We start from the raw sequence: 285,904 nt of genomic DNA, 5'->3' as shown, positions 1-285,904 counted from the left end.
TCAACCCCCTTTGGACCTGCAGCGGTGGCCGAGTGGTTGAAGTAACGCACCAAAAGCGACGTTTCAGACGGACTCACGTTGTGTGTTTAATTCTGCTTCATTTCATTTTGTTTTATTTTACATAACTTTCCCTTTTTTCTCCCATTTTCTCACTGCATTGTATTGACTTGTATTTTTCTTTTATTGTTAGCCAGCTGGTTTTGTTTGTTGCTTGAAATTAATAATTTAACAAAAAAAACCACTTTTTTTTTTAAATGCCTTGTTAAGTAAATAAAAACCTGTTCATCTTTCTGAGAAATAAAGACAATTTTGATATAACTTTGGTTCTTGTTGATGGCCACACATTACTTCAGTGCCTCCTACATCTTAATTGGGGTTCTTAATTACACCACCACATTGACAGAAGGGCGGATGTGATGATAGGTGTTCCTGTAAGATGAGAAGATGGGGGAGCCGCAGAAGTGTGCGCGCAGTCTCCCCGGGTGTTGGCCCCTGTGTCTCAGACGGACTGATTTCTATCTCACTTGTTCATTAGCAGGACCTTTGGATGGTTTAAATCCTCAGAGGCCCCCTCACTTATCAGTTAGTGACGAGTTTCGCCCGGCAGCGCCTTCGGGATCAGCTCCAGCACACCAGTGAGTAAAAAAGAAATAAAAAATTTAAAAAATAAAGTTTCAAACGCCCGCAGCAAATGATGAGGATGCATCCCAGTTCCACGACCTCCACCCCGTTCTCTGTTAAGGACATTTTGAAGTTGGACTACCACCAGAACGAGTATGAAAATGATCTTCCGATGATGGACCAAGTTGTTCCGATGCGTCAACATCAGCTGATGCGCGCTGCCTCCAAAAGCGACGGGTTTTATGACGCTCAGTCTGAGCGGTGCGTTTATGGGATGCAGGAGAAGATCGCCGTTCACAGATCAGCAGCAGAGGAGGAGATGAATGAAAAAGGTGAAATCAACAGAACTGTTACTAATAATAATGATTTAAAAAAAAAATGCACTTATGGTTTGTTTGGTTCCATATACCAGCATACCCACACTGTTTCACATTTTCGTTATTTTAGTGTATTATTTTATTTTTGTAAAATGCATTTTCATTTTGTAAACAATAATATGTAGACAATGCCTTTTACAATTTTATCCAAAAGTCTAAAGTAGGTTAGTCACCTATTTATCAGCCTGAACAACAAATTGTGGCCAAAAACAGGAATAAACAGATGTGTTAATGTTTCTTTTTATACAAAAGTAACAATTGAGGAACTAATTTAACTTAGGCTTTAAATTCCGACCACCACTGTAGTTTTGAAATGTAATTTATTCTTTTCTCTTTTTGCGTGTACAAGTCCAGTTTTAAACATGTGACAGTGTGTGAACCTATTTAACAAACTATTCAAATGTAATCATTGAATCTTAAAATAAAGTTTTCTGTTGTATTTTAGCAAACTGAGATGAGTATGAATGACCCAATTTTAACTTCTTATTGACTTAGCCACAACGAGCAATAAAAGTCCACTTAAATTGTATTAATCTAAACAAATCAGAAACAATGAAAACAAACAAAAAAAACCATGCACAATCAACATATCAATACAAACAAGACAATGGCTGGATTTAAAATGTTTGAATTAAGAATCATTTTTCTTTCTACATATTTAATACCACCAATCTCAGAACGATTAATACAGAATACACGTATTCATCAAGAATACTGTTTCACAACTGTATTCATTAGTGGCCACACAGTTCATGGATGCAGACTATCAACTTTATTGGCTGGGCTCCTTCTTAGCACGACAGTCCACCCTAATGACACCTTCGGTATTTGTTTCATGAAATTATCTATCCTAATCTCCAATGTTAAAAAGGAAAAAAATGGTTTGTGGTTGACCAAACCGCAAACCATTCAAGTTACCATACTGCAATAATTCAAGTTACTATATCAAGTTTGCTGGTAAAGCTGTTTCCATACAGCTAAAACATGCATACACACAGACAACTAAGCTCCAGGTTATTTAAAGGTTTTACTACAGCATCTTATGGTATTGGTTTTGAGCCCTAGTCCTCAGGACCCACACTATTCTGCAGGTTTTATGTGATTAAAATTAGAAAGGATTCCTTAGATATGGGACACTCGCTCAGATTGTATTGAAAGTGATGATGATGATGATGTTCCTAACAAGAAAATTCTGCTTGAGGTCCCATTCAAACTTTGTCTGTTTTATGTCTAAGGCATAAAATGCAATTGAAACAATAACAAATTTAACTCGGTGGCCGGTAAATTTTGATTTCTGACCACTAAAGAAATAACGTAGTTCATCATCAACTACTGCCTCAAACATGAAACTTTGCACATAAATATATATACATGCATAGCCGGAATTAAAGTTTGTGTCCAACTTTAATTGAATTACCTTTTTTTCCTCGCTGCAGACAAGTGCGGCCCCGGCTCTTCGCCTGTCTGTGACAGTGACGCTAAAAGCAGAAGCAGGCTGCGCCGGAAGCCCCGGGTCCTCTTCTCTCAGTCCCAGGTGTCCCAGCTGGAGAGGCGCTTCAGGCAGCAGCGCTACCTGTCCGCCCCGGAGAGAGAGCACCTGGCCGAGACTCTCAAACTCACCTCCACCCAGGTCAAAATCTGGTTTCAGAACCGGCGGTACAAGTGCAAGCGTCAGACGCAGGACAGGTCCCTAGAGCTGGCCGGGTTCCCACCCGCACCGAGGCGGATAGCGGTGCCAGTGCTGGTGCGGGACGGGCAGCTGTGTGGCGCAGGTCCCTGCCATTCTGGGCCTTACAGCGTAACTCTGGGACACTACAGCCCCGTGTTTGACAGCGGAAACAGCGACCTGTACGGCTGCAGGTACCACTGCGTGTCCAGCTGCAGCGGCCAGCTGTCGGATTCAGCTGACTCTGCTCCGCCAGCTTCAGGCTTCTTTACTGGGTGTTAGAGGCTGGTGATTTACACTTCTTCACTACTTTCACTGTTTCCCGCAATTGTAGCTACCTCAAGTTCATATATAATTATTTTATTTCTATTTTGTTGTTTATACTATCATTTAAATTGCATTTTTAATAAATAAAAAATAAAAATAGATTACGTTTGTTTATTTTGTTATTCCCTCCACCTCTAGTCGTACTCCCGGGCTGTGACCCTGCATGGATAAGCGGGTATAGAGAGCCCGTGGATTTAATGTTTATTCAAGCCGGTGAATGTTTATTCACTCTTTACGCATGCGTGAATCAAATTTTACGGCTTGGGGTATCAGAAGGCGTTTGACGAGCTTCACAGTTTTATCAAAGGCAACCATCGAAGAGCTAATGGACGAAGACGAAGCGACATCCGACCTGGCAGAGCTGCTTTATCAAACCGAGCTCATTATTGTCCCATTCACAAACCCACAGAGTGCAGAGTCGCTGATAAGGCCAGAGAGCCTGTCTTGTCTCGCGGCTCCTGCTTGGTAAACAATGCCTCAGACTGAGTGGCTCTTAAACTTTTTCAAACTTTCAAGAAGAGAAGTTGAGAATTGGATCTGTCACTCAATCATGAGCTGTAGATTCGTGGGGAGATGTTCCACAGTCGTTACAGCCTGCTTGTTTCTTTTCAGATTATTTGAACGGGTGGAAATAGTTTCAGTTTCTCGGTTTCTCAGTAAAAGAAAGAAAAAAAGTGTGTTTTGATGTAACTTTGAATGGCTGAGATTTAAAGAAAGGAAGCACTTCCGCACAAGCTGAAGCTGCATCTCAGCTGCCGAGATAAGAATGAAGCTGTAGACAGAGAGGAGACGGACTGATCATCAGATAATAATGTCTGTGGTGGGGTGTGTGGGTGCTGGTTGGATGGATAGATTTGGGGTGTGTGTGATAGTTCTCCTTTTGGCAAATGAGAGAAACTCTTAAAACAAATGTTGAAACAGTTATTTCCTGCAATTAGGTCAGAATAAAAGGCAAAACAAATGAATGAACAACAAATAAAACACTGAACTGAAACACATAAATAAAAGGGTTTTGTAGAATAGAATAGAATAGAATAGAATAGAATAGAATAGAATAGAATAGAAATAATCTTTATAGTCTTTCAGTGAGGAAATTCAGGCGTATCCGCAGCAAATTGGCAGACATTAAGGGATGGAGAATCATGCAAAAATAAAAATAAACAGAAGTGATAACATTGTGTGCAGAAAGTGCAAATTTAAAAAATACTGTACAGTTATAAAATAGCACTGGCTACTCTATGCAAGCTAAATGTCAGTACCTTTGAGGACAGTTATGGCAGTAACATCAGAAAACTTCTGAAGGTGGAAGCCTGGAGGGTTAATGGAGAGAGTGGCTTGTAAAAAGTATAGTCCTGTGTACTCACTTACTGTGAGCAACCAGTGAGGTAGTCCAGAGTGTACTGTGGTGGACATGTGGTGGTCCACTGGTGACTGTACCAGTGGACACTGAGATATCCTGGCTAGACACTGTTAGAGACACTGGAGGACTGAAAGAACAAGGTCTTCCGTTGATGTTCACTTTAATATAAAAGATTACCTTTAAAAAAACATTTAGCTTAGACTGACATATGTTGTGTTCAAGTCTAAGGTAATATTTTTGTTTTTGTCATTTGGGCACTGAACAAGTCTTACACAATATGTATGCAGTCAACTGGACATGGACACATAGCATTAGTGTGCAATGTGGTGGCAGCCATTAACAATGAATAGCAAACGCTGATTAAAGCAAGGCATCATACTCATTGGAGTTGTAACTGTTTCATCAATTGACATGCTGCATTTCAAAGGTTGACATTTCAGTCAAGTAGGAGTTTTATGTCTTTAATTGTCATTGATATGACCCACATAAAAACAGATGGCATAATAATATAATAAAATCACTCAATAAATAAATCAGCATTATTAAAAAGTCTAACACCATAAAGCTAATGTGTGATCATATAAACTGAGAACAACTGAGACCAGCTCCTCTTCTACTTTGAAAGTCTGACTGCAGTGGGTATTAATAATTTTTAGCAGCTGGGCAGTCTTTCTTTTGATACTTCATGTATTCCACATGATTACATTGTGAAAGGACCTGTGATTGTCCCTGTTGCTAAGAGCATATTTTGAATAACTTAATAAAAAAATACACTCACAAACTGATCAGATTACAATTTGTCACAGCCGACGAACAGAACGGCTGTAACAGCCGGAAACTTTCCAACTTTTCAACTTTCCAAAGTTTGCAAATTTTGGAAACTTTGCAAACTTTCCAAAGTCGGTATCTGGAACAACAACAACAAAAAAAGCGTCATCTTTTATTGTAGTTAGAAAGCTTGACATGTAAACACGGCCGAACGGCTTTTTAAGACAAAAATGGACGGGGCTTGATTACGTTGTGGACATGAGGGTCCATTTAAACGAGGGATGACGCGAGTTTAGACGCGTCATCCCTCGCGTGAAAGACCTATTATGATTTAGTGAACTAGAATTGTCATGCCGTTCCATCAGCTTCATGCTGTATTGCTCTGTTTTTATAACAGTATTCAAGCTGGTCAGATAAGCTGTTGTCTATGATTGCATCTGAGATGATTTACAAATCAAATAACTGTGCTGTATCTACATGTAGATCATTTAACCAAAGAAATGCTATATTTCTTAGCAGAAATGCTAGATGCATGCTAGATGAATGAGAAGTAACTAGCAGTTAATTGTCTCTAACGTGTCCATTTGAAAACAACATGTTGATCTATTGTGGCGCTTTAGACTACAGTACTGCTGGAGATTTGAGGCTCCCTCTAGTGGGAGAGTACCTTCTCTTCCATCCCTTCATTCTAGTGGAACTTTTAAGTCCATGCAGACTTCAGTGTGGAGCTGGCATTTATCCATATCTGGCTTAATGTTAAACCTTCAAATGAAAAAAAAATAATAATGAAGAAAAACATATTTTAAACATTCCAGAAATTATTAAGATTGAGCTTGGGCTCAATTCTGTCCCTAATTTATAACCTGAGGGTGTTAAATAGCCTGTAAATGTCATGGCTTTATTCTTTTCCAACAAATGCAAATGTATGTAGCTGTCGGAATGAAAGATTTTGTCAAACAACAGTACATTTATTAAATATGCATCGCATCATCTCTAAATAGCTGAAGATGAATAAAGAATGGCATCTATGAAGAAAAAATTGCCCGAAACACCTTGTTCAGAATATATGACAGATTGAATAAAAAGGCTTACCACTGTGTTCAAAATCAGTTCAGATAAACTGAACAAAATAATGTATACGATTTTAAATAAAATTTAAAAAAAAGCTTGAATCTTACCTACGTGGGTTTAAAAAAAATCATATTTATGACCTGGAAGACTCTGAAGCAGAAACATAAACCTTCCACAACCTGTACCTCTTTAAAAGTTCTTGTGCTGAAGTACAGAGCTTTAAATAGTCAGGTCTGATTATCTTTGTCAGGTTTTAACTAAATACTCTGCTGCTCGTGGCCTTCGTTCTCAAACACAGTCTCTTTGGTTGTTCCACGTACGTGGCTAAAAACCCAAGGGGCATTTTATTCAGTAGCCCCAAGGCTGTGGGACACTTTGCTGTTGCAGCTCTTTTTCACTGACTGTGGAGGTTTTTAAAATAGCAACTAAAAGTACTTTTATTTTCCCAGGCTTTTATGTCATGATTTTATTGTGTTTCTTGTGTTTGTTTCCTGCTTTGCATAGTTTAAGGTTACTTTTTATTGTACCGTGCTTTGTGATTTTATGTCTGATAAAAGCACCTTATGAATAAACTCTACTTACTTACTTAATGTTGATCATGTACCACATACTGGCCTATCATAAATCTGATGACACATCTGTTATGTCACAGAAATCGTTTAAAGAGACCATACTAGTTTTGCGTGAAGTTGTAACTCACATGACGAAAACTGTTGTCAACCCGACAACAGCACAGGAGTCTGACAAATGTACTGTTAAGTTACAACAATCTCTGCCTGTCATCACAGACAATGAAATAACAGGGGAAATGGCAGAAGACTGATGGCACAGCGACATGCAGCAGCTCAAAGAAAACATTGTCACCACAAAGTTTAAACTGTGGAAGACAAATGCCTTTCTGGGTTAAAAGGTCGGAAGCGCTGCGATGTCATGTCTGATGTGCAACTATGCAGTGACATATCTACGAGGTGAATGCTTAAAACACAATACCTGACAAGGAAAGGTTGCTAGCTTAAAAAGACGGCAATCATGGGGATTGTTAGAGAATCAGAGTAAGGATCGTCTTCCTCCCGTATTGTCGCAGAATAAGGGCAGATGACTGCATCGGTGTGCTCGCTCAAAAGAGCTGTTTCAAATGTAATCCCCCTCTAGAATAACACGTGCGCTGACTCTTACGGCTCGCTTTTGTTTATGCTTGTGTCATCACGCAGAGTGCATGAGGTTTCCTCTTCTGACACACGAAGAAGGTTCAGAGAAAAACCAACCAAGTTTGGGACGTCGTCCTGAAGTCACATCCTGTTTAAATACATTTAAGCAAAATTTGCGCTTCTGCCAAAGTGAAAAAGGTTTTTGTTTTACAGAAAATACCACCCCAAAAAAACTCCAAGGGATTGTAGAAAACAAAAGAGATATGGAGTCTAGACAATAAGATAAAGGATCTCTTTACCATTCAACATACCTGAGACAGCTGTAGACAAGGTCAGGGTAAAGAGTATCACATAGAGGATCTTAACACTGTGTTGACAAGACAATAGGTTAAAGAGGAAGCTGAGTAGATATGCTATTCCAGCGAATCACCATAAGCAGCATTTAAATATGTGTGATTGCCAGTGTAATTTACATGACTAACGATGTTTTCATTTTAATAAAGCAGGGATGATACAGGACCTCGTCAGTTTCAGACTACGGTTGATGCGTGAACAGAGTCAGCAGGACCAGAAGGCAGCAATGGGGTCATGTTTATCATACCCGAAATCATGGATCGACTAATGAAGCATTAAATCCCAGAGCAACACGGACACCTCCAGTAAACATCTCAGCCGCCACAGAGAGGTCACTCTGCACCGCAGAGAACAACAAATAAACATCTAGAAACAATGAGCGCATCCATTCAGGAGCCGGCCTCAATGTGTCCAACTCATTAGTGCTCATGGAGGCCTGACCACCCACTCTGACCCCCACCCTTCCCACTCTGCCCATATGCTGCAGACAGTGGTGTCTCCCTGAGGCCACTGGGCTCCTCGTGCTGAGCTGACGGGTTTGTGGGGATTAAGACGTAAATCCATTTAACTGCTGTGGCACCAAATACTTAGAGAGTATGTGTGTCTGGAGCAGAAGGTTTTATCTTTCATCCTTTCACCCCAGGAAAGCTACAAACTTGTCTCATTTTTTTTAAAGTATGTAACTGTACAGCACCTCTCAAAAATATTCATACTCCTTGAGATTTTTTTATTCATTCCCACAAAACAAGCAAAAACGTATCTATGTTTTATTTACAGACCAACACTAAAAAGCTCATGTTATGTAGTCCCTTGTAATTTAATCTCAATGTAAATTCAACTGTGGTCAGATGGTTGACAGGGAACATCAGAGAAGAAACAGCATCATGAAGACTGAGGAGCTTCTGGTTATTATGATAGAGATGCAGGAGGCAAGCAGTTCATGGTTTGTCACAAATGGCACAGAAAACAGGTAAGAGGAAGGAGCTCTGGCCGGATCAGAACAGAACTTTACTTTTTATCAAACATACAAAACGCCGTGAGTGGTGGAAAGCAAACACTTCACATCACTACACAATGTTCACTGTGAACATGCGGCTGGCAGCATCATGCTGAGGAAATGCTTTTCTTCAGCAGGAAGAGGGAGAACTGGGCAGAGTTTAATTACATCTGGGAAGACAGATGTAGTTAAATGCAGGAAAGTCCCTTGATAAAAATAAATTATGTTGCAGAAGACTTAAGACTGGTGCAGAGGTTCAGCTTCCTACAGCACAAAAGCCTAAACATGAGAATCAGGGGACCAGAAAACAATGTTCACAGACACTTTCCATGCAAATTGACTGAATGTGAGCGACATTGAAAAGAAGACTGGACAAAATTTGGGTTTCTAAAGCTGGTAGAGACAAGTACTACAGAGTGTTGAGTTAATGGGCATGCCACACCTTTCAGATTTTTACTTGTAAAATATTTTTGACAGGAATAGATCCTTCTGCCTTCCAATTATACACAGCATGGGTTAGTATATCACAGAAAATCTTAAAGTACATTAAATTTAGTGGTTAATATCAAACTGTTTCAGTAGATTTACACATGCAGGGAATACATACAATACATTTATACATTTATACAGGGCAAAACTATTTTGTTTAACCACAGATTGCAAATAAAAGCAGATTGAAACAGTTTTTCAAATTATGACATAACTATTAGTTATGCACTACGCCTCATCTTGTTAATAATGTTTCAGAAAACTAGAACCAAGTAATGGTCTTAGATTATTTCCTTGCAAGTTCCTTATAAGAAAAGCACAGAAAATCTTCAAAATACAGTATTTTTAGTGTTTTGCTTTCCATTTTTTAAATTTATTTTTAATTTTTAGATAGTTCAGAGTAAAGAATAGAAAGACATTATTTTAAAAGTGTGTGTGTGGGCGTGTCCGGGGGTGTACGTAGGGGTGTCCGCGTGTACATTCATGCATATATCCAATTTATCCAAGCTGATAGTTTCCAAAAAATAATATTTGTTTTGTTTATCTGATTTTGTCTCTTTAAAAATGTAAAGACACTGCAACAAGAAATTTACTTGACAATATTTTTGTTAATACATTTTCACCAAAATCCAGTGTGTGGTGTGTTCGTGTGCTGTTGGAGATCTGTTGCCTGATTGTTTTTTCGTCTGTCTTTATAAAGTCGTACCAAGTAAACGCTCCAAAAAGCCAACAAAATACAAAAAAAAAGTTTCTGCTTTCGGTGTTTCACACTAGAAATTAATACTAAAACATCAAAACATTAGAACTAAACAATTACAACACTGATTTTGAGGAATGATAATGATTTTAATCTCTGAAATTCCAGTAAGATTTCTCCACAGAAGTCGACAAAATGATTGTCAGCTTGACCCACCCCTCTTTCACTTCAGTCTGGCTGAACCCGCCTCTTCCCTACATATAAATTGAAACCTCCTGAGAGTGTGAGAACACACACGCTGCTTTAGCAAAGCCTCAGTCTTCTGGTACCGACAGGTCTCCGATTTCTGGGATCACTGGATGGAAATGTCTGGTACAATCAAACCTGTGACGTCTTTCCTCATTGAGGACATCCTGTCCAGTAAGAACTGCAAGAGAGTGGACGGCAAATGCAGCTCGCCAAGGAGGGAAAAATGTTCCGACTGGAGAGAGGAGTCTGAAAAGTTGTCAACACACCTTTATCCTGAGGAATCTGCCTTTGGAATGCACACAGGTGAGCACCGGCGTGCTTGAAATAACTGGAGGGTTAAGTATAGGGAATCTGTCAACGGTTTTGCATGCGATGTTGACGAGCTAATTCAACATCTCTTTGGGATTTAGGAAATGGTAGCAATATTGAGTTAAAAAATAGATCGCTTCAATTTGTCTATTCTGCGTAATTCATAGTGATCACAAACCTAACAAACTTACTAAAAAACTAAACAGCAGACCTATTTATATGTCTGCTCTGTCCTCCACAGAGTCTCCGGACACGTCCCATCCCGGCTCCTCAGAGTCGAGCTTTTCCTCCCCAGGAAAACAGAAGAGGTCCAGAGCGGCCTTCACGCATCTTCAAGTGCTTGAACTGGAGAAAAAATTCAGCCACCAGAAATACCTATCAGCCCCAGAGAGGGCCCATCTGGCCAGCACCTTAAGACTGACCGAGACCCAGGTCAAGATCTGGTTTCAGAACAGGCGGTACAAAACGAAACGAAAGCAGCAGACTGCAGAGCTCTGCAAGGATGCGTACAAAGCAGACGGACTGGGCTTGAGAGAGGATTTGGTCAGAGCATCACTATTAACCTCCTTCTGCAAAGCCTACCAGTACAGACCCTACCTGTGGGACTACAGTGGAGCCTGGGGGCCAATGTTGTGGTAGAAAAGTCACGACAGATGATAATTATCCAATGCTAAGGGACTTGAAGTTTCTTCTCTTTTAAGTAATACACTTTGAACTGCCTGGATGCTTCTCTTTTCATATAATAATGTTGTCCAAAGAAGCAAGCTGTGTGTTGCATGGATGGTGACCTGAATCAAACTGTTTGGCATTGGTGATTATTTCATTAATAAATTATTTTTTGCTGAAGCTCATTTTTCTTGAAAACTCTTTGCAAAAAAAATTATTCACAGCAAGAACTTTGTGTAATTCACAAAATTTTTAGATAACATCATATTCTATTCTGTTTTATAAAACACTTGTATTATCCATCCATCCATCCATCCATTTTCTTAACACCCCTGTCCCTAGTGGGGTCAGGAGGGCTGCTGGTGCCTATCTCCAGCTAACAATCCGGGCGAGAGGCGGGGTCAACCTGGACAGGCCGCCAGTCTGTTGCAGGGCAACACTTGTATTAGATACTTGATAATAATTAAGCTGCAAATTGTGAATTTCTCTCAAAGGAGCCGGTGAAAATACTACATTAGCTAAAAAAATAACTTTTGTGTGACAACTCTAGAGGTATTTTGTTGGAATCGTTTAAATCATCTGCATGAAGTTACACTTTGTGCAGTGTGAGATGTTATCTGTTGAAATTGAGGAATGAGAGCTGATTCTGTTGGAGAACCCTGATCAGATTACCTGAAGATAAACAGCATCTCAGTTTCCTGCAGATGACATCGTGGCAGTTGGGAAAAACCATTGGGAAAAAAAAGAAACGTACACAAGATTGCAGAGGCAGTCGGAAGAGACATCAACACGACCTCTGGAAAGTGCAACAAAAACATGAATTGACACAAAACACGCGGTGATCTGAAGTATGAAGATTAGACTCAGACTCTTGGATCCAGTTTAAACTGATGCCACGCCCTGTTGTCACACACACCCAGGTGATGATGTCGTACTGTGGCAGCTCGGCATGAAGCATGTCAGACGTTTTGTGTGTCAGTACTCTGATGGCCATGGTATTCTGCAAAAGATAGGAAAGTGCACAGATAAAATAGTAACAGTACCTGTTTTCTTTAGGATGGTACCTGCCTTTTGACATGAAGAGAGTGAAAGAAAGTTAATTGTTTGTTTTTGCCTTTTCTTAGATTGCACATCTACTGTTTGGTTTTGGGGGAAAAAAATGCTCTTCATGGTAATAATACAATTTCCTTGACTCCTGTTTTAATTTACTTTGAACATTTATAAATATATATATTTTTATGGAGGACCAAAACTGGCATAATTAAAGATAAAAGCAGAAATCTATATATTTTTTGTTTTTTCTTATCCTTACACATGCGTTTTAAGGAAAAACAAGCAATATAAATTTCTGATTTTATTTTAAAGTATGCCAGTTTTGGTCCTCCATATTCTTGCCACTCTTCCACAAACTCCAGAATGATGGAGTTTGCACCGTATTTTCAGTCTGTTCATAGATTGTCCCACCTATGAACTATAGGAATCTTTAGAACTCCTCCAGAGTTATCATGGGCCTCTAGATTTATATTAGGATAAAATTCTCCTGATATCCTGCATCTGAAGGGAGACTCTGCCTCGTTGAAATCTTTTAAACAACATATTATATATTTTTGAGGCACACAAAATCACAATAAGTTACTTGTTACTTTAAATTACACACTTTGGTTACCAATTAGATGACCTTTACACTTTGTTTTTTTATTAAAAAATGCCTGTGTAAATCTATCTGAAAAATTAAATACCATGTAATATTTTTTTTACTTAAAATTCATGCAATATGTTCAGTAGATGCCTTATGTAAAATTACCAGTGAAAAACAATGATTTCTGGTTGCAAAAAAATCAAGGGGTTTAAATACCTTTACTAAAGTAAAGTGTATGCCATGGCATAGTGTTTTTCAGAAGATGTGTGCAGCATGTACAGTATGTAGCATTAAATGTTTAGAAAATGGGAAAAGGTTCATTGTAGTCTCAGTTAATAACACCATCAAAACAAGCCATTTGGAAAGAGTTGTTTAAAAATGGAGTGAGTGATGTTTCAGCCACGCTGAGAAGTTGTGTTATTGTTGTTTGGGTAAAATGCTTTAAAGACAGACTGATGCTTTCTTGATTCAACAAAGAAAGCATCAAAGCATAACAAGAAACATAGAAAAGAAAAGAAATAACCATCAAAACTACACTGCAGACTGCAAGAGATTGGATCCAAACCTTTTACAACCTTTCACTTAACAACTATGCAAACACAGGATATCTCTAAAGTCTTTAAGATCACAATAACAACAGCAGTTTTATCAAATATGAGGGTGTGTATCATTTTTATTTTTTTATGCTATTTGCATCCTATTAAGAAATCCACTTGTTTACTTAAAACACTGATGAATTATTTGTGAAAAAAAAAGCTAAAAATCTGTAGCTTTTGGAAATGAATTTATAGTGGGATACAGTGGTGACTTAGTTCTGTCGTTAAAACTGGTGAAAAGATGGCATGCAAGATTATTAAGCTGTAAATATTTAGGAAGGGCAAGTTGGCAGTAGCATTAGTGTGAGCATAGGACAGACAGAACTGATAAAGAGAGAGCCCTCATTGTCACAAATCTGACTTTAGTGTCTAACTCAAAAGTATTTGCTTTAGAACTAAATGTATGAGGCTCATTTGTGATTTGGTTCAGTATGCAGGGTTAACATACAATAAAATAACATTTATATAGAGGAAGCATATCTATGAAGTTATGAAACCCACAGGACATTATGAAAACTGAGACATCCTGCTAAAAGTAACATGGCTTCTAAAACGTTTATTAATTTTCTCAAACTGAAGTGAACTGTAGCTGAGCTCTTCTCTAAGCCCCCAGAGTAAACAGGTAGTTTGACATGAAGAGGGCAGATTGCATCTGTTTTGACGACACTGAAAATCCGACTGCATCTCGGTGTCTATCAGGTTGTATAGGAGGCTCATCAGATAAAGGAGCTCATAGAAGGTTGAAGTTGGAGGTGAGCAGCACGGCTATTATCGCAGTCACTGTTTTGTAATACCTGCATTTCCGTGGACTCAAAGGGAGACGGTACATTGAATCCCAAACAGAGCATACTTGCAAAAACACCAGGTTGTCTTTATCGTTCATTTTCAATCTTCTCCGGGGAGTGACTCTGAAGCTCTCTGTGGGCCATCTGGATTTACAGGATTTGCAGAGCAAGCAAGTGAGGGTAAGTGGGTAAAAGTAGGTTAAAGTCAATTATATCAGCGTTTCACAGATCAAATTTAGAAGGTGTTTCCAGAAGAGAGCATCCAAATTGACAATGACAATAAAAATTGATTGAAGGATACAAGAAGACATATATTAATTATTTGTAAAAAGTAAAAAAAAAAAAAAAAACTATATATATATAGTATAATATAATTGTATAATTGTATATATATATATATATACAATTATTAGACCACAACTGTGCAACACGTTTCCGTTGTTATTACGTTGATTAAGAGTCTTGACTCATTTTAAAAGCAGCTGAAGATATTCTTCAAACATGCTTTTTTATGAATGTCTATTTAACAGTATGTATAAAAAACACATATATAGATATTTCATATATACATGTTATTTAAAAAGCATTGCGTATATAATTTGAGTAGAATTTGGTTTGGATACCAATAGGTTCTAGTTGTTGTATGAGGTTTCAATAATTCAGTAATATAACTTTAACCAGAAAGTTAAAGTTGGGGAATGTTTTGTGTTGATACACATAAAAAATGGGTCACAATAGTCTGGATGAAGTAAAAAAGTGAAATACTAGTACAAATAATCTTAAATTCCTGATTCAAAATCAGGAATTTGATTTTAAATCAGGAAAACTTTCTATCATTTTAGAAAGTTTGAAGATCTTTCTAAAATGACGTAGACAGTTTTGAACAAGTTATTTTAAGGGACTTTCATGTAATTGATAGTTGGAAGCAGCAGCAACATTCTTTGAATTTGGCTCCACACCACAATTTAATTCCAGGATTTTAGCCGTTCAGGTATTTCAGACAGTTGGGAGAACTCAGGAATCTTGAAGAACCAGTAAAGTCAAATGTTGTCTCCAGAAATGTGATTGGAGATCTTATTAAATAAATAAATACGGTAAATAAATAAATAAATTATATGTTCAATAATATAATTTATTTGCATGAACCAAAAAAATAAAGAGCCTAACGCATACCTTTGGGGTTCCTCTCTGGTTAGACCAGCAGAATATGAAACGACGACAGTTCTAGAAATCCCCACCAAATTATGAAGCATGTTCATGTAGATGTGACTCATGTCTGCTAAACATCCTAGCAGGACCAGAACAGTAAACTCCACCAGGTCCCCGATCCTCATGATGTCGTGATGTGAACTCTTTAAGCAAAGCAGTTTTTGTTAAATGCACTTTCTAAAAAAAAAAAATAATAATAATAATAAAAAAAGAGATGCATGCCTATCAAAAATGTAGAGAACTAATGCGGTACGAGAAAAGAAATCAGTAGCTGATATGAATATACAATTCTGTGGTTTGAAAGAATGATGTGATGTAACTTCTGAGAGTATTTCTGAAGAGGATTAATCTTAATCTTAAAAGTGAGTCATGCCTTGCTTACTGTGCTATTTTGGTGGTCTGATGTGCTCTGTGCACACTGCACTGAAGTTCACTTCAAGGTGGTCAATGATGCTTTAACAAACAAGCAGATCTTTCCTGCAGATGAGCAGAAAAGTAACCCTGACCACAAAGACAGTCTTTGTTTGTGCTCCAATATGCCGTGACTGTCTCACAAATTTGTTGGAGATGATAAGGAGGTTTAAAGCGGCCTCCATCTACCCATGGGAGCTCTCAACAAAACTTCCTCGGATATTGTAATTGGATCCCTCATGTTGCTCATCCAGCAGAGCAGCTGCCTTTCTTCTCCCATCAGCAGATACGCCACGGAGCATCTAACTCTCCTGATGGCTGATGCCAATTGCGCTGCTGCAGGCACTGGGAGAAACATGCTCTAAGACATGCAGGCCCCGAGATAAAAGTCATTTTCCTGTTATCTTTCAGATAATGTTATAAAGTGGTAAGAAAGTTTACTGCAGATTAAAAAGATTAGAAAAAAACATTGCAAGATGGAGGATGTGGATGAGAGGGGCATTTATTGTGCGCTTCAGATAAACAACCGACTCCTGGACGAGGGCGAAAGCTAAACACTTCAGGTTTATAGAATCGGTGTACGTGTCCATAGACATGTTGCCGGTATCAGCTTTCTTCTTTATCTACAATTAACATCTTTGTCATCAGAACATTTTAGGCAGAAGTAAAGCAGTTCTGTAACAAATGGTGAATGGAAGCAGCTGAAAGTCTAATAGTCCGCTATTTATATGTGAGGGCTTCAATGCACCATGGTGATGTAGATGTCAGACATTCTTGTGAGGACATACGACTCATGTTCTACGTTTGCATCCTGACGCTTTTCTCATAACACATTGTGTGGCCTTCCAAAGTTCTTTCAAGCTAATCATACACCTGTGGTGGATGGGAGAACTACTGACTATGATGTCACAGCAGCTAGTTAAACATGCAGTGTATATGTATATTTTTTTAATATGTGTTGAAACTGTCACCATGTCGTGACAGTGTGTTATAAGATAGATCATCTATGAAAAGATCGAAATCCTACACATGCAGACATGATTGGCAGCGCTAAAACCCTCCTCCTGGCTCTGACTGGTTGCTTTCACATAGTCATAGTGAAACTCATGACACTGTCACAACATAGTGGCAGTTTCAACAAACATGTAAAGAAATGGGTTTTTTAAAATAAAAGTCACATACTGCAGCTTTAAACTGGCTCATTCTCAAAATGCAGTCACTGGTAACAGCTGTGAGCAAAAGCAGTGCTGTGTCTGTTTTCCCACACGAGATTCTTGCTAAGTTGAGTCTGAAACAAAAAATGCTTTAAAATTACCTCACAAAACAGTCACAGATGGACTGGGACGTGGCACAAACAAATCATTTCATTGTGTGAAATGATGTCCTTACTGCTTTCCTTGTTGTAAAGGCTGCAACATGGTAAAATGAAACAATGTCATATTTCAAGGTAGAGCAGGAATCTTCATAGCAAACATAAAACGAGGGTCAAAAAAGGCATAATTCTATAAATCATTAGCGCATTATGTAAATATTTAAAAATGTGAGAAAAATAACATTGGAAATACATAGTTATTTATCACAATTTATCATCTTTTCAAAAGCATTAGGTGTTTTTGAGTGGTTGTTTTATTCCATTATTTTATGGTTCTGTGCTTCAGCATGTCTTGATAAATTATTGATACATTGAACTATTTATATAATAAATATATAATGATTTCATTTAATTTATCACACATACATTTTATTTCAACAAATCATTTCTTTATTGGATTGTAACTCTTTCACATTACTATTGTGTACAGAATGCAATAACACAGGCTGCAACAGTGCAATTCTAAGTCTAAAAGTGTGCAGACCTGGCTCTTTTTCTACTAGAACCATTCATATTTCTTATTCAATTCTCTTTGAGGAATATTTTAGAATAACAACTAAGCAGAATTCTAAGGTGCACTCAAATATTCTAAAATTCAAAATATTAAAATTAACTCTTTAGCCAGAAATGGCAATATATAAGAAAATAAAAAATGATGTTATGGTCAAAATGTTATGTGTCATAGTATTAAAGGGGAGTAAAACTGATTTTTTTGAACGTTGTATAATGTTTTGATGTTATTCCCTCATGAAAACCATTTGGAGTGCCGCTTTGGTTCTTTTATGCATGTGTGAGGAAACCTTGAATCTTCCATGGCAATAATTTAAGGGGTGCCTAAACACTTGCTCTCAAAAAGTGCTGCCAATCCACCCCCGACCTTTAAGATGATAATCCAAAAAGGGACAGGACACAGCAGGCAGGTATGCATTTCTTGCCTTTATGTGTTGCACAGGAAGCTTTGCATGGCGCTATACTGTCCTCTACTGGAGCTGTGCTGTTACTGCTTTACAGTTAAGGGTAACTGAAATTTCCTTTCTTCTCCTAATATTACTTATGTTTAGATATACAGCTATAATTGATAGTACAACAGTGCTCCAAATAACCAGATCAATCACCATTTTAGTGTGAATTATATATCTACATGGCAAATGATTTACATAGAAGTGCAGAAAAGTAACAACATACCCATCTAGACATCTATGTGAAATCAAGTTAAGTTACCGCAGCATAATTTGTTATGAAATGAGCAAAAGGAGTTGGAAGCTAATTAAATGGTGCAACAGACTGACAAAGGTAAGCAATCCTCAAACACTGAATTGAAACCAGAGTGCAATGTGAAGCACAAAGCTACACAAATATATATGCAAATGAAACCACTAATGACATGTTATACATGTTCCCCAACATCTTAAATTTAAAATAGTTTATCAAAACTAGATTGGAATGAAAACACAGACAGCCAGCATTCCTCATCTCTTGTTTATTTCAGCTCCAGTGTTACAAACTGTAGCAGCATTTTCACAATCATCTTTTGTTTGCATTGTCAAAATTCCAAGCCTTCCAGATCCGGAGATGGAACTCGGCAAAAGTCAGGCAAAAGTCTATAGAATACAAATGTTTCCTCTTAATTTAGCAGTGATCAAAGTCTCAAAACATTTCTCGTCACTCTGAATGATGAGTGCATGCATTTCAAATGCAAATGTATTTAGATATAAGAGAACTGTTTTGTCAGTGATCTGAGATATGGTCTGATTCTACTTCAATAAAACAGCAAAAACAAATATAATCATAAATATAAAGATGCATTTATGCTGTAGGTAACAAAATCTATTGGATTTCTGTGAAGTCATATTGCACTGAAAGCAACATGAGAAGGTTACATACGCTAAACCAGCTCAACCAGGTTAAGACAAGGAGCTAAAAACTTGGTTTGAAATCTGATCGTCTGAGGCAAACTAAAAACATAAAAAAACACTGAGAAAAGTGAAACTTGTAGAAAATCTCAATCTATAAAACCGAAGCTGTAAAAAAAAATTCAAGTTTTTCTTACTAACTTAACACTATATCGAGGTTAAACAGCAGAGATGGAATGAGTGTTCACAGCAGATTAAAAGCAGAAAGCAAAAAGAAAGCAACACACATCTTTGGTTATGTTTGCCCGAACACACAAGCCAGAGCAATTCATGGAGTTTGAGAGAATACTGGACTGGAATCTGACAAACGTCTTCAGAAAGAAAAAAAAAAACCCTCTCAGTAATCATAAACAAATAAATCAGAGTGCTCTGTGAATTGCATCAATCTGGCTAAATATCCTGAAAGCTGAAACAAAACATAGAAAATAGGCTAAAAAAAAAAAAATGCATAGAGCGCACAGGAAATGAGTAACTTCAACAGGATGGAAGAAAATAAAACGATTTCATTGGATCTGGGGGGGGGGGGGGTTGATGTTTTTTTTACTGACCCCACAAGGACAGCCAGTGCAGCACTATTGCTTAGTTTAAAAACTTCATTTACAAGCTTACATTTTAATCACATAATCTGCATAAGGAGAAAATAAGAAATATTTTGGATGATTCAGACAATCTAAGGCCTTTAAGGTTGCTATGACAAAACAAGTCTCACAAAAGCTAATCACTGCTGCCGTCTTCCAAGGCAACAGTCAGTTCTGATCCAAAGAGATTTCTCAGGAATAGACCATTTCAGTACATAAATATATCCTCTGAATTCATACAAACAAGCTGCCAATGTTCTGCAACGGCTAAGACTCTGTTGTGCGTGACTCAGGAGCATTGCGTCATTAAGCTTTTACCGGGCAAACACAGGTAGATCTCAGCTAATTTGATCATCAAAAATGAATTTTTTTTTTTCATTTTACACAAAGCAATTTTAAAAACCTAATTCGATTAATTTAAGTGATTTAGGCTTACAGCTAAGGAAAACCTAACATTCAGCAAAACAGAAAATTAGACTATTCCATAACAGTACAAAATAAAATGACTTTAATGCAAAACTGTTATAGTGTGACAAAGCCATGGCCCACAAAACCATGGAGAAAGACTGCCGAGTTCACAGTTGTCCTGAAACTGATACAAGGAGGGGAGTCCATTAAAAAAATTGACCAAGACATTGGCTATTCACAGAGTGCTTTATCCTAGCATATTAACGTAAAGATAAGTGGAAGGAAAAAATGTGGGCGTGCCCAAGCAGCAGGGATAGTGCAGTCATAAGAGGATTGTGAACCAAAATCCATTCATACATTTTAGAGGCGATTGACTAGTTGTAGACCTGGAGCCAATAAACCCAGATTACTTAATCCAGCAGGTGTTGGCATCTGCCTCACAGACCTAACGATGCAGATGAGCTGAAGGTAGTTATGTAACCAGGGCTACTTGAACACTTCAGCAGACCACCTTCATGCAACGCTGCACCGATGCAGTAAGAAGCTCCTACCGAGCGCTGTCTGCATGCACTGAACAGTACATGGATATACTTCTCTTAGACTGACATTGCTGTATTAATAATGCTTTTTATTGGTCTGATGTAAAATTTGAATTTCCTGCAAAATTTTGTTTTGGGTTTTCCATTAGCTGCATGCCATCAAGCATCAAAATGAGCAATTAAATCAGTCTGATATATCACGTTGCTTGTAAATAATCTATAAAACATGAGATTTAAATTTTGAATTGCATTCCTGAAATAGAATACATTTCTGTTACTATATTCGGATTCACTGAGATTCACCTGTAATTGGTTTACTATGGCCCACATACCTTGAAACAGAGGAAGAAGTGTGCGTGTTTAAATACATCTTGGGCCTAGAACCAATCAAGTATTCCTATATAAAAGTACAACAAAAATGGGTGGAGCAGTGCTTGATTTTAGTTAGGCACTTATATGACATCGCTGTCTCTCCCGCAGAGTGCTGGAATTAAAGAATGGCGAAAAAAAAGTTTTCATAAACACATAAAACAAACAGCGCTGTGCTTTCCTCCGCAGCTATAAACTCCAAGCTAGAGGAAGCTAACCAAATAAATAAAAAGTTCCAATATTTCAGACAAATAAACATAGTTTCAGACAACTTCATCATGTGCTCACCACATGGAGACAACAGGGAACTGAGCTGTGACTGACTTGGTAGTGGAGCGAAACAGTGCAGTTAAATAGGACACCTTGTCTATTTGAGATAAATCCTGTTTTTTGCATAGAGTGGTTGTGCAGCCATCGCTGTAGCTAAAAAAAGTAATAAAAAACCCCACAAACCCAGATAATGAGATGACAATGACGAGTGGAATTAAAACGCCACACTGCCACCTGGTGTCTTGGTGCCGTTTTCCTCCTCACCGACTCTCACATCCTTTGGGCTTGGAGTGTTTCATGAGTCAAGGAAAGGCGAACATCACAGCTGCCCGGATGCCGCCTCTTGTTCTAGCTTCTGCTTCGTCAGGAAGTACTTGAAGAACTCGTACACCGACCAGGCGATGGCAGTAGAGGGCATCTGGTATATAACCCGAGCTTGGACGCCTTTGAAGAATGCTGCCAGACCTCCCAGTCTGTACACCGTCCTGAAAGCATTGGCCATTCCCGACAGGTGGCCGCTGATGTTCACAGAGCTCAGCGCGACATTCTCCTGCGTGTTGAGCAGCGTTTTACAAACGTCCAGCGGAGTGGTCACCGCGGCCGAAACCGCCCCCGCCGCCGCTCCCGACACTATGTGGCTGCTCGGGTTGTAATGCCTGTGAGGGTTCAGCTGCTCCTGCATCAGTTCGTAGGTGATGAAGTGAACCGCCTGGAAGGGAATATTCATGGTCAGCTGAGTGCTGTAGCTGCGGTAGAAAGCTCCGATGCCTTCGGTGTGCGTCACTGTCCGAACACAGTCCCAAAGTCCTCGATAGGGAGAGTTGTACATCTGCATCCTCTGCTTTACCACTGCAAGGCATCAAAGTTATGTTAGTGTTACATTTTATATTAGGCAGTAAAGGGGAGAATAACCAATCGATGTAACCAATTTAATTGCTGTAAAGTCCAGCAGGAGTGAAAGCTGCAAGGAGCAAAAAATAGAAACAAAGCAATCTACTGGGTTTCCTTAGGTATAAACTTTTTATTCTACTTTGAATAATTAATTTAGCATACCGCACTGTTTGATGACTGGCATCAATTGGAACGTACGTGTGATTGAACTGAAATTATTTTTTTTTAAGTGCCTTAAGACTACACTTATTATGAATCGAAATGAATTTAAAGGACATTCCTTCCTTAATTTTTTTTTTTTTTACATAAATATTGTTAAATTTCACACATTTTTGCATATAACTGTTAAACTTTCCATACACAAGTCAAAAAGAAAAAAAAAAAATCCCAAGAGGTAATCCCAAGTCTGCTTCCCACTAAAATGCTGGACTCCTTTGAAAGCAAACAAATCTTTCTTCAAAAAGTGTACTCCTCATATTCATCATTATGTTTTCAATGTTATTTTTACTAAGTAAAATTTTAGGGGGAAGTAAAAAGTAGAATTATAAATGGTTTATGCCTTCCTCTAGGCTGCTCTTTCATACAGTCCACATTTGTGGAGTGATTGACTAATATATCCTGTTAACAGATTTCCCCACCTGAGCTGTTTAGTGTCTGCAGCTCTTCCAGAGTCACCATGCCCTTTACGGCAGGCATATAACTAATTAACTATTGCTCTGTGGTTGGAGCGTTATTGATCCACCTCGCGCTTCACTGAGTTTCTAAAATAAGTGTGTTCCTTCTTAACCGCCTGTTTATCGCCATCATCCTGTATTAAATGTGACATTGAAGCGTTTGCGTTTTCTTACCTTCAGCTGGATTCATGACGGCATCATGCAGAACAGTGGCCACACTCCCTGCCACGCCTGTTGAAACATTAGCAGACCTTGTTGACTCTGAAGCTGTGACACTGCTCAAGTTGTTTCAGTGACAAAAAAAAATGCATTCCTAAACACATGAGGCAGAAATTTACACAAGCTTCAGATAACATAACAGCCTGTTCCCCTCTGATCAACAAAACAGATTTTAAATGACAGATCCATCATGGGATTTCTCACGGCTGGGTCGCACATTTGACCCGGCTATTGTAAACTGTATATTGATGAGAAGAACTGCCCTCTTCCCGGATGGTTTGCTTTGTCTACGGCGTGCAGCAGCTGGTCTGACGTTGGGGAAAGAGTGTGTGGGGACACGGACGCTCGTACCGTTGGCTATGTGGCTGTTGCCTCCGCTCTGAATGATGTGACTCAGAGAGTGCTTGACGCGCTCGTAGCAGGCGAAGTAGAGTGCATGGGCGGGCCCCGCTCCCATCATGGTGATGTTGAGGCCCCTCAGCGGTCTGAAGACCCCCTCCGTCTTGATGATCCGTTTCAGGGCTTCATACACGCCCTTGTATTGTGCATTGGGGTCCGGCTGCAGACTCTGCATCCGTGTCTGTGAAATAAAATCATTTAATATAAATTCTTCTATGATTATAACATTTTCATTTCCTTAGATTAGATTTTGTTACAGTATTTAGTTGATTGCCTTGTTTTATTGCGTGACTGAATGTATGGTTTTTAAGATGTTAAAGAACCTGAATAATGACTTCTTTTTTTTTTTAAATCAAGTGTAGCGCGCTCTAGTTGCTCTGACTGAACGCGCTCTTGGCTTTAGCGAGGTTCTGGATCGGGAGGCTGTGGCAGCTCTTTGTTTAACTCCACCATGCCGAGTTATCCGGACAGCACAAAGCATGTTTTCATTTGCAGGGAGATTCGGGGCCAGCTCAGGAGATTGGTCAAGTTTGTCTTTGTCAGCATGTTCTACTGAGCTTCCTTCCTTTGGGTCGACAATAAAATATCAATTACATTTCCTCTGAATGAAGATTTTTGGAAACTTGGCAACACATCACCTGGCAATCTGAGTCAGTGGTTGAGGTTTGGGGACTGCAAATGAGGTTATGTCCCTAATAAGGCACATGCTTGTCTGGATTCGTATCTCCTAATGTGAGGAGAATTAAGGCCAGAGAAAGATAAGACTAGATGAAATAGCAATGCGTGTTTGATGTATATATTCTGTTTAGCATTCCATAATTTCAGCCATAAATGTACCGCAACAAAAGCGCAAAACTTAGAGACTAATTCCAAATGTATTTTATTTTAAAAAATTGGGTGCAAATTTTAATGTCAAGAAACACCCAAACAACAGAATTGTATGCTTTTCAAGCTTAAGTTTTTATTATAGTCTGTGCATTTAAGAACTTTTTTTTTTTTTAATGTTCCAAAATTCACCATAAAGCACAGCTGGTCCCTATTCATCAGTAAAGGGATGTTTCACTGTTTCTCTGTAGCATTGGACTCATGTATAATTAGCTATTTTAAAAACAATAACATTTATATTTTTCAAATCTGAACTTCATTATTCTGCATTAAATACACATAACTAAGGGCACAGCTTTTGATCTGTCATATCTTTATTTTGTTAGCCACAAAATAATAAGTTATAATATGTTTCATAAACTGGACAATAACTCAAGCTGTGATGTAGCATATAAATAAATCTCTCTGCATGATAACGTTTAGTAAAAATACAATAATCATGTGGTATTTATATATAAAAAAGGAAAAACATGATCTTATTTCTTTTATTTAAATACAATTATTCCAAGCACAGCTACAAGAATGTAACATATTGATTGTTAGAGTTATAACAATGTTATGTATAAGTTTTGTTAGTTTTGGTAAAGGTAGAACAGAAAATCTTACGCAGAAAAACAGAATGAAAGATCTGCCAAATGTAGTAGTTGTTTCAGTGCTTATACCTTTCTGCCATTGTGTTTTTTCCAGAGTAAAGAGTAAGAGTGTTGGCTGGGTAATTAGTTTGATCAGGTAGCCAGGCTGGGTCAGCTGACTGACAGAGATGTGGCTTGGATCTTGCCAACTGTAGTTTTAAATTAGCTTCACCTTAATAATAGTGATGGGAGGCAATCCTTTGGTTTCCACAGCTTGACTCTCCATGTTTTGCACGAACGTAAATATTCTTAAGCCTAAAATTGGTCTGTTCCGCAAGTATGAGGAAAAACTTTCAGTCAGCTTGCTGGCAGTGCTCAGCAGCCATTGTGTTACTCTATGCTCTGCAGAGCTCCATGTTTAAGGAATTCACAATTTCAAATGAAATTCAGATTTGATTTTTGGTTATTATGTTTGAAGAATAATAAAGTCTGAACCCCTGTAGTAAAGATTGACTAAGATCATTACAAGATCTGAATAATGCTTTAAGAATGCATCAGGAAGTAGTTTAAAAAGGACTGATTTAGGAATAAAACCTAATAGGGAGTAAACCTCAGGAGTAATTCTTAAAAAGAAAAAAGATCACTGTGTACTTTTTGGCAAATATTTGAAAACAAAACTAATTACTAATTCAACTTTTAGCTATTTTACTTTTAGGTGACATTCAACACTGTATACATTATTTCGACATCTCTGTCACAATTAGCTGAAGCAACTAAACAAGAAGCACCAGTGTTGACATTTAACCATAAAAGGGAAACGTCCCAACTAATTCGACTGATTGTGTGTTATCATTTTAGCTTGGTCAGTTCTGGTAATATGGCTGTTTACTAATCAATAGCACAAAGAAGCAAATAGAGACACCCACCCTTTCCTGCCTGAGGCTGATTCCTAACTTGTACGAGACTGATAAGATGCCCCTCCTAACATTAATACAGGCTACTCCCTAATTCCTCGAGCTGCTTGAGCTTCACTAGGAAACAAACTCAAAGAAAACAGTTAGGACTGAGAGGAGCTAACAAATAAAAGCACCAGAGAGGCATCATGCTAAACTTATTGACATAAAGTCAATACTTCCTCTAACAACCCTTCAAATGTAATTCTTTAAAAAAAATAAAAAAAGTACTTTGATTTCTTAGAAGTTGTTTAGTAATTTATCAAGACAGGATGCAAATGACTCGTCCTGTCACGAGTTTAGATCAGTTGAAGCTTGAAAACTTGGGTAACTCCAAAAACCTTCCAGATTTAACTGAATGAGCAGCTGAGTCTTTAAGGTGCTTGTGAAAACTTGGAAATCTCAAGAGGAAATGACACCAGAGCATTGGGTAATAAAGGCTTCTCATCAGACTATTTACATATATGCCAATGGGACGCAAGTTAAGTGGATGTGTTCCAGTTAAAGTAGACATAACCAAATTTTTCAGAAACAATGCCACATTGTTAGAGAACAATGGCTCAGCAGAAGGAAAGTGGGGATTCCAGGAGCAAAGTTCACAAAAACTGTTTGCAATTTAACTTTCTTTAGCCAATTTTTAACAAGCTTCAAACAACATAGTCATTTCATTCCACTTTAAATGTGCGCTTTAATTACCAAACATTCACTCACTAAATGGATTACTGGTTAAAAAGCGCCCACCCCAAAAAACAGATCTTCCCAAATTTGGCTTCGTTCAGTCACTTAATAAATACTTTTATACCACTCATGTACTACTGCTTATATATTTACCAGTTTGGATTTGCACAACTAGTAAGTTATACAACTGTTTCATAAAAAATAGAAAAAGTAATATTCCTCTACATGATTTAAATCATAATTATTTAAATAAACTATTTGTTCGTGAAGTTACAAAATACTATTTTAATCCTATTTTATGACATTTTACTGGTCTTAATACATTATTTAATAATTCTCTTAGTATTAACTAAGATGACTCAACCTTTTAGCCCTCTTTCTTTTTTTTATTTTGTCTAAAATAAAATATCACTTCTAATATGGTTAGAGGATTAAATAGTACTTGAATTTTTCTATAGCAAGTAAATGTTTGGAGCAAAGAGAACGATATTACCCGTAAAATATTTGGTAAACTCTATGAATATAGCTTTATCGAGAACAATTAAGTGATGCACCGACTGGCATTCTCATGGCCTATACTGTTTTCAATTTTTTTTTTTTTTTTTAGGCCTAACATCTTTGATAAGAGTTGCAATTTTGAAGCCAACAAAGAATGAAAGCTAATTTATGCATACAAGTTTTACTAAATACAAAAGCCAGCCTTAAAATACATATTGTTTACAGACCAAAAATTGTGGGAGAATTTAGTTTTGATTCATTTACATGAACGGTAAAGAAAAACAAAAAAAACCCAGATTTTTAATTTATTTAACCTGCTGATCACTAGTTTAGAGTCGATCAATGGAAAGCAGGCCAATTTCAGTCTGGGGCTGATTAATTGGTGCTTGGTTTCTTTGTCTTTTAAGCAATAAAAACAGAAGTGCTGATGTATTTAAAAGTCTTCTTGTGCTTGATTAACAATTATTTTTAAAAAATGTCTAAAGACTTACATTTATAGGAGAGTTAAATATGATTGAAATGACTGCAGATAATTTATACATTTCTAAGAAATTACCAGGAATATAAATATATATTTACCATATAAATATACCAAGTTTTAGTAAAAGAAAAAAAAATACTTGATAGGTTTTAAACAGCACAATCTTGTTTAAAGTCAACATCAAATAATACCTCATTACTGCTTACATTTAGTCATTATTGTTCACAGATTTTCTCCAGCTTTGCTCATGGTCTGAGAGTGTTTTAATACTCTGCTGAATCTGGTTTGTAGAGTTACTCACGGTGTCTGTGAGCTGCGATAATAAGGATGAACCTAATTCTCTAAGTGAAGTGATCACAAGAAGATTTAGATGGTTTGGTCCTCTAATCCTGCACTCTTTAAGTAAAGCTCACACCCTAATTGAGATAAGATTAAAGTTTGAATATCAGTCAATGAATCTAGTGGCTACAAGCGTGCAATTTATGAAAGTGCACAGTCAAAGATGCAAGGTAATAAAGTACTATTTACGCTTTAATACAGGGAGTAACAGAGTTGTGGTTGGAGCTTTTCATTCAAAGCTTGACATCTAACCTAACCGAACAAAACCTTGACCTTCACCTAGCCTGAATAATGTCAGAGAAAAACTTGGTTAACATTATTTATTTGAGTAGATTCACAATCGTATGGCTATTATTACATCTCATTTTAATACTATAGTTGAATTGCGATAGCTTAGATAGAAACTTGGTGAATGTCCTCTTTTTAATGTTAAAGTGGGCTTTGAGTAAGCTTGTTTGATTAGCAAAGTTATTAAGTAGCAAAGCAAAACAAAAAAAAAGAGCAAAACTTCTTCAGTTGAAGGGAAACATTTTGTTTCTACTCTGATTTACTTTGCTGACCAGTTTAACTTGTTCGGTCAGTCTATTTGAAGCGACAAGGCTGCAGTAATTGGATGAGCTAACACCGAGGCTAACTAAGGATGGGCAGCCCGAAGACTTCACGGCTAACGCCTGCTAGCACATCCTCCCCGCACTCGGCGTCTCCCTTTCCGGCTGGTTAGAGTTTGAGCCGCCGGGGAGAGAACAGAAACAGCCGAGCAGCCTCTGAAGACGGCGTTACCTTGACAGAGTCCACGGGGTACATCACCGTGTGCTCCAGTATGCCTGCCACGGCTCCGGCTGTCATGTGGGTCGTCACGGAGACATGAGGCGGCAAGCTCTCGTAGTCCCCGTCGCTGCTCTCATTAAAAGGCTCCCCGTCTTCGCTCTGGACCTGCGACATCTCCAGCCTTGCCACCGCACGGTCCGAGCTTAACTCCATGCGTGGGGAGCTCTCGCAACAGGTGGCCTTCCGTACAAGAGAATGATCGGAGAATGTGTCGGCGGCATGGATAACCACAACATCGCCCCTACTTACCGGAGTTCCAACAGCGCCCGTAGGACGTTGCCAGAGAGAGGCGTGGCTGACGGTAATGTAAACCAATCAAATCCCACGTAGTGAGATAATAGGCGAGCTCTTTTCTGAGCGACCAATGACAAGTTTCTGTGTTGAATTCCTGTTCCACTTCAAAGCTCAGCCGGTGAAACAATTTGAGCCTCCCAAGTTTTGAATGACTTTGACAGAACCGCGGGCCTTGCCCAGTCCTGGTTCAGTAGATAAGCAGGTGTGGTCTCACTGCCGGAGAACACTTGTTCAATAATATGGAGAAATCTTTTCTTCAAAATGCCCTATCTGAAAGGGGAGGTTACTTCTGACAAACCATTCTAACTTAAATCTACACATAGACTACTTAGGATGCTGTGGAAAACTGACAACAAAACTAAAAACTAAGAATAACAGTGGTATTAAGTCAAGACATATAGATCTTAAATTATCTACAAAATTATTGTCTCTTTACCTAAAAGTCATACGGTTACTCTGGGAAAATTAAGGAGGGTTTGTGTTTCTATAGACTACAGAGTCAGCAAGCTTTGAAAAAGTATTTACCTCCTTTAAGATATATATATTTTTTGCTTTTTCCAGATTATGGAACATTTTTTGTATCAAACAAAGATAATTAGATATATAGTGATTTAAATTATAAAGAGGAAAAAAGGCTCTTCAAGCCAACATAGACTTATATAAGTAGCAACCAAGTTTTTTTGGACAACTGACAATGTATCATTCAAGGATATGATAGATTCATACATTTTTGTCTGTTTCTTTTTTTTCCAGAAACAGGCAAAAAAGCAAAACAGAAGAAATCTGCAGAGCACAAATAGTTTCACACATGCAACACTCTGACTGGAAAGTGAGGAAAATTAAGAAGACTTTTGATGTTTGGGCTGCTAGGATGGTTTAAATGATGATTTTTAATATATTATATTATATTATATTGACAAGTTACTTCATCCAACTCTTTTTTCAAACCAAATCCTACATTAATTCCCAAAGTTCAAGCTTTTGGAAGGAAACGATGAAAATGAGTGAAGCTTTTCAAACTCCCCTCACCTGAAAGCCTCTTCAGTCCAAACAAACGGATCTGCAAACATCAGTCCTGCGGCAAATCATGTGGACAGTCACATGAAACAGACTGAAGTGGAAAACAAAGTCTTATCAAAAAGAAACGCCACATTTATGCTTTAGTTCCAGTTTTTGAATGAGAAGTATTACGCTTTTGTTCATATTTTGTTATATTTTAGCTGCATATGTTGTCTTGGGAAATAAAGCCTTCCTGTTTGTTTTGAGAAGACTGAAGATCCATTGGGCATTGGCACACATTTGCTTCTTCAAGTTTGTAAGTTGTCAATTGTCCAAAATTCTTGACTTGAGAATTTATTTGATCAGAAAGTCAGAAATACTTTATTAATCCCCACGGAGAAATTCTCAACATCACAAACCAAACATCTGAATAAAAGTTAGGAAATAAAAGCCAATAAGAAAATGACGAAAAGAACTTTAGTGTAAAAAGTTCTATTAAAGGTCACATTTATATAATTTACAGTGACAGGAAGGAAAGATTTTTCAATTCTATTGAAGCAATTAAGAAGTTTAAAACAACAATAACTCAAGCTCTTACCACAAAGCACGCTGCAGAGTCACAAGGGGTGTTATTGATAAAGCATATTTGCATGTTTATCTGCATGTCTGAAAGAGACGCTTCTGTGTAGTTTCACATAGAACATCTACGCTCACAAACTCTCAAATCACACATCTTATCCTGCTTGACACTCTTGAGTCAGTAAGTTTAGTTTTTCAGTTTTTTCCTGTAGACGTATTTAGTCTCGTATTTATTTATTTTTTAATGCCATCATTAAACCCCTCCTTCAAAACACAATGTCTGATATTCTGTAGAAAATACTTATCTTGTTGTTTTAGTCACTAGTCACATGAGCAGTAAGATACTCAGTATGACCTTAATAAAAAAAAACCCAACATTTTAACAAAAAATAATAAAAGAAACAAAATATAACTTTTAAAGAGAAAAGTGTAATTATTTAAACTGCTGATAAAATAACATGTTAATTTCGGTTGTAATGTGAAGAACGCAAGAGAAACAAGCAGTGAGCAGCAGTATGTGGGGGAGGGGCAGTGCAGTGCTTCTATACTTGAAACAGCCACTGGATACTTTAGTCATTCTTGGATTTTGTCTGGCATCTCAGTGAAAGAACTTTAAACTTTATGAACAGCATAAGAAAAAAAAAAACTAACAAATTGTTGCATTTCTAATACTATACCTGTTTAAAACTAAAGTATAGTCTATCTAACACAAATAAGTGCATGTGTCACTACACAGTTTCAAAGGAAATATGTAGACTTCAGAATGTGAAGAAAGTTTTTTGGGGGTTTTTTATTCTCAAAAAGTTAATTATTCCTGCTTTTAGTAAGAAAAAATAATTGTTATGATACTAACTGACCAGAAACCTTAAAGGACAGTAGTCTGCTTTAATGTCAGACAGTGAGACATAATGTTAGGAGTTAAAATAGTGCATGCAAATGTCTGGCTTCCACTGTACAGATATACACAAATTATTCTGTTTTCCTTCTCATGAAATCAGGAAGCAGCTATCTCATAAAACTTTTATTATTCCTGTATTGCAATGTCACAACAGTTATTTCACATTCGCCTGCGAAAACACTCGAGTAGACCATTTTTATTTAAATAACACACGCTCTGATTTACAATTTCCTCACAGTATTGATATAATGGCTTCTGAAAATGAAGCCCCAATTAAAGTAACAATACTCACCAGAGAGTCGAGCAATAGTTTCAGCAGGGGGACTGATTCTCTCGTTAGGATGGCAGACAGGTTTTCAAAGATTTCCTCAGCAGTGACAAGACATGTATTGCACTATTACAGCTGTGAAAGGCTTCATATCTTCCAACATAAATATGAAATAGAAAAGTTTAGGGACAAATACACCCAAAAAGTTGCTTCATCTAGGCCATGCAGATTAACTGCAGTGCAAAGTGCTTCCAATGCAATGGAGAAATCATATTGCATTTAAGGTTTCTGTAGAGAGTGCTTTTTCTATTTGACAACAATGAGAAATGGGGAAAAAAAAGTAAGCTAAAACAGAACGAAATTAAATAAAAATACAAAAAAATGCACATGAAAAAGGCAAAAAACTTAAAACATCTGATATATTCATCCAGTGTGGTGAAAGCCAAAGTACAGTCTAGTAGGGTGTGAGTCAACTACAAAGCAAAGTACCATTTTGTGTTTACCATTTAAAAAAACAAAAACACCTGAAGGCAGCTGCAGGCGAAACAATAATAAAAGCAATATAGTATCTCTCATCCAAAGATATATGAAAAATTTTCCCCTTTTATCCAAATATCTAATTCCAGCTCAACAGCTAGTAGGATATGTGAGCAGACCACCAAAAAAAAAATAAAAATCGGACAGTCTGACAGAAGTGGAGTTCAACTTGGGAAAGTTATAAACCTGTTCATGCTGCCCAAAGTTCAGAGGTTGATTGGGAGAGAGGGTGAGCCGAGGCCCTCTTCCAACCACGGCACAGAGGAGGGAGTGTAGGGCTGCGCCACACGGCGATGGATGCGGCGAAGCCTCAGCAAATACAGTATAATGGAGAGCAACACGATAAAAAAACAAGCCAGGAACAAGTAGTGGTTGTTGACAAAGGAGAAGCTGTGTCGCCAGTGAGAGTGTGCTCCTTTCAGACTCTCCTGTGGGATGTCCCTGAAGGAAAAGAAAACAGGAACGGCCCTACCAGGTGAGTTTGGAACGTGATAATAAAACAAGTCTTTACAGGCCGCTCATTCTGTCATATTAACTCTTTAATTCGTCAAATACCTGAAGTCATTATTCAAGCAACATATCGCACCTTTCTGAAAACTTGTCTCATTTCCGAGCTTTGAACAATCATTTTTCTTTATATCTTTTTAAATATATGAATGTTAGCAGCCAATTCCAATGAATAATGATTTCTCTTCTCACATGTGTAAAGTAGGAATCGTTCTTATGACAGTCTAGTTTCAATGAAAAACTGGCTCAACCAGACTGGACTTCAGAAGATAAAATTACATCAGAGCGATAAGAATCCAAACTAAGAGAAGAGCAATTGTAAAAGACATTCTATCTTACCTCAAAGGGAGAAACCGCGTTCTATAAAGAATAGCTCCAAGAGTCCACTGGACCTCCTTATCGTAGACCAGCAAGGCTGTCTTCAGGTTTTTGTAATTGGTTGGGAAGGAGAAACCCGTGTGCAAAACTTCATACATCCACGCTGATTTAAAACACTGGTACCTGCAGACATTTGAATAAAGCAAACAGTCATATGTTTTTATCATGTTTTTATTGCCTTGAGAAACCATCTGATAAATCTGTGTGTGACTTACTTGAGCCGGTGAAAATCTGCATGTGATGCATAAAGACCAGAATCAAAGCGTTCCTTCAGTGTCTTCCACTGGGTGGCACAGTAACCCTGTGAATGGAACGAACAAAAGCACAGTATAGAGGAAGAGCATTGCAACACAATTTAAATACACAAATTATTGATTAGTTTAATTATAAACTATTCTATAAAAGACGTGAAAACCTTATCCAACTTAAAATGTAGTTTTAATCTTTCTAGACCCATTTCTGTTTCAGGATTAAAGCTATACAATTTATATGCATGGGCAGCAAAAAAAAGATACAACCTTTTAGACACTATAAATAAGTTTTCCTACAGCGTTTACCTTGGCGGCTCGGGCATATTTAGAAGCATTATAATCCCCGCCCATACGCAGCACGTCCTCCATGCAGTAGAAAAACTCTGAAAAGCCATAAAACTGGCTGTTGCTGTAGTCGATCGCTGGCTGGTAGATGCCGCTCAGGGACGTTTGGGCGACATTGGTTCTGTTGAGGAACGGCTGCAGAATCCGTCTGCACTCGTCGAAGTCTCCGGTCCCCCGAAGGTGGAGCCTCTGTGTAGACGGTCCGATCTCATCCAGGAGGTCGGTGGGGAGACAAGGGTCCAGCAGGGGAGACTCTGCTGTTTCGCCAACATGCTCACCCAAGAGTCTAGAGAGGTCAATAAACCAAGAAGTTAACGTGTGTAGCTCTGAGCACCGAATACTCAAAAACAATTCAGTGAGGTTGAAAGCAGAACAGAGCGACAAACTGTGCGTCTCACTTGTTTCGAGCTGCAGTTTTTCTGATGAGATTCTCCTCATATCTTTGGCGTGCAGCGTTTCCTCCGAAACCCAGAAAGGTGGACACGTAAACACGATAAACGTGATCGGTGACGTGAGCGTCACATCCCAGGTTGAATTCTGCAAGTAAGTTTTTGGCCACTTCCTCCTGTGGAAGACGAACAAGTGAGAAAGAGATAAAACGTCTCTTTAATTTTTCTATATTCTGGAGTCTTGCAACCAAGAATTTCAAGATTTTATTGGGATCTTAAGTGATAGATTAACACAAAGTAGTGCATAATTATGAAGCGAAAGCAAAATAATACATGATTTTCAAAATATCTCACAAATAACATCTGAAACATGAGGTTGGCATTTGTATTCAACCCCCTCTACTCTGACACACATAAATAAAATCTAGGGAAACCAGTTGGCTTTAAAAGTTGATTACAAATCAATAAATACTCAACTTGTGTGTAAATGAATCTTCATTAGAAAAAGTACAGATGTTCTGGAAGGCCTCAGAGGTTTGTAAGAACATCAACAAAGAGTACACAATACCCAATAACAACAAACCAACTAATGATTTTAAACATAGATACATAAAAAAGTACTGCTCAAACCTTGTTTAATAATTTGTTCTAATGTCTATCTGTAAAGTCGTTTTATATGTGCTCTATTATAAAAAATCGTGTATCATTTTTCTTCCACTCCAGTAAAAAATATGAAAAAAATCCAAGTACAATGAATACTTTAAAGATAAAGCCACTATAAAGACAAAGTTCTACACAGTTGTAACATCTAGCACTTATAAATCTTATAAAAGAAATGTATACTGAGAAGTTAATGTTCTCAATATTACAGCCACATGGGGAGGGTCATGCAACAACCTTACAGTATGCTTTCAACAGTGATGGATGGAGAGCAGACCAGCTCCACAGGACAAAATGGTTCAGAGAGGTGTTAACCAAGGAGTAACAAAGATTGGAAAGGGAGAGGGGGAGAAAAACAAAGCATAAGCCACCAAAGACAGAACTGGTTGGAGATAATAACCTGTTGTGGAGAAGCAAAGCTTACAGTTTTGGGCACTTCATATGCAATCTGTGTGGAGACACCACCCATGTCCAGGACACCCGCGGTTCTTTTCCTCATCAGCGCTTCCTGATGATCGGTGCCGGGAACATTTACCTCCACCACAGCTTCCCCATCTTGACAGCAGAGAAAAAATTGACAGTAAAGAGAAGGGATGTCACACACTAAAGGTGTGTCATGCAATTAATAGGCTTAACCAAATTAGGTCACTCTGAAGTGGTACACTTGAGTAACTTCTCACCATTGTCCACATGGTTAAACCTCCCAAGGACAAAGTTTATTCCAATCCATGCATAGACACCTGAAACACAAACATATAAAATATTAAGTTATTGTGTAAATGTTCGAGTATATTTAAAGTTACAATGATGTTAAAATGAAATATTGCTCTATAGTTTCTAAATTTACCTTCTTGTTTTCCAGAAATCACCTCCACGTGGGAATCAGAGAAGAGGAAGTTGAAATGAACTGGGATATCTGTGCGTAGATCTTCCAGAATGGCTTCTTGTTGACTGAGAAAAAACAAACACATACACAAAAATTTTTTTTAAATGTAAACAATAATCTTTTTTTTCTGTCACATTAACATTGTTATTTTTTTTTTTACCTCTCTGGTAAGATTCTCATTCCCGCTGTGCACAGGATGTACAGAGGAGTTTCCTGGTGCTTATGCTTGGGGATGTGTTGAGCTGCAAAGCTTAGAAGTGGATCTATGTAGTCACTGGCCTTCTCAGGTGTTTTAGCCAATTCAGCTATACCTTTAGGAAAAGTACATGAAGAAGAAAAACATTTTTACTTTAGGCATACAAAAACATAATATTCAATTGTATTATGCAATAAAACCGCATTTTGTATGGTTTGTATTGCTTTACAATACATTAGTAAAGTGAGTTGCAAAATACGCTTGCATTTTCTTCCTTAAGTTGATCAGTAAGCTTCTTACCAGGCTTGATCTTCATGACTACTGGCTTGCGGTGTTGATCTCGCATTTGCCGTATGTCCAGCAGTTCACGGGGATTACCGTTGTGCCGGGGCCAGCAGTACACAAACACCCTGGAGCCACTGCTGCCACAGTCCACCACCAGGCCGTAGTTCAGGTTGGGATTGCTTGTATCCGTCGCATCCAAGTCAGTAACTCTCGCCAGGTGCCTTATGAGTGACAAATATCTAAGATTAACTCGATTACAGCTCTAGGGGATCCACACCAGAGTACCAGCTCCTAGTTTAGAGTACCGGTGGAAAGGGTTTTCTTCTCCGATCCAGCTGGTGTGTGTATTTACAGCAACGAGCAACAGGTAGAGCAGTCCTATGAGGCAGAGCACCAGGCCGATGAAGAGAAGTTGTCGGAGGGAAGGAGTCAGAAGCCGAGGAAGAACCTGGGATGACAGGCTGAAGTGCCATGACGCTGGGAAAAGGCATGAAAAGCCGATCCTGTTCAAAGATAAAAATATAAGAGCCTCAATGCTGCATGTCTGGATATTGCAGAGACTGTATTGAAAATGTAATCATGCTCATTTTCCCACTTGACAACCAGAGACCTCTGTGCATCTTATTGGGATTTTGAGCAGCTTATAATAGTGATGCACAGGGAAAATGGGAACATGGTTTTCAATATGTTTTACAAATAAAAATCTGAAAAACAAAGTCCATTTCTACTAAGGCCCTAGAAATCAATACTTTGTAGAACTACCTAGTGCTGCAACTACAGCTCAGTCTCTTTTGGGAACTCTCTGCACATCCAATCTCTGAACATTCATCCTCCCAAAAGAACTGCTCGCACAGATTGGACTATAATAAATGGATCTGTGACTCATTAAAAAAATTATTTACGGCCCTTTAAGATTTACATTTGAGCACCTTTGATCTAATCATTTTCATTATAGCTTTGACTGTATATATATATATTTATATATATATATACAGATTGTAAAACCTCTGAAAGCAAGTGGTTGTACTGGATTTTAACTTGGGGTATCACAGTAACACATGTATTTAATGTGATTGTAATATGACAAAATGTGAGAAAAATCAAGGAATATGAATAGTGTGTAGGCCTTTATTTCAAGATAAATACAGGCCAATCATTCAATTACCTTCCCATGGTGCAGACAGTCCTTTGGATTTATTATTCATCAGTCTTCTCTAGGAAGCAGATTTGTCCTACTCCACTGCTCCATAATCCTTGGTTCATCCATCATTATAGCCTTGAAGAAAGAGCAGAAATAAAAACTTTAAAGCCTTCACCAACAACTGTACAGGACTTCCACTTTTTGAAGGGCCCACAAACACATGAAATTGATCAGCAGTTTCTGGATTTAAAGAGATAAATAGGCGTAATTGTATAGTTTTCAGCTATTGAAGAAAAAATAAATAAAAGCTCGTAATGGAAAGGAGGAGAAAAGAAACACATTTAAATCTCAAGCAAGTAGTTGTTAATGTTAGATAACGCAGGCGGTTTTTTATATTCAGTCTCGTAGGTTACAGTATGATAGGAGGAAAGAGCAAGGAGAAGCGACGAAAATTAATAATTTAACTGACCTCAGCGTTAATGGCAATAATTTTATATGTCAATGAATTGTATTAGAGCCGTAGATACTCACAAAGACAACCGTATTTTCCAGGAAACATGATCCAGATGCTCCCCGCTGGCTAACTTACATTAAACGAGCAGCACCGCTTTGCTAAGTGACGTGTAACGTGTAAAAGGTGTGCTTGGTTTTAATGTCCGCGTAGACCGTCTTTCGATTGAGCTCAGTTTAGTTATAAGCTGTTTCTATATAAAACAGCAAATTGAGAATTTTTAGCTTACATCAAATGCTGTATATATTTTATTTCATAAGCCTGCAACCAGTATGTTTTCTTTCCTTTCACAGCCTCTAGTTGAGACGTGTTTTGCTACAAGGTCCGTCCAATTTGAGGAAAAAACAAGCGCACATTCCCGGCTGTGAACTGCGCTTGTGTCGAACAAAAAATACGGAAACCGTGCAGGTACAAACTGTTCCGAGTTTTATGATCACATCTTCAGAACTTAATCGTGAGAAAATTCCTACTGTTGTTCAATTGGATGTCTCTGGACATGTAAACCTACGTTTTTTCAATATATTTTATAATTAAAAGTATTTATTAAAATGTTGAAACTCTTTTGACTATCATGTTGGTTGTGTTGCATTGCATCTTTTTAAGTTTTTATTATTATTATTTTGTGTAAGACACGAATTGGCATATCTACTGATTTCAGATACGCGTGGGACAATGGATGGATGGATGGATGTCCAGCCCTTGTCAGTTTTTGCCATGTGAAATGCTTTGCATACTCAAGACAGATGTCAATGTAAGGGAACACTAGCAGTTGGAACACTAGTCATTACATTTCACGACGTTTAAAGTTAGCACTAAGTTTACAAAGCTGTGAATATTTTTTTCTGTATGCTTTGCAAGCACATAATTAACAAGACTTACATTCAAACATACTAGGAGTCTATTTACTAACAAGTCATATCAAAACAGAGAGTAAACATGCTGGTGTTAGCATTTCACTTCAACAAACTTTCTTACTTAAAATTTTTTTATCAGGCTATATGTATTGAATCATATACAGTACAGACCAAAAGTTTGGACACACCTTTCTAATTCAATGGGTTTTCTTTATTTTCATGACTATTTATAAGGCAAGAAATCCCACTTATTAACCTGACAGGGCACACCTATGAAGTGAAAACCATTTCAGGTGACGACCTCTTGAAGCTCATCAAGAAAATGCAGAGTGTGTGCAAAGCAGTAATCACAGCAAAAGGTTGCTACTTTGAAGAAACTAGAATATAAGGGGTATTTTCAGTTGTTTTACACTTTTTTGTTTAGTGCATATTTCCACATGTGTTATTCATAGTTTTGATGCCTTCAGTGTGAATCTACAATGTCAATAGTCATGAAAATAAAGGAAACTCATTGAATTAAAAGGTGTGTCCAAACTTTTGGTCTGTACTGTATATGTTTAGAAACAAGCCACTGGTCCATGCTGGAAGTCCTTCTGGGTGAAAATATTTTAGTCAAGAAGAAAGATACTGTAGCGCAGAGTTACGTGCATTTTAACTTGGAAATGTAAAGTGTTATTTTATTGTACTTTTGAAGCTATCGAGTTTTCATACATATACATGGCTTTAATTTGGATGCAGTATAAAACTCTAACCCCGTGTTACCAAATTCCAAACGATAAATATCAGTATCAGGGACCAAAAATTTGACTGGGAGACATTACTTGTCTTGTTAAAAGCAGATTTTAATTTGGACTGAGATTAGATCAAACCCTAATGAGCCAAAGATTAGGATAGATTTCCTTCCCCAAAAGTGATATTTAGACAGGAAAATTGGGTGGGGATAAAGTATTTTACACATCTCCAGTTTTCATTAAACCTGTATTTGTAACAGTGTCACAAAAATATGGAGTGCTGTACCTCATTAGGGTTTCAATTATACCCATTTCAGGTTCTGGGTTTCTGTCTCTAAATAAGTCATAGTGTCATAGTAGTTTGTTACTGCAATGTACTGCAACCAGTGACTCCTGGAATGTTGTTTTTATTGATAAAAACTAAAATAAAACTAAAAATATAAATGAAACAAAAAATAAGTTATTGTTGCTTTCAATCCAATGTGAATTTATTGTCAGTTTCATAAAAAGAAAAAAATATGGTGATTTCCACATGATTTCTCAAACACTTTACATGTTTGTTTTCAGTCGCATCACAAGTATATTCAGAGGGTAAAGTTAATATAAATTGGTTATTAAAATACAACTTTCCATAATAGTGAATTAAAAAGATCAGTCTGTTACAAAAAACAAACATAAATTATCCAAAGAGACTATGATAAATATACAATTTAACATGTAAAAGTGTATTTTGATTCCCTATAAGACGCCTTAGTGTTAAAATCCTCCCCTCTTTTTATTACACCCAGACAACTTCGACTTGTCTGAACTTCTTGCAGTTTAGCCACTCACGCTGACTGATCCGCCAGCAGTAACTTACATCCACGTACTTGAGCCTCTTGCTCAGTTGCATCACGCTCTTCACAGTGCTCATCTGCACATCTGTTCGCAGCAGATCAATATGCTCGATCCTTCCAAGTGGCGGTGGCGGTAAGCCAGAGGAATCTGCATTGGGATTCACATCCAGATTCACACTACGCAGGGTGTCCTGTATGACGCAGTTTAAAGGGCACGGCAAGGAGATCAAAGAGAGATTCTCGAGTAAAGGAGAGCCAATCAGGAGACACCTGATCACTTCTTTTAGGGACATCCAGTACATCAAGGGCTTCATTTGGTTGTGCTCATAGGAGAAACTTCAGAGATTCGAGAGACAAAAGCAGCAGAAGAAAATAATTAGTATTATTGGTTGCCTTGGTAGTTCTACTCACTTTTTTAATTCTTAGTATGAGCCTGAAATTGTACTGCTGCGTACAATCAAAATATCTGAACCAAAGTACTGCAGTGACTTCATCAACATTTCCTCAAGGGTGCTTTGTCATTGTTGTATGATTGCCACAAGAAGTCCTGTTAGCTACTATTGCCTGGACAATTTTTGAGAACAGCATTACACTTGGTAACAATTCCAAGAAAACAAAAAAACATAGCTAAGATATTTCTATCTTTCTATGTTTTCCATTATGTCATCAACACACTGTTTCTGTGTCTGGCTGTAAAGTGTATTGCAGCTTTGTCATGACATGATTTGATGTGGTTAGAAACAGGCACAAATTGAGAGCAGGGATTCAAAGTTGAAATTACCTGAGCTTGAGAGAGCGGAGATTTGGCAGCTTTGGGAGATCTTGATCATCCTGCTGATTGTCATTAGTTTCGTACTGTGGTGTAGCAGGAGGCTCAGCAGAGATAAGGAGGTCTCTGAGTCTGGGACAGACTCTGATGAGCTCCAGTAGTGGGGTGTCAGTGCTGGTTTTCACCCCCTCCAACGTCAGAGAGATCAGTGAGCAACCTGCGACTTGCAAGGCAGGAAGAAGATCTACCACTGGGCCAGAGTAAATAAATGAAAGATTGAGCAGCTGGCCTGACCACGTCTGGAGATCAGCAGTTAATAGTGGCCCCCGTTTGCCTATGTTCATGGATAAAGAGTTTAAACCTGGACACAAATTTCCTAAACTCCTCAGAGATTCAGAGGTTACACCTTTAACGTCTTTGAGCTGCAGGATCAGGCCTGACTGGGACAAATTCTGCATCCTATCCTCTGTTTGGATTTGTAAGCAAAAAGGCCACTCATCTTTGATTAAATCTTCTTCAGTGTCACAGCCGTCCTCCTCCAATAATGGGCTCTCCACCTCTCCATTATCAGTAGATTCTTCCCCTCTCATCGTCATCCAACTTTCCGAGCTCTGCCCGAGCAGCCTTTCCCTCCACACGAGGTGCAGGCTGGAAACACCTTCCCTGTCAGCAAATTCATCTGCCTGGCTGAACTCCCTCTGCTCGATGAGAAAGCAGGCTGGTCCAAGGCCCTCCAAGGCCACTCTTTTCAAGCAAGGCAGAGAGAGAAGGAGATAGGCTGCTGCCACGGTAGAGTCTTCTTTCTGTTCCCCAAACCCAATATCCAGAGCCAACAGGCTGCTGAGCGGGAGAGGAGATGAGGTTGAAGAAAAGGAGGACGAGGATGGCCTCAAAACCACACCGCCGAGAGGAAGCAGAGCAGCAGGGGAGAGGAGGTGACAGCGGGACACGTCGAGGTGCTGCAGCAAACGGCAGTGGCGTGCAACCGTTTGGATCACACTCCTGTCACAAGGCATGCCGGCCAAGGACAGCGACCGCACAGCAGGTAGACTGGACATGGTTTCACAGAGGGCCTTTGGAGGTAGCTGCTGTGCTCCAGACAGGTCCAGACTCCGCAGACCCTGAGAGAAAAACAAAACCCATTTCTTTTAAAGAAATATCTAAAAGAACAGTATGCATTCATACAATCCCATTTACTTTTCAAATTAATCCAGACAAAGGACACACCGAAGAATCTGATAATTAGAGTTTGATCAGAAAGTCATTATAGATGTTGATGGCTGTTGGCAGGACCTCCTATGTTACAGTGTTATTCTGGTGCTTATGCTCTATGGCATATCGTTCCTAGTGAAGCTTAATTACCTTAAATTTAAACCTAATTAAAACTTAATTATCTTTTCAAACAATATACAACTTACGAATATGAAAGATATACTTGATGTTTATCATTGAAATAAACCAAGTCCACATGTGTAGGTGTAAAGATTAGTATGTTATGTAAAAAGAAGAGGATAGAATTAGGATAAAATAAAATTATTGGATCTTACCTGGCAGCGGGCAGCAATGTGAGCACACAATGCCGGGGTCACCAAGCCAGGACACCTCTCTAGGGACAGACCCTGGAGGTGGGGGACCAGCAGGAGGTGGAGCGCTGCCCGAGACAGCTGCTTTCTATTGGACAGCAGCCACGTCAACTCCTCCACCAGTTCACCAGCTGTGATTACAGACACAGGTCCGTGATATTATAGTAAATTATTTTCAATCAGAGACATAGAAAATATCTGCCATTTTTTACAGTACTATTTTAGTGCCATTTCTCTGACTATTTGTTTACAATAGGAAAGACAAGAGAACATCCCAGTGAAATGAGACATGTTTGTTGATAAGTCAAGAAAAAAGCTACTAGGATAAACTAGTTTACATATAAGATTGTTAAGCTTATTAATACAATTGTGATAAGGCAAAGAATAATGTTTTTCTTCCTTAATACCTTATGTATTAAGGAAGGATGTAAAGAAGGTTAAGCAAACTTTCTGCAGCACATTTTTCAGTTTCTGATTCTGCTTTGCTTTGAAAAATGGATATTGGTGATAAGGTGATGCATTGCATAGCATTCCACCTTACTGTGCTATGCTGTGCTAGAACAAAAGAAGCATTACACATTTTTATTTTGTATTATTTGGTCTGTGACCAATTAACACTGACACACACACGCAAACTCACGTAGTAGGTTGAAAGGCCCCATGATGTATCTGAATGAATAATGATCAAGATAGTTGTCAGCATAGTCTTTCACCCACAGGTCCTTCATATTGTCAGCGAGGCTCAACAGGCAGAGGCGTGTCAGAGAAAGGACCCGGTCATCATCACGCATCCTCCAGCAGCTTCCAGTGGCCTTGGTGTTCCTCAGGCCCCTCCGCCTGGGCCGAGCCTTTGCCTCTGCCTGTTCATCCAAAGCCCGAAACAGAGGCATGATGGGCTTTCAGCTAGTGTCCGAGCTGCAGGAGACACTGAACGCTTCTGCACATGAACAAAGCTTTCTACATGAGAAAACACGATAAACATTAAATGGTGTTTAGTTTTTCTAAACAGATTTTTTTCATACAAATTGGTTCATTACTGTAACTAACTAGGTTTAAAGCCACCAGTAGGATTTCTCTCTAAATCAATCTGTTTCTTTTTTTTTTTAATATTTGGTCACCTACTAAATACAATGTCATACACAGTTTTTCTATTTGGTTTGTTGTTTTGCAGTAAGTAGTTATTCAATCAAGATAAAAATCTACATTTCCACTCACATCTGACATCACATAAGACAGCTGATCAGAGTTCTTTTGAGCATATGGATTTCCATTTTACCTATTTCGTCTTATGTTTGCAGGTTTCGAACCTCTGGAGATAATGACGCAAAGAAGTATTCTTCATAAAATCAAGAAAACTATGGACAACTCTGACCATCTTCTTCATGAGACTGACTTGGGAAAACAGAGTGCCTTCAGTCAGAGGCTTCTTCAAATTCACTGTAATACAGACTGCTACAAGAGACCTTTCCCATCACTATCTAGAATAACTTTTTGAAGGATTTGAATTAATGAGTTACAATATTTAATTTCCCTTTGGAATAGATAAGTTATTTGTGAATTCGATTTGATTCGATTTTATTCAAAGTCATCCTTCAAACGTGTTTACCATATTCGAACACCCATATGGAATAAGTTCATTTATTCCACATAAAGCAACAATTAACAAGAAAATGCTTTGTGAAGAGGCAGGCTGAAACGGACACATTTAAGTATCGGAGTTTCAGTAATCATTTTAAGTCATTAATCCATTGGCTGATGACTACGAACCACTAAGCCCCACCATGAATGGACCTCCCAAACAGCCAATATTGTCGCTATCATACCTGTCAACAACAGAGGGAAGAAGAGAGAAAACTTACCAAAGTAATATAAGTTCAGAGTGTATGGAGAGCTACAGTGCTTGGAAATTATGTATCAGTTTAAGGCAATGGTTCTCAATTCTGGGCCTCAGGGACCACTGCCCTCCATGTTTTAGGTGTTTCTCTTCTGCCACACCCCTGACCTGAATAAGTGGGTTATGAACAGGCTTCTGCAGCACTTGATGGCATGTAAGGTCATTGTAACAGCCAGACTTGATTTAGAGTCTTATATTTAAGAGTCAATCTTTGGGTTAAGCACATAAGACTGAACCTTAATTAATCATCGTCTGCCATTATAATTTCTAATCGGCAGCTGATCATTTTTGATTCTTTTGCCTCTTGTGATGTCACTAACCCAAATGCACACAAATCTGAGCAATTTCCATCTTCAGAGCGATTTTTAACAACTTTTGTGAAATCCTTATGCATAAAATCACACTTTACTTCCAATATGAGTTAGTATTTTCAGTGTGTTCAAAAATAATTTATGTAAAAAACACACCACGGATAACATGGAACTAAAACTAAAGTATGCAAAAGTATTATTCTGCCTTAAACACTAAATAAGGTTATCAAAACCATAACTAAATACAAACATAAATATTAATCATCAGTGATCGCCTTTAATAATATTTTAGCCCGGGTAATGAGGGGCGGGGAGAAAAAGGTCAAAAGATGTGTTGAGGTCAAAGGACACATACCTTCCAGATCTAACAGTGCTTGAAATCTGGAAAAGTGAAGAATGGAGGCGAGAACGAAGATCATACAAGCATTTTTAAAGTCACTTCCTGATTACATTTGAGCATTCAGGGCATTTGAGCAACATTTACCTGAGTTTAGTCTCGCGGGAGCTCTCCCTCCAGGTGGATGCAAATAAAACAATGCAGTCTCTCAAACAATGATTATGGTTTCAGTTCTACATTACACATAAACATTAAATCTGTTAAAACTTTCGCTGAGGATCAGCCAGTGGTTCACAGTAGCCCAATTTAAGCCTGTAAGACATTACGCAGGGCTTAAAGTCCCCACTGTAGTATCTGATACGTTCAAAGGTCGCAGGTATTTCCAACGACATTCAAAATAAGTCAGATTTATGACATGTTGGCACTTCGCCGTCTAAATTGTGAATAACACCGATTTAAACATCGTAGACATGTGAGAAAGCACACACAACCGAACTGTTCGAGAACTGCTGATTATAGAAGAACTGCGACCACTGAATATACATAAAGCAGGCGTTTACTTCTTGTGCCCATTTTACTGAGTGAAATAAAAAAAAGAAAAACACAGAAAGCATAAATAAAGATTTATCATAATATCATGTATCTAAAGGAAAACATTGTAGTTGCTGGAAATGAACACACAGAACTCACGAGTGAAAACTTGCTAGATCTGCTGTTCAGCGCATTGTGGAATAAAAAACGTTCTTCATCCACAGCATTTTTGTTTGACTTGGTGGTTGCTAACTGTTTTCACATCATAAATCTCATCTTTCAGTCAGGGCGAGCAATAGGACCCATGGATATGAAAATGATTTTTCTAGAGACCATTGACAAGCTAAAAAACCTTTGGTAACAGGTCTCAATCCTTCCCACATTATTAAGCAATCACACTTCCTGAAAAAGACCTCCTAAAACTTTCTGTTCCTTATTGAGGACATAAAAGTAAGTGCAAACAAGACTGTTCTTTCTTCAAGACATAAACGACTAAATAAATAATGATATATTTTTATGAGCGGCCCTCAACTATTACTGCTTTACTTACTGCGAAACACAGCTCATGAAGGCAGATAAAACTAGGTCTCATTTTCTTACTGACTTGCATCAGTAGTCTGTGTCTCATGATCAGCTATGTGTAAATGTCATTAAGTCATTGAGATAATGAAAAAAACAGATTGAAAAGAGAAACTGAGAGATGAGAATCTGCAACAAATAGGCAAAAAACCAGACTGCTTTATTTTTAGAAATAAGCCACAAAAGCCATTCATTCGCTTTTGTATGATTTTTTTTTTGTATCACAATTATATAAATAGAAACATAGGCCAATTTTATCTAGAGGACAGGAACAATCTCCACAATAGGCTATTCACATGGGAACAATTATATATTGACTTGGAAGGGACACACCTTTAACTAGACGCCAGAATGATTCATTGCTCATTTAGTCAAATATTTAATTCAGCCTAACTAAATATTTATAGTTTTTTGTTTTTCAAATGCATCAATCTCTCAAGGATTAGATGTCCCTCTACATCCAGGAAAATGAACTTCTTGTAAATTCTCTTATTTCCTCAGAAAAAAAAATAATGAGGAAGTCCAATCTATCCTTTAGAAGTAACAAAGGAATGGTTGAAGTTTAAGTCCAACCTCCTCCAAGCATTCTCATACTATTCAAGTGGAAAAGAAGATTGCCATTAGCTCACAAAGCACTGGCTCACATCGGCATGACATTTCTAAGTTTGACTGTGACTGAAAATTACTTTGTTTAGTGAAGCTAACCTTCCCCAAATAAGATAAATCTTCAGTTTTTTCTTTGATAAAACGTCTGTCTTCTGCAAGTAAGGTACTGACTACTGCTAACTATCTCACAGGACACCAATTCAAACAATCTGAACCATAGGTTTAAACCAGAGTGGGGCAGTATTGAACTGAACAACCTTTGTTGCCCTCTAGTAGCTGGGCTTGTATTACATCTTTCCCCCTTTTTTTTGTTTTTGCAGCTGTAAATAAGGCACTTGTAAGTATACTATTATTATTATTATAGAATACATTGTGGATAAAGGCTGCACAGTGGCGCAGTTGGTAGCACTGTTGCGTTGCAGCTTCAAGGGGTACAAGCCACAATCTGTTATACAACCTGGGTTCGATTCCCGGCCCGGGGTCTTTCTGCATGGAGTTTGCATGTTCTCCCTGTGCATGCGTGGGTTCTCTCCAGGTACTCCGGCTTCCTCCCACAGTCCAAAAACATGACTGTCAGGTTAATTGGTCTCTCTCTAAATTCTCTATAGGTGTGAGTGTGTGTGTGCATGGCTGTTTTTTCTGTCTGTCTCTGTGTTGCCCTGCGACAGACTAGCGACCTGTCCAGGGTGAACCCAGTCTTTCGCCCGGAACATTAGCTGGAGATAGGCACCAGCACCCATCCTGTCCCCACTAGGGACAAAGGTATACAGAAAATAAATGGATGGATGGACATTGTGAATAAGATTTGAATTATTAATAAAACCAATGATAGGTTCAATAGGTTCAGTACACAGATTCATTCATAACAGAGCCCTCTCCATGTGTATCAGACAACACAGTACACAAAGCTTCTGTTCTAATTGTAATAGACCACAGCAGCCAATCATCATAAAAAATACAATCAAAACAGCCTCTGTGACTTCCTTTATTTATATTTTATCCTGTGTAACAGATCAAAAACAGCACAAAGTGTGACCTTCTCACCTCAGACTGTCTTGCGTGAAGATTAAATTAGCAACTTCTTCAGTAAAAAGCAAACTTGACTTAAATACTGTTAAAAAGAAAAGTGCATATAGTCTAATTCCCTAATAATTAAAAATGCATGTAAAAATATTAGAAAATACAAAAAAAAGAATCCTTTATCAATACATTCCCTTGAATCAAACATCTTCACACCAAACATTTTTAACATTTTTGATTAGATTTAGGATAAAAATCACAAACAGTTGTGTGATAAGGCCATGAGGACGATTTGGATTCCTTGACATGTTAGAAAAGAGTGCTTGAAAACATTTCTATTTTCTCTTTAACACTACAAAATCAAAAGAGAAGTATCAAGGACACATTAAAATACAATCCCTGCACCTCTGCAGCTTTAAATGCTGGAATCATTGAATTAGTTGGAGTGTCCATTATAGCACAATTTAGCCTTCGCCTCACAAAGACTTTTTCTACAGGAAGTCTATGAAAATGGTATCATCAAACTACTGCAGTACTTGCACCATAAAAAGCACCAAGTCCTATGTTATCACTTCCTCTGATATGGTAAGGCAAAAATAAATTAAGCTGTAAGGCAATAAGGATGGATTTATTTTTTTTCAGTGAGAGTAATTTACTACATGGCGAAGGTGCAAAAGTACCAAACAAAGAAAATACACTGGCTAATTATTAGTAACAGTTATCTGTACAAACTTCCTCCTGTTTAATATATCCCTTGCTTCCCAATCAAAAGTCCAGCATCCAGGCTAAAGAATGATGAACTTAATCACATACTCTGTCCTAAAATATGCATATTAAAAATATCCCTGTTTCTACCATATTTTACTCCCATTAATCTACTTTTGTGCAAAAACATAGATGAAGCAGCCATAGTGTGTGTTTTTGTTTCTTTCACACCAATGTGAGGAAGGACAAAGTCCTGTCTGTTCATGGCTCACTGAAAGGCACCACCTTCTTCCCAGCTACAAACACCTGCACAATGTTTCGATCATCACCTGCCAAAGGACATGTTAGGGAAGAGAGAAGCATATGAGAATTGAGAGACTAAAATAAAGAGAAGTGACTAAATACATAAAGAAGCTGAAGCTCACCCAAATTCAAGAACTTCTCCAAAAGAATCTGAAAGCCAATGATTACAGATTGCTGTTATACTTAAGATAGAGTTTCTGCTTTTGAGCACTTCATATGTCAACATACGTGGACATCACTCCATTACCTGTGGTTTCTCATTTTGGATTAGGTCGATGGGTCCGCCTGGAGCAGCCACATTAACTCTCAAGGCATCAAAGTCCTTTCCCACCTTAAAGTTTCCTGTTCGCTCATCCAGGGACAACGCTGCAAACAGAAAAACCAACAGTATGCCACCATACAAGTTTTGTAAGTCAATGTAGAGGGTCTATATCTATAGATACAACTGTTGCCAAATAACTATTTGTGTGCTGGCCACCTTGACTCCCTCCCAGTGTGGCCAGTCTGAAGACCTCCTCAAAGCTGAGTGTTTTGTGTTCTGGGTCCTGGATGGTGAGGACTTTGGACGAGTCCAGGGATCTTCGCACAGCATCAAGGATGGAAGGTGAATAGCCTCCTGCCATATCTGATGGCAGACAAACAGAGAAGGATGCAAGCATTCACTGACATGTATCTTGGACAAGGCAACTTCATTTAACTTTTGACGGACATCAAAGAAACTCTGAAATGTTCCCTTTTTTAACACTGAGTTGACCTGCATACCTGCTCAGACTTTATATTGTTGTCGAGCATTTTCACTCACCTGTACCCAGCCCCAGCTTCACTTTGTGATTCAGGACATTGCGCACATTCAGCACTCCACTGCACAACCTGGTTAAACAGAGAGATCACCAACTGTAATAATAACTTATTTTTTGTGTGGACTGTCTCTTTGGCCTTTTTACAGCCATCTGTCTATTTCCTGGAATGCATTGGAATCAGTTTATTCAGTTTCAATGATTAAATAATAATATTGCATGTCTTACTGTCCTAATTTTAAGATAAAATCTGTGTTCTGAACATTTCTGACCTTATCTTGGTTCTGAGTAAAAACTTACGAGATGTTTGAATTGGGACAGTGGGCTAAAGCAGCTCCTGTTTTCCTGAACAGAACCAACTCTTCATCACTGAGGTGGCAGCCATGGGCCATAATAGTCTGCAAGGCATCAGGAACAGTTAATCTGATTTTGTGCAAGCATTCACATTTTACCAAGTGTTTGGTGAATGAGACTGCGCTCTTACCTTGTCTGTGAGAAGGTTGCATTTGTGATAGATGTCTGTGTAAGACTCCGAATTGGGGAACAGCTCCTTCACCAACTTCACTTCCTCAAGATTTTCACTGATGTGACTCTGAAATAAATAAATAAATAATCATTTTAGGTTCTGCAGTAGAAATCATCTGTGATCAGGTTGCCACTGTTAACTCACTTGAATATGCAGCTTGTTATTCTTGGCAATTTCTCCCAGCTTAGCAAGCAAGGCCTCTGTGCAGGACGGTGCAAAACGTGGAGTGACCACTGGCTTCACCAGGGGGTACTGTTAGGACCACCAACCAACCCGAGCCCAAAAACAGTAAAGTTAGACAACAGCGCTGACCAGTTTCTTAATAACTCTTTCACATGATCCTACCTTTTTGTTCAGTAGTTCTTTGATGAAACTTTCGAGAGAAAAGAAAAAAAAAACATGCATCATCAAATAAATAGGTGCAACACATATTGTTTACAGTTCATTGTGTAGCTACGTTGAGATAAGTGTGAGACAAACACTGTTTGGCTAACATAGCTGTTATGAAAAATACAATCTGCCTCTAAACCAGAATAGGATGCACTTTCTTTGTAAAATAAAGTGTTATTTGTAGTTGACATTAAACAATAAAAAAAAAAGTGTAGAAGTTAATGCCCACTTCTGTAGAAGTACCTCATTGTTACAAAGACATCAAGGCTTAAAATGTTCCACAATAGGAGAGGAGCAACTCATTAAAGACCATAAACTGCCTTGTTGAATTAATCTGCTATAACTAAAGTGGCTCCCTCAGGGAATTTCTCCACTTTAGAAATCTTGATTCTGTCTGCTTCCATCACAGGATAAGACAGAGACAAGACACAAAAACACACAATCAGTACTGAACAGAAAACCCATGCAGGCACCAGAGAACATAGAAACCATGAGCAATGATTTGAGGCCAGCATGCCAACATGGACATGCTGATTTGCAAATCAGCTTTTGCAAATCTATTGCAAAAGCTGATTTGCAATAGATAATTGTAATTTGGTTGCATTAATAAGTTCTAAGTCCTAATTCTAAATAAGTCTAAATAAAATAAAATAAAATTTCAAAAGTGTACTGGGTGTTTCCCAGGTCCAGTAAATGAACTGATAAGCACACTCACCGATAGGTCTCTTCTTGAGACTCTTCAGAGGTTTCTCTGTAACACTTCACAGCGTCGTTTCTGTCCATACACACTTTCCCTACTAAGGCACGCTGGCCAAAGTCATCTGCAAATGCAATGGGAACAATACATTACATTATAATAAACAGCAGTGATTGTAGTCCTTTGTGATCAAAATTATTCATACTCCTGCAAGATTTAGATGGTAAGTTCCTTTCATTTAACCAAGGTATTTATTTCTGATAGGAAAAGAGGATGGTAACTCTCAAAGATAGTAAAGTCATGTAAGTGATAATTAAAAATATATTTTTGATTTTGATCTTAAATGACTATGGCAGGTTAAAGATTATTTATATGAATATAAAAATCTTTTATGTCCTTGCAGCAGTTAAATTCTTTTTATATTCACATTTAGATTATATTTTGCATTTTGATGAGTTTCAAGTCTTTAAGACTAAAAGGCATCTTTGCCATAACCCTAATATTTAGATCCCTCCACAGGTTCTCTATCACACTCGGGTCAGAGCTCTAGCTGGGCCACACCAAGTAATATTACTACCAGTATTATTACAGTCAATGAATTAAAATATTGTTGAAAGTTCATGCATTTTAGCAACTCAGTTCACAAAGTGAAACACATTATAGTATATGGATTACTTATACATAGACTGATGTCTTAAAGCTGGTATTTCTGTTAATGATGATTCTTTTATGCGCCTACAACTAATGAAAACATGATAATCAAGAATACAATGTTATATAAGACCAATGCAGGACAAGTAGGCTTAGTGAAAGGGGCGTTTTTTTACCTACCAGTGTAATACTAGTTGGTATTTTCAAAAAGTACCTTTAATCTGAAAAAGTTCTCATCAGAATGCATATTCTAATTTACTGAATATGATTTTATATCACTATCAGTCAGATGAAACACGTCGGAAAAATTAAAAGTTTACTCCAATCTTCAGCTGTTCAAAGCTTTCCTAATTAGTGTCATCTGGTATGAGTGGAGAGACAATAATAGATTTATTTCTATAACAATTTGGCTATTATTATAGCCAAATAACTTGTATACTACACATTTGTATTATTATTATTATGCAGCAAGATTAGGCTTACAGTGGATATTTCGAATTTGTATTTCTCCAGTAATAAGAACTAGTTTATTCCCTGCTGGTCATTTTATTTATGAGATGTGGAGACATACACAAGTAAGCTAACTGCAGAACAAGATGAAGTGGGAAAGAGTCATTTTAAGTACTTTAATAACAGTGTTTACATGTTAAAAGCAAGTACTACTTAAGTACTGAAGACTGTTTCTTGGCAACCATGTTTCAATAGAAATAACAACAATCCTCTGATGATGATCCAACTGTCCAAACTTGTTCAATATGTTCATCCTTATGTCATCAAGGAAGGATCACAACAAATTAATTATAATCAAAACAAGCCACACCTCTCAAGATACTACTTACTACTACTATCCCAACCTGGCAACTGGTAAAAACACTCAGGTCTATCTGTAGCTGATAAGAAGTCACTGTTTTCTGGACTGCAGAAGAAAAAAATGTAAACAGAGGGAGGGCAATAATTGTTTGACCTTGTACCAAGGGTGAAAACAAAATCCTGGATCTGGGACCCAAAGTGGAACTTAATCGATTCTATGTATTACATCTGTGTGTCTCTTATTATGAAAAGGTGGGATAGACAAGATCCAATGATGAAAAAACATGGAATGGTTTATGTTTAAACATCTACGAACAGACAGATACAGTAAATATAGTATACTTTTAATAGTATAGATGGTATCTTCTTAATATAACACTGAATCAGCCTAATTAAAAGGAAACCAAATAAACTGAATTTAACTGATTGCTGTAAAATCCTGGAACATGGATATGTGCCCAGCCACAGATAAGTGCTGATGTCTGACAATTCTTCACATACAGTTTAGCCACAAAAGTACAAAGTCGAAGGTTCAATGACCCCGCTTACATAAAATGACGGCTTAAGGCTGCCTGACCCGTGCTTGATTCCGTACGTTTGCAGCATTGCACATGTGTTGCAGAATATGTCCACTATTGTGCAATACAGTGAGATGAGATGATAAGAACAAGGCATAAAGGTGAAAGACTATTCTGCTGTCAAAGACACCTGAGCTGGAGAATAAATGCAAAGTAAATGAAAGTAAAAATGTGATGTGTCCTTTACAACCAGAGAAACATGTGATGATCACATTTCTTTCATTTCATGTCATGTTATTTTTTATTTCATTCACTCAATAGTAAATATGAATAGTGCATGTAGCAGAAAGAAGTGGAAACTTGTAGTATCTGACCACACATTTTTTAAAGTTGCTCTGCATAAGACAGTGACACAAGTTAGCTGAGACGTATTACGTAGCGAGAGACGGATCTCTGAGACACATCAAATGTCTTACAAGACAGTTCAGAGGACAAATTATATTTTTGTGGCTTGCCCCTCCCTCACCATTTTATATCAAAATGTTATCAGACCTAAACAGCTTCAAGTTCAAGTTAAAACTGACGTCAAGTGTGTGCAGTTTAACAGATATATTTTATTCTTGTTTTCGTACTATCTGCTGCTCTTGTTCATGAGAACAACATACCACAGCTTAGATAAAAACAATACTAAAAAAGATGAGTTCTTTCTAAAACAATGCTTTTCATTAAAGTGTTTGTGTGTGTGTGTGTGTGTGTATGTGTGTTTTACCCCTTACTTGCAATCTGACCAAGCAGAAGAGACGCATCAGTGTGTATGGTGGCAAAGTAGCACGCAGTGGTTGTTCCATTTCTTAAAGTCCTTTTCTAAGAAGAAAGTCCAAGTATTACATAATAACGTTACTACTGTGCAACTTCAGTTTTTCTGTTATGAAAACCGCTTAGCTGTCTTCACCAACAAATACAAAATCAAAAAGAGTTTGCAACCTATGCAATTGACTCAGTGGTGGCAAGAACCAGGGTGAGCTCCTGTTTCGTTTTCATGCATAGAGTAAAGGTTTCACATTTGTAAACAATGAATATGAATATGTCAAATTACAACTAAGAATTTTTTATGTATTAATTATTACATATGGTTTCAGCTAAGGAGCTTCAAGTGCCAAAAAATAATTAGATTATTTTTTTTCTTTTTTGTTTAGTCATAGACAGAAGTGTTGGCAAAATTCTAATCTGCACCTAATCTCTGTTCAGTGTAGTATAATCCAGTTAATGTTGGTCCAGTCCAAACAGTTCAAATTTTGAACCAAATTCCTTTAAAACTCTGAATCAGCGCTTTAACAACGTGCTGTATAAGAATCAACAGATCAGCTGTGGCGCATGTTTAGGTGCGTAAACCAGATATAACTCTGGTTTTTGCCACCATCCAGCAGAATGATGCCCTGGGTGGTGAGTCATACCACCCACCTCATAAACCACCTCAAGTTTGGACATGTAAAAGATGTTGTTCAGTTGCCACGAAGGTCATTGCTTATCTTTTATTTACAAAGCAGGTTCTGACAAAAATGATTAAATATGCAGGCCAACTCACCACTACTTGAGTGTAGACCTTCTTCGCAAACTCTACGTCCTGAAAGCGTGACTCCACAGGAAAGGTGTACGTGTTGAGCCACTGCAGTAGAGGCATATCCAGGGCTGTGCCTGCATAGCTGTACTGGGATGCATGGATGTGCGTGTCTATCATTCCAGGCATAAAGAACTCACTGCAAGATATGCAAAATATGAGCAAGCTGTAAAAATGTGTCATTTATGCCAAAAAACATCTGGTGCCTATGCAAAATTAATAATTTTGCAAAATTAATAATTTTGCACATATACTTAAATTTTCATGTATTTTTTCATTTTCATTTTCAGCAAACTTTGTTAACTGCCCTGAATAGTTTTGCATCACGAGTTATTTACACTTTTACTCACTGTTGTTGCAGTTGCGTCACTGCAGATGGGCTAAATCCAAAGTTCTCGGACAGTTTCTGTAAGTCTTTACCTTCCCCAATGAACGCAATCTGATGGAAAAATATGAATCAGGCGAGAGTTAAGAGAATCACGATCATTTTAAAGTAGTTTATGCAGTTTCAGTAAAGCTAATGCAAATATATATAAATATATATTTCTAAACCTTAAACATGTTGATCAAGACACACAAAGAACTGAAAGTTACTAGGCAGAGTTGTCCATTTAAAGAGATTTATACCCATATATGGACATACATACACATTCAGGAAGAAGAACTGGTTGTGACGGAATATATGGATAAAACTACCCATTAGCAAACTGTTAAAATATTAAGAAATAGCTGTCCTTACATTCAATGAGTACTTCTAAAAATTTAATAAAATTGGACATCTTTTCATATTGATGTAATTTGGCAAGTTCATCTTGGTGATTTTTACATGACAAGATCGTTTCACCCCAGTTCTGAAGAGCAAAGCCATTTTTCTTTAACAGTGTGTATTTTACATTTTGTTCAAGCTTTAAATCAAATACATTTTTAACAGTAAACATAATAAATAAGATTTCAAGATGTATTAAAAGCTACGAAACCTTTCCCTCTGAGTCCACTCCAAGAAGCGCATCCTCCAGGATCTGCAGAGCCTCCTCAGCGGTCGAGTGGACAAATGTTCCCCTGCAAACGAACCGAATATCAGTGTCAAACTTCTCAGAAGTTTCCATGTTTCCACCAGAGCAGCTTAAATGTGCAAACAGAGCGGCGACGAAGGCCACCTGCCGCAAAAATCGAGTTTTATAGGCTGCCCCACACGTCAGCCCCGAGGAGGCGCTCCTTATTCACCTGACCGCAGAGACTATCCGCAGCCAATCAGAAGACAGCGTGGGTGTGGGTGCTTGCGTGTGTACGAGCATGAATTCGTTGTTCATCATAAGATACAGTGATCAGCGAGTGTCATAAGTGCGGATATGACAATGAAAACATATTTCCGTTTTTGCAAGTTGGGCAAGAAGTAACTTGCATAGTTCAGCCCAAAATTATTCATACCCATGAAAGATTTAGGTGTAAAGTAATGTTTTAGTTTTATCAACATGCAATGTTATGTCTGAGTGTTAGTAAAATTAACAATTTGGAGATTAGATAATTTTTTTTCCACAACAGCCACTGTGCCACATCGTTGCAGCAGTCCCTGCAGAATAAATAAATAAAAACATTCAAGCGAAATATTCAGTGGATATACTGCACACCACATACTTTTCAATACTCTCTACAAACAATCATTGTCTATTAGTATGGAATACTACTATTCGGAGAAACAGAATATCTGGGTTTCATGTACCTGTCAACCATATATATCAAAAATAACAAAACTAAATGCTTGAAATGTCACCAGTCAGGAATGAATCAATACAACAAATACATTTCATGTTTTAAACTGAAAAAATATAAATTATATAACTTTTCTGTGATGTCCTCGTTGACAGATACTCCTGTAAAGTTACCAACAAAAGTGACAATCGACAGTTCTCTAAAAACGAAGCAACAGGAAGATAAATCGGATGACACATTACTTTTTAACATTACTTTTTTTTAACCCAGAAAAGAATAATCTTAGTTTATTAGTAATATTAGAAACTGCGGAGTACGCACAGTGATATTACAAAAACTGGATGTTTTCTCCAAAATTAAAGAAAGGGCAAGCTTAAAAACTACTGAGGGAAATTAAAGTTTTGAAATGGCTTAAACCACAATCCAGACTCCAGAACTATATTCAGCATAAAATCTGTGGAGTCACCTGAAGATGGGCGATGTCTTCCTGGTCTGATTGATAACTCTTGTAATTCATAGATGTAATCCTTTTCTAGAAGACTGAATGCTGAAATTTAAACAAAGTCTGCTTTAACCAAGTGTTGGATTAAATAGTGTGCACGCTTACCCAGGTAGGTGATTGCTGCTTTTTTATCAAACTTTTCCTTCAAACATTTTTTTTTAGTTTATTCGTGCATGAATAATTTCAAATTACACAAAAGAGACTTGAAATTATTTATCATGCAATTTTTTTACATCACAAATCAAAAGTGATTTACACTATATGTTTAGCCTATCGCCAAAAGAGGACATTCATTACTATAATACTGCACTTGCAGATATTTTGGTGTATGTCATTAGTAGATTATATGTTCCTCTTTTTATCCTTTTTTTTGCAGTGCTACTTAACCATATTTGGTGCGGTTTCATGACAAAGAAGCTTAGACTGTTAAGCTGCACTAGATCGCAACGTTTTTGAGAATTGTATCTTAGCTTAACTCATAGACTAAAATGATCAATACTGGATCTTGCTCTCTTAACTTCAGGCTCAAGGTTGGTGTAGTATCTGTCACATGGAAGTTCCCCAGTAAACTTTTCTTTTTCAGTCGTCTTCAGTAAGATTAAGATTTCAGTCATGAGTGTGTCAGAGAACCATGTGAGGACATCAGGCTGTAAGTAAAAGTGCATCCCATGAGATCCATGACTAATGTCGATGTTCGTCTCAGTGATGTACCCTGATGAAGAAATCACTTTTTAATTTACCAAGCCCACATGATGAATGAGAACATGTGTTTATTTTTGGTAAGCATTCAGAAAAGATGTCTAAGAGCACTGAGTGTCAAAATATGGTAGACTGTAAGAACAATTACAATTAATGTTATTCAATGAATTCCAGTAACTGTGTTCAGTCTGTTACAATTATATGTTGTGTTCCTGGATGAGATCCAAAAAAACAAAAAACTATTTTTTGAATCGTACAACAAAAAATATATTTGAATTGAACTACCTTGAGTGTTAACACAAGCTACAGAGCCTTGCAAAAGTATTTGTATTAGTTTTTGTGTATTTTGTCACATTACAACCACAAACCTCAGTATAATCTAATGAGACCATATGTGTCTCACCGGCACAAAGTTGCACATAATTTGTGAGGTTGAAAAAAAAATTGACACATAAAAAAAAAGACTATTTTCCATTTATAATCAAATACTTTCAATGCTTTGCTGCAATTATAGACTCAGATCTTTCAGAGTATGTTTCCGCCAGAGTCTCACATCCAGACACTGACATTTTTGCCCATTTTTCTTTACAAAATAGCTCAAGCTCAGTCAGATTTAGAGCAATCCTGTTTGACATTTCGCCACAGATTCTCAATTGAATTTAGGTCTGGGCTTTGACTGGTCCCATTCTCACTCATGAATATTTATCAAAGCCGTTCCATTGTTAGGGTCTTGGAAGTTTTTTTTTTTGGAAAGTTAACCTTTTCCCAAATGTCAAGTCCTTTGCAGCCTATAACAGCCTTTATTTCAGCCATTTAACTCTGACCAGCTGTCCTGTCCCCATTTAAACTGCTATGCACACCATCATTAGGCAAGATGTACTTTTAAGGATTCATTTCATGACTGAACAAATGCAATGCTCCAACTCAGTTAATAAAATGTTAAGAGAGATGCAGACTTTTTCCAGTACACCTTACATTCCTGGGCTCTATGTACGGTTCCAGGTCTTAAATATGGTGGCATACGTATATTCCTTGTAGTTTTCGATTTGTTTCTTCTCAAAACTTTGGGAGTCAATCCTTGTTTCTCAACACATTTCTTGTGACCCTGTTGTTTATTTGCAACAAAATAGTTGATAGTATAGTGACCATACCTAAACATCTTGGTAATTTGCTCCATTAAAAACAGCTGGTTGAGCTTGATTTGATTTTGGGTGTCATTGTAAAGGGAAATGACAACACACCACACTTTTCACACTTTTTATTTCAAAAAGATGCTGGAGACCATGTATCACATTCTTTCAGTTTCACAATTTTGCATTAATTTTTATTGTCCTATAACATAAAATCACAGGAAAGTGATATGGCAATAAACAGGTTTTATGGAAAGAAGGTACTGTATGACAAATGTAGGCAAGAATTACTGAAAAAAAAGTTTTAGCTTTGTATTATAATGTTTTCATAGATGGTTGCTAAAAAAAATCCTGTGGCTAGAAAGTTGAAAAAGATCTAATTATAAACTGCGAAAAATCTTTATTTGGTTATTTTCAAACTACAAAATGAAACCGGGTCTTTCAATGTATAGGATTTTGCCATTTCGTTGGTATTTGAAAATGTAAGTTAAACTAAACAATGTTTTAATAAAAAAAAGGAAATACTGAAAAGATGAATGTAGATTTCAGGCTGTTTTCCTGCAACAACCAGCTTCTTTCTTTCATGTGTTGCTCAGCTTGTTAGAGGCCAAGACAAAAACCTCATTCAGTCTAAATATTGAAAAAAAAAAAAAAAACATTAATCTTTAACATTTAGCAAAGACACGTCTGGAAAATTTTCAGATTTTTTTGGTGAATTTTTCTGTTTCAAGTCTCTGTCCAAATCATCTTGTTCATCCTCAAGGTTGTCAAAATCATCATCATCATCATTATTATTGTCATCAGAGTCAAAATCCTCCTCTTCTTCTTCTTTCCCTCGCCTTAGTCCTTTGTTTTTCTCTTCGTCTTCTTGTTCCTTCTTGTCTAAGTGTGAGTTCACCCTAAACAGGGACAGAAACAGAAGTTAATCTCTTTGTTTTGCTCATTTGCAGCAGAAAATAAGGACTGGGCTTATTTTTTAATTTTTTTAAATCTGGAAAATACTGGGAAAAAAAAAACAATTTCTAAATTTTAGAACAAAAAATATTTTTGTAGGAACTGAAATTAAGATGCATATATACAATTACAAGCCACTTTGATTCAGTCATTTTCTCACAATCAGCTTTAATGTGTCTTATTGTCCAGAAGATGGCAGCCTTACGGTGAAACTGTTACCATGTTACCATGCATCTCTGTCATGAGGGCAAAGGGTAAAAAAAGAAGGACGTTTCTGTCTTCAGAGCAGACTGTCCTGTTTTTTTGTTTTTTTTCTAAAGAGAATTTAGGTCAGATCAAAACACAGAAAGACTTTATTGACTCACGGAATAATGATGTCTTCTTTCTTCCCACACTTGCAACAGATCTCAAGCTGAAGCGAACAGGGCTTACAGACAACGTGATATGCATCCCTTACTGTCTTTTCAGAGCACTTGATGCTGTAAAAGAAAAAAAAAACAGATTGTTATCAATTAATTTTGAAGTTAAAAAAGATTTTCTGCACATACATGACAATGAAATGTGTAAATGGTGTATTACATGTGCCTGTTGCATCCCTGAAGTCTTGTGTTGCTGTTTTTGTGACAGGCCAAATTTAGATGGCCACCTTTTGTTAACAATGTGGAATCAGCACGCTTTAAAAAAAGTCCCACTTTAGAAATTGAATTTACAAATAGAAAAGGTCAAAGGTTATTGATCATTAACACCCATGCTTATGGATCCTTCCAGCAGGTAATGGGCTTCAACACTTTTCTTCAGAAAAGGCAGATCAGCTCAACGTCTTCACCAGAAAACAGTCCGGACCGCTATCCAATCAAAATTTCACGTGAAATAATAATAATAACTTTTATCATAACTTTATTAATAGTGAGTGAGTCCAGATTTCTACTATTATAATTGTCACACAAAATAATCCTTTCAATTATTTATTTTTGAGAAATCAGTGAGGGGCCTAAAAATACATACTCACCACTTTTTGGGTTGTGTGAGTGGCTTGTATTTGTTGTACTTGACTTTCCACTCAAGAACACCCTTACAGTGTTGACACAGTCCATCGTGGATCTTTGAATTCGCCTTCTGTAGTTAAAAATCATCAACGAGACAATGTGGGGATATTGGAATGAGACATAGTAATGCATAGTGCTAATCTAAATAAATGCATTCTAACAACTCATTCTGTTTTGGGGTGAAATTACTGCACAATTACTGTGGTCCTTTGTTGGTTTCTGGATTATGTTAGTCCTGGACTTCTGTGTTTCTGTATCCCTTCCTAAACTAGGTGTGGTGTGTGTTTATTGTCCTGTTGGAACACCAGACTGTGTGCAAGTACCATCTAATCCAAACCGACACACTTAGAGGAAATAAAATTGGTTCAAATAATCAGGAGCCATAGAGGTCTATACCTACCATAAACCAGAAGCTAATGAAGTACGAGTGCTTGTTGGAGTTTTTAGACTTAAAACACTGGACCAACTGCGAAGCATGGTGATGGTAGCATAATGCTAAGGGTTAGTCTCTAGATAGAGGAGCTTACTTTACATTCAAATGGATCTTTACCAATTAAAGCCACTTTTTCACTCTTTCTTCAATCAAATAAATAAGGTCACTGAATTGCAATTTAGGAAGACATGATGTGGTTTCTTTATTTTCAAGATATCAGGCAATCAAAGTAATCAAATGTTAAAAGGCTACAGACGTACCTTCACCTGTGCAGTCGCTCCGTACTTGTCGTTTTTGAAGGCAGTGCTGTTTTGATGCTTCTGAGCTCGTGAGCGAGATACATTTCCTTTCTGAGAGCTCATTTTATTTTCTCGTTAGCTAAACTATGTTGTTTTTGGTTGAAAAATCCAACAAGCATGCCAGCGACTGAGAGGCTTAACCCGGAAGCAGTAAGAAGTACGTGACAAAACGTTTTGGGGTCAAAACGCTGACCATTTTTATTAAAGATATTAAGATAAACAATGTAGCCTGTGGTTTTGCTGCACTAGTAAATAATGTTACCTTTATTTATGATTTAAACTTTGGTGCAATAAGAAGCGTTTTCAATGACGTCACCTGTTAGGTTGCAACATAGTTGCATAGTGAACGCCCCGGCAGATGCAGATTGAGCTTTTTGTTTCAATAGTAATTTCTGATTGGCTGAACTAAACGTCAATAAAAATGTCACGCTGTCGCACATAGATGTAGAAGAGTAGACACGGGCATTAGTCCCACGGCCTGTAGAAATAAAAATACGTCAGTGCGGGCGCCATGTTGTGAGTGGCAAGATTGTTCTTTGGAATAGCTTTTTTTATTTCACTGGTCATAGTGACACATTTTTCCATACGCTAATATTATTTTAGAACTAATAATGGTGTCTATTGAAACAATGTGGAAAAAACAAACAAAAAAAGATAAATTAAGCAGTATAAAACAGTATACTTAATGTACTTAAGTTAACTAACTCGCCACTAAAAGCTTACGTTAATCTGAAAAAAAAAGTCTGATATGTTATTTTCAATAACTGTCAGTGGCTTCAAAGTGTCTAGATCATCTCTTGCGTTGCCAATTGTTTATAAGAACAGCTCCAGCAGGCTAGTACAGTTGAAAGCACCTGGGTGTAATTAAAACTGAACAAAGATCAACATCAAATGTGCTTCTTAAATAAACAATTTCAAATTTTCCCTTAGGGATAGTTTGTCATTCTTACTTTCTGGTTACATATTTTCACATTTGTATAAACTTACATGCATAATCTTTCCCATCATTTTGCTGCTCCCCGAATTTCCCCATTGGGGGATTATAAAGACCAACTGAGCATTGCAACAGTCTACCTGAATGTAGGGGTGCACCGATAAATCAGACCCAATTTTATTGATTTAGGAAGAACCATTAATATTATTAATCTATTTTAGCAAGATAGATTAATTTGGAAGATCGGTGATCGGTCAATACTCAAATGTTTTGAACATGACTGTTAACTATACTCCAGTGGCATCTCAGTCACCAGATCTCAATCCAATAGAGTAGCTTGGTCATGTGATTGGATTGAAGGGTTGTGACATGAATGCACATCAACTGCTTTACGTTGTCATATCAATATGGAGCAACAATCTCTGACGAATGTTTCTGAAACCTCTTTGATATAGATCAGGGGTCTCAAACTCCAGTCCTCGAGGGCCGCAGTCCTGCAGTTTTTAGATGTGCCACAGGTACAAAACACTGGAATGAAATGACTTACTGACCTCCTCCTTGTGTAGATCAGTTTTCCAGAGCCTTAATGACCTAATTATTCTGTTCAGGTGTGGTGCAGCAGAGGCACATCTAAAAGCTGCAGGACTGCAGCCTTTCCAGGACTGGAGTTTGAGACCCCTGATATAGATAGTTAAGGCTGTTCTGAGGTTTTAACCCACTTGGTGTGCCTAATAAATTGGCCAATGCAATTCATCATTGGCCAATTTGTACTGACATTTACCATCTTTTATTAATCATACAAGTCTTGTTATGTGCGTGTTTCACTCACATTATGTGTAACAATCTTTTGACGGTGCCACTCACAATATGGCGGCGGTGTGAACGCCAGCGTTCGTCTACCTCCTCTCCGTCTATGTTGCCACTCTGCGGCGTCGTGTAGGACCTGCCCAACATTTCCTCAAACAGTCCACAAATGGTGGCCTGGCTTCAGCAAACTCCTCGCCATTGGTCCTCGCAGCTGTCGCCCCGACGCCTCGCCCTCCTCACAAGCGAAGTGATAACCAGAACGAAAGCAGAGATGTTTCGGAGCCAAGTGTTACAGCTGTGAACTGTATCGTTTCTGATTTGTTTTCCGGATTTTCAGACCCTTTGTGTTTTGTTTTTTTTTTCCTTTTTTTTTTTACCAATGCCCTCGTTGAGGTTTGTCTACTTGGACAGCATGAATGAAGCAGCCTTGTTATAATTCTAGACCATATGCTGAGAGAAAAGCGAGGTGGAAGAAAGAAAGAAAGAAACAACAGGAGAAAAAAAGAAAAGGGCTGTTTGGACCCGGAGGACGAAGCGGCTTGCTTCCGGACTTGTGGGGGATATCTACACTCAACGTGACATTGATAACTGATAGGAGATAAAACCGAGGATAATCTGCGGCCGGGGATAGCCCCGACAATCTGCTGGCGTCGAAAAGAAGATAAATTAGTTTCCGTGGTGTGAATAAAACACTACACAGTGGCGACGCAGTCTCCTGGAAGAAAAAAGAAAGAAAAACAAAGAAAACCCCACGGTTCAGGTAACGTTGGCATAATCTCTTCGTTTTAAAGAAAAAAAAAAAAACACTCCTACTGTGGTTTAGCAAACAATATATTCCTACAAATCGGACCAGATGCAACCCGGATGGCGAAGGACTGTGGGAAGCGGACAGGCTTTTCCTGAGTTTGGGCTCCCTTGGGGAAGCCACTTAAGCAAGATGCTGAAGAACCATCGTGCAGTTTTAATAGGGGACATTTATAATCACAAGTGGCTTCAAAGAGTCTAAATCATCTCTTGTGCTGCCAGTTGTTTATAGGAACAGTTTCAGCAGACTAGCTATTAAGAAGAGTTGAAAGCACATGGGTGCAATTAAAACTGAATTAGCTTCAACATCAAATGTGCTTTTCAAAAAAGCAACGTTAACATTTAAACATCAAAGCAGACACGTGAAGGAATGAAAGAATCATAAATTCGGATTAAACCACCACATACATACTAATGTCTACATCTGGGCAGAAAATCTGAGCATTTCCTGTTCTTTTTTTTGTTTTTTTGTTAATGGTTTAGCTAAATGGATAACATCGCTGCCAGGCATTTTTAGAGTGCATTCATTTATTTTTTTTTATCAAAGTAAAAGTCACATGTCCTTCATTCTTTTCAGCAGGGCCACCAAAGCCTGTAAAATAAGCAGAAAGATCCATGGGGAACATGCCAGTAGATCATGGGCGTCAAACTCCAGTCCTCAAGGGCCGGTGTCCTGCAACATTTAGATGTGCCTCTGCTGCACCACACCTGAATAGAATAATTAGGTCATTAGCAAGGCTCTGGAGAACTGATCTACACAAGGAGGGGGTAATTAAGCCATTTCATTCCAGTGTTTTGAACCTGTGGCACATCTAAAAACTGCAGGACACCGGCCCTGGAGGACTGGAGTTTGACACCTTTGCAGTAGATCCTCCTTACTGAAAATAAACTGTATCACACTGATTTCTTTATTATTATTTTTGTTATTATTTTTTGTGTTTGGTTGAAATTGTTTGGGTTTTTTTCAACTCAGCGCTACTTCTTAACTTTATCTCACATTTTACTTTATTCCAACAAAGAATCTGCTGCAGTAGCAGCAAAAACTCAAATAGACCTACCTGTGGTCATGATGTTACCAAAAGTTAACAGTGCAAAATATCAGGGAAACATGTAATTGCAACGCTATTGCTAAATATATAAAATGTCCTTATTGATATCGATAATCCAGTCAAGATTTCCCCCAGAAAACCTGCTAAACCCGGTGGTTGGGCGCTAGGGCAGTCATTCATCCAGCGGCCCGTTGTGTTTTTTTTTCTTTTTAGTTGAAAAATGTTTAAAGTTGACAGGAGATTTGTAAATATCACTTTATAGTTATGTGTTATTAATAGACTGGAAGATTAATACCTGAGCACCAACTATAAAATCTTAAAAATACAAACAATTTAAAAAGACTTGGATAAATAAGCAATGTTTAGCCTGAAGGGGGCACAAGTAAAGCCTGGTGGTCTGCCAGGTTTATAATTCACTGGGGGAAACCCTGCCAGTTTTTCTGGACCTTTTTTTTTTTTTTTTACATCATTGTGATTTCCTTATAACTTGTTTGTACTGGTGTCCTTTTAGCCACTAAAAAATATACATCACGTGGGAAGAGCACGGGTAGTTAAAGACAACAAATGGTGAATATGTGTTATTAGGATGCAGAATCTGAAAGCGTAGCAATGTGATATTTTCAAAGATATTGCATCCACACTGTTATTTGTGGTTGGGACCTTGCAGACACTGATAATGCAATGATGATTGTGTCCCGAAAAGTTCATTGGCATATAATGACCGGCGCAGCATTTGCTATTTCAACAATTCAGATTTGTCAACGTTCATCTATTTCAGGACAAGGACTACAAAATCTATTGCATATTACTATTATTGCATGATTGAACTTTTGCATGTGAAGGGTAAGTACTTCTACTTACATTCAGCTTGAAACACCATTCAAACCTTAAATGAAACAAGACTTGGAGCTATTACCAAATGCTGCAGGCTTTTAATATCTTTAATTGTAATTTTGTTTAAATGTGACTTTCCTTGCTTTTCTGCATGTATGTGTTCCTGAACTATGCAGTGAATGTAAACAGTTGAATCTGTTGTAGTCATTGTTACTCTCGCTGTCCCATTTTTGAAGGATGAACCATCTAACCTTCAGTGAGCTATGTTGCCTGTTCTGCTGTCCGCCGTGCCCCAGCAAGATCGCCTCCAAGCTGGCCTTCCTCCCTCCAGAGCCCACCTACAGCCTCATGTGCGACGAAAGCGGCAGCAGATGGACGCTGCACCTCTCGGAGCGGGCCGACTGGCAGTACTCCGCACGAGAAAAGGACGCCATCGAGTGTTTTATGACGCGCACCTCCAGAGGGAACCGCATTGCCTGCATGTTTGTGCGCTGCTCACCCAACGCCCGCTACACTCTGTTGTTCTCCCACGGGAATGCGGTGGACCTGGGCCAAATGAGCAGTTTCTACATTGGTCTGGGCTCAAGGATCAACTGTAACGTCTTCTCCTACGACTACTCGGGTTACGGAGCCAGCTCTGGGAAACCTTCGGAGAAGAACCTGTATGCAGATGTGGATGCTGCATGGCATGCACTGCGGTCACGGTAAGGATGAGAATGAATGAAAGAGGGGGAAGAAATCCTAAAAGAGATATTTTTTTTTTTTAAGATATTAACATGCTGTTAATTTGTCGCTAAAGCAGAATACCCACAATCTATCTCCAGTTTTATAAATAGATGTACATATTAAGTGGTAACTTTTATCTTGCATAAATATGCATTGCAACTAAATTAACACTGAGTAGAAAGGGAAGTGGCAGATGCAGCTGAAACCAGATATTTGCCAACAGCGTAGAGACAAAGACTTTAACTTTTTTTCTAAATTCAACAACAATGAGGAACAGACTTCAAAGTCAGAGGTGTGCATGCATTATGTCCATATTTGATTAGATTTATCCTGTCTGACTTTTAATCAGACATTTTGTGTCTCTCAATATTTTTCTGCAATTCTGGCCCGATCATACTTAGATCAGTTTGTACCTAATTTGACAGTAAGATCTTTTTTTTTTTTTTGTTCAATTGGAAGGTCCATTTTTGCATTAGCTGAAACTTTCTGGTTGATGTCTACGGATATTGCTTCAGTATTTCCACATACGGTTCCGTCCTCATGATGCCGTTGCTTTTTTCTTTTTTTTTTTTAATTCACCAGTCTCTTGCAAAACAAAACCAACAAATAAATATCACAATGTTGGAATGGAATGATGCTTTGAAGCACCACTCCTTTTGTTCTTCTAAATGCAATCATGGTCATCAGGGCAAAAACACTTTGATATTAGGCTCATCAGACTACAGCACATGCTCCCCAAAGGCCTTAATTCATAAGTGCATTTGCCATCTTAAAATCTGAATTTTTTGTCGTCTTTGAGGAAATGGCTTCTTCCTTTCTGGGTGACCTTTCAGCCCATGTTAGTACAGAACTCGTTTCACTGTGAACAATGACCATTTTACCAGCTTTAGCACCCAAACACATTCATCTCTGCAACACAGAACCCATCTCCTTCCTGAACAGAATGATGGCTGTGCTTTTCCATGGCCTTTATGACTATATTTGTCTGAACACATAAACAAGGGACTTTCAGGCTTCTGGAAATTTTACATAAGAATGTATCAGACACTTGTACTGTTCCACAATTCTCTTCCTGATATTGTTGCTTATTATTATTTTATATATCTACATATATAATTGGCATGGTGCCACAAAATGAAGCAGTATATTTGAGCCTTATGAAAGCCTTTTGTCACTGACTAAGCTTTCAAGTATACATGCTTTATAAACAAATATATTAATTGGAGATGTTTGTCAATGTTGCCATTGACAGGTTTGCATTGGAAGGATGCAAATGCAAGGACATTTTGGATGGAGCTAAAAGGAAGTGATTAGGGGGGAAAAAAAAGGCTAACATGACACAAGCTATGTAGGAAGTTGTGGGAGACGTCTTCCTTGTGAAAAATATGTATTTAAAAAACAAACAGACGAGGAGCAGGATGTGTGCCGAAGGAGCTGAGTGGAGGAAGGATTACACAAATCATGCTGACGAATCCTGTTGTGGAAACTACAACAAACGGTTTGGTAGTGATGGCAAGATGTTCATGTGGGCGATTAATGAGGAGTGTGGTTTCTGTGATGATGCGTTGCTCCACTGCATGTAGGTGTAAGTGGGTGTTCTGCTGAGGCTTCATCTCTGTAGGCTTTGGGTGGACTTTTGATTTTAACAGCCTATGTTATTTTACCCCAAATGATTCAAAAATGTCTTTGCTCACTGTGAGCTTCCTAGTGATGATGATGATATATAATTTATCATTTACTTCTCATCTTTTGAAAAGAACCGAGACTTTGGTTCTCACCAGACCGCTTGTTTTTTCCTGATTCATAGAAAATACAACCGTAACCCTATTTAATGGATTTTAGATGTATAGCACACTACTTTACCTCCTCCTTTAGTATTGTTGGATATTCTTGCAGTTTAGAATTTAATCTGAGAGGAATTAGCCCGTCTTGGATGGAAATGCCAGATTTTGCATGTTTCCAAAGCTTTGTGATAAATGGGAAGTCGGATGTATATTAATAGTGAGAAAGGTCACAGTCTGCTATGCAGTGCTGTGAAAGTGTTCAAAACCGTCCCACATTTTGTCACAACTACAAACTTCAGTGTTTTATTAAACGATGTGATGAGTCAACACTTTGTAAAATCGCCTTTTGCTGCAGGTACAGCTTCAAAAGTGTTTTGAATTATGTCTGTAGCAGCTTCCATTGAACATTTTGCCTAAGTTCAATCCGGAAAATTTACTTGTCTGTACTGAAGAAAAGCATCCCCACAGAATGATGCTGGCGCCACCATGTATCATAGAGAGCAGGGGTGGGCAATCCTGGTCCTCGAGGGCTGGTGTCCTGCAACTCTTAGATATCTCCCTGGTCCAACACACTTGAATCCAATAGCTGAATCACCTCCTAAGTGCAGTCAAGTTCTCCAGAGTCCTGCTAATGACCTCATTATTTGACTCAGGTGTGTTGAAGTAGAGATACATCTAAAAGTTGCAGGAGTCCGGCCCTCGAGGCCTGGAGTTGCCCACCCCTGATAGAGAGAGTCATGTGCTCAGGGTGATGTGAAGTGCTCACTTGCTGCTGCACAGTGTTTCTTGAAGACACAAAAATACGACTGACACTGCAAATGTCTCTTCAGGTTCAGTAAGCCTCAAGTGGTTTATCACCAGTGAGGACAGATCTGGCTGCATCACTCAGTTGCAGTTCCTTCTCTCAGATAAGGCTTTGCTTCACGTAAGCTGTATTCATCTGTTTGTTTAACCTGAGGTCGCTCACTTCCTTCCAACCGTGTTTGAGGATGTCTGCTTTTTGTCTTAAATCCTCTCGTCATCTCCTGCTTTTGTGCTCTGTAAGAGCAATGTGATCATGGTTTATGTTTAAGGGACTGATTAATGATGAGGGTCTCTGTATTACAGTAACACAAGTATTACGTAGACAGGTTGGCTCTGACGGCTCATTGGATCCTAGTTGATATTGGAAGTCTGCTAACTTATTGTTCTAGTAAGTAAATTAGAAGGTTTAATGATTATTTTTTGGAAGGGTAACGATATTTGTGATGATTCCTAAGATCTGTGGCAGATAAATTTTTTATTGTTACTGGCATCAAGTTATAGAGGCAAGGGCAGAGACGCATTTACTAAATTGGAAAGTAAAACTTCCACTCACCTGACAGAACAGGATGCAGAGTAGAGGATACTGGGTGAGGGAGATTGTGTGTGTGTGTTCTTGTTTTTGTAGTCCCAAAGGGACCTTGTCTGACGTAATCATCAACCTTTTAAGTACTAACAGTCCTTCTGGGGAGCCCAACCCAATCCAGGGCATTATGGTTGGTGGTTGGGGGTTGGTGGGAATTAATGTAAGAGAGGGATTATTGTTGATCATCTAACTATTGAATACCAGACTTGGTTTAGCCTGGAGGTCAGTGCAGCGATGCGAAAAGATCAACTCTACAAGTTTGCATCAAAGTGTTATTTGTTTCTCTGTAGAACTCCTGCTTACATCGACTTCCTTTTGCAAGTTAAGAATAAGAGTTGATTCACTAAAACATTATCCACAGATGTTTCTCCTGGAGTATGTAAAGATATTGGCACCATAGAGATGCAAATGTCTCAACAGTAGTGGCTGAGCCTCGAGCAAAAAAAACTGCTGGTTGTTTTTTCTGGCTCCATGCCTTTTGCCTCAGGTTTCCCAAAGCGTTTTTCTCGGAATCAGATGACTATTCTTCTGCAAATAAAAAGCTGAACATAAAGAAGCAAGCAAGTTAAACCAGAAACATGATCACATATGGGCTGAAGAAGAACCGGCTTTTCTGGTGATCAAACCCTCTGTCTCCATGAATATTGAGTCATTTGGAATCTCGAGCTTAAAGGTCGACTCCCATTTGGAGTTATGGGAGTTTTAAAGCTTTGTTGTTATGAAAGCAACTGCCGTATTTTCCGCACTATAAGGCGCACCTAAAAACCTTCAATTTTCTCAAAAGCCGACAGTGCGCCTTATAATCCGGTGCGCCTTATATATGGACCAATATTGAGCCACAACAGGTCTCGCAACTACGGTAAGCAGCCGCCGACTTCATTTTCCCCCGTAGAAGAAGACGCGCGCGGTGCACGCTGGGTTTTGTGTAAAGACCCCAAAATGGCTCCTATTAAGAGACACGCTTACGACGCAGAGTTTAAGCTCAAGGCGATCAGTGACGCGGTAGAACACGGGAATAGAGCAGCAGCGAGAGAATTTAACATGAACGAATCAATGGTGCGGAAGTGGATATATATTGTGATTGCACTAACGTTTGATTTACCGTAACAGTATCAGACTGTTTTTTACGTGTTTATTGAATCGAGGACAAGTTCCCCTCTACTATATGTTATACCTTGCTGTTGTTAAAAGATAAACTGAGTCACGAAAATACCACGTCACTTACTTTACCTCGGGGAAAATAATAAAACAGCTGTTTATTCATTTTGGGAATGAACGGAGTTTTCAGAACGCTGGTTTGTAATCTATTAATAAAGTTTGACTGACCTATCTGACTGTTTTGTTGACATTCCCTTTAGCGCAGTTCCATCTAATGGATGCATAACGTAACCCCAGCCTCTACTGTGGCGTCTATTCTATGCGCCTTATAATGCGGTGCGCCTTATATATGAAAAAAGTTTTAAAATAGGCCATTCATTGAAGGTGCGCCTTATAATGTGGTGCGCCTTATAGTGCGGAAAATGCGGTACTTGAAAGAGAAGTGAAAGTTAGGTTTGGTTCTGTGGCCTTTTTCCCCTCAGCCCACCTTTTTGCTGATTCAAAAGATGAATCAGCAAAGACACATGCTCTCAAATGTGTCTTTTCACAAATGGGCCTTGAAAATCTGTCAGATCTGAGTAAATGGGGTCCAAACTTCGGTGATCCACACAAATGAATAAACCTACTACGCAAAAATCTTAATGTGAACCGTTCAGAGATTCAGTCAAGGTTGGATAGTTAATTAATTAAAACTCGCCAGATCTGATCCTCTAAATCTGCTATGTTGCTGTTATTACTGTCATCAAGCAACACTTCTTTTAATCAAATGTTGCTTATTCCAGAGAGAAATATCTTTAAGATCAGATAAGCCCCATGGAACAGGAATATAGGCTGTTACTCAAGAAGCTACAGCTGGAGTGTTTTGTGCATGTCCCATGCCTTGTAGTCCCATGGTTGGTTTTTGCAGTGGAATGTGATGCCCTGGGCTTTTTGTGGTAAGGGTGACCTAAATGGGGTTAGATGACAGACTGCATAGCTCTACTACAAAAGAGATAATTCAGATTTTGGTGTTCAGGAGTTGCTCCTCATCTTTGTGCTGAGCTGATGCAGAACCTTTTCATCTGCATCACTCTTTCAGAGCAACCTACTTTTTTTTTTTCCTCACTAGAACCAGATTATTTTTGTGTTTTTCTCTTTGTCACACTATCTTCAGCATTTACAGTTGTAGAGAAAAGGTTATCACGTTTCCAGTCTGACATTATGTAAATTATTTATACTTGGGCTGCTCATGTTCAGACCACCTCGCATTAACACTGCATCTTTTTCTTTTCCCCATAGGATCCAACAGAGCAGGTAACCAAATGATGTCTATGTAAACCTTGTGGCCAGTGGCCTCTGTCACTCAGCAACTATCTCTCTGTTTTACTGCCTTGTCTGTATCATTATTTCTCTCTTTGGTTGTTAGCGGTTGTCTCTCTCTATATTGAAATTTATATATCCCACAATTGTGCATACTCAGTTATACATTTAGGGTTTTTCCATTGCGGTGCTTCCAGAGCTTGACCTGGGCTGGTGGTAGCTGCCACCACATCACGATAAACAGCCTGTCCAGTAAATGGATCCATCCCGCCTTTGCTGTAAACGGATGTTTGTGAGAATTTTTCAATCCCAACTAGTTGATCTCTGGCCAGTAACAGCAGCGCTGGCAGAAATGGGTAAACAGCAGAAGCCAAAGATCAATATTGTTTAAGCTCTAGGCAGCGTATTCACTCGTTTAAACCCTATAATGAGCCAGGTATCAAAATAACTGGGTAGATCAAAAGCTATGCCAACTCAGGGTTTTCAAGTGCTCACATTTTTCTTTTTCATTTATTTTTTTGTCTTCTTGAGCCCAGCGTTGGCTAATGACGAAAGCATCGCTTCTTCTAGCCCCCCCTGGCACTTGCGGCCGGGTATTGAAAACAGAACTATGCAAGCACCAGGACCTGTTTGGCAATCGAACCAGTTTGGTGGAAACACCCCTTTGTGTTACAAGCATCAAAGAACAGCTGGTGTTCTCTCAGTTTTAAAGGTCTTAAACGACCCAAAAGTTTCATAGCAATTGGAAGCCATCTGCGAATCTTTTTCATTGAATCTTTACTGCGTCAGCTTCTTTTATTTATGTTTAATAAAGAAGTTCAGTGTTTCTATACTTCACCACTCAGCCTTGATGCATTGACACATATGCATATGATTACACTTACTGGTACATGCTATGTTTCTGTTGGTTTTGTATCGTTCCTGTTGAGCAAATCAACAGTAACCAAAGCTTTCAATGCTGTGATCCAGCTCTGACATTAGTCTAGAGTCTAGACAAAAAGGTCTGAGGAGAAATTTTCACAGGAATTTTCACTGGCTGTCTGAAATGAACAATGATTTCTTCAGTATTTGTTTTTTGTTGTTGCTAATAACAGAATGGAAAGTATGAGTAGCTATTCATACCCCTTTGCACACAACCCTTCTGCTTTTGTAATGAGGTGGTATTTCTATGTACTTCCCATTTCCTAAGTTTGGTGGAAAGTAAAACTGACCTAATTTAAGTTATTTTTCTGTCTTGCTTTATTTGTGGTGTTTAACGTATAAAAAGGTTTCTAAAGTGACTTCCTCTGCAGTAGAAAAAGGATCCAAACCATCCATTTGACCATGAGTCGACAAGATTCAGGGTACTTAAATACTCGCAAAGTCTGGAAAATTTTGGAATTTAAGTTTTTAGTATTTTTCATGTCTGAAAAAAGTATGAAAAATGTGACTTGTCAGATGTTTTTCCTTCTTCCATTATTTGAAAGACAAAAATCTAAATTTCTGGAATATAAACATTACACAACTTTGGCTTATTTTTAGTTGGGATCCTTTAAGTTAAATTTACAACATCCAAAATTTTTGCCTGACTCAATGTTTCTCTTTTCAGTTATTGAGGGACGTGACGGATTAAAAAAACTCAGAAACCGGATTTGTAGTTCTTAATCAGTTTAGACTTGGACACTAAAAAAAGCATGGCCACTTATTTCCTGGAGCCTTCGTAACAAAATTAAGCCATCGCAGATCACATAAAAAAAATAAATCTAATATGTAAATTTTTGAAGTGGAAATTATTTTGGTGGGTCCAGAAGCTGAAACTACAGTGAAATGGCCCTTTACCACATTGATAACTTCATTGTTGTCTTTTTTGCTGAGTTGTGGAACATATTGGTAATAAAATTTGGAGAGGAAAATATTTTTTTAGTGAGCTGACCAGAATGTTACAAAAACCTTTTAGATTATGTCCATTCCACCAAAGCTTTTCCCGCCTGGCCGCACATCTTGCCTGTATCCCTCACGGATGTCGAGCAAAATGAAAGCAGCCTATTCAAGCATGTCAAAACTCTGTCACATGACAGAAACAACCACCTGTCACTTTGATGACGCTTTCATCAGTTTAGCAGAGCCGGGGGCGACGCTACAGACTCCTGCTGTAGTTCCACCACAGGGGATGAGGCACTCCCTTCACCTGAGCAGGAGATGTCCTCACTGTGTGAGTCAGCAGGTCGGCTTTGTCATACTGATGGGCCAAGGGGAAAAACGAGGTTGGCAAAACTTTGTTCTTACTTGCATTGCTCAACCCTCAGCTTGGTTTTAGTGTTTTTGTTTTATTTAGAAGACCATTTGGAAACTTTAGATGGCTTTCCCACTATGTTCGATTCTCTGAGTGTGTCCTTTCCAAACTCTAAATGGCTCTGTGTAACATTTTCTTCTCCCTCTGTGGAGGAGGCAGAGCACCAGTCAATCCTGCTTGTCTAATATCGAGCAGCAGCCTGGCAACAGATTTGCAATGAGCTTTCAGACCAAGCCTTTCCTCTCTACTGAGGCTTGTGAGAACAAACGAGGAAAACTGGCTTCCTGGTCAATAGGTCTATCGATCCTAATGGAAACGCCATCCATCTTTTCAGCTGTTCCAAAAACACTGTGGAGGAATTTTCAGGCCTGCATTTGCAGGGTGGCGACCTAATATTTATAGGAGTGTTTCTGACCCGAAAGAATGCAGTCATGGGTGAGATGACGCCTGTACCAATCTCTTGGGTGGAGTTCGACGTCTCACCTGACCGAACGCAACACAGTGTAATAAAATGTTATTGGCTCATCATTTTGTACTTTGAGTCTAACTTGTTCAGGTGTGCACCGGTTCACCTGATAGACACTTGGAAGTAGAAATGGCCACAAACAAGAAAAAAACCCAAAAAACTCTCGTGTTGGAAGGTTTTTGGTTCATCAAGCATTTCTATAGAGAATCGCCCTGCTGCATCACAGATGGTATTTTAATGTGTTAAAAAATGTGCTGCATATGTTCCAAGACTCTTGCAGTGTGTATTAGTCATGCAGTGCTGCTTGGGAATTAAAAGGAGTTTTGCTCTTGAGTGGAGCATGAGGTGGGCAGTCAAGAGGCAGCGTGAGCTAGAGGAGTGGGATGAGGGAGGATGGGATGCATAAAAGATTGGGTTTGTGTCTGGAGACTGACTCGATGATGGTACGGGAGGAGGGTTGTAACCAGGAAGCGTGACTGACTTCGGCCTGTGGAGATCTATTTCAGCTGAAGTGCGACAGAGTAAATTGCGGACTACACACAAGCACGTCTGTTATTATAGTCCTTGTGTGGCCCTCAATGACGGTTTGAACACAAAACAAGATAGCAGATTGCTTATAGGGGAGGCTCAATATTCGGGGTTTGTGTTACTGTCGTCAAGGGAGACACTCCGGCTTGCTCCAGGTAATGACATTGGTCGTTAAAGATGAAGATGTCAACAAAAAGCACCTAGGAACAGCCATCCCTTGTCCTCTGTCCTCTTTACACAACGACTGGCGGTTCCAGTTTTGCCACTTTATTGATATTGCATAAATGTCACATGGTTGTGACATGTTGGGAGATTTGTGTTATATTGACTTGTTTATAAATGTGAAGGTCTAGACTGCCTTGTTAGGTTATACTTAAACCCTACACTAATAAAGAGGCCTACAGTCCATCTATAAAGCCCTGATGAGGTATGAATGTTATTAATTTAGGGATTTTAATGATTTGTTTGAACTGCTTTCTTTCTACGGTGGATTGATCATTTAACAAGTGATTACCCATAAAGGTCAGTGTAATTTATATACAGTTGAATAAATATTTTATCAGCTATGAAACAACATTTAGAGTGATGTGAGCTAACCCAGCATTCACTCTGCAGTCATTCTTTCCAATGCTGTCAGTATTCTCACCACTATTTATACCCTGATGAGCACCTGACATGAACTGTAAACAGTTCATGTATTCACGCTAATGATTGTCTGCTGTCCACACTGACTCTGTGAGTTGCCACACTTTATCTTAATTGAGTGTCTGCACTTCAGTTGTGTACGGTTGCTAGTAGCAGGCAAACGTTATTGCTGCTTGTTTCTTTTTAAGGCAAAGACGATAATCCATTACAGTAGCTCAACATGTCATCTGTCCTCACTGTTCCATGTATCCAACATTATGAATTACAGTCGCGTGTCAGCAGAGGCTGTAGCGTGGAGCCTGTAAGTAGAGGTCTAGTATTTAATAACAGAGTGGAGCTGAGGTTTGTCCTGGCTGCGTTTAACTGTTTACTTTGCGTTATTCAGCCATGCAGCAATAGAGACTGTGATGCAGTGTTCCCAAAGTAGGTTCCAGCTCGTCAGCTGACTGCTTGCTACAGTGGGTCACGTTAGCCATAATCAGCTGTGGAATGTCTTCTCTCTCTCTCCATTTTCCTTTTTTTTAAAAAAAAAAAACTATATATATATTTTTTTCCACCCTCCCAATTTATCCCTTGCCCTCAAACTAGGATTAATGTCTTTCCTATTTTTATTTCTCTCTTTTTTTTTTTTGTTGTGCTTAGTCACAAGACTGCAGGGATGGTGTAGAAGCAGTGATGCATCACACAACTGTGTCTTGGTTTTAAAATAATGTCCATTCAGATTTTTCTGAAATGCAAGCTAGTTGTAATGGGTCTTGACCAGAGTGCTCATAGGACAAAAAACATAAATAAATTCTTTTTTAAAAAGCAATACATAAAAACAGAGAAGCCTTTTGGGGAAAAATGAGATAAAATCGATTAAAGCATTCATAAGGGATGAAAAACGATAAACAAAATTATCAGAAGAAAGTGGAGGCAATCAAGTGGAAAGAAATAATTAAAATGCGGTAAAAGCATGGCAGCGAAATACTGGCAGTCGCAAAAAGATTCCACAAGTGTTAGTTTGTTAATCAGCTTTTCTTTTTTTTTTTTAATAATTAACTAATGGCCTCACTGGAGGCATGCCAATGTCTGCAAATATTATCCGCTTATGTTGGTAAACTTGTACTGTACATATCCTCATTGTGTTGAACACACAGGATGGTTTATATTTAGTTGTGTTGTGTTCAAAGGTACGGCATCCGTCCCGAGAACGTGATCATCTACGGGCAGAGCATTGGCACAGTTCCCTCTGTGGACCTCGCCTCTCGCTACGAGAGTGCCGCAGTCATCCTCCACTCCCCGCTCACCTCTGGCATGAGAGTGGCTTTCCCTGACACCAAGAAGACCTACTGTTTTGACGCCTTTCCAAAGTGAGTGCAGCCCGACGACAGATGGCATGTGTGTGTAAACAAGGCCGACTGTGACATTTTTACAGTTGAAGCATGCCATCTGTCCTTTACGGATAAAAATGCCTATAAAGACAATAGAGAGAAATATTTTCTACCCACTCTTGAGCTAATCAGATGAAAATTATTTCCAACTGCTCCATCTGCTGGGTAGTTGGTGAAATGCAATGCAAATGTATTTGTATCCCTTTTCAAATTGCACAAACTTTAGGATTGCATTACATAAAATCCCAATAAAACACGCTGAAATCTGTAATACTAATGTCATCCTCTTTTTTTTCGTTTTAATGTACAGCAGATAAATCAATTTTTAATCGTTATCTTCTCTAATTTGTGTCATTTGTTTCTCTTGGGTTTTTGTCTCGAAGCATCGACAAGATTTCCAAGGTAACGTCGCCAGTCCTCCTGATCCATGGTACCGAGGACGAGGTCATCGACTTCTCCCACGGGCTGGCGCTGTACGAACGCTGCCAGCACCCAGTGGAGCCCCTCTGGGTGGAGGGCGCCGGACACAATGACATAGAGCTCTACGGACAGTACCTGGAGAGGCTCAAACAGTTTGTTGCACATGAGCTGGTCAACTTATAGAGCTGCTTGAAATAAGAGAAGCAGGAAAGAAAGCTGCAGTTTTACAGACGGCCTGAGTTATTGTTTCTGAATTATTAAACGGAGAATCAGTGTCTGTCTGTCTTGAACGGACTTAGTGGCGACTCTCTTCACTTAGTCGAGACACTTCCCCTCTCTCCCCTCATTTGGCTTTCTACAGGATTACCCTGATCCTTTTTTCCACTAGAAACCTCACCTCCATATAAATCCTTTTTTGCTTTTAGATCTGCTTATGTTGGACACTGCAGTTTGTGACTGTGATAGAAGGGTGAACAAGACATGTGCAAGGACAATATTGGAGTTAATACAGTAATTACAAAGTAATGAAGTGTCATATTTTGTTCCTGCCTTATAAGAGAAGGTTTGTGGTTCCTAATGGAGACTTGCATTCCAGGAAATGGCCTTTCTACAGACTAATTAGTCAAAATCGACTGAACTCCATATTATCCTACTCACTGCATCTGATTATTGGTTCTCCTCTGAGGACCCAGTTTGTGTTTTATTTTTTATTTTTACAGAACATGTTGGATTTGCACATATTGCCACTTAAGAGTTGAACTAGAAAAACTAACACTTCACCCATCTGTGCCAGTTTTGCCAAATGTTTTAATATACTTCAGAACCCTGTGTAAATAATGAAGAGTGCAACTTGCTGTCATCTCCGTGTCTCTGTAAAATGTAAATGGTACAGCTTGATTATAGATCCTTAAAGTAAGATGGTGATCAGCACTGAAAGGTTTGGTTAAATGCTTGAGAATAGGTTCTTTCCAGCCACTTGAAAGGTTGTAACGTTTTAGTTTGATTTGAAGCGTTGTTGATTTAAGACACCCATCATCATACTGCTGTTGATGATAGTTTTCACATCACGCCGGGCACATCTGTGGGCAAATATCTGACCTTTTGGTAATAATGATTCGCCAGTATATAGAAAGACGATTATGAATCCCAGTTTTGTGCAATTTCTGGCTCTGGGTTTTAATATATCAAATAGAAAACATTAGAACGATATGCCTACTTTATGTAACTGGGTTAGATTATTGTATCTTTTTTTCTTAATACACACAGAAACGAAACTACTGTGACAGCTGCTGTCAGTTCTAGTCGACCACTATTGCTGTTCAGGATGAATTATGATCACTGCTTGTCTTTTTATGTTTTTCAGTTTAGGAAGTGGCTAAAAATCTTACAATGGGTTATTTGGGGTAGAAGTATTATCTTCTTCCTCCAGTATATTTACACTGGACAATTTTTACTCCACGCATGGTTCTTGAGTCTCCACTGTACTGAGACAATGAGCTATTTCAAAGCGATTAGCTCTGCATCCAGGGACTCAGTCATGGCCAAAATGTTTTTGCTTTTGTGTCAATTTTATCTTTCTACATCACAACGTCTCTGAAATCACCGTTTTTCTTTTGCCCTTCTGAGAGAGCCAAAATAGAGCTCCGTCTGGCCGTCGAACCCTTAAAATGAAAATGTCAAAGTGCTGCTGTGTGCCATGAACAGCGTTTACCTTTTTTGTTCTTTTTCGTTTTGTCTTTTTTTGGCATGCAAGCATTCAATTGCAAAAGAAATTTCTTTTTCCTTCTGGTTATTTTAAGTCTTTGGACACTTGAATTATTTTTTTTTTATCGCAGTTAACAATAAGCCAATCGGTGCTACTGTAAACCTTCAGGTCTGACCGGCTGCCTGCTAAACGAGCAGAAACAACTAGCTGTTTGTCAGATTGACCAAGATCCACGCCAGGATTGGGGACCTCTTCTGTTTATGCGCTCATGTGTTAACACTTTTTTTTCCTATTGTATTTTATTTTGATCTGTAAACAATTTTTTTTGCTTATTTTTTTCCACTGTAAAATGTTCAGAACGTATATTTACAGTTTTTCTTCTTTTTTTTTTTTCCACAAAATTGTTTGACTGGATTTTGTCTTTCTTTTAAAACCCTTGATATGCCAAGGCTGTCACTCGGCAGCCTTTTATACTCACCACTCTGATGGGTGTAATCTGATTTGATTTAGTTTGTATAGGATATTTCAATGCAAAGAAACTATGTATTAACATTAATATAGTAATTCTAATATGGATAGAGCAAATAAAATCGTATGTGGAATAATGATCTCATTTGTGACTCATTTTATTATATCGGAATCAGTTTACTTTTTTTCTTGCTTAATTGTAAACGGCCACACATCAAACGCTGTTCATTTGGTATGAAGTGGGTGGTTTTCACCCAGTTCCTCTAGGAACAAAAATATCTCACAATGTACATTTGATATGGGAAAGTTTTAAAAGGTACTCTACAGTATGACTGTTTTAAGTTGTGAAGTACCTTTTGTCCCTCCTGAGGACCAGCAGGTGGCGATGTTACTCTAATCTCGCTCACTGGACACAAAGTGGGAATTCTTTAAATAGCTCCTTGGAAACCCATGTTTTCTTTCGAAGTCAAGGAAAAGGGAAATCCACATACTTAAGGTGGGAAGCAGGAAAGAAACCTCTGCACAAGATAACATTATTAAAAACTTTATTGTGTTTATATATATATATATATATATATTAAAAAAATTTTTTTTTTGCTTTGGAATAAAGTAGGTTCCTGATCCCTCTAGCTAAAAATAGTGTTTTTGTTGACATTGATTCAAGTGAAGGGCATTCACTGTTCAGCAGATCACTAACTTATAACTGCAAAGCAGAACAAATCATAGTGAATATGTATTTTTGTGGTGATTTTATGTATGAAATAACAGGTAGTGCTTTGACTGTGAAGTAGAAGGAAAATGAAAGATAGCTTAGAAATTTATTTCCAAATAGAAATAAAAGTATGCAGTTCATCTGTGTTCAGACCCCGAGGGAACACTTTGCTGGACTACCTTTCATTCAGATTAAGGTTGTTAGTATTTTGGGAGGCAGTTCTATGAGGTTTGTGCATCTAGGACTTAAAATTGTACCTGTTCATCCTTACAAAAATACTCCAGTTCAGTCAGATTGGATAGAATGCATCTGTACAGTCTCTGATTTTCTGTCCTTATGGACCCATTGACTTGCATGCAAGTATTTTTTTTGGGGGGGGGGGACAGCGGAGCACACGACAGAAGTTTAAAACTTCTGTCAGTTTTAAACTGTAGATGACAGTTTAAGACTTTCCCCCATTATTTTAAACAGTTAAAATAATGGGAAAAATATTCCCATTATTTTATTCCCATAAAATAATGTGGAATAAAATATTCCAATTATTGTGTCCAAATAATGACTTTTGTGTATTTTTATGCACACTGCTGCCTTCAGTCGACTGCCCACAAAAGACAAGCTTCAGGTTTGAACTTTAGGTAGGCCAGTTTGCATGTTGTCCACCAGCATGTAACGCATGAGGGGACTTTGTTATTTAAAACTTTCGCCACTTTGGTTCTGTGAGCTCAGCAGTGCATGCTTATCTCTGTGTGTCTGTGTGAGCTGGTCCTGTGATGGAATGGGAAACCATCCAAACATCCACACTGACCTCTCATCCAGTGTCAGCCAGGGCATGCTCCAGTCTACCCATTCATTTAGAACTGTAAGGTTAAAGCAGATATATAAAAAATACAATTGAAGGAGGAAAAAGAGACATTTGAAAATATCTGACAGGAGTAACCATGGAATTGGCGTTTAAGTACAGCACTTAAGTCCATAAACCACGTTCTTCCTATTGTGTGCAGTTTTTCCGATAGCCCTTAAACGCACCACAACTTCCTTTCTCTCCAAGCCGCGCCTGCTCTCTCTTGGTGGTGGTGGAGGCTGACCGACGGACGAAAGACAGCCTATCAGCGGAAGAAAAAAAAAAAAAACATGTGGAAAAGGAATATATATAGAGGGAAGCAAACCCAGTAAACTTCCTTGGCAGATAAGTTTTTCACTCTTCTCGTCAGAACCGGGTGTTTTGCTTCTTATATCGGTTCGCCTGAGAGCGAATGGACAGAGCGGTGAAGCAGCAGGACAGCCTCACCACCAGCGGTAGACCTCACCGTCTACACGGCAGTCTACATTGTGTCTGTGTCCGTCCGTGAACCATTGGGGGTGGAAGAGGATTCACCGGGTGAGCCTTTTAGTTCACGGTTGTTTTTGTTTATTTATTTATTTTTTCTCAGGGGATTGGTACTTCCTAATACCTTTTAAACTTCGCCAAGAGGTGACAACTAAACAGCGTGTTGCTACGTGTCCCACACTCATAGCTACTAGTAATTTTTGGAAATAAAGATTTCTTTTGCCTCATACAGCGTTTTTTTTTTTTTTTTTTTTTTTTAATGGTTCCTCTTTTGCGATGCATCAGTTAGCAAAGCTCTCGGTTTTACCCCTACATAACTCAGCTGCCTACTTTATTGCGGGAAGTGTCACGTTAGCCACAGCCAATCATATAAGTTGTGACTCCCCATTTATAGAAGTATATGCAACTAACCCCATTACTAAAACGCATCTCGTGTCAAAGAGCGGTGACAGCGCAGACCCAGTTACAGTGAGGAAACACATGGTTCTAAGTATGCCACCAGTAGACATCCAGAGAGAGACTTTTGCAGCTGAGGAATGCTTTTGTCCGTCGGTCTTTGGCTCTCAGTGACCCCCCGCCCTCCACTCACATCTGCTTGATGTTCAGTAGCGTTTAAATCAGATAAATATTAGCGGTGAGCTGTTCCGCCCAGAGCTGTGCAAACCTCTGATTAATGTATCTATGGTGAGATCACAAGAGGCAGCTGATCTGCTATATCAAATACCACTTCTAGGGTGTTTTCATGCTGATTTTCATATTATATTTTCAAACCAATTTCCTTGTCTAACGTTGTTGCTTGTCTAATGGCTTCAGCAAAAGCGAGGTGCACGTGAAAGCTGTGCATAGATTTCAAAAGTGTTTTATAATGAATGGGTGGTGTTCATTTTACCCCTCTCCAATGCTTTGAAAACTGACTATTTAATGTTTTTTTTAAAAGATGCACAGTTTTCCAAAAAGGCATCTAGGAAACGCTCCAAATGTGTGGAGGAAAGTACTTTGGTCAGAGGAGATCAAATTTGGACTTTTGCCCATCATGAAAGCCACTATGTCAAAATCAACACATCTCATCATTCCAAGAACACCATACCCATAAGGTGGTGGCAGCGTTATGCTGTGGCGATGTGTTTCAGCAGCAGGGACTGGGGAGCTGGTCTGAATCAAGGGGAAGATAAATGGTGATAAATACAGGGATATTTGTGAACAAAACCTGTTTCATTCTGTCGGTGCTTTGAAACTGGGACGAAGGTTCACCATCCAACGGGACGGTGATCCAAAGCGCACTGGGTGTTTTGTTTGCTTCACAAATGAAATGTTAAAAGTTGTAGGCATGTTCTGTTAATGAAATTATTCAACCCCTAAAATAATGCATCTTAATTCCATGCTGTGAGGTAGCCAAACACAAAAAAATGCCACACTGTAAATGCATGAAACTAGTTGACTACAAAACTAAAATGATTTGCAATGGCTTAAGTACATGGATATTAAATGAGTTGTTTGTGGGTAGTAAATGGAAGTGGAAAAGGATTAAATTAAATCAAAATGTACAAACACCAATTACCAGTAGATTGAAAAATTCAAACAAGAATATTTACTATTTGAAGCTATTTAAGTTTTGAAGACAATTGTAACTCTAGAAGTTGAACTCTGGGTCAAACACAACGCTTAAAACCTCAATATTCCAAATGTTTCACAATCTATGTAGAAATCTGCTTAAAGCCGTCCATCCATCATAGTGTGTTCACTTGTGCTGTACAACATATCAAGTCACAATGCCAATGTGAGCAAATTTCACAACTGCAAATGACTGCTTGGATGCAGTATCTGGTAGGACATTATCTTTCATCTGCCATGGCCTCATGGTTTTGTGCAGCCCTAGTTTTCACTAATGCCAGACAATCAACTCGACTTTTGTACCTCATGTGATGCCATCCTACCAAGTACATAAAAGGAAAGGTTGTATTTATTTATTTGTTTGTTTATTTTTTAACTTCCATTTTTACAAAGTCTTGTAGTGACTATCCATATTTCGTTACCCAGATGTGTTTTACAGTCCATGTAAATTAATTAGTGGGAAGAAAATACACATTATGATGGGATCCTTAGGCTTGAGAGAGTGTACATCCAAAACAAAGTGCCATCATTGTCCCTCTGTCTCTGACAGCCCCGCTGTACGTAAGATGGATGATTCTTCATATGTACAATAAATGTTTTATACATGTTGCAAGGGGAACGTTGACGTAGATAAGCCAGAGAGTGTTACGCTTAGTTTATTTTGTGGCTCGCATAAATCACAGGGCTATTGTCTTACTTGTCCTTTATTGTGAACTGCTTTGTTGAGGACTTGAAGAGGTTTGTTTGTTGCTCTTGAGCAAAACGATGACTAATTTGCTCATCAAGACAATGGCTTTTTTTTTTTTTGTTTGCGTGTGTGTGTGTGTGCTAATCGGCCAGCGTGATACAGCCTTTCTAGATTTCATTGAGGCAGTTTTCGATTGTCAGTAGAGAGAGCTTTCCTGCTCTCTTTTAGGACTCCGATATTAGACAATTTTGCAATGCCGGTTGTATTGATAAACATTGTGATTATGATGTTAGTTGCAATAAACGCCTATTTTCTACTTTCCTCTCTTTCTCAGCTGTGCTTCCATCACTCAGTGACTTTTAGCATTTTGGACAATTAAATTTTTTTCTAGTTTGAGCATGTGTACCTGTGAATGTGTAATAAGTCAAATCTCCCTCATATATTCACATCTACATTTATCTTTGACTGTCCTACTCAAGTTGTTAGATACAACCTTCTTTACAATGGATTTGTATGTATTAGCTTTGATAAGTAGCTTGTTCAACAGGAAAAAACACTCATTTTTGTCTTCTTTCAAGGATAAACTGCAACTACAGTAGTGACCGAACATAGCAGATAACATTACTTCTGATTTTCCTTCCTGAGAAACAGAAAATTGTATCTGCTGTATACTTAACACATACTAATTAGAAGCTTCTTGAAGCACAGATGACTTTGTTTATTCACAGTTAGGCTGGGCTTTATATTGCTAGTCTCGGTATAAGTGTATATAGGAAAAGAGGGAAAGTGGTTGTACTGTTTAGTGAAAGAGTACATATTCTTGTACTCCAAGTAGAGTGGAAAAGTAACATCTTACCAATATTAAACTGCTGGTTTTTTAATGTAAAAATAAAAGTAATCTAAGAGCATAGATTCCAAAAGGAACTTGACAACTTTCATCCATTTAAAAAAAAATTAAATAAAATCACTTTAACTGTGATTTTGCCAGGGCATCTTCTGTGCTCAGCCTTTTTCAGATCACACCAACGATTCTTCAATCTGATTCTGGTTTGGAGTCTGGTTAGGCTTTTCTGACTGAAACCATAACCTTTTCCTTTCAAAGCCACTCTTTTGTTGATTTGGTGTTGGGCCCATTAGTCATTGTGAAAGATGCAGTTCACCCTCAGCTTTCTAGCAGAAGTCTGAAGGTTCTGTTGCAGCATTGACAGGGCAATTACTGCTTGCGTCTTGACTAAGAACCTAGTTACATCTGTATAAAGAAGGTTCCTAAGCATGAAGTTGATATGCTTTTTGTTTAGTTTTGCTTTTTAGGCCATGCATTCCCTTTTGAAATGTCCCAAAGATGTTCAATTTGGTTTTTACCATCATAAGGTGTGCTTTTGGAGGACTTTTTATGAAATTTTGTAACGCTTGTATGTTATTCTTCATAATGGGTTTCCTTCTAGCTACCTTACTCCAAACGGACATTCCCAGAACATGAGATTCTTATCACATGTTGTACACGACCATTACTTGAATACGTTTCTTGCAGCTCAGTTACTATTACTTGCGGGCCTCTTGGTGCACTCACTGACCAGTTTTCATCTAAATCTTAGAGTAATGTCATGATTGTGCTACGTTTGCTTTATTTGATTGTAAATCTTTACTGTTTTCTATCTCATGCCTTTAAAATGTATTTGTATGTTTAAATCTTTTTAGAATTTCTGAGGGATCATGATTTTGACAAAGAAATTGTCAGGATACGCCTGGAAGAACAGCTAAAGTTTAGTCAAGATTAATGAGACTTTAAATGATAGCATATGTGTATTGATTGCTGCCTAACATGGGTTTGAATGGGATGATTATTTCTGAACACAGCTACGTCTCCTTGAGATGCACACTTATGGGACCAATATATTTTTGTTTTTTTGTTTCCTCGTTTTCCTCTTGAAAGATCTCAGATCTTTTTTCATTTGAGGTTTACAGATGACATTAAAGGTGGAGAAAGTTCAGCAAAATATTTATCTTCTTTTTTTTTCCAAACCACAAGATCTTGACATTTTAATTGGGGTATGTGTACATATTTTTTACATCCAGTGTATGCTAAGTGTTTGCTTCTGCCCATTTGACCTCTTTATGTTTGCATGTCTCATAATCTGGCAAAAACCCATTTGCACACTAATAAGGCTGTCCCGCCTCATCTCTGGGAACAAATGAGGGGCTCTCTAAAAAATATTTGCGGAAAGTTTTGGAATAGGAGTTAGACTATTCTAGAGGAATTAAATTCCTTAGGACATTATTTTAAGATGATGATGATAAAGATGTGTACCTATCCGTGGCCTCAGTTTCTTGGCGTTACGTTCTTCATTTATGCAGAACAGTCGAGCTCCAGCTGAAGCGCTCTCCCTCTTCCCCGCAGTAATTGGTGCCATCTGTTTGGCTGTGTTTTGGTGTTTGGAATGCTCTGTTATGTTGTGATCCATTAATGCTGACAAGAGCAGCCAGTGTCATCCTGCTCAAGACAAATCATCCAAGAAGAAGTTTGGCGCTGATGTGACAAATTACCTTGCATTTTAAAAATCAAGTCCAAGTATATTAACCTTTAGCCCTCAAACTCAGTGGTTAGTGGGGGATTCTCTGATTTTCCTAGCCCTTAACTGACACCCCCTAGGGTCCTTTACCTCCTACTGTTTTCCTACTCACTTCTAATGTCTGTTTTTCTTATGTCTACCTCTGCTTTGACCTTCTCTTTTTGAACTCTGTTTATTCCTCCATTTCATAGCCTGATTTTTTTTAACAACTTTTTTCTCTGACCTGTAGAGTGTAAGAATTATGAATTGTTCACACGACTAACAACACTTGTTTTTTCTAAAATAATTATTTTCAAAATATTTCAGTTCACTTAATGGTTTACACTTTTTCTATCAGTTTAAAGTTGAATGTCATAAGTAGACCTGAAATCAGGAAATATATTTTTCCTCACACTAATGCTCTCTCTTGTTCTTCTTTGTGTCCGTCCTCAGATAAGCGGACAGGAATACCATGCCGACGAGTGATTGCCCAGGCCGCATCCCCGCATTTGTGGCTCCGTCTCACAGCAACCATCAGAGGTGTCCAGGTTACATTCCCGGTCGGGTGGCTCCAGTCCGCTCACCTCCACCTGCCAAAGCTCCACCACCTCCGCCGTTGAAGCCACATGGCCTGCGACTGGAGCAACGAACTACGCCCAGCCTGTCGGTGGAAAGTCGGCGCAGGGGTCCTTCTCTGAACATATGGCAAAGGAAAAACACTCTCATCCTCTGCGGAGTCTCGCTGGGGGCTTTCCTTTTTACCCTTATACTTGTCCTCAGTTCCAAAAGTGGAAGTGTATTAGATGGTTAGTATTACAGGTTTTCTTTTTCGGGTTTTCTCAAAATATGTCAAATTCATACTGTTTTGGTTTCTAATTGTGACTGGTTGTACTCACAGAGAACTGTCCAGACCACCACTTGTCCCTGAGCAACTGGAATCCAGGTCATCAACCAAACAAGGATATTCTTATCCGTAGAGGGGATTTGTATAGACTGGAATCTTCTGCCACCTTCCGTTCACTTACCATCCAATCAGGAGGTGAGATTGTGATATTTGCATAATGTTTTGCTTTCTTCAGCAAGCAATTTTATTTATAAGACGCATTTCATTTGATTTCTCACAGGTCGTGTAGTGTTTGCTGACAATACGGATGGAACCAGAAACATAACTTTGAGAACACATCACATCCTCATAGAAGATGGTGGGGCCCTTCATATCGGTTCACCCAAATGTCGCTACCGGTCTCATGCCACAATCGTCCTCTTGGGTCGCTCAGACAACAAAGCTGTCCCCGAAGTCCCTGTCATGGGCCGCAAGTTCATCGGTGTCATGGGCGGCGGAACTCTAGAGCTACATGGCACAGAACGTGTTTCCTGGTCTCTGCTGACCCGAAGCATCCCCTCATCCGGACTTTCCACCGGGGGCTATGCCTTCCAGAAAAACTTCAGCCGAGGGATCAACTTCCGGGTGTTCGACCAGGACACATCTGCTTTGCTTAACGCCGAGCGCTTTGACACCCACGAATCCCAGGATGACAGTCGGAAACTCACTCAGCTGCTCCGCTCCCTGCCGGCGGGTCGCATAGTCGCACTGGCTGTTGGGGACTCTGCTGTCAAGAACTTGGTGGAAGAAACCAAGAATGCCTTCAAAGAGGTGCTTGGCAGCCAATTTGCCAATGATCTTAAATACAGGTAACAACACATTACCAGCACAGTTCATATCTGATTCCTCCTGTGGGAGTCTTATTGGCTTTTAAGCTTTTTGAAATTATGTGTTGGCAAGTGTTCACAAAGACCTTTGCTTCTCCAATGAGTGTGGAGTGGAAACGTCTTTAGGAGTGTCTTGTTTACTCTCAGTCTCCTGGGCCTGATAAAGAAAGTGATTGTTTTTTTTCTTTGACAGTTAAAGTAAACGCTTCCACTTTTGAAGCCTCTCTACGTAGAGGACCAACATTTTGTTCCACGCATATCCTCAGTGGAAAAAATGATGCCCCCTTTCACTTGAATCTTTCCCAGTTACTTGTCTTCCTGTTTCCTGAGCCTTCCTGCTGTATCGCACTGCACCAGAAAAAGGAAGCGCACACAGGACAAGAGGGTTCAGGTCAGAGGTTGGAGCATTTGCACAAAATCTGGCAATTCAGGGAATTCTGTGTTCCATATGGTTATTATCTCAGAAGAACAGAAGGAGAAATGGGCATTGTCTGTAGTTCTGCCAGCAGGAGTTGATGGGTTTTAAATTAGCTTTCAGTGGCAGATATCTTGTTACTATCACTGAAGTCCAAGTATGTACAAGGTCATCGTTTCCCATAACTGTGTGATTTGCTATTGGACATGCTGAGGTTCTCAGATGCCTTCAGTGTCACATTTCACATTTAGAGGTGAGTGCCAGAGCATTGCGGTTTCTGACCATATTCCCCTTAAACCCACTCCCACTTTAGAGTAGTTTACATGAGTCACATAATTCATGTTTATTCTTAGAGGTGCTTATTTACTAGCAGTAGTTTAATTTTTCCATATAGAGCTCTGACAACGTGTATACTCTCTAACACGCTTCTTCAGTGTTTTTTTTAATTTTCTACATCTCCATTTTTAAGATTATTAGCAAAAAATATGTTCTATCAGTAAATATAAAAAGCTGTTCATGAAGTGGAAAAAAAACTACCCATACCAACCTGGCCCTATGTGAAATAAGCGATTACTCCCTAAACCTAATCACTGGTTGAATCACCCATGGTAACAATTTTTATGATAACTATTGTAATAATACTGAGTCTTTTTCATCATGGTGAAGGAATTTCAGTTTTGATGATTAGCAACCTATTTAAGATCATGTTGCAGCATCTCAATAAGATTCAGTTCCAGACTTTGGCTAAGCCACTTTAAAACCTTCATTTTTTGGTTGCTTTGTTAGTTGTAAGGAGGATGTAACACAATTCACACATTCACTACATTTCTGTGTTGTTTCTACTCGTGGATAAGTTTTGTCAGACTTTCAAGACTGATAGATCAAAGTAACTTTTTATTTTTATTTCTTTGGCTCAACGGCATCGTGAGATCTTTTAGCCTACTTCATGTTGACAGACAGGTTCTATTAAAGAAATTTCTTGATTCTACAGATATGACAGTAATCGGGCCAGGTTATGACTATGAAAATTGAACTTGGTTTTTAAAAATGTATTAATCCCAGCTCTTTCCCTTAATAAATAAATACATTTTTGGGGGTTCAGCTTAAGCTATTTTTTATATTTTAGCATTAGTTTGATCTGAAACATTTAAGTGTGACAAAAACAAAAGCACAAAACATCTGTAAGAGAAGAAAATGCTTTTTCATGCTACTGTAGTATTTTTTCTTTCTTTCTTTTTTTCCAGTACAGCTTGCTTTGGATTTAACAGTGGTAAACAGTACACCTGTATTTTTTTCAGGTTATTGTGTGAAGTTTCTTATTTTAATCTTAAACTGAGATGGTGTGTGTTTCTTTTTCTTCAGTTATATTGAACATTGTGTTTCTTTTTCTTCAGTTATATTGAACATTGTGTTTCTTTTTCTTCAGTTATATTGAACATTGTGTTTCTTTTTCTTCAGTTATATTGAACATATCAAAGGTTCAGTTTATGGGTTTGTTGAAAAACTGCAGAGATTGTTGTTAGAAGAACCAAGTGAGGTGAAGCGTTCTGTAAACCTTTAAACTCTTTAGTGCCACAGCATTTAATAGCTTGAACACCTTATGACCTCATACATTTGTGTACACATAAACGCATTCATTTTGAAAGGGCAGGGTGTACCCAAACTCTTGACTTGGACATCATGTTCATGGCGAAAGCATAACAAATAGTCGCCTTTCCCAAATCCATTAGAGTTGTCCCAGGTTGGTTTAATGTACGTCAGCTGGCCTTCCTGTCTCAATTGACCTCTGTCTTCAGTCTTTGTCTAGGAGAAGCACACTCACACATGGATAAAGATATGTTTATGTTGGTCTGTTGTTAATTCACCTCTGCACATTTTATGATCAATGGAAACAATGTAGTTGTTGGCATCAAGCTAGTGATGGGAATAAAAAACAGAGGATCCTATTTACTGCCTGGAAGTCCTTAATTTGGTAGTGAATCTCTCAATTTCTTACAAAAATGTTGATTCATTTAAAAAAATATATTTTCCCTTTTAAAGAGGCATTTTAATTTGACCTGCAGTTTGTATTTGGTGAATCTGAGGTTCATCAGGTTGCATTTGGAGAATGAAATGTTGAGCCTACTGTAAGATGTCATATTGTTCACTGCAACCAGTTTGCTGATATCACCTGTCTTGTTGTCCAAATGAATGACTAGAAAGGTTTTATTACATGGGCTTAGCATGCAATGGTTACGTTGGGGTTTGGTCAATGTGTGTTAATGATGATGAAGCACTAAAATGTTCAGAATAATGGTCTTTAATCAGCAGCTGAACTTTGATTTAGATCATATGCTTTCAGAAGTACACCCAGTACTCATTAATATTCACACCCTAACTCTCCTCCACTCAAATGCTTTGAGTTCATTTTCAGCTTGTAAGATCCCTTGTTGTGACCTTGAGTAGAATCATCTATTTATCGTTGATTTATATGTGCTGCGTGATACGAATCTCTTTGAAGAATCAGGGGATTTTTATTTCTCAATGGAAGAAATTTACATCATTCTGTGACTCATCATCACTCGGATTCCTTTTGCAATTGACATAGTCAGACACTTAATAATTTTTCTGAATTTGAATCTGTTTTCTCATTCTGATGCTTCTTAGTGTTGCTTCAGCTGTTAATATTTTAACCATTGCTTCAAGTGATATATTTTTTAATGTTCTGATTAAATTGAATGATTTTGGCTTAGAAAAAATGAAAACCTAAAATAATGTTTTTCCACTATTACAGAATTTACATAATTCACTAAATGTAGGGGATCTGACTCCACAGCTATTAACACAATCATGTGTTAATGATTGTCTGCTTGACAATAAGTCATAAGATCATGACTCATCCTTGCTCAAGAAGATTCATGTTTAGAGTGCTGAATTAAACATATTAAAGAAAAATTGAGGGGAAAGAAAAATATGGCAGAAAAATTCTCACAAGCAACAGAGATTGCCACAGGAAGGGCAATCTCTGCACACACAAAAGCATGATTTTATTTGGAAATCCAGTCTGTTGGAGAAGTAAAGAGGTGTAGTATCCATGCTGCTTGAGGTTAAGTGTGAAATTTCCACAGGAGGTGATTTAGTGAGGCAGTCCATCTGCTGGTTTTGTTCCTGTTTTATGTATTCACTGGGTTACTTGTGCAGTAGTTTTTCAGTTTTGGGATTTAAACAAAGTGCAGCATCATCATTATTGTTTTCCAATGGAAATATGAAACTCGTCATTTTCTGGCACGGTTTCTTTTTCAGGCAGGCGTGGGCGTTGGTTTCTGTGGTCGGAGGTGGCAACGAGTCATGCTCAGAGGATGTGAGAGAACACGAAAACCTCAACACAGGTGGAAGAGCTCTTGCAACTCGCAACTTCACCACTGTGGAAGGAGTGGATTTCTCTGTGTCTGCCTACAGCGAGTGGAAGAATGGTGAGAGCCAACTTTTGCCAGTGCAAAAGTCACATAAACGTATTTGATTGCAAATATAATAATAGGCCTATTGTCAAGTGTCTCTCTTTCTGCAGATGTATCTGATTGTGGAAAGTATTTCTATATAGATTGCTCCACAATATATCCATGAATGCTGAATAATTCAGATGCCAAGATTTGAGTAATGGTAATTTAACCACAGTTGTTATGGAAACTCTAGTCTCTGGAATGTGATTTTTTCCCCTCTGAACTTATTTTCACTTCCTTTTACTGTATCGTATGTCAGAGAAAAATTCCTAATACAGATGAGGATATTTAGATTGTCCAGATCCTCTCAGCTTTGAATTTTTTTGCTATATGTTTTAAAGTCTTGTTGAGCTATGAAGATAAAAAAACTTAAAAAGTAGTAAAAATGATTTGATGAGAACCTTGATTCATGTATTTTCCAGCAGCCTCCCAGGATTTCTGTCTGAGAAAACTGCTATGTAAACTAATAATCTTGGAACGAAAGATCCTTTGGGCTCAACTGAAAAATACCTTTTGCAACATTAAACTATCTCAGCTGTCTGTGTTAGATTTTGGATGATGTTTCCAAATACATTCCAGATATATTTGGAATATTTCTCGAGCTAGAGTTTGGGTGCCACATATTCAAAAGTCAAGACGATACTCTTTCTAATCCTTTTTCAGGAGAATTTGAATGTCAATGTGTAACATTAACAACACAATTTTTTTATTTTTTTTTTTGCAACACCAGCACAACTTTCAAGAGACTAAAACTTCTTAAAACTGTGGTTTGGTTTCTTTCTTAATGCTTTACTAACTGAACACAGAACAACTCCACTCAGCATTAAGGAACAAATCTGACTGGTTCCAACTTTACAAATCTAATAGCCAAATCAGTTTATGTCCTGTTTTCTGTTTTCTTTTTGACTTTCCATTATTGTGCTGTTCTGTCTCCTCAACACTATAAAACAACATCTGACATATTGTTTTATAGTGGACATTTTTAAATGTACAGTATACTATTATAATCTTAATCACAGTTAAAACACATTGAATGTATCCTTTTTTTCAAGCTGCTAACTTTTTCTTTTTAGGCAAAATGTCTTAAACTTAGTGAAATTGGATGGAAACTTCTTATCTGGTTTCAAGTCTGAATAGACTTTTACATTTAAATTGTTTAAATAGTTAGTGTTTTTTTTACTCATTCTCACGTGAAATGAGTCCACACAATGACTGGGTTTTTCAAAAAATATTTAATTGCAGTGATATTTTTAAAACTTCTGATAACTTCCCCTCTCCTTTTTATTTTGCGAGTTTTATCATCCAAAATCTGCATCAGAACATTTTTTTTACAGGGCAATGCAAGTCTATCGACCAGCCTAAATGTATTGATGGCATCCAAAGTGAATTCTTAGCCACTGAACTAAAATTGTCTCCAAAGTATCGCATTCCTTTCAATTGCCATTTTTTACACATTGACACGACTATTACAATTTAGCATATTTTTGCAGCTCTAATAATGACTCGTGCTTTCTGTCTCACACCCAACAGGCTACCCTACCATGGGGTTCCTGGTAGACTCTGCAGACCAGGTGGTCCTAAACCTCCAAGATGAAGTCCAGCCAACCTGGAAACCAGGCGACAACATAGTGGTTGCCAGTACAGACTACTCCATGCACCAGGCTGAGGAGTTCACCCTGTTACCCTGCCCTCAATGTACCAGCAGGCAGGTCAGGGTACAAGGTGAGACATCAGCCAGCACTGTTTTCTGCAAATATGAGTGAAACTTTTGTTACAGTTTAGCATTTTTGTTCTAAACATGTATATTTTATGATAAAAAGGTAGAAAAAAGCTCAGGTATAGCTTCTAAATACTGACGATGCAATGAATGGTTTAGAGTCAAAATAGGTGCCACCGAGAAGCTCGTGCTCTTCAGTAATTCCTTTAAATGAGATTATTACATGTCACTCTGGTAATCACCAGGTACAATGGAATCTAATTTCTTTTCCAGCTTTTGGGTTGATGTAAGGTTTTTAGAAGTTGAAAAGAGATTATCAGCTTACATTCTACTGGAAACTTTATCTCATGATGACTGCAGGGATTTTAGAAATGTGGACACATTTCAGTTCATGCGTTCCTACATTCTCTGCTGTTCATCACAGTTAAGCCCTCTATCAGCCATGCCTTCTTATGTCATTCCTCTCTGGTCAATAAACATTCACGCCATTTCTGGAAAAGGGTGTATATTATAAGCCTAGTGTTATATGGTTCCTTGGAGGACAGGCTGAGCAAATGTTACACCTGCTAAGCATGATGATCGTCAGCTGTTTTCTTTAAATTATATATACGGTCTGCTTTTTAAAAAGCTGAATATTTGTTGTTTTATGTTTATTTTATTACTTAGATATTTTGTTTGAGGGTGTGTAGTAAGATTAGCTAATCAAACTTCCTGTCACTGACAGAATGAGGTGTAGAAGCTGTTGCCTTTTTATTCCCCTGTCATTTTGGGGGATTTTGACAACAGACATGACGCCCACAACAGACATTAGGTGCCAAATTGTGATTTGCGAATACAGTTGTGACTCTTTTTAAAAAAAATTTATGCTGTTTAGGGAAGCCTCGGTACAACCATGTTGGTGAGATCATCGATGGAGTCGACATGCGGGCCGAAGTGGCTCTGCTCTCTAGAAACATTCTCATCTATGGAGAAATGGAAAACTCTTGCTATGGGGACAACCTTTGCCAGTTCTTTAACCATGACACCTTTGGTGGCCACATCAAGGTTTGTGTTTGTAATTTTATAGCAGAATCCTGTGTTTGTATTGTCGTAAATATTTATTGTTGTAACAGAACTTTGCCTCCTCTGAAAGAGTCTGTGTTTATGCTGAGATGTTAAACTGTGTTTAGATTCTGCCACTGTAAATCTTCAAAAATGAATAGAGATGTTTACTGTATATCTACAGTTTAGATAGTGCATATCGGATTCTTTGTGCAAGTTTTCATCTTATTCTGCATTTTATATTATATCTGATCTGCCATATGTCACCTTCTGAAAACTGAGTATTTAAAATCTAAACACTGCAGACAGTCCCGTAGTAACCTGTATATGACATCAGTATAATTTAGATTAAGATATCTTTCATGAATACATTATGGCATTTCTCAGACTTTGTATTGAGCTTCTTTATTTTTTTTACTTGAAAATGCCTCTGAACAATGACTAAATTGTTCCTACATAACTAGGCCACAATCGGTATGCAATTAGTCCAAAAGTAAAAGTTCAGCAAACTTGTAAATGGAGCATTATGTTTTGTCTAAATATAGATGTGCTTTAGCCAAAATTGCTAAGTACAACAAAACCAGTGGGCTGGGATTGATTATAAGACCTCTCTATTACAACCAACCATAGAATCACAATAAAAATAGCCAGTCAGCTTTACAGGAACCAGGTTAAAAATGATGTACAAACCTCTGTTCCTCATTTGCTTCAAAGACATCCTGTCAGTGCTGCAATTCTGAGTTAACTTCAAAGTCAGAGAGGTGGTGCTTCTGAATGGGAGGAAAACCGGTCTTGAAAACTCTATCTGATGCTAAACCTTGACCGTTTTGTGAAAATGAACTCAAAACTGTCATTATATCAAGAAAGCATCTCGTCACTTCCAAGCCTTCACAGTTTGAATGTACTGTAGAATAAAATACAGCCTTTACAACAACAATATTTTGTTACCACACAATCATTAGCACAAAAATCCCAGCTCAAAACAAGAGTAAAATGGGTAAATCGAATTAAGCAAACAACAAAACTTGACAAGCTCTCAGGAAACTTGGTTGTGTAAACTGATGTGGCTTAATTTGGCCATGTGTTGTGAGAGATTTTATCAGTCCTGCAGCACACATTGTTATATTTAAGGAAATCCAAACAAATGTAATGCCAAATTTTATTTAATTTCATGAATTACAAAATGTATCTATACATTTGCTTCTTAAGAGACTTGCATTCCCCATTGTTGCAACACCCAGATGCAAAGTTAATCTCTGCGGTACTCTTTATGGCCTGGTATGCACGCATATGTATGTCTGTGAATAATGTATGTATTGGTCTTGCCCTGGCTTGAAGCTACATTTTGTGCTTGTGTGTTTGTGTAAGTCTAATAGAGCGGGCAATGCAGTCAATAAGGGATGTGTGTATTGGGGCCAATCCTTCCTTTAATAAGGAAGGAAGGCCCCAATACTTCCTTAACAAGAACCAGACTCTTTCTATACCCACGAAAGATCTCCCAGTGAGCCCAATACAAATTTCTGCTGAAGATGACTAATAATCAATGCAAAATTTCAAAATTATGTCTTTGTTGCTTGACCTTTTCTTCAGCTTGTCTTGTGCTTTCCTTTTCCACCAACCCAGATTCTCAGTAACTTCTCATCAGTGCATCTGTCCCACGTGGAGTTAAAGAACATGGGCCAGCAAGCAGTAATGGGCAGCTACCCGCTTCACTTTCACATGTGTGGGGACGTGGACCAAAGGGGGGGCTACAACGAGCCAACATACGTGGATGGACTTTCCATCCACCACTCTTTCTCACGCTGCCTCACCATCCATTCTACCAATGGGCTTCTGGTTAGTAAAATAACTGGTTAACACAATACGTTTATGGTTGCATGAATGCATCAAAATGAGATGCAGAAATAGGATACTCACCAAATACCATATTAATTTAAAGGCTTGTTGGTAACTGGAGAGTTTAGATAGTTAAATACGGTTCCTTGCAAAAGTGTCGATACCTGTTGAAACTTTCTACATTATCCCCTTACAACCACAAGGTCAGTGAATGTTTGGGGGTTTTTTATGTGATGGACCAAAACAAAGTAGCCCATGATTGTGAAGGGAAAGGAAAATGCTACACAACTTAATTCATTTTTACTCTTTTTACTCTGGTATTACCACATAGAATTCAGTGCAACCATCCAGTAAGTCACCTCACAAGTAAATAGGATTTGCCGGATTGTGTAATTTATTCTTGAGCATCTCGACTATGTAGCATGCTGTCGGCAGTATCATGCTGTGGTGTTTCTTTTCTTCATGAGTGAGAGGGAAGCTGGTCAAAGTTCATGGAAAAATTGTGGGATCTAAATTCAGGTCAGTCTTGGACGAAAATCTTTTTAAGGTGTTGAAGACTAGGGCTCATCATCTAGCAGAATACTGGACCTTAGCATGTCAGCAGAACTATAAGGTAATAGTTTAGGTCAAAGTATAACCACATGTTTGAATGGCTCAAAGTCCAAACCTAAATGAGAATCTTTGGTAAGACTGAGCCTGAACCATTTTTCACTGAAGAAAGAGCAAAAATGTTGATATCTAGATGTGAAAAGCTGGAAGTAACACACCCAGAAGACTTGAATAACAGTAAACTGTGGCGCCAACAGTGTCTACTTCAATGGGTGAATTAAAACGTAGGCCTTATATTTCAGCATTTACTTGTATAATATTCTGAAAAAATCATGCAACATAAAATCCTAGTTAAATACATTAATGTTTGTGGTTGTAATAAAATTTAAAAAGGTGTAAGTGGTGTAAATACCTTTGCAAGCCACTGCAAGTTTATACAAGACAGAATGGATTTATTGTTGTTCCAAAGGCCAATTCATGTTCAAACCAGCACATTTGTGCATTTTAAAAGTCTTATTTCCTGCTGGCTTGTGCTGTTATTTGTATTTTGCTCCCTGATTAGTTATCTGGAGGAGGCACAATTGAAGCATTCTGACTTAATAGAAGAAATTAGCTTTGAATCTTGGATCGAACTTGCTGGATATTTTTTTCCCCCCCGTTTCCCTTCCATGGAAATCTTTAAGTAGCTTTCTGTGTAGCAATTTTCTTTCCAATTTGCTTCAACAACTGTAACAGTTTGTTCAGAAATTTGGGGAATTTATGACCACAAGCACAGCTTAGAACTTGTCCACCTCTCTGTACTTTCTTATGGGGATGTTAACAGCAGACAAACAGATGTTGTCCTTGCCTTTCTGTTTCCATGTTTTAGTGAAAAGCAGCTTTTTAATTTGGACCTTGACCATTATTTGTGTCCTTCCCCTGATGAGCACTCTACTGCAGTTGTTTTGTGATCTTTGGGCTACTAATTAATTTTGTTGTTGTCGTCTGGCCCAGGTGAAGGACACCGTAGGGTATGACACGCTGGGCCACTGTTTTTTCCTGGAGGATGGGATTGAACAGCGAAACACTTTATACCACAACCTTGGCCTCTTGACTCAGCCTGGGACTCTGCTGCCAACAGACCGCAACGAGACTCTGTGCACCAGTATCAGGGACAGAGTTTACAAGGGCTACACTCCCTCACCAAGTACAGAGTGCAAGTAAGAGATTGTAATTTTGTGTGCTAAAGATGTAGAGTGAAACATTGAGGTTTTGAACAAAGATTACTTTGTTGTTTCGTTGCATTTCATATCTTCCCTGATGTATTAACGTATTTGACTAAAGTGGGGAAATTTAATGAATTTGCTCTGTAAATGTTAAAGATGATTTATAGAAGGGTAGGGGCTGTCATTTAGTGCAATAATGAGAATGAGTCTATTACTGCTGTGCCTTGCAACACATCCATACGATTTGAACTTTGCCATATTTTGTTGCATTATAACCAGGAACTTGGATGTATTTTATTGAAATTTTATGTGACAGACCAACACAAAGCTAAAGTTTACGTTAAAAAGATCAGAGAGTGTGAAATTCTTTTGTGTTCAGCACACCTTAGTCGATGGCTTTTAGGCCAAGTTTTCAGTGGAACTACAGCTGCACATCTTTTGGGTTTCTTCCATCTATGCCTTTTTCCTGTTCTTTTTTGCAAGTGGGTTTGGCCATATTAAGCTGGTTGGCTGTATGTTTAGGGTTTTAAGGCTCTGTCTCATAGTGGAAGTTAAATGTTTGCCACAGTCTGAAGGTGTTCCCATCCTCTTAACATGTTTTCCACCAAATTGCCCTGTTTTTAGCTTCATCTGTTCATTACCTCTGACCAGCTTCCAACTCTGAAGCTTCACAGCTTGATTCTTCCACCACCATATTTCACAATGGGGATGGTGTGTTCAGGGTGATGTGCAGTGTTTTCCTCCAAATAGCATTTTGCATGCAGACTAAAACGTTCAGTTTTGGTTTCTTCTGACCAATGCTGGTCTCTGTCTGGTTATTGTTTCCCCTAATTGCCCAAGTTACAACTTTTAATGGTACTTGTGGTTTACTGCTTTTCCTGTTGCCAATTTCTTTCCTCCTGCCACTCTTCAGCCACAACAAATAGTTTTTCTGTCAAAGGATTTTCCCTCCTGTACTGTGGATATCTGCAGATCCTTTTAAAGTTACAAAGGGCCTTTTGACTGCCGCACATTGACTATATTCACAAAGTGGGTAAATTCTGAACACAATTAGTCTGACTCTTACTAGAGTTAAGAGTTCCAAATGCAGATCTATTCCGCTCTTTTCATATTAGCATTGACATTTTTTTTTCTCCACTTCACAACAATTGACTCTTTTGTGTCAATTTACATAAGCTCCCTATAAAACATAACGAAGTTTGTGGTAGCATGAGACGTGAATACTTTTACGATGCATTTTTATTACAAGTAGTTGTTTTTGTCAAGTCATGCTTGTTATTAAAACCAGGAACTATCATTTTAGGGAGGTGTAGTCCATTTTAAGAGAAAGTAGAAAGGTGTATATTTAGTACTAGTTGGGACGGACAGATACTCGTAGGATGGTTTTATGAAAGTAACAATAACCTCCTCTCTTTGTGGGGAGTTTTATGTCATAACGTGAACCTGAAACGTCCTTCTGTGCGGAAATAGAAAGGCCTGCCTCCAAGAATCTGTCCCTGGGTGTTGTGAGTCTTGGCAGAGTCGGTCTGTTCATTGTTGATATTGGATTATTGAGAGAATTGGAGAAGACTGCAGGATTCTTTGTAACTCATAAGCTTACGTTCAGAGATTAGAGTCTGTGCTGTCTTTTTAACATCACCATGTATAACTGTGCTGCTGTGTGCGTGTGTGTGTGTGTGCATTGTTTGCTTTTCAGGGCAGTCTCAACATTCTGGATCGCTAACCCCAACAACAACCTCATCAGCAATGCAGCTGCTGGCTCTCAGGTAGCAACAAGAGATTTAACTTGAGAAGGAAGCTTTAAACGAATCTCTCAGAAATAATTAAAAAGCTCCAGGAAAAGGAGAACATGAGACACCAAAATGTGAACCTCTTTAAAGATATATTAAATTATGTTCATTACAAGCCAATCCATTGGCTTTGTTGTTCCTGAACTTTAATACGACGTAAAATGAAAGACTTTGTTGCTCATAACTGGGTGATCCATCAATAAAACAGGACTTAAGCACCTATAGAGGAAAGGAATAACTTTGCAAGACATCTCATATGTGAAAGTATAAAAAGGGGATTATAAATTTTATTTTAGCATTTGGTTGACAGTTTATTTGAAGTGCAAACTTTAACCCTTAAACCTAGCTTTCCTTGCTGGGGCTAACAAGAAACTAGGGTATCGCGTCCTGTGCTGCTCCAAGTATCTCATAGAGTCTGTTTATTTTTGCTGTTGTCTATATAAGAATTCCTCTGTTGCGTGTCTGTTATCACCCATTTCTTTGTTCTTCCTTCCTGTCCCAGGATGCTGGAATATGGCTTGTGTTCCACAGCTCTTCCACCGGAGACTCTCATGGGCTGGTACCAGAGACCAAGGCAGAGCTTACTCCTCTTGGAATTTTTTACAACAACCGTGTGCACTCCAACTTTAAGGTATCCTTGCTATTCCTTATTCTACTAACTCTTTATTGCACCACAAGTCTCCAGATCCATTCATTTCTGCTTCTGTGCTTCATAGAGAAAAGAAAAAAATCCATCTTTATATTGAATAAACACAATTCCTTGCATGACTACTTGATTCTTGGCAAAATGTATGCATGGAAACACACATGGACACAGACAGACATGTAAAGGGTGCTACAACGGTGCTCTGTTGTGTGATGACAGAAGTCGGGCAGGTGAACTGTGAGCTCTTTATCCAGTCTGACCGCAGGAGCCTCCAACAGAGGAAGGAGCCCTGCAGTTAAAGACCAAACCTCACTTATTTCAGCTCACAGCACAAGTTTCCATATGCACAAGACACCCAGTGATATATTACATTTGCCATATATTACATATTTATCTTTTAAATCACATTTTAAACATGTAAACCTTCCTAAATGCTTTTCATGGAGATAATAAATTATTTTTATTTGAAAAATTTCCTTCATTTTTATTTCCTGTCAGTTTGTCTAGTTCTTTTTCCCCCCCCATTTTTCACCTCTTTTACTAATGCACTATATTCATTCTGTTCAAGATAAATCTTCATATTTAACCTTAGTTTCGGGAAAAATAAAATCATACTATGATCTTCTTAGGCAGGATTGTTCATTGATAAAGGAGTGAAGACTACCAACGCCAGTGCTGCTGATCCTCGGGAATACCTCTGTTTAGACAACAACGCAAGGTGTGTACGTGTTGGCGAGATAATTTTTTATGGGAAGCTGTGTATTTTTTGCATTTGTTATCTAGAATTCATTAATTAAAATGTGTTTTCTTAAATTTGCACAGATTAGAATTATGTGTGAGATTTTAGATCTTTGGTTTTGGTAAAGCTTTGACCTGCCAATACCAATCTACAACTACTACTCTATGGTAGTTGTTATTGTGTCTTGTCTCTATGCTGTAACTGCGAAGTAATCTCCCTGCTGGGATGAATAAAGTACTTCTATTCTATTCTATTCTATTCTATTCTGTTCTATTCTATAATTGTATGTAATTCCAATAAGAGAATAAATCATCAGCAATAGATTTTACTTAAATTAAGAGCATAGATGCGCTCTGTGTGTAAGTGAGATGTTGATGTTAAATATAAAAAATATATATTGCAGTCTTATATTAATGCTTAGCTCTGTTACTGTGGCCAGCATTACAAAGATAATGGTCTGTCTGTGTATATTCCATGTGGAAAAGGTAGATCCGTCCCTTAACCTTGAGATTTCTGAAAGGCTAACATTTCCACATTTAGCGTAATGCATGGGGAGTTCAGTGTTGTACCCAGTTCAGTCTTCCTGTTATTGCTGAAAGTCTAACTCCCATTTGTGCCCTGAATAAATCTCAAATATGTTGCAACATGGAAACATGTTTTCCATGTCAAAAAGGGATTGCCCTTTTATAAAGATTTTGCATGGCTGTTCCGATGATCTCATTTTTAAAACCCTCACTGATGCTAAAATGGCATCAGTAACAACCTCAGAAAGTGAAGACTATTGTTGGTGATGTGGTTTGGTATTACGTTCACTGATGAGAAAATTGTGGTAATTTTAAGTTTCTGACCAGCCTCTCACCAGTTGGGGCTGGAGTAGCTAATTCAGATTATGATCACCAAGACAGTTTTCAGTACATCTCTACTTTTCTTTTTTTTAATTTAATACTAATAGTACCAACATGGTGACATACATTTTTTTAATTATTATTATTATTTTTAATTCTTGTTGAATTAGTCACATTTTCAAAATATTCTATGTATAAACAACTTATAGCCTCACACTGTTGAATGGTCAGTGGTTTGTTATCACATACTGTACATCGTGATGTATAATTACACTGTGTAAATATGAAGGAATTTGTGGTTTACTAATATGTTTGTTTTGTGCCACAGTTAATTAATGCTTATGAAAAAAGTTATTGATAGTTGCCCGCTGGAGATGTACTTGTAGACGGCCGTTGACTGAGAAAGATGGTGTACGGCTTTATAGTGCGTTGATGCATTTTAGTGGGATGCCTGTCAAGTTTGTGTTGACAGAGAAAACAAGGCTTTACAGACTAAGTTTCCACTCTGCTACCTATCCAAATACAGCCCCCAGCTCGATGGGAGAAAAATCTTATGTGTCCACTGAGACTGCTGGCTGTTCCAAACAAACACATACACAGCAGAAGTATGCAGAGGATGGTTTTAAATGTTGAGATCAGTTTTCAACATACAAAAGAGGGGGACATGTTTTTTTTTTATTGTTAAATAATGAAAATCTGTCTGGATTTGAATAGGTAATTGGTGGAAAAAAGAGGTACAATATTAGTAGTTATTTATTTTTTCTTTTCTCTTTGTCAGATTCCGACCCCACCAGAATGCTGACCCCAGTCAACCTCGTGTGGCAGCAGTCATCGATACTCTCATTTCCTTCAAGAACAATGACTTAGGAGCATGGATACGAGGCGGAGACATTATCATCCAGAACTCTGGGTGAGACAATCTGATTGTTTTAGTCAGACAAGCATGCACATCAGATAAACTAAGGGCCGGAGGTTTCCTATGAAGAGCAAAAGAATAGTGTTACATATAGGATTATATTTGTTTATTTAGGTTATTTAATTTAGTTATAATTTTTAAGTCTATAAATGTTCTTGACATTAGATTTTGTGCGAATTTCTGTTAGAGAGGCACAGGTCCACCTTTTTATGGCTTTCTTTAAAATCTGACCTGCCGATGACAACAGTATGTGGAAGCTCGTTTGTGTAAATTTTATTTCAGTTCAACGATTGAAATATTAGAAAAAATAAACACGCACCATAAAATGTAGACATGTGCTGCTGGTTCCTTTTTAATCCAATGGAAAATGAAAAATATAAAAAAAACTTTATCAGACTATGCATCAAAGTATTGTAACTAATTTTTATCTGATTTTCTCTGAACTCAAAACAAGCTGCATCAAAGAACACGCAGTTTGTTGAGCCTTTCAAAGTGATTTTCCGTTTGATGCATTCTGCGAAGAGGAATAAAACTCAGACTTTTCAGTGTTTGAACTTCTGAGAAGCTTTTTGAGGGATAACTGGCTAATTTTTACATTGCAATGTTATCACTGCCCAATAACATTGAAATGAAAAATGAGATTTCCCCTTCATATTGCTGTTTTAACTTATTTTACATTTTCAGAACATCAAACTGCCTCGGGATTTTAAAATAACTGTATGATTTTTCTACATTGTCTTACAGCTTTGCAGACAATGGAGTGGGTCTGTCCTTTGCCAGGTGTGTTCTGTGCATCATCCCTTGTTTTCTTAGCTGTAAACATCATTTCACTCATTTTTACCCCTTTTCTCCTGCTGTTAAATCAACTTTTCAATCACCACTTTGTTCTTGTTTAAGTTTTCTTGTGCTTGAATTATCAAGCATTTTTAAATACATCACAAAATAATGCATAATTTCTGCAGTGATGGCAGCTACCCTAAAGACGAAGGCTCCAGCCAGGAGGTGACACAGTCTCTGTTTGTTGGTGAGAGCCGGAACAGAGGAACCAATGGAGGGCAGAATAAATACTGGGGGACAGGAGGGATTGACGGAGAGATGCGGACACTGCCAAGGAACAAGTAAGGTCAAGAAAATGGTGTTTAAATGAATTACGGAGGAGGAGAGAACTCATTCATAGCCAGTCTGCAGGCAGGAGCTGGTGAGATTGACTCATGAGGGTGCCACAGCCACTTTTCCCTGTAGATGAACCTGTGAAAGGAAGTTCTGTTTGACTCATTTTCCTCATGGTATTTTCGGCAGTTTCTGAAAAAAATGTGGTAGTGACCTTTAGATCTTAGGAACAGTAATACAGACTCTTTAAGACATTATGTTGTTGGTGAACAAATCATATTCAGATATGTTTTTCAAATCAGTGGAGTTTATGTAACATGGTTTGTTTACAAGCACAGATTGTTTTGCATTGCAGAAATGTCTATAGACTTAACCTGCTGTTGCACACTTATTTGAAAACCCATGAGCCTTATTTGTCTTTTGAGAACATAATGTCATTGTTTTCTGTTTCTATGATTCACCGTCTTTACTTATTACAAAGAAAGAACATCATAAACGAGGTCTATGGAATTAAATCGCTTTTTTTATTTCCAAAAACATTGTTATTTTGTAATCAGCGGGAACAACTGAAGCAGTTTTCTAAACATCCAGAACACACTGGAAATCTTTTTCTGGAGTGCTCATTTGTGAGAGAGGTCACTAAAAAAAGATGAATTATTAATTATTGTCAGTGTATTCCATTTATTTTGGACTTCAGTTTAACTAAAATTGGTCTTAATTTTGAGACTTCCTGAAACCCTGTAAGATTACTTCTATCCTTTTCATTGGTCTTTGGTCGTTTCCATCTCAATGTCAACTTCAGGACGTTCCCAATCCGAGGTTTCCAGATCTATGATGGCCCAGTGCGTCTCACACAGAGCACTTTTCGAGCATTCGTCCCCACACCGGAGCGTTACACCAGTGCGGTGGGCTTCAACTTGAAGAACACGTGGCAACTGACCCCACGAAACAACCTGTCCCAGCTCAGCTTCCACCCCAATGTGAGCAGATTTCTTTTGAATTAGTTTTGTCTGAGGTAATCTGACGACTTGGTTTACAAGCTGAACATGGTTCTTGTTTTTTTATTATATTTTCTGACATGAACTGCCAGAAGATGCTTTGCAAAAATCCCTCTAAACATTTACACATTGTGTACTGTGGTAACCACAAACCTGATGTTTTCATAGAGTTTTTGTGTGATAGATCCACACAAAGAAAATTCATAATTGTGAGGTTTACAAATCGGTGTATTTTTAAATGCTTTGCACATCTGAAGACTGAAATTTGTGCTATACTGGAATTCATTTAGGGTGTCAGAGTAGAGAGGCTTGAATACATAGTATACTTTTCACCCTTTTTGGTAAAACATTATAAAAATCATGCATCTTTTTTTATTCAATTTCAAAATTCTGTGATTTTTGTGTTGGTCTGTAACATACAATCCCAATAAGATATGTTGGGGTTTCGTGCTTTGTGTTAGTGTAGCTTGTGGTTCTAATATGACAAGTTCAAGTGGCCTACGTTATTCTGAAGGGCGCTGTACATCATAGACAGGAGAAGTTCAAACTAAGACTGAAGGTCTTGTAAAGCTGTTTGTGAGTCTTGTGTATTTCTAATGCAATACATTAGAAACCACATTTCTGATGTATAGAAATGAAGATTCAATACGTTATTGTATAGAAATGTCAAGACTTCATTTCTATGCAGTAATAAAATATAATATAAATATCCAGCATTGTGAGGAACTTCAGGTCTGACTGCAAGTTAAGCGTAACTGGGATCATGCAGTACTGCTGCATGACCTTGTGACTCTGCTGGACCTCCTTTTGAGTTCTTCCTTGTATTTTTTTTTTATTATTTTTTTTTGTACATTTTGTTTTACTCAAAATGAAAATAACACAAAAGGAAGGAAGCGATTAAGATAAATAGGTTTATTCCACTTCATAATAGATCAGAATGAGATTTGTCCTAGTTATTCTTGCCCATCCCTTCATTCTCCTGAAGCATCATAATTTGAAAAGATCAGTGTTATTGTAGAAATGGATTGGGATCTACCTCGTCCATCTGTCCCCTAATTTGTCTGTAAGGGGGGGAAAAAAAGAGAAAAAAATACATTTGTGAAAGACTGATGCCCTCTTCTGGTTGCATTGTATAGCGCAGTAGGAAATCTTTGAGTAACCTTGTCTGATTTCACTTTATCTCTTGGAAAACTTTACCAATATACAAATTAGATGTTATTTCATACTCAAAGACATTACAGTTCTTGTTTTGCTGAAGTTTGTGAGATATTTTGTGTAGCAATTAAACTGAGATTTATATTTATTTTAAATATGTTGCAAAATAAAATCAGAAATAACAATCTGAAGTTCTTTATAAGGATAGAAAGATGGATTGAAGTGAAAGTGTGTGCAGTAATTTAGTTATTTCATAGCATTTGCATCACTCCTCACTAATTATACCCTCAGGTGGCTCTTCGAGCGTTCTTTGGCCGTCCTGGACAGTGGTTTGAGGAAAACGACCTTGATGGGGACAAAAACTCAATCTTTCATGATGTGGACGGGTCAGTCACAGGTTATAGAGATGCCTATGTCGGCCGAGCAGATAATTACCTAATCCAGCATCCTGACTGTGTGAAAATATCCCGTTGGAATGGAGTGATCTGCAGCGGACACTACTCTCAGGTACTGCAGAGCAGAGTCTGAGTAGTTCTGTTCTTCCCTTTGTTTCTTCCTGGTTATAACCTTTTCTTCCTTCAGGTGTATATTCAAACATCGGGAGCCTCTAGCTTGAGTTTATCAATCAACAGAGATGAATACCCTGAAGCACCTCTGGTACTGAGGGGGATTAACAGCCAGGGGGCGTCGTCTCAGCAGTATCAGCCGATCCTGATGATGGGCAAGAGCTACACTCTGCACTGGAACGGACCTGCACCCAGAGAGGTTGTCGTCTCCCTCATCAACTTTGATAAGTGAGTAGATACAACTAGCTGATTTTAGTAGTCATTGCATATCTATAATGTCACATGCAAATACAGTGGATGGCAAAAGTGTTCACATCATAGAACCTTTTCATATTTTGGCACATTGCAACCTAAACTGTCAATGTAGTTTTGGGGGTAAAAAAACAAAAAGCACATAATTGTGAGTTGGAAGGAAAACGATGCTTGGGTTTTAAAACTTTTGTAAAATGACCAAAACTGCCCTGCATTTGTGGCAGCCTTACACCTGAACTACATTCATAAGACATCAGCAAAGAATTAACAGCACAATAATGGAGCTAAATACATGGCAACACTAGAGGAAAACCTACTGGAGGCTGCAAAAGGTTTGAGTGTGGCGTGGCGCTTCACCTTCCGGGGCAACACTCAGAAACATACAGCCGAGGAAATGTTTGGATTGAAGCATATTCATGTTATCCTGTGCTGCATCTCTATCACGGTCACATGACCAAAGGAATAACACATGACCCATCTCCTCCACCCCACCTCCGGAAACAAATGACAAGATGCAAATAAATATTGGTTTTTAATATTGGCCAATACTGATGTTAGTGATGACACATTATGCATTTCTACATTGTACATTTGGTAAAGTACAACAGTAAAATGAATTTATCTAGTTTAAAAGTGTGCTTTATCTCTGTCTTGTGGTTCAGAGAAGACCGGATTCTGGTTGGACTCTGTTACTCATCAGACACCACGTTTCAAATCATGAGCGACATCAACGACAGGCAAAAAAATACATTTGTAGACATGACTGATTACGGCCCTGTGTCTTCGCTGGCCCAGCTGCAGGCGAAGCCAACAGAAAGGAAGTACTTCTTTGACCAACCTGTTGGGTGAGGAACTCCAAATATGACATTTATAATATTGCAATATTATAAACTGATGAAGAGGTCAGGAGATTTACTGATGTTTAGTTAATACTGACAGATGTTCACCTATAAAGGTCAACTTTCTGGCAGTCCGCCACATCAGTTTTCATTGTACCTGTCTCTGAGGCTCCACGTTTCTAAAAGCTTATTGAACTGCTTCTTCCTGCTGCGCTTGTGCAATCATTCCCAGCTTACTGTGGCTCTACCTCCAAGCCCGACATGGACGGGACGGCCACAGCTACTGTTCAACAAAAGGCTGTGAAAGAGTAAAAGTCATAGCCACTACATCGTCCAAACAGACCTGCAACTGTACATCTAAAGCCTACCCCAAGTACTCAAAGGCACCATCGGCAGTGGTGCCTCTGCCTGCTCTAAGCACGAAGCCTTGCAAAGACTGTGGTGCTAAGGAGGTTTGTTTCATTGTATTTCAACATTAAGACATTAACATTAAGCTCAAGCCAAAACTGTTGATCATGTGCTGCGCTGTTGTTTCAGATTGTGTTTTCTAGTGAGCCATGGATGCCCTACCTTCACACACAAGTCAAGTCTTTAAACAGCGAAGAAGAAAAAAATGGAGATAATGCTTCCTTTATCACTGTGAGCTTCCAGGAGTATTAAAGCACTTTAAATCCTTTCTATTTATATATTACAAATTTAGAGTTTTGCCTGCTGTAAATGTTTTCTTTCGCCCTTCAGGTGAATGAGGTCGTCATACCTTTTACTCAGTCCGGATTTTTCCTGGTCTCAGTGGATGCCTGTTCTGGAAAGGTTATCAAGAAAGCCCCATTCATGAAGGTGGACAACAAGATGAAACAGTATCTGAAAACAGGAATCCCAAAGCGGTGAGTTTGTGTTAAAAAACAAAACAAAGAGAAAACAGTTGAAAGAGTTGACAATTTGCTCCTCATTTTTAAAAAACTGCAGAATGTTGCCTAATGCACATACCTGTTTGTCTCCAGCTCAATAGTACTGATGGCAACACGAGGTCAGCCTGAAGGTCTGGTTGATCTGGCTCCACATCTGGTCTCTTTTGGTTTTGCCAAACCTGCTGAACTGCAGAGTAAAGGTAAAAACACAAGCAGTGCTTTCTAGAGATGTGTGATGTCTAGTTTTAATAAACTTAAAGCCACAGAGTTGGTGTCTTAAATTATCCATGGCATCTTGTATTAGCAATTAGCAATGTTAGCATAGCGAGCAATACCATAACAGTGATCTCTGTGGGTTTACCCTAAAGCCAACCAGGGTAAGGTGACCAGATTTGTGAACTAAATCTGGGAGCATTTCTAGCTCAGAGATAAAGTAAAATTTGATTGAGCAAAAGGAAATGAAGAAACTGAGTAGAAAAGAGTAAGAAAATGAAAATGGTTATAGAGCACTAAGACTGGAGAGAGGGCAAAGGTGTATACTATGTAAGTGAGCTTGTACTTAATATCAGTATCAGTGAGTGTTGATTTTAAACACACACTGACAATAGATTATTTTTTGCTGTCTTTCTACAGTGTCTACTTCAAAGAATGTTATTTTTAGCACGACATTAAAGTTGAGATTTTGAGCTTACGACCTTCTGTTGAGGGAATATAGTCTGATTCTGGTCACCAGCTAATCTTTTATTGTCGCCTCTCACAACAGAAAGTTTGGCAATGTGGGGAATTCTGGGAGCTCCTTCGCCTCCTTCATGGATTTCACTACGAACTGGGCAAGAGGGCGGCGTGTTGGGGCTTCAGGAGCGCTACTTGCCCTTGGGTTTGGAGACTTATGGGTGTGTGCCGCCTGCAACTCAAAAACGCAAAGACCTGGAGCTTCTCAAAAAAGCCACAGGGCAGCAATAACCAATGTGAACTCTACAACTTACCAAGCCAAAAAAATAAAAGATAAATTCTTGCACACAAATACACAAACACGCAGCCAGTTGCTGAATGTGAACTGCTGAACTCTTAATTTATTAACAGTGGCAAGTATGTTTACCTATATTGAGTGGGAATAAGGAGTGATAATATGAACGGGGTAAATATTTTTTTTGTGATGTATACTTGGATGTGTGTTTGTGTTGGCCTGCCTTAAGGCCTTTTTAAAAGTCAATGCACTTTTGCTTTATAAATCTATCAGTCAAAGCTTTAATTAAGTAACTCTCTTGGCTATCTTGTACCACAGTAAACATAGAAATGAGTCAATTATTGCCAACAATTATATTGAAAGCTAAAGAAAATTATATTGGCAGGAAGTAAATGAAAACAGAATACAAACAGCATAATGGATTAGGTACATAGGCCAAAAGAAAAATCTAAAAATAAATTGGGTTGTACCGGAAATTTGACTTTAATTAAAACTGAAAATGAAATGTCTGAGAGTTACAATGTTAGGCCAGGTTAGAACCTGTAGTGTAGGAAATCAGAGTCAGTGGGTTGGTGATCCTAGCATATAGAAAACCATGGAAAATAACAATTCTATTCACATTTGTAATTGGTTCAAAGCAACTCAATAATGTGCAGTAAGAATGAATCAGGCTGTGTTTCTACCTGAATCTTAACTGGAAAACCTCTTCTGATCGCTGTGCAGCTGAAAGACTTTAGATTTTGAGCACCTTTGTTTGGATTCCTACGTGGATTTACTGGAGCATCTTTCATTTTTTATTTATCTTTTCTCAGTTATGATCTCTGAAGGACTTTGCCTTATTTGCAGCACAAAAAGAGATTACTTTTCTTCATTGTTTTCTGAACATAACTGAATGTGTTACCTGTTGTCTGCCTCATTCATTACCTTTTTTGTGCATTATTACCAGAATGGTGACATTTAATTAAAATGTGCGCCATACTGTGCAGTTGTAGTGAGCAGAAAATGCATACAAATCTTGTACCTGCTGAGAGTTATATACAGTTGTACTTTAGGACGATGTATCCTTTATCGTGTGTATGGATGTGAGCAGGGCTCCCCCACTGAGCGTCGAGAAGTATTTGTTCATGGCTGATTGTGAGACAGTCGTAGTACAATAATAACCTTGTTGCCTTTTAACCACTGTACTGTTAAAGAGCAGAAAAATGGGAGACATTTCTATTACTCAGCTTTTGTTTAGCTGATACTTTAAGGTGCACAAATTAGATATTTTCATTCTTTCTAAGTAAAGAAACTGTAAATATGATTCTGTACTTGTACTGTAGAGTTTATAGTCAGTGCTGTATTGGCTGTTCTTTTGCTTTTTGTCTCTTGATGAGTTATTGTAAGTTTAAAAAAATATTTTGACATTTAAAAAAATATCTGCTTTTGTTATAAAATTGTCAGTTGAATAAACATTTGCAATTTTTAGTAACGTGTGTTTTGGTTACCAGTATCTGCTAAAAGAGTTGCTGGTCACTTTCCTCTGCCATTCCACACTGTAACAGTTTTGGTATTTTTACATTCGAAAGAAGTCATGTTCCTGCGTTTTGATGCCTTCCAAAACTGAGTTGTACCTGTTGAGCTCAATGCTTCATAACTCAAATATCAGAGCAACAATTAAAATAAAGTCAACTGAATTTATATCCAAACTAAAAGAAGGAATTAGGCCCATGGCTGTACAGTTTTAGTCACTTGAGGCTTTAACTGGACAGCCTTCATGCAGGAGATTCTACTCCAGACTTTACACTGGAAGCTCCTCCTACAAGACAAACCTCCATTAATGGGAGTTCAGTTACCATGGCAAAATTACAAGCAATCTAATCCAAATATTTTATTGTAACTGTGGTGTAATTAAATTGTTTGGATTGCCTTCTGCTATTTATTTAAAATGGTGTGGCAAAGAAATCACCCCAAGGCAGCGGATTTCAAATGGAACATCCCATAATCAGCTTGTCTTTATAAGGTTTTGGAGGACATTCAGCCTTGGAAAAACACCTGATGGTAAAAACAAATGACACATAATACCTGGTAATCCTTCATATTAACATGAAATAACTAACAAGCCATCAGAATCATTGCATTCACAGAAGAGAACGCAAGCAGAGCTAACACAATTTTGTAAGCTAGTCAGATTTTACAAAATAAAAGAATTGTGTAATCATTTGTTGTTGTCTGTATTGTGTGCAAGATGCAAGAAATATCTTAAGGCAAGAGTTAGCCTATGATGGTGCACCTCAATTTTGTACATCTGTAGACTTGAAATGTTTGAAATTGTTCAATGTCAGTCAGAAGAGTAGTAAGAGGAAAGTAGTACGCACAACTCCAATGTCAAAAAATAAATAAAAATGAATGGGTGCCCGGTTCTGAAGAACTGCAGAAAATGTAAGTCACCAGCACTCCCAAAAAACTCAGGGTTTTAATGTGGGCAAAAAAAGAACAAGTTTCAGCTACATGCTATTGCCATTCAATTATTTAGTTTGACAACCCCAAACAGAGATTTGAACCATGATCAATCGTATTTGCACAAAAGATGACATCTTCAGAAGATAAGAAATCAAAATATGAGATTTGTCCAATCTTACTATCATCTATGTAGATTATTCATCAAAATACTTGACTACAAAGAGAAACCTACACTTTACATGGTTGCTAGATTATTTATTTACAGGGAAGAAAATTGGGGTTTTAAACATTTTTTTCACTTAGTTTCACAATGACATCAGAATCCATTTAGTTTCTCCGTCTATTTTCTATAACTGCTTCATCCTGTTTAGCATCTCCAGGAGGTTTTTTTCAGAGTGGGAGGAAGACAGAGTGCCTGCTCAAAACCAACTCATGCGTAGAATCCCCAGTCCTCATGAAATCTTTTGCTTCCCCTTTTTTCTAGCCTTATTGCTTTTTTGTTTTTGATTTACTTGGACAATTGCTTTCACCCCATGATGCTCCATGACTTCAGGGGATGTCATTGATGTCATTGAGCATCAATGACATCTTATTTAGGTCTTCAAATGCCAGGCACGTCTTAAAACTTTAGCAAAGTGTTACTATTGCTGTCCTTTGATGCTCTTGTCTTTGTGCCACATAGAGGGATGGAATATACTTGTTACATCTCAGTTTTAATTATGCAATACTAAGAGTTTTGAACCATGCAAAGTACACTTAGAGAATGTGAATGCCAAGGCTAAAAATATGACGCTGGGGACCTGTGTGGGTGGAAGCCTTTAGCGTTACACAGTATTAGTTGTCATGCAAAGACTATATCTATGGCAACACGTTCTTCTTTGCAAAATAGTAGATTTTTTTGTGTGTTTTATCTTTTATTATCTTCACATAATTAATCAATACTTGGGGTTTCTGCTTCTGTTTATGAAACAAGAAGCATCAACGGTGTCTCAAAGTGTAACATTTTTTCAGCAGTCCGACAGGTTAAATGTATCCATTCTAACTCTATATGCTTTAGAAATTGTTATAAGAAAATAATTCATATCCAGTGGGTTTGAATAAACCTTAGTACACTGGGAAAACCCTCACATGGACAAGAGGAGAATGCTAACTCCTCATGGAAAATCCATTGCTGAGTTTCCAACTAAGAACCCTGTAAGTGTTGTGCAGCAGGGCCTTGCTAAACATATAACGCCTGAATTTTTCGCATTTTTGTCACATTACAACCAGGAATGTAAATGGATTGTATTTGGATTCTACTTGATTTTAATACTGCACCTTGAACACACCATTTCCACTGTGAAACATGGTGGTGCCAACAGCATGCCGTATGGATGCATTTCTTTAGTATTTATAGGGAAGCGCATGGAAATGATGGGAAGATGGATGAAGCCAAACACAGAGAAATCCTAAGATTGACCTATTTTGCCAAAAAGAATAATCTCACACAAGAATCTCAGTACAAAGACTTTGATGAATCATTGACAGTAGCTTTAGCAAGAATTTTGGCAGCACCTATTAGCGTGTGCTAAGAAGGTTAGCATAGCTTAAACTGTAGACACTGCAGTTGTCTTTCAGCCTTTTTAGTGGATGCAGTTGATGCCCTGCTGATGCTCAGTGATGGTGGTCCTGAATAATTAAGCAGCTCTGACAGCCGTGTAGGGGTTCGTCTCCATGACTACTGCTCTCCCTGTGTCCCTACAGCCCGGAGGAGTAATGTAAATCTTCAGTGTGCTCTATGTCAGTTTAACTCTGCCACGCCAGACATACTGTATGTGTCAGAGTTAGTTGGAGCCTTTGATTTACGTGTCCTTCCTTGGTCTCGTCTCTGCTCAGTGTCTTCACTCTCGCAAAGTGTTGTGGACAGCTCAGGTGTCAGATGAGATGTGAACAACTAAAAAGATCACCTACAAGGTGTCTGAGATGATTATATAGAGACAGCAATGCTTGGGGAAGCCTCTTCTGCCATGCGACGCGGAGGGCTAAGGGAGTGGTGTAGGTCACCTTTTAATGATGTTCATAATTTCAATTGACCGTATGGCAGCAATATCTGAGATTCTGAGTCTGAGATTGGTACTTCTTCCACTGCCCACAACAACTTGTAGTTACCACACACACATTCACCACACCACTTAGACTTAGGCAATTACCCTTTAACATCAAATGGATCATCAGTCCCCCGGCCCATTAGATAGTGAATTAACCTTATCTACCTGTAGATGAAGAGGTATGGCTATGACACATAACAGCCTTGGCCCAGACACCACGATTACAGAAAATGTGCTCTGCACTTTCCACACAGCATGACGCGGGCTAATCGCACCCTGAGAGATTCAATAAAAAGAGGATTATGACACAGTTATGTTTTACCAGAAATACTTGCTCTGTGTTTTAATCATGCACTAATTTAATATCCCACAACATGTTGGGCATTCGGTTTGGGTCCGTTTGACTTTCAGAAGCTAAACCTCAGCGTGGAATGTCTAAAGCCGAACTTCATCTCAGTGGGTCTTAAATGATTTGTGCTACATTCAGGAAAAGATTGTGCAGGAAAAGATTAAAAGGTGCTTTAATTAACTTTAGCTTTGTCACAAAGAACATTTTGTAAGCTTTTAATAATGCTCAAATGTGATGCTCTCAACATTGTTACTGTTTTGGATTACTTTGGAGGATCCTTCCAAAAGCTTTCTACGCTACTGTCCATTGGCTAAATCTGTTGTCATGGGGGCAATGCAATGTTCATCTGAGCATAAAGCCATCAGTGTGTGAGGATCATCACAATGATGACTATGAAAATGATGATTATCATGGTTGCAATCATGTAAGCTTCAGTCTCCAACGAGGCTAATCCCTCCAGCGAAACAGAATGGCCTGTTAAAAGAAATCAAGCCGAGACACAGTGTGATTACAAAGTCAAGATAATCAGTGCTCTCCAGAAAGAGCACCTAGGTGCCTAGAGAATCTGGCCACTGGCTATTACTTCATAGCTAAAATAAATCAGGACAATGCTTTCCTCAGTCTGCAAGGCAGATTAATGAATTAAAAATAAAATAACCTGAACCTAAGATCAGCAAAAGAAGCATCCATCTTTCCAAATATTAAGAACAGAAGCCATTTAAAGAATTTTCCTTCTTTGAAGCCAGAGAATATGTCGAGTTAACCTACCAATATTGTGTTAATCAACTCAAAGTTTGAGTTGAAATAGCAAATCAAGCTGAGTGAGTGACGAACAGTTTTCAGTGGTAAGTATTTTAAAAAGTAATTTTGACTGCCATCACATTATTCACATTAAATGGGTGTAAGCATAAAACAAGCAGTGACCATGATGGGGTCTTGTACAGAACCCATTTCCCATCATCAAAATATTCATTTTTTGGCTCTGAAACTTTATAAACATTATTTGGAAACTATTACTTCAAATGGCCAAAAAGATTCTCTCATTGCCAAAAGTGAAACTGTCGGAATGATTCCTCAGTCTTTTGAGAAAACATTCTTTGTACTAAAGAGACATAAGAAGAACTTTTCAAAGGTGTGTTACATTTGGCTTTAAAGCCAACACAGCATTACAGAAAGGGAATGTCAAACGGACAATAAAATGTGGCAAGAATACTTTATTTTACTTAAATGAAATCAGTCGAAAGTCACTTTTTGCACCAGGTTTTTTTTGTTCTAATAAAGTTTGTTTGATGATCTGAAACATTTAGATGTGACAATAAAGCTAGAATACATGAGGTCTTTAGGGGGGTAAATATGAGAGTGAACCAGGCTGCATGACGTCATGGTGTAGAATCAACAGAACCAGATTTCACCTAATGTGACTGCCTACGACTGGGTTCACGCACTCACAGCGGCATCAACGTAGGCCGGCCACAATGAAAGATCAGACAAAGGTTAAGAGAATAAAAGATGCAGGGGAACAGAGATTATTAAAAAAAATGAAAGAAAAATTGCAAGGAAAACTGAGAATATAAAAATAATAATAAAAAAAAAAAAGAGGCGTATATTTATTCAGAATGGATACCAATGAGCTAAATGAGATGTAAAGTCATGCTTATGTTTCCAGGCAGCAAAGAAGCATCTCAGGACCCTAAAGTAATCTGATGCTTAACAGGGCCCCTCTCAATGTTGCCTCACAAGACAATTCCTCCCCTCTGTTGCTTTGGCGTCAAAGTGATCTCTTAATTAATTCATAACGCTGCACAGATCTAAATTTGCTCTCGTTAGCCACCCGCTGTTTACTTTTCTTTATTTGCTATCATTAACCCCTCTTCCCTTCAAACTGTGCACCGTGAGTGTGCAAGCACGGGGGGAATTGGGGTGGGCGTCGTGACATCCTCACCTAGCAACCTGGCACAGTGAGATGCTCAAAGGCTCTGGATCACTGTGGTGGCACACACACACACGAGTACACCCAGTTTCCCACACTTCAGGCCCTCAGAGTAAATGTGACTCAGGTGCTTCTGCTGGTGACGCTCCATCAACCAGACAGCTCATCGGGACTGGATAGAAACTGGATCTGCATCAACAGGTCTTTCCTGATAAGATGACTGATAAATCAAGAGGAAAGATTAAAGGAGAAGTGCCTCATTATTGGAGAAAAAGGGACACGATTGCTTAAGCTTATTTTTTTTCTCTCTCAGTAAACAGAGAAAGTTTTTTTTTTGCATAGGGGAGAAAAGCAAAAACCTGGACTTTTTCTCTAATCATATTTTTTCTAATAATTTTTTAGGCCCAGTCATAGGTGTAACTTCGCATAATTTATTTAAACAAGTGAAAACAGTCAATTAGCCAAAGCTATACGCTAATCTAGTTATGAAAGAGTAACTAAATGGACAATCTCTATCCTCATCCAAGTTTTCCTCATAGACCTACAGTTGCCTTGTAATAAAGACTGACAGTGTGCCACTCACACACGTGCGCGCACGCGCGCACACACACACACATGCACACATCCATGGACTGCGTCATGCCCTATCCTGCAACACGCCTCCAGTAGCAGAGGGATGCCTTGCCCACCTGTGGCTTCTGACTCCTGGAGCCAACCATCTCATCACACCTGCCATTCCTCTCTCCTTTCATTCATCTGGTTCTTCTGCTCAATCCGGTTGCATTCAGAAAAAGGAAGGAACTTTGGCCAGAAGATACTTTAGAGGTTTACGACTCAAGTGACGTAGAAGGAGGAGGACAGCATCCCCCCAAAAGGATCTGGTGGCACTTTCAGAGTGGTAAGACATCAGCCATTTTGAATTTAAATTGTTTGGAGACATAGATTATAGAGCATAGATTAGATAAGTATAAGGATGGGAGTAATGACGATTTTAAGACAGCACAGTGGTAAACAAACATAAAAAAGAGAGCAATACTGACACATGAAAGCAGTAGTATGTTATTAATGCTGAAAACGTTTTGACTTCTACTCTGCTAAATAAATCATTATTCATCTTCCTTCTACTTTTTTTTTGCAATGCCCGTCCATCTGTTGGTCGTTGGACACTGAAGTAACCATATGCTCTTTATGTATAAATCATCCACCACAGCTCGTTCCATTTCAGCTCTCTTTGGTAAAACATGAATTTAGCACACACAAACACCCACCCCAAAAACCCTCTGAGGTATTGCCTGTCCCCTAAAAAAATTAACCCCATAGTTTTTTTTCACTTTCATAAATCTAGTTATTGCTATCTTCTGCTATCTTATATATATTTTGTAGACTCCCAAACATGTCTATTATAACTTGATTAGTTCTTGCTTGAGTTGGGATGGTCATTGCAGTAATAGTAATTTTGAGCATTTATTTAGTGGTTAGGTCATTTGTTTCCTCGCTGATATGTCCTCTTACGCAGACAAACCGTCCCTCATTAAAGTGCCTTTTATATGGGAAACCAGAGTGAAAAAAACAAAAAACAACACAAAAAAAAGCGCACACATGAACGTACAAATGCTCGACAGTCACAAATCAAATACACTAAACATATTGACAGTGCCATGGGTTTTGCTGACTGTCATTTAAGCTGTTATCAAACAGCCAGGGAGATGTGTGGGAGTTTCAGCTGTAATTTGACAGTTTTGGTGGCACTTTCTAACAGGAGAGCTGTGTCTGCTGTTGGCTCATCTGCTGCTACAGCCTGACAGCTTGTTGAGCTTCCCAGCAGGAAGCAGCAAAAAAGGGGGAAAAAAATGGCTAAAACAATGCAGATTATGTGCATTTACTGCTCTGTTTGTAGATTCATTACAGGATCGTCCTGCTTAATTTTCTCCTGCAATAAATTGTGACCCGGCCCCACTCCCTTCACCAAATATCTGTAAACCTGGACCTAACATGAAGCAAACATACTTTTAACAAACTGACCAAATCTGGCAAAGACTACCACACATGTTGTCTGTGAATGCTGCATGTGAATAATTGATGGTATCAGCCTGCTTAAAAATGCATCGCCAACCTTTCTGTCGCACAGAGAGAGGAAACAGTAATTAGCGTTCACATATGAGGGGAGACCCTGGCTAATGATCAGTTGGGTAAACACAGCCAGCTGCTAAAGGCTTTTGAAATAAATATGCTGTTTGTTTATGACTCAATTTGGATTACAAATATATGAAAACACTGTACTGATAACTTTAGTAGCTAATTTTCATCGCATGCTACATCTGGTTTGGTTTTAAGGAGAACAAGTACAAGGTCTGTGAGTTTGATATACAAATTTCCCCTCTGGATTCGTAGTTTTGTAAATATATTTTTTTCTGGTAAAGATGGCCTTTATTTAACAATAGCTGGGAATAAAGGTGACAAAGTGAAAGAAAGCAAGAAAATGAGTGATGTTGCAGCCAAGAGGCCTGGACTCTTAACCTCAGTCTGCTGCAAAAAACCTCAACCTTTAATTCAAAAGTCCTCATATCAACCAGCAGCTAGAGATTTGCTTATTTAAGTCTAATGTCATTGAAGCAACATAAGATTAGATAAGAGAAAACGTGACAATAAATAGGGTGAAGTATTACACAGTCCATTTAAGTCTTAAAAGAAACCCTGCATAACGTGTGAGATTAAGTACTGCCTTGCCAAAAAATATTGGCACATAAATTTAACTAATATTTGTGAGCTTCCTATTGGATAGTTCATGGAAGTTACTTAACCCCAGCTGATGCAATGAGCAGCTTCCACTTACTTTAACAACCATATGGACAACCTATGGTCATTGAAAAGACTGTTTAAGAAGTATCAAATCATTAGCATACGTGAAGCAGAGAAAACATCTAAATAGATTGCAGAAGCTACTATCATTAAGTTGAGAACTACCTAAGGCATTATTAAAATCTGGAAGAATAGTAGGAAATAGAGCAGTGGTCTCAAACTGCATTCCTCAAGGCTGAGTATCCGGCAACTGATAGATGGCTCTGCTTCAGCACACCTGGCTCCATTAGCATCATTAGCATAGCTCTGTGGCGCTTCACTGCATGCTAGTGAGGCAGTTTTACCAATTAGTTGAAGTGTGAAAGACAATGGGGCTCATCAAACAGTTGCAAGACTCTGGACCTTGATCAATGCAGTTTGGTGACAAATGACTGCCGAACTGAAGGATGTGTTTAATAGTGAAAGTAAGAGCTGTGTAGCCATAAGAGACCACTAATCAAAAAAGCTAACTGGAGGAAAAAAACAAAACATTTTGCAAGGGAGCATAAACACTGGACTCTGGAGCAATAAATAAGGACATGTGATCTTATGAGTCTAGACGTCCTCTGTTCCAGAGGGTTGGGTGCATTAGAGTAAGAAGGGAGATAGCTGAAGCACTGTACCCATAATGACTAGTCTCTACTGTAGCAGTCTGTGAAGACAGTGCTATGATCTGGGGTTGCTGCAATTGGTCATTCCCATATGATGATGTCAGCTGACTACCTGAAGATACTGAATCACCAGGTTATTCCATCAATAGATTGTTTCTTGACTAATGATGTGGGGATGTCCCCAGATGACAATGCAAACTCCATTAGTTGAAATTGGGAATGAGTGGTTCAGGGAGTGTGACATTATTTTCACACATTTATTGGCCACCAGAGATCAGACCTTAACACCACTGAGAATATTTGAAATTTTCTGAGGAAAGAATTGAACAGTGGTCAAACGTCTTCCACCAATACAAGATCTTGGAGGAAAAACTAATCCCATATGGAAATAAATCATGTGACATAGCAGAAGCTATGTGTGCTTAATCAAAGCAAATGTGTTCTTTAATCAAAGTTTCAACTGACTTTTATATATATATAAAATGTCTTACATATTTGTTAAAACTGTCACTATGTCTACTATGAGACAGATATTCTTGAAAAAAGTCAAGTAACTCGTCTTCAGCCAGAGCCTCTGGTGGTGCCTGTAGAAATACGACGGTCACAGACAACCAATCAGAGCCAGGAGGCGGTTCTTAGCACTGTCAATCATGATTGTGTCGCTAGGGGTCCTTACTTCCTGCTCACCTGTGGATAATAAAGGCTTCGGCTTTCCCAGAAACAACCACAATGGGAGTCGGGGGCGCCGGGGGAAAAGTTAAGACAATTTTCTTTTTTACAGAAACAGAAAAAAAATGGGGCCCTGTCAGTTACTGTTATTGTGTTTTTTTTAAATTGTTTTTAGCAGTACAAATTAAATGTTACCACTCCCAGACTAAAAAGCACACATCCATATTTGCACTGACCACCCCCCTGCATCTGCATGAAATGGTTCGTTCCTGCTTAGCGCGCTTGACAGTGACTGTGTTCAGCAGCAGGCAGTAGAAAACAACCACCGTGGCTCTTACTATGCCGCCAAGAAAAATGATAAAGTTAGGTTTTCAAAGAAATAGAGATAAGAGAAAAAAAAAGACAAGAGTGTCAATTTGTAACACAGTTTTACTCCGAGAGGTGGGTAGACTGTTTGCCTCCATTCAGTAGCATTTAATGAACGAAGGAAAAGAAATACCAAGATATTCATATATTTAACTTGTCCCTGTACCTTTTACCACACTTGACAACAGGTGAGTCAGTTAGCAGCAGCTCTAACCCCTGATACCAGCATGACCCTTCACCCCTGCCCCAGTGAAAAAGGTGAGCAACACTGTTTTCGATGACAAGCTAGTTAGCACTGCTAGTTAGGACTGCAGCCAGTCCACACAGTTTTACCTTAGCTTGTGTTTAAATTACAGATATCTGTTGCCACGTCCTTCCTGACCTGTCCTCTCCTAAGTGAAATTAGAGCTGCAGTATGTAACTTATATAAAAAAAGATATTTTTTACATATGTGTTAAAACTGAGAGATAATATGTGAAAAATTTATTTCCTCTGCCTTCTCCCAGTTCTATCTAAAAACAACCAATCAGAACCAGAAGAAGGGTCTTAGTGCTGTCAATCACAATCTCATGTGGCTGCTCATGCTCCTTGCCCCTTGCTCTGTGCTATGCTGCAGCTGTTGTGAATGTTCAGTTTCGTTAGCATATAAACCGCAGATGAACAGTTTTCCTGTAGCAAGTTGTTTCTTTGCCATTAGCATATTTAGCAGGGAGTGTATGAGGTTGATTGACAGCACTAAGACCCTTCTTCTGGTTCTGATTGGTTGTTTTTGGTCAGAATGGTGCATTACTTTAGCTAAAAATAGTAGTTCAGGGAGGAGGTGGAGGAGATAGATTTTTTTCCCCAGATTATCTGTTACATAGCAAATTGTCACAACATGGTGACAACTTTAACAAATATGGAGATTTTTTTTAAATTAAAGTTATATCCTGCAGCTTCAATAAAATGCAACTACATAGCGTTTTTTGACTAGTCTGGTTTACTTCATGTATATTTTGCACGTTGCTTTTGACTGTTGCAAGTGGGGAGAGGCCGTTCAGTAATCTAAAACTAATAACAAAAAAATTTAAGCAACCTGTTTGCTGTATTGCATGCAAACTGTTGCATTTAAAATTCATTAGCCGTAAATATTGTGCTAGTATCAGTATTGGACCAAAGAAAGCAAGGCAGTTGCAAGCCTTTAAAATTGTGACGCTTTATATGGGTCAGATAGAGTCAAGAAATTGTAACAGTAGTTGCGAAGGAGGGTCCCAATTTAATTTTTTGTCATGGGGCCCAAGATTACCGGCAGCACCCCTGATGGGAGTTGACCCTGAAGTCCTAAATTACCTTGGAGAGAGAAGGAGCTCCCCTGTGTCTCCCAACAAAGTCCTGAGGTTCAACTGGAAAGGTTAACACAGGCATGAATGCTCATTCTAGTTAGCACGGCCACCAATGACTTCAGATAAACAATGTCCCCACAATGGTGAGTTGTTTGTCCATTAGTACATTTAGCAGCGTGTACACTATTCAACTGACAACGCTAAGACCTTCCTCCAGGCTCTGACTGGTTGTTTTGCACTGGGAGCAGCAGGAAGGGAGGAGTTAGAGGAGCTCAATTTTTTCTGTCACATATCTCTTTTCTGTCTCATTAAAAAACATTAAAGATACTCAAAATGAGATAGATAGCATCTCAATACAATGATGTATAAAACATATGTTTTTTAAAAAATATTTAAAAATTACATAGCCTACTAAGATTAAATTCACATTATCCAAAATAATGTGACTTTATTTTAAAGTCACATTAAAATAAAATTTTAATGTGACTTTAAAAGACACATTAAAGTCTTCACATTAAAGCTTTAATGTGAAGACTTAACGTAAAGACTTCACATTAAAGGCACTCCCAACTAAATATTGGATTGTGACCTTTTTTTGTTGGTAACTTTATTATTATTATTACTATTATTATTATTATTATTAGGTTTTTTTTTCTGGCCAGGCAGTATGTTACACCAGCCTGATCTTACTTTTGTCTTAACTGAATCACAAACAATGAAATTAAAGGTCAAAAACATGAATCAAGAGTTAAATACCCTCATTATGCTTTTTTGTTATTTTTTCTCTGCAGTTGCACATAGTGTAGTTTTTCCACATTTAATCACATTCCAACCACAAATATCAAATCTACTTTGTAGCGATTTGAGAAAAAATCCCGTTTTGTGTTTACCGCATGCGGCACACAACGATCATCTGGAGGAATCTGCTTTGGTCGGATGAGATCAAAACTCTTTGGTCTCATCTTGCAAAACAGTATGTGTTGGATAACAACACTGCACATTGTCCTGAACACAGCATTCCCACTGTGAAACATGGTGGTGGCAGCATCAAGCTGCGCTTTTAGCGAGGATATTCAGACTTCTAGCAGCAGGTAATGAGCACAACAGCAGGTTGGAAAAAAAGACATTTATCTTCAGTGAGGAGCTCTCTTGCTCTTTGATGAGAACATGTGATGGCAACAATTATTCATAATTTTAAAGAAAGTAAATTAGTTATTCTTTGCTGTTGTCTTGAACTTCTTCGAACCTTGAATCTCACACATTGTGTAGCGTTCTTGTTATGTTTCCCTTTAATTGGAATTATAAGTTTGGCATGTCTTAAAGCACTCTAAATTAGGCGTTGGAGCACCAGCGCTGAGTAATTCTTAACTATAGAGCAGGTTATTTTAGGAAAGCCTGACTTTTACTCTGAACATCTCATTTGTTAAGTTATTGCAACAAGTAGACGACTGAAGCGGTAGATTAAAAAAAAAGATCAAACCTATCAATTATTTTTTAAACTGAATAAAATTTTATTTAGATTGAGGGATTCTGGAATGTATTGCATGTCTTGTTCACATTAGAAGGGCAATAAAAATTTACATTTAGTGTTTGTTTTTCCCTCTAGAGTAAAATGACAAGAAAATCCCACACTAGAAGAGCCCTGACCCCACTGTGCACAGAGATTAAGGTAAGTCACAGCATACCATTTGTCAAAGGAAGACATTTGCGGCATCTTGGATATATATTTTACCTGTGGATTTTAAGATGAAATTGACTTCAAATATTTTAAAATTTGTTGTGATAAAAATATAAAAATAGTCTGATCGTAAGCCAAGACCTGTGATTCAAGTTGAACTACTCTGACTGCATCTTGGTTTTTAAAAGTTCTTCCCTTGAGTCTTGCTTAGTTTATTTTTTCCATCTGCATCTTCTTAAGGCCTTTAATTTTCCCTGATATCTTGCATCTGTTTGTTGTTAAGGCATTTAGTTTTTTGTTTCTCCACCTGTCAGTCAGTCTCTCAGTGTCCTTTGGTTAATACACGTGCTGTTACTTTTTAGCTCTCTGAATCCATGTTTACTCCCCTGCTAGCTCCTTTCCTTTATGTAAGATATTTTGTTCCCCGTTGCCACTTTTGTATCTTTTTATGTTTGGCTCCCTGTTCAGCAAACCAAAGTCATTTTTTCATGTTGTATTTTAAACTGTTTCCTGCTGTACCACAGGACATTTTCTATAAACCATTGCTGCCTCCGGTGTATTACTGACGGCTTCTTTAGGGGCTAACGCCTGAAGGTTTAAAAAGCATGGACCCAGTAGATGTCAATCTTTTTGAATATTTTAGTCGAACAGCCACTTGCCTCCAAGCTGTCAACCATTAACCAGTTGACAGCTTGATCCAGCATGGAGCTATCTTTCTGTAGGATCCCTCTGCCTCCTGTAATGCTTGACTTGAGGAAAGTCAGGCTTGCAGCAGTAATCCTGCTCAGTGTCTTCCAGCTCCCTGGCCTCATTTCTCACGGACCTGCTTCTATGCGCAGCCAGCTAGTTACCCATAACAAAATTATTCAGTTAGCTCTCAATCTGATCCTGCCGTGGAGCCATATGAAACACGCTTGCCACAGATGTCCAGCCTCAGAGCTGGCACGCGTTGTGGACATTTTGCAGTCCGGCACTCTGGCACTGATTGTTGATAGGTCTGAATCCACAGCCGGCCTGAGGCATGAGCAAAGTAAGTCACTTCTTTGAGGCTCCAGGCCAACATAAAGCTTCCATGAGGCCTTAGTTTCCCATATTGTGTAAATCTCAGCCATTTTAATATTATGTTGACAACTAAACATAATGATATAGTGATTTTTTTTTGTTTTTATCCTGTTTAAATCTACATAAGAAAATAGCTGACAGATTGAATTATTGGATCATTTCCTTATGGACACTGCAGAAGAGAGGAAATGATGGCGTTTGATGTCATGTTGATGGTAATACTTGGATGTAGTGTCAGTCTGCTCCTGCTGCTTGTTAAATTCTTGTTTTTCTGACAGTTTAACATCAGAATAGTTTTAGGGAATATCTACAAAGAATAATGCATCATTGATGTCCTGCTGCCGCTGGACTACATTTGAGTCAATGTAATTTAAACAGGCTAAAATAAAAAATAACTTGAAGATAATAATAGGTCAGCTTACTAATATGTGTCTGATTTCATATTCCAGAAAAAAGATGACCCTCCCAAATTGTCATGGTAGTGTCGTCCATCCCCTGTCACTACCATATTTCTGTAGCTTTCTTCTAACCAAACAGCCCAGTGGTTGGAAAATTAAAATGTCAAAATCCTAACAAATCCAAATGGACTCGATATGCAGTCAGTCAGTGCCACCAGGCTCTCTGACCACCACCAATGAAAATAGGGAAAATAAGTAACTGAATTATGTGAATACTATTAACACTGTCAATGAAGAACAGACATTCCTTGTGCATCATGTTATTCAAATGGATAAGCACAATAATTCTGTTTTTGCCCAATATTACTTGGGGAAAAATTGAAGTTTTCAACAACCCTGCTAGCATTGTTTCATAAAATTATGAAGGGAAAAAGTATCAAAATAAAAAGTCACCCTGATCAATTTGACCTCAGATCACTTATGTCAAGTTCTCAGACCATAATTGGTCAGTGTAGTGCTTAGGCTTGTTCACTGTCATCATCAGGAAAGGCTGATTGCTGCTTTTGGCCCTGTGTAAAATTATTTTTTTCCCCCACCTGCATGAGGAACATTTTACTGGTAGAGTGAATGCTGGGTGTGCTGACAAATTTATTTGTGCAAACATTACACCATCTGGTTAAAAAAAAAAGCTGGCTTCTACAGATATATATATATATATATATATTTTTTTTTTGAAAAAAACAAAAAAAATGTTTATGTATGAGGAATTGAAATACCCAGATAAAGAAAAGAGCCTGAGGCGTGTGTGCATGAAAAGTGCACTTAAAGCAGGGGAATAATTTCTTCACTATTTGCAGTGTTTTTAAAGATGGCTGGAATAACAATAACACTACCAAATTTCCTCTGGTGTGGCATTGTTTTTAATCTCCTTTGATATTTTAGATGTGCAGATGTCTTTGTGTACAGATACTCTTTGGTTTGAAAACTTCATTAAAAAAGCAGTTCTTGGATATTGTTTGGGTAACAATTCAAATGGTAGATTTTATATGTTGTTGTTTCTTCAGGCATTGAACATTAACTTGGCATTTTCTCAAAGCTCGGTCCATTTATACTGTTTTTTCAACTGAATACATTTACGAAATTGTCAAGTTATTGATGCTTTAACATTTCCATTTTTCCTGGTCTATTAAAATCTACCGCACATTACATTTAACAATAACTTTGCAGATATTGTAGCAGATTGAAAATAGTACAACAAACGATGCAAGTAATTTGTGTGTATGGAGAGGAGTGTTTTTATAGCACATAAATTGTGAGAAATGTAATATGGGTGCATAAAATGCTTTGTACATTAAAGAGCTGTAATGCAGAGCATGTAATGCAATATGTTAGTTTTGAGGTTAGTAACCATGGCAACCACATGACACTACATAGGTGGGAATTTGATTAAATAAGCGGATGAGCTGGTTTTTGCTTCATCAAATGCAGATCATGCACAGTCTAAACTTTAAATACAGTATGATTTTCTAAGAGGTCTTTAGGTGGACATTTTTATCATCTGGTTACTACAGCAAGAAGAAACTCCCACCTTTTGCAGGAATTACAGCTGCAAGTCACTTTGGATAGGTCTCTAAATGAGTATGCCACATCTTGCCAGGAGTATTTGTGCCCATTCCTCAAGACAAAACTGCTCCAGCTCCTTCAAATTAGATGATTAGATGATATCTGATTAATGCCCTCCTTGGGCAGTTAGGAGTTTTGGTGGACACCCCCCGTGATAGGTTTATTTTGTCACAACCTGCAAAGAATCAGCCAGAGACAGAGATTAGGTTTCTTTTGATTTCTTTTCTGCAGAATAGGAGAATTGAGAACAGACGCGACGAATCGCTGTCAAACACTGCCTGGACTCAATTCTGCCAGTTCTTTCTTTGCATTTCTCTTTATTGTATAGAAAAAGGAGGTTGGGCTTCTCTTCACACAGTCACACAGAGAATTGACCAACCGTCTTTACATTCTGAAACCTCCTATGGACATGCCCTTATAAGGGCATGTGGCTGACCACAACTAATCAGTTACAGATGGAACTAATAACACATGAATGTTTAACGTTTTTAGCTTCTAAGCAAACATCCTAAACAACGTTAATAACATACTACAAAAGAAAGAGAAGTTAAGTAAATATAAAAAGAAGAATAATATAAAAAGAATAATATGAAAAGATAACTTGTAAAATAAACTCATGAGTAAATGAACAGGAGGATAATTTTCCTAACACCCCGCTTGGCAGGTCTGTTGTGGTACCATCTTCTTTCCATTTGATGATATTAGATCAACAGGATAATCGGAGATTTTGATATTTTTTTATAACCCAACCCTGATTTCTACTTCTGAACAATTTTGTCCCTGACTTGATAGATGATCTCCTTGGTCTTTATGGTGGTGTTTTGTTAGTGGTGGTGGTGCAGCCACCAGGGCTTTACTTCAACAACACGTTTAAAAACAGGTTCTAATGTAACAAAACTAAAAAAAAATGCCATGGGGAAGAAGAAGAAGGATGAATACTTTCACAAGGCACTGTACATATTTAAGCTGAGTTTGTTACGATTTCTACATGCCTGTGTCTGCAGGGATGGAGTATATGAAATAAAACTGCTGTCTGATTGTGTCAAATATCAAACACTCAACATCCAGTGGCAAGCCTGAGTCACAACTTTGGATGATGGAATTACATTTTACTGACAGATTTTTTTGTTTCTATTTTAAGACACAAAAGTAGATGTATACTTTTCTTGCAAAAAAGCAAAGAAAAACTGCTAAATTTGTCCATGAACAATTTTTTTTATAGCATAAAATTACATGCTATAAAGAGAGAATTGTATGAGGTAGCTGTAGGAAATATAACATCATTTTCAAGTGCAGATAAATAACATGAGGAAAAGTTGCTGAATCAGGGAAATGCCTAAAACATGGAGGGTTGAAAAACAATGTTCTGGAAGGTTGATATGACAATAACATAATCTATAATATATTTATAATGCATTTTGGTGCTAAGCCATTCAGTGGACTAAAAAAAGTATTTTAAAGTTCATTCTCTGAACTACAGAGAGCCAGTTTAAGGACTTTAGAAGTGGGATGATGTGCTCCATTTTCCTAGTTTTAGTGAAAATACAAGCAGCTGGACCAACTCCAGCTGATGATTAGCACCGAGAGGAAAATTACAAGTTTGGGGACTGCACAAAACTGGTGAAGCAAACCAGTGAAGCTACTGTTATGTGTTGCAAAGGAAAATGTTCTTAATTCATTTGAAAAGATTAGTGCTGTAAGTGGTCGCCAAAAGCTTTTTGCCACTGCTCATTTCGTAGTAAACGTCCATAACCTTTGGAGCTGGTAACGTGTTTCTTTTATTTTAATGTTTAATATGATGTAATATTATTGCTCCTATTAGGTCTACCACAAGCTTTATGCTTCCTAGCTAAAATATTTACAGGACTCTGTAACCTCTTCATTATACCATAAAATCAGTTGCTAAAATTAAACTCCAAATTCAATTAGCTGTGTTGCTTATTTAGGTGCTGAGAGTTAAAGGCCAAGAAAGGCACATAATTAAACAACTACGAATTAAACAATTTTTTGATAGTCAGAAAAGATTTAATTGGTTGTGCTAATTCTCTTTTGGTCTTTACATTTGAATTAAGTTGTATAGCTGAATTATTAGAGCAAAGAGTTGTTGAGCTGAATGTCAGCCTGACTTCTGGCGGTGCAACATTCTGCAGAAGAATATGAAAACTCCACATTTAATGTTAGAGCAGGTAGCATTGCTAGGTGTTGATCATTTCTATGGATGTACAGTGACTTTTCACAGTTTAAAGTCTTGTCTTTGACAGTTTATGTATATCTGTAAGACATAAAAATTGAAATACTAGACATTTAATGTTTACTGTTTATGTTAACTGATAAAGAAGTAATTTTTACATAAATGGTCCAATATTTATTATCACATTTATTGAAACACTACAAATTTTAGTGTTTTTGTTGAGATGCCATGTGATAGACCAATTATGCCTAATGTGTAATTGTAAAATGGTTGGGAAAAGATGCACGTTTTTCAAAATTGTTACAGAAATGAAACATGTGATGCGCATTTGTATTTATTCTTTATTCTTATTTCCCTACATAAAATACAGCGCAGCCAGTTCCTTTCAGAACTCTGCTAATTAGTCCACCTGTGTGTCCTTTAATTTGACTATAAATGAAGCTGTTCTGTAAAAGCCTGAGTCATTTGTTCGGAACAAAAGTGAACAAACAGCATTGTGAAGCAAAGAGGACAGTCCAGATCCGTCAGGGATTGAGTTTTGGATAACCTTAAAACAAAAGGCTAAATGCAGGTTAACGTTTAAACTGCAAAGTTGTTATAGCAAGATCAGTGAGAGGGCTTTCCAGTGCCGAATTTGATCAAAGTCTGAAGCCACACAATGGTAAAGAGGTCAGAAAAATATACTGTAGACAGATGGAATAATAAGCAAGAATAGCTGCCACGAAGAACAGAGATTCAAGTTGACTTGTGTTATGCTGGATGAGCAATGTTGGACAGATTCTGTTGTGGATTCTGAAGGGTTTTTATCAAGTCTGACTTTCTTTTCCCACGACCCAAATCCAGAGGTGACAGAAGGAGGTGAAAATAAACAGTATTTACTTAAGATAAAAAACAAAAAAATAGTATTTAGCTAAAATCAAAAACAGGAATTCATGAAAGCACCATGAGGAAATACTGGGGTGTCTTGCATTGATTGTTTGAATGCAAGACAGGCGAGTTGATGAGCATATGAATGAACAATGGAAACAAAACTGGAAAGCTGTCTACAAAGTTTAATAGTGGGTTGATTGAAATTGTCGACCATTATTTCAGAAGCAAACTTGTGTGGTCAGAATATTATGTTGGACATGTATGTTTCCAGGCTGCACTTTAATTGTTGCGTGCCCAACTTTTACATTAACCCCTGCTCTATCACACCTGAAGTAAAAGAATGGCTAATTACCAGGCCTTTGCAAAACTGAATGTAATTGGTAAAGAGGGAAATTAGCCATTTGATTCAGGTGTGTTGGAGAAAGAATGCATCTAAAAGTTGCAGGATTGTAGCTCTCATGGAATGGAATTGGACATTCCTCCTCTTATTTATCTCAAAGTTGTTCTATTAGGTCGAGAGGCCAGGATGTGTGTTCAGAATAGTCCTTTTGAACCTTGCTTTGTGCACTGGAGTGCAGTCATGTGGGAACACGAAGCAGACCATTACTAAATTATTTCAATGCAAAGCTGGGAACTATAAATTGTTTAAAATATCTTGCCATGCTGAAGCATTAAGAGTTTCGTTTTGCTGGACCGAAGGTGTCGAGTCCAGCTCCTGAACAACTGACCTACGTCATATTCTCCTCTGCACCCAACTTCTCGCTTGACACAATGTATTCAGGCCTGTGCAGTTGTCCTGGCAACTGCCTGGAGAACTAAGCTTGCCAGACAAAGAAGCATTATCCGTCACTCCAAAGAACATGTCTTCAGTGCTTTGCACTTTACCTGGTTGATGTAAGGTTTGGATGCAGCCGCTCAGCCATGAAAATCCATTCCACAAAGCTTTCTGTAAGCAGTTCTTGAGCTAATCTGTAGGCCATCTGGAGGTTAGGGAGTCTGTATCTACTGACTGCAGAAATTTGGCAACCTCCAGGTTTTGGTGAGTGAGGGAATTGTTTTGGTAATAAGTGTATATGTTATATAAGTTTGAGTTATAATTATTGTGTGGGCAGATGGTTTAAAACAAAGCTAGGCTAATGATGATAACCCAAGCTTTGAACATCCCACAGAGCATTGTTTAATCAAAGCTGAAAAATAACCAGGGGTGGGTGGAGGTTCATTTTAAGCCACTTTATGTCTAAATTATTTTCCATCAGATCTTTCTTCTTCTATTTAGCCATGATTCTAAAGTATCTCTGACATTTTCTTGGTATTATCTCTGAGCCTTTCAAGATCAAATGTGTAATGGTGACTGAAATGATGATTACTTGACTTCTAGCCGTTCGAAGCAATAGACAATAACACCTGGAGCCTATCTTTGCTTGATTAGAGTGGCTGTTTGTGTGCTTCAGCTCCCGCTGGCTGTTTCTACGTGTCTCTCCTTCATCTGCTCTCCAACTGTCACTTGTTCCCTCGTCCCACTCTCCCAGCTCTCATTCTTCTGGGGATCTCTGTCTTGCTTTTTCACTGTCTCTCACATTCCCAGTCAAGCCATACTCACAAACACAAATACACACAGTGCCGTGTACTCCCAGGTGGTGAGTGGTTGCTTTGAGCAACGGCAACAATGTCCCTAGTGTTCAGGCACTGTCACCTCTCCTTACGCCGTATCCCATTACATTATCTTACTTGTTATCGCTACGTCCAGCTTTCATCGGATCTCTTTCATCTAGTCCTGGTGGTTTTTCTGTTTCCATCTTGTCTTCAGTTGCATTTTTGTGTCTTATGGTATTATCCTAGTGGATTCATGTGAAGTTATTTGCTGAAATTCTCCTCCTTTCTCTGACAACTCCACAATCCCTCAGCATGACATAGTTTTTGACACATCTGAAGACTCTGAGTGAGAGGTAGAAGAGAAGAGGAGGAAGGAGAAGAGATCACAACTGTCATTTTATATTTGCGATCAGTCCCTGATCTGGTTGTGGGAGAGAAATTGAGGGTTCGGTGGGTTAGCTGATGAACTGTAACACATGAAAAAGAGGAATCCTTGGTGGGAGAAGGAGGGGGGAAGAGTGACATGGTGAATGAAAGCTCAGAGAGCAGGAGAAGCAGGAGAGAGAGGAGATGGAGATTCAGAGGCAGTGGGTATTCAGAGCACAGTGTTCACACACAGAGAGTGACTTGCTGATTGAGGTGTTTCTGTATCTCGGTCATCTTAGACCATCTCTACATCAAATTCAACAGGAGCTCGGCACTCCAAAGACTCTTGCACCTCTCTTTGTTCTCCTTTTTTATTCTCTCTGCACCTGCAGTCGGCTCTTTTTTTTTTTAAACCTGTGCTTCGATTCCTCACCTTTTCTTTCTTGAAGCCCCTTTTCACCCGGATTTAAATATCGCACCCTTTCTCCTGTCTCTCTCCCTCCCTCTGTGCTTTGCCATGTTTCCCTATTTTTCTCTCTCTCCTTCTCTGCGAGGAGAGAAAACAACATCAGCGGCTGAGCCACAGTAACAGCACATGCAACAGGGAGCAGGGAGGACCTTCTGCTTTCCCACCTTTGCGCTCTGACTCCTGTTCCCCTTGGAGGATGATTACAACGAGGAAAACAAGAAGATTGCAGGAATGGATTTGAGCTGGTGAAGATCTGTGGAAAAAACGGCATAAAGAAGGAACTAAGACTGGACTTTTATGATGCTTTTGTAAGTGAAAACAAGGTCTAAACAAAGGGGTGACACACATAGTGCTGACAAGTACTTTAGACTTCAGTAGAGATGCCACCTGTGGCACCAGTGTGATTCAAGAACAGCCTCCTCATATAACCGTGGCTGCTCTTCTTTCCACATACCTCGATTGAATTTTAACAACTATGGCATCCAAGAAGAAGTGGTCCGAGCGGAGAGAGTTGAGGAGGGAGCGGGCATTCTCCACCCGGGATGATTTATCTGTTGCGTCAGGAGCATCCGGGCCGGGGCGTCCCACCACCAGGGGGCGTTTCTCAGAGTCCTGGAAGAGGCTGAGCTCCAGAGGGGGCTCCACCAAGAGGGGGGCGCTCAACTCTCAGCAGCCACCGGTAAGATAGTTAAGATACAGAGACCCCCTTGACTTGTTCCCAAAGATCAATCAATGACCCGGGTGCTGGGAGGAAAATGGGACAGGAAACACTTCACCTCACGTAGGAGGGTGTAAAGGCTTTGGGAAGGATTAGGAGGTACGTTGAGTTGAGGAGTTTAGAAGAATCATTTATGTCACTGTCACTTTGTTTTTAGGGACTCTAATGTCCTCATTTGTGTCAATTCATTCAACCTAATTAGCCATTTGACCTCTTTTTGACTTCTAAACAGGCTTTCTGGGTTAACTTCTTTGATTTTTTTTTCACCCCACTTTTACTCCATCTTTAATCATCTGCTGCCTTGGAAATTTATCAAAATAACCAGAGCTGGGTCTAAGTTTGGCGTTACTTTCCAAGAGAGATTTGAAACTTTGTAGGAATAATTGGAAACTGGTGTGAGTTTTATTCCCCTGGCCCTGGAGCATCAAACCTGTTATCTATCTAAGACTGATGAAAATTATAGTTCTTGTGCTTGCTGTCATAACTAAAATGACCCCTGGATCTTTAATGGTATGGTAGAGAGGGTAATATGTTACTGAGCAATCATTCGATCCAAGACATTACCTGATTGATTTCTTAACAGATTTTTAGCTGCAGTTGCTGATTTTATGATTTGATTCTGCAGAATCTAATTATATTAGTTTTTCTATGAAATATTTGTGGTTACGTAAAACCAATAAAATTACTCTCCCAGTGAAGTCATTCAGGTTTCTTAAATATGGAAGTTGTTATATAATTGTTAAATTGTAAATCATAGTGGAATTCAGTGACCTACATGTTCATTGATTTTCCTAGCAGTTTTACAATCCCTTCACATTACTGAAGGAATATTGCTTTGGTAAAACACTAGAATTATTTCAACATTGTCAACAGTTATAAAATTACACTCATAATAGCTCACAACTTGAGGAAACTGTTGTGAAATATGTTCTCATGCAGATTCAGTTCTTGACGACATTACCATATCTTTATCTCCTGATTGGGTTTCTTTTTCTTTTGTCTCTGCACCATGCGGAAAACAATTCTTCATGTTAGCTGGAGGAATAGCCAAACTTCTCTGCAATTTAAAATGTGATGGCTCCAGGATTCCATCAGCTCTATTTTTGAAATGTGGAACTTCACTGATGTTTATGGATCAAGGTCAGCATAACTGAAGCTGGTTAATATTTGGCAGCAACATCTGAGCTGGGAGATGAGTGGGTTGAGAGAGATGTGCTTGGATGGAGAGTTGAGATCCATTTCTGCTTTTTGGTTTGTGCTCCAGTAACTGGGACTATTTTGGATTGCTCGCATATACTGATATTTTAGCTGTAATGACTATAGGGCACTACTATGATTTTTTGTTTCAGATTTGCATGAACAGATTTTTAAAAATGAAAGTCAGATACTTATGTTTTGTCTGTGTCTCCTGGATTTATGTACTGTATCTGTGTGATGGAGGATAGGCTGAGAGAGGTCTGCTGGGGTTTGTGTTGCTTAGATATGAAGCCAAGATACTGAAATACCAAGCTAGTCTCTAATCATTACTTTGAAATCATTACAATGTCTGTGTGCTTGAGTGTGCTCGCTCACTTGTGTGGTTCTGTGCAATCTTGTGTGTGACTGAATCAATAAGGTAGAAGGTGGTGCAAAGAAATTGGAAAAACTGGAAAATTGCAGGCATTTTAAAAAAATCCAATACTGAGAAATCACACTATATGGGAATTAGAGTCAAAGGCAGGTATGGAGAGTGGGATTAAAAAGCTCCAGGGAGAGAAACTCTCTCTGGGCTTCTATAAAATCTGACAGTAAGGAGCAAATGTGTGTTTCTTTTTTTCACCTTTTAAATATTTGTACCAAAGAAAATCATTGTCATTTTTGACAATGATTGCAAAGGTTAAGATTTTCTGTTTTGATTTAATTGTGAACCAAAAGGTCTATATGAATCATGTAGCTTTATCTAAAACAAGAATTTGATTTGGGTTTACTTTTGTTATAGCCTGTCTTAGTTTTTTCCATATTAGGAATAGTAGTAACTTATCATATATGAGCCGCTGCTGCAAAATCTTAAATCAAAAATGATTACAGAATTGACATTTTAAACTGCATTTATCATTTTATGTTGTAACATTAAATGCAGAGCAGCTAGTCTAGCACAAGAGTTCTGTGTGTTTTCAAAGGAGAACTATGAAATTTTCTTTAGACTGACTATTTCTAATTACAGCAAGTTCCTTGACAGAGGTTGGAAGCAACTTTGCAGGACTCTGTTCAGCCTTCCTGTTATCTGCTACAAGTCTTAACCTCTCTCAGAGCCTAAACGGTTCCACATGCATCATCCGAAATGCAGAGATCGGCTCTCACTGACGTAGATCTGTTATGAAGATTGCATCATTTTGTTTGCAGAGATGCATTCGCCTCCCCTTCTCGACACCAGGCCTGTGTCATACTATTTCAGCAGAGCTCTGTGCTGTGGTCAGATGTTTGTTGCAGTGTTGTATACAGAAAACATTATTGATCTTTCACTTAAACTAGTTGGTTTTTGTATTTTCAAGAGACATGCATACTTTTAAGGAATCATACATCAACTATTCAGCTTTGAATGAATTATATAGGAACCATTAGTGAGTTGCAAACATTTCTCAACATATTGCAGAGAAAAAAAACGTTATTCTTTTTAACAGCGTCTTACATCTTTGTTCCTCCTTTCATTTTAATTTTAGACACATTACCTAAAGTGACAATGCTTAACTTCTTTTTCACTCAGTGACATTGAAGACTGTTAGTCACATGGTAGTAGTTATGTTTATTATTTATAAGGAATATAATTTTACTTGTCAGGACCAGTCGAAGTGAAATTGTCTGATTTCAGTTACTGTAGTAGTGGGCTGCATGTTGCTCTCACTCTGTTTGCGGTTTTACTTTTACCAGGTTTTACATGATTTTTGTTGTAATCTAAATCTTTTTTTATACCGACTGCAAGTAGATGTTATTATGTCGCTGGAACTTCACTTCTTTGTTTATAAAAATCTGTAGAGATTAAATGTGTGATAGTTTGTCTTTGTTTGCCTCCTTCCATGTGAAAGCCCTGCAGTTCACCGAGCCATCTGTGCTTTATAGAGACCTATAAAGAAACCCACCGTCGTTAAAATAAACAAACAAGTAAAATGTTGTTTTGGTTTAAATGTCTGTTCTTTGCCTACTGTGTTCTGCAAGGATTCTTGAGATGGTAATGTTAAAGACTTTCACAGCTTCACAGTTCTGTTTTATAGTAATGAGCTTCATCAGTGGAACCTTTTAGGCCAGAATTCAGACAGCTTTTCCTCCCTTGTGTTCTCTCCCAGCATGAAAACAGGACAGCAAAGGCTCCCAAAGCTTGTTTGGTTCCTCTTGCTCATTGGTTGTTATCTGCTCTGATTAGGCTCACTGCTGCTAATTATGTGTTTCTTTTAATTTCCTTCATGTTAGTAAAGTAAAATAATGAATTAAAAATTGCTCCAGTATACACATAGCCTTTAAATCGAGATCCAACTGTGATCTCAACAGAAAAGTTTTCATTAGATACAAAAACTTACTGTAACTTTGTTTTGTCTCTGATTCCAGTTCTCACCACATCATTAAATGTTTATGAAGAAAAAAACATCCACAATTACTACATTAAATTGGATTCAATTCTAACACAACTTAAGCCAAATTGAATTGAATTATTCTTAACTTTCTCTTTTTTTTTTGATGACTTTGAAAACTCAAATCTTATTAAATCTTTACCGTTTTTTTATTTTAGTTCTAGTAATTAATTAGAAAGCATAGACTACCTATACATTTGGGAAAGGCTACATGCTCATTTCAATGCAATTTGATGTCCACCATTCTACAGGAAGAGAGCTTATTGGGAAGTGAAAAATGTTTAAGACAACTATTATTACCATTGTTGTGCGAGATACTTTTGTTTCTCCTTGATAAATAAAGCTGATGCTGGGTGGCTATTTTAGTTAGAGTCTCATTATAATGAACAACAGAAAGTGATTTTACTTAATGAAACAGAAAGCAGAAAAGATCAGAGTCGCATTGGTTTCTCTGGAAACAAAGAACAGGGCTTTCTATCCTTTCTACTTTTTTTTTTTTCTACCAAATTGCTTTCAAACAAAATTATTAAGTGTTCTAAAGTTTTACTTGAACATTTACTTTTTTGGTTTCTTTATAATAGTAAGAGCACGCTTTTCTCTAAAACCTTATTGTAGAGATGTAGAATATGGGGTTTTTTTTCTGTTAAAATGATTAAACTCTGACATGCAGTTGACATGTAGGTAATACTACAACCTCCAGTGTTTGTGGTCATTGTTGAGTCTAATGAAGCTTGCAGATCTTGTAGGAAAATTTGACCTTTGTGTCTAAAGCCTGAAGTGACTCTTGCCTGGCAAGACAATGATTCAAGGACAAGTGAAGACAGACAGCTTTCAGCATGATCCAGACAGCTGCAGCAGATAGTGTCTTAACTAGTTTGCCTTCTTATTCCTGGATTTTAAGTACCAGGACGTGTATGAAAAGATGTAGGGCTGGTCTGGCGTCATCTTTTTGGACAAACTTTTTTCAAGACTCAACTATTGGGTAGAGTTATGAGTATTTATTTAGTTTTCATTGCTAGCCTCCCCCTCCTCCATAAAGTTTTATTGATTTTCCAGGGATCTGTCAGCTGCTGTATATAATAATGTATTATTTACCCCGATTTCTTAGAAGATCTGAAACTCGGCTATCTACAGTATAGAGATAATTCCCAAAGCAGTGCAATCTCTTTCATATTTTCCAGCTGTTTTGCTCTGATTGTGTGCATTTTGTTTTCAAAAGTGATTCACAAAGCAGGCTGCTTGCATACATGCAGAAGTAAGTATACCCAGAAAGTCAAGTATTTGGAGGAAATTTGCGCCTTATTTTGAATCAGGTTACACTATTCCTCTTAATCCTTAAACACAACAGACTCCAAAGTGATCAGAGATTAATTAAAAAATATCAACATTTGACTAAAACTTAAATTACAAAATCTCAATATTTAATAATCTCAACATTGTTATAATTAAATGGAATGATACATCTTTTATTGATTTGTTCAGAGACAATGAGCAAAAAGTCAAGATAAATGTATGAAGTTGCAAATATCCTACAGTGTCTATTTTAATTAAGAAATGAAAAAGGGTCTGTTTTTTGTTTTGCGTGATGGCAGCTTACTCACCGAATGCTGCCTGTGTGTCTCCATTGCTCCCACACAAGCCCACCAACTATCAGATCCTTATCTCACCCTCAGCAAAACCGAAAACAGGACCAGGGATTCTTTAGTGTGTCTTGCTAAAGTTGCTATTTTTCATTTATTTTCTTTTAAATTATTTGTTATTTTGCATTGTTCTTGCTAAACACTCCATCCAAGCAATCTGCATAATGCATACAGCTCTGGTCTTTGTGAACGTGATGCAATTTGCCCTGGTTTTAACTTTCATAATTGTACAGTACGTAAATATTGGCAGACTTTCCCTAAATGCGTACAGTGCATGGTTCAAGTGTGTGCAAATGGCATCAGCACTCAAAGGTGCTGTTTTAGGATCAGAACTGCCTTTGTGTCTCATCTTAGAATTAGAAGGACAAACAAACTCAGGTTAACACTTATTCAGATCATGGACACCGATTTATGTTCCCGCTGGTGGGTGATCACCGTGCTTGTATGACTCGTGGATGTGGTCATTAGCAAATCGATAAAAATGTAATCTGCCTGGCACACGTGGGTTTCCGTGAATCTCTGTGGGTGCTCCAACCCCGAAGCACCCACAGAATCAGTGCCTATGATTCAGATCATGCAAATGGCTTCATCAGTTTGCCCGTATGTGTGTGAAACAAAGAATGTTCTGGTTTTAAATTGCATAAATATTCAAAACACTGTATCCTACAGAAACAGGATACAGCTATCAAAAAACTTAGTGACAGCAATTGTGAAGTCTTAGCTAACTAGCTAACTCTGACCTGTGAAGTAATACATTACATCTGCTTGATCACAGCAGACTCTAGAAGTGAAGAAACGTCATGGAGACCAAGAACATGGGTCAGAGATAAAGCTGAGCAGAAGTTTGAAGCCAAGTTATGTTAAAACAATATCCCAACTTTTGAACATCTCACAGAGGACTGTTCAATCCTTCATCTGAAAATGAAAAGAGCATGACACAACTGCAAACTAAATGAAGAGACCAGGCAAAGAGCATCACGAGATACTCTGCCAAGAGTAAAAGAGTGCTCTTACCCTAAACGAGCAGCACCCCCTCAATGGAACATGATGGTTTTCCTTGTAAGGTACAAAGAATACAGCTAAACAGAGTGAAACCCTCATCCAGTCAAAGTTCAGACCTAAATGCAACTGAATCGAAACTGTATCAAAAAAGACATGGCTCTTCACAGAATCTACCTATCAGGTCTGACTGTGCTTAAGCTCTTTTGCTAAGGAGGATGTGCAAACCTAATCAGTCTGCAAAGCAGACTTCGACTCACCTCAAATGATTTGTAACTGTAATTTCAGTGGGAGGTGGCTTAGCATTGTATTGACTTAGGAAGGCTGAATACAGAGGCACAACACACTTCAGATTTTACTTTATTGGGAAAAAAAATCTGAATCATGTATGATTTTCCTTCTGCTTTGTAGATATGCACTACTTTTTGTCAGTTTATCACATGACATTCCTATAAAACACATTAAAAGCGGTGGTTATTATGGTTTGTGACGTGATAAAATGCTCAAATAGTGTGAATACAAGGCACTAAGAGAATCTGAAAACTAGGTTGAATTTTGTTTAGTATTTATTTAAATTCTTCCTAAAGGCATACGTTGTAAAAAAAAAAAAAAAAGAGTCAACGAGGCTGAGCAACTGCTGGCTTGTAAATCATTGACCTATTGAGTAGAGCTCATTATGATTAAGGTAAATTAAAGAGCCAGCGCTAAAGGGAAATGCGAGAGCCATCTGGAGAAAGGCCAGTGGGTGGCAGATGGACAAAGACAGATGTGATCTCTGGGCACATCTTTCCCTTTACTACTTTCAACCTCAACACTAGAAGTAAACCAGCAACAAAACACGTCCAGAAACAAACCATGATGGAATGCCATAAGATTTTATTTCCCGTCATTTCCTTTGTGCTGCTATGAATCTAATTTGAACTCTGTAATTGGCGTCTCTTTGTAACCATCATGCGCACACCTAAGACTTTCATTTCACTTTCACTTAGCACTCCAGAGAAACGGAGTTATAACAAATCTGAGACTATAGGCTGGCGGCATGCCTGCACAGCTAAGTCCTCAACATTTTAATCGGCTTAATCCACCTTTTGGCAGCAGACCGGGGGTGAAAATAAGCAGGTTATTTGATGGTGGTGATGGTTTGCGATAACGTAGGAGTTGACTGACACACGTGGCAACAGTAGCTTTGGAAACAATTGAAGTATCATGCAGGGTTTGTTTAAACGGGGAACACGGTGGGAGGTGTTGGATAGTGGGAGAAATTGCTGAGGAGGCAAAGCCTCTTTAGGCACTTGCTTCTATGGGATTGTTTTTGTGTGTGTGGGAGACAAAGGAGGAGATTGAGAACTGAGTAGCCATAAGTACTTTTGATATCTGAAGGTGTAACAAATTACAAATTACTTTTCCTCACATAGAGAAGTAGGGCAACACCTCTGTTTTATTGTGGCTTAGCTAAGAAGACCTTTTCCAGCATTTGAAGAATTGATGTGAATGGTGAACTTTTCCAGCTGGCACATTGAAAGGCCATGTTGAACTCTGACCATTAAAAGTCAACGAAAGCAAGGCTGCATGCTTTTGTTGCTGTCTTCAATGCTTTGTGAACTCACCTCACTGACGAATGACCACCGATGACCTGAGAGCCATTATTTGTGGAAGCGGTATGAACATGTGGGATGGGACGGTGCTTTCTGACCTTAAAAAACACCCGTCAGTGCTGCTGCTGTTTGACTCCAGTTGACTTGTTTTGTTGCAGCCCGCCAACTTGTTCTGAACTGTTTGTGAGTTTGCCTGCTCTCACTGCCGTTGTCTGGTTAAACAGTTAAAAATAGGAAAAAAAAAGAGGCTGGCAGATTTTTTGTTGTCTGTAGATGAAATACCACATCCTACACAACTTTATTTTTCTCATTTTGAAAATGCCAGACAATAACGCATACACTTGGATAGCTTTTTTCCCCACATTCCTCCTTCTTTCTCACAGATAAATTTGTTCAGTGTGATTGTCTCCAGACACATTTATCTCTCTTTTTTCTCTCCAGGTAATTTTATGAGAGGTTGAAGTAAAATTGCATCCCTGTAATTGCTTGTTTCCCATGAAGAGTTCTGGATCATTTGGTGAAATGGAAATGTAAAAGAACACAGTTTGTGCTAATGAGTAAGAATTGAGTCTTTTTCCATTATGTCAAAGTGATGGAACAGAGTTGTTGAGTTAAGGGAACTTTTTAGAGTTTACTGAAGAAGTAAAAAAAAAAAAAAAAAACATTTGCAGATGTGCTGCATTAGAAATACAGTACAACAGACATTTAACTTCCATGTAATTTATTGGGATTTCTTAAAAAGAAAATTATACATAGATTTCTTTTTTTCCCCAATAAAAATATGTAAAGAGGGGGGATATTTTGCATTGCTAAGCATTAGCGCAGGGTGGAGCAATTCACACACATGGCATGGTGACATGCCAAAGCCAAATATAGCCTCTCGCAAACGGACATTATTTCAGTTGCTCCCCTTATGGATCTGTCAGATTACCGGCATGGGTTCCTGATCAAAGCTCCTCTAAAACCTTTTTCTAAGCGGCCTTGCTCTGAATTTCCTCCGCTAATTCATCCTAGAGAGGAATAGAGGTGGAGAGACCGAGCAGACAAAAATGCATTGAGCGATGCTCAGTCATGCCTCACTCCAAAACAGCTACCATCAGACAGCCCACATTAAATTACTGTTTCTTTTGTGTGTGCTCCATCAAATAAGTTTTTTGTTTTACTTTTATCTAAGTTGAATTTCTTGAAAACCACATTGTCATTCCCTACATACCACAGAGCTTTTGCCTTTTCGTCTCAAACATCAGAAATTAGGCAATGTCTTTCTGAATGGTGAATTCAACATCAAGCATACAAGTGATACATTTCGGGATAAAAAAAAAACATCAGCTGTTCAACCTAAACTTTAATTTAGTGTAGATGCTATGAAGTAAAATACCTCCCTATGGTTAGTAAGCTAACTTGAGGGTAATTTATCCAGGTTTTAAACTCAGCAGAAAACAACCCCTTTCAGCCCCTCCACACACACACCCACACACACCCCCACACACACACCCCCACACACCCACCCACACACACACACACACCCCGACTCGCGCATTCACCAACCCTGAAAGTGTTCCCTGGATTAATGACTACCTTCTAACTCAGTTAATCTGTCACTATCCCCTGCTGAGCTCACATGTCTCATCCTGTAATCAAAGTGGAAACCAGCAAAACATAATTGGCTTTTGAGTTTAGTTTAAGCTCAATATTATGCTTCATAGAAATGTTCTAATTTTTTTCTGACGGCAGCAGAGCTGGCATATCTGCCCATTAGTTTTGTGCAGGAACCACTAAGATTGTCCTTTTTTACAGAGACCATATTAAGTACAAACAAAACATTCAGCTCTCATTAAATATAGAATGATCTTTTTTATGTAAATGTAAATATTTTCTGTCCATGTAAATGTGTTTGAATGGAGAACTGCTGATCTAAAATCTGTGTAGCACGCTACCTTTGAACTGTGGCTTTGAAGCTCCGCTGTCTGATGCCACGAGCCCTGGGCTTTGAGGATGAGCAGATCCTGATATGTATTACCCGGTGTAGACAGTTAGGCTGTAATGATCGCCATTAAATCTATACCCAGGGGTCTCTTTGCCACAGGGCTGTGGAGCTAGGTTTGTTACGCTGCCACACAGTATGGTAACATGGACAGTTTAAGACTTGAATGTTTGAGCTGCTTTGATTTCAACTGTTTCGAAAGTGGATGTACCATTTTTAAGAAGTTTGAAAGAAAATTTGAATTCAAATTTTGGCAAGAACAGTATTCAGAGGTCCTTCCAGAATTATCTCACTGAAAAAAAATCAAATGCAGTTATATCCTGCTTTAAACCTGAAAATAAGTTTCCAGTATTTCTGTAAATCCTAAATGAGAGTGCCAGACAGTCGGCAATCAGACAGTTGGTGCTGCGGTGTCTTTGTAAGAAAAATGACATTTAGTATTTGTAAGTTAGGCCAAATGTTTAGTTCAAGTAGAGATCATTGTCTAATACAATTCCTTCAAAAACATCTGGTTCATAGATGATTTAAGATTTTAATAGCTCTAGTCATTTTTTATGTTAATTATTTATTGAAGCCATGTGTTTTTGTGATTTTAATAGAAACAGAATAGAATTTTATTACATTTTCAACATCTAAATAAAAACCTGTCTGTTTGAAGGTTTTACTTCAGGTTTCTATGCTTGATCTCTTAGAGTCACACAGAGAGCTGAAGAAAGAGGGATTTTGCTTTGGAAAAAAAGCAAGTCAGAAGTCTAGGTTGTTGCACCAGGTTGAAATGAGTGACTGTTCATTATGTTGGTTTCTGACACTGAGCCATGTCTGCAGTGCTCTGTTGAGTCAGAAGATTAGATCGGCAAGCACTAAAGCTAATCTGGAATTTATAGATTTCTGTGTGCTTGGTGTGTGTGTATACGCACGTGTGCGTGAGTACACGTCTTTGAGCTCTGGGCTGACATGGACTTGTGAGTCGACGGTATTACCAGGTGGGTCCTGCACTAATCTGCCAGTCTACAGAGAGAAAAAGTGTCAATCGAAAGAAACAGGTCCAATCACGTCACTTTTCTCAGGAGGCGACTTCACTGATGGATTCCTCTTATTCCTGACATACAAGATATTGTTGCAAACAGATGGCTTTCCACTTGTTTCTGCTGTTCCTAATATAATACGCAGGCTGAATACAATCAGATTAAACGGATGTTCATTCAAGGGAACATAAGCAACTCAAATGTGTAAAAAAATGAAGTGGTGCAATGAAGGCTAAAATATTCAGGACACAATTTTTACATAGAAATGAAACTGTGAAGAACTATCTCTTTATTTCCTGCCTCCTCATGCCATCACTCTACATAATATGTACGTTTTTTACATATTATGTAAAAGACATAATATGTAACTTTTTGTTTTGGTTTTTACAGCTGTGATTTGGTCTTGCATAACACACTTATGAACACTGAGCTTACCTGAAGAAAGTGAGGCCTGCGGGTCTTTTGATGTTCCTTTGACTTCTTTTGTGATTTCCTTGATTAGTTGTTGGACTGGTTTTGGTAGGTCAGCCACAAATGTTAGTGTTTTTGTCATCTTCCTTCAAAGCAGGGCATGTCTTTTAGTCTATTTGTTGTTGTTAAGCCTGATCTATTAAAGTACTGTTTTTATTCTGCATGTCTTAGTAATCAGGCTTCCTGTTGATGGTAAATTTGATTTCATATCATTTGCATTAAATCCACTATTTAACAATAGGATAACTCCATTTCCACAAAGTACAATCGTTGAATGAAACAATTGTTTAAAAGCTACCCTTTGAATGTACTTTTGTTATCTTTGTTTGACGCCAAGTTGTTTAAATTAAAAAAAAAACATAAAATGTTTTTATATATATTTTTTTAAAAGTGCTGAATATAAGGAAAATGCTTCATTAACTATTACATGTGTTTTCTGGACAGTTACAAAGAACAGATAGAATTGGATCCAGAACAAAAGATTTCATAAAATGCTATTTTGAAAACGTAAAAGGCCAGTGATGATGTGTTCTCATCTTAAGTGACTTGAGGCACCATTTAAGTGATTCCCACCTTTAAGAGCCTGTTTCCCTACAGAGCAAATTGTTATTCAGAGGTAGTCCAGCAGGGGTTGGCATATTTGACTCAGCTTTACAGGGGTTGTCTTTCATCTTGGTGACAATTTCTTCTCCACTCACACAGCTGCTCTGCCACAGCCCAGATAACCTCTAAAGTACAGCATACTGCAGCATTTAAGGCAGCCTTAAACCCAACCTGAGGCATGTCACACTCTGATACCACACAATCCTCTGTGAAAGTGGTACATAACACTTCCCTTCATTTTCAAACCCATATATTAATACTACTTTTAACAGAGATATTGTAGAAACTTAAAAAAAACTTGGGTTTATTCTTGCAAGGCATTGTTGGTGCTCTGATTTATACTTAATTATGTCATAAAATATTTTATCAGTTAATGTCAGACAAAAAATAAAAACATGTATTTTTATTGAGATGCTTAGATGGTTAGCCGTTTAAAAATATGCAATCTTGTAATATATTATAAGATCACACGAAATCTTGTAATTACATTTGATTTGTCTCAGCTGTTTATCTCTTATAGTGTCCATGTTAGCGACAATACTTCTTTTCATTGCAGAAACCTTTTCTCTTTGTTGTTATTGGCTATTCTTGTTCTCACTCTTTTTTCTTTCACCTCACACAAATCTCTCTAATCCTTTCCTCAGTCGATAGTAGACGGGTGTGTCTCACAGGGACAGTAGAGATTTTCTTAGTCACACTTATCTCCCTTCTCGAACAAAGAATTGAAGCACAGGAACCCCCCTTTCCTCCACCACCACACACACTTTAGCACGTTTTATTTTTAAAGAAGCTTGACATTTAAGCTTGTAGATCAGACGTACGATTGTCATCCTTCAACTGGAAGAAAAGTGACTTGATTTTTAAAGTCTAAGTGTTGTTGGGCTTATCACTGGTCCACAGAATATACTCATTTATTGTTTGTCTGTTAAACATGACATTGCATTAATATAAAATGCAAATTTGAAACTCAAAGCACCATATTAGTATGCTTGCTTTGCTTTGTAAAGCATTCTATTAAGCTAAATGAGGGTAAAAAGCTTTTTACTCTTTTATGTCTGCATTAGTTTATGAGACATAAGTACAAAAGTGCTACAATTCAATCAATAATTTATTAAATGATTACCTATAATGTAATTGGTTATTAGAAAAAAAATTACAAGTAAAAATATTTATTTTTTTCCTACAAAAAGTCATATGTAATTGTATCATAGTTATAAAAAAACTTGTATTGAAAATAGCTGCTCTGCCTATAAACTTATTTACTTAATTTTATATGCATTGCGAAGAAAACTATAAATTAGGCGTTCCTCAAAGTGTCATCAGTCAGAATCACAAACTGTATAATTCAAGCTAATGCATTATAATCAAATGATTTATTTGGATCTATATGGGGTAGGGGGCACTTGTTACTAGAAAATTATTGTCTTTTCAAAGACCACCAGTGGCTCTTGTATATTATTCATCTACAATAACAAAGAGAGAGTGCCCATAATTGTGCCACACTGAGTGCTGCAACTGCTGGTGCATGAATGCCCTTTTGTAATTTCCATACACCTACACACAAACAGAGCGTGCTGCAGGCTTTACTGTAACTGACTAATCTCTTGTGATCTCTCTTTTAACCTTCAGGCATTTAAAATAGTTAAAATATCACAATAATTCTTTATAGTTGGCTTCCAATAGTAGTGTGATGTGCTTTTAAGTACTCTGCACGGCTTCATGTTGAATGAGATCAAATTGTATTCACCACTATATTATCAGGTCTAGAAAGGTATGGAAGAGAGTGGCACATTATGCAGCTCCAGGTCCCATATTTAAAACCTGACCACTGCTTAAAATGAGCCACACATTCATAGTGGATCTTTCCATTTATCCTTTAAAAATGGGATAAAATGAAATAAAGTCTTTGGAAACTGAATTTGAAATTCACAGGAATATTGAGGCAGATCCATCAGTCTAAATGACAAGACATGCAAGAATAGCTGTAGAGATATCAAATAGTTAATGCAATAACTTGTTCAACTGTACAGTAAACATATGAGTCATTGTCATAGTTTCTTCCATCCTTTGGCTTTAAAGAGGCAGTGAGGTATTGGGTAAAATACCTTTGATTTATTTCCTCACCATGTTTTGCTTCTTCCATGCATGTTTGAGAAATCGTTTATTCTTCTGCAGCTTTTACTAAACACCTGGAAGAACTTCGCATCATACAAACTACTCTGTGCAACCCTGGTAGGAATGTTATTAAAGTGATGACATGCTTACGGTGGAGTGTTTCAAAGAGCAGGAGTTTCAAGAGACGGGGATGTGGATTTCTCCAGCTCCTACACAGTTAACATGGACTTCTTGGCTGCTTCTATGATTGATGTTCTCCTTTTTCAGCATGTTTGGGTCACTTCAAGTGAACTGTCATGTCTCTTAAAATTTGTATTTGTTCAGTTCAATTTTAATTTTTAAATGAAGTGTTAAGCAGTGCTTGATTAGATGATCTAAGCATGGGATATTAACTATAACCTATGGATACTTTAAATCCTCTTCACAACATTAGCCCTGATATTGCAGAGATGCTTTGTCATGCTACTGCATCGAAATACTGTAGTAACTGAATCTTACAACCAAGGCATTATGGTAATCAGTACAAATGAACAGTTCAGGTGTTTGGGATATAAACGTTGCCCGTAGGTCATTATTTTTAATTAGCACCATCTTCTGATTCTGTTTCTTCTGACTCATTTGATAATGCATGGCGCTTGCCATCAGTCGTTGGTATGCTGGGAACATTGCACAGAGCTGCTTGAGGCAGAGTATCAAAGATACAAAATGAACAACTGATTTCAGGTATGTGAGTTCATTTATCAGCTGTGTTTGGAATTGCAAAGATCTGTTGCAAACAGATTGTAAAAGTGTTATCAGAGAAAACAAGTGTCTTTGTGATGCTGCTGCTCTGTGTTGATATTTCTCGCAGAACAATCGGAGGCAGTTCACCAGCGTGTGGGCGTGTGCTTACACACAATGTGCTCTAAACAACACAGTTATCACTTATCTGAGTCCTAGCAATGTGCAGCATACACTGTTCCCCACTTCACACATGCATGCCAATTAGATTCTGTGACTACCTCGAGTGCAAACTCAGACTCTCATCAGCTTTGCATTAACTTTCTGCCTCTTTCATCTATAACTTTATTGTCAAACAATGTTGTATTGGGCTTAGCTTGATTTAAGAAGGGTAAGAAATGGCTTTGCAATCTTATTAACACCACTATGACTGTAATATATAGGCAAATAGTGATTGATAGGGAGTTGTAAGAACTGGTGGAGTGAAAACACACTTTGAAAGCAGCTGTGTGCAAGCCTGAGCATGTGTACCTGTAGTTCCATCCCACAGCCTGATAATAATTACTTCTCTCCAGATGGAGGAGTGTACCCTACACAGCAGAAGTCTTCCTGCCTCTCCGAGGCAAAGGGAGCAGGGGGTCTTTGGGTGTGTGTGTGCATAGATGTGTTTGAGTGCATATGAAGGGAGGTATTGAACTGTCACTTACTGAGCATCCTCCAGGGAGGAGAGGCGGAGGAAGCCAAAGAAGATAAAGGCTTTTGAGGGATCGTGAATCCAGCACACACAGCTTTGTTAACAACCACCTTTTTGCCAAAGAGCTGACAGTGTCATTTTGTATGTGTCCACTTGATGGATGTAGCACATTATAGAAAATTACAGCCTGAACCACGACTGCTTTTAGTAACACAATTTTTTTTCCTTTGCTGCACAAATGTGAGTTTCTCTCCCAGCAAAATTTCATGCAAGTGGGAAAAGCTGTGTAATCTTGACATGGAGATTAATTTGGTTGTTATGAGTTTTATTCAGTAAATTTGGTGACAACATTCAGAGTTAGATGGGTGGAGAGGATGCTAATCTTTTCTTTTGCAGGGACCACAAGGCTGGTCAGATTTTGCAGGGATATGGATGGAGCTAAAGATAGGGCAATCCTTCAGCAGAACGCTGTGCTGGTTCCAAGCAGCTAATGAAGCAGGAAGACCTTGATGGGTTGGCACCAAATTACTTGTATCTTATTAAATACCTATAAAATGTCATCCTAGGTTTGTCCCCAATAGTATGTTGTGTAAAAAGAAATAAGAGATGTAATCCTATAACATTCTAATTTTGACACTGCATGTTTAACACGATGCAAGCCAAGGGATTCACATTTTCAATGAGCGATCAACTTCACAGCAAATTCCTTCTCGATTGACAGGTGGAAATGGGCTTCCTTCACACTTCTGTCATGGTGCAGATGGGTGGTGTCACACGGTTTATCTGCAAAGATGTCTAAGAGAGTAAATGAGCTGCAGAACACCCACATGCTGTTGGTGGATATAAAATATGCTCCCACTCTGCCAGTAACAACTACAGCAGATTATGACTAGTCATTTCTTTCACATGAAGCCACCTAAATCTGCTCTTATGGTCCCAAATTACCGTGATTTTAGTTGCCACATGAATCAGACTGTGTGTAAAAGTTATCCGTTTAGATGAGCCTTGCAGTACAGGGTGAAAGTAAAAAGTCATCTCTTATTTTGCTTATATTTTCCTTTAAATAAGCCCACTTGTCTTGTATTTTTAAAAAAGACTGCATGATATCCAAAGATCTTTCATTGCTTTTCACTTCAGTGCTTTTACATTGCCATTGTTACAAAGGTATTTTCTTTTGTGTATTAAAGTACCTAGTTTTGGCCTGCAAGCCATTCAACCATGTAAAGATACCTAATTAAGGGAATCATACATGCCTGCAAAGGATAGCTTAGGTAACCATCAGACTTAAATTGGACCTTTAGATGCCCCGCAGAAGCAGCAGCCTCTCACTTAGACACATTATTCCCATCTGTTTTCCCACTTCTAGTAAATTGCCATATGCTTTCCAATTTGACTGACGTAAAATATTTTTGCACCGACAAGGTGATTCTCTATAAGCCATTAGGTAAAAACTTGACATATCTTGTCACGGCGTGCAGTGTATTTCAGATTTATTCAGGCACAACTGTGCATGAGGAGGAAAAAAGGAAGTGTTTTTGAAAAGTAAGTGACTTAAAAAGAACTGACAGGAGACAGGCAGTCTCTGAAACTGATGCCTCTAAGAAACTGGGGGAAAAAATCCACAGAAGCTGAGAGATTCATCGTCTCTCAGTTGATCATTCGTATGCCAGGTTTTCAGATAATGGTTAATGAGGATTTGCATTGTTGATGCTTAAGTACAACTTTGTTTATTCTTCAAACTTAATAAATTTGTTGACATTAGTGGAACAGTGCTGGTAAAATGCTCACGATTAAATATATAATAAGGTAGTGGGGTTAGAAAAATTAAAAATAGATTGTGAAGGATTAGAATATGGTGCCGATGTGGCACAAAGGAGATCTATCTGAGAGTATCGTTCTCTCCATTCTTCCTACAGCACATCAGCTTTGATTACCTCATTCTTCTGTAGTTTTATAAACCAGCTTTTATGGAATGCTGATAAAACCATCACTAGTTTCAATTATTATAGTAAATTTGTTGTTAATGTTTAGTTTAACTGGGGAATATTTAAAGCACCAAAAAAAACACAACAAAATGGTTCTTTTACCCAGGCCGTTTTTGCCCTGTTTTTTGCCACAGTTCATATTCCAAACAATAGGTGTCACTATTAAGCAAATAATGCCAGTCTATAGAGCGATAACAGAAGGAAGGTCTTCTCTTATCAGTTACTTTTCTAACAAACAAACAAAAAATTCAACCTTAACATAGTCAGTTTACAGAACAGCTTTTCTTGATGCCAACATGTCAAAACCATATATTCATATTTACTTCATTTCATTTTCTCCTTACTTTTTGTCCTTTCATTCTACCCTGCCTTGTGCCATTTTCCTTCTGTCTTTCTACCCGAGTCCTTTTCTTCCATCCTTCCTCATGTCTTCCTCATGTGTCAATAGAAAGCCATTGGTTGCTAGAAGCAGATGATAGTTTGTGTTCTTTGCATTTACGAACTAAAGCATCTTTAAAAGCTTTCCATGCACCATTGTAAAGTGCAACATAGGCAAAGATGGTAAATATAGCATAGTTTTTGTTTAAGCTAGTAGTTGCAACAAGATTTGTTGTGTACAAAAATGTAAACCAGTTCTTTTGTTATTGGACTTAATATTTTTTTAGCAGAAAGAGACACTCAAGAACTACTATTTTTGATGAAAAGAACAATACTTTTTTTCAAATATTAGGTAAAACCTGTTATGTTTTTACACTGAAATTGTGCAAAACACACATCAAGTCTATTTTTATATAAAAAAGCTTATGTTGACTATGTGAAAAAACTTTATTACATCTTTTTTTTTTAAAAATCTACTCTTTCAATGTTCAGACTACTTTTTTTGTTGCAATGTATTGTTTCAGTGAAAGGCTGATGATTTTATTAAATCACAGTTTGGCAGCTCAATGTTCTTTTTCTAAGGTTTCTTCGTTTTTTCCAAGTATTTTAATGCTTTAGATTACTACATTCCTCTCGAAACACTGTGGCTTTCATGAGCTGCTTCAACTTGTCTTATTAATTTTGTGTTCTCAGCTGTCAGACATTACCAACCTGTGCTTCTTTCCTACCATTCATTGTAACAAGAAAAAGGTATCCGTCCTCATGTCTCTGCTTTTCTTTTCATCTTTCTCTGTCCTTGTCTTTCATTTAGTTTACAATCTTTATACACAGTGAAAAAGCACCGCACTGTCATCATTACTCAGATAGATGCTGAACCTGACAAAAGGCAAAACCTTTTCATGTCAGAGAACTTCTCCCACGCGACTCCTACAGACTCGGCCCAGGGTCAGCTAGCGGAGATACTCCAGATACAGCCAGGTTTCTTACCTTGTCATGCTTTGCCCTTTCCATACAGAAATGTTGATTTATTGAATTTGTCATGTATATACAACTCTGGATCACATCAATAAAAGACTTTGCTTTTGTTTAAAAAAAAAAAAAAAGAAACTCCCACTAGAAATAATGAATAAATATCAAGAAGTGTCACCAATGACACCATGCCCCCTATGTTTTTGTTTGTTTTTTTCAAATAAAATCTTATCCATCACTCTCTATTTAAAACCTTCTGACTTGCATTTCAACTGTAGCATTTTTTGAGAGGCTAATTTTATTAATAATTTCCATGATTCAAACCATACGGGCAAGTCAATCAAGAAAAAGTGCAGAAAGAAATTCTCTATCAAAACTACACTCTGATGCACACTGATCCAAGCCATAATTTGAGCATCTCTTATTCTACTATGTGACTGATATGACACAGAGTCACAAATAATATCACCAGTGAGGGCGGTTTGGGAATCTGCTTGGGCCAACACTCCAGCAGACCATTGTAGGTTTTGTAGTATGAGCTTTGCATGTGTTTTGTCTGACGGACCAGTTTTAGTTCACGTTGCAATTTTCTTGTGATCCAAATTTGTCTGCTCTGCTTTCAGCGTACTGAGATTTTAAATTTTTTCCATATCACTGGGTCAACTTCCATAGGACATGTAGAGCAGATGAATCATGTGCAGTTAAATACTTCTACACATGTAGGTCCCAGCTGGTTTTATCATGAATAATTTCTGAGACCTGCTCAATCCATTTTGGTTGTGATAACAAACCATTTTTAGTTTATTGTAAAGTTTAGATTTTTATACGTTATGCAAGCTCCGACCGAAAACTCTACAGTAAATTTATTGTAAATCAATTTCTTCATCTTCCACTTTACAGTACCCAGTGGGAGACATGAATGTGTGAAAATCAAATCTCATCTTGTCAAGTCTTGTTCTGTGCCAAGACACGAGTAGCTTTTAACATTGTGATAATTGGTGCAGCCATGAAAAGCAAGAGGAGAGAAGAAATGAGAAACCATCTGTGTTGTGTGCATGTGTTAAACAGATGCCCTCTTTTGTTGATGATTTATACTAAGCTTTTTATCAGGGAGATGACGTTGACCCGACTTACTGTGTTAAATATTTTCATACCTTTGAAATAAAAAAAACGGCAGAATCCTCCGTTTCGTTTTGATTAAGAACAGCTTCTAGTTCATTAGTGTTTCAGTTTTGCTCATGTTTTTTATTTCTGTTGAATTCTGTTGCTGGGAAATGGATGAGAATAATGTGCATTTGAAGGCTGCCATCTAGGGTCAAGATGTGGGCAGTGCAGAGTGATTCACTGAGCTGCGTTTGCGCAACCACTTAATAGAGTAAAATGGACAGGTGTGACTTGGAGGGTTAGGGGTAGGGAAGTTGGACTGGCATTACTTTTGTTTTTATTCTTTATGTCCATAAATTCACTCCATGTCTGATCTGACGGATGGCTCAGAGAGACTTGGAATGACTGCATGGTTGGTGATGTGGATGCTGTTAATGTCAGTGATTAACTGTTGGTTCAAAACAAGGATTAAACACAGGATGGTGACTCAAAGGAGGAATTGGGGCATGCACTAATAGATTGGGATGTTGTTCACTTTAAAAATCATGAAAAGAAAAGGCCTTTTTTAAATTCTGAATACCCTGAAGTTCAGCATCGCATATGCATACTTTAGAAGAAAAAATCCTATGTATTTTGAATCCAGTCATACTGTGACATAATGACGTGCTCAAGAGAGAAGTAATAAATTAGATTCATTTTTTTCCAGTAACACTGCTAACATTTGTCTTTGCAGACTTCATGTCTTGACTGAGTTATGGTATGTGTTACAAAAGCAGTTTAAGATGCTATTGTCATCAACCCATTGTGAAATTTCAGAGCTTTTAATTTTCTGATTTCACAAGAGAGTTAATGCTTTCTCAGATGAAGAAAACATGTCAAATCTGTCACAAGGATCACACTTCTCTTGAAACGTGTAACTCCAAATAGAAATGCAGCTGAGATAAAGCCAAAATAGCTTGTCCATTTTCCTTGTTTGCAGTCAAAAACTGCATTGCAGTCAAACATTACCGTCCTCAGATTTGATTCACTTTGCAAAGGAGGCCATGTCTGACAGAACAATAGCCTTGTTAAATGCTCGAAAATGTCAAAGGGAAAACTTTGAATTTTCTGCCAAATAATTAAGGAGTATATGTACATTAACAAAAACACATTTTGTTATCAGCATCAAGCTGAATGTTGTATTACAAATCACTTTGTACAAATGCAGACACTATAACAGCCTTCTTAAAAAACAAACAAAAAAAGAACCTAACAAAATCAGCTGAATTAATTCAAATGTAATTGTTTAAGACAAATCAGGCTTTGGTTTTGATCACTGAGTTAGTTAAATCTTCACATAATTAACTAAAAATAAAATAATTTAATATTTTGTGGCCGCGCCATTTGGGAACAATAACTGCTAGCAAGTAATTTCTGTACTTCTCTATGTCAGAACTTGACAACAGGTAAGTTGAGCCACTATTTCTGAGCAAACTACCTGGCATTTTAAGGGTGGCATCTCCACACTGTAATTTTCAGATCTTTTCACAGATGTCCAATTTTATTGGGATCTGGACTCGCAGAGAGGATGTGAATTTTCCAGGTTTAATTCTCAGCCATTCTTGAGTGGTTTCAGTTTATTTTCCTTTTCTACCCTTGACCTGCAGCACAGGCTGAGCTCTCTTGACAGTGAGTAGTGTGTTTCTCTCCAGGATGCCCTGGTGGTTTTGAAACTTCATTGTGCTCTGTGTAATTTCAAGGTTTTCTGTGCCAGATGCAGCAAAGCAGCCCCAGAACAAAACAAATCCCACTCAGCCCACAGTAGGTGTTGTGGATTTTTAATTGAAAACTTAATTTTTCCTTTCGTAAACATAAAGCTTATGTCAAAGGTCTCAAAGTGAAATCTCCAGTTTTGTCTCACTTGCCCAATTTTAATAACATGGCTGATTGCCCGCTCTCATCTTAGTAAATGAGTCTTGCTTTTTTGTGTTTTCTGTCAACAGTGAAACCCTAATAGGTTTTCTTATATAGAACCTCTTGAGGTTCAAAATAAAACGGATGTTGTAATCAGAAAATGGTCCATCTTGACCTTGGAGACCATCTTGAATAGTTTATTTTGCTCTTTTTCTACCACTTGTCTATCTGATCAACTTGAGTTTGTATTTTCTCTCACGTTGTTCGCTTTGAAGGTTGTTAATGAACCTTATATCTTTATTTACAATTAGCTATTTTTGTCACAGGAAAGAGGTCAATAGAGATGCAATGAGCAGGATATTGTGGCTGATTCCTGTTATCTTATTTTTGTAAAGCTTAGATCTGCTGATATAGACCTTGGCCTTTCTAATATTTTTCATAATACCTTGGAGGTTGCAGTATGTAACGTCGATAAACAATATGTTTTTTACATATTTGTTGAAACTGTCACTATGTAGTTAAAAAAAAGTCTAGGTCCTCTGTCTTCTCCCCATGGTCCTACAGCCATCTGCAGAAATTCACAGCTGATGTATAATCAGAGCCAGCAGGAGGGTCTTAGCGCTATCAATCACTCTTGTGTACACGCTGCTCTCTCCATTCCCCTTGCTAGCTGCTAGGCTACAGCTGGTTCCCCATCCCAGAGCCTGCAGTGAATGTGCAAACTAGTTAGATTGGCCACCGATGATGGCGGATAAACAGTTTTCCTGGAACAACAAGCTCTTTCTCCACCATTATCACATTGAGCAGCACGTACACTGCATTTCTGCAGATGGCAATAGAATCACAAGGAAGAGGCCCAAAGTGAGAAGCTGTGCTCTACTCAACCTTTCTGTGATCTGCAGGAAAATCTCAGTCTCTCTCTCTGTTTCTCACCTTGAATCGTCTTGACATGTCATAGAAAGCAGTCTCCTTTCAAAGAGCTAATCGCATTACTGGTTTTTCATCTTATTCCATTTAAACACAAGATTTCTAGATGCATCTTTATCTTGTAGCCTTTATCTTCAACGTAGATATGCCTACACATCTCTCCCTGTAGTCTCTTTGGTCTCTTACCAGTGTGTTGCATTTAACAGAACTAAACTGCCTTGCAATACTTCCTGTATCCATCCATCCATCCATCCATCCATCTTCTTCCGCTTATCCGGGGTCGGGTCGTGGGGATAGCAGCTTCAGAAGGGAGGCCCAGACTTCCCTCTCCCCGGCCACTTCTTCCAGCTCTTCCGGGGGAATCCCGAGGCGTTCCCAGGCCAGCCGAGAGACATAGTCCCTCCAGCGTGTCCTGGGTCTTTCCTGGGGCCTCCTCCCGGTGGGACGTGCCCACCTGTATATTCCCTTTAAATAAGTTGGACGGCGGATGAAAAGGTTGAAACCACCTCTGATACTAATCACTTGGTTTGAAACATAACGGTAACTTTTTTTCTTTTCAATTAACCGAGGATTAATAGTCTGTTTATGAGTTCCCAAAAATCTGATTATACTATTTTAGCGTATCTTTGTAAGGTAAACAAGGGATTTTTTGTTCTGTTTTTTTTTTTTTAACAAGTTGTTCTTTTTTACATATAAAATAGAAATAAATATGCCTCGTGCTTTTTGATAGAAGTAGCAGTTTTGAATGCAACCCAAAAATGTTGGAGTTTAAAAAACTAACTGCAATTATGCACCAAATCATATTTCCCTAAACGTCATCTGGTTTTACTAAACTCAAAAAAAATGCTGTCAGTTGATGAGTGAAAATGGTTGGACTTCTTAGTTTAATGCGTCATGAGTTGATTTCCTGATTTAAAACCAATGAAATAAAAAACAGCTGTAATTCATTGCTACTTGTCATGTCCTTATAGACACAGACAATTAGGCATCACCTGCCATACTATGGCAGGTGATGCCTGGAATAGTTACTATTACCGTCATTTTTTAAAATTTATTTGTCTTTTACAGTAGACGTTATCAGCTTAAGCTATTTCTTAAAGACAAACTCTGCTGGAGAAATTGTTTTTTCTTCTGGTTATTTCATCTGAAAAAACCCCCAGCTTTTTTTCCACCCCACTTTCGTCAAAAGAGGCTGAAAAACAAGTGTCAACCAGTGCACAGGAAGAAAGCAAGAGTCAATTGGTGCAATAAATTTCAGCAAATGAGCGAAGGCGAAAGAGAGATGCTTGAGGGCAACGAAGAAGATTTTATCCACAGTGACAGTCGCAGCATCAGTCCCGTCAGAGGTTTCTAAACCACTTTGGAGAATTTCCTGCATAATTATGATGTCTCACGTGTGGATTTCTAAGTAGGTCGCACTCCTCTCTGTTGCTGCCGCACCAACTTGTTTCATGTGCTTCCATCTTCAGCCTCCATCTGAAGGCACTCTTTAAGACAGAGCTTCGGCTCTGCTGCAACCCATTTCCACATGGTGCCTCATCACATCTCTTCCTTCTCTTCCCATTCTCTCCATCAGCCCTCCTACCACTGTATCTCTCCATCACTCCTCCTTTTTCCATGTACAGAAACAATCATTCTCTCCTCTCTCCATATTTTCAGCTGGTTCATCAGTTTTGCTTGATATCATTATTCCATCTCTTTTTTTTCTTCACTCTCTCTCCATCTCTCTCTCTCTCTTTTCCATTCTCTCTGTTTTCATCTTGGAGATAGGAGTGTGCATGCAGTCTCAAATCTAAGTCTCCTCTCTGCTTATGCGCTCTGCGCTACGATCCTTCTTCCTCTCCCCTCCGTGCTTTACCGCACTGCTCACATCTCCTCTCTCCACATCTCCTTCTCTTCCTCACTTTCTCTTTCTCTACCTGCATCTCTGTCACACCACAGGCTTGCATCCCTGCTGGGCATTGCTGTGCTTTGCTTTGCCGTTTGGAGAAAGGCTGTACGCTCTGGGGATCTTTTCGCGCCAGGGCTGAGCACACTCTGGCTTCTTGCAGAGGAGGATTTAGCTGCTCTTGGTGCGCCAGGTTTGCCTTGCCTTGGATTCCTTGGATCTGTGGGAGCTGGAGAACAGGGGAGGACAGGAGGAGGAGGAGAGGGGTGAGAGGTTTACTGGCTTGGAGGAGTCGAGGCTTCAAGGTGGTGGCGGTGGCGGCTGATGGTTGCATGTCGAGGGTCATGCCCTGGGACTTGCACGTTTTTCGGCAGTTGGAGTTGGAGACCCTGTCCCATTTTTGCCCCCCTCGAGGGGCAGAACTAATCCTGGTGCCGGGGAAAGCTGCCGGGCACCAGTGGCTGCAGCGTGAAGAGTGGACACCATGAACCAGCTGGACGCACCAAGACCACTTAACTGGACCATCAGGAAACTGTGCCATGCAGCCTTTCTGCCATCTGTGCGCCTGCTAAAGGTAAAAAAAAAGACATAAAAATCACAAGAGAGCAGAGAGTGCAAATGAGCTAAAAAATAGATGCCCAGGGAGATGGGAAAAAATATGTCAGGCAGCTCTCCTGCTTTTCTGCTCCTCTCCAAAGGAAGACAGCTGTTAACATTCTTTAGTGAGAACACTGAAGAATTTTCTTACAGAAGAAAATTATTTATTGTGCTTTAAATCGGTGAATGCATGGCTTTCATTAAAGGGAGGGCAGTGGGTATTTTTCAGTTGAAAATAAGAAAAAGTGGGGCAAAGCTGCCAGCGTAACGCTCTCAGAGGGGAGCTCAAAGGGCTGGAGGAGTGGGGATGTGCAAAGAGTGGCGGATAAAAATGGAGTCAGGGAAAAGCGGGAGCACAATGCTAGAGAGGTTCAGAGAGAGTGGGACAAATATGAGAGAGAAGGGTGAGGAAAGTGTTGAAGAAGAAAAAATGACAAAGAAAGTGGAGGGGGAAAGATGCAAGGACATCACAGGGTCAATTTCAAAAGTTTATTTACAAAACTAACAAAAGTGCAGAGGCTATAAACTGCTGATTTGTGATTAGAGTAATTCAAGATATGAGAGCTAAAAAGAGGAATTTGCAGGAATATCTTACTTAGAAGAAAATGCTCTACTGGAGAACAGAAAGACTTGGACGTTTTGAATCCAATTCCAGATCTCATATGATGAATCACTCATCACATAATAATGCTAATAGGATAATGACAGCTTTGTCTGCTAATTTTGAGTTGCAAAGGTTTAGTCGGAAGTCTATTTTCACATCGCCTGAGTAGACATGCACAATGGGAACTAGAGCATCATTTGATATTTGAATGTTTTGTCACTTCTATAAATCCACAGTCCTTTTATACAGCTCACTTACAGGCATTTGTATCCTAAAACCTCATCTTTGTGCACTCTTGTGATTTTATAAGCCAGTTATAGGCGCTCTGTTCAGAGGGCTATTGTTGGAGGTTCTGAATACCTCTTCTTCACTCTCCTTTGATCTGGCTCCATCAAAGTACCTCACAGAGCAGTTTTGCTGTGATGTTGAACCACACAACCAGAGTGCCTCGACTCATGTGTCGTGCATTTGCATTTGTATGCCGTGGTTAAATGAATGTCGCTGTAAAACCTTGATTGAATCTGCACAGTCTGTGTGGGGGGAGTGTGGATGGCAACACATGCTGCAGAGCTTAACATGAGGTTCATGTTCTTAACACATTTTACTTTATCATCATCTAATTTGGTCAATTTACACTGAAAAGAGTGATGTCTACTACAGCCATAGAAAAAAGTGATACTAGAGTAAGAAATGATTAATTTATCTATTTTTTTTCTCATCATATAATTGTTCTGTATTATATAGCTGTATTACTTCCTTGAGAGCTTTAAATACACTAATAATACTGTGCCTTTAAACAAATCAGGAAAGCCCAGAAGATTATGTCATAGCTTTGGAGGCATTTGATGGCTTAAATGTCGACACTTTTTTTCCCATTTGAGTTCTGCAAACCTGTGGATGTATTTTAATGTAACTCATTAAACACAGTGCTTCCCTGCGTGACATCACTGAAAAACCAAAAAATATTGGTCAAGATATTTAAGGGAGAATTGTAGACCTCCATAAGTCTGTCTGACTCTTGAGTACAATTTCCAGATCCCCGAAGCTGCCATGTTCACCCCGTTAAGCAGTATACACTCCAGTATAAATACAGAGGGAATTCCCAGCCATCACACTATTAAGGAAGGAAGCTTATTCTGTGTCCCAGAGATGATGGTGAAAGCAAAACTTTGTTAAGATTCTGGCAGAAGCTGGTAAGAGAGTACCAATGCTCTTGAGTGACTAAAATGAAGAAGCAATCACTTCAAGAGCAACATAAAAAGTCAGTTTGCAGATTTACACAAGTCAAATACCTTAATTTGTTTAGTAACATCTCCTGTGATCTGCTGAAACTAAACATGAAGTTTGTGGTAAAAGGGAGAATGCTAGAGAAACTGATCTACCTAGGAAGTACAGGGATGGTAGTGTCATGTTGTGGAGCATTTTGCTCCAGGAGGGACTGGTGCACTTCAAAAAGTAGATGGCAGTAAGAAAAAACAAAACATTGGGGCAACATCTCAAGAGATGAGGAAGTTAACGCCGGGGGACAGTGGGTTAACAAAGAAAAGAAAATGGGTGGATATTAATTTTCTAACATAATTCATTTTTGTTATTTTTTACTGCTTTCTATGATCTATGGTCATGAGCTTTGGGTCATGACCGAAAGAACGAGATCGCGGATACAAGCGGCCGAAATGGGTTTTCTCCGTAGGGTGGCTGGGCTCTCCCTTAGAGATAGGGTGAGAAGCTCAGTCATCCGGGAGGGACTCAGAGTAGAGCCGCTGCTCCTTCACATCGAGAGGAGCCAGTTGAGGTGGCTCGGGCATCTGGTCAGGATGCCTCCTAGACGCCTCCCTGGTGAGGTGTTCCGGGCACGTCCCACCGGGAGGAGGCCCCGGGGAAGACCCAGGACACGCTGGAGGGACTATGTCTCTCGGCTGGCCTGGGAACGCCTCGGGATTCCCCCGGAGGAGCTAGAAGAAGTGGCTGGGGAGAGGGAAGTCTGGGCCTCCCTTCTGAAGCTGCTACCCCCGCGACCCGACCTCGGATAAGCGGAAGAAGATGGATGGATGGATGGATGGATTCATTTTTGTTATTTTTTACTGCTTTCATGCATCTTGTCTTTCTCGTTGCTGTTTGGTTTTGGTGATCACCTAATTGCTACTAAGTACAATGATTTTGCTTGTCTTGGAGTTCTGCAGATAATGGAGTGGACTGTTTGTACATTTAGAGATGATTTTTTTTAACTCTGCAGTGGTAACATGGTTGTTCTTGTTGTATTGTTTTTCTATTTCCAAGGATAATTTAAAAACAGCTCTATGATTTATCTTGCTTATATGACGGGTTATTAGGAGATTTTTTCCTAAACTGTTCCATGAACTAGTTTCAAAATATTTTACAAAATGGATACATTTATAATTATAGAATATTGCTGATAGAGTTAAGGTTTGCCTGAGTTTGTCTGATGAATAAGAAGGAATGTTGGTCTTCACTTTGTACAGTGTTGGGATTTCCCCAGAGATATATTAGACTGTCAGACAGAAATTAACCTAACATTGTGCCATTATTGTTGGAAATTTCTGCCTGGCACACATTTTTTCCCCCATACTCTGACCTCTTACCTCCCACCTCCTGCCAAATGCAGAGTTAGACTGGCGTGTGGCTCTGTGTTTTTTTTTTTCCTGTCATCTCCCCACAGGAAAAATTGTCTTGCAGATTGTCTATGCTTGCATCAGTGCACCTGCCTGACAATAAGTATGTGCGTCTGTAATGTGGTCCTGCAGAGCCAGTTGACATGGCAGCTTATGGTGGTTTTGTGTACCCCTGTGCTCTACTCACTGTTGTACAAATATTGTAACCTCAAATGTAAGCGGGGTCCAAATTGCCTCTGTGGATTAAGGGGGGGGCCATACATGAGTCCTAGCAATGCAGAATAACTTAAGGCAGACTGCCCAATTAGTTGCAAATTTCTTCAGGTACAGCAAATTCAGTGTTTTAGAGTGACCATAACAAAGTCGTGATCTCAGCCTTATGGAAAATTTGTGGGCAGAGCTGAAAAAGTGTGTGGGAGAAAGGCGGCCTCCGTTACGTCAGTTCTTTCACAAGGAATGGGTGAAAATCCCATCAAGCTTCTGTGAGAAGCTTGTAAATAGGTGAAGAATTCTTAAAAGAGGAAAAGTATCTTTGTGATACATTGCCAGACTGTGAGAAAAATGTTGCATTTTTACACAGTGTACATTTCTGGTTTCTGATGTATTTGACATTATAAAATACTTTAGTATGCTGACAGCCAGAGTAATGAAACCTAGAATAGGAATTAGCTCAACTAATGCTAGACCTATCAATGTACCGTATGTTCTTCTTTTATTCAAATATTAATAACTAACTTAACGTTGAACAACTTTAGTCTCTATACATTTGGCTTCTTCTTGAAATAATTTGGCACTGGCAGCAGCTCAGTCTAAACCCAGTACTAAGTTAAGCTTTGAATTTTGTGTACACCAACTTTAGACTGAGAAACAAAACTGGAAATCTTATTTCATCCTCCCATCTAAAACCCTCCTTTACTTCACCTCGGTCAAGTTTTTGTAGTTTCGGAATGACATCATCTGAATTTATTGTGCTTTTTTTGTTCAAAGGTTCAATCAGTGTCTTTCTACCCTGCAATTCTAGAGCCACAAAAATGAAGCTTAGAATTAAAATATGTGCTTTTGTTCTCTTTGTAAACTATTTTAAGTTCTCTTTTTTCCCTCTCTTGCATCTTTGCTTTGTGATGTCTGTCTCATTGTGTCTTTCATCATCCTTCTGGCATCTTACTTATTTTAGTACCTTGTATCTCTTTGCCTGCTGTCTATTAACATAAAGCACAAATAACTTTCTGTCATGTTCGAGACACACAGGGGGTGGAATCTGTTGTTAGGCTCTGAATATATTTTCATCACTGCTAAAAATAATTTCATCATCATGTTAAAAGTTTCTCCGTTGCAGATCTTTGCTTTATTTTATGCAATTTAGCTTTTATGGGAGCACTTAACTCCTCATATAAAATATATTATCTTTACAGTATATCCAAAATTAAATACATTAAGAAGGAACATACATGTTTTCACCCATAGATGGCACTAAATATTTTTGTATTTACAGTAACAGTACAGTAAGGCACCTAGATACAGCAAAACAACGGCAGAGTAACACTAACACATTTGAAGAATTGCTTATTTCCTTTGGGCATCCATCTCAAACAGCTTCCAGAGTGACAGCATGACATCAAAACTGCTGCTTTCTCTAAGGTGTCTTGTCCACAATAAAAACATTATTTGTGATTTAATGGAGTGGTTTAGATAGATGTCAGGCTCCTTTTTGAGACTCTGAATTAGATTTCTTTTGGTAAAAAAAAAAAGAAAAGAAAGAAAAAACTCAAGTCATGCAAATTAGGACAGCTGGGATTCTTCTAATTTCCAAGCTTTGATTAACTGATTGCATTTTCTGTTGGTTCACGACTCTCATACTCAGAAGGGAAAAAAAGCCCTTTCTTACATCTTGTGTGTTTAATCAGGTGCATTTCAGTAGATTGCAGCATTATGTGGAAAGTCGACTTCTTTCAGAAATTCATTTTAAAAAGTGAAAGAGTGTTTTATTGCAAGTATTTGTGTATCTTAAGTTCAATGATTGTAACTTTTGGCCAGTGAAAACTCAAAATTCACTTTTTTTTTATACCATAAGTGTACATTCCCGAAAGGAAATTAATGTTGCTGGAACTCAAACTATCCATGTTTCTAACACGTCATTGCATTCGGAGATTTCTTTTAGAAGGAAGCATCTGTTAGCATCTATATTACATCAGCTCTGAAAAATCATCTGGTTTAAGACCCTGTTATGTCAGACAATTTGGAGCAGACAATTCCCAGGATTGTCCATCACACTGGAAGTCTGAGATGTACTGAAGAGTGAAAAGTAATGGTAAGGGCACGGTTCTCTGTGGAACTCCTGCATTGCTGACCCCCTGGTCACACACATAATCCCTCAGTCTCAAAAATGGTTGTTTGTCCAGTATTTGTAGATCCAGACAATTGATAAGGCAGCCATATGTGTCTTCTGGATTTTCTGAATTAGTAGATAATGCTGAATTGTGCTAATTGCTCCAGAGAACTCAAATACTTCAAACCTCACAGTGCTGCCTGCTTTGAGGTTTGAGGTTTAGAGGTTTGATTGGCTCCAGGGCTGTAGAGCAGGAATCGAACTTCTTTCTGAGTTAAACCAATTTAAAAATGTGTTCAATTCCTTGGTTCTGTCCAGACACCCAGGGATCTGAGACATCTATTTTATTGTTTTGTTTGAGATTGCTCTTCAGTTTTATTTTGACTTGCTTACATATAGATATCAATACAAAAAGGTTTTCCTCATTGGAGGCTTTTTTCTTTTGATAAGCTGTTTGTCTAGCTCATTATTGTTTAAGGTTATTTATTGCGGGAGAATATCACGGTTCTGATGGGGACGGTGTTGTTCATGGATCAGTTTATGTAGGTCTCAAACCCCGTGGTGCATCCCTGTCTGTATCCTAAAATGATGCTTTCTCATTGTCCTTTGATTAACTATCAGTTTTCTTTTTCATTACAAGTTGCCTCTAAACAAAAGGTTAGTACATCATGTAGAGAATGACAAGGTAATGACCTCATTTGCCCTGCGATTTTTGCTCATGGTACCAATACGTGCTTTAATGACTATCGTGCCAGTGTGCAAACAAGTCTGACAAAACACCATAGGGAAATTATGAAGTTTTGTTAATAGGAAGACGAGAGAATCCAGACCACACAACGGAGATGTGCTAAAGGCCACAAATAAAACAACATGACTTTTCTCGACTCCTCAGCAAACAGTAATGGAGTAATTTTGCAAAAGGAAACACAATCAACTACCAAGTGCATGTACAGTCATATTAAATAAGTTAGAAGTTTCAATGAGGCTCATTTGTCAGAATAAAGTTAGCTTTTGAAAATTACCTTTAAACAGATACTAAACTTACTTGCATTGAGTCCAAATTTCTGAATTAAAAACTTACTTTAAAACTAAAATGTATGTTAAAAAAATCTACGCAAAAATGGGTCTCACTTTCTGAATTGAGTGAAATAAATTTGTTTTAGAAATCAGTCCTCCTTATATATTGTCTAAATAACAAGGTATCATTTACAAAATCTTTAGATATAAACTGCACACAAACATTGATTAAATATTCACTATTTAGCTATGTTTTGCCACATATATTTTATGTTTAAGTGAGCGATTTCCCCTTCCTCTTTTTCTCTCCACAGGAAATGTCCTCATTATTGCAGGCTATGTCTGAGTATATTGTGTATGTCTAAATTATAAAGCAAATGCGCCATTTGTGCGATTTCAATTAAAACATTATCTCTCTAATGAGCCAAAACGAGAACATAAGCTGCCAATTAAAATGTAATTTCTTTATTCGTGCTCACAATGACTGTATTTCCTGTTTTGCACAGTTCAACATAACATCAGAAGTGCATCAAGCTGTTTTATGACAGTGTTTTGTGCAGATGTCTTTCAAAGGATTTTTAGATTTTCCTTAAAAAAGGAACTAGCTGGAAACTAAAGGTCAGCATGTCTTTATGGATATTTTGTACAAATATATTTGTTCTTAATTGAAGAAACTGACTGCTCTGTATCTAAAAGTCAGTTGTTAAATAATTAATGAAAACTGATGCTAAAAGACACGGCAGGTTTAAAAGATTTTGCTGTTAAGGTTTCTAAAATCTATATAGGTGGACAAATGTTGCATAAACACAAACCACATCCATCTGCAAACAACTCCCGCTTGCAGGTGGGCTTTCTCACAGCAGTGAAGTTATCAACTCTGAACACTGACCTTTGGCTTATTAGTTGTGATGAGAAGAAAACATATTGCAAGTGATTGGAAATTGTTTAATTATGTATGCACACCATATGTCATGAATCCTGCTTCAAGTCCTGCACAGAAAAGGAGTGCAGATGATGTTCAGAGAACTTGTACTGTAAATTTATGTGTGCATGTGGCACCGGGAGGCAACCAGGGGAAGACCCAGGAAAACCTGGAGGGATCATCTTTCACGCTGACCTGGGTAGCTTTGGGATTCCCCCAGAGAAGCTAGCCCAATTGGCTGGGGAGAAGGAAGGCTGCCTCTGGGACTCGATCTTTGATTAAGCTGAAAATGGATGGATGGATGGATGATTTGGTTGGATGTGCATGAAAATAGCCGTGCTTGCAATTTGTCTCCTTTTGAGCATTTGTGCCGCTTTTTGCCACTTCATGTTTCTTTCATGCTCAGACTCAACAAGAGAGAGAAACTAACCTTTGAAGTAATTCACCACCAACAGTTCACATAATTTATTCACAGCACTGTAAACACAGTAATATTTCTACTGGCAACAATTTGCATATAGTCCTAGTGTGAACATTAACGTGCAAATATATGAAAAAGAAAAATGTTCTATAGGAAAACATTTTTTTTTCTATAGAGCATTTATAGAGTCAGATGAAAGGACTGGTACTAATCTCAGCTGTGCTCAAAATAAAAAAATGCCACCATTATTTGCTGCTATTTAAGATAGCCAGTTGCTAAAGTAATTTATTTTTTATTATTTTGTTTAGTGATAACACATTTAGATTGATCTCTATCAGTGATGATACTGTGGTCATTCACTTCATAAAGATCTTTTAGGTGTCCTTACACTCTCCATATTTCTCCAGGGTGCTTTTGGTGTACCAGAAATTATTTTTACTGTAGCAGGTGCAAAGTCATCAAAATATTTTGCCCTGGAGAAATTATATCCGTTTACCAGGAACTCACACGGGGATGAAAAATGATTTGGAAACAAAAGAAGAAACAAACTAGGGTAAACCAAGAGTTAGAATATCTTGCTGTGACAACCAGCACAAAACGTAATGTTATGCATATAACTACTGTTCCCTGAAGGAGAGGAACGAGGTACAACACATAGAGTATGGGATATCACGCCCTGCGTGGCCTAACTGAAGAAACCTTTAATCACGCCGTAAGGCAAATGACCTGTGATGATGGGTGGCAGGCCCCGCCTGCATATAAATACACCCCCATCACAGTCATTATTCAGTTCGATGGCCGCTCTTCACCGAGCCAGGCTGACTGGCGGGGCAGAAAAAAGGTGTTGTACCTCGTTCCTCTCCTTCAGGGAACAGTAGTTATATGCATAACATTACGTTCCCTTTCAGTCGATTCACTCGGTACAACACATAGAGTATGGGACATATATACACGCCCCGCGGAGCAGCCATCAAACCTAAGACAAAAGCACTGAGCTAGTTTGAAACCTCCAACCCAGCAGAAAGAACAGAATGAGCCACAGAAGGGGCTGTCACATCCAGACGATAAAACCGAACAAAAGTGTGCGGTGAAGACCAGCTGGCTGCAGCACAGATGTCACTCACAGGGACCCCTCTGAAAAGGGCCCAGGATGCCGCTACACCTCTGGTTGAATGTGCTCTCACACCATGAGGTAAAGGGAGGCCCTTGCTGTTGTAAGCCAGAGAAATAGCCTCCACGACCCAATGAGAGAGTCTCTGTCTGGAGAGAGCCTTGCCTCTAGCCGGATTGGCAAAACACACAAACAGCTGATCACACAGTCGCACATTCTGAGTACGATTGATGTAAAGTCTCAGTGCACGCACTGGGCACAGAAAATGCAGCCTTCTTTGCTCTTCAGAAGCAAAAGGAGGGGGATAAAAACTAGAAAGCTCAATGGTCATTATGCTGTAATCCAAAGGAATCACCTTAGGGAGATATGCAGCATTTGGTCTTAAGGTGACCCTTAAACCATCAGCTGAAAACTGAACACAAGAGGGGTGCACCGAAAGTGCATGCAGGTCCCCAACCCGTTTTGTAGTTGCCAAAGCAAGAAGCAGAGCTGTCTTATATGATAGAAATTTCAAATCAACCAACTCAAGGGGCTCGAAAGGAGTGCTACAAAGAGCGTCCAAGACCACAGTAAGATTCCAGGAAGGAACATTAGATTTTATCCCTGGTCTCAGTCTACGGACCCCTTTTAAGAAACGCACAGCCAGGGGATGAGCACCTGGTGTCCCTCCATCAAGACCAACATGACAAGCCGAGATGGAAGCCAAGTAAACTTTAATTGTGGAGAACGAGAGACCCTTATCCACTAGCTCCTGTAGGAATGTCAAAACATCCACAATGGAGCACTGGAAGGGAGAAATGTTTTTGCTGTGACACCACTGTTCAAAAACATTTATACGCATATAACCCCCTCGTGGAAGCTGCTCTGGAGCTCTGAATGGTTGCAACCACATCTAAAGGAAGGCCTCTAGCTAACAAGCTGGACCTCTCAGCAGGTAGGCATGTAGCATCCACAATTCTGGGTGTGGATGAAATACTTCCCCCCCTGCCTGGGAGAGGAGATCCCTGCGGGCGGGGAGTTTCCAGGGCTTCATTACCAGCAAGCTGATTATTTCTGCATACCATGACTTTGCTGGCCAACGAGGGGCCACCAGAATCAAGGACAGGCCCCATCTGCGTACTCTCTCTAGCACTGGCAGAATCATTTCCACTGGGGGAAATGCATACAGAAGCACATTGGGCCATGGGTGAGCCAGGGCATCCACTCCCAGTGGAGCGCTGTGATCCGTTATGGAAAAGAATAGGGGACAGTGGGTGTTGGCTTTGGTGGCAAAGAGATCCACTGAAGCTTTGCCGAACCTTTGCCAAATCTGTACAACCACGGATGGATGTAGTCTCCACTCCCTCACCAGTGGGCCTCCCCTTGACAGCAGATCCGCCCCCAAATTCAGGTGTCCTGGAATATGAGTTGCTTTGACAGACAGAAAATGAATGCTGCACCACTGCAATAGTCTGTGAGATAATTTCAGCAAGGGAAGTGAATGAGTGCCCCCTTGTCTGTTTATGTAGGACACCACAGTGGTGTTGTCTGTCCTTATCAGAACATGCTGGTTCATCAGAACCTTGCAAAAATGCCTCAGAGCTAGCAGGACAGCTCGCAACTCCAGGTAGTTTATGTGGAGCTTGGATTGGGATAATGTCCAGACCCCCCTCACCGCAACGCCATCGCATATTGCCCCCCACCCCTTCAGAGAGGCATCTGTGGACAACACTTTGCGAAAGGACACCCTGCCGATTGGAGACCCACGGTATAGCAGACCGGGCTCTCTCCATGGGCGAAGGGCTGACATGCAAGAAGCAGTTATCGTCAGCCTTCTGTGCAGGTGCCGTGACGTGCACAGCCGGTGAGAGCGTGTCCACCGCTGTATTGGGCGCATTTTCAACAGTCCGAGTGGCACCACTGCGATCATGGAGGCCATTATTCCCATCAGCTGCAAGACAGTCTGGAAGCGCAGTTTGCACCCCAACTGAAACTGAGCTAGGCATCGATGAAACGCGGTCACACGATGCTCTGAGAGACGAGCTCGAGCTGACAGGGAGCATATTTCCAGCCCCAGGAATGAGAACTGTTGACTCGGGTTCAGTGAACTTTTTTGAAAGTTTACCGAGAAACCCAGCGCTTGAATGTGGGACAGCACCTGCGGCAGCTGTTCTGCAGCCTGCTCTCTGGAACTGGCTATTAAAGCCCAGTCGTCCAGATAAGCTAGAATGCGAATTCCCTTTTCTCTGAGAGGGGCTAGCGCTGTCTCCACAATTTTCGTAAATGTGCGAGGGGCAAGAGACAGACCGAAGGGTAAGACCAGGTACTCGTACGCTATTCCCTCGAAAGCAAACCTCAGAAAACGTCTGTGTTCTGGGTGTATTGCTACGTGAAAGTAAGCATCCGTCAGATCGATTGTTGCAAACCAATCACCTGGGCCGACTGCGTTCAAAAGTTGCCTCAGCGTCAACATTTTGAATTTGAACTTGCGAAGGTGCTTGTTTAACACTCTTAAATCCAGGATGGGACGTAGCCCACCTCCCTTCTTCGGAACAACAAAATAGCGGCTGTACCAACCTCCTTTTGCTTCCGAAGTGGGAACCACACGCACTGCTCCTTTTGCCAACAACGTGTTTATTTCGTCTCTCAGAACTCTGGCTGCTTCGGTCCCCACAGTTGTGTTTATAACTGATTGGAACCTGGGCGGTCTTATCCGGAACTGCAACCGGTAACCCGTAGCAACGGTCCTTTCTATCCATGGGGAAAGTGCGCATGCGCGCCAAAAGGGTACGCGTGCAGCCAGACTGCTGACCTGATGCACTGTTGGGGAGGTGCTGCCCTCTGCTGGGATGGAGAGGAGTAGCTCCGTTTGACTGTTGTGCACGCTGTGGCACACAGTGCTTTGATTTTGACTTTTTGGCAAAGGAATTGCACTCTTTATTGAAACATGTGGAACAGTTACACAAACATTCAGAACATTTTCTCTCGTTTCTTGAGAAACATTTAGCCCACTTAAACCTGGGGCTGAGAGTGCAAATTGTATGTGCGTTGGGGTGTTGTGCTTGGGAGACTGTGTTAGGAAAACGCAGCGCCTCTTGGGGCTGGAACCCTGAACAGAACAAACAAGATGCCTTTTGCGCATAAACGAATGAGTGGCGGCAATCAGGTCTCCCTGCTTCTGATGCCTCTCTGTTGTCACGCCGTCTCACGTCGTTAGGATGACTGAGGCTTTTTCTTCCGAGACGTCAAATCTCGTTGAAAACCCGGAGGGGGGCCTTTGCTCCAAGCCGACTGGCGGGGAGTATGCTTTTTCAACGGCTGTGAAATTGTAGTGTTCAGAGCTGCGGGGGGTGCTGCTCTCTTAGGTGGTGCCGGTGTCGTCACCGGCTTGCGTGCGCTCATGTTGGACCTGGACCTAGCGTCACGTCTGGGAATGATGCAACGAAGAGCTTCAGTTTGCTTTTTCTTAAGCTCGAACTTTGCTTGGATTGCATCAAGGGACTGCCCAAAAAGCCCATCTGTTGACACCGGCTCATCCAGGTATATGGCCCTGTCCCTATCGGGAACGTCAGAAAGCGTTAGCCATAAGTGTCTCTGAGCAACCACTGTGGAAGCCATCCCCCTCCCCAGTGAGAGCGCAGCACAGCGGGATGTGCGAAGAATATAATCAGCAGTGATTCTGATCTCATTTAAGAGGGGGATCAGATGGCTATCAGGAGGCATCTGAGCCCCTAGCTCGGACAAGCACATAGCTTGATAAGTTTGAAGCATGGTGGCCGAGCTCAGGGAGCGAGCAGTGGTTGCTTGAGCGCGATAGGTCTTCTCCAACTGAGATGCGGAAAACCTGCATTGTTTTGAGGGCAAGGTGGCAGAGCCGCCCACACCATGGTTGTATGACGGCGCCAGGTAAGCTGCCAAGGACGCCTCCATCGGTGGTAAATTAACCAGACCCGCTTTGTCAGCACCCTCCAGGTCCACATACTGCCCGTAGCCAGGCACTGTAACACGCGTGGACAACGGTTTGTTCCAGGACGACGTTAGCTCCGAGACAAAATCTGGGAACATGGGCAGGCGGTTTTTAACCGCAGCTGGCTCCGTCGGAAGGTAGAATCCAGTGAAACGGGACACCTTCTGAGCAGGAGGAGGGGTGGGCCACTCGACGTCTAACTTATCAGCTGCACGACGGCAAAGGGAAAGGAACGATGTGTCGTCCTGACCCACCGGGGATGAAGCGGCCGCAGATGGACACTGACCCGCGGAAAAGTCGTCATCATCTTCCGAAAGACTGTGACTTTCCAGGCCGATGTCTAGCACGTCATCATCACCCTGAGCCTCGAGGTGATAATGAGATGGCGCTGCGTCCTGTACCGTTTCGGCTAACCCGTCCACATACTCCATATGGTCTGCCCAGCTGGAAGCAGGGGCTGCCCAGCTGGAAGTGGAAGCTTTGGCCCCTTCATCCTCGTCAGACTCGGACGAAACCGGATTCCTAGACTCGGACAGCAAGGGGTCTTGTTGTGACACGGTAGCCTCTCCCAGCACTTTCTGCACAAACTTGACCCGCCGTTCAAGCGTGGAGCGCCGAAGCTGGCTACAAAAAGCACAAGCGGTCGGCTCCGACAACGCTCTTCTGGCGTGGACAATTCCAAGGCAGACGGGGCATGCCTCGTGCTGGTCCTTTTCGTGAAGCGTGAAGCCGCACTCCTGAGGACAGGGGCGAACGGAAGACTTCTGCTTCGCCATTTTTTGCTTCGTGCTCATCCCGAACCACGAAACCAAAAAAAAGTAAAAAGTAGACAAACCGAAGAAACAACTAGCGCTCAGCGGGTAGACACGCTAACCAGAAGGCAGCAGTAGCTAACACCAACAGGAGCAGTTAAGCTAGTTTTGGAAAAGAAAACAAGAGCGATGCTATCTAGCAGCAGCTAGAAAGCACGGATTTGAAGTTAGGTGTTCTCAGCGAGGTGAAGAGCGTAAGAACTGAATAATGACTGTGATGGGGGTGTATTTATATGCAGGCGGGGCCTGCCACCCATCATCACACGTCATTTGCCTTACGGCGTGATTAAAGGTGTCTTCAGTTAGGCCACGCAGGGCGTGATATCCCATACTCTATGTGTTGTACCGAGTGAATCGACTGAAAGGGAACAAAAGCAGAGCGGCAACATGTTAACATAAGTGACCTGACAAAGAGGGAGATGCTTCTTTCAAAAAACATCACAAACTGCTTTGTTTGGAATAAAGGCATGGACTAATGTTCTCTACTATTTCATTCAGAACATCATTATCCTTTTCCATTGACACTAAGAACATAAAATTTATTTAAGATTAAATTAAAGGGCTAATCATTTTCAATTAGATACAGTGTTTCCACATTTTTCTAGAAGCATACTTTTTTAAGCAATATCTAACATTTTTCTTTAAATATGTACATATGCACATGTACATATGTGCATATACATTATAATGTATTTTTTTCTTTCCTTTTTTGTTTGCACATGTTAAGAGTGTTGTCACTGCAATATTATTACACATATTTCTATGATACTTTAAAGTTGAAATAATAGTAATAAAAATATTTGGCTGTTTGGGCAAGAAGAGATTCAAACTACAAACAATAATGGACTTCATATGGAGTGAAAACATATTTATTTTAACAAAAGTCAAACAGATCTGTCAGAAGCTTTAGAGTATATGCTAACTTTAGCTTATGACAACAACAATAAAACCCACCTGGTGACATTATTAAACTTAATCATAATTTAAGGAACATGTTAGAAATGTTAGGTTAACATTTTTTTTTATTATCAGTATTTTTTTTGGACTGAGAAAAGTAAAAATTCAACAATGCAAGGATTTTCCTATCATACAAAAAATAATTACAATTCTTATTTTAAGTATATAAAATGTAGGGATGGAACTTTGGGGTAGAAATAATAAAGATGAAAAGGAATTTCCCCCTTATATATTTAATATATAATATTGCCCATATTTCATATTCAATTCTAGATTATTAGTCTCAATGTCTATTTTTTTTCCTATTTCATTTCCTTTTTAACATATACTTTTATTATACCTGATCCTCATTTCTTATGATTTTGCTTAAAAATGTGGTGATCAAGAAATTTTTTACAATTTTTTATTTATTTATTTTTCACATGAAAACGTTGCTGTTCGGCAATCCACTGACGGTGTCTTATTGTGAGATTCATCAGTGTCAAACTGCATGCTTCTGTTGCGTTAATCTCGGATGTAGAATATGCATTACATGGATTTTCACACAGGTACTGGATTCCCATGGAGGTAATTAGCAATGATTAGAAAGCTTATGAATAGATTAATAAAAAAAAGCCATGTAGACCCATTAACTCATCATTACAAGTCATTGTTGAAGCTGTTAAGATAATGGAAAGAAAAGTAGAGGTGTAAGAGAGGGATGTGGGAATGATTGAAATCTTGTGCACAATAGACTAAAATTAGAGGCTTTCCAATCTTTTCAAGCAGTGGTCACATTGTTACTCATAATTCACACCCACAAAGCCACAACATTTGGACCAGCAGTGGAGGAAATTGCAGCCAAATTAGTCCAGGTTAAAAAATCAGCACCATGGAGAGATGCAGAATCAAACGTTAAGGAAGCCTGCTTGTCAAATTATATTTTGCTTCTAATTTTTACACCTTATGATACTCTCTCATAACTATAATTTCAAAATTTAGTTTTGAAATTATACAAATTATTATATTTTAAAATCGCTTTTTCTTTTTGCTAAAATATACCATATAAATAAACAACTCTCTTACCCGCTCCTCGTTCCCCTGAGCAGGCTTCATCTCAAGTTCGGGTCCTCTACCAGAGGCCAGACGTGGGATGGCAATTAGAAATTTACTATAAATTAGAAAGAAAACTTGTGTGATGTGGAAAATTCCTTTGGGGATAAAGAAAAAAAATAAAAATGTGTGTGTTGGTCAAATTGAAAACCTGCTTCAGATGATAACCAGAGTGAGTTTATTATGTACAGGAAATGGTGAACATTTAAAAATTAACACCGTTTCCCCTCTCAAACTTTATTTCAGAGAAAAATGGGAACTTAAATTCATCTGTTGTCTAAAGGTTGGCAGGTATTTTCTCTGTGTCAGAGACATGAAACTACAAACTGTTCTCAAGTTGTGCACTTATTGTTCCCCAATATTTCTATTCAAAACTCAGGCAAACTTGTTGGCTTAAAGGGGCAGACATAGTAGCATCTGAATGACTAGGCATATCTGTGAATAATTGATATGGTCTTGGTTATTGTGGTGTGGAACTCTTTCTATGTTTATGAAAGCTGAGTGATGACCTCTTGTGATTTCAGCCATTTTAAATGCAGTGCCAGTTGCGGATTTAATGTGGAGCCATTAACACAAGCTGCCTCTTCACCCAGTTTTACTCAACAGAATAATCCTTCCCACTCACTCTGCCTGACGGAGATGCCATTTATCAAGTAGAGGAAAAACAAACCAAAAGAATTGACCCTTGTTTCTACTCTATGCTGTTTGTTGTTTTCTTCTTACTGCTGAATGATCTAAAATGCTTGGAGTTGCTTGATGTGCTGTATAAACAGCTGCAGTAGTTTGGCCTTTGTAAAATGGAAAGCATTCAATAAACTCAAAACAGACTTTTCATATTTGTATTTTATTGCAACCTGCACATGGTTTGGATTCTTGTGGAGTCAATACATGTTAGTTTTGAGATTTGTGAAAAAAGAATATTAACAAAATGAAACAAAACATAAAGTTAATGAAGGTGTAGCCTGTTTTCTATGAAATGATATTGACTCTGTCCTCCTGTCTGTCATGTCGAATCCTTGAAACAGCACTGTGACAGCCAAATGAAGAAGGAATAAAGGGGGGGTTTAGTGTAGGAAGAGTGTTGAAAGAGAATGTAATACTTTTTGACATGGGAAGGCTTTCATCATTGTTCTTTGATCAGAGAAAGCAGTGGGACATGGTTTTCTTTCTCACTGTCTGTCTTGAGTTCATTCTGGGGTATCACTTTCTTGATCTGTCTGTGTTTCCTCCTTATTTCTCCATCCAACACCATCAGTGTCATGCAGGAGACGGGCTGTGGCAGAAGCTGCAGCCAGGTGCTAGGCCACCTAACCTTATATCTTGTCACAATTTTCTTAGGTACCTTATAAAAAGCTTGGTAGATCCTCTGTAGCATTGTGGAAATGCTGAGGGTTGATAATAAAAAATAAGCCATCTACACCTCTTTTTTAAAAAAATTATATTTTGTAATGTTTTTAGCACCTTTTTCATGCTTCAACTCCAGATTTCATTTGGTTATATTTGGATTTTAAGCGATAGACCACAGCCGACTAGTTTATCATTAAGTGGAATAATGAATAGAAATATGAAAATTGTGACTAATCTTTTCTTTATATTGAAATTTTATGGGTTTTTGTCACTTTATTTTGTGCTCCCTTTCTAAGTTTTAATGTAATTAAAGTAGTAATGTTTCAGTTGAATTTATAACACTGCGGTGTTTGATTTAATCAAGTTAGCTGAGCAGACTCAGTTATTTAGCATCATTCTGTATAAGTTTAGTTGGAACGCTTAGATACGTACTTTTGTATCAAATTGTGTCCATACTGAGAACTGAATCTGAATCATGACATTGATTTTATGTATAAAGGTAAGAACTAAAAGACAAATGTAGCTTTTGGATAAAAAAAGGTTTCTATCTCAACTTCTCCAGGATATCTGTGCTTCCAACGTCTTGCCAATAAATCAGTCTGGTTGGTTAATTAATGTAAAACATTCTTACATTTTATGTTCGTATTAAGCAAATGTATAGAGTAAGGTGTTTCCTGCTGCTTCCAGCCTGTAGGCTAAGATAAGCTAATCCGACTGCTGGCATGTGAGCCCTGTTCTGGTTCTTCCACGTGATTCAAAATATTCAACTATTCCTTTCACATATGTCTAGTTCCACATATTCAGCAGAAACCCCCCCAACAACATATAGCTAGATGATTTTTTTTTATCCTATATTACAATATCTAGAGTAGTGTTTGTAGATCTTTTTAAAAAGTAAATTCAAATCAGCGCTCTGAGGCATCTGCAGTTAGGGTTAGCTAAACTGATTTAAAGTGTCACACATTAACAGGATGTTTTTTACTTTGTTGCCTGTCCTTATTTTGAGAAATTTTCCTTTGAGTAGATGTCTTAAATTTATTTTTAAAACATGCAAAAGCCTTTCACTACTTCCCATTGTTTCTATGTAGGATTTCACCATCTTCATCACCTGTTTTTCTTTCTGTTTCTACATACTACAGCATGTTTTTTTTTTTCTCCCCTGAAGCTCAAACTGTGAAATTTTGTCAGTTTGTGATCTCACTCAAAGCGTCAGCCGTGAGTCGTAGCTTTTTAAATCACATGGAGGCAGCTTTAGTTTCCTTTGAACAGCTTCTCCAGCGTGTTTCCTTGTACTGTCATTTGTGGATCAACTCAGTACGCAATGGAAACCTAAAGCAAAAATATATGTGCTGCCACACACGTACACACTGATTCAAATGCATTCAGAGCTGATTTTATGGTGCATTTACATGACTGGTTTGCTGGTTTTGCAATGAAACCTTTAACAGAAGTCTGCTAATTTACCTGCAGTAAGGAATAATTACCTTCACAAAGAACGACTGAGATGTTAAACTTCTTCCTTTGCAGAAACAGCACATTTGCAAACACGTTTATGTGTGACTATGAATCCCTACGAACATGAAGGGTCTGTAACACTAGAGTGGGGTTAATCAAGCAACACAATTTCCTTTATATTTTTAACTTCAAACATTTGGTTTTGATTCTGCTCTATTTTTTCCCCTGGCACTGTATTCACAAAATAAACATCACTAAGTCTGGCAGATGGTAGTAATATGTACCTATTAATGCGTCAGGTTTTAGCAGTCTACTTTTTAGCCACAAAGACGAAATGAAGGGATTTTTTTGTTTTTTATGTGATTTTATTAACACCACTCCATGTCAAGACCTTAAAGGTATTAGTGAAATCTATAACTGACTTGGATGGGTTGTACTGAAACGAATTTTGCTGTGCTTCTGTACAATAACAGTATAAAGCAATCTGATTCTGACTAAATGAACCACTTCAGAATGGCATTTCTACACTAAGTCATGTTGTTTAAAAAAAAAAAGAAGAAAGAAATGTAATAGGCGTTTATGGTTGCTGTTTTTTCCTTCTCCAAGTTGAACAGAGATTAGCTAACGCACCTCAAATGTGCAATACACATGAATCTTCTCAACAGAGCTAATTCATTTGCTTTAAATCAATTATTTGCATGTGAAGCATCTTTTGAAACAATCATAAGGTTTGGATTTTGTATTTAAAAAGAGAAAATAATTTTAAATAATTTAAGTATCAGAAATTATTTACAAAAATATTCCTCTGGAATACTTTCCATCCTGGTCAGGATGATTTCCCTGACCAGGTTTTTTTTGTAAATCCAGAATCAGCGGTTCACTTTTTTTTCTGCTGTCAGCAGACGGTATTTTTTCCTATGCATTCTACAAAGCACATACAACTATTTTCTTCAAGAATGATGAGCAATTTTCTCTGGCTGTGATATGCATAGTGAATGTCAAGTGAATGAAAATGATCTTTGTTTCATTCAGATAGCAATGCTTGGTATCTTGCCCCTCCAACGTTTTGCTTCCTTGCATTTCAGCCTTTATTTCTGTGTTTCTCTCTTTTTCTGCCCATGCCTCCCCCAACCTTTAACCATTTATCAATTTAACTTTTATCCCCTTTAAATGGGAAGAGCAGCTCTAAATCTCATAGTGCAGCTACAGATCCCAGTGGAGCTGTAGCTGCTGCAGTTTGTGAATGTGTGTTTCTGTGTGCACACTAATAAAATGCGGTGTACCATATAATCAAAGAGTACCTCTGTGCTAGTATGTTATTGTTCCCAGAGCAAAGGCTTGGAAGACCCTACCATCTGTTGGAAACACACAGGAAGTGAAGTGATCTGAGAGGAAGGATGATTGCGGAGGTGTTGAGGAAAAACACATCAGTTTTAGTATAAAATAAGAGATGTGTGCATGTCCATGTGCAAATTGGATACAAGTGGTAACGTGAGAGTAAATAATTTCAGACAAATTTGTGTGTGAGAGAGAGAAGGAAATGAGTGAAATGTGTGAATATGTGTGTGACTGTAAATTGGAAAGAAACCTGGACAATGAAAGTGAACAGCATGGCCACAGGGGCTATTTTTGTCCTTCCATCCACCCATCCGTCCGTCCATCTCTGTCTGCCTCAAGCCGACTCGGTTCTGAATTCCTCTAACCCCCCTTCATTGCTCCATTCACTTCTCCCTCCTTTACTCTTGCTGTCAACTCTGTTCTGTCTCATCCTGTCTGATTTCTTGACATACATTTGACCACATCACCCCCGTCAAACCAGTTCTCACTCTGTGTCCCACATTTTGAAGACCAGTCACACTTCCATCTTGAGCTGCTGCTGCCCTACAGGGACGACTGTCACTTGACATCTTAAAAGCCGTTATATAAATGATGGACTTTCACTGTTTTTGCAAAATGAGGTCTAAAATTATCTCTGAGATCTTCAGAAGTGTTTTTTTATGACTTGCAAAATCAAGCATCCATGAAAGGATTTTCTTTGATCTTAATATCTTCATATAGTTCTGTTTTTCAGTACTAACTAGAAGGAGAACTGATTTATCTACACTCTTTTTTTTAATCATCAGACCAGATAAGAATATTGTCAAGAGATGATTTTTGTGAACAGGATATCTTCATGGTTTGTTTATTGAATATTTTCAGTAGGTCTTGCCTGGTTCACACATGAAGTGTAATTTCTGGAGGCATTTTTGCAGCTGCACTTAGGGGTGTTCCAAGAATGTTTCCTTATAGAAAGAAAACAATCTATCTTATTACTATATAAGGTAAAAACTGAACATCTGTCTTAAGGTTTAAGAAGAACTTGTGATTATGGGTCAGAGTATTAAAATCTCTGACCTATTATGTGGCCTTTTCCTTATCTTCAGTTTGTCAAAAAGGTCAAAAGAAGGAAAAGAAGTGAACTAGTCTTTGTAGAGTAGGTGCATGACTGACATACAGTATAGATATTTGTAAACAAGCACCAATCTTAGAATCCTATAATTGAAAAAACTTTCACTTTGACTGAAGTTTTTTGAAATGGCACAAAATGTTTATTTCCTAGTAGTCCTAGCTTTCTTTTGAAATCAAGACGATACATACTATACAGCATTTATAGTTTTATATAAACTATAAATATATAATATATATGTATTATATATGTATTATTACATATATATGGCCTAATTTGATGAATCACAATTTTGTATTATAACCAACCCAAGGATGGCTGGGTACTTGTGTATTACAATAAAATATGGGAGTAAAGACATTTTGATTCTTCGGACAATGTTGTTCTATGAAACCTGTGAAACCGTCCCTGTGGATCCGACATTGATATTTAGCACCAATTTAAGCATCATTGCAGGCCATATAGACTCTTATTGAAAAGATATTCCTGTGGTGGCCCCTTTCAGCAGCCATGAAACAAGAAATATTTTGGAACCAATTGTACCTTATATTCAGGAAATGGGGGATGTGCTGGACAAACAGTTCTGATCCACATCTCGCAACCTATGGATCTGTTGCTAATGTAGGTGACGGGGAACATTGTGTGCCTTCAGGGGTCTCGTGGAGTGCATGTCTTAATGATTCGGGGTGGTGAGGAGGGGTGTTGGCAGTGAAAGGGCGGACCAACACACCATTATCATAATTCTATGCCTGATATTTACATAAGACCATTCAAAATAATGATGGAAAAGAAGGTAAATAGCAATGTGAAGAACAGAGACTGACCACGCAGAGAAAGTGGGGAGAGCAGGCTGTGTAATGATGTGTGCGCCGCATGTTGTTTTCGATTGTCAGCAGGTGGTGTACCACAGAGCATGAGCCTCCGTCTCACCACCATATGCAACCTGATGCACTGAAGCTTCAAACTGGCTTCTCCACAACAGTGAGAAGCACTCTGGCAGAGGGCCATCAAAACATATTGAGAGGCAGATCACTGAAGGGCAAACATGAATGGGAATTACTTGCTCTGCTTCTCCTTTTTGGCTCCTAGTAGATTACATCTCTAACAGAGACTCTCTCAGTTGTGTTAGAATGGGTTCATTTTAGAGGAATGCATTCAAATGTGAATAGTTGCTTGGATTGACTATAATTGTAATTTGTACTGGTTGCGAAACAATTAATATGCTAATTGATGTCAGGTGATTTGGTGCAGATATTTAATATATTCTAGTTTCAGCTACTTTTTTTAGGTACAATTCAATTGCAGTTGGAGAAGTGATGCAAAGGGTAAACATGTTCAAGTCAGACATTAGAGCTGCAGCCTGTAACTTTTTACATATTGGTTAGAACTATCACTATGCCGTGGCAGTTTGGTATGAGACAGATAATCTGGTAAAGTTGCAGTCCTCTGCCTCTTCCCTTTGGCCCTATCATCTGAAGAAATATGCCGCTTCATCAGAAACAACCAATCAAAGCAAGCAGGACAGTATTAGCTGTCAATCATCCTTGTGTATGCACTCCTCACAAACTTTTTTATCTCAACTTGTATATATACAGTATATATATATACAGTACAGACCAAAAGTTTGGACACACCTTTCTAATTCAGTGGGTTTTCTTTATTTTCATGACTATTTATAAGGCAAGAAATCCCACTTATTAACCTGACAGGGCACACCTATGAAGTGAAAACCATTTCAGGTGACTACCTCTTGAAGCTCATCAAGAAAATGCAGAGTGTTTGCAAAGCAGTAATCACAGCAAAAGTTGCTACTTTGAAGAAACTAGAATATTTTCAGTTGTTTTACACTTTTTTGTTTAGTGCATATTTCCACATGTGTTATTCATAGTTTTGATGCCTTCAGTGTGAATCTACAATGTCAATAGTCATGAAAATAAAGGAAACTCATTGAATTAAAAGGTGTGTCCAAACTTTTGGTCTGTACTGTGTATATATATATATATATATATATATATATATATATATATATATATATATATATATATATAATAATCTATGCTCCCATTGGGGAACTTTTTTCCCCAGTGGGAGCATAATGTTTTTTTGACCAATTGTGTGTTTCCATTAAGTCTGACTGTAAAAACATTTTTATTTAATTTCTACAGCAAACAACCAGCAAAGCCTCGTTTTTTGTTATCCGTTCTTTCATTCTGGTATTTCCCAACTGTTCCCATCTTTTCTTTTTCTAGAGGGTACATCTGTAGCATTTGTTCTCAGCAAACGTCTTGTTTGAGCTTTAATCCAAAATCTTGTTTGTAAGTAATTCAGAACTATCCTTTCTTTCTAAAATGAGTGTGGATTACAGATGTATGCAGGCGGGCGTGCGTGGGTGTGTGTGTGTGTGGGTGTGTGTGACAGCATGCTCAAGTGTCAGGTGCTTCACTGTAGTGGCTACCAAGACAGCCAGACAAAGAAAGCCTCAATCACAGAGAGGCTATAAATGGGAATAGCTCTTTGGGAAAAAAAACACAAACCTCACAGTCCATAAATTTTGGAGCAGAGACCCAGAAAGAAATACACGTGGATCATTTCACGGTCTGATATCGGATCACAAGTGCTAAAAGGGATGTATAAAAATCATCAGCTGAGATTTTTGCTTGTAAAAAAAGTGAATGTGTTGAGCTAAAAATGTGTGCAAGCATCCACATGCTCAGATGTGCTCCCGGTATTTCAAATTCAATCTGACATTTGCATGTTTGTATGGAGGCATTTGCCCCCTGAATAGATTGATGGAATGGGGCAGGATAGTGAGGTGGGAATTGAGGAAAGAAAAGCAATTAAAGAGGTAGTCAAATGGTGGCGATGCAACAAGCATCTCATGCAACAAGGCCCTGGTTTAATTACGCTTAGCTCTAGATCTGCCATTATGACATAGCAAATTAATCAGGAACATGTGGAGATGTTTCTGTGGGATAAAATGGGTAGATACAGCAGCCATTTTTTAGATTAAATTAAAAAAAACCCAGAATATTTAGCTGAAATGTTTCATTTTAACATTAATCTTTACAGAACCAGAGCAGTTAGGTGCTATTTCTAAAGCTGAGTTCATGTGGATTCAAACAGGTAATGAAAAAAAATAGCATTTTAGCTTTTTGTCACACTCCCTGGAGTGCAAACATGGCTTCCCTTGCGGAAAACCAGAATACAAGATGGCTTTTAACTTTTTTTTATGTTCAATTGAAATTGTACTTCATGTCCATGTAATAAAGTCCAACATTTGTCCAAGTAGGTGGTCCAAGTTCTTTAAACTTCTCCTTAAATCTTTTGCTTTTGGATGCGCAGTGATTTAGTCTTAAATTATACCTTGAAACTGCTATGACGAAAAATTTTTTTTCTGCCTTAATGTATTGGGATAAGAAGTGCGAAAAGTCAGTGTTGGGGATGCTAAGCATAGAGTAAGTGATGCATCCCTCTATTTAAGCTAAATAGATTCTCTTTTCTGGTCAACATCCAAAGCCCTTCCTGAGATTTTTTTTTTGTTTTTGCCATTTTCTGCTGTGTGCTGATGCCTGTATAAAAAAAGTTTCTACCTAGATGTAACGTTTGGAATGGTTATAGGACTTGCGTGTCTATAAATAGTTTTAGCTCCAAGTCCTCAGAAATAGCCATTTAAAATCTCTGTTACTGCATACTCCATGCAGCCTTCTACCTCAATAGTGTTGCCCTGCACAATGCATTTTGTCTGATGTTAGTTTATTACATATTAAAAAGTTTTATTACATTAATAACATTAAAGCATTTTATTTGGTTCCTTTAACTTTCCTTTTCATGGATGTGTATTATATTAGAACAATCAACCGAGATCTGACATAATTCTGTCCACTTTTCTTGAGAGAATCTATAGAGCTCATTCAAGCTGTTAGTTTTCAGTCAAGGATGTGGCTTTTAAGCCAGACACTTTATAAACCTAATCATAATTCATGGTTAATTTTAACCATAATTAATTTTAACCATTGTTTAAAAAAAAAAAAAAAAAAAGCAGTAATGTGTTTTTGAGGTTTTTTTTTTTCTGTTAGAGCAGTAAGCTAAGCACTAAGCATGTCTCCTCCATCTAGTTGTTGGTTTGACATAGCGGAAGGATTTGGAGGTTCTACTTTACTATGTCAGTGAATGTGTGGGAAGCACCAGCACCGCTGTGAGTTAAACAAACCATCAGCATGATGCTACCATCACCATGCTCGATGGTTGGAACCATGTTCTCAGGTTTGAAAACCTTAACCTCAATCCTCCTAATTGTCTTTCTGTCATTGTGGTCAAACATTAGTTCATGATCTTCTCACTACAGCTTGTGTATTCCAACTCGATGTTGATCTCAAAAACAGATCAAAATGGTTTTATAATGAATTTGAACGGAAAGTTAGTAATCTGTTCTTAAAGGTCGAGTCCAGGCCATGAAGTCCAGCAAGTTAAATGAACACTTTAATGACAACAGTGATCAAATATTGAGGTATAATTATAATAATTATGCAAGGAGCTTGCTGATAGCAACAGAATGTGTGTAGTTTATGTTCAATGTAATAGGTGATATTTATTTAACTATAAGTGAGGGTGTATTTATATATTTGTCTCTGTGTGGATTGGAGAAAATCATTAATCATGTCATTAAAGTTTAATGACAAGTTCAAAATGATGACATTCTTGAGTATAGCCCCTGTTTCACCTCTTTGTTTTGTTACACAGCTGCAGTACTATTCCCTTTCTTTATAGCCCAGCATTTGTCTTCGAGCTTTTTCCTGCTGCCTGACAGCAATAGTAAGGAAAGCAAAGAGAAGGAAAAAAAACAGAAAGGGATGCCTGCAGAAAGAGCTAATGGGTTGCTTCAGCAAATGAAAACGAATGGGGGAATCCTATTATCTGAGTAACTGAGAAACAGAGACATGGAAAGCTCCAGGTTGTAATGAGCAACTTGAAAAATGAGATGAGTCAGGAAAGTCAAGTAAGTTGGTAATTCCAGAGTAAAGAAGTAAAAGTCAGAAAGTGAACAAAAACAACGTGATTTGTATCAGAACATAAAAGCATAGTAAGTAAAAGACCTGAAAATACTGTAAGGAATGAGCGTGAAAGAGACGGGCTGCTAAAAGAGAGCGAGAGAGGGAGACAGTTTCACTCACCCTGGTCTTTAGCCAGTTTTTTCCTTATCGGCCCGGTCCAGACGTGGTGGAAAAAAAAAAAAACATGCATGCTATGTGCCTAGAAAGAGCCTCTAACCCTGTCCTATGTGTTCAGAGGTCGACTCACGGTGCCAATGGTTCTTCATCTCTGAAACCAGGAAGATTTGTTCACAAAGCTTTCACAGATGGATGCCTTAGGCTCAGCCGTCGTAATTTAAAAGTTCAGTTCTGTTCACATTAATTTTACGCATCAAAGTTTGTAGATGAAACGTGACATTTACAAATCTAAAAATATGCAGTTTTATAGTTTGATCTCTGATGCAAGGGGATGTTTCTATATATTCCAATATGAACTAAAGTGGAGAAACTGAATATTTGTTCTCATTCTAAAACAAATTATCAGGCCTTAAAAAATGAGTATATTTATATGCACCAGTCCGTCCTGATACAGAACCCATCTGCACTAACTTACAGCCCCTGGTAATATTAAAGGGAAGCTGTAGAGTGTGCTGTCTAAATGCACACATCACTTAGTGCCACTACATTTATCACAGAGCTTGTTTAGTGACATGTAATCTGCAGTGAAATGACCCAGCCTACCTTATGTGCATTTATAGACATGTCAGATGTGTTTTTTCGATATAGATCACTTCTGAGAGCTACTCAATGTGTGTGTGTGTGGGGGTGTGTGTGCAGGTGCGGGCGCGTTTGTCAGAACATTTTCTGTCAAATGTTCTTTTTTGAAGCACCTTTTTGAAGAACATGAAGGACTTTCTCAAAGTGTGCCTTTCAATGATGGCTGATGATTAGTTTTCTGAAGCCATTTGCTTAGACACAAGCGTGAAATTGAGCCTAAAGGCTTTTCAAAACCATTATCTATGTAAAATTGAATACTGTGTGAGGTTAAAAAAGGCACAGTGGCATTTATGCAGCTGCATGCCTGGGTCTGCGCATGTAGTATCTTTGAACTCTCAAGGGAAATTAAGTTGACATTAGACTGAGATTAGATTCTCTATTTTGCAACTTGCAAAAGAATGAAATTCCAAAGTGATAACTCTCACATGAGCAAGCATCAGTGTTTTTATTATCTATCAATTAAAATAGAGTTTGTTTTAGTCATTAAGGAAATTTAAGTAGTTGTAGATATTACTATGCAGCATTTGGGGTATTTTTAAACTTGACATTGTGTTGGTTTCGTCCCGTTGTTGTAGCTGGACCTGAGTGTATTATTTTTTCCAGCCATGCCACTGCTTCTTCTTAACAAGCTGGATGAAGAATGCTTCCTTTCAAAACAGGAAGGTTAATTTAGAATTATCATCTTTGAAAAAAACAATTTCATGTCCTAGTGTGTGAGAAGTTTTTATTGTAAATACTCACAAACATAAGTCAGAATAATCTGCATATGGTCGTCATTTCGAAATTGTGACAGTCAAGTCAAGTAAAACTCCACACAGAAGACAATATGTGCAACTTTAATTTCCTCCAAAATGTCACAAGAAGTCAAACAAACACGACATTAGTTATTTCTGCAGAAGACAACAGCATGTTTTTTTCAAGACCCAGGAATGGAATAAATAAGTTCTTAGGGCAACACCTAAAAAAATATTAACACTAATAGTGTCTGTCTCAAATATAAGCTGGCCTTTCTTTGCTCATTTTTATCTGCCTGACAAATACAGGTCAGATAAACGAAGGTGTGAATTTAGACTTTTTGATCAACAGCTATCACAGCACATAACAGATCAATTTTTATTTAAAATTCATTGAAACAATTAAAATCAGTCATGCTAAACGTAATAAATGCTATTTATTTACAACAATTATTCTATTTTCAAGACCAAAACTTTGAAATTCTTAATGTAAATTAGCATTTTCACTGCTGGGAGGATTTGTAGAAACTAGGGTAGTTTACTGCGATATTTTTCTCCTCTTTGCGTCTTCCCTGAGACAGCCAGGGCCGAATAAGACAAAAATGGATAGATGTCCATCCTGTTTATGCTTGTTTCTAGTTTCTAATTACTGTTAACTTAAAATTACTGGAGATTACCTGGAGTCTTTGTTGTTCCAGCAAAGAATGGGTGCTGGTCTCCCCCATGGTGTAGAGCTAAAGCTGGATAGCAGGAATGGAAATGTGTCATACGCTTCATCTTTTGAAGCAGAAAGTAGAAGAATCCCTGGCTTTTTTTCTAAGGAGTTTCAAGCCTGTGAAGAAAATAGCTCCAAAAATACACATTAAAAAGTCATGTTTACCTCGAACAGATGATAAGTTCATAAGGAGACATTTGCTTTGAACTGTTAGATGCATGCACTTTTGTTGTGAAAATATTTTATTCCTGTTTAGCTGAATTCGCAAAGTATTCAGTGTATAATCTAAATCAGATTTGTTCCAACTGTCCCAGGAAAACCGTTCCTTGATTTTGTAGTAACACATTTTTATAGTCTGATTTTTCAAATTGGACTGACAGAAATAAAAATCGCTGATTATTATGATGAGAATGCAAGCAGCCTCTTTAGCTCAGATACTCTTTCTAAATATGTTTTTCTCTTTGCAGCAGTCTGCTTTACTTTTCCATGAAAACTTTCAGTTTTCTGCAATATTTTGCTTTTATTGTTACAAGTAGAATAATGACAGCTCCTATCTATTCCACATAACACACTTCAAAACATCCATTCTGGAAGTTAGAGTTCAAGCTAATAATACAACATGAGATTAAATCTTTAATAGGACTTTGACGGAACAAGCTAATCTTAACTTCCTTAACTTCCATCGAGGAGTAGCAGCATGATGCCCATCTTGAACTCGTAAATTTAAATGTCCAAATATGACTTGCTTAATTTCAATTAACTGGGCAGTGTTCTTGGTAAGAGCAAAGAATAGACAGGCAAAGGGATTAAAACAAGCAGAGGGGATATTGCCAGGCCAAGACGATCTGAAAAAGCCACTGACCAAAGGCTGTTGCTGTATAATAGTTTCATGACTGTCGTGACATGAAAACAGCTCAATTTACAGACAGCAGAGATGACACTGCACAGCCACAACCGCTGGTAAACACCGTCAGTCCACCTCACCTGCCCCTGCTGCTCCTCTTTAAGGAAGCTGGACAAACAGACCTCGAACCCAGGGACTCTATTCCTGCCCGTGTTGATTCCTGGTTTGAACTTCCTCCAGCTCTCTTTGGTTATGCTCTGCGTCCATGAAGTCTCTGTTTCAATTACTTTAAAATTTTGAGTTGTAGTTCAGGTGCTATTTGAGCTGAGATGCTAATCAGATGCTCCTAGTTGTAAAAACAATGTCTTGCTGTCACAACTCCACAGTTACACATCATAACATCTCTCTGAAACTAAAAAAGTAAGAGCAACAATCCTGTACAGCATCCAAAACCAGAAGTAACCATTGTCCTGACATGCAATGCCTCAACCCCCAAAATTTTGAATGGATGTCTACAAAATAAACAAAAAAGAACTAATAAAACAGAGCTACTCAAAAAATGCTTCCGCCTTGAGTGGTGCAATTCTAAAACTTTGACTTTTTTTTCTTCTAAACTTTTAAATTCAACCTGTCAATCTGCATTTTTAGTCATTTAAGTTCAGGTTTAAGTTATTGCTGCCTATTACTGAGACACAGCGGATCGAGAGTTGCTATTATTCTTCCATTAATCGCAAAGAAACGTATATAAACATTTAACATCACTTTTGTCCACCAAAGTTCTTCATATCAAATGAATACAGATAATAAATATATTTAATATGCATTTAAGAAATTCTTTAGTTATTTCCCAGCTTTTGCTTGATCCTGTTGAAAAGTCTTTCTTATTTTTATCCCTGGATGGCATTTCTTTATGTCCAAATTGCAACTCGATACTGCCTGCATCCTTCTTTGGATTTTACAACTAAATCCATAACACATCGTTTTAATTCCCTGTGACAATGCTGCTGAAAATTTGTTTTAATCAACATTTCTTTCACTAGATAACACAAACATTTATATGAGTTAAGTAGATCATTTTAATCCTAAACAAGACGTTGAATATCAGTCCACAAATCAAGCTAGAAATATTTTCCTGATCCCCTGTGAAAACAACTGTGAATTCCTGTTTCTTCCTTTCTGGGTCTCGATTAGGCAGAATTTACATACCTTTAAATTTATCTCCTTACCTCATGCTATTTTTCCGGCTCACTAATTATTAAGCATCTGTGAGTTTTCACTTTTTCTAGCTGGTGTAATGATTTATTAATGGTGACCATTTGCTGTATCACCCAGTTCGTCTGCGTCCATTTAGAATATGAACAAGGACAAATGACACACCGACTTTTAATTATCCTGAAAAAATGTCAAAATTAACATTATTCTTATTCCTGTTGAAACATGATGTAGGTACTTAAACTTCAACGAATGGAGTTATGTTAAGTGTTCATTCATATTTAGCTTTTTCTCCTATGCTCCCCCTCATCACCATCCTGAACTTTGCCATAAGTCTATTATTACCCACCATGTGACCTTGATGGTTATATCAACGTAAATGTATTATTATTTTTTTTCACTCAGTTTTACCTCTGCTTCCCTCACCTCACTCATTCACTAACTATTGAGGCTCAAAGCTTCTTGGAAACAAAGTACATTGTTTGTGCTGATTAAAAACATGTGCTGACAAGATTCAAGTCTTTTAAAAATATTTTAAGGATGTTGTAAATACTAATTATACCACATTTCTCAGATGTTTGGCTTTTGGTTTTTGTTTGCATGTGATCATTCTCCTTGTGGGCAATTTATGTTCCACTGCTCATTCTTCTTGTTTACATTATTGTCTAGAAGATTTAGCCACATTAGTTTATTTCTTTATGTTTAGTTTCTTAGCTTAGCTTGGTCAATTAAACAAGAAACATTGTACGTTTAAGGAGCTGGTGTTTGTCGTCATTGCTCAAAGATGAGTATCTCAATTAAATTCTGAAATGCTTGTCTGACTCTCCTCCAGTACAATTGCGTTGACCTGCATTATTCTTCTTATTAATAAGAAAGCATCACTGCCAATCTTTTCAAAAAGCTATGTCTCTATTGTAACTAGAAAACAGAGACAGAGCTTGCTCTTATGTGGTCCAGTTGCTAATCAATGGCCAGTTAGTAAACTGGTTTGGAAATCTGATGTACAAGGTTGCAGAGCTCCTGAAAGTGGAATTTGGTGAAGGTCAGTAATTACTGGCATGTATAAGACTGGATTTTCATTGGTGGGAATGAGGCATCAGCAAACACTGTACATCCATAGACATCTTTACTGTAGCCATTTTAAGTTGGACAGTCACAGCCTTTATTTGACCCATAAAAATGTTGAAGATGTGACTTTTGTAAACCATCTATCTTGTCCAAGTGTAGCCTGAACAAATTTGTTAAAAATCAGACTTCCTGAACCCATTTGATCAACTGCAACCACTTTTCAACCACCTTTAGACATCAGTGGATGTTTTCAACCAAGATTCTACATTTATTTAGCAAATACTGACTCGTGGCGTAATGCTTGTTTTGTAGTAAGTAGACTAAAAGGAAAGGAGAATAACTGTTAACAACACATGCAGGCAAGTGCATGTCAGGTACTGTAGACAAAGCTATTATTTGGTGGGGCTTTTGTCTTCATTATGCCCTCATGTCTGTGGTTAAACCAAACATTGCACCTGCTTGTCCAATTAGACTTTGAGTCCCACAGCACATCACCAGTGATATAGGAACAGACAGTCCATTAACAGTGATGGAGATGGATAGTAAGAGATCAGAGTCAGGAGAAGAAACGTACATTTCTGTAGTTTGTCTCTTCAGAAATCTGCTTTTTAAGGCATCATTAGTAGAAAGAGTTGATGGGGCCAAAAATCCTCAGAGAGATATGCATATTGCCATGAGAACTTGTCCCTGCTTACAATTTGCATAATGCCGGGCGTCTCACTTCATTAGCTTAATGCTTGCTTAAGGTAACTAGCCTAAACAAGATAAACAAAGAAGGGGAGAATAATAATTCATAGCACTACTAATGACTTCTATTAGCAGTGCAGGCACAGCTGATCCATGTGTGTACATGTGACTTACATTGTACTTGACATGGTTTCATGGATCAGCTAGGAGAACTCCTAAATGGGATGCTCACTTGATGATTTTTAAACACTTTACCTGTTAAGATGTGTTCAGTTGAAATGATGCAAACCCATTACATACAGTATACTTGCAGTCATGGATAACTCCCTGTCAGATTATTGTAGATGAGTAATTTTATTGGATAGATGAATCTGAGGAGTTTTTTATTTATTTATTTGTTTCTCTTACAGAAAAGTTGGAGTTATTTGCAGGACTACATAGAAGAGGTTTTCTGTAAAATCAAGGTTATGTGTAAATGAGGTAGTCTGCCAGCTTCAGAGTAAGCAGTTTGCAGTCCAGTGTCACAAACTTTGTGCTTTATGTGCTTTGAGCAAACATTTACTACAGCACCAACAGGAAAGGTTTGCTCGATTATAAAAAATCTTTCCACTATTTACTATGGATGATTAAAGATTAGAAAATGCTGTCAGCCTGTTAGAAGTTGCAGTCTGGGATTTCTTATCCATGAAATACATAGGCAGTCGTTACAGAGAGATATTAATGGCACTTATTGTTAATAGACGTTTAATTCAAAAACATGCAGACAAAAATTTTTCTCTTCTTGACATAAAAAAAACATTTGGTTTCAATCAACATATTTTAAATTAGTCAAACTTTTGTCTCAACTCAGATACAAATCCATTGCATCTTATCGTCCCTGATTTTTTTTTTTTTTTTCTTCACTTTCTTGTGTAGGTGGGGTAAATCATTTTAATGAGTCTTGCTGCTCTCCTGCCTCCTACGGAGTGTCTTTAAGGCCAAAGTTCATCTTGACTTATCTGACAGTCATCAGATAAAATCAGCATATTTTTCTGAAAGTACGTGGAAAGGGCCTTCGACATCGAGAGAGTGATGGTTCACAGAGAAAAGATTTTACCTAGACTATAGCGAGTGTACTGCATTCGACTTTTTAGGCACCTGCTCACTTTGAATAGCCTTTCATCAAATGTTCAGTGGTGCTTGAAAGTTTGTGACTGAATCAGAATATTTTACCCAACTTTAAATAGCACTGAGAGAGCCACAGTAACTTTTTCTGGTCTGAACTGGTGACCTTTTTCTCTCATTGAATCATTAACTTGATTTTAAAAATCTGCGTATATATGTTTCTGACACTTTAATCTAATTTGTCTGAAAGATTTTGTATTTAAGTTGTCACAGAGAATAAGAAGCCTGAATCCTTTTCTTCAAGTAGGAGGCCTTTGGTACAGATTTATTGAATGTTCGCAAGCAGTTTTGTTTACCTCCTCAAACTGCTCAGATAACAGCCTGAAGTTGAGTAAAAGATTTTATCTGGGAGATGATGAAAAGGTTTTTGTGCTGTCAGCAGTGAAAGACCTGAACCAGTTCTCTCAGAGCTTAACTCCTGATCTTCTGCAGTACTGTAGATACTGACCTTCCTCAAAGAAATCTCAATCGCTCTTCCGGAAGAGGCAATTGTTTCAAAGTGTTTACTGTCACCTGCAGATTTAACGTACGCATAGCTGAAGAATAATTATTTTCACTTTTTTCCTGCATGACAGCGAGGAGAACAGATCCTTCAATTCAGACAATTTAGCATTAGTTTCTCAGGCACATCCTTCCTATATCAGTCACCTCTTTGAACTCAGGTCTGACCTCTGTCAATCAAAGCCACGGCTCAGCTGCTCAGTTAGGCTTTCCATCTCCCAGCTTCCTCCTCATTAAACACTGCAGTGGTGACTGAGGGGAGAGTTTAAACTAAAATTGGCCAGCTCAAAAAGCCTCTTCCTGCATCCTATGATGGTGTTATTCAGAGGCAAGGTTATGCAAGATTATAACAGTAGCGGTGAGGTCATAACAACAAGCGATTTCAGCCAGCAGTTAAAATTGTTGAGAAAGTAGAGTAAAACTCAGTGTCACTGTCGGAGTGTTTGATTTTCTTGGTCTCACTAAGCCTCCCCAAAATTTCCAAGCCTACAGCAGCGATTCTCAAGATCTGCAGTCTGTTGTGGATCAGAACTGAGTGGCAAGTCAGTTCTGATCCAGAACTGACTGAATCCTTTTCTTCTGATGTTTCAGCCCACGTCTTATATTTCAGGCAATATCATTTCCACGTTGTGGGGTTGAGGGGAACAAACAAACAAAAAAAAAGACAGAATAACAAAATTTTACATATAAAACTTTATGCATCATCAAACTTTGAATATCGTAAAACTTTGTGGTTAATGGTAGCACATTATCCTAAAAATATGTGCGAGTCAGTGTTCACTTAGCTTCTGGTTCTCCTTTTGTCTTTTTGATGTGACTCACTTGGTCACACATGGAAGAACCATGTGGGAGAGACCTGGACACAGTTCACACGAGAAGATATTAAATGTGTTAGTTTTTGAAAAAGTACTTGCAGTAATTAGCACCTACCATATATTTTTAAAAATATTTTTTTTAATTCACTAAAGATGAATTTGGGTTATTCTTCTGAAATGCAGAAATTCTGTATTTCAACTAAATGGCCAGATACTTTTTTAGATTAAATTACAAGTGTTGTACTGTTTGCACTATTTGAATTTGAGAAGATGTATGTAGCTCAAAGGGCCCATGTCTCTGTGTTTTCTGACTTTCTCTGGGTACCTCTAAGTTTTCTTGTTGTACTTTTAGTCAGTTTAGAAAAATAACATGCTGCCTTTATAAAATAAATGCAATCAAGTTGAAGTAAGTATTGTTTTAAATTCTGTATAAATTTAGATTTACAGTACAAAACATAGTAAAGTCTAGGGTCACAAATAAACATTTGTACCTATAAAGTATAATTTCCTTTTACAAAAATTATATTTAGCTCTTGCTCTAAAGTTCATTGTGACAAACACCAGTTTTACTGGGTTACTTTTTATGGTAAATAAGTTTGCAGAAAAAGTCACTGTGATCTCAAAACCTGAAGAGTTTCTTTAAACTTCTTGGGATCATTGCAGCTGTAAGCCATCACTTGCTCTAAATATCTCACCCTTGCACTGTTTTATACTGTATCTGTGGAGAGGAACCTTCACAATAGATCATTTTCTGATTTCTGAACCTTGTATCTAAAAGGACAACATATTCTGACATTTACATAAATCTTTCTCCTTTGTTTACCTTTTTTCTGTCTCATCTATAACTCTGCTGTGGTTTTGCTTTTACTATGTCAGTCACTTTTTTATTTGTCATTTTCTATATTTAATTTAGTCTACCAACAGTCATCATGTGATCTTGTTTTAGCCTAGCCAGTCTCTTTCCATGTCTTTTTGCCTTATGTATATTTTGTAAATCTGCTTTGAAGTGACTGTTTCTTAAATCATTTAGATTTCTTCACAATAAATCTTTGATTTATAAATCAAAGATTCACAATAAATCAAAGATTTATTGTGAATCAAAATCTGTTCATGCTTGTGTAAATTTCACAAAAGCCATGTTTTGTTACAGCCCATAGACCCTACCCTAACTTGTTCAGGGAAGCATATTAGATCCCCTGTAAGTGAGTTTTATGGGACTAAGCCCGCCTCTCAAGAAGGGATGACCTTATTGCCAAAACTAGACTTTCCCACATTTACTAGTCATTTGGAAAAGAACAACAATAACAGTTCTCTTAACCTGTCTGCTGTCCTAACATCAAAACATCTTCCTCTGCATTACACAAACAAAACCTCTGAAGAGACCACATCTGCTGTCACCATGACTAAGAGGTTATTCTGACCTGTCATGTCACAAGCACAGCAAACTCAGACACACACATAAACACAAAAAGTCATTTATTTTTGGGAGGTTTTTATGAAGAATGCGACCAATTTTAGAATCACACCTTTCATAACTATATTTTTCTGCTATTTTCTGATTGTCTACATGGGTCTAGACAACTATCCATCCATTATCCAACTTGTTTGTCCCTAGTGAGGTCACCAGGGGTACTGGTGCCTCTTTCCAGCAGTGAACAGGCAAAAGGCGGGGTATCTGGGCAACTTCTTTATCCCAGCTTTTGTTCTGCAGCAAAACCCCTTTTCATTCTGAATTAATTTTATTACAGTACATAATGGTACTGCCTCTCATTGTTAACCTTTCAAACTTTTATGCTCTGGCCTCTGTTTGTGCCTCTCTTCACAAACAAATGTTAGGTTAGCCAAAGGGTAATGTACACTCAGAGAGATGGGCATAGACATAGAGAAGGACAGTTGGATAAAGATTCAGGTTTCTGTTAAGAGGTTTGTACTGCTTTGGGTTTGCATTATAGAGTCTGTGTGGAAACACAAAGTAGATTTGATTCAATCAGATGACTTTCTATCTGCAGCCCCTCTGCAGGGAAATAAGATATTTTAGTGTGACTCGTAAGCAACTCAAATAGCAGATATTACAGTACAGTATTCACAGTAAATCACATTACAACAATAATATTTATTTGATAAATAACACAATGCTCAGTGAGAAGTTCAAAGCGTGGGACCTAATTTTATTCCCCAGCTTAAAACTTCTTCACAACTTTATTCCTGATCTGTTCATTTTGTTCCTTGATTTTTATGATGCTGTTTTTTTTTATTAATATTCTCTAGTAAAGTTATAAAGCATTGACAGAATAATGTGTTTATACTGAGTTTAAAGTTTGCAAAGGAGTTTGAATACTGTAGTTATTTTTCAAAGCAAATCATTGTCCTAGATTTTATTTAGGGATATCAGATTAGAGTTGCTGGCTTTTGTTTAAAAGTAATTAAATCTATGCATATCTTTACTTCTACTTAGTTATGTGCTACTTTATATTAATCTATTAAAACGAAACGAGACATTGAAACTACAGGTAGCAATGTTAAGAATGGAGGGCATGAAAACTTGAGCAAGACTGGGAAAAAATACCAATATAAACTATTTTGAATGTTAATTAACACCTGTTGCTTATAAATTTCAAAATTCTATAAGAAAATAATAAATTTAGTTAAACATATTTTCAATATTCTGTCAAAAATACTGTAAAATATGGAAAAAAGCTTAGTTGTGACAGGCAGTCTGTACATCACTGACACAGAGATGCTTACTCAGATCAGCCAGACAGCTCCATTACAATTCTGACAGCTCAATCCTCTAGATAACAAATCACCTACCTAGGCGTCTTCCATGGAAAAGAGCCTGTGTCAGAAATGTCAACATGCAATAATTTGTTAACCTGTGCAATCTATATATGTGTGCATATGTAGCTTCTTAAGGTCAAGCGCAGCTTAGGATTTCCGTATAACACTTTTTACAGAATGAAGCAAACAACTTGTGTTGATAGCCTTCAGCTATCAATACAAGGAAATCCACATTTTTGATTTTTTTTTTTTTTTTACATTACATTTTTACAGTGCCTTGCACCACAAACCTCAATATATTTTGTTGGTGTTCTGGTGCATAACTGTGAAATGGAAGAAAAAGCGTACATGTTTTTCCAATTTCCTTTTTGCAAATACGCCTGGATGGGGTGGCCTCGTTTTATGTATTGCTCACTGTACTCGTGTGCTAAATACAATCTACCTGTATGCTAATGTAAACAGGGAAACATAATTTCCCACCCACACAGTAAAGCATCGTGGCTGCAGGGATACTTGTTGTAGCTGAGGTTCATGAGAGGTGGGTTGGATTGAGGGCATGTTATCGAAATGCAAGCAATATTTTTAAAATTTTTGCTTGGTTTTGTGTTGGTCTACCACATTAAGTCTTCTTATTTGTGGTTTTAATATGAACATAGGTGAAAAAGTTCAAGTGGTATGACCACTTTTGCACCTGGGGAGTCAGTACTTGTGTTCCTCTGAAATGGTGTGTGTTTGTGTGTGGGTGTGTGTGTGTGTGTGTGTGTGCTGTTGTTTGCCAGCATCCTTGAGAGATCACTATTCCTTTTCCCAGCTATGCCTAAAGGGGGACGGGAGAGTGGGGTGTGTGTGTGTGTGTGGGGGGGGGGCGTGGGGGGGGTCACAGGAAGACAGGATGGGGTGGAGGTGGGGGGCTGGGTCCGCCCCGGTTCTAGTATCCATGGTAACCCTGTCCTACCCTTCCAGGATTCATGTAAGCGGTGAGGGAGATGATGGGATGTGGAGAGGTGGCAAAGGACTGGATGGAGGAAGGGAGACAAAACAAATACAAACGTTTGAGAAATTACTGTCAATCCCAGGAACATAAAAGTAGATTAGAGAGGCTAAAAGGACATATTAAAATAAGAAATGAAAGGTAATACGTGAAGAACACAAAACATGTGGGTTTAGCAGATAAACGGAGAAATAAACACAAACAGGAATTGCTGACGGTATTCTCTCTTTGTCCTGTAAGTAAATAAAAATCGTGGAAGTCGATGGAAACATAATGAGATTAGCTGACACTTTATAATATTCAGTGTTTGCATAGAATTATATCTGTTGTTAAAGGCTTTACTTTGAGTTCTTTTTTTTATTTTGTGAGGAATACTTATACTGTGCCAGAAGAGGAAACTCATCAGCTGTTCCCGCTGAGCTGAAAGCAACAGGGAGACAGACAAAGCAAAAAAAAAAGTACAAAACAGACAGATATTATGTGTTTGTGTGTCTTCAGAATATTAATGTGAACTCATTGTGTTTGTGACTGTGAAAAATGAGTGTAGCTGCTGTTTTCCGCTTCAGCTCAGTAACCATAAAAAAATCAACTGTACTATAATGAATAATGACATTACATCATTATGTATAGTAAGGATGAGAAACGAGATGTTGAATGGAGGAAATAGTGTTTGTTCTTTTTTTTTTGAATATTTGCATTGTTTATATATTTCTTTTTTTTCTTATTCATCTTAACCATTAAACAAATCCGCTGGTAAAATTTTTAAAACCTAAACAATTATTGGAAAGCAAAATACTGCACATCTACCAGTTTTTTGTTTTTTTTATTTGTAGAAAGACATTTTCAAACATTCAGCTGCTTCCTAATGAACACCAGGATTCCTCAGTCAGTGTGACTCTCTCTAATGAAAGCTCATCTAAATCACAGTGTGACAGTAGGGCCGGTTTGGGATATTAAAAATTAATCACAGGCTGTGTAAACGTGATTGGAAAAATACATCCATCATATATGGAAGCAAGAGACAAAAGGGATTGAGAGGGAAGAGTGAGATTTGATGGAGGAGAAAAAGACAAGGTCAAGGCCAATCAATATGGGCTGTAACGGCTCAGGTGAGGTTATCAGTTTATTTCAGATTCTGTCGTGTGACCTCTTTGCTTCCTCTCAGCCTCCTTTTGTCCCATGTGCGCACACGTATCTTCATCCTCACTGTGGGTCAGAATATAGTGGTTACTGAGAGGCAATTTCACAGCTGTTGGTCTGACCACCTCCGGACCTGGAACTTCATTACAGCACTCTGGCACAGCTCGCAGTGCACACATAGACAGGCACATGACACGGTATGGTGCAGTCGAAAGCTCGTGTGGAGCCGTCAATGTGCCACTTTATCATAATGGTGTTGACATGTAGAAAGGCCAATTCCTATTGTAAGTTTCCTGGTGAAGGATAAGTCATATTATGCATCATCGACAGGAGAATTAGGATGAGAAAAAGGGGTTCAGTTGGAAGCAAAGAAAACTGCAGAGAAATTACTGGACCAGTTCAACTGCTGGCTAAATATATCTACTTACAGGATTTAAAATTTATGAGGAATCTAACTTCATCTTTGAGTATTTGTAGTGTTTGTGTTTTGTCCATCGGGTACAAGATGGAACATAAACTGAATCTTTTAGACTTGGCTCTTTTGCACCACAGTAGGTCGATGCATCAACATGCGCCACCACAATTTCTGTCACAATCAACCTATCGGTCTCCCACTACTTGTTACCTCCACTTGCGAACAAGATTCCAAGACACTGGAAGTCTTTCACATGATTAAGATGTTTTCTTTACACCCTCAAGCTCATCTCTCTACCCTGTGGTAAGGTTAAATGGCTAGAAGACCGAAAGCTGCAGGAGCTGAACTCACTGAAAGAGTGAGTGGCCTGCTTTCCTCAGGAGAAAACAGGCAAAGGAAGCAGAGATTTCAAGACAAGTGGATAACTACTGTGTTTTATGTGTAAAGTTGCAATGCTATCAGCCATGATGTATTTGCATCAAACCAGCAATAGAACTAAATTTGCTATTGAGGAAGTGTGGAAGTGAAACAGCAAAAAAGAGAAAATAGTCATCTTTTTTCGTCTGTCCACTACTTTCTGCATGATTTGGAGCAGTTTGATACGCATCCAGTGTCTCTAGGACATGCATTGGGCACCAGTTCCATTTTCAATGTAAAAGAAGCTTTACTGGAATTAAGACTTATAACCAGTAATGCAAACTGACTCTTACAGCAGTAAAAGGAGCTGCCTGACACTGTACAGCTGTTTCCCCATTGCACACCAACATTGGTCTCTTCTGTATGTTTAACCTGGAGTGCAAAATGTATTTCCTCTATTTGGAATAAATCAGTCCAGGGCTAAACTCCAAAATGTTGGATTGAGGCCAACTATAAGTTTAAAACTGACATTTTTGTAAGGTCAAAATACAAACTTTTGTATGGGCATTACATCGTGGAGTAAGTTGTATTTTATTCTGTGTTGTACTGTGATAGGATTGTAACCAGTCCAAGTTTTAACTCAAGTTAAAGTGTTTGGCTAGGGTTAGGGTTACTATCTGTTTTCAGCTGGGATAGACTTCAGCTTCTATGGACGCCTTGTGGGTAGGTGTAGTTCATGGATGAATAAATCTGAAACCCCACAACAAACCCACATGACTCAGGAAAAAAATATATAACCCCCCCCCACACACACACACACTTTTACAAAGCAACAAATCCCACCGTCATACACAATGACAACCCAATTACATGACAATGCTGCTCCAAAATTGCCCCTCATGTCTTACTGCCAAACCTCGTTACAACGCCTACCCTAACGAGATAAACACAAACGCTCTTTGTTGTCGCCTGTAAATTATTTCAAGTTGCCTCACCTGTGTCAGTCAAGGTGTGCTTAAAAAGAAACAGAGGTGATGATTACAGTGGCTATAGTTATCTGCTAGTTACTGGTCTTGTCACTACCTGTGGGTTGCTGTCTCTCACGCTGTCTTTTATCATTTTTCATTTCTCCTCTTTCTCACTTTCTGACCTGTTTTCGCCACAAACAAAATGCACACAGTACAAATCATAACTTCTTGTCAGGTCGGTCAGTTTATTTTTCCTCCCTCCTTCCTCCAGTTCGCGTTGTACCTCAGATGATGCACCTCAGAGGAGGTGATTTTTATTCTTATGTCAAACCCATCCTCTTTACTACTTTCTCAGGTTCTATCCTATTTGAGTTGTTTACACTTCAGAGTCACATAACTCAAACTCTCTCCTCACTCCTAATTTTTCCCACCATCTACCTCTGTCTCTGTCTTTATTCCCTTTTACCTCACCTCTCCAATACTTCTTGCCTGCTCCCACATACACCCCTCTGCCCCTTCCAGCTTTTCCGGACTGTGAACCTGTCCCCCCTCTGTCACAGACAGAATGACCATGCCAGTGTTGATTAGAGCCTGCATGACCAGATGCTCTGCTAGGCTTAGCTGAAGCCTGTGGGAAAGAGTGCTGCTTATTTTAGCCTCAGGAGATGGATTGAAAATGATGGGGGGGTAAAACAAGCACAGATTCTCTTGCGCTCAAGGAAGTCAGTGAAATACTAAGCAGCCCATTTTAACATTAAAACTGATGAATGAACAAGCTCACTGTAAACATGCAGAGGGTTTTTTTACTCAATTCATCTTGATCACCCAGTTTGAATGACGATGCCTTGGGGAACGAAAAATGAACTGTATTAAAACTTGTTCAATGCGATATACTGTAGTTAGCCTTTTTAAGGTGGCAATATTGCAAAGTTCTTTCTAGTAGCTGTTATTATGTTACTTGACCTTGTGAAGTAAGTACACCCTTTTATTATGAACAGTGGATATGAGGCTGAGCGGTTTATATGCAACTTCCTTTTGCATCTATACTCACTAGTCACTGAATCATGTACACAAGTTTCTGCTTAACACAAATAAGAAATCAGCCAATCCAGTGCTGTTAATTTAATACATTAAGGTATCTATGCATAGCGAAGACTTTTCCTCAAGGCAGGATTGTTGGTGTATGCTGGAATTTTTCTGCACAAACTATTTTCAAATTATCAAAAGAAAAAAAAATCTCCATTGAGGAACAGTAATGTGAACAAAAGTGTCTGTTTTTGAGATGATAGAAAGGCAAAATTACCGTTTGTTGCCACCAAGTCATGTAGAATACATCTCTGAACAAACAACTCAATGCCCATGTCAGCTTTGAACAGGAAACTGAGGCTGCATTTAACACTGGCTTCTCAATACTTTAAATTGTTTATTTAAAGGCTTATTATCTGTTATCTGTAAAACCCAAACTGTTTTACAGATAACAGTTTGGGTTTTATCTGTAAAAACAAAAATGTGTATCACCCCACAATTCTGTTGCAAAATAAATTCTGCAATTAGTTTATTCTACCTCCGTCTCACACAAAGGAATACCTATACTGATGATGTAAAATATCAACTGAAACAAAGAAGCAAATGTGCATTTTTAACTGTATACCTTCAGAGCCTTTTAAAATAAAACATGGCACTTGAGGCTAAACTTATTGACTAAAAGTTTGAAGCTTAAAAATAAACTGAACCTGGCTGAGGTTGGTTTCGTCTCATCTAAGGAGGATTGAGTCATAAAATAATTCCAACTATTCCCTTGCTCTTTTTTTATTCAGCTCAAAGATGAGAGTCAAAGTGGAGAGAAATATGTCTTTTTCCAATTGTCATACAGTGAGAAGCCTGGTTCAGTCCGAACAGATCAAAACTGCTGGTTACGCACGGCTGTAAAAAATAACTGCACTTGAGAAAATAGGAAACTATTTTTAACGTGTGCCATTTTCAGCAGATGCATGAGAAAAAGCCAGGCTTATTATTGTGCGTAATTAACAGACGTCCCCCACTGGTACATGACAAATTACTGGATTTAAATAATTGTTCAGTGTTTGCCTTTGGTGATTAGAAATGTTTGGGATTTTATTAACCTTTTCTTTATTTTTTATTTTTTCTTTTCATTGTACTAATTGGAGAACAACAAACATGATGAAACTGCAAGCAATTGCCTCATGAGGCACAACTCAATTTCACAGGGTCTTATTCTCTTTGTCATCGGTACACTAGGGAATGTTCAAAAGTTGAATATTTTATTTAAAGGCACAGGTGCAAGAAGGGAAAAAAAAAGAAGATTTGCATTGGATTTTCTCATATGTTGACCAGAAAGAAAAGTGTTAAGCAGTGCTGGAGGAGTCAGTATTGGATTAAGACTTTATCTTGATGGAACAGGAGAATCCACTGGAGAAAAGAATTGAAGGATCAGAGGTGTGAACTGAGGTTTCACTTTTGGTGTTTACGGTACACAGGCATATAGACATGGTCTGGACATTTGTGTGTAGACATAAATCCTTCCGTTCATGTTGACCGAGTTAAACACACACATACACACGGATCATATGTTTTGCTGTACTCGTGTTCTTTTCTTTGTTTCTAAATGTATACTCTGTACAAAGCTGAAACAGATGGAAACAGTCTGTGCGTGTTTTCAGAGAAAGAACATTCATGTGTGTTTTTGGCCCATATACTGGCTACTTTCCAGGAAACTTTACCTTGTGTAAATAAGTGAGTGCAGGTCAGAAGGTGTTACCATTTCAGCTGCATAAATTATTTTTTCCCGCCCCATACTACACTTACTCACTGTGACAGTGTTTCAAACAGTTCGCAGCTGGCACCAATGAGTTTGCAGTCTATTCCAGTGCTCAGTTACAGTTCATTCCTGCCTCTTAATGTATTTGATCTTCTCAAGGCTATTAAATATAACTATATCAGCGTGGTTTCAGATCTTGTGCCTACTGTCCTTTGTACACTTGAAGAGGCTGCGGTGAGTGTGCTTCAGTCATCAATACTAAAGTGCTTCAAACAACTCAATCATTTTATGCCTTTCCAATTGTCTTTTCTTTATAAGTAAATAAATCACACATTTTCAATAGCATGCGTTGTGGTCAGAAGACAGAGAGGAAATTACTTCATCTGTTTTAACAATTTAGCAAATGAGAAATCTTAAGCCAATGTGCCCAAGTCCATTAGAACAGTGATGTTCAATACCGGTCCTTGAGTAGCAGTGTCCTGCATGTTTAAGACATGTCTCTCCTTCAACACAGCTAGTATAGATATAGATATAGAATTACCTCCATAACATTCCAATAAGTTTTGCAGATAGTTGATAATGACTCATTTGTTTTAGATGTGCTGAGCCTGATATGCATCAGAATATGCAGGACATCGTCTCTCGAGGACTGGAATCGAACAGCTGCAGACACCATGTCTGATGTCCAGCTTTTGACCTGACCTCACCAAACCGATACGAGATGATTAAGATTTATAACTGTGATGTACGAATATATTAAAACAGCTCCTTGACAGATCATTGGTCAACAGCCGATTTCATCTAGTTTTTATGTTCAGTTTTACAAACTATTATTTTCAATGCCATTTGCCTAATGTTATCCACACCCCTGACAGATTTAGGTTCAACTTAATCTTCTAATCTTTTCGTCATGTTTCTTTTGATAGGAAGAATTATAAATTACCTGAGTCCAAACTTTAACCTGACATAAGATCTGTTGACTTAAGTCAACCTGGCCCCATACATAATAAATGGTCAAAATACCAGTGCATCAAAGGTTTTACTGATTTAATTCTAATTAAAATGTTTCTATTAATTATTTTTAGGGATATGATGATATATTTTTTCATAAAAAATATTTTAACATTGTTTCATCTTGATGAAACATCCGTCTCCCTTCCATTTGGAAACAAGCTTCCTGAATAAAATTAATTTAAAATTGACAAATGTCTTCCGATGGATGAATAATTTGCAGCTTTACTGAACAACCTGTCAGCATTTTCCCATCAACCGGCTATATCTTGCTTAATTTTGTTTTGTTTTTGCTCTGGAGTGACACAGAAAGTGAATGAAGCAGAAATATAGTTTTTGCTTTTCTCATTTGCTTGCAGAACACTACATTGGGTTGTTTATGTGCATTACCTGAAATATATGTGAAAATGGAGCAAAATGTAATTTGGTGTCTCTTCCAATGTGTAAAGAAAGGAGTAACATTTGTTATTTTAAGCTATTTGACTGTTAAACAAATCTGCAGTAGTAGCATTAACAGCTTTGGTTTATCTCTGTGTGACAATTGTTTTTAGCACTTTTATTTGAAAAGTGGGGTTTTAGTCTATATCATTGATCTGAGAAAACAACTTTTTACCTTTTTTCTTTGTCTTAGGCGTCAAAGGTTCTTTGGGATTGTACAAAATGGGGTGTTTAGAATTGGTGTGAGTTTGGGTTTATTTTCACATTTGTGCATATTATGGCATTTGCAGAGACAAGGTGTTATTTCCATGTCCTCAAGCACTGTATTTTGCTTGACTTAATTTAGCCCAGGTTGCAGTCTTTCTGTTTGGCTTCTTTGTAATTAAAACCGGCCATTTTTCTCCCCCCTAGATCTGTTAAACAGCTTGCAAATCACACTTTTAAGCAATAAAACTGCCAGTACAGGAGTAACTCTCATGAAGCAAGGTGTGGGTTTTGTATATGCATGTGTGAAAGTCATTCAGGGCAAAATAAGGGCAGTGAGCAGGCAAGACAAATGTCATGTTGCTCCTCCTAATGGGCTCTCTTGCCATTCAGAATCCCTCTTCTGGCGGTGATCTCTGACAGAAATGCAGTAAATCAAGATGATTCTCTCTCTCTGACCAGTTTTAATTTGAAGCCTAAACAGGTGAGGCACTGAAGAGAAACGAAGGGGACTCCTAATTCCCTTCACATACGGTTTCTGGAAATAACCGCAGAGTATTTAGTAGGGCTAGTTAACTATATGCTGCTAAATATGCAGATGTGGAAGGTATTTTAGTTAATTGCAAACAGAACATTTTAGGAAAATAGAATTTTTAACATGAGAACATTTATTCAACCATGTTTTGAATGTAAATTAAGCTTCTTTAAATGTGTACTTTACCTTCCTAGGGCTCCAGAGACATTTTGACAATAACCTGTGAGTTTGAGTTTCTTTTAAGCCAGCTCACATTACACCGAATGTGATCACACCAAGAGCAGGATGATAAATAAAAAATACAAAAAACCCTCAAGATTATTTTGAGATTCTAACATCTCAGCAAAAGCCAATAGTGCTCTGTAGAAGTCAGCTGTTTGTTTGGGAGTGATGCCGAAAGAAAAGAAAAAACATTTGCTGTTTCATTACAAATTTGAGTTTGCTTAACTCTTAACTATTGTGTGCTATTCAGATGGGACTAACGTAAAGCCATCCGGCTATGAACATAATTAATTTGGAATAAAACAAAGAAATATCCAAAATGTAAAATGTGACTTTTTGCAAGTTTGTACAAAATGTGAGTACTGCAGTGAAAGATTTGAATTTTGTTCTTTTTTTAATACATTTTTCCCAGAGGGACCAACACATATCTTTGTCTGAATATAATGAGCCAGCAGAAATACAGCAGAATTTTTTTTTAATCAAAAAACCTAACATTGTTAAACTTTTGTGAGTTAGATTTTTCTTTTAATTCTTTTACCTGTTTGTGCATTAAAGTCAAAATAAAGTAGACCGTGCAGAGATAGTTAAACACTAAATGCACAAATACAACACAATGAGGACATGAGAACACACACACAAACACGCACACGCACAAATGCATATCCATTTTTTCTAGCACAGATTACACCCACAGTAGATAAGTAGCCTGTAGTCAGAGAGATGTTGTGATCCAGTTTCGTCTGATAAAGTTTTCTCTTGTGGGTTGCTCACAGAATCTTTCAATTTATACTTTAGTCGACAATGGATATACAAAGAAAATTACAGCAGTGCAGTGCTTAATTAGACAGAGGTGAGTCAAGATAATTTACCACACAAGTTTCATACTCTTGCTACATTTTCTTAAATTCCACTATCTTTGTTTTATTTCCTAAACCTTATTTTGTATTTCCTGTTTTCTTCAGCTTTCATTGAATTTAATATATATTAAATGTATAGTAATTGTCTGAGATTTTTCTGTTTTAATATCACTTTCTAATGTATGATTCTTCATATAGTATAGTAGTAAAATAGTATAAAAACGGTACCTTTTTTTGAATGGTGCAGATGGCTCTTTCAGTAAAGTGTTAGATCATAAAGGTTAATGGATTTAAATTTTGTTCTAGAAAAAAAATATGACGTGACAGCTGAAAATGTAAAGCTTTTGCTAGCCAACTGTGCTTTATGACTTTGTCAGATATTTAATTAAAGGAAGTTCAACGCTGCTTCAAGCGACTGTGAACTCCTAACAGATTTTATTTAAAAACAGCTAACGCTCTCAGATTGGGTATCTCTTTTGATATTTGTAAAATCAATGTAAACATCAAAATACACCACAAACAGGAAACAATGTTTCCTCATTCCCTGATTGTATTGATCATTTTTGTATTTTGTTGGGAATCGGGTAAGAAAGTTTATATGCTTTATGATGTGCCTTTATACAAGCCTGGTACCTCTATGACCATATCACACCCAAGCCATTCAAACTGGATTTTTCTTTAAAAATGGAGAAGAAGCCAAAGGAGAGAGTGGAGACATTAGGATGTTGATTGGATTTTGTTCTCAATTCAGCTCCCTGCCAGTGCCAATAACAAAGAGAGGATACAATACTAGGGGAGGGGGTGGAGAGTGAACATGGAGGGTGGAGGTGGCGAATCTTGACTGTAATGGAGTCGAGACCCCTAACAGGCTGTCAGATGCTGGTTATTTGCTGCCGCAGTCACGCCTCACACTCAAGCACCCTGCACACATTTCCAAGAGTCAATCCAATATTTGGCTCGACAGCTGGCGTGTTTGTGTGTCTGATTGTGACCCAGTAATAAATATTAATTACACAATTGAGTGCAGGCCATGTGCCATTTCGCCGTTCTTTATCCAAGCTCATGAACAGCAATGAGGAGTGTAAGACAAGGAGTCATAAAATAGCACAGTTGAAGGTATTCCACCTTTGAAATTGACTTTGGTTGTTTATTGTTTTAGGGGTTTTCCATGGAAATAGGAGTTTATCCTACACCAATTTTATTTTCCGCTATTGGCTCTACCGTCAGGCTAATCAGCGTTGATTATTTCGGAAACGTTGTCGAGAGGATCTATTTCATGCCAGGAGATGCTGGCGGATGAATACGCTGTTATGGCATAGCAGAGAAAGAATTGGGCTGGGGGGTTGTAGCAGTGGCCTGCTGAGTCATCTTTGCCAGGCTAATCTGTTAAAGCAGCCCCCTCGGCCCCACAGAGTAATGGTTAATCGTTGGAAGTCTGGTGTTAGGGTAAGTGTGTAGGCCTGGCGTGGTTGTGGACAGTTGCGGTGGGTTTTGGGGTGCCTTAGAGTGACAGGTCAGTCAGGCGGATGAGGCGGGTGTTGTTGTAGTTGTGACAGTGAAGAAAGCCCAGAAAAAGCAGCCCCCAGCTTTGCTGACTGGGAGAAGAGCTGGGGCTGCTCTCCCACAGCAAACAGCAGAAAAACGACTTGTTCGTTTTTTAATCTTTGCTGTGTTTGGGTTTGTTTTACTTGCTGTCTGTCCTACTGTTTGTTCGTTTAACATCCTGGCTAAATATTAAATTGTAACATTTTATCTTTTTTTTCTGGACCTTCAACTCTTATTTTTTAGACCATTTCAAGCCAGAAGACTTTTTTTTTTTTCTCCAGAGGGCCAACTTGAATCAATTACAGCTAATGAAGGGTCAAACACCCAAATGAAATCAGGTCCACTGTTTTCTACGGGTGTCTGTCATTCATAAAATCATGTCATCGATCATATCTATCAAATACAGTCAAAGATCCTGCTCTGTTCCACTTGGTTGGCAACCTATTTGTTGATGGTTGACTCCTTTCTGAGAAATACTGTTTTAGCAGTTTTGTTGGAAGACATCTTCTGGGCTTTTTTCCCTCCTTTACAGCTACAACAAGTTTGTAACAGTATGTTTGGTCAAGACACAATAACATTCCCTTGGCTTGTCGGACATATATCGGAGTGAATACACTCCGATATATTTTGTAAATGTCAGCTTTTAGCTTTTAGTTGTGTTTTCTTCCCTTTTTTGCCCCTTTCCTAAACATTTCATTTGTTTTCATTAGTTTTGCTTATGCTCCGACAATGTTTAAAATTTAAAGACGGATTGTGATGAAGAATGGATCAAAATCACCCCTAAGTGAATAGCTCCTGCATACTGGAGAAGTCTTCAAGTTATATTATAAAAATAGTTTCTACAAAGTGCTAAGTACATTTTAGTAAGTGTTTAATAGTTTTTCCACTTTATGAAATATAGCGTAATTTGTTGCATTTACTTAATTGTATGTTAGAATATCTGGTGTGAATTTATTGTCAATAGTATCATTAGAAATGTATTTACTGAGAAAAATGACGTGTAGTATGTATTTTCTCAGCTGCATGAATAAAATATAGATTTTTTAAAAATTTTGGTTTAATGTTAATTGCACTTAAGGACATAACTGCCCAGTTGAGGTCTAGTGTATGTCGGTGATTTGTGCTTTTGTCTCCCTAAGGACTGACAGTGACCAACCCTATCACTACAGTTTCCACACTGAAATCACAGGATAAACATTGTAGTATATGAAGAAGCAGATGTCAAAGGGTTCATGTTCTGAGAACAGTGAGGTTAATTACATGTAAAATGGTTCGACAAATTTGTTTTTGGTTCTTCTTTAATTGATGGAATTACTAATGCATGCACTATATCCATTTCAGCAACACAATTATAAATTGGAGTATTACTGTGGGCAGTGGCTGCACCTCTCTCTGGCTCTTCAGTGTCATTCCAATCATGTTGGGAACAGGATAATTGGTTTCTCACCTGCACCAGATGCAGCTGCAGGGTATCACAGTTTCACAAATGAACAATTTGACTGTGTCTGAAGCTACAGTTTCTACATCTACTTGTTATTTATGAAGAAGTTGTACAGAACACGCTGTGATTTCAAACATGCTCGACTGGCATGCAGGTTTCTAAGGAAGGAGAACTCTAACACTGAATGCCTTATTTCTCTCAGATTTTTGAAGCACAACATTTTTTCCAGTGTGAGCTATCTAAGTTACTGAAAAAATTGTGAGACTTCATTTTCAAATTGGTGTAAGACTGTGATTCTCTTGTACAGCAAAATGCCAGCTTCAAAATTCTTTGATATCCCCACATTTTTTTTCTTGCCTCATTACGTCAAATAATATTCTAGAAACAACTTTATTTCCCATTGCTCAGATCTGGAGTGATGCTAACATAATGTGTACCAGTTTCTACTGGGTTTCAGCTGCCTTTTCTCCATGCACAGGAAGCAGTTCTGCTTTTTAAACTGACTAAATGTTTTGTCTTTCCTCATGCAGGCACAAAAATCGTGGATAGAAAGGGCATTCAGCAAGAGAGAATGTGTTCATATCATAGTGAGTGCCAAAGACCCCCATAGGTGAGTGGAAATGTTTTAAAGATTAAAAAAGTGTCCGATGTGATTTTTCTTCAGTTGTTTAAGTTTCATAAAATTAAGTAAGGTGTAATTATCAATAACTCTTAACTTATTTGCTAAACTCAAACTACAAAAACTCAGTTTGGTTAAATCTTTGTTGAAGATTAAAATTGTGATCAATATTAATCACTATTATTGAAGGATAGCTCAGCATTATGCAGCTTTATCACTTCAGAGGATTTTTTTTTTATTCCGAAGGATGTTGTTTAAAATTCAGCTTTACTTGTAATATAGACGTTTACATTTTGCCTGGTCCAACAAATGTCTAAGATTAAAAAAAAAAAAGCTTTTGAATTCACTGTGTATGATTGTGAGACTGCAGAAAGCAACACGGTTAGATCAGCACTTTAAGAGGATGTATCTTTATTTTTGCAAAAACAAACTCAGATGGTTTAGCTGATTTCATTTAAGCACCGTACAAACTCAAACATATGCAAGAAAAAACTCCCGGCTTCTTGATCAACAACATTAGCATGGCTACACAAAATCAAGTGGATGCCGAGAGCAGTAGGAAGCTGGAGAAGCTGGAAAAAGATGTTTCTCATTACAAAATCAACTTTTTTTTTGTCAAAAGCGTTTATACTTCATTTACACTTTTGGCAAAGGGCGAAAAAGAAGCTTTGGTGAGAGATGATGGAGAAATGAATTGAAAATCAAAGCCTCCTGACTCTTCCTCCAAGCACTCTCTTTCTACCTTAATCAATATCTTGAAAACTGCATTTAGCAGCTTCTGAATAAGTATTTCCTCATTTAGGAAGAGCACAATTCATCTCCTTCATTCTGCCAAGTCTCGGTTTGCAGAAATGGAGAAGGAGACCAGAGAGACAGGAAAGCAGCAGGGTGTTTTAAGAATAGGAAACAAAAAAAGGGACGTGTCGGTGAGATGCTGCACAGGCCTGCAAATCCTTCATCTCTCCTCCATGAGAAGATAAAAGCGAGATGACAAGCTGCCACTTCAGCCTTGCCCACCTCTTACACACGCTTATGGAAGCGTTTCACACTCTTCTTCTCCATCACTTTCTCCCACGGTCTCCCTTCTCATTCTTACTGTTAGAGCCACTTTGCTTAGGGCTCACGAGTCGCAACATTTCAATTATGTCAGGAAAAGGCCCGTGTAAGACAGCTGTCTTAACGTGGCTCTGACCTTTTCCTCCCCGTCCAGGTGCTGCTGCGGTCGTCTCATAGGTCAGCATGTGGGTTTGCCGCCAGGTATCTCATCCAGTCAAAATGACAAGGCAGAGCGTTTGGCCAAGAATGACAGCCTGTCAGAGAAATGGTCAATCAGCAAGCACACACAGCTCAGCCCCACCGATGCCTTCGGCACCATCGAGTTCCAGGGAGGAGGACACTCCAACAAAGCCATGGTGAGTTGCTTCAGTGTTGACAGTTGTATTTTATTGGTGTAGCTGGATGATATGTAACAAAACCTCCAGTATTAAAATCTCATTATATTGTTCGTCTTAAGAAAGTCTTTCATGACTTTAACTGGCTAAATAAGCTATGGAAAGCACGGTTTTCTGCTCAGGGCAACACACTGCATGGGGCTACACAAAAAATAATCGAATAAATCAATAAAACATTTGCCTATTGGTTCAAAATGGCTTATTTGTATGTCCAGTCAATGAAAATGGGTCACCCAATGTTTTAACACTGCAAATGCCGAAAGTAAATATTTCTATTGCTGGATTCAATTCAAAATTACAGAACTACTTTGGTGTTTTGGAGAAACCACAACTACATTGGACTGTCTCTTGTTTACAATCATTCATATACATATACATAGAGGTTTAGCCTTCAACTGGATTATTCTCCACTGAACAGTAATAAATAAGTAAACTGCAGGAAGCCATTCAGCCCGCTTAACCTGATTACGAGTTATGCCAGGTTGAGTGATGGGAACAGACAATAGTCTTTAAAAATGCCAGCGGTTCTGTATTGTTAGTTGAGGTAGTGATGGAATAAACAGAATATAAAAAGAAAAGAATCTATTTCTATTCTGTATAAAAACAGAATATAAATAGACTCTCAGTTGGCAGCACAGGCAAAGAGAAGAAAATGTTAGAAGTGTGGGTATGTGAAATAAATTTTCTTGGAAAGAAGTCACATAAAGGTTTAGATAAATATAGATAAACATTTTTCAGATTGTTTAGCCAATTAATATTTTTTCATATTGGTTAAAATGCAAAACAAAACAAATTATGTAAGAACTCCTTTTGAGTTCTTACATATAAATTTTCATCCATTAAACAGAACGCCTTTTTCGACATGCTTTCCTCAATATCAGCCTTCCCAGTGCCACTGGTTGCACTAAATAGATATCTTATATTTATTTTTATTTACACCTTTGCGGTTCTAACAAAAATGTATGGACATTTCCTGGAGTGTCAGTACTCACACAAAGCACTTTCTCTGCTTACACCATGCTTATCTTGCTATGTTCACAGTATGTGCGAGTGTCTTATGACACTAAGCCTGACTTGCTGCTCCACCTGATGACCAAGGAGTGGCAGCTGGAGCTTCCTAAGCTGCTCATCTCAGTCCATGGAGGCCTACAGAACTTCGAGTTACAGCCTAAGCTCAAGCAGGTCTTTGGCAAAGGGCTCATCAAGGCAGCCATGACGACAGGGGCCTGGATATTTACAGGAGGAGTTAACACAGGTAAAAAAGAAGGAGATAGAAATGTAAATATTGAACATTTTTAAGGTCAAGTGAAATTCCTTTTTGTGTTTATAACACATCTAGAGTTCAACTCGATAAATGAAATAATGAACTCTTCATATTGAATTTCGCTTGCTCTGTGCAGCCAAATTCTCATTTTACAAATGAAGTGGGCACTTCTAGCAGGAGCATGATGAGTGTGTGGAACTGTTTCACATGAATGATTAGCTATTAAAGAGCTCTTTGTCAAGCCGATATGGGCTCTCAGGATGATGAACCGCTGGATCCCTGTCATAGCGCTCGGTGGGTGGTTGGCAGATTCTGCTCACTCAACTTAAATTACACACACTTAAAGTAGCACCAGACATATGAAGTGAGGTCAATGACTTATTAGAGGACACTGAATTTAATTAATGTCAGGCAACCTGAAAGGCCTCATTTTAAGCATTAAAGTCATAAATCCATGCACTATGTCATGAAAAACAAATAATAGGCCATGTGGTTTCAGGGAAACAGATGAAGTAATTGTTTAAAATGATACAGTCAACATTTTAACAATGTCCAGTATACAGCAAGGTTAAGTTGCTGAATTCCTCTGGAGAACAAAAACATGTTTTAGTCCTTTCAATTATGGTGGTATCTAAACTTCTAACCAGAAGTTTTATTTCCGGTCATGTAACTTTAATAAATTAGATTACAACTGAAAATGTTTGTCAATTACGTTACAAAGAAAATCACTTTTTTTCCACTTGAACTTTGAAATTTGAGGTAGTATTGTCATTACATTTGAGAAATGTTTTAATTCACCCTTACCTCACTTAGTGTTCGATATAACCCCAGCTTCTGTTCTTTGCTTTTAAAGCACAAGAATGTGTATTTTTAGCACATAAAGATTTATTTTAGTGGAGTCAAAGAAAAAATAAACAGCAGGGGTTGTAATCTTTAATAGCTCAGATGAAAACAGGCAAACAGAAAATAGAACAATATCGAGTGATGGAGGATGCCCACACTTGAATACAAAAAGGAAAAGAAAGTGAGATTTAGTGACAGAATGGGTACAGAAGCAAGAGAGAGGCTTGAATAATGGATGGATGGCTGGATTGGATGGACAGTGGGTGGAGGTAGAGAAAGAATGAATGTCAGCTGGAGAAATGTGATAAGATGGCCTCCAGGTCTGAAAGCTTCTCCCCTGAGGACGACACCTACATGCTTGAAGAAGTGTGTGTGTGGCCCTGTGTGGGTGTCTATTCACATGTTTCCTTGACTCCTAATAGATGCTGTCGAAATATCACAACAGAGTGCATGACTGTGGCATTGAGCTGTTAATTGATTGTGACAAAACATGTCTTTTTTTTGTCTCTCTCTGGATCTCTCAAACGCAGGGGTGATCCGCCATGTAGGGGACGCACTGAAAGACCACGCCTCCAAATCAAGGGGCAAAATCTGCACCATTGGAATAGCTCCATGGGGCATCGTAGAAAATCAGGAGGACCTTGTTGGCAAAGATGTAAGTCTCAGCCAGACTTAACATTCAGTAGGAAGTTGCATTCTTTAGCATTTGTGTAGCTAGATGTTCAGACTGCCACTCGCCAATCAACATGTCACAAAACACTTTTTAAAAGATAATATTTTTTGTGATTAGCTCCTATTAGACGCTGTGCCTATCAGACCTTTGCCCCAGGGTTTAGCTCATTAACCAAGCTGCAGAGTTAGGCAGTCCGATCTCCGTTAAACACTCCTTCACGGGGAGTCACAGAGCTGGCAGATCCTAATAAGACCGTGGAGCTCATGCTGACTTCTTGAAATTTCTGGGATTCGCGGTTTGTGGTTTGGCTAAGATTTCATCAGAATGTGCCACACTCTGTCCCGCTGAACAAGTCAAGCAGAGCCAATTAATGTCAGTGGCTGAAATAGGATGATCGAATGCTGAGGGACTTATTTTCTCACTTGATTAGTCTTAACTGTGCGCCTAATGATGAGATGAGTTTACCTCATATTGTTAGGCACGCTCCAGTTCACCGTGCTCCAGCTCCAGCAAGAAACTCTTGGTCATTTATAAATATCAGTCCAGTTTTCTGTGCTATTCATTCTTGTCGTAGTTGCATTAAATAAATAGGTGGTGTAAAATAAGTGATCGTATGAACGCATCAGGCTCTGCTTTGGGTTTTTAATCTCACAAGTGTAAAAAGGAGTTGGGTTTTAGGAGATAATATGAAAAGCTAGCAGACGATATGCTTCTGGAGGATTGAAAGGAGTCACTTGAAGTGGTTCAGGTATCTGATCAGGTTGCTTCCTGGTTTCTTCCTTTAGGAGATTTTACAAACACATCCCACAGCCAAAGGACCCTAGGGCAGACCCAGAGCTCTGTAGAGGGTCTCTGGAATGAGTTGTAGAGAGTTCAAAGGAGAGGGATGTTATAGCGCTGCAATCTGATCATGAAAAATAGGCAATGGATGGATCTATCCATCCAGCCAACCACCAGGCTAGCTAGCTTCAGAAATATCTGTCATGAGTTCACAGTAAACATTTGTATTTAGTGTGTAGTTTTTTTTGTTTTTTTTTCTTCTTTTTTTTACCCCTCCAGGGGGTCTTTTTTTGTGGGCTCTAGTGTCCCTTATATGACAGTGGGCTGACAGGAAACGGGAAAGGAGAGGGGGGAAGACATGCGGCAAATGTCGTCGGGTCCAGGAGTCGAACCCGCGACGGCCGCGTCGCGGACTCAAGGCCTCCAAATACGGGTCGCGCTAACCGCTACGCCACCACGGCACGCCCTAGTGTGTAGTTTTTAAAACTGGAATTTTGAATCTAACTAAAGTAATCAATTTTGGCATTAAAAATGCATAGGAACCCTGACGAATGTCTGTAAAGCTTTTAAGTGTAGAGCTCAAACAATGCTACTGAATGTTAAAGTAAAAATATTTTAGAGAAAAAAAAATATTGGAGATTATTTTCACTCATATTTATACAGGTAAATCTCAGTGAGACATGAAATCTGTTTAGACTTATATAGGAAGTCAAAATCTCTGGTTGTAAGGCAATAACTGGTTAACAAAAAGCATAGCAATGTAACACTCTTTGTGTAGATAATAAATGCCAGTTAACCAAAGAGTTAAATGTGCAATAGTGATCTGCAAGAGTTCTTAAAGCTCCCCTGAAAGAGAGACAAACAGGAGGATGAGAAAGAACAGAGTGTCGATGAGGCAGCACAGGAAAAAAAAGCAAACGGGTCCAGTTGGTATTTATCAAGAAACGACAAAAAGAGAGCGTTTGAAGTGTGGATCCTCCCATGCGTCTAAGCCCCAACATGGAGGTTGATGGTCACATGTTCTTCTGGTCTGCTGACACTTGCAATACTAATAACATAAAAAAGAGTGAACCCATTTGCAGTGCATCTTTGATCAAAATTCTTCAAAATAACTCCTTTGGATGTGTTGAAAGTATGTCTTGTTAAACCTCACATGTTGTGCCTCATTATCCATGCCCTGTGGGACATTTTGTCTCGCGAGATTTGTTTGATCATGAATCCACCACTCTCTCTTAGCTTTAAGTTGGTATAACATGGCAAGGATGTTTAGGTGCAATCAAAAAGCAGAGCTTAAAGTTTCAAAACACTTGGAAAATACTTCAAGTAATTGCTTGTGTAGATGACAGAAAGATTCTTACTGACATTAATAGGATAAGTTGAGCAAAATTAAAGTGTTCCATTAAAACAATGCGATTTCTTCAACAGAAAATCTTCTTTCGTTTCCTTTTAAATTTTGGCTGTAGTGTTAACTGGAATCGGTTACTTCATCTTATTTTGTTGACGTTAAAAAAAAGTGCTTCACCATTCACAGTTCCTCTTGCTGTTTTAACAGCAACTTGCCCGATTTTTCCACATAAACAGACCTCTTTGCCAGGTTAACACTTTTCACTTTGTGTGTTTATTCTTCTCTCTCACTCTCTCTGTCTTCCCTCTTTGGCAAGGTGGTGCGTCCGTACCAAACCATGTCCAACCCCATGAGCAAGCTGACGGTCCTCAACAGTCTCCACTCCCACTTCATCCTGGCAGACAATGGCACAACAGGAAAGTACGGAGCTGAAGTCAAACTGCGACGCCAGCTGGAGAAACACATCTCCCTGCAGAAGATCAACACACGTGAGTGGCCTTTAACACGTCTGAAAGGGCTACCACAGACTATGTGTACGCTCAACTACCGGCCATGTTTTCAAAATAACTACATCATAATGAAGCTTTAGTTCTTAGGTTATGATGAATAATACTTGTCATATAACTGGGTTGTCTTTTTTATAGCAACAGTCTAAAATTACCCTCACCCATTTTCTCCAGAACTCATGCTGTCAGTTTATATTTAGACACCAGAAAAGAAAAAAAAACTTTATTAACCTTTGAAACCTTAAGCTCTCCCTGACATCTGGGGGATTGTTTTTTACTTTCTGACAGATCAGATGGACTTAATCTTTAAATAAATATGCTCGATAACTACAGCACATAGAAATATGAAAATGTAAAATCTATAAGTATTAGTTGGAACTTGAATGTGCATATCACTTGGGGCGGAAATAGTTTAAACGGTTTTTGATTTTAGTGAATTGAATTTTATTTTATTTTAGTTTCAATTCAGTTGAAACAAAATAAAGATTCAGTATGTAAAAGACACACAACCTTTTTTACATGAAGAGCAGCTGCATCTCCATTCAGCAGCTCTTGCTGCAAAATTGCCTGATTTTTATATAAGATAAATCTCCAGTTTTAGGTTACATTGGCATACCAAATTAACAGTTGTGCATTTGCTAAATATTAGAATAATGAGCAAGATATTTCTCTTCATATTCAAAAGTTTACATTTTTTGGTATATGGTACTATCACCTCTAAACTGTGAGATTTGGGTCAAGCATATTGGGTGTCCTAAAACCTCCTGACAGAACTGGTGTAACTGATTCAGGTTTATGGGCCATCTTGCTCAGATTCACCCACTTTTTCAGCTTCGCTAACAAATTTTCTAAGGGACTGAGATGCAGAGTTTGTGATGGCCATCCCAAAACATTGACTTTGTTGTCCTTAAGCCACTTTCTAACTGTTTTGGTGGTATCCTTGGGGTCATCGTCCATTTGAAAGACCCGTTTGTGCCCAAGTTTTAGTGTCATAAAACTTGGTATCAACATTTCCACTTAATGTTCTTTTCTGCTGATGCCTTTTATTTTGTGAAGTACACCAGATGCTCCATCAGCGAAAAAGCCTCACAACATGAGGCTGTCAGCCACATTCCTTCTTTCCCCTTCAAAATAAATGATGCTATTATGCTTTAGGTGGCTTATGCTACAGGGCACCATATCTCCAAAACATTAACATTGTCTGAGTGCATTTTCATTCAACTTTATTCTGGCTTTTAAAATCTCTTTTGCAGTAAACGCTTCTTCTGTTTCAATTCTGAACCCGAGAGAAAAAATAAAATGTTCTGATGGTCTGCTGTGACCAACTGGGACTTATGAGGACAGAAATTGAAAAGAGAGAAGGGAAAAAAGAGGAAAAGAAAATGGAAAAGAGAGAAGCATCAATCAAGCAGTACCTTTTTATGGGGGGAAACAAATGATAAGTTCACCATCCGGCGTCTCAGGAGGGGGAAGCAGTACAGCACCAACACTGTTTATAGTGGGGATGGTGTGCTGCTGACCTCAACTTGGGACCCGGTGGGCAGAATACTTCGTAGACCTCCTCAATCCCACCAACATGCCTTCCACTGAGGAAGCTGAGCCTGGGGACTCTGGGTTGGGCTATCCAATCGCTGGGGACGAGGTTGTCTAGGTGGTTAAAAATCTCCTCGGTGGGTGGACGAGATCCGCCCGGAGTTCCTTAAAGCTCTGGATGTTGTAGGGTTGTGTTGGCTGACCCGACTCTCCAGTATTGCATGTACATCGGGGTCAGTTCCCCTGGATTGGCAGACTGGGGTGGTGGTCCCCCTGTTCAAAAAGGGGGACCGGAGGGTGAGCTCTAATTATAGAGGGGTCACACTCTTAAGTCTCCCTGGCAAGGTTTATTCAGGGGTCCTGGAGAGGAGGGTCCGTCGGATAGTCGAACCTCGGATTCAGGAAGAGCAGTGTGGTTTTCGTCCTGGTCGTGGAACACTGGACCAGCTCTACACCCTCAGCTGGGTCCTGGAGGGTGCGTGGGACTTCGCCCAACTGGTCTACATGTGTTTTGTGGACTTGGAGAAGGCGTTCGACCGTGTCCCTCGGGGAGCCCTGTGGAGGGTTCTCCGGGAGTATGGGGTACCGGGCCCTTTGATACAGGCTGTCAGGTCCCTGTATGACCGGAGTCAGAGTCTGGTCCGCATTGACGGCAGTAAGCCAGACTCGTTTCCGGTGAGAGTTGGACTCCGCCAGGGCTGCCCTTTGTCACCGATTCTGTTCATTACTTTTATGGACAGAATTTCTAGACACAGCCAAGGTGTTGAGGGGATCCATTTTGGTGGCCGTAGGATCGCGTCTCTGCTTTTTGCGGATGATGTGGTCCTATTGACTTCATCAAGTTGTGATCTGCAGCTCTCGCTGGAGCGGTTCGCAGCCAAGTGTGAAGCGGCCGGGATGAGAATCAGAGCCATGGTCTTGAGCCGGAAAAGGGTAGAGTCCCTTCTCCGGGTCGGGGGGGGGGGGGGGGTTGTACTGCCCCAAGTGGAGGAGTTCAAGTATCTCGGGATCTTGCTCACGAATGAGGGAAGAAGGGAGCGGGAGATCGACAGGCGGATTGGCGCAGCATTTGCCGTGAAACGGGTGCTGTACCGGTCTGTCGTGGTGAAGAGAGAGCTGAGTCAAAAAGCGAAGCTCTCGATTTACTGGTCGATCTACGTTCCCATCCTCATCTATGGTCATGAGCTTTGGGTCATGACCGAAATAACAAGATCGCGGATACAAGCGACCGAAATGGGTTTTCTCCGTAGGGTGTCTGGGCTCTCCCTTAGAGATAGGATGAGAAACTTGGTCATCCGGGGAAGACCCAGGACACGCTGGAGGGACTATGTTTCTCGGCTGGCATAGGAAAGCCTTGGGATACCCCCGGAAGAGCTGGAACAAGTGGCTGGGGAGAGGGAAGTCTGGGCCTTCCTTCTTAAGTTGCTACCCCCGCGACCCGACCCCGGACAAAGCGGAAGAAAATGGATAGATGGATGGACAAATGATAAGCAGAGATAATGGCAGTAGTGGCTCCATAAGTGAAGAGCTTCTCAAAAATGTATTTTTCTGAACACTTTGGACTGTTCTTCACCAAAAGAACAACAGAAAAACTAGGCTGTTTGTATTCTTCTGTCTTTCTCCCCTTTTCTCACATGACACAAACAAGAATCCACAGTGAAGCAGCACCTAAGCAGGATTCTTGGCGTGAACCAAATTATAACTAAATAAACATCTTTACAGTCATGTTTTATTTGTTATAATAGCTTTTCTCTGAACACTGGCAGCTCATGCCAATTCCCTTTGGGTGTGGTGAAGAAACGAAAGCACTTCACTTGACGTCACTTCTTATTTAAGAGCTGCAGAAAGCTCCCAGAATGTCAGGAAGCAAGTTCAAGTGAAATGCCATTATCAAAATTGTCAGAACCATTTTTTGTTCACTGCCAGAATATTTGCTGATGTTTGGTGATACTGACATTGTAAGGCTATGCTGAATCAAACTGCACTTAAGCTCTGAGGACTCAGGAAAACGGTCTGGAGTTGAGAAATTCTGCAGATGTACTTTGTTTTTGCTTTTTTTCCTCTGCCAATCATGTGGCCTGTGGACTTCCCTTTGTCATCCTATGCCTGGAGTCATGTCAATGGGGCTGGGAAGGCAAAGGGATGCCCAGATGTCATGGAAGCATCAGAGTTTTGCCTCCTGTTTTATCTTCAGCCTTGCGTTAAATTCAGTATAAATAATTGTGGAATTCTACAAAGATGAAGGACAATAAATCTGCTGTTTCTTTGTATGTGCACATCACAGATGAATCACTCTCAACCTTCAAGAGTACCCTTCAACTAAGCAGTGTGAAAATATAGTGCATGATCAATTTTGGTGATTTTCTTCTCATCAGATGAAGAGGAAGTGTTAGCAGTTGAAATAGGTCTAGCACTATATTTTAAATACTCTTATATTCAGTTTTTTTTCATTATTTCATAATCACTTGTGTGCCAGAGCACAACCTCATCACTGTTTTCTTTTGTTGAAGAACCTATCAAATTACCAACTTTGCTAAAAGTATTCATGCCTCTTAAACACCTACATATTTTGTCTCAAACTTGAGATGTTTTGGGGATTTTATGTGATAGAGCAACACAAAGTATGGTATAAATGTAAAGTTGAAAAAGAAGAAAATATGCTTTTCAAAACTCTAAAACAATATATATTTAAAAATATATGTTCACACGAGTCAATATTTTGTGTAAGCATATTTTGGTGTGTGATGGGGGTGCAATGGAGGTGCAATTCCAGCTGCAAGTCTCTTTGTGTCTCTTCTAGCAGATTTGCATATCCATAGAATGGAAATGTTGCCCATTCCTCACAACATAGTTCAAGCTCAGTCAGATTGGATGGAGAGTATCCAGGAATATCGTTTCTCTTTTCTTTCCACACATACTCAGTGCCATAGTACCTCTGGTTGAATGTTTATTATTGTTGTCTCCTGGGAGTTGAACTTTTTATCCAGTCTTAAATCTCTTACAAAACATCTTTTTTAATTGCTTCACTCGTCTCTCCATCAATTCTGATTGTTACTTTTTTTTTTGTCATAGGTGGTGAATATATTATAAAACAGACATTCAACACAAAAGTAAAAATCTGATTTATACTTCGTGGCAGTTCGTTACCAGAAAAAAACGCTCATCTCTTAACACCAAATTAATTATTGTTCATAAAACATAAGCTCTTTTGAAATACTGCTTACCTGCTTGGACGCAAGAAATGTACAGTTGGTAAATTTTGCAAAAGTGAAAATAAGATAAGATGTGGCACTTGGTTACCAGAAAACACACTCATCTCCTAGCAACAGATTAACAACAAATAATGTTATTGTTCAAAAAACATACGATTTCTTCTGCTCTTTTGAAATACTACTTATCTTACACTACTTACTACTTAACAAGAATTGTGCAGTTGGTGAATTTTTCAGAAAAGTGAAAATGTTTTTTTTTTTTTTTTTTTTTTTTGTCATAGCTGATGAATATATTATAAAACAGACATTCAACACAAAAGTAAAAATTTGATTTATACTTTGTGGCAGTTCGTTACCAGAAAAAAACTCTCTTCTCTTAAAACCAAATTAATAACAAGTAATATTGTTTATAAAACATTATGTCTTTTGAAATACTGCTCATCTGCTTGGACACAAGTAATTTACAGTTGGTAAATTTCGCAAAAGTGGAAATCTGATGTTTACTTCAGGGCACTTGGCTACCAGAAAAACGTGCTCGTCTCTTAGCAACGGATTAACAACAAAAATTGTTATTGTTCAAAAAACATAAGATTTCTTCTGCTCTTTTGAAATACTACTTGTCTTACACTACTTACTACTTAATAAGAATTGTGCAGTTAGTGAATTTTTCAGAAAAGTAAAAACGTATTTTTTATTTTTTTTATTGGTGGTAAATATAAAATGGACATTCAATACAAAAGTAAAAATCTGATTTATACCTCGTGGCAGTTCGTTACCAGAAAAAAAAGCTAATCTCTTAACACCAAATTAATTATTGTTTATAAGACATAAGGTCTTTTGAAATATTGCTTACCTGCTTAGACACAAGAAATTTACAGTTGGTAAATTTTGCAGAAGTAAAAATCGGATGTTTACTTCGTGGCATTTGGTTACCAGAAAACACGCTCACCTCTTAGCAACAGATTAACAACAAATATTGTTATTGTAGAATTGTGCAGTAGGAAAATTATTATTATTTTCTTTTTTGTCATTGGGGGTAAATATATTAAAGCCTACATACTTGTCTGTAGTAAGTTTTCCACCAAGCTGGCGTGTCTGTAGTTGTGACTGGAAGCTCTGCCCTCCTCTGTAGGAATTGAGCGTTCCGCCATTTCTGTAGTTCTCTACATCTCTGCTCTCCTCAGTGTTCTGTCGCTATGGTAACTAATCCTCTCTGAAAACTGTCATGGGTGAGTGAGACACAGTGGGGGAGACAAAATTTTATCTAACTGACCACGAAACTGTCAGAGTTCGTTTTGATTTTAACTTGGCTCGTTTTTTTGCTAATTACATCGCCATGGTTACTCGAAATGCCAACAGAAGTAATAGCCCGCATCCATGTTTTGATATACTGTATATTTTGTGGGGGTGCACGCAGCGGTACAATGCCTTGCTTTGCAAATGCAATGCTCTCCTATGCTTTGCTATGGCAGAGCCCAATGAGAATAAATTACAGGTAGATTCGGCAGTGATTAGGTGACTTATGAAGGCAGTTTCATACAGTAGATTTTATTTCAGGTACTATAGTAAAGGGAGATGAATAAATTCACAAACACTTTTTAGGTTTTATTAGTAAAATGTGTAAATAAAAATCAGGTATAATCTTAATTCTTTTTCAAAATTAAGATTATACCTAATCTTATCAAAATTATGTGGAATGTTGTTTTGGCCAAATAAAATCCCACTAAAATACACTGAGGTTTTTGTTTGAATTCAATCAGGACAAATATTAAGGGTTTGCAATGCAATGTGTATAAGATATTAAGACATGAAAATGCAATTTTGAATTACTTTACATGTAAAAAAAAAACCAAAATAAAAACGCATACCAATTCAGTATTTCTTCAAGCTTTGGGGGCTAAATTTTGGAAAAATTTAGTTTCTGGTTTAAAACATTGGTTTAAAAGTCTATGTGTCATACTGCAAATTACTGTGCATGTTATTTTCCCCTGACTGCTGTGTCTTGTGCAGACAAGGGTCATTTCTTGATTTGATTACCTGTGCATGGCTAGCTGTTGACTGCATGAATTTTCCTCACGCCAATTCCTCCCGCCGGATCCAAGTTTTGGCCTGAGGTGCTGTCACAAAACGAGGCACAAAGAAAAGTGAAGAGGGGAAAAGGTGCCTCAGTTAGTCGAGCATGGATTTTTGCAGACCACTTGAACTACAAGCTCTTTCTTTCTGATCATAACCGGCACACAGACATGAGATAAAATGAGTGAGGTGTTTAAATCTTTTCCTGCAGTGTTTTGTTTCTTGCCAATCCTGCTTCTAATCCTGCTACAGCTGTGTGTGATTTTCCATGAAATAGCCATTAAGATAAATGGGGTTCTCAGCACAACGACCTTTAAATACAGTATAAGAATCAGCCATCTGGAACAAACATGAGTGTTTTTGTCTGTTGATTAGCAGAAATAAAAAGAAAACTGCAAATGTTTTAGAGTTACTTCAGGTCATGATCATTTTATTTACTTTGACACTTTGTCTTTATGGGATATTTTAAAAGATAATGAACGTTGCTCAATTCCCAGTAAAGTTTTAAAAGCATAGATGGCACATGTCCAATGTCACTGGAGCCCAACGTTGAAGTTCCTGAACATTTCAGCACTACATTTGGAAACTGAGTTTGTTTTGTCTCTGCACACTTTCCATACTACCAGAAAGTGAATGAAAATACCAAAGGGACAGCTCAGACGGAGTGTAAATAAATAAACGTCTTACGACAGAAAATTTTGAAAGATTGGTGAATGGAACCAGTAAATGAGTTATGTAGCTTGATAAAACTTGTATAGACAAGCGAGCCTACATGCAGCTTAGTTGCTTTTATAAGTGTTGTGTAAAGAGCAGACACTACTTTGGACATTTATCAAGTCATAAAAATATTTGTTCAAAATGCACATAGTCCAAGTTCAGGTGCCAGAATGATCAGTGTTTTTGGTTTGGAATAAATTATACTGTCTGTCTGTGACAGACTGGCGATCTGTCCAGGGTGTACACCGCCTCTTGTCCGAAACGTTCGCTGGAGATGGGCACCAGCAGCCCTCCTGACCCCACTGGGGACAAGGGTGTACAGAAAATGGATGGAAATGGATGGATAAATTATACTTCTACGTTTTCAAATATTTATCAGTAGGTATTCTAGAAGTGGAAAAGCAACAGACCAATCAGTCACGTGATGCATTCTGCTGACTCTGTAATTGTGTCATTAATTTAAAGGGGAGTGGTCCAAATAATAGCAGTGTGAACTTTTATCATTGAGATCATTCATTCTGAGAAACATGCAGTGTTAAACTGTCGACCTGAAGTTAGCGACCAAGGCTCTCCTCGTCCCTTGGTTAGGGAAAAGTCAATCATTTGAATTTCTCTCTTAGACCGCAACCCCCTTCCTCCATTATTATTATTATTATTATTATTATTATTATTATAGTCACAGTTCTGCTTACCAAGTCACAGTTCATGCTGCTTATAGTGCATCGGAGTCAAACAGTTTTAAAGAACTGTTTTTAGAGTAAACAGCTGATTAGAAAGGACAAATTATGAAGAATTGCAAAACATGTTGGCTGCTCGGCGAATTTGATTTCAGATGTCTTAGAAAGGAGACCAAAAATATAAAGAAGAGGGGGGAAAAAAAAAGAAAAACTAATGTCAATCATGGAAGAATGGTTATAATGTATATACAATAATCAGCTTCCCTGTCAGGACTGTAACAAGTATGTGAAGCCAAGCTATTGTCATAAAGTTGGTAAGTAAGTTAGTGAAAGTTTATGTGACTTGTTCTCAAAGATGGATGTCACAAACTATTGAACAAAAAGGGTAACTTGACAAAATCCACAACAATGTACATTACAGAAAACAAAGCATAATACAATCTTGATTTCATTTTATAAAAGCTCAAGTGTAACTCAAAACCTCTTGGAAGCTGTTTAATGGTATCCACAGAGTCCAAACTCTTTTGGGCAATAGGTGAAGATGTAGAGATGGAATGAGATAAAGAGGTTTCTGTTAGCCAAATAAGACTTTGGGAGGCCTTAAGAGACATTGAGCAACATTTTGTAAACTAACCGATAAAAGCAAGTTTGTTCTGTTTGGGTTTGTGGGCCTCAGGCAGCTTGTCAGACAACCCCCAAAAACTAAAACAAGCTCAGTGGTCCAGCGCTAGAAAAGCTGGAAGTAAATGAAGCAAGCAGACTTTTTGAATACTCTGTTTTTCTTTCTGCAGATTGATCACAAATTGAAACATTTTTCTTGGATCTTTTGATTTGTAATGGAATGCTTCACCTGAAAATGCACATTTTTAAAAGCATTTGAATGCTTTATCCACTGTTTTTAAACACAAAAGTATTTAGAATAGAACTGTATCATATCTTTTGTCAGATTATACAAAATTATGAGGTACTTCACATACGAAACATAGGAAAGCATAAAATGCCTTCTATCTTTGGGACAGTTCTCTCAACACCAACAGCACAGATTTAATGATAAGTTATGGCCACTGCTCTTTAATCAAATGCATGTTTCACAGAAGCAAGGGGAAAAAAAGAGTTAGATGTCTTAGAAGATTTATAAAGTAAAGGCTGAGAATTTAATGTGCAAACTAAAAGCAGAAGACAGTCGGTGAAATAATTCATTACCTTGGGATGTTGCTACTAAAAATATAAAAAGTAAAAATGAGAAGGAGCAGAGATGCAATAAAACAAACTTCATGCATGAATGTTTTCTTATTATCACTGTTAAGTGAACAAAAATTATTTAATTTTTCTTTCATTTTTTGTTATTGTTTTTACATGATTACACAAGCTAAAACTTACTGATTTGTAGCCATTATAATAAAGCCTTTGAGAAACAACAATTCACTGCGAGGAAATCATCTCCGTGCAATTTTACCAAAATTATGCTTAATAGTGAAACCGTGGCATATTAATGTCTGATTGTGTGCATACTTGCGGGCATTTGCATGTGTGAACAGCAGTGTAACCTTCACTGGTCCTCCTTCCTGTGGCTGGACTTTCATTAATCACAGGGTAGGTAAAAAGAAGCAGATAAAGTAATTGAATCTAGAAGCCATAAGGCCCTGTGTTGTAGATTAGCCATGATATGTTGACCTTCGCTGCAGGACAGCTTTTATACAAGGTAAGCTTTTCTACATGAGAAGTCAAAAAGGTTGTAACACTCTTGCATTCAAGCACAATAAATGTCTGGATAAAATGTGGTTTTCTCAGACGTTTGCACTAATATCTGCTCTTTGTTGTGAAGTACGTCCCTTCGATGTTCAGAGTAGGTCAGAATTTTGAAATGGAAAAGGAAGGAAATGTGGTTTGTGAAATATTACAAACTAAAAAGTTCAGCTTGTATTTATATTCAGGCCAAATGAATTAATATTTTGTAGAACCACATTTGGCTGCAAAAAGTTTTGGAAGATGCTTCTTCCAGCTTCAAACATGTAATGAAATGGAAATTGTGTCTATTCTTTTTTGCACAATACCTCAAGTTCAGAAAGGTTGGATGATGAGTGTCTGAAAAACTCATTTTGAAAAATCTTCCCACTCAATTGAAAAAAGGTCAGAATTTTGACTGGGACATTCTAACAAGTGAATCTGTTTTTTCTCAGACAAAAAAATAATCGCAACATTAAAAATATTAGTTAAATAATTAGTTAAGATTGACTCACATTTTCCTGACACTTTCCTTTCCTTACCATGTCCCCATTTGTCTTCGGAAGTTACAACATTTCAGCCACAACAGATACAAGAGCTGCTTAATGGAGCACATGGCTAATAGTTGTCATGCTGACAGATTTTCCTAACTGAGTAATGGTTCTCTGCAACTCTTCTAGAGAAACAATGAACCTTTCTAGCTATGTCTTTGATTGATAGTTTCTTTGCCTGGCTCTAGTGTGTGGTTTGACAGTCATGTCTTGGTAAGTTTTGGCTTGTGCCGTTGATTGAACAGTGCTCTATGAGATGTTAAAAGTGTGAAATATTGATATCTAATCTAGCACTGCTTTGAACCTCTCTGCACCTGCATCCCTGGCCTCCCTGATGTGTTCCTGGGTCTTCATGTTGCTGTTTGTTCACTAATATTCTCTAAAAACCTCTTAGGTCCGCACAGAAAATCTGTACTGTTTACAGATGTAATGTGGAAGGTGGCTGGAATGGATTTTTATTAGAGTTTTAGAGTAAAGATCAAAATTATAATGAATGAAATAAATTAAACACATTTTTTCATCCAGTTATGCACTACTGTGTACCTTTTTACAAGGTTATTATTCAAATGTTTAAATGTTAACTAAAATTTAGCTCAGGTTTTTATTTTTAATAAATATTAGTTTATCACAGTAACAGTGCCGCACCCCTCAAGTGTGTTATTTATCTGACTGCTTGGTGCAGATCAGCATATAAAACATTTGAAAACTATTGTGTGCAACAACTGAGGTAGGAGGGGTGGGGGGCAAGATATGTTCGTGCAGGGGAAAAAAAACCCGTCAAAATGATTAACCTGAACAGCCTGAGTGTTCAACCCTGTGGCAGAGAGATAACGGAGTCAGGAGTTGGTCGGATGTAAGACTTGCTCCAGGTATGGTTCCAGGTTGAGGATGTGCATCGGTGACAACATTTCATGAAGCGTGGAAAGAATTTCAGTTCATGGCCAGTGGTGTGGAAAGTGGTTCCAAAAAATTAACCTTTTTTTCTTTGATTGAAGATACTTAGCATATACTGAACGGCTTTTATATTGTAAAGACCAGTTTTATTTGCACCTCTATTATTTACACCAATGTTTTGTAGCAAGACAGCAGACTAAAAAAAAAGGTAAAATTATGAAATTGATGCTTATAAAAGTACTAGTGCCTTTAGACCTTAATTTTGATTTTTAATATTACAACCACATGTTTATTAGGATCATATGTGATGAAGGTTGTGCATATTTGTGAACTGGAAGTAAATTTACTCATAGTGTTTTCATATAATTTACAAAGCAAATCTGACAACTGTGCAAGAGAGTTTTATTTAATCTTTGATCTGATACACCTAATTAAAATCTCAATTCAATATATTTTATTGAATTTTGCATGTAGTTTTTATCTAAAGAATCCATTGTTTGAGGGTTTATTTAGCTGTTTTGTGAAGAACTCAGATATATGATGTATTATCTCATAGAGGAATGTTAGGTTTATTGTGTGAAAGTAGAAATAGTACATCTGCAACAGGACAAGTTATCTGTCTAAACTGACAGGGTGGGTAAGAATAGCATTACCTGTAAAGGGACCAAGGTAACTCTGGAAAAGCTGCACAGATCCACAGGTCAGGAAGGAGAATGTATAAACATAAAAACTTTTTGTAGTACACTTTAATCTTGCCTTCTTTGAGTAATAAGAAAATCACTGTTGAGAAATAGCCATTAAAAGTCTTCTTTGGTCCTGTAGGCAACTCGGCAAACATTTAATTTAATTTTATCCAGTCAACTTGTGAGAGAATATCACTACACATGTCCATGCGACATCATCACAGTGAGCAGAATTTGCAAGAAGGTACTTCCAAAAGCAGCTGACCCAAACACAACTAAAATGGATCAAACCTGACAGCGTGTACGTCTCGAGAACACTAATGCATCTACACCTTCTCTGTTTTTTCCTTTTTGCGGGCAAATATTCATTCATGAAGGTCAGGGAGCATTTGCGCTTTGGCTGGTGCATTTGCACTTACATTAAGTTCTTTTCATATGTGAAAGCTATCTGATTGATCCAAAATGCGTGAAAAATGAGGGCAAACATCTTGATTCACTTGAAGCTTTTTACTACTTTTGGAGCCCTTTACCTACTGTGAACTGTGTGTGAGTGTGGGTTTTTCGACCACACTTTAAATACACACGTATGGCTTAGAAGTTCAATTAAAATGGATCGTAGCTGGAAATCCAAGCATACTTGAAGATATGCTTTGGCTTTATGGTTTACAGTCACTGTTAGGTGCTTTTATCTTTTTGTCCAGAACATTGCACAACATAAACCAAGTTAAAAGATTAAATAGGTTATTCATTGCTTACATTAGATGGAGAGAACTTATCAGAAATTAATATGTACTATGGACATTGTGTTGTCCAGAATTATGAAAACAGAACACCAAGAATAAACTCAAACATCAAAAATCAAGTTAATAAAACATGCTATTGCAATGACTACACAAGCTTGTTATATATATTAGCAGATTTAAAACATGTTGTACTCTGGTGTGAACATAAAATAACTGTGTGTGTGTGTGTAGAGGGGCGGGAGGGTATTGCCTTTTCTCTGGTCTTGTTTTCTATAGAGCAAGCATGCTGGGATGAAGGATGTAAAACTGACTGTGTCAGACACCGTCAAGAGGGAGCATGTTTACTTTACCATCATACCACCATCTTGTTTCATTTCTTTCTGCTCTCAAAGATTCTCCGGCCATCTGGGGATGAAACTATAAAGTGCTTTTAAAAATATATGAGCACCCTAAGTGGAGCGGCTGTGGGAAGAGTAGTCATCTTGCAATCAGAAAGTTTATGGATCGGTTCCAGAAGTTTTTGGTTTTTGGTGACTGCAGAGGTTTAGGTACCACCTCTGTACCTACGCGTCTCTGAATTGTGATGTTCATTCCAGAGACAGTTTTTCTTTTTTTTTTTTTTTGACAAATCCTGACATAAACAGGGGTAGCCTGGCTCAGTCCAAAATAAAATTACACATTTTGAACTATCTCATGTGGAAGAAGGTAATGTTAGGAAAGCTTTTCTTCCTATGTTATTTGTAACAGAGGGCATTATGCAGTAGGATGACTGGATGTTTATGGCAACACTTTGCCATGCTGCTGAGAAATTACAAACGCAACCAAAACACTTCATATATTTCTATTTCCAATGCCATTAAACAAGCAAAAACACAAAAGCTACAACAAGGTCTACAAACTGTATCCATGATTATTTTTACACAATTTATTTGACACAAAACAAGATACTGTTAGACAAAATGTGCACTTGGAAAAAGATAGATTTTTTTTTTAGGTTACTTCATCAGACATTCAAATGGTGAAAACCTCTTGACTCACACCAATATCTCTGTTTTGTTAGATTTCTTTGGTAAAATTCCTCATCACCATCATAGCGTACAGTCTGTTGGGCTGTTAATATATCTGGGAAATAATATTTCTGAATGCTAAATTTATTGTTGGCAGTCATGGACTGCTGTGTTTAGGCAATCTGTATTCATTGCCACCATGGGAGATGCTAATCATCCACAGAAGCACTTGGCCATAAATTCTGAACACTTTACAAAGAAGCCTTATATATCTGGGGATTGCTTTTGAGAGTGAGACATAAAGAAAGATGAGACCTTCTGTTATCAGATGCAAAACAATAACACCTTGAACAATAATGAGTCAACACAACAACAAAAAGCCGTTGGTAGCTTCATACCATAACTAGATTAGTTGTTTTACAATTACGCACCTTAGCCATTCTAGAGGAAATAGGGAGATGTTGGGTGAGATGATGAGACATGGCTGTTTGAAATGTTTTATCTCTTTATCCTCTAGGCCATTCATTTGCTGCTTATCTTCTGTTTGAAAACACATTGGTATTTAGTTTCAGTTGGCCTGAGGGAGACCTCAGGCCAACAAAACACATAAAATACCCCTAAACTAATTTTTTTTAATCTTGTCAAGCCTAAAAAAACATATCTCAACCCTCTTAATAATCACATAAACAAGAAATATTTTGAAATAAACAAATTGACAGCTCTTCCTACAAACCAATCTGACCAAATATTCAGTTCACAGGAACTTTACAATAGATGTCCATCCCTTTACAACAAACAATTGTTGCCATGGGGCCAAATGGTCCAGCAGTGCATTCCTTTGTGTCTGCTGCTGATTGATGATTGGCTTGAATATCTTTGTGTCACAACCAATTACTAAGTAGGAGGATCCTAGTGCAGAACATCGTATATGTCACTTCACACAAAACATCCTTATCTGGGACGTAACACTTCATCGTTGCATATTTATTAGTCTGTAAATGTGGGAGAGTTACTGTAAAAACAAATAATTAATTCAATGTCAAAGGGTTTTGTTGGTTGTGAGATAGTGAATGTCAATACTGCATAAACAAATAGAGCTTTTAGTAGTAATTCTGTGTTAAAAGGTTTCTTTATCTTCAGCAAGGAAAATTTCAATCTTGGGAGGGGCTGATGTGGAAAAATTACAATAAGGTCACACCTGCTAGTTTTATTGCTATATGTTGATTCTAAGTTCTGTATAGTCCCACCAAGATAAAGCTATTTGGATTACATGTACAACATTGGATGTTGTTTTTCCTAGCTGCATGGTATCCAGTTGTTTCCCATGCTTTGGATCCCTTATCCCTTTTATATAAAACTCATGTGTTGTCTCTGCCTGGCAGAGCTTTTCATCCAGACTTGCTCCATTATTGATTGTCCTGTGAGCTCTCTGAGTTGTGCACAATTCATGAATAAACCTGATTGAGTGATTTTACCTGAACAGTGTTTGGAAATAGTTTTTTTTCCCCACGACAGGGCCAAGGTAGAATATCCAACCAAATCTTTTCTACAAAACAAATCTGACAACTGGTATCAGTTTCTCACTGTTGTGAGTGAAATCCAACCAGATAAGTAAAGCTTTATGGGCAGAGACGATCAGTATATGATCCTTTTTTACCGCAGTAATATCTAATGGCAACCTGTGTCTCCCCATGTAAGGCAAGAATTTAACTTGAAGAAAATTTAGTTTCACAATCTATGACCTTTTCAGAAATCAGTCATTTACAAGCCAACCAGAAAAAAACTCTTGTGCTGAACTCTTTGTGCTTTCCAGATCTGAACTCTTGTGCTTTCCAGATCTGAGAACTTACTATAATTGGTTTGTTTTTCTTTCAATCAATCAAACTTGCTTTTGACTCCAATGCCTCAAGAGTGTCTTTGAAAATATTGCTAAGCACAAACAGTTTTGACTTAGAGCAAGATTTAATTCGTAACCAGTTTGTTTTTTACTCTGAATTATTTCCTGAGGATGTTAAGTTATAAAGCAAATGAGATTTGGAAAACAGTTTCATGCTTTTTTTTTAGAGCAGAACAATGCTTGAGAGATGAGCAGCTGGCATTCGGTGAATCAGGTTCAGTCAAGTTTGAGAAGTGTGGCAATATGGCTCACAAAAACACAATCATTCGCTATTCTGTGTTTTTCTGATATTATTTAATGGAAATGTCTAATGTGCTACATAGATAATTAAATTATGAAGCTTGAGGTTATTAATTAAAAGGTGGCTTCAACTGACAGTATTTCAGAAGCTTTAAATTTAGTGTTTTTCAGTATTTGTATGACTGCAAATTTGCTCATGTCTGCGTGTGTGGGGGTGCTTGTGCGTGTGTGGGTGGGTGTGCGTGTGTGTGTGTGTGTTCGGGTGCACACAGGCAGAGTCTCCTTTTCCCAATTAGCCATGACACAGCTGTGCTTTCTCCTCCTCATCTGCTCCTCAGTGGGTTTCAGTTGAACAAAAATCCACTTTAGTTACTACAACATTGCCTCCAAAGCTCCAAAGTCATCAATATCAATATCAATGTTTGATCTCGCACAGCTGCAACCTCACATGCAAACACGTATGCAGGAAAGAACAGGAAAAGCAGACATCCAAAGGAAATGGAAAATCGATTTTTTGGAAAACGCAAGTCACCACTTTGCCTCTCTTTCACATTCTGCCCTGTTGATGTACGGCTGTGTGATGTGGCATGGCACAGTGACGCGGTACCTCTTTGAAGTAGGCAAGACCCCTAAAATATTCTCCTTATGTAACTGTCCCTGTTGCAAGGCCACACAAAGCTGTGTGAGGCTCTGCACATTCGTGGGTGCAATCCCGAAAAGGAGCGCTTGCATGCCCTAGTGTGTGCATACAGTAGGCATGAATTTGTGCGCTGGTGCTGCCTCTCTTCTGTGAATTATGCAGACGAGGACGAGAGTGCATAAAGGAAAGATGAGGCAGTTACATGGCTTTTGAATTAGAAGAGACAAACCAGCAACATAAAACACAAGCACATGTGAAGCAGAAAGGGGTAGAGTGGAGTCAAATGTGGATGGATGTGGAGGGGAAAATTTTATAAGAAAATGGAAGGAGCAAGATGTTGGGGATATGGCCTGAAGAAGTGAACCCACTGAGTCCCTTGAAGGGAGTGACAGAAATACACCTAATTGTTTGCATGCCTTTTGGGACTTTCACTGGGGTAATGACAATTCAACTACAGACAGGAGGTTAAAGTTAGGAACAGCTTTCAGCAAAACCCTTTATATCTAAATTTTAAATGTTTTTAATGCACTAAGTTTTAATTTAACTCATGAATTGATTATTTTCTGTGCCCTTGAAACATTATTTTCAGCTATGTAAAGCTTTGACGTGTACTTACGGATTCAAGCCTGTTTTAATTTATCTTAAAAAAGTATTATTTGAGATGTTCCAATGAAACATTTCTAGCCTTCTGAGCGGATATTATATCGTACATTCAGAGGTGGTTAAACAGAGATCAGGAAAGTTATGATTCACTTTATACAGTATATGCATATTTGGGGAGGTATTTGCTCCAAAACACGTGATGAGTTTTAATGTTGTAGTTAAAACTCATCAGAGGAAAGTGAAGGAGAATAAATAATGAGTGATCTCACACAGCATAGTAAGATCCTACTGCTGCCAGGACCTGTCAGCTTTCAGCACACCTTTATGACACTGCACCACCTCATTAAGTAAGTAAGGATGTAAACCAAGTTACAGCTCGTGTTATGGTTATGTGCTGGAAATGACAAAAAAAACAACAGGGTTTATAGAATGCTTTTAGCTGGGAGACATTCAGGTAACAACTCTGCTGCTTGAGGGAAGTCGTGTTATTTCAGTGGATGGCCCTTCACTGTCTCAGGATGGAATGTGTTCAGACTGCTAAACTAATGCAGAAGAAAAAATGGTTCCAAAGGGGATCTGAGTTCTCTCAGTTCACAGCTGCATTTAGTGCTTTCCAACATGATCCAACTGGACACTTGGACATTACACTCGGACTGTTCACACTTGGACAATAGTTCCAAGTGTGACCAGTGTCTGTGAGTATTTTCTATTAAAAATATTGCTAATACAACAAAAATGTGTATTATTGTTATTACATATATGACTCTTTATGGAAGAATACGACAAAGTGTTTCTGAAAAACTTTCTACTATAATGAGAAAGTGTTTTGATAGAATAAATGATTGTTTTTTTAATCGTGTTGCTCATAAATTATTAGGTTTTTCTAAAACTTGGTTCAGTCTGGCAGAAGTAGTGACATCTTTCTATTTTTATCTTCGTATTCCCCCATATGCGTTTCTGTCTGTTCTTCCTTTCCTAAAATTACTCCTCACCTCTCGCCTCTCCTGTGCAGGGATCGGCCAGGGCGTACCAGTGGTGGCTCTTATCGTGGAGGGAGGCCCTAATGTGATCTCCATTGTGCTGGAGTACCTCAGGGACACTCCGCCAGTCCCTGTGGTGGTGTGTGATGGCAGCGGGAGAGCCTCAGACATCTTGGCCTTTGGACACAAATACTCAGAGGAGGGAGGGTATGCACTCACATTTGCACATATTACAGTAATATAAGAACAAATAGTTAGAAATTCACCTACCACAGCTACAACAGCTTCCTATATTTAGTTTGTTTAACATCTCACCTTGGACCCGAGAGTCCCAGTCAACCTTGGTTTTATTTAGCAACAATTAAATTTAATATTCTTGTTTTCCTCAAGCTATCGATTTGACTTTGTTCTTTCACATTTTTCCTCTTCTCCTACTCCTTCCTCTCTTTACAGCATAATTAATGAGTCTCTTAGAGACCAGCTGCTGGTGACCATCCAGAAGACCTTCACATACAGCCGCACACAGGCCCAACATCTGTTCATCATCCTCATGGAGTGCATGAAGAAAAAGGAACTGGTTAGTCATTTTCCTTTCCACTTGGGCTCTTTATATGTGGCTACATGCAAAACCCAACTCATTACAGACACAATTACAGCACCTCAGCATATACATATTCATGCCTGCAGATGCAGTTAAACCAGTTAAACGGGCTGTGCTTAAATGGAATAATAAAACACAAAGTCTGACACACATCAGGCCATCACGCACATCATTAACCTGCAAACGGCATCGTCCCTGATCACCTAGACACCGTAGTGTTTGCTGGATAAATGTAGCATCGCGTGACAAAGTAAGCCGCACAAATTAAGCTTTCTTATCGTAAAACTTGGATTATAACAGATATTACTTTGTCCTTTAAGTATGTTAAGCAGATGCAAATGCATTCAGATGACATTTGAGACAAGCTGCCCTGTACCTTGTATCCCTTTGGCACTGTTTACCTCAAAACACAGGTCATGTTATACACTGTGTGTGGTCATGTCGCTCATCTACTTACGATATATATTATACCAGGTGCAGGCAACTCAGATCCAAACAGGGTTGGTGTCTGGCATGTTTTAGATTGTACTATGGTCAGCTTTTGTTTTAATTCAATGAGAAAAAGAAAAACACAATAAAACTTCATCAACTTTAAATGAATACTTCTAAAAACGTTATGCTTAGAAGCTGCAAACTTTTAAGTTTGCAAAAGAAAACATTTATTTTGTTGATTCATAAGATATTTGATGTGATCTCCTTTTGTTTCCATGTTTAAGTGGTGTTGTTGGGGTTTCATTATGTTGATCACAAGAAATCGTAAGAAGAAACATGTTTGGCCTTCCTGTGATATGGATGAAGTCCTTCATTCCTTTCACTGCTCACATGAGCAACTCTCCACCAAAAGAGTTCAGAATCAACATTATCTCCTGTAAAGCACCTGAAACATAATTGTGTTTTGTGTTTGGGTGCTACTGCTGAACCAGCACACTGCGGTACTGTATATTTTTCTAACACACCCACATGCACCATTGTTCTTGCACAGATAATAACGTGATGTTTTTCTTATGGTACATAAAATGCCTGCAGCATTTACTGTGTCTTCACTCTGCAGCAATATCAGCCTATTTGCTGCTTTTTTGCCTTTGCAGGTTTAAGCCAAGTCTTTGGAAAAAGAGGAAATATCTGCTAGCTCAGGGACTTCCCGAATGATTTTGTCATTTTCCTGTTAATAAATTGCAAATACACATACCTTAGCATTTTCTTAAAATCTAACTTTTTGCAAAATTGCATAGCAGGAGTCCTGTAGAGCCACTAAAACCACAAGGCATGCATTTAAAAAGGCATTAAAGTAATAACCTTCACTGTTATTCATTTTAAGTCATCATTTCCCTTTTGTGCTTCTACTTTTAGAATAGTACTATCCTACAAGGTCAGAGACAAGGCATATGAAATAGGCACACATACGTTTTCACAGACAGTCTTTCCTGTGTTGCCCTGAATTGGTCATAGCTGTGCAGCATGTAAATGGACTGATTTCACCCTCTGTGGGATTCCAACAAGTGACTGATGCTCACACTGACAGAGCCTCTGAACGACATGTACAAGAGCAGCAGAACAGTAGAGCGTGAATCATTCGCCAGTCACAGCTGTGAAGTTCAGATAGTCCGATACTGCCTGTCTCTGAACTAACAAGAGTGTTACCACTATCATATTGAAAATGAGCACTAAATGTCAGGTAGCAACAAAAACAGCTACAGTGCAAACTAATATTGAAAAAGAAAACGCATGTGTGTGTTTTATTGGCGTGCGAAAAGTCAGCAGACAGTATTGCAAAGAGTTGGATACTTTATCTTGTGAAAAATGTGCTTTGAATTAGTAGTTTAACTATTTAAAAAGTATATACACCACAAACTTTTCTCAGTTTGTCTCATTAGAACCTCAAACTTCATCTTATTGTAATTTTATTAGAATTTTGTGTGATGGTCCGATACAAAAGGACCGACAAAGCAGCATAGGCTACACCTGTAAAGTTCCAGGAAAATGATAAATGGCTTTTCAGATATTTTTCAAGTGAATGTCTATTTCTCTTTCACCCCTAAATAAAATCCCACGCTGCCAAATGCCTTTAGAGGTCTGGCTTTTAGTTGATGTTTGAATCAGTTTGTTATCTTGCATAATTCACCATGTATTTTAACTTTAGCAACTTTTATATTATCTATTTATAGTTTATTAATTAGTCGCTCTTTAAGTTATCAATGATCAAAGCAAGTACTGCCACGTGTTTTGATATTTTTGTTAATTTTTGTTACATTTTATCATTTATCAATAATATTAAATATGCACGATATTTGCTTGAGTGTTTTTGGTCAATTTTATTACATTATTTTAAGTTTTTTTATAAAATCTAAATATATGACCCATGTTTCCTCGCTAATCTACCATTCCACATCTCCTCTTCCTCTATAATTAATGAATTTTTCACTTTTTATTGTTGATTGTGATAATTTTGTTTTATTTGTCTATTTATTTGATTTACTCATTTTGATTATCTCATTGTGTGTCTAGTAGTTAAAGGTCTGCTCTTCTGTTTATAAAACTCCATAAAGCAGTTCTAGTTACATTTGACTATGTAAAAGGTCCTCTATAAAGTTTAATTGATTTACGGTTTCAATCTAACAAAACGATTAGCTGTTTTCTGAAGGCGTCAGAGGACATTCTTAGTGAGCGGCATTGTGAAGACCAAAGAACACTTGTGAAGGGTTCAGGCATCACATGGTGGAAAAGTTAAAAGCAGAATTAGGTACAACGTCTCCAACCTAGAACATGTCATGGACATGAGTTCAATCTATCATCTGGAATGAAAAGAGTTCATGTGGGAAAATCCATCTGTAGAACAATTACTAGTTTAGAACAGCAGATTTCTGTTTGTTGTGCTTGTTATGAAAGCCATTGTCAAAGTCATGTAGAGGATACAGCAGATATGTAGACAAGAGTGTCCTAGTTGGAGGTTGTATATGTACTACATTTCAAAATATATCATGTTTTCACCTGATATATTTGAAAACAGCTTTGTCCTTTTTATCTGTTAGATTTTTAAAATTTCAGGCTATTCATTTTTTTGTAAAACATAGGCACAAATTCCATTCATCCATCTGTCCGCCCGTCCGTCCATCCATCCATTGTCATCCACTTATCTGAGGTTGGGTCAGGGAGACAAAGGGTCAAGCAGGTAACCCTAGACATCCCTCTCTCCAGCAACAACCTCCAGTTCGGTTTGAGGATCCCAAGGGGCTCCGAGGGAAGACAGGATGTATTGTCCCCTCCAGCGAATTTGCTTCAAATTGCTCTTTGCAGCTCCAGATATTCATTATTACTTGCACAACCAATAAGGTTTTAATTTGGCAGATTTCCAGTAGCAAATAAATACATTGTTACATTGTTTAAGAAGTGACATGGGAAAATAACTACACATCCTATCAGTGATGAGAAAAACCTCCACAGGAAATGTAATTGTGAAACGCTTTCCTTTTTTTCTATTTTGATGATTGCTAAAGAAAAATTATGTTTCTGCATAGGCACATTTCATTTCCATCCTCATTGCAAAAGGTAGAATAAACAGGACTGTAAGACTGGGCTCCTTTTAGCATTACCAGTCAACTGCTGCTGCCAAAAATGTAGGAAGCCAATTTTTTTGTCCAATTATTGGACTATTGACGCCTCTTTTCACCCGCTCCCCTGCCTATGAGTGGTGGGGGGTGGAGAGTACAAGATGGCCATGTTGGCATCTCAGAGTGCGCTATAAATAATTTAACATAGAATCATCCTTATATGTTTAATTTGGATTAAATATTGAAGAGAACTCTCCAGCCCACGGTGTTCCTCAACCTTCCTGACAAGAGAAACTAGGAAGGAGTTCGAGGAACATTAAGGAAAGTAGGAGTGATTTAAATGGACTGCGAGCTGGGGGAGGGAGAAGAAGTGAAAAAAAAAGAGCTACAGTGCAGAGATAAAGACACAAACAGAGATGCAAGGAGAGAACAGTTCATTATTGGCAGGGGAGCATCCCTCTGTTTACTGTGCAGTAGAAAAAATCTTGACAGTTTAGCGTTTTCCCCATAACAAATAGACAAGTAGTTTTGAATGTTTTACACTTATGTTCTCAACATGAATGCAGTGCCAGAGATTTGTGGGAGTTGACCTTCTTCAAGTATTGTCCACGAAAGGATTTGGAGAGCTCAGTGTTCTGGAAAAGTGTTCTTGCTCATGTAGTGTTGGCCATTAGTTGTCTGTGAATGTGTGGCAAGATCAGTAGGCTCTTTGGCTATCAAATGAAGATAAATGTTTTATAATGAGCTTGATCCACTGACGTGTGAAGTTCAATCTGTGCAGCATGTTTAAAGTTTGTACATTACCAATGCTGAAGATGCAGAAATCTTCCTTCAAAGCTGCGCCACAACGAGAAGGATTGCACCGTTCTTTCCAGTCCAAAGTCAAAGCTTCATCCTTCTTTTACCTCTTTTGCATAAAACAAACCTCCTTTTTTCTTCTTCTCACTTCATCTTCCACATCCTATTGAACATTTTCAATAACTGTATCTCTCTATGTTTGTTTTTAACTGAAATTACAGTGTGGACGTGAAAAGCATGCAGGTTCAACACAAAAGCAACCTTTTCTTGTCCACCACATCTGTAAACCTGCTTGTTTGCAATAACTGCTATTCAACACCTGTGTCTTGGACGAAACGGAGAACAACAAAAAGAAAATCTGTCTGTTTACATTTTGCGCCCCTTCATTGGCGAGTCTCTGGGGGACTGTCGAGATTAAAGCAGCTCAATTGCAATGTCACAGAGGATATGCTGCACTTCCCCTGTGATAACAGGTAGACCGTACCCGAAGAGTCACCTTGAGGGTGTAATTACATAAACTGAACAGTGACGACGAAGACAGAAAAAAGGCAAAGGACTGGATGGTCCAATAGTAAGGTTGCGTGGGAGGAGCTGTGAGATGAGTGTCTGCAACAGATGGTTGGAGGAATAAAAGGGAATAGAGGTGTCTGTTTAGAGGCATATATGGGAGCTAAAAATAGACCCAAATTTGAACATCTTCTGTAATTATTGTTCTTCTACTGCACAATATTAAATTCTAGTCCTGAAGGCAACCAATAATACCCTGCCAGTGTGCGTGTGTGTTTTAGGAAACGTGTGTAGGGAAACTCCCTATCATAAAAACAACAGGGAACAATGGGCAAATAGCCGGAACAGAAATCTTTATTAATGAAAACTTATTGAAGAACAAAAATCCCCTTAAAATTAAGAGTAAGCTAGCAACCACATCCCCCTGAAACTGTCTTTTTTTGTTCCCCTGATCTCAAAAGAATATTACAAAGATATATGCACATGGTTTAACCTTTAAAAGTCACTATGTGTCAGGACAGATAAAACAGACACAAAGTGGCATTCTAATGAGGATTTTATGCTCATCCTTGTTGACCTCACGACGTCAAACACCAAAAACAAGGATGCCGCCTCTGTCAGGGGTGGGAGGTGTTCTGTGCAAATCCTAGGTTTTAAAATATCAAATTTATATTCAGTTTTTTCGTTTTACTTTGAAAGGAAGTCTGGTGACAAAACCACAGTACAGATGGACAGCCAATAAAGAGTGGGTGGACTCTGTCACTTTGCTTGATCCTCCACATCCCTATTTTTCTAACTTCTTGCATTCAGTTAAAGTGATGCTCAAGAAGCAGAAAAAGCAGAAGGGTTTACTCACTAAGACTATTTCTTTTGCAGTGGTGATTCTACATAAGCACACCTGAATATCCCCCAATGTCACCATTCACTGTAAAATGTTAACCGTACACTTCAAAGTAACACCTAACAGTAACACCTATGACTGGGGTGTCCAAAGTTGGTCCTCAATGGCCTCTGTCCTGCATGTTTTTGTTCTCTCCCTGGTGGTAGTAACAACCTCCTCAGCATTTCAGTGTTTTTGCAGAGGCCTGCTAAAGATCCATCATTTGAGCCAGGTGGGTTGACCCAGGGAGAAGAAGTAAAACATGCAGTAAAACATGACCTACGAGTTCAACTTGTGTTGTTAAAGTTGTATATTTTTTTCTGAAGTGGCATCTACTGTTTCAAATGAGAACTGCAATGAGCATGGTGCATCTGAATCATCCCACAGGGGGCAAATGCTTTTTCACCCTTGTGTATGTACCGCAAAAGTTACATAAACATTCCTAAAAATGCTAAGGCTTATACCCTACTGGTCAAACCACACATGCTTAATCTGGACTCTTCTCATGAACATGTTGCCACTTGTTCACACCCAAAGATTTATTTTTTTGTATCAATGTCTATAGTGTAAAAAGAGAACTGCAGTGTGTTGTGAAACTAAAGCAGCAGCATAGAAGGCAACACCATTCACATGAACACTGAAACTGACTGGGAAGACCTATGCTTAAATATGTCAGACTAATCTCTGCTGAACTTCAAGCAAAGAGATGCTGTATTGTGTGTATAGACACACACATGCATATGAAAACTCACTCATATTCTACCACCTGGGTTTTATGGTGCCAAAATGTCACTATTCCTTCAGAAAACAAAGCAACATCCCTTCAGCATACACATGGCATACAAATGATAAATGAGACGACTGCTGCTTCGTGTGTACAGACTTAACCCACAACACTGCAGCATCTCCCAAAGGGAAGGAACCATCGCAGACGCAGAGCCTGCAGATTCCTGAAGCTCCACAAAATGAAGCTATTCAGGAAAGGGGGCGGGGCCGGGGGCTGCAGGCATGGAGGTGGGAGGAGATGGATGGATGTAGGGATTAGAGGAATAGCTCATTAGGTATTCAGAACACACATATTCTTCCATACAAAGCTTCCCCAAGGTGCCTTTCACACATTCATATATAGGATCATGTGCCCACACATGCATGCGTGCGCCTGCATGTGTGTTGCAGCTCAGCACTGTAACAAACAACTGTGACTTCAAAAGCCCTGAAAAACTGGGGAATTCCTCAGCTTCCCCTCGCAGGTGACTTCACAGCATCAGTGGATCATCCAGCTAAGTGAAGCTTTCGAGTACATGATGAGGAAAATATTTTTTTTTCCAAAAATCCCTGAAACAGCACACACACAAGCACGCACACACACCAAATAAAGAAGAATGGTTTATGGTGCCGGACAGAAGCAGGAGTTCCCATTCATTTGATACCCAATTTTTTTCACGCTTTTCTTTCAGCTTCTTAGATTCCTTCATCTCAAATCCCCTCATGCCCTCCTCTCATCGAATCGACTGGATTTCAGCTTTGTGATGTCTTTTTGCCGTGGAGACTGGAGACAGTACAAGAGACCGGTGTTTTGTGCAGTACACCCAATCAATTCTCTTCTCTCTTCTTTCCTCTTCTCTCCATCAGAAGCAGTGTTTTTAGTGAAAGAGTTTAATACAGCAAAGGAAAGCACTCCACTGGCTTCCTTATTGTGATTGAATTTTCTTTGTGCTGTAAGCCTTCATGCACTTGCCAAAGCAACAATAGGATGGTTCAAGAGGAAAGACACTTATTGGCACTTCTGCTGGTGTGGAAAACAGACATTTACTTGTATTCATTCCTGTCTGTCTTTCTCATTTTCTCTCAGATAACAGTTTTCCGGATGGGCTCTGAGGGTCATCAGGACATTGACCTTGCCATCCTCACTGCATTGCTCAAAGGTAGGTCAGGGCATGTAAGTGTGTGTGCTGGAGCTTGAGTGTCTTCAATTACACTATGTCCCCCAATCACTGTAGATATTTGGAGGTTTTTGAGCAATAAATTTTTCATCCTAGCAATTTTTTTTCTTTTTCAGAAGCGTTCTAATTGCACTCCAGATTTATGAAGAGGCATTTTCTCAAAAGCCTTTTATTCCCAAGGTGGAGCTTTATTTGGAAAGAAAGCTTCTGGCCTTCTCAGGATGTGGTTAAAGTCAAAAATTCATTTGATATAAAAGCTTAAACACCCTTGGTAAAATGCCAAGATTTTGAGATGTGAAAATGAAACCAACATAAATAGTCTTTGAACCCTTTTACACCTGTAACCTGTTAAATTGAACTGTGAAACAAGCAAATTTGTTATTGGAAGAGATGTCAAAACATTTAAAATGCATCTTTTTAGTGCAGGTAATGGGATTTGTGTTGATAATGATGGCATGCAATCCAAAGTGGTGTGACCACATACTATTTACTTTAATGGAATTGGATTGTTGCACTACCAATAGATATACCAAAACTGTAAATTTAAAGTACAAAAAAACGCTTTCTGACATACTGTGACCCTCGCGTAACTGTGACCTGTTCATGCTAAGATTTTTAAAAAAATGTTTAGAAAAAATGGACTGTAATTGAAAATTTGTTGTGGTATATTTATAAAAAACTAAAACACTTTTGAGCAACAAAACCAAGGATGCCAACAAGAATAAAATCTACACATAACGAGAAGCAATCACAAAACTGGACCAAAGAGAGGGTGAGGTTAAAAAACTGAAAATATACAGAGGGAGCGATTAAATAGAGACCAGATGTGATCACTGACTTAAAAAAAAGTCCTGGCTTAATGTGGAAAGCAAAGGACAATATAAAAAAAACTGTCCAGAAAAAATTAACATAACTCACAGACTGGAACACCTCATGTATGTGGAATAAAAGTAAGCATCTTATGATGTATCTACTGATGTGCAGCATCTTCAGCTTTAGGAGTCTTTTAGCAACCAGAATGGAGGGAAGCTAGTAGTGAATTAAATTTTCTATGGTTTTAGTGTGAGATAAAAAAAATAATGACTCCTGTAAAATCATCAGTTATTGTGATATTAGCTGGTCATTGAGATAAATGATTATGGGAAGACATGGCCGCAAGTTGCAAAAGTCTCTTCTGAAGAATGCATTCGTTTTCTGTTTTTGTTTGAAAATTACATTTTTGCGGTCTGGAGATACTTTGGAAGAAATCCAAAAAGGATCACCTCAGAGCAAGACCACTATTACTGATGGGCTCACTGTTTCCCCTTCATGACTTTACACCATTATCTCCTGCAGCAGAACACACACATAATGCCCCCATCCCTGTATGACACAGTAGGGATAGTGTTCTTGGAGTTCCACTGTTTCCTCCAAAGGTAATGATGAGCATATGGCTAAACACTTTAATTTTAGTTGAGTCAGACCACAGGATGTGCAACAGAGACCTTTCTGTGATCTAGCTTTTTATGTTTTCTTTCCAAACATCTGGGAATTGTATGTAAGAGTTAAACAGACTTGTGAAGGTCCACATTTATCTTCCTGATGTCTTGACTGATATCTTTTTATTTTCCCACAATTCCATTCAAGAAAGCATATTTTGCTTTTAAATATATTCACATGTTTGCCTTTAGTTATCTTCACTTTTGTAAGTTAAGCTGTCAGAAGTCTTTATAAAAGCCATGATGTTTTCATTTGAGCTTTTTTTTAACTTGTTGAGAGGCATACTAATATAGTATATTTACATATATCTCTATTTGAAGGAAACAATAAAAATATCTCTGAAATTATTCTGAAATTTTGAAAACAAAAATACTGTAATCCTAATTTACCACAGACAGGAATAATCAGAGTGACTATTGAAGTCCACTCACAGTAGAAAATCATCTTGGACTGGTTGCATAGAAATGTATGAGAAAATATAAAAAACTCATTTCTACTGAACAGGATCTAGCCAAGATTGTCTGCTCCAGTCATTTTACCCAAACAAGGTAGCGTGCATAATCTAGTTTGAGCACTTGGCCTTTTCTTTTGCATCCAGAGATGTTCAGGAAGATAAAACATTAACTGGCAGTTTAAATAAATTCTACACACTTTAACAAATTATTTACTACTGGAAATAAAGTTGATAAAAGTGTGCACAGTTCAACTAAACCTGTACTGCTCTGTGTTCCCACACATTTCCCAGGGACACACACACGCACGCCCACACCCATGCACACACACACCACTGAGGAATCCATACTTCTGATTGTTGCTCAGTAGCTTGTATTGACCATGGTTTCTCTGGTTTCCTCTGGGACAACGGCTCATTCCTTTTCACGCTCACATTTGTGCACATAAATACAGACTGAACAAACGTATGCATGGGTACAGAGGAGCAGCAGGTCCTGTGAGGCTGCTTAGCAATTCAGTGCAAATGATTGATTATCTCAGGAACTGCACTTCAGGAAAGCACTTCAGCCCACAGAGGAGGAAGACACAAACTTACAGTTTGTAGAAGAAAAGTGTAAAAGAGGAATGTGTTTTAAATAATTTATGTGCAGTGTTGATGGTGCATGATTTTTCATCCCGTTTTTCGCTCCCTGTTTTTAAGCTCATCCCAGATTTATTCGCTCTTGTTCCTTTAGTTTACATATGCTTTTATTCCACTCACATTCTTTTCATATTATCTGTTGATCTAACCCTCATTTTTGTTCTCCTTTTCATCCCTTTTTTTATTTTCTCTCGTGCGAATTGTGGCAGGGATGGAATTCAGATGAACAAGCAAAGGAGGATCAAAGACAGAGAAAAGAAAGGAAAATTATATGAAATAAATTGGGAAACTTAAAGATAAGAGAAGAGCTTAGAAAACACAAACTTTAATGGTCAACACTGTGACAGACAGAAAATTAACATGCAAGCCGTGTTCTGCTGCACTGGAGTCAATTGGAGGTGTAAAATGAAATCCCTCACATCTTGCATGAGCGCTTTCTAAAACACTGGATTAGATTTGTTTGCTGGGGTAGTAAGCTGCTGCCTGCAGCTCAGCTAAACAGAACAGAGTCAGACACATGACTTGAGGAGAGAACAGACCAAAAGTAAGAGAAATGATTTGAGTGCGTCCTCATGTGTGTAAGAGATTGAGTGATTAAGGGAAGTGGGAAAAGAGAAGAGTTGGAAGGACTCACTGTGTAACTTAAAGGTGTGATTGATGGCTGACTGTTTGGCTTGCATCCTGAGGACTGAGTGCGTAAAGTTAATTCACTGCAGCTCAGAATCCCAAGGGAGGCACAATGAGAGTGTGACTGTGCTGATAAAGCAGCACAGTCACACTGGTTTTTAACATAGACATTTCTTCGCTAAAGCGCTTATTAGTAGGTGTTGCGTCTTATTAGTGGGACTCTGTCTGAACTTGTACCAGTAAGCTCCAGTAATTCTGCTCAGACATTTAAGCCACAGGGAAAGCGCTGTGTGAAGTGATAATGTTGGTGTGCTCATTAAAAATCACCCATAGTTGCGTTACAGTGGTTTTCTTAGATTTCCTTGCTGTGAGGTCATACGTTTTAACAAGAACACCAAATTGTGGTTTTGGTTAATGGAGACTTAAGTGAGTCAGAAACACAGTGAAGCAGCGACATTTTCACTATGTTATTCTGAGCCCTTATTCCCCCAAAGCCTTGCAAAAGCATTCCCATGGATTTTTTTCAGCTTCTATATATTTATTTACATATTATTTATTTAAATTTATAATTGTAAGATGCCAGGAAAATATTACAAGATTTTCATGTTAAAAAAAAGGATTTATGAATGAACATATGAAAAGTTAAAAGTGGGCCTTTATTCAGCCCCCTTTACTCTCAATCCAGTTCAGCCAACTGTCTTCAGAAGTCATCTAATTAATACTTATCCATTTGTGTGTTATCTAACCTCAGCATAGACGCCTGTGAAATCTGCTAGTGAACAAACAACATCATATTCACAAGAGACATCAATAGGTGATGAGGTTTAGGAGAAATTTAAAGTAGGGTTATAAACCAATGTCCTAACTTTTAAAAGTTTTTAAAAACACTGTGCAAACCATCATTTGAAAATAAAGAGCATAACTGCAAGCCACTTAGACAGACAGGCCAGATGAGAGGGCATTGATCAAAGAAGCAGCCAAATAGATTCATAGTATCTCTGGATGAGATGATATGTCAAAAACAGACATTAGTGACCTTTGACATCTACCTAAATCAGGATATTTTCCACCTGCTCATAATAGTATGATTCATATTTGTATTGGAGATGATTTCTCAAACACAGTCCATTTACTTTAGCAAGACCACAGCAGCGAAATAAACAGACTGATAAATACTGTTATCAGTATTTATCTGATTGCAGATAAACAGCTGTAGTATTGTAACTCAACATTACAGCCGATAATCTCATTACACCCTATGAAATATTATATAAATGTAACATTTGGGGTTTATTGTTAATATGGGAAAATTTGGATATGACTACATACGTATATCAATATAACTTACACAATATGTTTCTTTCCTCAATCTGTTTCCTTATCAGGATAAATTCTTATGACCATACCGTTGTTTCCTACACCAGGTGCCAATGCTTCAGCCCCAGACCAGCTGAGTTTGGCTCTTGCGTGGAACAGAGTGGACATTGCACGAAGTCAGATCTTCATTTATGGACAGCAGTGGCCTGTAAGAAGCAATAAATGCATGAAAATCTTCAGCTGTGCTCAGTGCTTCCAAATAATTTTCACTCATATTGCTGTTAAAGTTTTTAAGTTACTAACCGTACATTATTTAAATGAAAACTTTTTCTGCTTTTATTTTTAATATTCTTTACTTAAATCACAAAACAACAAAAAAAGATCACTATGACTTACTTAAAGGATAAAAAACAAGCCACTTTATGCAGTTATCATGTCATACCAGATGATTTTTTTGGTTCTTCACTCTCTGTAGGTGGGTTCCCTGGAACAGGCGATGCTGGATGCCTTGGTTTTGGACAGAGTGGACTTTGTTAAGCTGCTGATTGAAAATGGTGTCAGCATGCACCGCTTTCTCACGCTTTCCAGACTGGAGGAGCTGTATAACACGGTATGATAATAGGAACAAATGACATAGTGTCACCACAGTTTTTTTTTTTTGTTACAAATTCTTGCCATAGCAACTTTTTCTCTGTTTTCTAACAGCGACACGGACCATCAAACACCCTGTACCACCTTGTCAGAGATGTCAAAAAGGTACGCCTGTCACTGCCGTTTCAGTAGCTCTGTAGCTGCTCAGGCTCACTGGATGCTAATATTGTTCACTGGACATGTTTGACTACAGAGGTTCAGCTGCTTTTTTGTGGTGTGTGTGTGTATATATGTTGTATATGTCTATGTTTGTGTTTGAATACATTTGGTAGATCTAGCTGCTGTTACCATCCATAGAGGCCAGCTTTTCTCTTTCAGCTGGTTTTGTGCACTGCCTTGGCTGTGTAGAGCTTTGCACGTTTTCCAATCCTCGTGAATAAACAGCACAAGTATCACATATTGCTAAATCCACAGGAGCTAAGGCGGACGTAGAGAAAAGAAACACTTTACACACACTCTGTATACAAAAGACACATCTTTATTTTGTCACTGATATTGGATTCAATGTTTTCTATTATAGGTCAGTCAGATTTGTGTTAAATATCGCTTTATGTTAAATGCTAAGATGAGACAGATTTCTTTTAAATTTATTTCTATTTCTTCAAAGTTTGAAGATTGCATACTGTAGGAGTGTGTTTTCAAACTATTTGGTATGCAGAGGCGTTTCATTCAAAATTAATTAAATCAACAAATGAATAATAAAATTAAAAATTATCATTACTAAATGAATAAGTACTGCGATTAATAAATCAGTTATCCATACTTTATCAAATGAATAAATGTCCTCATGAGATAAAACAAATATATATATATATTCTTTTTTTTTTTACATTTCAGTTGTATTTATTTGTTTATTTCAGTATGGTGTATTATTTATACTTTATAATAATTCTATTTTTTAAACAAAATTATTTTTAAAAGAAATTAAAGATACTTTACATGTTTTCAGGCCAGAATAAAAAAACACAACTAGCTGCAAAAATTTTTTTAAAAAGGAAATGCTGGCAGTTTTTTTTTGTTAACATTTTTACAAGATTTCAGATTTTTCTGAATTTATTGAAATGATTTAAAATGTCTGACAACAAGACTATTTGGGAGAAACTGCTGAAATCTGTAACAATAAGCTCCCTATTAAAGTAATTAGTGTCTGAATATTTCTTCTTTTTTGATTTCATGAGTGCATATATGAATTTCATCAAATATTTTTTTTAACTTTACAGTATTTATTTGTTTATATTTGAATGAAACAGCTCTCTATAATTTGGGAAGGTCCTGATAATTATTTTATGGCTTTCTAGACTTAAGACCAACTAATTGTAGGCACATCTGGGCAGCCTGAACTGAACAGTATGTCTATGTTGCCGCTCAGAGAAGACAGGTTGTCTGTCTCACAGAGAAATGTGATTTGCTGGTAAATGCACACACCAAAACAAGAACAACTGTAAAAAGAGGCTTTCAAATGTATTATAATACTTAAAAGATTTTACCAGCGTGAGCTGAAAGGCCTCAGCAAGAAACAAGCCATTAATCCTAATGTAACATATAAAAGCCAGATTTTGGTTTGTAAATGCTCTTGTAAAAGAGAAAGACTCACATTTTTGGATACATGCCCTGTGGACTGATGATACAAAAATTTTGGTGTTTATAGTCATAATGGCCACAGTTACCTTTGGGGGAAATGGGAAGCTTCGAAGCCTGAAAACACCATTCCAACTGTGATTTTTGATGTGGCAGCATCATGATGTTTAACTGTTTTACTGCTGGAGGGTCTGGCAGACTTTACATGATACATGGCCTGATGAAGAAATAGTATGTGAAAATATTGAAGCAACATCTCAAAATGGCTATTTTAAGATGTTGTAAAAAGCTTGTGGAAAGAAACCTAAAACATATGACCCAAGAAAAGTATGAAAAAACAACTTCAATAAGCAAATGTATGCAAACATCTAAGTTGGAGTGGAATTTAGCAAACAAGTAATTTTAGTAATCCTTTCTGACCTGAAACAGGAAATTTGCAGTCTAATTTAATTTCAGACAGTGGGGAAAAAAATGGTTATGATCCGAGTGCTGATCAAGAGTAACTCAGTAGATACGGTTTATGTTTTATTAAAAGCAGTTGAATCAGTTTGATATGAATTAAAACATCTTAAATTAAGTTGAGAGTTAATTTCTTGAATAAAATTTTGCACAGATTCTCAAAAAGTAAAAATGATTCAATGTGTTTTCCTTTATTTTTTGCATTGACACAAAAAAGAGAGACTTTATTTCACATTTAGGAAAATCTCCATGAACAAAATTATCTGTTTTAATTTTGTTGTACATTCAGGAGACAGCAACGCCACGTATTCTATTTAGAAATGTTCAGCAATTAACTTGCTTTGGGCTTATTTGAGATAAACAATGTCTATGAGATAAACAATGTCTGAAGCAGAGCTCTGAGCTGATGTTTCTGAGTAAAAAAAAAAAAGAGACCACATTACTAATACAGTTATGTTTTATTCTCATCATGCAGACCTGTAGGGCAAGGCATAGTTTTCCTGAAAATGTGTGTGTACTTTCAACGGTGTAGCTGGGTGTTTGTGTGTGTGTCACTGTGCTTTAAGTATGTTCCTAATTAGATTTAAATACTACCCTCAGGTGAGGTCTCTGTGTCATTGCTGTTCTCTTTTATTCCTCATTATTCTCAGAGGATTGCGTCTCTGTACTAACAGAAGATGTATATTTTTCAAAGTGCAAGTTTCAGGTTAAAACTGAGTAGAAAACTGTGAGGCAGCAGGCATGCGGGTTTCTGAAGTGGATGTGGGCTTATTTTCATGAAGGAAATCTCAGCAGTAGAAAGAGTAACAGAAAATCAGAGCCAATATTTACTGAGGCTAGATAACCACTGACAAAGGCAAGTTAAACCAAAACAATCAGAGGACAGACGAATTGTTCACGAGAACTAAGAAGCAAAAAGATTCAGCTGTTCAATTTTAAAAAGTCTGAGTCAAGATTAAGAATAGTTAAAGAGAATGCCAAATAAAATTAGCTTCCAACATACACAAAGGTTTGGTCCCAGAACCGAGGCTCTCATGCAGTACTGTTCAAAAATCTCTTTCACTTTTCTTTGGTCTATCCAAATACCTTCTGGTTATTATTTTTTTTGTAGTTGTTTACTATTGCCCTGTCCTAGTCTTTATTTAGCTTATATGCTCTTTTCCTTCATGTGTCCCACCTGAATTTAGCATATTCAATGAGAACATGCATGGCATGGTTCGCCCAGATCAGTTTCAATCATGTTTCAGTCACATATAGAGAGAGACGTATTCATGGAAACGATGCCAATGCACTGTCCTCGTTTTGGTTTTTTTTGTCTATTCAACTGAATTTGGCTCACTGCGTACTCTATTTTAATAAAAAATGTCTTTATTAAAGAAGACATTTATAGTATTTATTTGAACTTCTGCTGCTTTTTCACTGAGTTGCTATCCATGACAACAACCCATATTATGCAATGGGAGAATTGGAAGTAGAGTTGGTCATTCCTGTGCTTGATAAAAAAAAAAAACTTCAAAAAATTTACATTATTTTTATGTGTTTAAGATACTTTAGGGGGAAACAGAAACAATATCACACATGTATCATCTTTATGCTGATAAATATATACTGTCAAATATGATTTAAACACTGTCATTTTGTCGATGCTTAAAAAGGCAAAAAGTTTCCATGATGATCTGGTCAATTTCAACATGTTAAGTGTAAAATCCAGAAATGCGTTGGTTAGCTTTCTTTTTTGGTTAGGGGTTCAGGTAACTGTCTCATTAGTGATTATTATGTAGCCACATAAGTTCATTCTCTTCTGAATACATACAATCACAGTAATTATACATTTTCTAAAGTTTACGCTTTTGAAAATGTCAGATTAGACTTCTGAGACTTAAATTAAATTTAATAAATTGAAAACATATTAGTCACATGCAAGTAAAATAGCAGTGGAGGTTGCTAGCAGTCATAAAGCTTAAAACAATATGTCAGAATTTTTTCTTTTGGTCAAATAGATGCTCACTGAGTGATTCTGTACCGAAGATGATTTGTGGGTAATTAACTCAAACAGCTGACAAAATGTTAGGTGCCCCATTTGTTGTTGTTTCATGAAAGTCTATAAAAGCAACACTTGAATTAGTTCCATCAATAAATTTGTAATTGATTACGTTAGTGTTAGTGTTTTTACTTCACATATTTAGGACATTAGAAATGAAAGAGTTCAAGTGAGAAGATTTCTTGGATCTCTCTCAGCCCTATTCCAGAAGCAGAGGGGCAGCGGTGGCATCACAGTTGATTTTAAACATGTCAGACAAGTGGTGTGTCTTGAAGGAGCAGTGGGGGCCAGGGTAATAAGTGCAGGGTCTAAGGCTGAGGTTGATGGCATGATGAGGAGCAAAGAGTATCGACATAATTCACATGAATGGACTTCTGTTTCAATATTAACTCTCCCCTCAAGCTTTAATAGCCGCATATAGCTCCATGCTCCTACTGCAACTCTCTTCCAGGCTAATGAGTCGCAGTGCCCTTTACTTTCCTACAACACAATATTTAACCTCATAGAAGATCTCATTACTCTTCTGAATAAAATTATGAAAACTAATTTGGGTCTATTTTTATTGGGATTGCCCTCAGATTGCCCTATAAGTCAAATAGCTCCAAAGTTTTTCACATCTTGTGTGCCGTGAGAGTCACATTCTGAGAATCTTTAGGCTGAAATTGACGTTCAAACCGAATCAGACCTTCAAAATGGTGGCTAAATGGAGGCAAAGTCTTGTTGAGACTCAGATGTTTTCTAAAGACTGGAAGAGAGATCCTGCCTGAGTTTCTGTGTCCCTCATTTCCGCTGCTCTTGCTTATCGTGCGGTTTACTCACTGACATTGTGTGTTCTTTCCAAGCGAGAATATCCAGGGTTCAGTTGGATCTACTTCAAGGTGAATCCGATGATCACGTTTTCCTTTGTAGCCACAAACAATTTGACATGGATTTTGTGTTTGTGAGTGTGTATGACAGTGGTTCAATTCTGCCCACTGGTTTCCCTACCTTTGTTAATCATTTGGTGTTGGTTGTTAACACTCTCTGGTTTGTAGGGAAACCTGCCGCCGGACTACCGCATCAGCCTCATCGACATTGGACTGGTCATTGAATACCTCATGGGTGGGGCGTATCGATGCAACTACACCAGGAAGAGATTCAGAACACTATACCATAACCTCTTTGGGCCCAAAAGGGTATGTAATTGATTTTTACCCTCATTAGCATCCAACTGGTTCATCAGCTGCAGCACTAGTGTCATTAATGGAAGTGGACCATATCAGTTTGATTAGTCTCAAGATCAAATTTTCCCTACAAGTGCAACATGCATGAAATGATATTTTATTAATTAACTTCAAAACACAGAGGGTCCTCTGAAGAGAACATTTTAATTTGCTGATGCAAGTAGTTTATTAGCATGAGTGGGTAGATTTTAAATATTTGAACATGAGAATGGATAGGAAAAACACGACTTATGCGTAGTGTCATGATACAAAAAAAAGTTGCAGCCAAATAAATGAAAAAATAACATTTAAACTCCACAAAATTGAAAATTTTTGATTTTTTTTAGATTATTTGTCCCAGACTGAGGGATAACCCCCTGTTAAAGAAAAATGAAAATACAACATTTAACCACTGAATAAGAGATGCTATGAATTGGAAATTTTTATATAAAATTTTTATATTTTCTTTTAAATAGCAACATGACTTTATGCACTAAAAGTCAATAGGATACATAACTTACAATGTCACTTACTTAAAAGAAAGAAAAAAAATATTGAAATGTTTTCTTTCTTTTAGTAAAACCAACAGTGCAGCAAGTTAATTTCTTAACTCTATTTTTTATTATTATTTCGTAAATGTATTAAAGCAAATGTTTGAAATTAATTGCGTTCGTTAAGCAGTACTGAGCAATTGTACGTTCCTTATTCTTCCACTAATTTACAGGAGTACAGAGGAATATGGGCACCTGTACTTTAAATCTGTGCATGCCGGCTCATAGCAAGTGTAGGCAGACTAAATGAGAAGATATTTGCTTGACGGGAGAATTTGAGATGCAAATCTCCTTTTGTGAAATAGATGGGTGCAAAAAGTCCTCTGTGATTTTGTGAGTGGAAAAATCACAGGGTGCTTTTGTAAATCAGAGACACAGTCCACCAAAGAAAAAGAAATGGTTATTATACACGTGAAGTCATAAATCAGCCATTCATAGTGATGTCTCTTTATCAAGTACTATCATAAATCAGAGAAAATAAGCACTTTATCACGGCTCTCAGAACATAATCTCTACAGCCAAGTGGAGGAAGGGATCATTAAAATCACACTCACGTTTAGGGCTTGCCTGTTTTACGTCACACACACACACTGCTCGTTACATGGTGTTGTGTTGCTCATTCTGCTTCAACAATTTCATTATTGCCTCAGGTGTAGTTCAAACAGGACTATGCTCAGGTGTGTCTCAAACTGTTATTTGTTGTTTAACAGTGGACTCAAATGAGTATATATTTTTGAGCATATTCGGTTCAGTTTATATTGAGTTCTGGAGAACACTCAGCAAATACAGGCAATTTATTGCAAAATAAACAGATTAAGGTGACTTTGAAAATGTATGTATTGTTTGGACCCAGATGGCAGGAGCTACAGTCACAAAGCAAAATGTACAGCTGCTTTTTTACAACAAAACATTTGCATTATAGATCTAAAATTCATTTGTAATTGCAGCCAGGCATTAGAAATGTGATGCACATATCACAACATATGACCTCTTGGTTTATGCCTTATTGATAAATAATTCATGTTTGAATGAATGGAAAAGTGAGTTGCAGTCATCTTCAGCTGAAGAAACTGTCCATTGACAGATGCTTGACATTACAATAGATTTGTTAGACACAAACTGCTTTTTACATACATGATTGCACACTTGAAAGTTCAGCATTGCAAACAGCATATGCACTTTTCCACAGAGACAGGAGTGACACCATCAGACAGCTGAGTGAGCAGATGTACATTAAGAAAACTGTACAGGCCTGAACCCGTGACCTCCTCAGTGAGTGGGACACAGTTGTTCTGTTACTCCTTCTGCCCACAGGGTCTCAGTCTGCTTCTCCCTGCAGTAGGGAAGCTTCAGTGTGAATAAATAATGTACACAGTTGATATGAACGATTATCCTTGCCGTACAGTGAACACTTGTCTTCCAGGGGGATAGAAATGCTCCACTAAGTGAATTTCCTAAAGAGGTTCGGCATAATGTGAATATTGTGCCCCTCAGACACTTTGATGGCAGAGAACAACTGTGAGCCCAGCTGGGTCATTTTGAAACTACAGTCTCTTTCAGATAAAAAAAACAACACATTCAAATCACAAAATTCAGTAAGATTTATTTGGATTTTATATGATAAGTCAACTGAGAGAAATGCATAATTGTGAAAAAATATGAAAAGCCGTGTACAATTTTCAAAATTCTTTATTACAAAAATAGTGTGAATAGTGAACTGAATAGTGTGACTTACATTTGTATTCAACACACCTGAGTCAGTTGCTTGGAGGAGGAATTGGAATGAATTACATACAAGTAGATACTGAATTAGTTTCCTTTAAAAAAAAAAAGCTCAAGCTCTTTCTCACTCTGGATGGAGAGCGTGAAAGAACTCGATTGGATTAAGGTCTAAACATTATCTGGGGAAATTCTAACATTCCCATAGTTTTAGTTTTAGTAAAGTCTTCAGGGTGATGTGCACTGTTAGGATTCAAACTACCATTTTCTAGCCTTTTATTAATAATGTATTTCTTCTTGCCACTCTCCTGTAACAGTCAGATTTGAAGATTGCATTACTCTACAGACTCTCCCATCTGACCTGTTGCTGCAGCTCCTACAGTGTTACTGTTGCTCTCTTCGCTCAGCCAAAGATAGCGCTCATATTTGGATTGATATACTTTAATAATTAGCTGACTTCTGATAGCAGCTGGTTGCTCTGAGTTTTTATTTTGAGCTTTTACAGTAACAGGGCTGAGTACAAATGGATACCACACTTTTTAGATACATATTTGTGAACATTAGGCTTTTGCATGCTCCTTCTTCCACATTATTACGTTTCTGTGCAGTGGTCTATAACACTGAAACAAAAAAGACTATGTTGAAGTTTGTGGTTTACTGTAATGACATGTGAACAAGGATAAATAGATAGAAATAACTGCTTGGCACTGTAGTTTTTTAAAAGTGTTCTATGAACCACCATGATGAACATTAATTTGTTGAAATCCAGAACTTTAATACTAATTTTGTCATGCCATTTTGTAATCCCACCATTTGCTGACCCAAGACATGAATGGAGTACTTTAGATGGGTTTTTTTTTTCTTTGTCACTGTACTGTAAATTTCAGAGGCTTGGATTCTACCGTGTCATGCTACAAGATGGAAATAGTAAGGTGGTTACAGAGGCGCAGATACCATGGGAGCAAAGAAGCAGGACAAGAATTAAAGATAATAGAGAGAGTCGGTTCTAGTTTCACCGTGATTTGCTGGATGAACTGAATGTGCCATCACACAAGTACATGTAAAGTAACAACAAAGCTTCCAAATAGATATTGCAATTCCCAAATGAAACATGAGCTATTTTTACATGCTCATGAATGCATAATTCATACATGTCCCGCTTTTTGACAGTTACTCTGTACTGTAAAGGCACTTTGCTGTAAAGCATGTAAAACAGGACGTTATTTCCTCAAATATATAATAGTATGAACCTAAAATGCAATCTCTTGGTATGGGTTTAGACAATTCTTAAATTGAAGTCCATTTAAATTTATAAGTTAAGTCTTATTGCACTGAAAATACAATCAGCAGGATTTATTCTAAATGTGCTTTTGTCACTTTTGTAGCCCAAGGCACTGAAGCTGCTGGGGATGGAGGTGAGTATTGTTCTTTCAAGGTTGTAATCCACTAATTTCTTTATTCTTTCTCTCACGCTGCCTTCAAATACTCCTACTTGTAAAATATGCAAAATGCTATTTTGCAGCCCCATCAACAAAATAGTTAAATAGCTCAATGTGAGTTTTGTTCTCCACAAGCTTTCAAAGAAAAAACTTAGCTTACTGTAAAATGAATTGGATGGAATCTGTATAGGAACATCTGGGACAGCTGCAATATTTCGGTCAAAAAACCTGGCAGATTCTTTTCAGTTTACAGTCTTATAAAAACCTAAGTAAAAAAACACACTACCTTAAACTTAATGTAAGAAAAAGTATAAAATTGTACTCTTGACTTCATTCTATCAGGATGACATGCCAATCCGGAGAGGCCGGCAGAAGACAACACGTAAGCGAGAGGAAGAGGTGGACATTGATTTGGATGACCCCGAGATAAACCACTTCCCCTTCCCCTTCCACGAGCTCATGGTGTGGGCTGTACTCATGAAGCGCCAGAAGATGGCGCTGTTCTTTTGGCAGCATGGCGAGGAAGCTATGGCCAAGGCCCTGGTTGCATGTAAGCTGTGTAAGGCTATGGCACACGAAGCGTCTGAGAATGACATGGTGGATGACATCTCCCAAGAACTCAACCACAACTCCAGGTGGGTGACATGAATTTGAAAGAACTTGAAGGGATCGAGTTTGGCATTTAGTAAATAATCCCTGCCACCGTCACACTGACACAGATGGATGCACTCATACCTTCTCTACTGCACCGCAGTCATTTTAGATTCCTATTGGATGTGACATGTACATGCATCGTGTTATTGAAAGAAATACGCTCAAATTAAGGTAATGCAAGTGATGATAAAAACTATGGAAATATTATAAATCAAGGAAAATGTTTAAGTTGCAAACACAGCTCAGCCTCACATTAGCTAACTCCACTGACTACACAGTTACTATTGATTTTCTTACTGCTGGCATCATTTTATTTATTTTTCTAGACAGAGTTTTTTTTTCTTTCTGGAAGCTTAGAATTTTAATCTCCCATGTGTTCACATATTTTGGGATGTTTTTGAAGGTCTTTGTGTGTGTATGAGTTTGCACAGACGCAGGGGATGATCGTTTCTTACAATGCATTTGAAAATGTGGCTTTTTCTTTCTGCACCGCTTTCTCGCTTCTCAAGATGTTTCACACAACCTGTTTAAAGAATGCTGCGGTATTCACCTGTTACTTAAGATCACATCATGTGAGTTGTTTGGAAAATATATTCAAAGAAAATCCCTCGTCTGTTCATGCAACACAGCAGAACTGTGTTACATGTGCATATGTGACATTGGGAGTAATAGTTTGGCGAAGCCCCAAAGTGGCAGCAATGTGTTTTAGAATGTGAACATCTTCGTGCTCGTGTAAATCAACAGAAGTATTAAGGCACATTTTTCAATATTTTTTTATAATATTTGCTTTTGTTCATGTATTGTGCAGAATAGCAAGCTTTAAAGTGACCAAATCATTTATGTCTAAGCACATAATAGAAAATACAGTGAAATAATGTGGGAGGGAGCAGAGGGAGAGCAGTTTAACTGAGAATCGCTCACTTTTTAGAGTGGAACAGTCCGGACAACTACAATGTGTCATGTCAGGCTGTTCCAGAGCTTCAGGGCCGCCGATAAGAAAATGGGTCGTGGTTTTCTATTGCTGGTCATTTATACAGTAGAAACAGTAGAAATACAGTAGAAGTTTATATACAACGAAAAAGACACACACCTTTGATAACCACTAACCGCTTGTATGTTTCGGGCTATTGTACAGTTAGAGGACCCATTTGCCCAATAGCTTTAACTTCCCGTCTGATGACCTTAGATATTGTTTCAGACTACAGGACATGACTCAAATAATGAAGATCTTTGTCCCTGTATCCATTTGAAAACTGTCATTTGTTTTTTACGTTTCTTTTGTAAAAATTGCTTCCTCCTCACTGACAGAGCTTTCAGCCCATGTTGATTCAGGACACTGTTCATTGTTTATAATAAGCCTTTCTTACCACCTTGAGCCAGCATCTTTGGCTTTTGATATCTAATGTAATGTCTGTGATGTCAGCGTATTACTTAGTGGGTTTAATTTTGATATTGCAACAAAGTAAATAATTTTCTCTTTTTACGTTTTCCACAACGTTTCATAGAGAGTTTGGCCAGCTAGCTGTGGAGCTCCTAGACCAGTCCTATAAACAGGACGAGCAGATGGCAATGAAGCTACTGACATATGAGCTGAAAAACTGGAGCAACGCCACCTGCCTGCAGCTTGCGGTAGCAGCTAAACATCGAGATTTCATCGCCCATACCTGCAGTCAGATGCTGCTGACCGACATGTGGATGGGGCGTCTCCGCATGCGCAAGAATTCAGGCCTGAAGGTAGGATGACAGGTGCAGATATTTAGTTCACCCTGATGCATCACTTGTGAACTTCACAGCATTTAATAATTGGCATAGCCTGCCTGGTATTATTGTACAGCAAATATGGAGGATCTACAGCACAGGTGTCAAACTCCAGTCCTCGAGGGCCGCTGCCCTGCAGTTTTTAGATGTGCCACAGGTACAAAACAGTGGAATGAAATGGCTTAATTACCTCCTTCTTGTGTAGATCAGTTCTCCAGAGCCTTAATGACCTAATTATTCTATTCAGGTGTGGTGCAGCAGAGGCTCATCTAAAAGTTGCAGGACACCGGCCCTCGAGGACCGGAGTTTGACACCCCTGATCTACAGTTTGTACATTTCTCTCGGAGAAAGGTTAGACAGCCAAAGTATCGTTTACCTAAACAATATTAGAGTTTAAATTAATGACAAGTGAAACATATTACATAAAAATTCAATTCAATGATGTGGTGATTATGCAGTATACTATGCAAAAAAGAAGGGTGACAGCTACTAGGAAAAAAAAAACAATGAATCATCTGGTTTTGCTTCCAAGTACAGAAAATGAGGCAAACATTTCTCTTTTTAAAATACCACACATTTCTTAATCCTCCAGTTTACTTTTGACTGGTGCTTTTTGTTCTTTTTGTGCTTTAAAATATATCACAGGTGAATATAGGAATGTTTAAATTGCATGTTATTAATTTGGTAGAGCTGATTTAAATTTCTTTTGCCTTTTGCTCAGGCAAAAGAAAGATGCTAATCAGTTGATAACAGTTAAACAGAGATATTGGGGTTGTGACCAGTCTGAGTGCTCTTGTCATTTCTTAATTTGTGTAAGTCTCTTAAGTCAGAGGCTATGAATGACTTGACATTAATTTAAAAAAAAAAAAAAGTCCAATAAAGCTTGCATGAATTCTGATCTGCTGAGTCAAGAGCAAATTTTTCGTCAAACAGCATTGGCTGAATTTTGAGCGATATTTGCTTGTCTGGGTTCTCCAGATGTTTGATGTTAGGTTGACACAGCAGCTGCTCAGACAAGAAAGGTCATAGCTATTTATAATGAAGACTTGCCTCAGGATTTTCTGAAGTGTGGCGTTACACTCCTTTACATGGTGAATGAAGTGAGACCATGGAACAGACTAGTGTGCTGGCCTTTTTGCTGGAGAGCAGGACAGACCTTGCAGTTCAGTAAATATTTGTTGTCGTTTGCTGGAGGAAGTGAGAGAGTGCACTGCCAAGACAAACTCAGCAGAGCAGAAAGACAAAGGAGAAACCACAAGTGGAACAAACAAGATTTTATGGCCCTGGGTGTTTACGATAAAATAACAATGTCAAAACAATACGTCTGCATGTGGTTTAGCTGTATTAGATGCAGGGGCAGCTATCCTCAACACTCTTGTTCTCAAATTACTCCCCAAAAGGACTTCGACTTGCAACAAATAGTACATATCTTTCTTTACGCTTGAATAAGTCGGACCGGATTGGTCTTCACCTTTGACCCTTTGATGGGACAAGAAAAAAAATCCCTTTTGGTGAAGAGTTACGGATAAATATTTCACTGGTACCAGCCCGTATTCATTTAACTAATGCTACGTTATTGATATATTGTGCTGACACCGCAGTCATTGAATTTCCCATTGTGATAAAGTATGGGAAATTATCATAAATGTTTGCAGGTGTATGCAGCTGCTAACAGAGAAGAGCACACTTGATTATGGTGTTATCCATCTTCCTCTCCTTCCCACAGATCTACTGTAAGCCCTTCTTGCCGAGACTGTGCTGCTCTGATTTTGCATTTCAGAAGTGAGAGCAGCATATTTGCATCACTTCTATCTAATGCAGGTGTTGCTCTCATTGACCCCTAACAGAACAGTAATCATGCTAGCTCTCTGAAATAAGGGTTTTACAATCGTCAGATTGAATTCCAATAAACTACAATAAAATTAGGTGATATAGCGCTTGACATAATACTGGTACACACTATATATTCAGTGTATTCCTGTTGTCAAATCCAGCACTTTATCATCTCATTTTCTTATATTTTGTCCGTCAATCAGGTGATCTTAGGCCTGCTTCTTCCACCGTCCATCCTGAGTCTAGAGTTCAAAAACAAGGATGAGATGTCCTACATGCCGCAGGATCAGGACACGTACCTGCAGGAGAAGGAAGAGGAGGAGCCAGAAAAACCAGTCAAAGAAAAAGAGGAGGAGGACATGGAGTTCACAGTAAGATCTTACTGTGAGACGCAGTACAACTCTGTGGTGAGAGAACCCACCTCAGCCCCGCATCTCAGAAATTATACACATAATCAAGCAAGACAACACACACACTTTATTTGGGTCCATAACCAATCACAGTCCATATTCTGTGTGCCTTTATAAATATCTCTTGTAGATGCATTTTTAATTTTGTTCCGATTGTCCACAATGAGAAATGAGCAAACATGTGCACACAGTGCTTCCCACACACTTACTCGTTTCTCTATTCTGGCCAGCTGGACAGTTCCAGTAAAAACTGGCCTTTCCTGTTTCTCGTTGTCTTAGCAAAGACTTAGTGTGGAGTTGTAGCGTCTCAGTCTGTCGCCGACTGTGGGTTCCCTCGTGTGTGTTCCTCGCTCTCTCTCCTTTCTTTTTTCTCTTTCTTTCTTGTTCTTTTCCAAACTCCTTCTTTGCTTTTCTATTTTTTTCTTACTTTTATCCTGTAAATCCTCCTTGTCTCTCTTGCTCTTTCTCTCTTTACCCTCTCTTTTCCCTCCAAACGTAGGTCTGATTGAGGTACAGTACTGAATGCCAGCCGATTGCTGCCCCCCACTCTCTCCCATCAGTGATGGTTTGCTGCAGCACACCTCTCAGCATGTCAGCTGCTGAGCATGGGAGGCCCAGGCTTTTGCATTATATAACTGTATCTGCTGGATGCTGCAGGGCTTTAATCATGCAGAGTCTGAGTGCATTCTCCCAGCTCACAGTGGAAGAGTTGGTCCATCTGCGTAGACATGGATGTACAGCAGGAATAGGATCCGTTCTGTTTCAGTTCGTCTGGTGATGATTCCCTGATCCAGTTTGTTTTCTTCCAAGCGAAGACTTGGGATTAGAAAAGTCATTTCAATCCCCAAACTGGATCAAGTCATTATCTCAAGAAGTGACTCAACTGAAATCGTACGTCTTCGGTGCCACTGTACATACTTTCCATCTGCATACAGCTAAGCCAGCCAGCAAGCCAGCGCAAATGCTTACAAAACTGGGCTTGTAACACTTACTTGAAGGCCCTGAGGCACTCTGGTATAAAACAAAAAAACATGTTTCCAATGCCAGAGAATGCATTGTTATGATCCATTTGTTGTTGCCCTGGCTTCTGACTGCTCAAACACACCTTCAGATTCTTATGAATCGCAGACAGATTCATACACCAACTGCTTCACCACAGAGGGAGATTGTATTGCTCTATCCTCAGATGTTTTAGATGAGCTACTCTGTAATGAGTTTCAATGGTTGTGTGACATCTTGAATGAGTAAAGAGCATGTTGATTGCAGTAAAGGCATGGTGTGACTTTCACACGGGCACCTATATCTGTTCCTGCCAAAATTCCAGTGAGTGTGTGCCTGGGATAAAACAACGTTTCACACATTTGGAAGATAAACACATCCCTGTGTACTTACATGTAGACACATTTTCTTTGATTTCAGGCTGATTTAAAAAAAAATGTTTAGCACTAGCATACCATGTTAAAGCTTGGGTCAGCTCTCAAACATACAGTGTTAGTCAAAAGTTTACATACACTCATCATTATCATGGACGTCATATTAATTTTTGAGTCACTTTTTAATCATTCTTTCTCCAGAGCATAAAGGTTATTTAGCAAACACCTTTTATATTGTGATATACAATAGCTGTACATAAATGTAAATAAATATAGGCTGCTTTATCAACTCAGATGTTTTTGTCCAGGTTTTAACCATCTGACCTCATCTGATGACAGGAAATAATCTCAGATGTTCAGGAAACCTCGGGAGCAGTTTCCTGTTAATGGCTAAATGACGATTGTATCTCTGCAACCTCTGATTGGACACTTAAGCAAATATGACGGGGTGTGTTTGTTTACATTTTAGCCAGTGTGTATATATTTTCACCCTTTGTGGTTTAATTAAAAATCTGCATTGGCTACAAACTTGTTGAATTACCATGCAAAAACATGCTAATAAATCATTAGGAGGTTACATTATTATGACATTCATGTCCTTAAGATGCATGTAAACGTCTGACTGACACTGTATATTTTAGTTCCTTTTAATACAATACAATTCTGTGGATAAGCTCCCTCAGAGAAATGGTGTTGCTTTTACATTAAGACCATGACCCATTAAAAAAACAATGGGCTCCGAACCCTCTCTCATGGATTTAAAAACTGTGTCACAGATTGATATGAGATATCTATGTCTTATCTTTTTCCTCCTCTCACTCTGTCCTCTTCCTGTCTCTTATCTCGTTGTCTGTCTCCTGCCTCCTAATTGTTGTCTGAGACACAATCCATGAGTGTCTGTGTCCTCGTCATACCGTGTTACAATATCAGCCTTCACTCGAACTCCACCTCACACAAACATTTCACATTTTGGAATGACGGCATTGCTTGCGCTTGCTTCTTTGATTACATTATTTTAAAAAAAAACAAAACAAAGTTGCTCATGATATAACCCTCTTCTCCACTTTTTTTTTATTTCTTTTACCCAACCCTTCCTTTTTCCACCTCCTCCCCTTCCAATACTCATCCTCCTCTCTATCCTCATTCTGCATCTCCTCTGCGTTTCCATCCACCACACTCCCTTCCTTCCCACACTCTTCTTTCCTGAAATCCTCACACCTTTCCCTCCCTCGTCCCTCACTTGCTCCGTGTGGGCTTCACGCTCGCCCAGGCGATGCTGGGTAAGGTAGCCACAGAGACATCCAGAAAGAAGGATGTTGAGGAGGTTCAGAGCCGCCACCGCCTTATCCCCATGGGACGCAAGATATACGAGTTCTACAACGCCCCAATTGTCAAGTTCTGGTTTCATACGGTCAGTGTCGGCTTCAGCAACACCTCCCACATTCTCCTGTGGAAATTGTTTCTGCTGACTATGCAGCCATTAATGTCTACTTTCACGCACAGCCTCTGTTATCATTAGGCTCCTGTTCCACCGTGTCATTACTGAGGTGCTAAAGTTAAGTGAGAAGTGGGAGACTCCTGAAAGCAGCAGGCTGAGAAAAGAAAAAGAGAAAGAAGGAGGAAAATGAAATTACTTACTGTGAGACTCCTAATTCAACAACACAAATACATATTTAAACCTAATGTAATGTTCTGACTTAATGCTTCCGGTAACTCGTGCATAAAGTAAACATTTAATTTATCTTTAGATAGTAATGGCAACAACATGAGCAGCATGCATCAAGATTTTGCTCCTTTTGTTGCCTTTGAATTTGGTGTGCAACTTCTGTTTGGTGTCATTTCTGCCTGTGAGGAAGTGAATAATAGTTCATACAAGCTGATTGTTGGTTTCCTACACTTGATTTGCTCATTCAATGGAAACATCTCATTAGCACCAGCAGAGGTTTTTACTTTTTATTCGTACTAACAAAATATTTCAACTCTGCTTTTTTCTTGTTATTTTTTTTCCTTCACTGTTGCCCTTCACCAACCTCCCTTTTCTATAATTGATGTTAAATCTGCGGTATGTAACTGAATTCTTAGTCTAGTTAGCGTGGACACTGATAAGAGCGGATAAACATTTTCCTGTCACTGTAAGTCGTTTCTCTGCCATCAGCACAGTTGCAGCAAACTGGAAATCTTTAGCTTGTGCACGCTGTGTGGGGGAGGGTATGAGCAGTGCGTACACGAGCATGATTGCCAGTGCCAAGACACTCCTTACTCTTATTCAGTGCTTCTAACTGGGAGCTGTGTGTTTCTTTAGATGGCAGTAAGACCACAGGGAGGAGGCAGAGGAGCTTGATTTTTATATAATATGAGATTTTCTGTCTCATATTATCCTGGCAGGACATGGTGACAGTTCTAACAAGTATGTAAAAAAACATGTTTTTATAAAAGTTATCTACTGCAACTTTAAAGAGGAATATTGCACAATATGTCTGATGTATTGTGCCAATGGAACAGATGGTTGGTTTTTCTCTCAGAATTTGATCCTCAACTTATTATGCAATTTATATTCTTACTTGTCACCAGCTGTGGAGCGCTGGCATGATTTTATAAATCAGGCTCAACATTTTTCATGCATGTGGGATTTAATGAGAAAAGTCTCTGACACCCATATTACAGTCTCTTCACTGACTTGCATCATTGGTATGCTTGACTTGCAGCTAATGAATGAGCTGTTCCTATTTCCATTATTGTTGCTTTAATTTGCTTTCTAAATATGTTAAAGGTGTTGCTGTTCATCAGAATTTAAATGCTACTGAATGTGTTTTGATATAGAAAAATGAAAGACGCTGGTTTGAAAATAAATCCAGCCTTCAATACTCAAATAAAAATGTGCACAAATATTATACAGATCTATTTCATGTCATTATTTCTTGACCTTGACAGCTAAAAGTCAATGATAGTTTTTCAGTCTATTTAACTTTTTATCTTATAAACCAATTTAAGAAGTCTTTATTGCCAACAACAGACCTGAATTTATTAAATTCACATTGCTACAGTAACAATACCTTTGTATTAGCCCAACTTTACATTTAGAGGAAAATGAGCTGACTTACTGTTATGTCTTGAACTGCTTAATCATGTATTGTAACTATTCAAAATTATTAAAATGCCATTCTGTTGAGATTGATAATTATATTAGGACTCTAAAGATAAACAGGATTTTACTATTATTTTAAAGCTAATGCAGTATAAGGGAGTTCACATTTCAAGCTGTCTTGCTAGTTGCTAATTAATATTAGCAATTAGCACTATTAATATACATAGCACTACATCAGTCATTTACATGTGCATTTTCTAATCCAGCATGTCCTATGACAGACAGAATTTAGTATAAAAACAGATCAACCATTTTCTGTAATAAATTCATTTTGCTGTGACATTTATTTCCAAACTGTAGCCATTTGTATTAACAGGCAACACATCACTGTAGAAAAATAGTTTCCTTTCTAGAAGACTTTTACTTGTTTTAGGGTTCCTCTAACACCTCACTGAACCTGGAAATTGCCTACTTAGTCTTTTTCGCACAGTGGAAGTGACAACTTCCACTCGGAGGAGTCTTGTTGTCAGCATGAACAGTTATGACTTATGTATGGTATGTTTGTTCCCCGACTGGAAAAAAGATCAGATTTTTATCTTCCAACCTGCCAATCATCAAAAGGAGCCATTTAATCTTAAAATTGGACAGTCCTGGTAACCAGGTGATTCTCAGTGCATCTCTAGTTTTGGCTCCCTCAGAATAGCCATTAGATCTGCCTCCGTGATCACTTTATCAGGGAGTTATTCATTTTAAGTAGCATATGAATTGTTTTTAACCCTGAACTATCCCTTTAAAAGTAATAGTGCTGCCCCTTCTTCTTATCTTTTTCAATAAATGTAATGCAGTTGTATTTTGATTTCATGTATTGTGCTTATATCTATGAAAAGCCCAAAAACAGGCATGTCACCAAAATATGATGCCACTCATTATTTTTCTTCTTTGTGTATTTTTATACAGATGGCATATGTGGGGTACCTGATGTTGTTTAACTACATTGTCCTGGTCAAGATGGACCTGTGGCCTTCTCCTCAAGAGTGGATTGTCATTGCTTACATTTTCACCAATGGCATTGAAAAGATGAGAGAGGTAATAGATCATGAATGTGATACAATACATTGAGATATATGCTGGGTGCAGGATAAGCAACGTGCAACTCACAAAGCACCTACACTTTTAATTAGCTTCAACAGTGGCAGAGAGGAGATTCAAGGGTTATGTCTATTTCATGAAATGGTTTATAACACATAAGAAAATCAGTAAAAGGGAGATAAAAAAAAAAGCACATCTAAGCAAAGCAAAAGGGGAGCAGGATGGTGATGAAGATGAAAGCAAGAACCAGAAATGACACAAAAAACGAGTAAACCAAAAAAAATACATTGTGGCCATATAATAAGTTCTGCCCCACTCTGCTTTTTTAAAGTAAGTGTATGAAATGTATAAATCATTGTGTCACATCATTTTAAGCTACACTGTATGTGCTTCCTCAGATGTCAAATTCTCTGATTGGTGAGCCCATACTGCCCTCTTATGGTGATCATGATGGAATGCATTTCTACTCTCCTATTTCTGTCACTTTTTCAGGTCATTTATTTTCACCATTCTGCTTCTCAGCTTCAGAGTTTATGAATCCGACTTATTACCAGTACTAAGTGACCATATATCCATGCTGTTTTCTAGATCCTGATGTCAGAGCCGGGAAAGTTGCTACAGAAGGTAAAGGTGTGGCTACAAGAGTACTGGAACATCACTGACCTCATGGCCATCCTCATCTTCTCCGTCGGTATGGTCCTGCGCCTCCAGGAGCCACCGCTCATGAGCTACGGGCGGGTCATCTACTGTGTCAACATCATCTACTGGTACATCCGGCTGCTCGACATCTTCGGAGTCAACAAGTATCTGGGGCCCTACGTGATGATGATTGGCAAGATGGTGAGAGGAGACGGTGGTGGAGTTTACTTCCTTTGCCTCCTGTCCATCCATCCATTTTCTGTACACCCTTGTCCCTTAGAGGGGTTGGGAGGGCTGCTGTTGCCTATGACCAGCTAACGTTCTGGGCGAGAGGCGGGGTCACCCTGGACAGGTCGCCAGTCTGTCGCAGGGCAACACAGAAACAGACAGGACAAACAACCATGCACACACACTCACACCTTGGGAGAATTTAGAAAGACCAATTAACCTGACAGTCATGTTTTTGGACTGTGGGAGGAAGCCGGAGTACCCGGAGAGAACCCACCCATGCAGAAAGACCCCGGGAATCGAACCCAAAACCTTCTTGCGGCAAGGCAACAGCTCTACCAACTGCGCCACTCTGCAGCCCCTTTGCCTCCTGTCTATCATTATTTTCTCCTCATAATAAATTCTCCTTTGGCATCTGTTTAGTCATGATTGCAAGTATATAATCTCTAAACCAGTTCAAAGAGAACCCCCGAGACTCTTAACTTGTTTGTTTGATCTCAACAAGTTCAAGATCAGAGCCTCAGATTTACGCACACAGATCTAAATCAGTACCTATCTGACACTCGACTGCTTCTGACGCCAGCTGTGTACTGGTGAACTTAAAGTCTTTGATATGATAATTAGCTGTTAGGTAGAAGAGGATATTTGGATTTGCATTAAATGATCCTGTCAAGGCGTTTTGTAATGGGTTCCTTCAGGTTTATAAGCTGGTTTCATGTCAGAGTAAGTGAGGAGATGAAATTATACTTAGAGCAAAAAGTAAAAAAAAAAACTTTCTCTCTAAAAATACAGTATTATATTTTTGTTTTAAAAATGTACAAAACTTGACGAGTATGTGGTCCTGTTTGTCTTCATAAGGTACTGGACTCCTTTAAATAGTCAATTATATCTCCCTCAGCTCATTGTCCCTTAAGAGGAAATAGGTTTGCAGGAATAAGTCTCATGCTACCAAAAACAGTTGTGCAAAATGACAAAATGATGACAGGGTACCAAGAAAGTGTTGCACTTGTAATTTTCCCCAAAACATTAGTTTTCAATGTGGGATTTTAAATAAATGCACACAAATGAAAAGATGTGCTTCTTAAGATAAGAATTCAATGAAGATGTAATATTTGTTTTAAGACATTTTTATCCTTTATGTTGTTTTACCAATATGAAAATAGCTCAAAATCTGTGTGTTTTCAATGCATTAGATTTGTTAATGATTTAAACATGGAAAAGTAGAAAATCCAGCCATTCCTTGATCATTCCCCTTCCTCTCTCCCTCTCTCTGTCAGATGATCGACATGATGTATTTTGTCATCATCATGTTGGTAGTGCTCATGAGTTTTGGGGTGGCACGTCAGGCCATCCTCAATCCTAACGAAGACCCTTCCTGGATGTTGGCCAGAAACATCTTCTTCATGCCTTACTGGATGATCTATGGGGAGGTGTTTGCCGACCAGATTGACCGTAAGTTTTGGGTGTCAGCTAGTGGAGAAAATTCATTTTGAATTTGGAGAAAGATCAATCCTGACTTCCCGAGCAAAGAAGATAAACCTTGACTAAATCTGACACATACTGTAACTCAAAGATTGTGCTTTTAAATACATATACATATGAGAGAAACTAGTGTATTACAAACATTTTCCATCTTCTTGAACTTTTTCACATTTTATCAAGACAAAGCCACAAACTTGAATAATGAAGGAGAAATGTTGCATGGATCACAACATTTTTCATACAGTATAGGAAGGCTAAAGTCTACTTTTGTGTAATTTAATGTAAGTTGCCTGTGAAGGTATCAGAGGTTTGTTGGTGAACATCGGAAGAATTTCAGTGAAGAATTTCAAGCACTTAGGTAATAAAATATTATCTCAAGTCTTAAACACTTTTCAGTCCATACCTGAAGATAGAAATAGTAACAATTTCCATCTTCGATTTGTCTGTAAGCCATTGTCATCAAAAGGTTTTGCTCTCTGTGTAGTAAATCCATTTAATTCAGGTTTACTTTATGAAACTGTTAGAGATTTTTTGGTATTATCATTTTATTCTTACTTTAGTTCACATTCAGCCTATAGATCATTGTGATTTTCTGTTTAAAGTGTTCTCTTCCTTACGTGTGTATGGAGGTCACTACTGTCGGTTCAACTTTACGCACCTCCTAATTTAGAAACTACCTGTGAACAGTTGTATTTTGTTTTATTGACAGTACTGACCGAGATTTGAACCGGGCTCAGACCTTTGATCAGATATCACATCTGGAACTGGGTTGTTAGATGTTTGGGTTAGAAGCTTTACGACCTCTGTTGTTTCCCTGACTGCCCCCTTGCCTGTTCTTCTTTGACAATAAAAACAGGAGCTGTTGTGAGGGCAGATCAGAATGCTCTGTGGATTCTTCGGAGGAAGAGTTCTCAGAGACTTCTCCTTTTGCAAAAGCTCTACATAAAATTCATATACGTTGTCTGTGGTTCTTTCTTTTATTTAGGTTCGAAAGGAAAATACCTATCAGAAACAAGCACTTAAAATAAAATATAATATAAATATTTAATTGTTTCACATGTACCCATATGGATTGACCTATAACTTGCCAATAAAAAATACTGAAGTTTGTGGCTATAATGTTATAAAATGTGAAAAAGTTCAAGGGAAGTATATATATTTGCAAGGAGCGGAAAATAGGACAAATTCCATCATTATTGTAGGAGTAATTCTTGACAAGTTGTTCACCATATAACAAGATTTCACAGTTTATCAGGACCTTTTTTTGTCTCTAAATTCTTTTGTACTCTAACATTCTGACTTAAGAGGCATTTTGGAAGCGTATTTCAGAAAGTTTTCCGAAGAGTGTCTGTGTGCTGTTCTGTATGGTACTTTATATAAAGGTGTGTACGGAATGTGAGGAGTGGCCCAAAGAGAAGAGATCTGAAATAATGTTTCCATTCTTTGTTTCAGATATGCATAGTAAGAAGGTACAGCAAAGGCTGAATGAAAAACTCTGGCTGGTCGAAAATTACTTACGAACGCACGGAACCTGGCGTAGTAATGGTCCATCCCACATTGCCCAGACCACTCAAAATTCCAGTAAATCTATACATATAGACCTCAGTTTAACCACATTTACCTATCCCACCTTTCCTTCGTCATCCTCGCGTTACCACCATGTCATGCAAAGTCCCACCACTAGAGGCCACTTGAGAAAAAAAGTATGCATGTGTTTTCTTGCTGTAAGGCTAAAGTTGCCACTGTGACGGTATCTCAGGTCAGCTACTAAACTACTACTTTGACCAACCAGTCCAAGAAAAAACTGATTCTGATTCAAATATTTAAAGAGAAGAGCTAGTAGCTTGACCTAAGGATATACCCTGTAAGCAACTTTACTCCCACTAGTTTTGGCAATGGTCGCTCAGAGGGCAGCAGAACGTTTCAGATATTTTTACCTGTCTTAGATCTTTGCTTTTGGTCAGCTGCCACATCAAGAGAAACCATCAAATACTTGATATTTCCTTGATGCCTCTTTCCTTGATTTTGTTGGTTATTTCTAAATTTCTTTAATTTGGAGAACTGATCATGATTATACCACATTTCACACTAATCATATTACTTCAACAATATTTCACTACTCAATGGAGCAGTAGCGCCACTGCTGAAATATTTCACCGACTAAACCCAACATTTTGTGTGATTGATCTCAAAACCTTACTAAAAACATGACATTACATTTGAATGAAGCGCACATCCATATCAGGACATAGTTATTATTCACCCTTCATTATCTGTAATCTGTTTTTTCACGTGGTTCAGTTGTCAGAGTTTTTGTGTCCAAAATTTGTTGACATTAAAAAATAAAGTAAAAAAAAGAAAGAAAGAAATTACTTCAGTTCTCTGTCTTTGGGCTACATTGTGTGAAGAAATTGAGCACCGAGAAATGACGAGCATGACCACACTGAATCTCCAAGGCAAACAAACCAAGGACAAATGCTGAATGTTCCCTAGATCAGCCACAGCAACTGAACCATCATGGATGGAAAAACATACATTGTTTCCTAAATACATGTCAGATAGATCTCAGAGCAATCAACCATTGTGGAATGAAGTTATGGCTCTCACATGTGGCAATATATTTTAAACGTACGTTTAAATATATTGAAAACAAAAACGGGAACAACACATGCTAAATGTGTTGTTCTGTGGATTTTTTTTATTTCCATTTCTGTACATGAGCCCTTGCCATTATGATATTTGCTCTTTCCAATTCCTTTCTCAATAAAAGAAGCATGAAAATAAAGTATGCTTCTTGTTTGTTTGCAGAATGTCTTTATGTACTTTGTTTGATACTTTAGACCTGCTTGTCTTTAATTTCGCTGTTTCCACTCATTAGAGTGTAATATATGCTAGGGCATTATTTTCTTTAATATGCATCTTAACTTTTGATTTCATTTTTATTTCTGGTTTAATTTATGCGTCTGCATGTATTTTTTTATTTTTTTTATCAAACATGCATCCAAAAGATCCATGTAAAGATGGATTAATGAAAGTCTACATATATATTTTTTTAAATTTGCCTTGTATCAAAGTGTGCGTATGTTCATTTTGTGGCACTGTGCAGCTCCCTGCGGCCAGAATATAACCACAGAGGACGGGGTGGTGGTGACCCTGCCGCCATGTAAGACTGGTGCTTGGATTGTACCTGCGATCATGGCTTGCTACCTGCTGGTGGCCAACATACTGCTTGTCAACCTACTCATAGCAGTGTTTAAGTATGTAAACCTTTGATTGGTTTTTACTACTGTACCATGTAAAAGTATTTAGATCCATGTATGCTGTTTGCTTACAATAAGAAAAAGTATAATTGGAGAAGTCATTTTGAGTCTTTTTAAACCAGGGACACTTTATGGTAGTTGCTCCATTGTACTGGTGCACTGTACAAACTAAATGCAATTGTGAAAGAAGGAGCTCAAAAATCTTTAACTCAATCTAAAATCAAAAACAATTAGGTTTTCAGCAGAACTATGTTTGATTCTGTAGTAATCTTGCTAAAGCCTCAAATTAAAACATGAAATGTTGTGGGTGGTGCTGGAAAACTCACTGTAGAGGTGAGGAAAGTTTAAATATCTTCCAAGAACAATGTCTAAAACGTGTTGAAGACTTCTAGCAATTATGGTCTGTATATATTTTGGCCTTTAAAATCTTAAATCAATTCATAGATAAGGAAAGACATGTCAATTCTTGAATCAAAATATTTTTTGTGTGTTTATTAGGCATTCCATCCTTAAAAAAAGCCCAGACTGTAAATGTTCAAAGTGCTAGTTTATGCGCTGGTCAACATTAAATGCAACATCTTTGACAACTGGATTCACTTTATTGTCACATCTGTAAGTCAGTCCTGGCTAAACTTATATTTGTGTTTCATTATTCACAGCAACACATTTTTTGAGGTAAAGTCCATCTCAAACCAGGTGTGGAAGTTCCAGCGCTACCAGCTAATTATGACATTCCATGAGCGGCCGGTCCTTCCTCCACCTCTCATCATCTTCAGCCACATAACAATGGTTCTAAAACATCTATGCTGCCGCTGGCGCAAGCATGACGACGACGAGAGGGACTATGGATTGAGTGAGTGGACGATAAACATTAAACCGAGTGTAAACAGCAGAGTGTTCAGCATTCAAATTTGTAATTTGTTTAAAACTTTTTTCATAATTTATACGACTATATTTATAGTATTACCTAGACAGAATAAGTGGCTGTTGGTGTTTTGGTACTAGTGTAAAATTGACATTGTTCCTTTTTTTGTTGTCTGTTTTTATTTAACAGAGCTGTTCATCACTGAGGATGAGCTGAAGAAAGTTCATGACTTTGAGGAGCAATGCATAGAAGAATACTTCAGAGAGAAAGACGACAGATTCCACTCATCAAATGATGAACGGATCAGAGTCACATCTGAAAGGTCAGATAAGAACACAGAAATAATCTACTGTGCGTCGCAGAAATATTTGCTACTGTTGAGCTTTCTTACAATGTGTTACATTGAAGCCACAAAATGTCATGTATTTACTTTGGATTTTATCTAACAGACCATCAGACATTAACTTATTTAATTTGAAGTTGAAGAAAAAAGATGCCTGGTTTCAAAAGCTATTAAAAAAATCTGAAAAGAGTGGAATCCATTTTTAAATTTCCCTGCAAGTTTAGCTGGAAGTCATTTGGAGGTTTGGCTGTGCCTGCTTTCCACATCTACAGACTGATTTTTTGCCCTACAGTGTTTACATAAAGGCACTGTTTCAGTCGTATAGAATAGAGAGCCTACATGAAAAGAAATTATGTACTTATAACCATAAGCCCTCAAGTAGATTTAGGTCTGGACTTTGACTAGACTATTGCAACACATTAATATGCTTGAACCTAACCATTCCAATGGAGCTCTGATTGTACGTTTAGAGTCATTTTTCTGCTGGAAGGTGAACCTCTGCCCCAGTCTCAAGACTATTGCAACCTCTAACAGATTTTCTTTGCACTGTCTTTAAGCCCCATCCATCTTCCCATAAATTCTGACCAGAAATGCCAAACATTGCACTTTACATGTTGATTTAAAATGGTAATTTTCTTTTGTTTCACCACAATAACTTTTTAAAACATGTTTAATTCTAACAATGGCTTTCTTTTTATCACTCCTCCATAACTGTCAGAGACATCCTCTTGGCTTATTTCGTTATCAATGCTCTCCATTATCATTATCAATACTCTTCATTCCTAGCTTGTCAGTTTCAATTGTCAAATTGAACAAATTGAACGTGCTATGGTCAGTTTTCAGCTGTGCCATATTCAAGCTCTGTGTATCTTTCTCAGAGCAGCTGTAATTAAACTCTAACTTCCATATTGAATTTGCTATCATTTGGTTGTTCTGGGATTTTTTTAATAAATGAGCTCCAAACATTACTAGATGTTACTAGAGAGAATAAATTAACCTCCCCAATTAAGAGAAACAGGAGTAAATATAAAATCGTACAAACCAGTACAAATATTAAACTGCTGTTTATTAAAGTTTGTTAAAGTTTTGATATTTCAATGAACTGTATACCTATCACGTCACTCAGTCGTTAAATTTTCTCCTCTTCATCAGGGTGGAGAACATGGCTATGCGTTTGGAAGAGGTCAATGAGAGGGAACACTTTATGAAAGCATCACTGCAGACTGTGGATATTCGGCTGGCCCAGATGGAGGACCTAATTGGGCGGATTGCTGTGGCTCTGGAGCGCGTGACGGGTGTTGAGCGTGTGGAGGTCAATAAAGCGCGCTCCCGGACCTCGTCTGACTGCACAGACTCAGCGTACATACTCCGCCAAGCTGAATGCCCGGACTCTGCATACATCCTCCGCCAAAGCAGCTTTAACAGCACAGAGGGGAATGCCTACCGCCTCCAGGAGGCATTGGAGGGAGCAGCTGAGGGCTCCATGTCCCCTCCCTCTCCTACTGGCATCACTGCTCGGGCAAGGAGTCACTCTTTTTATGTTGGGGGTGGACGTGCTATCGAACGTGCAAGTGGGGCTGAGCGAGCTGAAAGCTTCTTTAAGGAGCGCTCGCTCAGTCTCCACAGAGCTAATAGCTCGCAATCTGTGTCTTCAGCTGCCGCCACCAAGGAGTCTAAGCCCCTCCCACTGGCGACGCTGTCGGTTTCCCAGCAGCATCGTCCGTCATCATGCATTGATATCTACGTCTCAACATCTGAGGAGGTGGGGCCAGCCGAGGTCTTTCTTGATCCTCTCCGTGTGGTCCCACCCCTCCAGAGAGACTCCTCACTGCAGTCAGATATCATAGAGACGGTGCTGCCAGGAGGCCGTGACTTCAGCAGCACGGCTACTAGCGGCTTGGGCGACAGGCACTCGGAGGGCGGCGCAGGCAGCAGTGGAACGACTGGAGCTATGTATGACGACAGCGCGGCTGTTGATTTGTCATTGTGCTCAGCAAGCCTCTTACCAGACACCACCCTACCTCCTTGGGATACGGAGCCGTCTCCACCTCCCTCAGCAGGGCTGCTCGAACGCTCCAAGAGCAGTCGCTACCTCTCCACAGCAGGCACGGCGTTCCTTGATGAGCCTCCTCTGGTCAAATCCCACAGCCTCATGTTCACGCCGAGAGGCTGTTACGGTGGGCTAGGGGCAGGAGTCCAGGTGAAGGCCGCAGAATACACCAGCATCACTGACTGCATTGACACCCGCTGTGTATCATCTCCATACACTCCTGCAGAATGCTCACACTCGCCAGGAGGATCCACCTCATTCACCTTTGATAAGCCGTCAGACATTATCTCCTCTCACCCGGAGAGAGAGGCAGAGCTAAGTCACACAGAGTCCGACCCCGAGGACCTCGAGGACCTGATTCCAGCCTCCGATACTCCTCGCATTACAGGCCTAGGCGGGCCCAGCGGAGCTCCTCTCTGCTCCACCCTCTCCAGGCTGGAGCGAGCGAACAGCTGCTCCTCAGATGACTCCCATCCTTCACTCACTCTGGCTCCTCCGCATCGGAAGAGCCTGTCAGTGAGCGAGAGGATGGAGAGGGGACCGGGTTTGGGAGCAGATAGGGGACCTGGTCCTGGGGGACGGGGTCTTGCGGGGCACAGATACCCTTTCCTCAGGAGCAAGTCCGGAGCGAGACCTGACACAGCCAAAACTGACAGTCTGTCTATAAGGAAGCTGGCAGCTCCATCAGCCTTCCGCAGCTTCGATAGACAAAACTACACGTGACAAGGGCCCACTGGCGCCCTCACACATTGTTAGGGCCTGGGTGAAAACTGAAAAGGGCCAAGTAATAGCAGGATGAAATTGCACATAGATGCTGATTTGGAACATATCTATACTTTATTCACTTACATTTTAGGTTTGTAAAAGGTTTAGGTGTGATCAGCATTGAACGGCAGTTTTATCCTGAGCAAAGAATGGAAAAGGGCAGAAGACTCAGAAGGTCTGTGTACATCACTTAAAAGAAAGAGCTATGAATTTAGACTAGTTGATACCTCTTGTAGCAATGTAACTTACAATTGGGTGCCATGAAAATGCAAGTTATATTTGTCTTGTAGGTCTTCCACCAACCTAATTTACATCAAGTAGACATTGGTCACTGTTTTGCAACACATATCACAACCACCCTAGAAAGAAAAAGTCTACTGTTAATCCTACCTGTAATGTGTGGTAGGCACTGTTAAATCCGAGAGACAAAGACAAGGGGCAAGGAAAGAGATAGTCAACTCATTTTGTAGTTTTTCATCAGCACAATTGCTGCAAAGGTTCCACTTTAAAGCCTTTCTTACTCATCGTGGAATCCTAACTCACATCAGAGTAATACTCAAACACTACCAGGTTTAAAAGCTGACAATCTACAGCAGAGAAAATGAGAACTGAACATGTCAATACTTCTATCTCTCTCAACAACCCAAGTAATCCATGAATTTTGAACTAAGTACATCCATAAATGAAATTGTGTTGTAAAGTGGAAAGGCAGAAGAATTGAGTACTGATAGCACTTACTGAAGTTAATAACGCTGCAGCAGAAAATCTTTGTTGCTAAATGAAGCTTCAAGACGCGGTCCTTCTGGAGAAACTAGGTTCATGCATTGTTGAAGTTTCATCAGTTTCTGCATCAACTATTGTCTAGAGATCCTAAAGGATTTTGGGGTACTCTTTTATGAGCTCATCTTTTTCCATCAGTTTGCTTTATTTTATTGTGAACATACCTTGCTGAAAAATCAACCCTTGAACGATCATCAGATTCTTGTCAAGAATGTTTTGGTAGATTTCTCCAACCATTTTTAAAGGGGCTTTGTTGTGTATTTTGGCCTTTAACAAGGTTCTTTGGAGCTTTACACTGAAAAGCAGTTTGTATGATAAACTCAGCAGATGCGCAGTTCCGCCAGGTGTTTGCTAATTGCTGCTGGCGCTAGTCTGAAGGAGCTGAGTGGGGAAGGCATGGGGGATGGATGCTCTATGAGGTGGAATCTCATCTTGGGGACTGCAACTCCAAGATGAACTGCATGGAAAGGGCAGCATGGAGTGTAAACAAGCGCTAAGGCGCCCCCAAATGGTTTCCATGGGGGATTAATGCATGAAAGAATCAAAGCAACACTTCAGGTACGTCTTTGATGAGGCAATAACATTATAACATGATAAGCTTAAAAAAGTAAATTAGCTAAAGGTTAACTATGTTTTAATCTAACAATATTTTTTTAAGGTTTCAAGAAAGTTCTTTATTTTTACCCATTGTGGTAGTTATGCAACATGTCAATAATGAGAAATATTTTTAATGGCCATATATTAGAGCTAAACTTGCTGATTTTATTTGCACTGATGAGGAACATGATGAGTTTCTATACTAGAACTGGTTTCATAGTAAAATACACCACATTTTGTTTCAGTGATTATACTCTGTTCTAGTCCACTTTATTACACATAATTAAATTTATGGACTCATTTGATTTTATTATTTGGGTTAGCACAGATATTTAAAGTAAATTTCACATCATTGGCCCCATTAGAAATACATTTACTAAGAAAAATGTCGACAAACTTACTTTCCCTGCTGTAATTTATCAGTAGCCAATGTTTACACATACAACCTTTAAAGTAGTCAAAATATGATTCCGTTTTAAAATTATTGTTGAATTCAAAATGGTCCTCAAGATAAACTGACAAATCATCATTATTTCTGAATTGAAACAATCCCTTATTTGTAGGGTACAATGAAATGGGTTGTAACAGATTTACAAAAGCTTTCTGATACCTCTAAGCTTGTGCTTCAATCATTGGTTATACATAAAAGTGTGCATAGTGAGTCTACATAGACACACAACTTTTTGTCTGAAACCTTTTCAACCCTGTCCCCCAGAGCTCTAACAAGTGCAATTGCAAAAGATGAGGATAAGAGGGCGCTATAATCCAGCCTTGGCTAGAAACGAACCTGGTTTGAACTTTTCTTCTTTTGCCTGTAACTTACACCAAAAATCTCCTCACGTAGTGAGTCATAGATCTGTTGTTTTCAGCCATTCTTCAGATTTTGGCAGTGGTATTATTTTTCTATCCAGCTTCACCTAATAGATCCGTCCTTCATCTTTTCCAATATTCCCATTTGTTTTATTCATTTTTTTCAGTGAAAGTCGAAGCAAGCCACCTAAAAGAGACTAAAAAGGAAGCAGCTGATGGGTGACACGCCTAAATATAAACTATGTACAGGTCACAATAATTGCTTTTTTTTTTTAAAGCACTAATTTATTAATTTACTTCTTAAAAAAGCTTGAAAATAAGCTATTGAGTATATGCACTTTTGGTGAGATTTAACAAAGGTGTGCATCTTAGATCACATGAAGGAAGCAGCTCATCAAACGATGACAGCTAGATTCATGTTTTTACATTTCTAATTTTTATTCTGGTGGAAAAAGTAGGTGGGGAGAAAGATCCCTGTCTCCAACAGATTTGCAAAGATAATAAAGGTGAGATTATTAAAATCTATCTTGAGCTTGATGTTTATAAACACTTTCTCACCATTTCAGTTCAGTTTAATCATGTTGTATTTATTTTAAGATGATGATTCTATTTATAACTATTTTCTTGCTCATTAGCGATGATTATAGTAAATGCCTGTTTGAATTACAAAATGATATTTATATGTTTTCAGTGATATTTTTGTCAAATTTTAAGTATTTTCTAATTAAGCTTTTGAATATGATAAAGGATGACCACCTACATGCACTAAATGATGATGTAAAATATTTATTAAATATAGATTAGTCTCAAATACTGTACATTTCAATTATATTTAAAGTAGTTTTTATTGTGTGTTTTATCAACCGACTTATGAGATTTTTCTATTGTTGATATGGCAATACACAGTTGCCAGTATACCAAACTTAGGGTGCCTTTTGGGCATGGATGGAGTATGTTGGGATTCACGTGATTCAAGACTCTGTGAAGTGTCTCATTTTTTGTGTGTGTTTTTTTTTTCTTTCATATACGTAGGGGTCGAAGTAATGATTTATTCATAGACTTTTGTTGTTCCCTTTCCCATCTACTGTACATAGTGGAGGAAGTGTTATTGCGAGATTACACCATTGCTTGTATGGTTTTATAATTTATTTAAATACACCAAAAATCATGTGAGATGTCTTTAGCACAATGGCTTTGTGGGTCAAGAGAGTAAATGAATCTGTTTGCATGCGACAGTGAGACGTTATCATGAGGACTGAGCTTCTCCACTCGGCTGGTGCTGCTGTTGCTGGAACTCTTCTGTCTAGCTTTAGTTGACTGACCTGATTTGCCTGCATCACTCAACCCATCTTTCAATCAAAAATCTTCTAGACTGTTAAACATTTCCAGTTGATGATGTTTTAAAGACATTAAGCAACTGCAGTGCTTTCATCTGCAAAACCAGACGTCGCCAAACATTTATATAAAGGAAAACCTCAATGAAATGTCCCTTCAACCTCCAGGTGCATCTGCATGTGTTAGAATATAGCATAAAAACATGTCAGTAATTTAATTCAGATTGTAAAACTCATTTATTCTAGTTTCATTACACACAGAGATTTATTTCCAGTGCTTATTGTGGTTAAAGCTGTTGATTGTAGCTTATAGCTAATGAAGTACCACAAATTTGTTTCGTAAAAAAGCTGAAACATGAACAATACAAAAATCACAACAAATGTTATATTATGACCAAGCTTCTATTTGAAATTCGACAGCTGTCTAATGCTATCTATAAGCAAGTGAAAGCCAAAAAGCGTCAGTGCTGAAGAAGCTGGCTGTTTGCAAAGGACTGAGTTCAAGCATATTAGTGACATTCTACATTGAAGGAAAAAGTGTGGTAGAAATAGAAACATGATTGACTGTAGCTTTGACAAGTTTGTTAAACAGCACTTATTCAAGAGTGACGAGGAGTTCACAAGACATAGAGTACAGCCGAGTCAAGGCTTCATGAACCACCACACACCAGGACTTACCGACCCCTGAATGGGAACGCATCAGGAACGTCTCACACGGACTAAGATTCTAGACAGGAGCCAAAAGGGACCAGCGCCACTGTAAAACTGGCCTGGCCCCTTTTTTTATTGTCACAGTTTTACATAAATAATTACTTAAAAATTTAATTGTTGCACTTAGCTTCAATCATATTAAGATAGTTTAATTTTCATCTGGTAGACCAGGGGTGTGCAACCTGCAGAAATAGAGCCCCAAGTGGCTCTATTCTCACTTAACATATTAAACAATGAAATATTGCCCCTTTTTAAAGTTTTTATGTTTGATTTTATCAAGGAACACTGGTCACATCCTGGTGAATTTGTTGCGTTTCTAGCTAAAACTCATATTTGCATTTCATTTATTAATCAAGGTAAAAAATCTGGATGAAGCATGTAGAGGCACAGCATCCAAAGTCACTCAGTGTGACGTTTCCACAGTCAACAATGATTTCAAGAGCCAAGTTGCTCCACTGTCCAACTCCAGTTGCAACGTCACCACAGCTACTTACCAGGAAGTTTTAGAGCATTTCCCTCGGTTGCTGACATTTTTGGAGATATTGATTTCGTTTTCCAGTACAAAAGTATTCCAGTATTTGGCACCTCCCCACACTTCCAAAAGTACAAGTGCCTGCTTTATTGACTCTAATGTCACAGGGCTGGATTCAACACTCCCTGACCTAAACACCATAGAGAGTCTTTGGATTATTGTCAAGAAGATGAAGGAATTCATAATCCTCACACTGCTGTGGTTATGCCTAAAGTTTGTACGCCTTTTTAACAATTGTTTTTCTTCCACTTATCATCATTAATATGTTTGGACACAGCCCTTGGAGAGTAGCCAGCTTCTTTAGGAAAAAATAAACTTTCATGGCTCAACCTCTTTTTAGAACGGCCAATGACTGTCTCCTGGACAACTGCCAAGTCAGTAGTCTTCCCCATGAGCTGGGACAGGCCATGACATCAGATTTCTAAATTTCAAATCTTTTTTTTATTGGGGCCATGTAACATTTACATTTTTCTGAGAAAATGGTCGTTAGCTTCTTATTTGCTGGGTGCAGCAAATCCAAGTTTCTATGACCATCTATAACATTTTAAATTAAATTAATAGAAAATAGCTTCTTAAAAATCACTTTCTAATAAGCTGAGGTGCATCTGCATTGTTCGTAATATAAACTTAAGGTTTGCAGTGCCATTGCAAGGTCAGTATCGACCATGAAAATCGAACAGAACTAGAGTCGTACTCTGTTTGACACAAGCTCAGATTTACAGCTTCTTCGACAGATGTGTGGGTTGCATTGTGGATATGAAAGGATGACTTTAGGTCAGTGCTCAGGGACAATATTACCCCAGTGATGCAAGTTATAAAGTGTTTCACTGAGATACAGTGGAATAACAGAAAGAAAAGAAAGACACAGATCAGTTTGTTTAGAGCTGAAGGCATCCAATTTAATCACTGTGCTTTATGAGTCTAACCCAGAATTTGGGGGATTTTAGAGTATATATATATATATACTGTATATATATATATGTGTATATATATATATATATATATATATATATATATATAGAGTATATACATTGTGTTTTGTCTTAAAAGATAGCAATAGCATATGAATGAATGTCTTCATACTGGCTCATCTTGCTCACCTCCAGAAGTGTAAATTGCTGATAGTAAAAGCAAAAGGGCGGGACTTTTTTCTCTCTCTTTTATTTCCACTTGTTTTTCCTACAGTGCTGACGTTGAGTAGGCTTTGGTCATGCACAGTTGCTGCTTCCATTTTGAACCAAACCAAACTGTCAAGCCAAATGGAGACGGGCTAAGTTGCGTTCTGTTGACCTATTGTCTACTGAGATGTGACAGGCGGGGGATTAAACGCTCTAAGGTTGAACAGTTCAGCTCAAGTTCTGTGTGAAAAAGTATGAAAACAAATGACTATGTTTGACCTAGGCCCTCCCCCTTTGGCCTGCTGCAATATATATATTTATTTTTTTGTGATCTGTTTATCCCCACTGCAAAGACTATCAGATGACAGATTTGTTCTGGGCTTGTAGAAACAACTAGTATGATTTATACATCTACATGGCCGTTGTGGAAGGAGTTGTTACAACAGGAGATGTGAATGTGTGAACCAGACATTTAAAATACACCATCAACAGGGAGGCATGCCAGGACAATACAACCCTCCATATAGTCTAAGTGTACAGTATTTTAAAAATATTTTCTAATGCTATATCACACGGTGTAGGGGAAAGATGAGCATTTATTGATAATCAACAGATTGTTCCTTTTTTCTCCTTTTTATGAAATCTGTTGACAAGTGAGCTGAAGGAGAGTTTTTACACGCACAAACTTCTGCAATAATGGCTGATGTTAAACTAAAAGGGACGTAGTGTATCCCACCTATTGGTCACACTTAAGTTTATGTCCTTTGAATGCATGCAGTTCTTCCACTCAGCTTGTACACAGATGACTTGTAACGTTGACCGAGAGAAAGTCGGAAAGAAATTACCATATGAAATAAAAGTAGTGCGTATTTGGATGCAAATACAAATCTGTACTCTTCAATGTGACTAGGATCCTGTCTGGCATGCATTGTTAAATAAACAGTTATAGATTGGTATCCGAGTAGTGCGTGTCTGTTTTAATTCTTGAAACTGTGTTCAGCCAGAAATTTACAAAATAATGAGCAATTTAATATCATGTCCATTTGTCCCCAGATATGTCAAAGCCTGTAGTCATTGGTTGTCATCCAGATGAGTGGGATTGTTCATGCTGTCATATTTCAAACTTGAGCTGCTGTAGACAGAAGACAAGCTTTACAAATGGTAAAGGGGAAAAAAAAGTCATATGTAATATTTCAATGATTTCTTTTTTCACAGTAAAGTTGCACAACTTAATTGTCTTTTGCATTTATTTCCTTTTTAACCGAATGAAATTAAATAACAGTACGAGTAAAATGTAGTTGCATTAACTCACCCAAAGCAGCTATATGCTAATATCTGACATGCAGCAGATAAAGACTTTGGTATTTTTATTTGGTGTAAATACAGATTAGTCTGAAATTAACAATTAGTCAAAACCACGGGAGGCTTTTACTGTCATAGGGCAACTTCAAAACATAGTAGCACTAATTGCTATTTTGTGAAGTTTTAAACTGCTGTCACATTTGCATTGGGAAATTAGTTCTTCTTGTGAGTGTCAACTGGGAACATTTTAGGATGCTGCAGAGCCCTAAGTTTGGTATCCAACACAGCTTTTGCATATACAAAATGCATCAAAGTGCAAGTATAAACAATTTTATTAGCAGTTCTGACAGCTTGTATCTTCTTCAACCAGTGAAACACACTGCATAATAACTATTAGAGAAGACGTTGCTTCTTTGTTTGAATGCAGAAAACACAGGGAAATTCACTCTTGTTTTTGTGTTTCTAATTGTAGATCGCAACAAATAGAAAACTGCACTGGTTCTTCAATTTGTATCTAACTAGAAAGTGCTCTACGGGCTTGACGTCATCCTCAGATTTGAGCTTCAACTTCCGAGATAAATCCAATGCAGCATAAACCACCTGCTTATGAGCGCAAAAACACGCATTGCAGATGTGAAAATGTTTTAAGGACTCATAAAAAAGCATTGGTATAAACCTGGGACTATTTTGCTATTAGTTTTATGGTTCAAATCAAATCTGTTCGTGGCCTCTTTCAGACAACTTTATCACTCAAGTTGAGTGATAAACTTAACTTGAGCTGTTACGTTTATCACTCAAGACTAATTAATTTGGGTTTATGCTGAATAAAGATGTCAATAGAGTTAATCAGTATTTATATTTAATAACCTTAATCTTTTGATTGTTGTATTAACATTGTTATAATCTGATGCTACAAGTTTAATCTTTCTTTCTGTTGCTCATGTACATTCCTCCAGTGCTATCCCCTGTCATCGG

The 285,904-nt window shown here is 38.3% G+C and overlaps 10 protein-coding genes across 33 annotated transcripts; 5 read left to right on the top strand and 5 right to left on the bottom strand.

Moving 5' to 3' along the window:
* Positions 1-488: 488 nt before the first annotated feature.
* Positions 489-2,946, top strand: nkx2.7 (NK2 transcription factor related 7). The gene is made up of 2 exons (XM_032578341.1): positions 489-953; positions 2,435-2,946. The coding sequence occupies exons 1-2, from the start codon at positions 692-694 to the stop codon at positions 2,944-2,946; spliced, it is 774 nt and encodes a 257-aa protein (XP_032434232.1). The 5' UTR covers positions 489-691.
* Positions 2,947-10,177: 7,231 nt separating this feature from the next.
* Positions 10,178-11,279, top strand: nkx3-1 (NK3 homeobox 1). Its single transcript, XM_032579488.1, has 2 exons — positions 10,178-10,427; positions 10,675-11,279. The coding sequence occupies exons 1-2, from the start codon at positions 10,235-10,237 to the stop codon at positions 11,070-11,072; spliced, it is 591 nt and encodes a 196-aa protein (XP_032435379.1). The 5' UTR covers positions 10,178-10,234; the 3' UTR covers positions 11,073-11,279.
* A 7,297-nt stretch (positions 11,280-18,576) lies between these two features.
* On the bottom strand, positions 18,577-28,890 carry slc25a37 (solute carrier family 25 member 37). Its single transcript, XM_032579199.1, has 4 exons — positions 28,558-28,890; positions 23,324-23,552; positions 22,928-22,984; positions 18,577-22,037 (listed from the first exon to the last, which is right to left on the bottom strand). Exons 1-4 carry the CDS (start codon positions 28,756-28,758, stop codon positions 21,508-21,510), a joined length of 1,017 nt encoding a protein of 338 aa, XP_032435090.1. The 5' UTR covers positions 28,759-28,890; the 3' UTR covers positions 18,577-21,507.
* Positions 28,891-31,485: 2,595 nt separating this feature from the next.
* entpd4 (ectonucleoside triphosphate diphosphohydrolase 4) lies at positions 31,486-38,030 on the bottom strand. Of its 2 annotated transcripts, none has more exons than XM_032579205.1 (13): positions 37,750-38,030; positions 37,243-37,353; positions 36,383-36,580; positions 36,093-36,298; positions 35,757-35,907; positions 35,558-35,661; positions 35,391-35,450; positions 35,135-35,265; positions 34,060-34,226; positions 33,623-33,947; positions 33,281-33,366; positions 33,027-33,188; positions 31,486-32,621 (listed from the first exon to the last, which is right to left on the bottom strand). In XM_032579205.1, exons 2-13 carry the CDS (start codon positions 37,248-37,250, stop codon positions 32,387-32,389), a joined length of 1,833 nt encoding a protein of 610 aa, XP_032435096.1. In that variant the 5' UTR covers positions 37,251-37,353; positions 37,750-38,030; the 3' UTR covers positions 31,486-32,386. The 2 variants fall into 2 exon arrangements, with proteins under 2 accessions (XP_032435096.1, XP_032435095.1); XM_032579204.1 differs by having other exon boundaries at positions 35,111-35,265; positions 37,750-38,029.
* Positions 38,031-39,774: 1,744 nt separating this feature from the next.
* Positions 39,775-47,181, bottom strand: LOC116730339 (uncharacterized). 6 transcript variants are annotated; one of them, XM_032579475.1, is made up of 6 exons: positions 45,192-47,181; positions 45,063-45,088; positions 43,143-43,439; positions 42,467-42,633; positions 40,932-42,040; positions 39,775-40,486 (listed from the first exon to the last, which is right to left on the bottom strand). In XM_032579475.1, the coding sequence occupies exons 3-6, from the start codon at positions 43,390-43,392 to the stop codon at positions 40,093-40,095; spliced, it is 1,920 nt and encodes a 639-aa protein (XP_032435366.1). In that variant the 5' UTR covers positions 43,393-43,439; positions 45,063-45,088; positions 45,192-47,181; the 3' UTR covers positions 39,775-40,092. The 6 variants fall into 6 exon arrangements, with proteins under 6 accessions (XP_032435366.1, XP_032435368.1, XP_032435363.1 ...); XM_032579477.1 differs by having other exon boundaries at positions 43,143-43,429; XM_032579472.1 differs by having other exon boundaries at positions 43,143-45,088; positions 45,192-47,180.
* Positions 47,182-47,731: 550 nt separating this feature from the next.
* Positions 47,732-55,994, bottom strand: gda (guanine deaminase). Its single transcript, XM_032579504.1, has 14 exons — positions 55,773-55,994; positions 55,146-55,234; positions 54,763-54,934; positions 53,954-54,041; positions 51,217-51,322; positions 50,457-50,484; positions 50,256-50,363; positions 50,070-50,177; positions 49,886-49,983; positions 49,591-49,658; positions 49,267-49,413; positions 49,036-49,154; positions 48,911-48,938; positions 47,732-48,814 (listed from the first exon to the last, which is right to left on the bottom strand). Exons 1-14 carry the CDS (start codon positions 55,899-55,901, stop codon positions 48,747-48,749), a joined length of 1,356 nt encoding a protein of 451 aa, XP_032435395.1. The 5' UTR covers positions 55,902-55,994; the 3' UTR covers positions 47,732-48,746.
* A 2,955-nt stretch (positions 55,995-58,949) lies between these two features.
* c12h9orf85 (chromosome 12 C9orf85 homolog) lies at positions 58,950-61,850 on the bottom strand. The gene is made up of 4 exons (XM_032577477.1): positions 61,530-61,850; positions 60,800-60,906; positions 60,156-60,269; positions 58,950-59,735 (listed from the first exon to the last, which is right to left on the bottom strand). The coding sequence occupies exons 1-4, from the start codon at positions 61,629-61,631 to the stop codon at positions 59,495-59,497; spliced, it is 564 nt and encodes a 187-aa protein (XP_032433368.1). The 5' UTR covers positions 61,632-61,850; the 3' UTR covers positions 58,950-59,494.
* A 1,617-nt stretch (positions 61,851-63,467) lies between these two features.
* On the top strand, positions 63,468-80,307 carry abhd17b (abhydrolase domain containing 17B, depalmitoylase). Its single transcript, XM_032578849.1, has 4 exons — positions 63,468-64,069; positions 66,233-66,700; positions 77,374-77,553; positions 77,958-80,307. Exons 2-4 carry the CDS (start codon positions 66,234-66,236, stop codon positions 78,175-78,177), a joined length of 867 nt encoding a protein of 288 aa, XP_032434740.1. The 5' UTR covers positions 63,468-64,069; position 66,233; the 3' UTR covers positions 78,178-80,307.
* A 1,627-nt stretch (positions 80,308-81,934) lies between these two features.
* Positions 81,935-112,937, top strand: cemip2 (cell migration inducing hyaluronidase 2). The gene is made up of 24 exons (XM_032578687.1): positions 81,935-82,257; positions 87,508-87,860; positions 87,953-88,093; positions 88,179-88,746; positions 92,462-92,631; positions 94,189-94,380; positions 95,250-95,419; positions 97,040-97,252; positions 98,795-99,000; positions 100,703-100,772; positions 101,299-101,427; positions 102,072-102,160; positions 103,805-103,936; positions 104,687-104,722; positions 104,905-105,060; positions 105,855-106,032; positions 107,497-107,712; positions 107,788-107,999; positions 108,686-108,868; positions 109,095-109,314; positions 109,400-109,501; positions 109,601-109,746; positions 109,864-109,970; positions 110,534-112,937. Exons 2-24 carry the CDS (start codon positions 87,527-87,529, stop codon positions 110,731-110,733), a joined length of 4,170 nt encoding a protein of 1,389 aa, XP_032434578.1. The 5' UTR covers positions 81,935-82,257; positions 87,508-87,526; the 3' UTR covers positions 110,734-112,937.
* Positions 112,938-133,322: 20,385 nt separating this feature from the next.
* On the top strand, positions 133,323-284,588 carry trpm3 (transient receptor potential cation channel, subfamily M, member 3). Of its 18 annotated transcripts, XM_032579401.1 has the most exons (28): positions 133,331-134,280; positions 210,353-210,432; positions 211,652-211,853; positions 212,934-213,147; positions 214,530-214,654; positions 217,114-217,285; positions 235,511-235,685; positions 235,932-236,055; positions 243,665-243,737; positions 248,379-248,479; positions 248,747-248,881; positions 248,977-249,027; positions 253,843-253,878; positions 254,035-254,175; positions 257,858-257,887; positions 258,254-258,546; positions 260,071-260,299; positions 262,360-262,563; positions 265,210-265,350; positions 267,982-268,110; positions 268,702-268,737; positions 268,825-268,953; positions 270,258-270,432; positions 271,915-272,043; positions 273,569-273,719; positions 274,382-274,575; positions 274,777-274,909; positions 276,083-284,588. In XM_032579401.1, exons 1-28 carry the CDS (start codon positions 134,077-134,079, stop codon positions 277,701-277,703), a joined length of 5,427 nt encoding a protein of 1,808 aa, XP_032435292.1. In that variant the 5' UTR covers positions 133,331-134,076; the 3' UTR covers positions 277,704-284,588. The 18 variants fall into 18 exon arrangements, 16 of the variants coding, with proteins under 16 accessions (XP_032435303.1, XP_032435292.1, XP_032435289.1 ...); XM_032579398.1 differs by having other exon boundaries at positions 262,360-262,527; positions 268,702-268,953; XM_032579396.1 differs by having other exon boundaries at positions 268,702-268,953.
* Positions 284,589-285,904: the final 1,316 nt, after the last annotated feature.

This window comes from Xiphophorus hellerii, chromosome 12, assembly GCF_003331165.1.
Source record: "Xiphophorus hellerii strain 12219 chromosome 12, Xiphophorus_hellerii-4.1, whole genome shotgun sequence".
NCBI classification, from domain to species: domain Eukaryota; kingdom Metazoa; phylum Chordata; class Actinopteri; order Cyprinodontiformes; family Poeciliidae; genus Xiphophorus; species Xiphophorus hellerii.
This window is presented reverse-complemented; position numbering and strand designations above follow the sequence as displayed.

Coding starts and splice junctions, on each gene's coding strand:
- LOC116730339 (XM_032579475.1), bottom strand. CDS start 43,392: ATGCCTCTGTTTCGGGCTTTGGATGAACAGGCAGAGGCAAAGGCTCGG. Junction 42,634..43,142: donor GGGGCCTTTCAACCTACTAC/GTGAGTTTGCGT, acceptor CTGTAATCACAG/CTGGTGAACTGGTGGAGGAG. Junction 40,487..40,931: donor CTCCGCTCTCTCAAGCTCAG/GTAATTTCAACT, acceptor GAATCTCTGAAG/TTTCTCCTATGAGCACAACC.
- entpd4 (XM_032579204.1), bottom strand. Junction 35,662..35,756: donor ATGAGAATCTTACCAGAGAG/GTAAAAAAAAAA, acceptor GTTTTTTCTCAG/TCAACAAGAAGCCATTCTGG. Junction 32,622..33,026: donor ACGCGGTTTCTCCCTTTGAG/GTAAGATAGAAT, acceptor CTTTTCCTTCAG/GGACATCCCACAGGAGAGTC.
- nkx3-1 (XM_032579488.1), top strand. CDS start 10,235: ATGGAAATGTCTGGTACAATCAAACCTGTGACGTCTTTCCTCATTGAG. Junction 10,428..10,674: donor TGCCTTTGGAATGCACACAG/GTGAGCACCGGC, acceptor TGTCCTCCACAG/AGTCTCCGGACACGTCCCAT.
- gda (XM_032579504.1), bottom strand. CDS start 55,901: ATGGAAACTTCTGAGAAGTTTGACACTGATATTCGGTTCGTTTGCAGG. Junction 54,042..54,762: donor AGGTCTACACTCAAGTAGTG/GTGAGTTGGCCT, acceptor CTTTCTTCTTAG/AAAAGGACTTTAAGAAATGG. Junction 50,178..50,255: donor ATAACAAGCTGCATATTCAA/GTGAGTTAACAG, acceptor TATTTATTTCAG/AGTCACATCAGTGAAAATCT.
- c12h9orf85 (XM_032577477.1), bottom strand. CDS start 61,631: ATGAGCTCTCAGAAAGGAAATGTATCTCGCTCACGAGCTCAGAAGCAT. Junction 60,907..61,529: donor GAGCGACTGCACAGGTGAAG/GTACGTCTGTAG, acceptor TTTTAACTACAG/AAGGCGAATTCAAAGATCCA. Junction 60,270..60,799: donor CTCACACAACCCAAAAAGTG/GTGAGTATGTAT, acceptor TTTCTTTTACAG/CATCAAGTGCTCTGAAAAGA.
- slc25a37 (XM_032579199.1), bottom strand. CDS start 28,758: ATGGAGTTAAGCTCGGACCGTGCGGTGGCAAGGCTGGAGATGTCGCAG. Junction 23,553..28,557: donor ACCCCGTGGACTCTGTCAAG/GTAACGCCGTCT, acceptor TTTATTTCACAG/ACACGGATGCAGAGTCTGCA. Junction 22,985..23,323: donor CAACAGCCACATAGCCAACG/GTACGAGCGTCC, acceptor ATGTTTCAACAG/GCGTGGCAGGGAGTGTGGCC.
- cemip2 (XM_032578687.1), top strand. CDS start 87,527: ATGCCGACGAGTGATTGCCCAGGCCGCATCCCCGCATTTGTGGCTCCG. Junction 97,253..98,794: donor ATTCTACCAATGGGCTTCTG/GTTAGTAAAATA, acceptor CGTCTGGCCCAG/GTGAAGGACACCGTAGGGTA. Junction 109,315..109,399: donor AAGACTGTGGTGCTAAGGAG/GTTTGTTTCATT, acceptor CTGTTGTTTCAG/ATTGTGTTTTCTAGTGAGCC.
- trpm3 (XM_032579396.1), top strand. CDS start 134,077: ATGGCATCCAAGAAGAAGTGGTCCGAGCGGAGAGAGTTGAGGAGGGAG. Junction 270,433..271,914: donor GTTTGCCGACCAGATTGACC/GTAAGTTTTGGG, acceptor TCTTTGTTTCAG/ATATGCATAGTAAGAAGGTA. Junction 273,720..274,381: donor CTACTCATAGCAGTGTTTAA/GTATGTAAACCT, acceptor CATTATTCACAG/CAACACATTTTTTGAGGTAA.
- abhd17b (XM_032578849.1), top strand. CDS start 66,234: ATGAACCATCTAACCTTCAGTGAGCTATGTTGCCTGTTCTGCTGTCCG. Junction 66,701..77,373: donor TGGCATGCACTGCGGTCACG/GTAAGGATGAGA, acceptor TTGTGTTCAAAG/GTACGGCATCCGTCCCGAGA. Junction 77,554..77,957: donor TGTTTTGACGCCTTTCCAAA/GTGAGTGCAGCC, acceptor TTTGTCTCGAAG/CATCGACAAGATTTCCAAGG.
- nkx2.7 (XM_032578341.1), top strand. CDS start 692: ATGATGAGGATGCATCCCAGTTCCACGACCTCCACCCCGTTCTCTGTT. Junction 954..2,434: donor GGAGGAGATGAATGAAAAAG/GTGAAATCAACA, acceptor TCCTCGCTGCAG/ACAAGTGCGGCCCCGGCTCT.